The sequence below is a fragment of the Martes martes genome (genome assembly GCF_963455335.1).
Source record: "Martes martes genome assembly, chromosome: 4".
NCBI classification, from domain to species: Eukaryota; Metazoa; Chordata; class Mammalia; order Carnivora; family Mustelidae; genus Martes; species Martes martes.
The window spans coordinates 172,487,459-172,736,713 of record NC_137891.1 but is presented as its reverse complement, the minus strand read 5'-3'; the positions used below and the strand labels follow the sequence as shown (position 1 = coordinate 172,736,713).

The following is a 249,255-nucleotide window of genomic DNA, read 5'->3' as shown; positions in this document are numbered from 1 at the left end:
GCATCTGAAGACATCATTTCCTTGAGTAGCTTTTCACTCAAGGACATGGACTTCACAGAACAGTGGGTTGTAAGTGGTCTGGTCTCTTAGTTCCTATATCCCTATTTCCTAGAGGACAGGACATGTAAGATTTTTAAATTTTATTATTATTTTTTTTAAGCGAGTGTTGAACTCATAGCCCTGGGATCAAGAATCAGACATTTAACCGACTGAGCCACACAGGTGCCCTGTAAGATTTTTTTTTTTTTTAACACAGGTTTCTGGTGTTAAGAAACAAAGTTTAAATCCTTTGTTCTCATCTAGCACCCTCATTTCATGGACAGGGAATAGGTTCAGAGAGGAGAAATTTCTTGCCCAAAGTCACATGGCAGGTAAGTGGCACAGCAGGTTTGCTAACCAGGGTTTCCTGGTCTTGTCTATTTCCTTTGTGGAGCATCTGCTGACTTTAGAGGGACCTGAGTTGTGGCTGAGGAAGAGGGAATACCATCCTTTTACCCCAAGAATTCCCAGACCTAGCTTAGGGAGGGCAAGTGATCCCATTTGCTGCTTATGGACTGAGGACATTACTACATTTTTAAAAATCAAATGCAGTTCTCTGGACTCCTAGACTCCCTTCCCTGGGCTCTGACGGCCAAGGGCAGACAAGCAGGGGCGCCAATTATACCCCAAACCCTTCCTTTATGATGGCTCTTTCCTTAACAGCTGTCTCCTTTGCTCTACAAAATTCTGCCTGTTAAAGTTATGAGAACTGAGCATACTTTGTTCACTGCAATTGTGGGTTTTGCTGCTGAAATTGATAATCCCTCTTGGGAGAGACATGAGATGCTTTCCTCCTTTGATACGCAGTGTGAATTGCTCTCTGCTCCCTACTGGAGGGTAGAAGTGTCAGGGTTCTGAGGACTCCTCTAGATCAGCTGTATTTGAAACTCAGCCTATCGATGTTCTTTGGGAGCTAGGGGCCAAGCTCCACAACATCGACCTTGTCCCAAAACCTTCCACCCGTACCGACTGTCACTCTCAGAGTTCTTTGGGCTTGTCAACATTTGCTGAAGTATCATCCTTGTTTATTTATAGGGCGGCTGGATGCCATGCCCCTGGCCTTTTAACACAGGTGAACTTGTCTTTGCCTGACATAATGCAGCTGTTAAGAGCAGACTCTGGAGTCAAGCTGCCTGAGTTCAAATTCCAGCTGCCCTGTTTACTGGTTGTGCACTCTTGGGCAAATTACTTAACCTCACTGGGCCTCAGTTTCCTCATCCATAAAATGGAGACATGAACTTATAGGAAGATCAGAGAAGATAGGAGGTAGAAGGTCAGAGATGTGAAGGAAGAGGAGAGAAAAGAGAATTGTGGGCAGAAGAGAACAGCATGTGCAAAGGTCCTGTGGCAAGAGGACACAGAGCTATTCCTAGGGACAGGAAGAAGGCCCAGGATGGTGGAGGTCCTGTAGCTTGGCATGGTCAGCATCTTTTGTAGTACCATGGATGCACCACAGACATTAACACTGTAGACTCATGTCTCTCTGATTTGGGGGCAAGGAGACTGTTTATCTGCAGCAGCTGTTGCCGAGAGCCCAGTGTCTAGAGCCTCATCTGCAAAGAGCTTGGGGCCCCCATTCACTCAGAGAAGGGATCAGGGCAGAGTTTTGCTCTGGAGGCAGCAGTGGTGGTGCCAGCATCCTGATTTCCCAGCTGCTTGATCGTGGAGGAGGCTGCAGTGTCATTCCGGGATCATTTCTGGAAGCTCCGCCAAGAACCTGCCTCTCCAGCCCTCCCCACAGCACCAGAGGTCCCTTTCCCCCATATGAAGTTCCTTTCTGCTTAAACGAACTGGAGCGGTTTCTGTGATCAGAAGCTGAGACTGGCTGTGGTGGATGAAAGAGGGCCACCAATTCTTCCCCATCAAGAAGTGGAGCTGCTTTTCCTCCCCTTCAGCCTGGGCTGGGCCCATGACTTCTTAACCAAAAGACAGCGACAAATGTCGTACTCTCTTCCAGGCCTGGCCTTAAAGTTAAGAGCGAGGCGTTTCTGCTTTTTACCTCCTGGAATGCTCACTTTTGAGACACTCCAGCTGGCATGCCATGAGAATCCCAGGCCATAGGTAGTCCCCAGCTCACAGTGCCAGTTGTACTCCGAGGCAACAGCCAGCATCGGTCACCAGAGAAGGGAGTGAGCATCTTGGAGAACTGGCCCAGTAACACCTCCAGATGATATTCGTCTCAGAAGAACCACACAGCTGAGCCTAGTCAAGCCCTAGAATCACTAGAGGTAACAAACAGGTGTGGTTTTAAGGTACTACGTTTCAGGGTGACTTATTATACAGCAACAGATAACCGAAATACTGACTAATGCAGGCAGAGGGAGTAAAAGGAAGTGAGACGAAGCTGGGTAGGTTAGCAGGAGTAGATTACATGGAACCTGGATGGCCACGGTCAGAAGTTCTGTTGTCATCATGAGAGCTGAGGAAAGCTGTGGAAACACTGAGCAGGAAGGTGACATGTTGATATCTTCCTTTTCTATGGATCACCCTGCCTGGTGTGTGGAGAACGGACTGGAGAGGTGAGCCAGTCTGACTCATCTGTTGTTGAGGCTGTGGTTTGGGCTGGGGGAGAGGGGTAGGAATCGAAAGGGAGCAAGATGGGTGGCTCAGGGATACTTAGGAGATAAAATTGTAATGCTGGGTGATGGCTCAGTGACAGTTGGCCAGCTGGGTGGGCTCTACCCGATCTGTTTCTGCTTCTCTCAGGGTCCCTGTTACCTAGGGCCTCCTATCTCTACGAGGCATGAAGGGGAAGGAGCGAGGGCTCAGGTGTCACAGATACAGTGGGTGTGAGTCCCCCATTCACCCCCTACCTTCTGTGTTACTTTGGGCAAGTCACCTAACTGCTCTAGACTTCAGTTACCCTCTTCAGCCAAATGGAGGTAATAAGAAGATGATCATAGTAATCCCACTGGTTTATCAAACGTGCCTGGTGCACAGTGGGCGTGCAATAAATAGTTGTTGAATGAATGAATGTAATGGGCTGGAACCAATGGCATACGAGGGAAAAATAGACTTACTTTTCTTCTCCACCTGGAAACTTCTTCTGTCAAGGGCAGTCTTTCCTTCCTTCACTCCTGATGGCCATCAGACAGATCCATGACTTTCTGGTCCCTTGGAGTTAAATAACAGTTTCATTTTGGGAATTAAAACTTACTTCCAGTAACAGCGAAGTCCACCCCAACCCAGTGAGGTATAACATTGTGATTTCCTGTCTAGCTCAAAGCTCAAACAGATCCCTCCTTCACGGAGTACCTACTATGTGTCAGACCTGTGCTGGGGGTGGGTAGAGTTGCCAGATCAAATACAAGAAGCCCATTAAATTTGAATTCCGGACAAATTAGTAAATAATCTGTTAGTATATGTATGTCCCAAATATTGCCTGGAGCATACTCACAGTAGAAATTATCTGTTAGGGGCGCCTGGTGGGCTCAGTTGGGGGAGTGTGTGGCTCTTGATCTCAAGGTCAAGAGGTTAAGCCCCATGTTGGGTGTAGAGATTACTTAAATGAATAAATTAAAAAAAAAAGGAATCATTGGTTGTTTATCGGAAATTCAAATGTAACTGGACTTCCTATATTTTTATTTGCTGCATGGCAGCCCTTGTCCACTTGTCCCCATCCCAGGCCCTCTCCCTGCCTCTGCCAAAGGCATTTGACTCTAGGTGAGCAGACAGGTCAAGGGATACCTTTCTATTTTCCCCTTAGCCCATTTGACATGACATGACTACAAACACGGTTTGAGCACAGCTCCTTTGTCCATCTGATTGGCCCCACAACCTATAGGTTTCTACCATTACAGCTACAATCCTTTGGTCTTTGGAAACTCGTTTCTTTTCAGATGGTTAGGAAAGCACGTCTCCCTCTGGGGCAGATTAAAGCCCTTTGGGTTAATCTGTTATGTGACAGGGGATTGGGAGTGGGAGTTTCTGAGAAGAGCATTTAGTGATTTCCTGGAAGGGGTGGGGGGCGTTCCTGCCAGGAGGGTGGGGAGTGGCCTGACGGAGGAGTGAGAGGGACCCAAACTGTGGATCCTGGGCCCAGCTACTGGCTGAACTGGATCCTCCCTACCCTTATCTGAGCGACAGACTGAAGAAAAGGCACCTGGAGAGGGCCTGGAGGAGGCCGCGCTGTCTGTGTGGGTGGCAAAAGGGAAGCCCAGGGAGAGCTGGGCTGGGGACGTGGGCCGGGCCGGGCTGAAGAGTGTGGGTTTGGGGCAAGGCCCTGCCTCATGGGCTCTAGAGCCCCCATCTTAACATGGGGTGTTGAGGCAGCCTACCAGACCCCTGTCCCAGTCCCCTTTGAACTTTTATCTCTGACTCAAGCTGGGCAAGCCGGACATCTGCTGGGTCCTGTGGTACCCCCCACTGCCGCCAGTAGAGTCTGCTTCTGTGTCTGCCGTCCTCTGCCACCACGGGCACATGGGGCCTGGCACAGTGTGGGCTGCACGTGCGCATGGGAGGAACAGCCTTTTTCCCACCTGTCCTCAGGCCCTGACCCTGGTTTTCTATCCAGAAGCAGGAACCGGGTGCAGAGGAAGGCAAGGAAGGGAAGGAACCATGCTCCTGTCTTTAGCTCCTCCTTCCGAGGGCCTTTGAAAGTGACCACTGGGCCTTTGGGGGTTCCTATCGTATAAGTACGTATAAGTACAGTTACTTCCAGCTTTCCCTTGGCAGTTTAGGGCTCCGGGTCCTTGGTTCCTCTAAGCTACAACCCATTGATCTGCTTTTCTGCCTTCCACATTTGTTAATGTTATCTCTCTGCGCTAATTAGCCTTGTAGTTTTATGCCTTGAAAAAAATCCCCTTTGCCTTTGCGTTAGTGGAGCGTCAGGAGGGAGTCGAGCTGGGTGTGCGCATGCTCCATCTGTCTTGTTTAACCAGATTTCAGTCAGTCTGATTTAATCTTTGCAACGATACCAAGGGCCCACTTATTACCCTCATTTTCCCGATGAGGGAACTGAGGCTCAGTGACGGTGTCCACAGAGCTACTAAGTGGCACGACCTGGGACCTCCCACAACCCTCTGTCTCCAACACTCTTTTCATCTTACACAGCTCTCCTGGCAGTGCCCTGAGAAGGCCATGCCCTTTTTAACCCTCCAGAAGTTGGCCTCTTATGTTGCAAAATCCCAGTTTGTCAGAAGGACGCCTTGGGGTGATCATGTCTTCCCCCATCTGCATGTGTGCTCTGCCTGAGCCTTCTGCAAGAGCCAAGGCAGCAGGAGAGAAATAAGCTATTGTCGAACACAATTAACAATTGGAAATGACCTTAATGTCCAATGATAGCAGATTGGGTAAATAAATTACGGTATACCCATTTAAGAATTACTATCTGGCTGTTGGAATGATGAGGTAGAAGAATATTTAATTTCATGGAAAAATGCTCCTGACATATTGGTAAATCAAAAAAAGCACATTTCCCAAGCAGTAGGTGCCGTATAACAACAATAGCAAACACATATAATAACAAATTAATAAAAAAGCAATTAACACTTACTTGGAACCCTTGACCCTTGAGTGTAAGTTCCAAGCCAATATTCAAAGTCAGAAGGAATTCTCTCTGCCCCAGGATATGAGATCAGGTCCTAAAACCTTAGTTCCACCCTTCCCCCACCTCTACCTCTCCTCCCTCCTGATTCTGAAGCTTATAGTTCACACCCTGTGGACAAGAAAGTGTACTGACCTTTCCCTCACCCTTACCCGGGGCTTACTGAATCTCTACTCCTGAAAAACTATGGGTACCAAGAACATGTTATTTATTTAAAGATTTTATTTATTTGTCAGAGAGAGAGAGAGAGTGAGAGTGAGAGAACACAAGCAAGGGGAATGGCAGGCAGAGGAGGCAGGGGAGAAGCAGGCTCCCCGCTGAGCAAGGAGCCGGATGTGGGACTCAATTCCAGGATCCTGGGATCATGACTTGAGCCGAAGGCAGACCCTTAACCGACTGAGCCACCCAGGAGTTCAGAGATTTTAAATAGTCAAGTTTTCTCTTTAGCATCAAGCTGGGCCCCTGAAAACACCTCCCCATTTTTTTTTCCTTTGAGGGAAAGGAGGGGTGAGTACATGAGAGAAGGGGAGGGAAGTGGCAGGGAGTTGTAACACTAGAAGGAAAATACCCCCGCTGCACACTAAATGAGGAAAAATGTACCAGCAACGTAGCCACAGCCTACTTTACAAAACACTGGATTTCCTTTTCCAGAGCTCCTCCAGACGAGGATAAAGATTTATGTGTTCAGGATGCCTTAGAATAGTGTGCCTCAAAATCAGGATCATTAGCCATTACGGCTGTGCTGTCCAGTCCAGTAGCCACTAGGCACATGGGGCTCATGGTGCACTTGAAATGTACCATAAATGTGAAAAACACACTAGACCATGAAGACTTGGTGTGTAAAAAAGAATGTAACTTACCTTATTACCGATTTTAAAGTAATAATTGAACGGATAATATTTTAGCTATTTTGGATTAAGTAAAATAGGTGATTAAAGTTAACTTCACCTTACAGGATTGTTTAAGTTAAAAAAACCTTTTTAAAGCCCTGTGGTCTCTGTGGCTTGACACGACACACGTTAATTTTTCATCTAAGCTCCATGCCGGTGCAGCCAACGCAGATGTGCAGGAGGTTTGGCTTGTCGTAATCAGGCAGGGACTCTGGCTGATGGAGCAGCTGCCGGCTCCAGCGTTCTAAGTCACCTTGCGAGAGGGAGAGCCGCAGCTCTGGAGGATCTGGCTCCGGCCATTAAATGTTCTGGCCTAGAAGTGACGCCTGCTATCCTGCTTCCAACTCATTGGCCAGAATCAGTCACGTGGCTCCGTTCAGCCGCAAGGGGGTGGGACAATTCTACCACGTGCTCCAAAGGCAGACATCCAGAAATCCTTGGCAAACGGGACAAAGGACCCACTTTTTAAATTTTACATAAATTTATTTAAATTTTATCAGCTTTAAAAAATATTTTTTAATATAGAGAATACTAGATAAAGTAGAATGGAACAAAATAGGAAAGGGAGGGAATCACGAAGCTTTAATGTATGTATGCATGTATTTGACAGACACACAGCAAGACATGGAATACTGGCAGGGGAGTGGGAAAAGGAGAAGTCGTCTCCCTTCCCGCTCCCCCCACTGCCCAACAGGGAGCCACCCGGGGCTCGATCCTAGAACCCTGGGATCAGGACCTGAGCTGAAGGCAGATGCCTAATGACTAAGCCACCCAGGCACCCCATAAAGCTCTTAAATTATGGTGAGGCTCAATAAGTATTTGTGGAATGATGAAAATTCTTTCTGAAAAGGGATCGTAGCCACAACAAACATGTCTCTTTTGCTTTTTTATTAACCAAGTGCTTGCCCACTGGTTATCTCAGATAGGGTATATGAAGGGTCCCCCTTATGAACAAATTGGTTCAGAGAGGAGAGTGATCTGCTCAGCTCATCCAATCAAATGGCAGAGCTGAGACAAGGAAGATAACTGGTGGGATTCCGTCTTCAAAACCATCTTTCTTTTTCATCAACCTTGAATCCTAAACTTGCTATTTTCTATTTCTTTGCACAATACAAATATTTAACATGTACTGAATTTAGTACTCACATCACTGTTATTTTTTAGCCAAGGAAACTGAGGCAGAAATAGATGAGATGACCTGCTCAAAATTACATTGTCAATAAGAGGCAGGACCAGGATTCATTTGCGGGTAAGATTCAAGACTGTAACCACAATTCTTTTGTCACTCTGCCTTATTGACCCGGTTTTAGAAAACACTTGAATGGCATAATGGATAAGGCTTGAGGGTACTTCCTCAAGATTGTTTGGTGCATGTGGTCTTCGCCCAGCAACACCTGCCCAATGCCTCAGGCCCTTCTTAACATCCTAACAGCATAAGAGCAGATATTTTGAGATCCTGCCTGGAATCTGGAGCCTCAATAAGCAACCCATGGACATTAGAAAACAGACAGACAGGGGTGTCTGTGTGGCTCAGTCAGTTGGGTGGCTGACTTCAGCTCAGGTCATGATCCTGGGGTCCTGGGATTGAGCCCCCTGTCGGGCTCCCTGTTCAGTGGAGAGCCTGCTTCTCCCTCTCCCTCTGGCTGCTGCTCTGCCTACTTGTGCTCTCTATCTGTCAAATAAATAAAATCTTTACAGAAAACAGACAAACAAAAACTCCTTAATATTAGCAAGTGGAACCAGATGACTACATTACACCAGGATTACATTTTAAAGACACTATTTCATTTCTAGCTTTATGGGGCTTGATGTAAGCTTTTGGAAGTGTATTTTTATGAGACACAGATATTTATTTTACATGCTCTTGAAAAAGAGTGCCATAAATAATAGCTAACATTTAGTTCTTGCTATATGCCCTGTACTCTGCTAAGAAATTAGTGTGGATAATTTCATTAAACCTCACAATGTTAATGAGGTAAATGTCACCCTGAATTTCAGGAGTGAGAAGAACCTTGACCTCTTACTATGCTTGTGAAAGTGGCCTCCACTGGTATTCTCAAGTACTGAGACCGAGCATCTGCTCTGTCTCTAACTACAAGATACTTACATGCTTTGATTCTTAGATTTCATATCTACCATTAAGCAGGATGATCAAGGGGTGTCTGGGTGGCTCAGTCGCTGTCTACTTTCGGCTTGGATCATGATCCCAGGGTCCTGGGATCGAGCCCCGAATCGGGCTCTCTGCTCGTCGAGAAGCCGGCTTCTCCCTCTCTCTCTGCTTGTGTTCCCTCTCTCACAGTCTCTCTCTCTCTCTGTCTGTCAAATAAATAAATAAAATCATTGAAAAAAAGGCAGGATAATCTAAAAACTCTCAGAGAGGAGGGGTTTGCCTGATTAGTGCTTAGTACAATAGAACTTTCATCTGAAATGAAATCCGTGTCTGAATTAATCTTCACTTGACAAATGAAAGTTCTCATAGGGACCATGGACAGAGTATTTGGAAATGGAGCTTCCCTTCTTGGGAAACTTCGTTACAAAGTTTCAGTTCGGGTTGCTAGCTTGCTTGCCACTAAGAAATGAGGTAGCAAGTGATTCTTGTTGTCTTTCATAACATCAATTGACATTGATCAAGTGCTCACTATGTGCCAGGCTCTATGCTCAGTCATTGACAAGGATTAGCTCCTGTAGTCCTCAGAACCACCATATGTGGTGGGTACTGTGAACATGTCCATTTCACAGATGAGGAAACTGGGGGCTCAAGAAGTGGGCAATTTGCCCAAGGTCTCAGTGCTGATAGGAGACTAAGTCCAGACTCAATGCTGGTACTCCAACTCCAGGATTCTCTTTTCTTACCATTCTGCTTTCCCTTTTCCAACATACCGCGAGGACTTGGGTTTGGAAGGTAGATCAAGAACAAGTCTGGCTCAGCTCCTGCTCACTTGGAGGATGAGCCTGACATTTGCTTCAGTCTCTTTCTCTTTTATTTTTTTTTCAAGATTTTACTTATATATTTATTTGACAGAAATCACAAGTAGGCAGAGAGGCAGGCAGAGAGAGAAAAGGGGAAGCAGCCTTCCTGCTGAGCAGAGAGCCCGATGCGGGGTTCGATCCCAGGACGCCGAGATCATGACCTGAGCCGAAGGCAGAGGCTTAACCTACTGAGCACCCAGGCGCCCCTGCTTCAGTCTTTTGGTGGTCAGCTATCCCATTTAATTCTCACATCATCTTCCTGACGTATGTATTACTACTGACTGCCCCCTTCCTTTGACAGATGGAAAAACTGAGGCTTAGAGAGGTCAGAAAGTTGCCCAAGATCAACTGGTCAGTGTGGTAAAGTCAGGCTTCTCTGACTTCAAAGCCTTGGCATTAGGCCAGGGTTTTTCACCCTTGACACTGTTTACATTTGTGGCTGGACACTCTTTTTTTTTTTTTTTTTAGATTTTTAATTTATTTGACAGAAAGAGAGAGAGAACGTGTGAGCACAAGCAGGGGGAACCGGAGAGGGAGAAGCAGGCTGAGCAGGGAGCCCAATGTGGGGCTCAATTCCAGGACCCTGGGATCAAGACCTAAGCTGAAGGCGGATACTTAACTGATTGAGCCACCCAGACGCCCTTGGACAGTTCTTTATTGTGGGGGCTGCCCTCTGCCTTGGAAGATGTCTAATAGCATCCTTGACCTCTATCCACTAGATGCCAGCAGCACTCCTCTCCCAACTATGACAGCCGAAATTCTCTCCAGACTTTGCCAAATGTTCCCTGGGGGCAACATTGCTCCCGGTTGAGAATTCTTACTCCTGGCTGACTAGGTGACTCCTGATGCAAGGTTGGGGACTCAGGGAAGACGAAGTGAAAGGAAATTTCGTGATTTTCTTTTAAGATCCACGAGGGCAGGGGTGCTGGGATGACTTGGTTAAGCATCTGCCTTCAGCTCAAGTCTTGATCCTGGGGTCCTGGGATCGAGTCCCACATTGGGCTCCCTGCTCAGCAGGGAGCCTGCTTCTGCCTCTCCCTCTGTGTGCGTGCTCTCTCTCAAATAAATAAATAAAATCTTAAAAAAAAAAAAAAAACCTATGAGGGCAGGTGTCCGGGGCCCTGTGACTCTGAAATCAGCCCCCACCGCACAGCGAGGTATTGACTAAGTCTTGTAGCCTACTGGAGTGAGCCCAGCTGTAGGGCCTTTTATCTCAAGACTGACGGGGTGTGCTCTCACTGGGCAGGGCCCCAGTCATCAGTGTCTCCCCTGCCCAGGGTTCAATTTATCTGGAGGCCATTAAGGAACCTGCCTGATGATTATCTCTTGGCTTGAACTCGGCTTTATCTCTGGTCTTTGATTCTAAATAGGACTAATGACCACTTGAGATTCAGGTTGGGTACCAGCTGCCCAGCACCTTCTTGATGAACCAAGGGGAAGCCCCTCGCAGCCTAGTTCACTGCTCCCATCTCAACAAATGCCCCCACCTCCGGGGCAAGTTAAAGACCCGGGAGTCAGTGCAGATGTCTCCCTCTCAATCAATGTCCTATTTCAAGTATTCACTAAGTCCTATCGATTTGGATCCTAAATATGATTTGGATCCTGCAGTCCTGGTGACTGCTCCTGCCCCAGGCCAAGGCACCATAGGCTATTGCAATATCCTCTCAAAGGTACCTACCTTGTTCACTCCTGCCTTCCATTCTGTTGCCCACACTGCAACTAGAGTAGCCCTTTTATTTTCTTTTTTCTTTTTTTAAGATTTTATTTATTTATTTGACAGACAGTGAGAGAGGGAACACAAGCAAGGGGAGTGGGAGAGGGAGAAGCTGGCTTCCTGCTGAGCAGGGAGTCGGACACAGGGCTGATCACAGGACCCTGGGATCGTGACCCGAGCTGAGGGCAGATGCCTAACAACTGAGCCACAGAGGCGCCCCCAGAGAAGCCTTTTTAAAATGTTAATCTGAATCTACCCACCCACCTACCTCTCTACACACATTCCTACTCCAGCCCTAAATCATTCAGTGATGCTACCTGTCTTTCCCCATCACTCTCTCTACTCCACAGACTTACTGGCTTTTCTGTTCTCAAAAGCACCATGTTCTCTCCACCCCAGGGCCTTTGCACATGTTGTCCCCTCAGCTTTGTGTTCTCACTGTCCCTCTTTGCTTATGTAACTTCATTCAGCCTTAGGGGAAGTCTTCCCTGACCACTTTGCACCCCCCCCCCCCAGTCTAGGTCTAGATCCATTGTTCCACATTCCTACAGCAGCAGTTCACTCTTTCCTCATTGTCATCTCAGTCTGTGTGCATATTTGGGGATTGCTCATTTGTTGAAACTCTTCTTCCCCTTGAAACCGTAAGGTCCACAAATGGGAACAATGTGTCTATTTTTTCTCACCATTATATCTCTAAAGCTTGTATATTGCCTGGAATGTAGCAGGCACTTTATAGGTACTTGTTAAATGATGGTAATGAGCACATACAATCCTACCAACAAGCCTCTGAGAATTTCACCTGAGGCCAGTGCCCTGCTATGACCCCTACAGCACCTGCTTTCATGGCATTATAAGATGGAGAGCAGTAGACTTGAAAGACATAAAGGACTCTGGAGCCTGACTGGGTTCAAATCTTCCCTCTGACACTTCCCAGATATGGGACATTGGGCAATTTCTTTAACTTCTGTGTTTTAGTTTCTTCTTCTGTAAAATACCAGTAATAATAGTACCTGTCTCATGGGGGTGGTTGTAAGGATCCAATAAGTGAGCTTCTAGAACATGCTATTGGAAGGACTTGGTGCATAACGAATGCCCCACTAATCTTAGTTATTATTAATATTATTAATAGAAGGAACACAGATTCTGGGAGTAGATGAATCTGGTTTTCTGTCATATTTGCAAATCATTCCCTGTGTGACTTTGCATAAGTTGTGTCACACCCCTGAGCCTCAATTTCTCCATCTGTTAAATCAGGATCTCAAGGCCTACTTCAGAGAGAGTCATCATGAGGGACTGATAGGATGAGATATGAAGAATGCAGACCAGGGGCGCCTGGGTGGCTCCGTGGGTTAAGCCTCTGCCTTCGGCTTGGGTCATGATCTCAGGGTCCTGGGATCGAGACCCGCATCGGGCTCTCTGCTCGGTGGAGAGCTGCCCACCCCACCCCGCCTGCCTCTCTGCCTACTTGTGATCTGTCTGTCAAGTAAGTAAAATCTTAAAAAAAAAAAAAAAAAGATAAGAATGCAGACCAGTGCCCTGTGGTCCTCCCTGACAGGCTAAATTGGTCACTGTTGCCTATTAGAGAAGAAGCTCCCTGAAGATAGGGTTTGCATCTGCTTTATGTAGAGGGCTGTTATCCCCAGCCCCCCTGTAGTTGGTAGCTGTAGGTGTTCAATAAATGGTTCCTTTTTTTTTTTTTAAGATGTTATTTACTGAGGCACCTGGGTGGCTCAGTGGGTTAAGCCTCTGCCTTCGGCTCAGGTCATGATCTCAGGGTCTTGGGATGGAGCCCTGCATTGGGCTCTCTGCTTAGCAGGGAGCCTGCTTCCCCCGCCTCTCTCTGCCTGCCTCTCTGCCTACCTGTGAGCTCTGTCTGTCAAATAAATAAATAACATCTTTTAAAAAAAAGATGTTATTTATTTATTTGAGAGAGGGAGAGTCAAAGAGAGAGCTTGAGGGGAGGGTTAGAGGGCGAAGCAGACTTCCTGCTGAGCAGGGTGCCGGATGTGGGACTTGATCCCAGGACCTGGGACCATGAACTGAGCTGAAGGCAGACACTTACCCATCCAGGTTAAGTGGGTGGTTGAGCCACCCAGGCACCCCTCAATAAATAGATCTTTATTGAATAAATGAATCAATAATGGCAGGGACCATGCTTGGTCCATCTTTGTGTCCAACCTGAGACTAGTGAAATACCTAGCATCTAAGTTCAATAAAAGTTTGTTGACAGAACAGATTTTTTAAATGCCTACTCATTTGTTTCCCCGCCCCATTTGAATTTCTAAATTAGACTGAGAAAGATACTTGTTAACTTAGCCTATACCTCTCTAGCCTTAGTCTTATCTATAAAATGAGGCTATAAATAAAATCCACCACATAAGAGTGTTCCGAAAAGTAAACGACGCAATATATATTTGGCACACAGAAAATGTTAGTTCATTATTATTCCCTTTCCTGAGCCTCAATTTCCTCATCTATGAAATGGGCACCCACTCACTCAGTTGTTCATTGGTTATTCAACAAACACAGTGCTGATATGCAAGGCATTGTAATTAAGACCTAGGGTGGTTAGAGAGTTGAACAAACCATCATCCCTGTCGTGAGGCACTGTCTGCTTCGGGACTGTATATGAATAGACAAACCCAGTGATAAAAAAGCCATGGTATGTTTGAGGTCTACAGGAGCTGGGATAGGGGCCCACAGGGTTTCAGTGAGCTCTTGAGGGAGAGTGTAAAAAGTCACCAACTCAGTGTAACCACGAACATGACATCAATCTGAAATGGCGTTGTCCTCTCTGGGCTTTGGTTTTTGTAGCCTGGGTCTGTGGAATGTGCCAGTTTTGCTGCAGCTCCGCTTTCTACCCTGGCTCATCAGCATATGAGAGGCTGGTCCAGGTGTCATAATCCGCCTGAGCAACCAGTTCAAACAGACATACCCTTCCAAGACTCAGTCTTGCTTTCCTCCCCTTGCCGCTGGATCCTACCTTCTCAGGGGACTGAACAGTGATTCCCTTATACTTGCAACATGTAACAATGGGGTGCCTCCAATGAATGCTGGGCTCCTAGTTCTGCAAAGACAAGCCTGCCTCTTCCCGGGGTGGGACCCAGCGAGGGGATGCTTGGGCACTGGGAATAGGGCCAGGCCAGGCCACGTGTCTGGGTTCCTGAATCTAAGGGGATCCCATGTTTGACTCTGATGTTCACAGCTGGTTCCAGGGAACTGACTCCTGCCAGTCAAACTCACGAAGGATTGAAACATCTGAATTAGAATTTTACGTTTAAGCTAGGTGCAACTTACTGGGTTGGGTGGGACTATTCATCTCCAGTCACCAACGTATTTTCACCTGTTACCCAGAGCAGTCTTTTACTTTCAAGTGAAAGAAATTTACATGTCAAGGGTATTTAAACATCAGGGGAGGGTCTGCTGTCAGTGGCCTGCCAGAGGGAGAAGGATGTCTGAGTCCCAGTGGCCCATCCTAGCAGGCCTCAGGGAAGAAGCAAGATTTATGAGGTGAGAGCCCGCCTGGGCTGCTTCTTCTAACGGTAAAGGCCTCCCTGCAGTATTTTCTGTCTCGTCAACGCTGCATTTCATTTTAAATTGCAGCTGAAAGCAGATATTTTCCCTCTTGCCTATTACACCTCTTAATTTGTCTCTCCCTCTGCTGTTATTTGTCTCTATAAAGTGTTTTGCATGAAAGACCCACACAGCACAATGTTGCTTTGCCCTGGGTTAGCTTTAACGGGAAGGGAAAGCACAGAGAGGCTTAAGTCCAAGGAGGAAGGTGTGAGAGAGGGCCTTGGAGTCCAGACGCACACAGGTCTGGGAATGTATGGCTGGCAGTGGGTACGCGTGCATATTTTTGGACCTGTTGCGGGTCAGTGGGTATGTGTGTACACAAGTCAATATTCGTACTGATACGTTCAGAGGTCTATGAATGCTCCGGTGTAATCACCTGATGTCCGTACCTAAATTAAGTGTATGTGTGCAAGTACTCACTCACATTCAATCCCCAAGCGCATATGTATCTATGCATAGAAGCACACATGTGCACAGAGACACACGGGCATCTAGGTATGCATGTCGCATGATGCATGTGGTCTGCACACAGGACCAGGGTTCTCTCTTCTCTGCCCTCACCTCTCATCTCTCCCTCCCCCACCCGGGGACCCTAGTCCAGTTTGGGGCTGTGGGAAAAGGAAGGCCGAGCTGGTCGGTGGGGGTCCAGTGGAAACACTGCCTTAGCCTGGTCCAACAGCGGCTACCGCTCCCCGGCTTGGCTCCAGCCACCTTTTCCTTAGCCTGGCACAGCAGCACCACCACGGCTTCTGCAGAAGCTCTGGGGACCCTTGGGCAGGCCCCCAGCTCCCTGCCAATCCTGGACTGGCACAGAGGGGTGACAGCGGTTCATGAACAATGGCCAGAGCCCTTCAGACTAGCCGGGTCTCCTGCCCCCACCCGTAGGCCAACGACCCTAGCGGAGCGGGCGGGGGCGGCAAGGGGGCCTCGCGGTTGCTCCCGGTCCAGCGAACGCTGGCCACTAACCAATGGGCGACTGCAGCCCAACGGGGATCCCTCCGAGGCAGCCAATGACCTCGCTGCGCTCTCCACCCCGCCCTCGCCAACTCCGCGCAGCTGGACCATTGGTGCTGGTGGGATGGGGGGAGTGTGCGCGGCGCTGGCCACTTGAGGGAGGGGGCGTGGCTTGGAGTCCCGTTGCCTCTCCCCACCCGCGCTTAGGCCCCGCGCTCCTTCCCACGGACGCGAGGCCATTGGCCTGGCTGCGGCGCCGCGGCGGAGGTGGACCGCGGGGCGCGCGCAGTGGGCGTGGCCCGAGGGCGTGGCCCGGAGGGAGGCGGGGCCGCGGGCGCTGTCTCAGTGAAAGCGGAGCTGCGGCGGCGGCGGCGGAGGCGTCCGGGCGGGTGTGCGCGCGTGTGGAGCGCAGGCTCGGCGGCGGCGGCGGCGGCTCAGCCTGCGGCGGCGGCAGCGGCCCGTCTCGAGTGGTCGCTGAGAGGACGCCAGCTGCAACGGGAGAGGTGCAGCCGGAGCTGCGCGCTCCGCGGAGCCGGCGGGGGCCGGGAACAGGTGATCCCCGCGGGTTGCCGAGCCCTACCGAGTTGGCGGGGCGGAAGTCCGCACTCCCGGGCGCAGCTGCAGCCGCCCTGCCGCGGCTGGTCGCGGACGGCGCCCGACTCCGGACCGCGGCTCGGGCATCCCTCCGCTCCCGGGAGCCCAGGAAGCCCCCTGCCCAGCGGGCTCAGAAGTGCCTGCTCCCGCTGCCCCGCGTCCGCTCCGTGGTGGAGCAAAGTTGTGGACGTGTCCCGATAGCCGAGCCGGGGGCTGTCGCGACCCGGCAGGGTCGGCGCGCTCTCGCAGCGGCGCTGACACGCCAGCTCCGCCACCGCCTCGCCCCCTGAGTCGGCCCCTTCTGGAAACTGCTTCTGCGGCTGAAACTTTGGGGCGAGGGGCTGCGAGCGGCTCCGCGCGGGGACGAGGCCTGTCGGTGCCCCTCCGCGCGGACTGCCTGGGCGCCGCGGACGGCATGTGACGGCCCCGGCGGCGGCCGTAGCGCGGGAAGGCGCGGGCCCTGCGGGCTCCGGCCGCTGCGAGGAGGGGCTGCGCGGCGGCCGGAGAGAGGGCTGTGGCGCGCGGCCGACCCTTGCGGGCCCGGGCCCCGAGCCGTGCCGCCCGGCGCGCCCGGGCCCCGCGGAGATTCGTTGCGCCTCCGCCTCGGCGCTGGGGCACTCGCCCCAAACTCCCTGAACTTCAGGGGCAGCCCCCGAAGCGGCGAAACTCTCAGGGACCCCCCGACCCCGGGCGGCGCCCCTCGACGACCTCCCCGCACCGAACCCCGGCTGGCCAGTGCCTGCATTTGGAGGGCCTCGGGGGCCCGGCCGGAGCTGACCGGCCCCAGCCCGGGGCCAGGCCACGATGCTCATGAGGAAAGTGCCCGTCTTCGTCCCGGCCTCCCCGTGGGGGCTGCGGCTGCCGCAGAAGTTCCTTTTCCTTCTTTTCCTCTCGGGCCTCATCACCCTGTGCTTCGGGGCCCTCTTCCTGCTGCCCAACTCCTCTCGCCTCAAGCGCCTCTTCCTAGCGCCCCGGACCCAGCAGCCTGGCCTGGAGGTAGTGGCCGATATTGCCGGCCACCCCCTGGCCCGTGAGCGGGAGTCGCCTCCCAACCCGGCCCCCGCCGTGCCAGCCCCCGGTGAGGACGACGCCAGCAGCCAAGCCAGTACCCGCCGCCGGAAAGTGTGGCTGCGGCGCACCCACCCCACCGGGACTCGGGAAATGGCCACGGCGGCCAGGAGCAGCGGCAGCACGGCCCTCAGACCCCAGGAGGGGGGCATCCCGTTTAGCTTTGACTTCAACGCGTTCCGGAGCCGCCTCCGTCACCCGGTCCTGGGGACCAGGGCAGATGAGAGTAAGGAGCCGCAGAGCCTAGTTCGAGCCCAGCGGGAGAAAATCAAGGAGGTAAGGACTCTCTTCCGCTGGAAAAGGAGAAGACCCTCCGTGCTTCCGTCTGTTTCTGCGGGCCCCAGTCACTTCTGGTCCCTAGACGACTGCTCTAGGCCCTCACGGGACACTGCACCCTCCTCTCTCCTCCCAAACTTTCCACCTTCTCCTCAGTGGGCACTTTCCCACTGCTGGGTTCAGTTAAATCATCCCCACCTCTGACGGATGGGAGCTGAACCACTGGATTGACTCTCCCCCACCCTGAATCTGTCTTTTCAGTCAAGTCCCCAACCCAGATGGGCTACACTCTGTCCTTTTGTGGAGTTGCTAGTTAGCTTCATTAATGGACACCCACTCCGCCTGCCATGGGGCCAAGGGCCACATTCTTTCTCACTGTGTGTCCTTAAGCCCTGACTTCCCCCAAACCCCTGTAGGATCTGCCACCTGGAAATCCAGGATATGGGGATGGGGGGGTTGGTATTTAGGGTCCTGCAAATATTTTGTAATCTAGCCAGCAACCTACAAACCAGAGAGTGTTGTGCATTCTTGCTAACTATTTCTGTTGAGCTTTGAAACACTTATGCATAAGGGCATGTGATGTAGGAAGGAGTGATCAATAGGGCGGTGGTGATGTTACAGAAGCTCGGAGGTTATTGGCTTAATGAAGCAGGTCTTGGACTCGTTCCCCATAGGGACTATACCAGGGAGGGGTTTAGAAGGATCACTTTGAGTGTCAATCTTGGTCTTAGTTTAAGAAACGAAAAGCAAACGCAGCCTTACCATGGCTTGAAGACTGTTGCCAAGCCACGTCTGGTAACTAAATATTCTGCTCTACCACTATTAGAGCTGCCTCCCTGAGGTTTTTGCCCAGTAATGCAGAGGGGGCTGCAGTGACACCCCCAGGCCACGAGGGGGCTATGGGCAAGCTGTGGGCCAGGGTCTCCTCCCTAGAAATGAGAGGATGCATCCCCCACTCCCCGTGGACCCAGAAGGAAAGGGCTGTTTCCGTCTGGACTTCTTGGCTTGCTACAAAGGAGTCAGCTGGTCTGACTTCCAAGGGGAGCTGGCAGCAAGGGTCGGGACCTGACCTGTCAGGATCTACTCAGAGCCAGTGGAGAGCTTAGCTATCCCTCTCTCCTTGTCTGAACTATCCTCCATCCCAGTATTCACCTCTGCCTTACTTCTTACCTCTGTTGGTACCCAGCCCTTCTGTGATAAGCCCTGTTGGGAGACTCTATCTTGACTAGCAATCACAGGTCATTTTGTGACGTCAAGATTGGAAGCCACAAAGATGAGTCCCTGTTTTGTGCGTGTGCGCACTCTCAGTTTCCAAATTCTTGTTGAAATCTCAAAGATTAATTGAAGGCTGAAACTTGCAGTAGCTAAGAAAGGGACATCATTGCTCCCCTTTTGGTTAAGAACTGTGTTTTTGATTACTTACCTGAACCACCCACAGCTCCCTTGCTCAAAGCGGACTCTGAGCACATTAGACCTTTCTGCTTTTTTATGCCTCCCCAGAGGGCAGTCACCCCCAGTGAAATTACATATAAACTGCATGCACACAGTTTCCTATGGGGTGTCCAGAGCTGCCATCATCTTTTCAAAAGGATCCCCTAAACAATTAAGAATTAACTACTGTCCTCTTCAGAAGAGGGGCTTTCTGCGTTTGCATCTAGATTTGTGACCTATTTCTGAAAGCCTGGGGTTGGGAACCATGGTGGGAAGAGTGGCTTGCTACTGGGGACTTGGTTCTGCCCCTCCATACACAGACAGCCTCCCTTGCTGGCCTAGGCTGCAGGCTGCAGCAGCTAGGGGGTGGTGGGAGGTGTGGAGATGCTGCCGTGTAGGGGGAGGTAAAATAACATGGTGGGTGAAGGTCTGCGCTGGTTGCCAGATGTCTGGATTATTCAGCCTGGCATCTCTGAGCACCCCCGGTAGTAGCTGGAGGCCTGCTTGCGTTTACCTGCAATTGGTGTTCAATGGGCCCTCTCTTAGTATCTTGGAGACCTTCAACTCCTCAGAATGGAGGAGGCTGAACTATATACACTATTATATTTCGAAGCCTATTGTCTCTTCAGGCTCCTTGAGTTTGGACCCCCCGCCTTTCCAAGCAACCTGAAAAATGCGAGGCAGAGTTTTTGGTTTAGCTGTTAACACAGAGTTGCCTTCCCTGGCGTCCTGCCTGATAAGGAATGCATAGGACTATGGCTGGAGGATGTCTTTATTTCCTTCTCATTTAAATTTCTATCTGTGCCATGCCCAGGGGTAGATCATTTTAGAAAGGTGCCTGTTTTCATAAAAGGGACTGTTGCTTCCCTCTCTGGCTTGTTTATTTCCAGACATGGATTGATTAGACCCCAGGAGCAGAGGGGGAGCTAGCATCAGATAAAAAGGGCTCTGTTCTTATAAGATGAGGTTTTTAAAGTGAAAGTAAACGTCAAGAGAGACCCAGAGAGGGTGATAAATGAGAGTGAATGAAGACTGGACACCTGGGCTCTAGATCAATGAAATATATTTATAAACATTCTGGTTTGAGAGATGAACGTGGGCATGAGGTCTGTGCTGATAAGATGGGTTGAAGCTGCATGTTCTGGGTGAACATGCATCAGGAAACAATCTGTCAGTAGGACCAACTGTTTCTTCTCACTTTGCAGCCTTGGAACCTTGGAGGAGGCAGTGTGATGGAAAGGGGAAGGCCAGAGACTGTGGGTTCAAGTCCCAGCTCAGTTAACAACTGTCTGACTTGGGGCAAGCCACCTGCTCTCATCCCTGGACCTTATTTTTCCTTCTGTAAAATGGAGTGAGGGAGGGGAGAATAGGGTGGTCACGTACACTCTTGCTCCCAGACCTGCCGCAAGCAGCTGCCAGTCTGGTCAGGGACTCCTTAGCAACTGGGCTTTTCCCAGCTGTGTATTCAACCATATTAGTTCCATGAAGTCAGAGACAATGGTGTGTTGTTATTGACAATGGTGGTGGTATTCACTGTTGTATCCCTGGCACTTAGTCAAGAGTAGATATTCATACAGTTGATTAAGTTAATTACTCCCATCATCCATATGGAACTTTAGAGATGGGATTGAACCATGACAGATCCTCATATTGGGATCATGAAAAGTAAAGGAGTTGGCGAGAATGTAAAACAGCTTGCTAGCAGCCTTCCCTTTCAGATCTGATGATAATATAGGAAATTATGGTTGTGATTATTAATTATAGGGGGCCTTCGCCATTGGTGGATTTCTTACAGATTCAAGTTCAGCAGACTCTTCTCACTCATGACAAGAGCTGGGAGTGTATAGCTTGTCAGGGTTAGATCCCAGTGAAAGGATTCAGAGTCTCCTGGGTCCTCCTAATGATGGTTGATAGCTGACGAGGAGAACCTCAGTTGTCCCTTCCAGTGAAGGGGGTTTTGTTATGGGGAATTGAGCAGTCTGGGACATTGAGAATATAGTACTGGAATGAGGCTGCCCCTGGCAGAACATGGGTTGAATTTCCATCCCCATCCCTGTGCACCACCGTATGTGGCAGTCCCGCTAAGAATCCAGCCTGGGTTCAAGTCCTAGCCACACCATCAACTCTGACCTCAAAGAAAAATTCCAGTCACTGGGCCTGTTTTCCTGGTAAAACAAAGGGACTGGCATTTAGGGAACTCTGCTCTTTTCCTAACTCCCACCTATTTACTGGTTTGTTTATGGATCTGCCCAACCACCTAGAAAAGGGTCAGACACTTAGTTGGAGCTCAGTTACTTGAATGAGTGCCTGTAGTGAAGATCTGTAAGCTAACAGCTGAGGTTGCTGGTGGCAGAGGCTGGGTCTTCTTCCTGAAGGTACCCGGAGTTCTAAGAGTGTCAGAGGGAGGGCCGTAGCAAGGTTGGAGACTCAGTTGCAGTATTATTCCAAGTGCAAGTCTACCTGGAAGGGAGTGGAGAGGTGGCAGCCATGAGTAAAATCTTTTCACTCCTGGATAGCAGGCATCTGGAGGATGCCCGAGTCACCCTGGATGCCCGAGTCGCCCTGTGGTGCCCGAGACTTGGCAGGGAGTGCCCCAGCTCTTGCTTTCTATGCCCTACTGCCTTAAGCCTGCAGGATATTGCTGGTTATGATACGTGACTATGTCTGAGTAAGTCGTCTTGGCAAATGATCTTTGCTTGCCATTAATGGGCTGGTTCGTTAGTCATGTGTGGTTTCTCTGTATATCTGATTTATCACCGCTAGTGCCATGGACAGGTAGGAAAATTAAAAGGCTTTGTGTTCTTTGTAGCATGTGAATCCGAGCCTGTGAGATGTTCAGGATAATTAATATTAGGAACACCTTAGATTTAAATAGCTTTCCTTTGAAGAGCTCGGTTTAAGTTGCCGATTCATCGAAGATCTTTTTCTCCCCTTCTCCTTCAGTTTCACTCTTGTCCTGCTCTATGATACATTTCATATAGATAGGAAGACTGGCCTGTAATAACTGGACGGGTCCCTTGGGAGACCCTTCCATCCTGAGCCCAGCCGCACCTCAGCCTTCCTCCTTGGAACTGAGTACTGCGTGTAAAGCTTAGAATTTGCACCCCACCCCTGCCCCAGTGTACAACTTTAACCTGCAGGTTGGTTGGATCACCTCTTTCATTTTGAGTTGTATTAACATTTGGGGGAATCAGGTTGCAGACATTCCACAAGCAATTGCCTTTTGGGCCTCACATCCTTAACTCTGTTGTTAGTGTTGGTCTAGAAACAGTGACTTTTAAAAGTCAGTTTATCGCACACTGTAGTTAGCAGAGGGGTAAGAATATAGATTCCCCTGCGGTTTTCAGAGTGACTGATTTACATCCGAGCTCAAGAAATGCTTTTTCTCTAGCTTTCCCCGAAGACTGATCCATTACTCTACCAAAAATAAATATTGTGATATATATCAGGCATACTTTGCTCAAAGGGACTTACATCTTTTCTCTTATTGAAAAAAATAAATCAGGCTCACAAATTGGAAAGTCCCATTCAGGGAAGCAGTTTGATTATCTCAGTGGGCACCTGGTCTTGTGGGTACTGCCTCTGGTCTTCCTGTACCCTAAATTGAGTCTGTGTTAAGGTAGGGGGTAGGAGCTTTAAGAAATTCTCTCCCTGCCTTGCTTTCATTGGCCCGGTCAGGAAAGCCTTAGCAAGGGAGTGATGGACAAGATTCAGGAGGGTAGTTGTCTCTGGTGAATTCACGGGCATTTACTACATTACTTTAAAAGAGAGACCACGGGCACCTTGGTGGCTCAGTTGGTTAGGCATCTGACTCTGATTTCGGCTCAGGTCATGATCTCAGGGTGATGAGATGAATCCCCTTGTCAGGCTCTGCCCTGGTTATGGAGACTGCCTGGGATTCTCTCGCTCTCCTTCTTCCTCGCCCCTACCCTCTCTAAAAAATAAATAAATAAGAAATAAAATAAAAGAGGGACCCTGCATGAAACAGGGATGAGTGCTGTGAATCAAAGATTATTATTATTATTATTCTAGTCTGTATACCACAGGCCAGAAAGACCAGGTTCATTTAAACAGCAAGGTCTGGTTCTTGACTTCCAACTGCCCCATGGCCAAGGTCTCATACACAACTGTTTGCATCATTTGGGGAAAAGAAACAGCAGATTTTTTTTATAGCTCTGGACTCTCATAGCAGATGATGACAGGACACCAAACTGGGGACTCCTCAAAAGAATTCTGAGGAAGCAAGAGCCTAAGTCCCTCTTTTCCCCCACCTTATCTCTAGAGGCTAGTTAATAGCTTAAGCAGCATGGTTTTGGCTCTTTTATTTTTATTTTTATTTTTTTAAATAGGTGCCACACACAACGTGGGGCTTGAACTCAGCACGCTCCTCTGACGGAGCCAGCCGGGTGTCCCAGTTTTGGTTCTTTTAAATGCAGAGTGGATGTGGCTGAGATCACTGTAAGTCACAGTCACAGATCCCTGTTAAGTTACACCGTTCTGCCATCTCCACCCCCAAAGAGAACAGACGCCGTGGAGCCCCCAGCCTATGGCTATGGGCTCAGTGTGTGGTGGCCCAGCTGTAGGTGTTTTCTTCCCTGAAAAGGCTGTTTTCTAAGATTTGGGCTGAGAGCTCCCCAAACTTGGCAGGCAGGCAGTCGGAAGAGCTCTTACTCACAAGGAGGTCTGAGTTATGTCTCTTAACTCTGCATTTTCATTAATTAAAGGCTAAGACCAGGGCAGTTGTCCATCTGTTTTAGGGCAGTGCTGTTAACGATAACTTTTACAGAAGAAACTTCGACATACCGATTCGTGTTCTCCTTCTCCGATGAGCAATAATTGTGCTTTTATCTGGCATGCTCTGGGTATCAGCTGCTCCACCCGTGAATGTTACAGGCAAGTCGTTTTCACGAAATAGCAGCCATTTCCAGCGGCTGAATAGCAGGAGGTTTCTCTCCCCTCCTTCCACCTCCGCCATGATGCGGCGGTCACCGAAAAATCCACCATGCGGTACAGCAGTGTTCTGTGGGGCCCGCTGAGTGGTCTAGATAAGTCTGTCAGCCTCTCGATGCCTGTCCCTTGTGTTTGTTTTTTTACAACAATCCCACGAGGCAGACACTATTTATTTAAGTATAGTTTCCATACAGCAAAATACACAGATCTTAAGTATACAGTTGGCGGAATTGTAACAAATGCGGAAAACCATTGCAAAGCCCACGTGGAAATGTGGATCATTTCCATCACCTCAGAAAGATCCCTCTGCTCCTTCCCAGGCAGTCCCCCACCATCCACCTCCCATCTCCTATTTCAGTTTGTTGCTAGAGATGCGTTTTGCCTGTTCAGAAACTTTGGAGTACTACAACATATGCCCTTTTGCGCAAGGCTTCTTTCACCAAGGATGTTTTTGAAATTCATCCATGTGTGAATGCCTCCTTCATTCCTTTTTATTATCAAGATACATTCTGTTGCATGAATACACAGCAGTTTGTTTCTCTGTCACCTGTTGTGGACTTTTTGGTTGTTTCCAGTGTTTGACTGTTATGAATAAAGCTGCTAGGAATATTTTATGTACAAGTCTTTGTATAGATATGTTTCCATTTCTCTAAATACGTAGTAGAATTGCTGTTTATAGAGTAAGACATTTGTTTAACTTTATAAGAAAACTGGAAACACTTTCCCCAAGTAGTTAAGGCCATTTTATACCTCTGTCAGCAGCGTGTGAGAGTTCTGCGTCTTTGTCAACACGTGTTATTGTCCACCTTTTTGTTTAGCCATTCTATATGATATGTAGTAATATTTTTTGTTGTTTTAATTTTTGATTCCCTGTTTACTATTGGTATTGAACATCTTTGCATGTGTTTTATTTACTGTTTCTATATCTTCCTTTAAGTGTATAAATCTTTTGCCCTTTTTTAATTAAAAAATTGGGCTCTTTATCATCTTGCTGAATATAGAAATTCTTTATGTATTCTGGATATAAGTCCTTTGTCAGATATACATTTTATAAATATTTGCTTCCAGTCTATGGTTTGTTCTTGCATTTTCTTAGTGGTAGCATTCAAAGAGCAGAAGTTTTAAATTTTGATGAAGTCAGTGTATCAGTATTTTCTTTTATGGTTAGTGCTTTCTGTGTCTACTTAGAAAAAAAAATTTGCCTTCCACATCGTTATGAAAATAGTCTCCTATTAATTCCAGAAGCTTGATCATTTTAGTTTTTACATTGAAGTCTACCATCTACTTCAAATGAATTTTTGTATGTGGGGTGAGGTAGGAGTCCAGAGTCATTATTTTACATTAGGATGTTCAGTTGTTTAGTACTTCTTCTTGAAAAGTCTTTCCTTTTCCCCTTGAATTGCTTTGATGCCATGTTAGATTTATCATATATATATATATATGGTTCTGTTTCTGGACTCGTCTACGGATTTATCTTTATACCAATGCATACTATCTTGACGCTGTAGCTTTATAATAACTCTTAAAACCAGGTCTTCTATCTTTAAGTTGCTTTTTCAAAATTGCTTTGGCTATTATCGGTCCTTTGCATTTCTGCATACATTTTAGAACAAGATTGTCAGTTTCTGTGAAAAATCCTGTTGGGAGTTTGATGGCATTTGCTTTGAACCAGTAAGTCAAATTGGGGAGGACTGATACCTTAACAGTATTGAGTCTTTGATCCATGAATGTGGTATCTCTTTCCATTTATTTAGATTTTCTTTAACTTCTCTGAACAGTGTTTTGTAGTTTTCAATGTAGAGGACTTGAACATCTTTTATTAACTGTGTTTCTAAGTATTTTCTCATTTTTATATTGTTATAAATGGTAATCTTTAAATTTTTATTTTTAGGGGCACCTGGGTGGCTCAGTTCTTAAGCATCTGCCTTTGACTCAGGTCATGATCCCAGGGTCCTGGGATTGAGCCCCACATCAGGCTCCCTGCTTAGCAGGGAGCCTGCTTCTCCCTCTCCCTGCCACTCCCCCTGCTTGTGCTCACTCACTCTCTCTCTGTCAAATAACTAAAAATATTTAAAAATAAATAAATAAATTTTTATTTTCAAATTTTTGTTGCCAGTACATAGAAATGTAAGAGATTTTTGTATATTGACTTTATATCATGTGACCTTATTGAATTCATTCAAATTTTTTTTTTTTTGTAGATTCTTTAGGATTTATTAGGTATACAATCATGTTGTCCATCAGTCAAGACAGTTTTACTTCTTGCTTTCCAATGTTTACGCCTTTTATTCCTTTGTCTTCCTTGATTGAATTGGTTAGGACTTCTGGTTCAAGGTTAAATAGAAGTGGTGAGAACTGACCTCTTTGTTCTTGATCTCAAGGGAGGATCATTAAGTCTTTTACATTAAGTCTGATGTTAGGTGTGGGTTTTGGTAGATGCCTTTTATCAGTTTGAAGTTCCCTCCCATTCCTAGTTTGCTGAGAGTTTTTATCAGAAATAAGATCAAATTTTATCAAATGCTTTTTCTGTATCTCTAGAGATGGTCATATTGTTTTTCTCTCTAATTCTATTAATATGATGAATGATATTGATTTGAAAAGAATGTTAAAATTGCATTTGATTTTCTAATATTTTGTTAAGAATTTTTGCACCTGTGTTTGTGAGTCATATGGGTCTGTAGTTTTCTTATAAGGGCTTTGTCTGGTTTTTTGGTGCAGTGTTATGTTACTTCATAAAATGAACTGAAAAATGTCCTTTTTTATTTTCTTAACAAGTCTGTGGGACACTATTATTATTATTAAAATTTTTTGGAAGATTTTATTTATTTATTTGATAGAGATCACAAGTAGGCAGAGAGGCAGACAGAGAGAGAGAGAGAGGGGAAAGCAGAGAGCCTGCCCCATGCAGGGCTTGATCCCAGGACCCTGGAATCATGACCCGAGCCAAAGGCAGAGGCTTTAACCCACTGAGTCACCCAGGTGCCCCTTCTTAAATATTTTATAGACTTTACCACCAGGCCTGCTTCCTCTTCTCTCTCTCTATCTGCCTCTCTGCCTACTTGTGATCTCTGTCAAATAAATAAATAAAATCTTAAAAAAAAAAAAAAAGAATTTACCACTAAAGCCATCTAGCCTAGAGGATTTGTGTGTGTGTGTGTGTGTGTGAGAGAGAGAGAGAGACACTCAGAGGGAGGGAGAGGTTTTAAATTATCAATTCAATTACTTTAACAGATACAGGGCTATTCAGAGTTTCTGTCTCTTGTGTTGGTTTTGTCAGTTTTGCTCTCAAGAAACTTGTCTATTTCATCCAAGTTGTAGAATTCTTTTAAAAAGATTTTATTTATTTATTTGACAGAAAGAGATATAGTGGGAGAAGGAACACAAGCAGGAGGAGTGTGGAAGGAGAACAGGCTTCCCGCTGAGCAGGGAGCCCAATCCGGGGCTTGATCCCAGGACCCTGGGATCATGACCTGAGCAGAAGGCAGATGCTTAACGACTGAGCCACCCATACTCCCAAGTTGTAGAATTTACTAGCATAAAATTTTTCCTAAGATTCTCATTTTCCTTTTAACATTTGTAGGACCTGTAGTGGTGCTCCTTCTTTCATTCCTGATATTGGTAATTGTTTTCTCTGTTTCATTCTTAAAATTAGTTTAGCTAGTAGCTTACCAATTTTACTGATCTTTTTCTGGAACTGACTTTTGATCTTTTTAAAAAATATCCCTTAAAGGGGCACCTGGGTGGCTCAGGTCATGATCCTGGGATCTGGCCCTGCATTGGGCTCCCTGCTCAGTGGGGAGTCTGCTTCTCCCTCTCCTCTGAATGCTGCTCCCCCTGCTTGTGCTCGCTCTCTCTCTCAAATGAATAAATAAAATATTTTTTAAAAATTATCCAGTAAAATTTTTTTAGTATTTACATTTGTCTTTATTTCCTTCCTTCTTATTTTGGGCTTAAGTCACTATCTTCTTATAATTTCTTTATCTAGTCTGACAATCTGCTTATGTCTACTTCCCCTCTTTCAATCTTCATTCTGTTGTTGTCATATAGTTTGCTTCTACATATATTATAAACCTCTTAAGACATTAGTAACTTTTTTTGCTTCAGTCAGTTTTCTTAAATAAATTAATAAATTAGAGTCTTTTTATTCACACACATACTTACCATTTATAGTGCTCTTCATTCCTTCTTGCATGTCTGAGTTTCTGTCTGGTACCATTTCTCCTTCAGCCTAAGAAACCATTCTTTTTTTTTTTTTTTAAGATTTTATTTATTTATTTGACAGAGATTGCAAGTAGGCAGAGAGGCAGGCAGAGAGAGGGAGGAGGAAGCAGGCTCCCCACGGAGCAGAGAACCCGATGCAGGACCCTGGGATCATGACCTGAGCCAAAGGCAGAGGCCTTAACCCACTGAGCCACCCAGGCGCCCTGAGAAACCATTCTTAATATTTCTTGTAGTGTAGGTTTGCTGATAAATTCTTGCAGCTTTTGTCTATTTTGCCTTCATTTTAAAAGTATATTTTTGCTGGATATAGAATTTTAGGTTGACTTTTATTTTTCTTAAATGAAAGACCCATTGTCTTGTAGCTTTTATTGTTTCTGATGAGAGGTTAGAGTATATTCCCCTGCATATATCTTTCCGCCTCCTTTGCATGTTACTAAGATGTTATCTTTCATAATCAGCAATTTAACCTCGATGTGCCTAGATGTGGATGTCATTGTTATTTTTCTTGGGGTTTTTTGAGTTTCTTGGGGCTGTGAGTTGGTATTTTTTCATCAGGTTTGGAAAAATTTTGGTTCATAATTTCTTCAGTATTTTTTTCTGCCCCAATCCACCTCCTTTTCCTTTAGAACTCCAGTCACATATGAGTTAGATTGCTTGATGTTTTTTTAAAGTCACTGAGTTTCTTCATTTTCTTTTCATCCTTTTTCTCTGTGCTTTGATGTAGATAGTTTATATGAACATGTCTCCAAGTTCACTGGACTTTTCTGTAGTGTCCATTTGGTTGTTAAGCCTAAACAGTGAATTTTTTATTTCAGGTATTTTACTTCTAGAATTTCCATCTGGATATTTTCCATTGTTTTTGTTTCTCTGATATTTCCCATCTGTTCATTTATTGTTTCCATATATTTTTTTTAAGTTCTGAGCCATATTTATAATACTTTTTCGAAAAGTCTTTTTGGCTATTTCTAAAATTGTTCCCATCATTGGGTCTGTATTTATTGACTTTTTTATCTTCTGGTCCACATTTTTTGTTTTTACATCTTCATGTGTCTACTCATTTAAAAAAACAATTCTGTGCTAAACATTGGGAATCCTACTTTTTAAAGATTCTAGCTTCATCTGCTTTTATGCAGTCTTTCTCCCCTCTTTCTGTAGCTATCAGGATACCTGTTCTGCCTGCTTTATTTTCTACTTTTCCTATTTTGTGGTTTTCTAACCTGTACTTGGCCAGGAAACCATTCAATCTAGCTTCTATAAGTTGGCGTTATATGTAATGTACAAATGAACACTTTGAGTAGGTTTCTAAAGACTCCTGAATCAACTGCATGAACTTTAATCTACATATTTTAGTGTAGTTTAGATATTTAAAGATTCTTATTTATTTTTGGTGATTGGCATTGGGTACATTAAGTATAATTTTGTATTGAATTTATATCTTAAGTAAAGATAACTGTTCTGAAAGGGCTCCTAATTTTTGGTTGATGTTGTCTTAAATGATTTGTGCATTTTTATTCCTCTGTTTTTAGATGTTAGAAGAAATATTTGCTAATATCTTGATGTTCCAGCAGCCTCCATTAGTGTCACTTTCTTCCCAGGATTTGAACTGTCAAATATTTTCTCTGGTCTCTTTACCTTACGTCTAATGACTACTTTTTAAACCTTGATTTGTAAATGCCCACATTAAAAAAAAAAAAAAAAAAAAGAACTGTTCACATAGGCCACATTACTGAATTACTGACCAGAAAAAGGCTAAAAACACATGGATGGAGGATTTCCAAGGTTCATTCTGTGAGATCTGATCTCTCATTTCCCCTTATTCAGTAAAGTTCAATGCAGAGGAAAGATAATATTTTATAGCATAGGTTATCCTTAACTTTATTTGTCTCCTTTGGAATGTGTGGGGTGTTGAATAAAAGCTATCAATCAGTTAGTTATTTAAGATCCCTCTGCCCCATTTTTCACTCCTGGAGTGAGCTTTTCAGAGGTGAAACCTAAATTTTGCCAAGTCAATGCTGATCTCTTGGGAAGACATTGCAGCACCATTTTTGTTTTTTTCTGTACTTGTGTTCTTGACCTAAATCAGAAAATCTGTCTCCTTCCCAGCTCTCCCAGAAACCATTCTCCATGTCTAAGACATACCTTACAGAGCTCTGGAGTGGTCTTGGTTTTTAACTATAAGAGTCAATGGGGAAAGAAGACTTTAGTTTCCTGCTTTCAGAGCTGGACGTTTTAGAGAGCAGCCTATAAAATATAACCAATGTTGTTACTTTGGAGTATAAGGAAACCCTTTATAGAGAAACCTTTGTCTTTAGACAGAAAAATAGCAGCTCAGTCTAGAGACTTCTCTAGCAGTGTCAGATACAGGTCTTGGGTGTATAATTATGTAAGAGGCAGAGACTTCACACTGATGTACTTGCAGAGGTAATAGCCTCCTTATAATCATGCTGGGAGGTCTGTCTGGTTATTGATCCTTGAGTAGCTAAGAATGGTACCAGAGTAGCGTCAGTCCAGATGGGGCTGAGGGAGACAAACAATATTAGACATTTCCTGTGATTAGGCACTGAATTAGATTAAAGCATATTAAGATTCTCTGTGCTCTCAGTAAAGTGCTCTTGAACTCTGCACCAGTGGGAGCAGAGTTCCAGGTTTTCCAGCCCTGGTATCTGAAGTCATCTTGCATGTTATAAAAAGGGTTTCTGACTCTTTGGCCTCTGTACCACCCATTGGTGTTTAAATCCCCAGGGAGAATCCACGGGGGGGTGGGGGGGTCTGCTTTGGAAGGGAGTGGGGTTGGGCTGGGATGATGCTCACTTCCTCCTAGAAAATTGAGATCAAAAACTCCTTCTGTGTGTGGTATTTTTAGTAGAGCCCTAGCATCCCATTAAGAGTTTAGCTGATTCCCAGCACAGCCTGTGGCATACAGGGCATGGAGTATAATCCCATTTTATAGCTAAGAGAATGGAGACACTGAAAAGGCAGCCACCACCTCCAGGCCCTGCTAGTTTGAACGCTCATATATGATATAAACCTGCTCTCCTGCCACTTTGGTTGACATCCATTCTATTACATCATCTAAAGTCTCGTGGGTGATAATTTAGAGGAAGTGCTTTCACTTGGGGATGGAATTAAGTAGAAATTGTCAGTCTTGGTAGGTATCAAAAGAACGGGTCTGGTGAATCTTTAGAACAGGGATTCTAACCTTTATTACGGTCTGGAACCCCATCAGGGATTTTAGTAAATACTTACACCCGAGTTCCTCCTCCAGAGAGCTTGATTTAATTGGTCCTGGGTGCAGCCTGAGCATTGGGCTTTTTAAAAACTTCCAGGTGGTTCTAATGTGCTGCCATGATTTCGAACACACCTCGGGCAGTTTTGTCTTCACGTCAGCAGTGTCTCCTTTCTGGGTTTATTTCCCTTTTACCCACTTAGGGAAGAGGCTGGAAATTTTCTCTATTTATTCAGACTTGAGCCAGGATCAAGAAGGAAAAAATGAGCTGGGGAAATGACTCAAAACTGAGTTTTCCAGAGTGAAGAGCATATACTGTTAACATGATCAAGAGAAGCCATGGATTTATTAAAACTTTGAGGAAAAGGCATTGAAAACGACTATCTCTTGAGCTCCAGTTAGACACTGTAGGCTATATGAGCTAAAGAAAAGGCAACGATGAATCTGGCTTTAAGGAATTTTATAGTGTAACATTGTGTGTGTCTGAATCACTTCCCACCATATACAGATGCACAGGAGGGAGACACTGGTTAGGTGCATCGTATTTGCCCGTCCCACCTAAATCCTTCCATGGGAAGCAGGTAGGACATAAATATCTGGGATGAAAATATTTGCCTGTCCAGGAGTAGATTTCCCAAAAGACCATCATCGCCCTCCTGCCTGTGGCCTGTCTGCCGCTTTCCGGTTAACAGAGCGGCCTTTTCATTTTGCTGTTTGGGCCTTACCGTGGAGTAACAGATGCTCAGGAAAAAGAAGATGTTGAAGAAGTGAAAAGCTGAACCCAGCTCCCAGCGTTCAGACTCCCAGCAGCCAGGTCTGCGATTTCGGACCCTCTCTGCCCTGCCAGGTGCTGGATGGGATTTAACCTGAGAATCGCTGTCCTGGGTGATCAGATCGACTCTCCTCAGGCCTCCTCTGGTGGAAGCTGCCCAAAGAGAGACCAGCTACCAGGCAAGTGGGAGTGTCCTCCCCACGGCTTCCTGACGGTCCTCTCGAGAGCTCTGTTTCCATGCGAGAAACCTTGGAATTCTCCACCTGTGCCAGATTGCCCTGTTTCTTCAATCTGTCCCAACTATTTCTAGCACATTCTTTGGCTGAAGCGGCATATAAAACAAGTCCTGTTTGTCCCAGTCTTATTTCACTCCAGCTTCCGGGGTGGACATTCAGCATGGGAGCATTAACGGAGATGCAGACTTCAGAGAAGACATTTCCTTCTGTCGTTAGATCTTATATTAAACCGCGCTTACTCAGAGGCCCGGCTGCAGGAAGCGGTGACAGGGATGGAACTTGGCAGATGGCTGTGGCTGCGGCTTTGTGGAGGCCTGTGTGGGGACATGATTGTTTGTATATTGGTTTTCATTTATGTATTGGTCTTATTTTCATCTTCCTGAGGTACCCAGATGCTATGGTGATAGATTGGTTGGAAACGACTCATTTGTCAGGGTTCCGTGGGGGACGTAGGCTTCCTTCTCGTGTGCAGTGGAGTCTAAAATGTTTAATTAGATGCTGAGGCATTTCTGCATGGGTCCATCTCTGCCAGTTCTCCTGGGTGAATGCCATTCCTAGGTTGGAGAGGGACTGGGCATTTCTGGGCCCGACCTCCCCTCCCCTCTTGATGCCATTCTCAGTCCTTTTTATTAGCTGCTGGGTACCCTCCCCCCCCATCTTTTTTGTTCTAGAAACTGCCTTCATGTGACTGCCGGAATTTGCAGAGCTGATTCATGTTGGAAATCTAGTTGTCAAACAGGTCCAACCCGGACTTTATGAAATAATGTAGTCGAACTGATATGCAGTGAGAGGAATATTAACTACCTGCTGCTGATCTGTTTTGTTCAGTGCAACTTTTTCAGGGAACTTGCTTGTTCTTCCTCTCCGGGCAGCACCTGGGATGCTGGGGAGGCTGAGATGTGGTTCTGCTCTCAGGGGTGGAGCATCTAGCCAGGGAGCAGTGGATATGTACACGATTGTAGCACCATCAAGGTGCCCAGATAAAGGGCACCTTTATCAGCCTGTGGCTGGAACCCTCCACACGGAGCTGGCCATAGAACTGGGAGGGTCCCTAATGAACCTGTCCTCCAAAGACCATCCGTGTCCGTTGATGGGGAGTCCCATCAGTTTGACCTTGGCTTGGGGGAAAGGACAGCATTTTAGGCAGATGTGGAGAATACCAGGGGTAGGGGGCTTGAGGGATAGCAGGCCTCTCGACATGCTGGACCTGGGGAAGGGTTGGAGTTGTGGATGTAGGAGGTGAAATTAGGAATGCTCAGGGTTTCGACCTGGGGTAGATGGGGACATCGGGGAAGGGAACAGTGAGAATTCCTGGGAGGGGAGAGAGGTTGAATTCTAGGCATGAAAAAATGATACAGTTGTGAAATTGAGGCGGACACAGCCAGTGGGTGGTTGGAAATACAGGTTTGGGACTGGGGCTGATGGCACAGGAGAAGCTCATCTTAGAGTCACAGTGTGGCGTGGCCGGGGTGGAAAGCTGGAGTGCAAAGCCATTCAAGGAAAACTTCCGGAGCACCAGTGTTTAAAGAAGAAACTGAGATTTGGGGAGAAGGCAGAGTCAGGTAGCAGAGGGGCCAAGAGAGCCACATCCAGCCTGCCTCTTCCAGCTGGTTCTGCCACACCTGGCTGCCCACCAAGCCCCAGGAGCAGCTCCCAGGCTCAGGCAGGCTTGCCGCGCTGTGTCCTCTCCTGCGGGGTCTGCCCTTTGTTTCCCCTCCTCACCCCTGCCCAGCTGCACAGGATTGTCTTTACCCGCCATAGACCCCTCTGCTGGCCTTCCTTGCTGGCATCAAGGATGAGAGTCTGTTTCTCCCCTTCGTTTTCTCATGGGTCATCAGGACTCTGCTTCAGACCTCTGCTGAGAAGAGCTGGGTGCTCTGAGTGCACTCATGCTGAGCGAGCCCAGCCCTGTACCTTACTCCTTGTCCCAGAAGAGCACACAGACTGCTCGTCCACCTCCTTTCTCGAAATAGGGTGTGTGTGTGTCTCCGGCCTGGCCTTGGGCTGAAGATTTGCCCGCCAGCTCATCAGTGGGAGGAGACCACGGGTGGAGGGAGGAGGCATAGTTGAATCTTCATTGCTGTCCAAGAAAGGAAGACACTGCTGAGTAGTGGAGATACATTTTGTCTTTTCTCAGTGACCCCAAGCAGGCAGTAGCCAAAAAGATACATTCTTTTCAGCCTGTGGCTGGAACCCTCCGCACAGAGCCGCTGGCCATAGAACGGGGAAGGTCCCTAATGAACCTGCCCTCTACAGACCGTCTGCGTGGCTTTCTCACCCTGGACACCCTTCCAGATTTTCTCATGGCGTGTGAGCCGCAGAAGCGGCCCTGCTTTCTGGCCCCAGTTCTGGCCCAGTACTGAAAACAGACTCCCCGGCTGCACTGTGTCTAGAAGAAATCCGGAAAGCTCCAGTGCCAAAGCAGTCTCTGCCTTGAGGCCAGGAGGTAGCCTCAGCTTTTTCTGCCTTGCCTGAGTTGCTCTAAGTTTTCCTGTAGTGGTTGGAGCATCTTGGAGTTGGAATATTTAGGTCTGTTCACCCCCCCTGGGGTAACAGGTGGGACGTGACCAGCGCTACTTCATTCGGTTTATCATCGCAGCTCTGAAAAGCGTGTGGTGTCTTTCTCCCCTGTGTCACTGTATTTTCACCGATAGCCTGTGTTGGGTTTCTCAGCCTCCTCAGGGAAGTGACAGAAGCTGATATGAGTTCCTGTTCTTTTCGTCACTGCTTGTCCTTACTGGGTTTATTGATGTTGGAGCAGTCCCACCAGCTAAGTTGAAAAGTGTCCAACTTCCTGACTCTGTACCTCTGTGCAGTGCGACCCCCCTATTGGGCCTGGACCTTCTGTCCCAAGCTAGCAACCCCTCTCTGGCCCTGGAGCCAGCACCCCCACTGGTCCTGGAGTCAGCACCCCCCCCCCCAGTCCTGGAGCAGCATCCCTTCCTCTGGCGCCAGAGCCAGCACCCCCTTCTAGTCCCAGAGCCAGCACCCTGCCCTGGTCCCGGAGCCAACACCCCCCACCCTCCAGTCCTGGAGCCAGCACCCCCCATCCAGTCCTGGAGCAGCAGCACCCCCTCCTGTGGTCCCGGAGCCAGCAGGTCCCCTCCAGTCCTGGAGCCAGCACCCCTACCCCAGTCCCGGAGCTGGCACCTCCCCCCACTCCAGTCCCAGAGCAGCACCCCTCCTCTGGTCCCGGAGCCAGCACCCCCACCTCCAGTCTTGGGGCCAGCACACCCCTCTCTATTCCTGAAGCCAAAACCCCCATCTGGTCCCAGAGCCAGCAATCCCATCAGGTCCCGGAGCCAGCATCCCAACCTTTAGTCCCAAAGCCAGGAGGCCCCCCTCTGGTCCCGAAGCCAGCACCCCTTCTCTAGTCCCAGAGCCAGCATCCCCACCTCTGGTCCTAAAGCCAGCACCCCCTCTCTGGTCACGGAGCCAGCAGCCCCCCATCTGGTCCCAGAGCCAGGAGCCCCCTCCAGTCCCGGAACTCTGGAGACTACAAAGTCTTACATTGGCAAGGCCGTGGAGGCTACTGGGTGGCACCAAGGAATTGCACAGACTGTTATGAGGTGACTTTTATAAAAAGTGGGTAAAACATACATAACATAAAACTTACTATTATAACATTAAGCATGCTAAAGTGTACAATACAGGAGCATTAAGTACATTCACAATACTATGTGATTATCACCACTGGCTAGTTCCAGAAGATTTCATCGCTCCGAGTGGAAACCTTCTACCCTTCGAGCAGCCATTCCCTAGTCCCTTCCCGACCACAGTGCCTGGAAACCGCTAGCCTGCTTTCTGTCTCTATGGACTTTCCTAGTCTGGATGTTTCATGGAAGTGGAGTCCTATACCGTGTGGTCTCATGATGTCCAGGTTCATCTGTATGGTAGAATGCGTCAATTTCATTTCTTCTATTCATTTAAGAATAATGTTCCCTAGTGTGAGTATGCCACACTCTGCGTATCTGTTCACCTGTTGACGGACTTCGGGATACTTTTCTGTTTTGGCTGTTGTGAGTAGTGTTGCTGTGAACATCTGTGTACATGTTTCTGGGTGGACCTTTGTGTTCGGTTCTGTTGGGTACCTGCCTAGGAGTAGAATTACTGGGTCACAGGGCAGTTGTATGTTGAACTTAATGAGGAACTTGCACAAACTCCCACAGTGGCTGTATTGTCTTATGTTCTTAGCAGCTGTGTGAGGGGAGGTAGTGACTTTTGGAGCCCAGCGTGCCAGCCCCTCCGGCATAAACCAAAAATGTTGTGTGGGGTGAGCCTCAGTGCAGGTTAGTGGGGGCCAGTAGCATTGGGAGGGAGCAGGGAGGGGACGCAGGGCCTGGGGGACATGGCCAGAGTTCATAAGCATACCTGGGTAGCCAGCCTTCAGGGGTGGCTGAGCCTCTTTAGTTTGGTGGCAATGTGTGACAGGAAGTGTAAGGGGCAGTGACGTGGGCAGGGAAGGACCATGTGGTCTGGGGTGGTGCTGGGAGGACTGGGGAGGGCTGATCTGGGTGGTGTTTGTGGGCTGAGTCTGGGTTGGGGGCAGAGGATGGCCTCATGGTGGGGGGGCGGTGGGGGCTGGGTACGGGCAGGTGGGGCAGGGTGTGAAGCCTGGTTAGAGATCTAATCCCAGGCCACAGATGAGGCTGATGGGGGAAGGAGTGTGTGATGGGTGAATGGGGGTGCTTCACTGGATTCCAGTGTGGAGGGGCCATGTTTTACCCTCAAGCAATGCCCCTTTCCTGAGGCAGAGGCAGCTGGTTGCCCTCTACCCTGGGGTTAGGGTCTGAATCAAGCAGGTGAGGTGAAATCACACATGTTCCAAAGCATCCTTGAAAATCTCTTATTATCGGGACCCTGGCCCTTGGAAGCTCAAAAGCCAAAATTTAGCTTTTCTGTTTGTTCTTCAGTGGTGGCTTCTCTTTCCTTGGGGCAGTGGAGGTCAAGGCCTAGTTTTCTTGAGAGAAGAGTAATAGGGAAGACAAAGGGTTGGGGAGGAGGTGGCAGATGGGTAGAATCAAGTGTCTGGGAGTTAAATGTGTGTATGATGCGATGCCCAGGCCTTCTGGCTGCTGTACTGATGGGCTCAGGCCAGAAGTGGTGGGGTGGGGTGGGGGAGGACCAGAACAGCCAGCAGCAGCCCCAGCTCAGCACAGGCGGGGTTGGGGTGGCCCCTTCACCAGACCCAAGCTCCGGGAGTCCAGACTGCAACCTGGCATACCTGGGCCCAGTCAGTGCCACCATACAGTGTTACGATTTATCAGTGTTACAGTTTCATAGTGCTCCCTCCACTTTCACTCCCTCCTTGAAGCATCTGGTAATCGGGAAGCTTCTTCCCAGTTTACAGATTGAGGCTTAGAGAGAGAATGGCTTCCAGAGTTGCCTGACAAGGGAAAGACAGAACTAGGACATACCCCTGGGACTTCGGGCGTTCAATTCAGCGTTCTTTTTCTTGTATCCCACTTCTTGAGGGGAGCTCTCCGATATTGGTGCTAATCTTTTCCAACATGCTTTTTGTTAGAACAGAAGATAATCTTGGGGTCACGAGGTGCTGAGAACCTAGGAAGCAATCAGGGTCATGTCTGTTTCTTACCCACATAGCTTTCTTTCTCCCCAGGCTCTGGTCAGACGGGAGATAGATCTGTTTTCTCTGTCTCTGCCAAGGCCATCTTGGCCCCCGGCTGTGCCCCCATCTGTCTGAGCCCCTTTCTGGGCAGCAGCCTCCCGAAGAAACAGCCCTCAGCTCAAGTCAGCTGAGATTTTTGGGTCGAGCCTCAATTCTGATGAGGCAGAGTTTGCCTCTCCTGCTGCAGCCCCAGCTTTCAGCAAATGGTAAACTCTACTTGAGGGCAACATTCAATTATGAAAATCTATTTCTCTTGCCACATTCAAAAAGTCTCCTAATGTGCCTTTGTGCACATACAAATTTAGTGACACATCACTAAATGTGTATGAGGTTGCCATGGAAATGTCTCTCTTCTAACATGGCATTCCAAGAGCAAAGAGAAGGGAAGTTTTCTTTGTAAAGAGAAGCAGAGCAGAACTTGGCTAATTGTCATCACATGAATCCCCAAACTGTCATTCTTGCCTGACTACCTGTCTCCTACTTCCTGTCAACAACCTAATGCTGGAAGCCAAATCAGCACGCCACGTTTCCTCAGGAATTCCACGGGCATTGTGTTTAACCTCTATGCCGGGCACATCCCAGGAAGGATGCCAGGACTACTGATTCGAGTTTTCACCTAGCTTAGAAAGTGCACCTTCCTGGACCATCTCACACACGCCACTCAGGAACCCTCAAGTCTCGCTCTCCAGCCTCTTCGTAGACCATGCAGGCTGCGTGGGTCTTCAGAAGAAGCTCGACGTTTTCCACCCCGAGACCCTGAGCTTCAGCTTTTGTCTTTGTGACAAATGCGCGCTGTGACAACATCCAGGGCGTGCTAATACTAAGGCACCTTATGAATGTCAGAAATCCCAAATATTTTCCCAGTAGTGGTATGAATCCACAGAGTGAGGGGAAAATGGAAAACCTCAGAGACCTCAGTCTGACTGAATGCCTTCCTGTCTCCGGCTCATCTTGCCCTGTTTTCATCTCTGTCCTGTCGACTTTCTTCATTGATCTGATCTATGAACAAAGAAGTCATTGTATTTCTGGACTTTACTGGCAATTTCTGAGGTTATCCTTGATCCGTATCGGCTGACCCTTTGGCTAGGTCATGGGGTTCACTGGCTTTCCCGGTTTGGGAGCTGGGTCACTGCTCTTGTTGGTTCTGAAGTCGAAGCTGATGGGTCTTTTTTGCTACTGTCGTTCCACCAGCGGCAAGCTCTGAGGTAGGGACCTTAGCATCTTTTTTTTTTTTTTTTTAAGATTTTATTTATTTATTTGACAGAGAAAGATCACAAGTAGGCAGAGAGGCGAGCAGAGAGAGAGGAGGAAGCAGGCTCCCCACTGAGCAGAGAGCCTGATGCGGGACTCGATCCCAGGACCCCGAGATCATGACCCAAGCTGAAGGCAGAGGCCTTAATCCACTGAGCCACCCAGGCGCCCCGGGACCTTAGCATCTTGCCCTGCACACCTGCCCTAGGAACCCGTCATTTCTATTCTCAGTTGCTCTGGATTTCTCCGCAGGCCCGTTCAACCTGTGAGGCTTTGCTCTCATTTCACAGGATGGTTTCAGGGCTCGCAGGCCAGTTCACCCATGGCATGTTTCTGTTCTGGCATCCAACACACATGGGGCTCTTGGGCTGGAGGGTCCCAGAATGCTGGACTCCAAGGGGACTTCTTGGTTCCTTGAGTTCTGAGAGCCTGCTTGTTGCTCTGCTCCAGCTGCCCTGTGTCTGATGGAAGCATCTGGTTCCCGCCCAGTATCATAAGGTGAACTCCGGAGGTTGAACACGTTCCAGCCTTGTTGCTTTTCGTGTTGAAAATCCTAGGGTGCTCTATCTCTCCCAGGGCCGTACTAGCTTCCCAGAGACCTTTTGCCACTAGCCAAGCTGAGTTGCCCAAGTGGTGGGACAAAACCAGCTTCTGACTCCAAGGACTAGAGGGTATATGTGCTGCCAGACCCCCAAGTACTCAAATCTGCATTCCTGACGGGATCCTACGGGGTCTCCCTTGCCCTTGGATGTGAAGCGGGTCTTTCCTGCCACGAGACAGATTGTTCTTCTTGCTTGTATAAATGAGGTTCTCAGCATTGTTCCTTAGCCAACATTTATTTTTCCTGCTGTCAAGGGACAGACGAAGAGTCAAGTGGCTCATTGCTGACCGTGACCTTGCCGATCACATGTAAGCCGGACCATGAGCTGAGGGGCTCCAAAGAAACTCTGTAAGGGCTTGGAGCCTTTTGTTACGAAGTCAATGCCCGGTGCTCACCGTGCTGGGGCCTCTGAGAAACCTGTTTTGCTCCGTAGGCAGTTGCCACTCCAGGCTACTTCTGTGGTTGTTTCTGAGCTGATTTGGGGGCCTGTGCTGGGAGCTTGTGACCTCCCCCTCGAGCGACCAGGTCAGACATTGCCTGCTTTAACTCTCAGATCTCCCTTCTAGCAAGGGACAGGGATTTTAACAATAGAAAACTCCATTTTGGGGCCATATAGGACTTATCTCTGATGTAGAATGTTCTGAATTCTCTTTCTGCCATTTTAGGCTGTGATGAATCTGCCACACTTGAGTGGTTAAATGTCTGCTAGGAGAGCTCACTGCCCCTTTTTGCTCTCGGCTTGTGCAAGTAAATATCAATTTAGTTCTTATAGGAGAAAAATAAAGGAGACTCGGTTGTCTTCCTAATCCACAAACCCTGTAATTCTCACCTGGAAAATCTGGCTCTCCTATTTCAAATCAGTTCTAATGGCACAGGCTAAAGGGAGGCTTTATTGCTCTTATCTGAGCTTATTTCTAAACTTATTTTTCAACTTGTTCGTTTAGCAAATAAGAACCCCTCAGAAGAGAACTGGAGGGGATTGGCTTAGGAGAAAGGGCGGAAGGCAGTGATGCCCGCAGGAAAAGTTGGGGAGGGAAGCGTGGTTCTGGAGAGTTTCCATCTACTGCACACCAATTAATGAGCAAACATCCTAGGAATCAGTGGATGCCAAGAACCAAGGGCCTGGCCACTGCTGAGTCTTCTAGAGCATCCCAGAGGAAAGCGCAGACTAGCCCTTGCCAGAGACTTCTATTGGTGACTGGGCCCAGCTGGCCAGAAAGACAGACTGCCCAGCTGGAGGGGCACAAGGGCTCTTGGTTCTTCCGGGCCTGGGCCTTGAGTGTGCTTGGTTCTTCAGCTATACTTTAAGCTTCTTGCCAAGCTCACTGCCTTCCTGGAGCCAGGAGGGGCCCGCTCCAGGCTGCTCGTTGCCCTGCAAGTCTTTGAACTGGACCGATTCCTGGTCGCCCCTGTGACTCGTGAGCAGCCTCGCAGCGGGTGGAAAGGACAGCCCATGCCCAGCAGTGTGGACAAGGCCCTTGAAGGCATTCCTGACCCTTGGTGTGTCTGTGGGGCCATGACCCAAGGCGAAACTCCTTATCTTCAGGTAAGATACTCTCTGCAGGGAGAGACTAACGTGTGTTCTTCTGGCTCTTGTCACCGAGCAGGTTGCCCAGAATAAACAAGCTCACCCTTTAACCACCAGCTGATCCTTCTGGCCTGGTGGAACGCATTCTAATTCCCACCCTGGCGGGGGCCTGAGCTCAACTGTCAAGAAAAGAGAAGTGTTCCCCATGGGGAAAATCTGTGCTTTGGGGGGCTGTATCAGGTTTGTCTCAGACATTTCCTTAGACTACTGGATTTGGGGATTTAGGAAAGCAGCGAAGTCCTGTTCCATCTGAGACACGTTAGCGACATGGTCCCGCATCGGTGCTATGGGAGGTACCGAGGGGGAGGGAAGACACTGCGGCCTGCCTGCTGTGGCTGGAGCAGGGATTGCTGAGTAGTCTAGAGACCCCGAGGGCCTGTCCTGCTTCACTGCAACGGCTACCCAAAGCCAAGTGCTTTATCTTTCCAATTTGCCCCTTCAGCAGCTCTTGACCCCCAGGCCTCCAGGCACTTCCCAAGGACACCGGTAGTCACTCTGCTCCCCGAGGAACCAAGGAGCCTTGGCCCCATGTGTCAGGGCTGGAAGGCCTGTGTGGCCCCTGGCAAGAGGTTCAGGCAGCGCCAAAGACTTCTGCTGCAGGACAGCTGCTGCCTTCCTGGTGGCTGTTGGGAAACAAATGGCTTCTCTAAGTGACACTGGGACGCTTGCGAGTACTACTTGCTGCCAAAGAAGCCTGTTCAGTGTGGCGGAGTGACGTTCTCCCGGGAAGTGAGACTCTGCTAATGTGTTCTCAAGTTCTGTTCCAGCTGGCGTCCGCCTTTCCTGCCCCACAGGCTGGAAGGCCCCCAGCGCCCGCTCCGGCACGGGCCCGAGGTGCCGGCAGCACTTGGCATGTGGCCGGTCAGCAAAGGCCAAAGCTGCTGCCGGCCTCGAGCCATGCCATCTTTCCCCCTGCCTCGGTGGGCCTTGGGAGCTAGGCCCTGAGCCTTGTGAGGTGTTTTTGTGAAGCAGAGCTTGGGCATGTCCTCCCAGAGACATGCGGGGGGCAAGAGGGCACCTCTTGCAAGTCAAGAGGGCAAGTCACAGACCTGCTGCCTCAGTTTCTCTTTGCTCACAATGAGTGATAATGGAAACCATCCTTGAGGTTGAAATACAGTCAAGTGCTTAGCAGAGTGCCTGGCACATAGGAGAGTGTTGCATCGATGTTAGCTTCTAGTGTAACTTCTCTGCTGAGACCCCGGAAAATTACCCAGCTCTCTAAGGGGCCTTTCTAGCAAACCACTATTTTTGTGTTGCGGTGTGACTACTGTGTGCCCTTCCTTCAAGTGTCCTGTCCCTTGCCCCGGATGCAGTCCTCCACAGATGCCCGAATTTTTCTGAACTCTCTTGGACCCAACAGCTGTCAGTGTCCTGGGCTAGGGGCCATGTTGGAGAGGGTATTGGTGCTAAGCTGCTTTCCCCAGAACTAGGCTGCTGTGGCTGGCCTCGGTTTCCCTCCAGTCTGGCTCCAGCAGGAAATTTGCTGAGTGGCCCAGCTCTTGCCTGGGGGGCAAGGGATGAGGCGTATTTGGGTTGACAGTGTAGGGACTGCTCCTGAAACTCACTATCTATTCTAGGGGTTCTCAACTGGGGTGATTTTGTACCACATTCCCCCCGGCCCCCGCCAGTCACTGCTGATGTTTGGCAATGTCTGGGGATATTTTTGGTTGTCACAACTGGAGATGGCTTTGCAGTGGGTAGAGGCCAGGGATATTGCTAAACATTGACAATGCACAGCACAGCTCCCCACAATGAAGAATTATCCAGCCCAAAGTGTCCGTAGTGCCGAAGTTGAGAAACACTGATCTGGTTCCCCCTAGGTTCTAGGGAGCAGCATCACCCAGAGGGATCAGCCTGGTTCTTCAGCTATTCCTGTCCCCCAGCCCAAGAACTCAGGATTACTTATCTCTTACTGATGCGCTGTGCAACTGTGGACAGATTAGCTGCTCTGAACCTTAGTTTTCATTCCCTGTCCTCAGGGATCCCAGAGGTTGCCTTTCGAAACAGATGAAGACCTATCCAAGACTTCCAGGTCTCACATAGAGATTGTTATCTTAGGGGGTGCCAGGCTGTTAAACTGATTCGTGAGGCACCTGACTCCTTCGAGAGGGTAAGGCTTTGTAAAAAGAAAACAACTCTGACTTTTATTTTGGGGGACTGTTGAGCCGGATCTGGACCCTGCATTAAGGAAGCTGTATCCCACGGGTAGGTGGATACTTCCCCCTGCCAAGCTCTCCCATACCCCAGGACATAGCCGCTGCTGAAGCAGCTTTTCTTGCCTCCCAATAATTGTCCTTTCTTTATGCGGAGCGAGCTTCTAATCTGTGTGTGGCTGCATGGGGAAGCCTGACTTTATGGCAGCTGCTGTGGAACGTAATCTGCTCACGTTTAGGCTGTAAATTTTCTGTGGTTCCAAAGTGCTGTAGAGTTCACCAGAACACATGCTGTCCTCTGATCATTGAAGTGGCTTAAAACAAAGCAAGGCCTTATTGGTTTGAAATAAACCGTCTTGCGAGCTAGGCTATTCTAAAAAGAAAACAAAACTTAGAGCATATCTTTGATGGAGGGCTTCAACCTACTTCATCCCCAAAGGTCATGGATTAAGGAATTAATTCACTCTGTGATCTGGGGCAAGTCCTTTAACTCCTCTGGTCCGAGTTTCATCTATAAAATGTGGGGCCCAGACTAGATCCCCCAGTCTCTCTCCTACCACAGCCTCTCGCTCAGCTCCCGTGTTTCATGGAACTTAGGGAGGGAACCTGACGCCTCTCTTCCAGGGTGAAAATCACCCCTTCTGAGAGGAAATGACCCTCTCCTCCCCTCCGTAATTGCGATTCTCAGGTGCTCTCAAAATACCAAATGACTAGTTTAGTCACATGGGGCCGACTGATACTCGTCGTTAAAGCCTCTTCTCTTGACTTCAAGGGAGTGAGCTGAGTTTGACAAATACAAATGGAAAACTATTCTCTGGCTCTTTCCCCTGACCCTTGGGGACAGAAGATGACTGATGTGCGGGGCAGAGCATGGCTGGTTAAAAAGTGGGCTCTTCAACCCCTGGTTTGTCTCGTTGGGTCTGTTGTCGGCCTTGTATCAGGGGTACTGATTTCCAAGTCTGTTGGTTGAAGTCTTTAACTTTTTAAAACCTTCTAGAAGGGGCACCTGGGTGGCTCAGTGGGTTAAGCTTCTGCCTTCGGCTCAGGTCATGATCTCAGGGTACTGAGATCGAGCCCCGCATCGGGCTCTCTGCTCAGCAGGGCGCCTGCTTCCCCCTCTCTCTCTGCCTGCCTCTCTGCCTACTTGTGATCTCTCTCTCTGTCAAATACATAAATAAAATCTTTTAAAAAACCACAACCCTCTAGGAAATGCCAGTTTTCCCTCAAGGATTTGTGCCAGGGGTTAATATGACAATGGAAAGAAATTCATTCTTACTCTGAAATCTCAACTTTTCCCGTTGCAGTTTAACTTAAGCAAACAAACAAAACTCTTGTTTTGTTTGGGGGTGGGAGAGCAAGCCCAGGGCCTGGACTGGGGGTCCTCATGAGCTGCTTCCTCTTCCGGAGGGGAGGGAGTGGTGGGCTGGGTCTCTGAAGGATGGTCTGCAAAACCGATGTGGGCCTTAGGTTGGGATTATCACGACCTTCTAAAGGATATCGCTTCTTAATGTAGCTCCAGGCACATTTGGCAGGTTTTCCAGGTCTCGAGACTCTCCGGTTTCGTAGTCCTTCACCAAAGTGTTCCCTAAAATGCTTGCCCAGTTTGATAGGGCCAGTTTTGTATTCAGAATAGACAAACCTGAGTGTTAAATTCCTTCTGGGTCTCTACCTTCTGCAGGTAAATCCGTGTGTGTTTTTCAGCTGCACACCAGGCTGTGCTTCTGTCCGCTTCATTGTACTGGTCCCTTTGAAAGTGCTGCTAGAAGTGGAAAATGGAAGCAGTAGACACTTGTTGGGTCACGCCCACACGGGTGCCCTGTTCTTCAGTTCTTCAGTTTCATTGATCAGGAGGGAGTCAGAGAGGTGTGGGGAGGGGACCGAGAGGCCAACCTGGGTGGTAACCAAGCAGAGGAAAGGTCGTGTGCATGGATCCAGATGGAAAGGGGATCCCAGGGCCTTCAGCCTTCTAATGAGAGGCTGACACTGTCCTGCGTATTGTGACCCGACTGGATGGTTCTGCGTCCTGAAACCGTTTTCTAGGGGTGAAGGAGCATCCAGACTGAGAAAGCTGGACTCAACATGTACCTTTGTCCTGAGGTTGGGGAGAAAGAGAAGCAGGGGTAAGGATGGAGGCTGCTGCTCAAAGTATAGGAACAAGGAGCTGAAGCAAGGCCCCGAGGCTTGGCGTGGCGGCGCCACCTGCATTTGGTTGCAGACGCTCACCTTCTAGAGCATCGTCCCCCCCCCCCCACAGCGGTTTGTGGTCCTCATTATTCTTCAGCAAGAAATAATTTCTTACTCATCTGTCACTTTAAGGCTAAGGGCCTTACACTCCCGGTGCTGAGAATATAGTAGCTCATCGTACATCAGTCCTATTTATGTCCCATTTGGGGACTTGGCGGCTGCCCTTTGACAAACACGCAGAAAAGAGATTGATACAGCAAAAACCATACAAGAGCAAGAAGACAGGACCAGGGAGCTCAGTAACCTCATGTCAGGCCCTGTTACCCGCAGGGGTGTTGGCAACCACGGCCTTTTAGATGTCATCCTTACTAGAATAAACACACCCATGTAACTTGCATGGTGAGGCACCCGCCCTGTAGGGTGATCAGGGATGTGAGTTCTAGGCTGCGGAACACCACACATGGTGCCGGACCCACTCACTGGACACCTGCCCACTTTGAGGGCTCGCCTCCTTTCAGGGCATTACAGCCAGGTCCTTGCTGTGCTCCTCCCTGTTCTCTGGGCCCACTTCCCAGCCCCCCCAGGCCTTGAATGAGAGCCCCTGCTCTCTACCAACATCTGGTCTCCCTCTGGGTGGCCTGGCAGGTGTTAGTCACCCAAAGCCACAACTCAGTGACCCCTGTCAGAGTGTGGGGGGTCCTTTCCCATAGGTTATTCATCCCCACGCTGGTCCTAGGAGATGGAGATGATTGTTCTCCCTGTGTTACAGTTGAGGAAGCTGCGGCTCGGAGATGTGACGCAACAGGCCCAGCGTTATACAGCCGGAAAGTGCCATGGCCAGAGCGTGAATCTAGAGTGGGACCCTTCCTTGTCCCGCTCTGCCCTTAATCATAGGATGCACAGACTGTGGGCTGGAAGGGCTGCTTGAATGGGGAGGGGGCCGGAGGTTTTGTGGGAGGGAAGGAGGTTGGCCCAAGGGTTGGAGTGAACCCAGTAGAGACAGCCTGCTGCTCCTCCAAACCTGCCTCCAAAAATTCTTCCTCTTCTTTGAGGTCCCTCCCATCCGCTCAGCCCATCACAGCTTCTAAAGCCCATTTTCTTTCTCTCCTTTGATCTTGGAAATCATTCTCACAGTTGCCGTCTTTTTTTTTTTTAAGATTTTATTTATTTATTTGACAGACAGAGATCACAAGTAGGCAGAGAGGCAGGCAGAGAAAGGGGAGGAAGCAGGCTCCCCATGGAGCAGAGAGCCCCATGTGGGGCTCCATCCCAGGACCCTGGGATCATGACCCAAGCCAAAGACAGAGGCTTTAACCCACTGAGCCTCCCAGGCGCCCCCAGTTGCCGTCTTTCCAGGTGAGGACACCTGGGCCCCCAAGGTGGGCTTGTGCAAGATGATGCGCAAGATGGAGCATTAGCGGGACTTGGGGTCCTGAGTTGTGCTCCCTACTCTCTGTGCCAGCCCTGGCCCTGCCCTTCCCACTGCTGGTGTTTCCTCAGCCCCAGGGGTGACTGTCCTTGGGGAAGGACACCGCAGTGGGCCCTCTGAGCTCTCCCCAGACCCCTGTCAGCCTGCCTCTCCACAGACTGTGAAGAAGCTCTGAGAAGCTGCACTGACTCCACACTTTACCTGCATCTTCCAGGCCTGGCAGTAGCCCCACAATGATGCTGGCCCTGCCTGCCTCTCCCCTGCAAACCCTACATTGTTCCTGAGCCCACTGCCCAGGAATGGAGTGTCAGGAAGATCAGGAGGCCATGGCAGGGCCAAGGGTGCTCATTCCCAGCACCTGACAAAGGACTTGAGCCATGAAGTTGCCCACTTGCCTGGGTGGCCCCAGCTCGAGCTTAAATGTGACCTGGGAAGTTGGAGTTGGGGATTTTCTTGTTATCCCGGGCAGCCTTCAAAGTCAAGACCATTTTGTTCCAGATCCCTTGTCTTCTGGGACCTTTCCCCACTCCCCATGCCCCATGGTGTCCAACAAAGCTTATGGTTCTACTTTAGCACACCCAGCTTTGTCCTCCCACCTCTGCCTCGGACCTAGAATTAACCTCTCTTCTGGCTGACTTGCCAGAGCTTCTGCTAGATCCTCAGGCCACAGTTTTCTGTAATATGCACTTTACTACCTAAAAAGCACAGTACCGTCTGCATTTTTTTTGAGGCTTCCAAGAGCCGGCACCCTTCCTTCTGGGGAACAGAGTAGGCTCGGGGCGGGGCTGCAGCACAGTTTTTAGAAACCCTAAATCCAGAGAGATTAGCAGGCCTACAATAGAATTCAAAATTCTATTTTGTTTTGTTTTTAATGACAAAACTCACATGTTGTATAAACATGATCCATGATCACAGTTCTGGGTGAGTCCATTGAAGCTGAATCTCCTATGATCCCAAAGCAGAGTTTGGTCTGCTGGCAGTGTACCCGGTGATAGGCCAGAGCTGAAGCAGGAGAGCCACTGTTAAATTTCCAGAAATTCTGGGAGCAAATTGCCATTATGTAAAAAATAATTATATAAATGTATAATTAAGGTATATGAAAAGCAAAGGTAGCCAATATTCAAAACTCCTCACTTCCTCATTAATTTACTACATTATTACTCATATGTGCTCTTGAGAGGACATGTGTCTACCCTGTCTGTATCATGTCTGTATAATGGTGCTTTTCTGCATCTCTCCCTAGCATCATGTAGGCAGCTGGAGATAGACAGTGGTAGGAGTGTTTACACCACAGAAACTAGAAGAAGCTATAAATCAGGATCTGATTTATTGTCCTGATGATTGTCTAGACTTAGGAACGTGGTGGAGAAAACGTTAATAACACAGAGGAAACTTAACGTATGTCATCGTAAATAGCACGAGAAATGGAAAATAACCCTTTTCCAGGTTTCAAAAGCTGCTGTCCAGTTCAACAAAGAATCTGCTACCGTCATCGACAGACAAATGGAATTCTGGTCTGTTTTCCGTTACTTCATTTTTGTCTCGCTCTAAAAGGTAAGCGAGAATATCCAGCAGAGCTCCTGCAGGAAAGACACATTTGCCAGCCCACCAGTGGTGCAGCTCTGCCGCCCGTCCTGTGTATTTTGCCACCTGTCTGCCTCTGCCTGGCATGTCCAAGTCCCCTCTCATTCACTGGCTCATTTAGCAAATAAGTATTGAGTGTGAACTATGTGCCAACAGTGAACAAAACAGACAGTAAACAGAATCGATGTCAGCTCCCTGGTATGCATTTTCAAGCTCTTCCCTGCTTCGAGGCACAAGGTCCTCCTTCTCTGTGTCTTGCTTTCCCCCACGGAGGGTGGCCTCTGCCTTTTCAACCTTTCGCGGAGGGGGCCGAGCCTCAGTTCCAGGACCGAGTGTGAGCAGAGTCATGTGCGAACAGCTTGGAACTTGAACGAAGGCCCAGAATTGAATATCGAAGTAGCTTTGTGGGGAGAAAGCCAATAAGAGGGAAGGAAAATGCGTTTCTTGAGGGTTTGTGAAGTGGGAGGCATCGCCGAGTTGGGCGATTTTTTAGTTGTTCTCTGCGCTGTGGGCTTGAAGGACATCTCCAGTGAGACCTGTGTGCCTGAGAGGTACGAGCAATGTTAAATACAGGGAACAGCACAGGATAGCCTGCTGATCCTCTCGTCTGTTTGTTCAGCAAATACACGTGCTCCCCATGCCAGGGGCTTGCAAGCTCTCTGAGCTGCCATGCCCAATGATCCGTGGTCTCTCCCCTTGAGGATTTTCAGTCTTGTGAGGTGGTTTATAATCCAGATTGCTGGCCGGTGAGCACAGAAGCCTTGCCCGTCTCTCTGGAATCAGGCCCCCACAGGCAACCATGCTCTTTTCTCCGTTCTCCTGCCTACTTAGCATTGATCTTGGTTTGTAATGATATATCTCTGTAGTTGAGTGATGTCTGTCTATCTTACAAGAATGTCAGCCCCGGGAGGGCAGGGACCCGTGTCTGTCTTGTTCACAGGGCTTGGCCTAAGTAGGTGCTCAGGAAAAACTTGAGGAAGTGGATGAAGGGAGGAACAAGCATGGAGGAGGGAGACTGGTGGGAGTGAGAGGCCCAGAGGGCATCTGGAGGAAGAGGCTTGAGCTGGAAGGACACAGCCTTCATTCTTTGACTCCAGACAGGTGAAGCTGAGCCCTTGCATTTGCCAAGACCTTGCCCAGACGTCACCTCCGTTGCATAGCCTGTCCTTACCCCTTCACTGTGGGTGGATCTTGGTGACAGAACAGCAGTTTGCATTATAGCTTTCCTGATCCTTAACCTGTCTTGAGTCACAGACCCCTGTGCTTATCTGATAAAAAGTATAAAACCTCCTCCTCCAGAATAATGCTAATGGTATGTGCATATGTGCACAGAAAACACGCCATTTTAATGTACAGTTTCAAGGGGTTCCTAGATTCCAGTTCCACCCATAGACCCCAAATCAAGAACCTGCTTTAAAAAATGACTCCCCATAGTAGGCACTCATCCTGTCCCTCTGAGTCCCCAATATCTAGTACCATTCTTGGCATCCAGACCGTACTTAATGTGGAATATTGTGTGGGTGAATGGGTATGTTAGAAAGTGTCCTGATGTGCCATGACGTGTTTAGAGCTGAGCTAATAATTCCATTGAAGTCATCAGGGGAAGAAGGGTCAGCTCGAACAGAGGATGGTAGCCCTCTTGACACCCTTGCTCTGTCCTGGCACTAGGAATATGGTTCTGCCCACATTAGGAGGCCCGTCAATGCCGTAAAACCATTTTCCAAATAAAAACTTAGAACATGGTGTCTGACACATTGTCTAATAATGGGACCGAATATTTGAAATCGGGCCTGTCTCAGAGAATCAGAGACTGCACTATTCTAAAGGAATGTAACCTAATCTCGAGGCTGACTGGATTGTTCTTGGAGCTTCTTTAATCTTCGTGCTGAAAGGGATGGTCAGGGACTAGGCCGTGCTCCCCCCAGAGCCCGAGTTAGTCCTCTAGCTCTAGGTAGAGGGGCCCAGCAGGGCGGGCAGACTGTGCTCCGCATTCTCTCCATGGTCACCTGAGCTGGGTTACTAATCCCCAGTGGTACCTCTAAATGCTGCTCATCTTCTGCTCATTACTGTCTCCCTCCACCACCACCTCCAGCCACCCCCCCCTCCGCTGGCCATGTACCCACACACAGAAAGTGGTGTGAATCCCCGGACTTTAAAATTTTCAACTCTGGAGGCTTAGTTTTATTATTATTATTATTATTATTATTATTATTATTTTGCTTCTGTTTTGATCCCTATTTTTCACATTAGGGCATTTGACGATGTTGATTTTTAGATGCCAGCATATTTCAAAACCATGGGAAAAAACCCCTACAATACTAACATTTGCTGGAAAACAGTTGTCAAGGAAATAGATTTTGCAAAACACTTCCTCCCAGGAGAGCTCTCTCTTTCCATGTATCCCCACATTGAACATTATTCTCCTGTGCAATAGTGGTAGGCAAAGGTACCATTGGCAGGTAATTTGTCTAGCCAACATCTAATTATGAATTAAAGCCCTTGCTGGCAAGTTCTCAGGTCGACAGCCAAATGGAGGACAAAGTTCAAGTTCAGTTTATAGTGCATTTGAAACATTCTTGGACTTACAGGAATGACGGAAGATTTCTTGGCTCTGGCCAGAGACTGGGGAATAGGATTCTGTAAACTCTATTAGCAGACAATGGAAGCGCCTGATAGATGGAGCTGAAATTGCAAAACATTGTTCGATTAAAAGAAAAGGTGAAGGCTTGTGGGGCAGGGGCTATGACTCAAGGCACTCACATAAGGAGATACTTATCTGATGATCAGAGCACTGGCAGCCTCGGCACCAGCCAGTGGTTCTTTGAGAATCCATCATTGTTAGACGTGCCAACATACGTATGTGTGTACTGCTCCGTTGTGATCAGACCTCACCAGCAAGGCTAGCGGGTTTAATTATCACTTGTAAGAACTTAGTGAAGAAAGTGCTGGCCTGGTTAGAGTTATGGCCCCCCACACTGGCAGGTGGTTAATTACAGACTTGGCCCGTACTACAGAAGCATAGGGTCCACGTGTAGGCAGGAGGACGGTTGCTGACAAAGAGGCAGAGAGATGGCAGTGTCTCCATTATTCCCATTTGTGTTAGAATCCATTGTACTTGCAGTAATCTTTAATTATAAAAGCTATTACTATGGGATTGATTATCAATGTTATTCATTTCTATCACGTTGCCTGGTAACGTCCCTTTGTGCCCAAGACACACGTTTCTGTAGTTACAGGTTGAAGAAGTGAAACCTTCCTCTCTCTTAGCCACTTTGCCATCACCATATTTTAAAAAGCTTTTTTGAGAGATAGCGGAGCCCAGTCTATGGTGTGAAAAATGGGCTTGGTCTGATGACAGCCTGAGTCTTTGAAAAGACTCCATTTTAACCAGAGTAGCTTCACGATGCAGCATGCCCCAGTAGCAAGACAGGAAAACATTCCCAAATAGCTAACTGTTCTCCTCTTTTGGATGACGTTCTGTCCCATTACAGACCAATCTCCTAGTGAGGGACCCATTTTGCGTGTCCCTATGGACTGCGTGAGACTCAAGATGTTGTGAATCTTTAAGTTTTTGATGATTTCCAACCCAAGAAACGATCACTGATGGAGAAAATAGGGCCTAGATACTGTAGGTAGTCTGTTCACACCTTTGTGAATTCAGGTTATCTCCATCACCCTGCTGGTTTGGGAAAATGCCCCATTAGTGGAAGAAATGGGGGCCGCGTTATCACCAGAGGTACTCAAAATCCTTCTCCTTAAAGGTCACACTGGTGGGGTTTTCAGATAACACTTGGCATTGCTATTTCTTTTTTTTTTTTTTTTTAAGTGGGAAAGCAGCTGCTCCAGGTCTGGGGAGAGGTCATGTTTTGGGTTTCAGATCTCCAGTTAAGGCTGTAACCCCACAAAAGTGGTTATTGGTTAAAGATAATTACATTGCACGTTGTTTCTGCTAAACTCTTGAGATGGACTGATTGGCATATTTAAATCTCATCTCCCAGGCATTTGCTAATTATCATGGCCTCGTTGGGGAAAAAAAAAAAAAACCTAATCAAATAGCTGTTTAGAGATGCTTTGCATTTTAAAATTTTGCTGGGTTTATCATAAGAAGCGAGGAAATTTGCCTCTGATTTTCTTCTGGTTCTTTCCCTGACCTCAAGAGGGTTTAAACTTTTAATGGCTTAAATAGCCACAGCTAATCATTCAAAAAGCATTTTTGCATTGACATTCGCTCTTTCGCATCATGTCCGTCCCTGCCCCCCTCTGTCCTCCTCCATCGAAGCTTTCTCACTTAGTGACTTCCTATGTGAGGGGCCCCTTGGATTCCAAATAAGGAGGCTCATCCTTTATATTCATTTTAAGCAGCACCAGCCAGGCCCGGAGTCAGATCTGAGCACAAACGGTTACTCCCATCTTTCTCAGGTACATAAATAGAACATCAAGTCCACAGTGAAAACAAGAGGCATTTCTTCTTCTTGCCCAGAAAGAAACACAGAGAGAGCAGCTTCTGCAGGCAGCAGGTTGAATAGAAGCCACCCTCCTTAGAGAAGGCACCCAAGACTTGTGATTTTATTAACAGCAGCTGGAGAAGACCCCTCCCGCCACCCCTGCACCCCCACTCCCACCCCCCCCAACCCTGCCTCTGCCGCTGAACTGATACCATTTTATGCAACGTGGGGTTTTTGTTGTTGTTGTTGTTGTTGTTGTTTTCAGCCACTCTGCTCTGAATTGGGAAAACATGATGGTTTTTCCTTTCTACAGAATAAATGGCTGTCAATGACAGAAATCTCACCGAGGCCTTTCTTTTGTAGGGAATGCCTGAAAGGGCCTGTCTTCAAGATTTATGAAAGAGCCCCAGTGAGCCACCATCACCCAGAGTTGTACCTCCAAAGCAAATGCAGGGAAGGGGAATTCTGTGAAGGTTTCATCAGATCACCTGTCAGGGGCCATCAGTCTGCTTGTCTCCCTCCTGTGAAAGGGTCTGTTTTGCCCACTCGGCAGGAGCTGCCTCCTTTCTGCAGGGGGTTTACTAGGCCCCAGCAGGGATCCGGAGGCAACTCAAGCAGGAGAAAACCCTGGTCCTGTTAGAAGCCAGAGCGGCAGACTGGCAGACCAGGGGCAGGTGCACCCAGTTATTTGGGACGCGTGGATTTGAGGGAGGAGAAAGCTACACATCCAGCCAGCTGAAGGCCTGCCATGAGCTTTGATTCTGGTCATTCAAACCATTCAAGAAGCTGTGAAACTCTAAAGATCTGAGTTTTCTCTCTCTCCCAGTCTGTCCCATTAGCTCGTCAAGATTAGCGTCTTTTGGTTTTCATAGTTAATTATTCTTTGGTATTCTCTTCCAGGGTTTTGAAATCAAATTGCTTGAAATCAAAATCACTCTCTCCCGTGTGATTAGGTTATCTTTTATAATAGGACCACAATAATCCTTTCAAGAACACAGGGTTTCAGATCAGTGCTGTCAAGGAAAATGTCCTGTGTCCCATGAATTTCAGTCTTGGGGGAGTGAGAAAACACCAGCAGCCCCTTATTATGCATCCAGAAGTGCCACCCCATGCCGTCCGTCATCACAGACCTGGAGAAATGAAAAGAAAACCTACGGTGAGCTTTCTGATTAATGCAAACTCAAAGAGAGCTTAGGGGGTGGCAACTACTTGGCGTGGTAGGATGAATGAGCTCCAAGACCCCAGTCATCTTATACCGTGTTTATGAGACTGAGCAGGTCTGTTTCCTGCTTTGGAATTCTCTCTCCTGGGGTGAACAGGTAACCTTATCAGTGGGTTTTGCCAGTCCTTCTAGCCAAAAAAAGAAACTATGTGCTTTGGAATCTGCTGATGGAGACCTAAGAGGAATAAAGAGAAAAGTCAAGTGCATTTCTCAGGCTATACATGTGGAAAACAGAAGGAGCTTTGTTTTTCAGATAGTTAAGATCTCAGCTTAGTTACGGTCTTGGGGGCTTTCCTCCACCATCTCCACCCACTCAGTCATCCATCCTCACCTGGCTCGGTTTTTTCTTCACAGTGCTTATCAGCATTCACAGTTTACCCTGCTTGCTTGTTTCCCCCTTATGATGTGTTTTCCAACACGGGTGTAGGGGCTGTGGCGGCAGGAACACAGGGTACGTATTAGGGGATCGATACGTACTTTCTGAATGGTGTCAGGGGAGGGGAAGTTGAGGAAAGAACAGGAAGAGGCAGAGGTTGGAGTCAGACCTGGGTTTGTCTGTGTACCCTTGGAATAATTACTGAACCTCAGTATTCTTGTCCATAAAATGGGCATGATATCTGCTTCCCAGAGTAGCCATGGAGAATTAAATGAGGTAAAGGACATGATAACGTCTGGCGCAGGGACTGGCACATGGAGGTACGAAGTAAATACTAGCTCATTCTCCAAGCCTTGACTGAAACCGTTTTACTGGACAAGAAACAAGGCCGTTCACTGTCTGTGAGTGTCCAGTGCGTCTCAGGCCTCCTCCTTGAGTCCAGGACTGGGATCTCCGAGAACAGTACTGATCCTCCTTGGGCTCTAGGAAGAACCACCAGAGAATGTAGGCGGCTGCACGTGGTTCTACATGGATGCGTTAAGGAGGGGGCCTTAGTGTTTTATACCCAAAGCTCGTCCTCACGAAATGGCGTCACCAATTAGGAAGCAAGACTCCTGTTCTCTTGGAGCTTTTGTTGTCCTCTGTGGCTGAGGGCCTTCCTGTGAACCCCAGAGGCCCTAAAATAAGTCCCCCGGGCTCCTTGCTGTCACTGGGTGCCACTAGCAGCCTTCAGAATTGGATGATCAAGCCCAAACCTCCAGATGTCAGATCATGTCCCCTCCCTGGGACACGTGGTAGCAGGATTACTTCTCTCCATGCTCTAGTCATGACCTGGGCAGTGCTCACGCCACTCTTTTCCTTGTTGTCACTTAAATCTGTTTCTTTCCCCCCTTTCTTTTTACAAAACCCTTAACTTTTAGGCAAAAGAATGGGTTCTGCCCCTTTCATGTTTCCAGAGGCTCTCGCCTTTGCTGAAGCAGCTTTAAAGCAGGTCATCCATTTCTTCAAGCAGCCTGAGCCTTTAGGAACTGGGAATGTGGACGTTTCTTGTTCTCAAAGAGAAACAGACCTCAGGGCGGGCGGTTGGGCCCAGGCAGCAGGCTGGTCCTCGGTCTGATTCTCTGCGAGCCGCCTGCCGTCCGGAGGTGCCAGGTCAACGTTTTGTTCCTTCACTCGTTAGACAGCAGAGCAGCCTGGGGGATGGGAGGGACACAGAGCCTTTTGAATCTGCCAGACCCCAGCTTCAAACACCAGCTCTACCCCTCTGCATAGCACCAGGTAGGTGTTGGGAAAAGGAGCAGCTCATCTCACGTGGGAGGGTTGTTAGGCGGGATGTGGTGTGCTGCGGTGCTTAAGAGAGTGGCCTTCCAAGTTGCCCTGCTGCGTCCGTGGCCTGGCTCGTCCTGGCCACTGTTTGTTCTGTGTCCTCAGGCAAGGTAGCTAACCCTCCAGGACTTGACTACATCGTCCAGTAGGACAGGGATAGTAACAGTAGCCCACCTTGCAGGGCTGGTGTCGGATGAAAAGCTCGTGAAGGGCCTGCCTGGCACTCGGCACTCAGTAAATGCTCGGCACGTGTCCGTTACTGGACAGCAGAGGTTACGCATGCAGCCCTTATTATTACTCATGTGCTGCATTGATTGCCTCTGTTTGGCCAGCCCCTGGGCTGGCTAGGAGTCGGGTATGTTCTGATGAATAGATCCCAGAGCTCAAGAGCAGGGGAGGCAGACTTGAAAGATATTATGACCCCGCTGAAGTGTTAAATATTACCATTGATGGATAGCAAGGGACTGCAGGAGGATAGTGAATTCCAGAATGCTGGTACCCGTTCTGGAGTGCCCAGAATGCTCCAGAATATTGGAAGTCCTTATGCAGAAAAATGGCCATGAGGGAGTAGGAAGTACATTTGGAGTTTTGGTGATTTGTTCACTCAGTTCTTCATTGGGAAGTGCAAAGGCCCTGAGGTAGTGGATTAGTCTCCTATACAGAACCAAATCTCACAAACTCAGTGACTTGAAACAACACAAATTTATTCTTTTACAGTGCCAGAGGTCGGAAGTTGAAAATGTGTCTCACTGGGCTAAAACCAAGGTGTTAGTTAGGCTATATTCGTTTCTGGAGGCTGTGGGGGAAAATGCAACCCTGCCTTTTCCAGCTTCCAGGAGGCACCTACATTCCCTAGCTCGTGGTGACGTCCACCATCTTCAAAGCCAGCAAAGGCCAGTGGAGGCTTTTTTGCATTTCACCTCTTGGACACTGACTCTTCTGCCTTCTTCCTCCTTTACTTCTAAGGACCCTTATCCACCAGGATAATCCAGGCTAATCTCCCCATCACAAGGTCAGCTGACTAGCAACCTTAGTTTCATCTGAAACCTTGATTCCGTTTCACCATAGGTAGTCACAGGCTCTGGGGCTTAGGACATGGCACCTCTGGGGGCCGTTATCTGCCTACCCCAGGCAGGACGGGGCTGGATGCATTTGAGGTGTTGTCCAGAGGCCCCTGTGGTGGACACACACAGATCAAAAAGGGATCTGGGAGAGGCCAGAGAAGGCCCTTCAAGCCTGGAGCCTTGGGAGGCTCTCCGAGGCACTTACACAGAAGAAGGGCATATAATGGTTTACATTTGTAAAGGATCAGCTCCTGCAGTTGGAGAGAGGATGGGGGAAGCGTGGGGTGGGGGAGAGGGTGGGATGGTGGGGGGACGTAGGGCGACTGGCTGATGTTCAGGGACAAGGGCCTGGGAGGGGATGGGAAAGGAGGGGAACTGCAGGCGTGTGTCAGAGACGTCAGCGACAGCCTTGCTGGATATGAGGTGTGGAGAAGACAATTCTGGTCCTGTTTCCCGCTGGGAGGAAAATGATGCCCGTGGACCCCGTGGCAGGCGGTCACAGGTGCTAATGTGGATGGGTTTTCCATGCACCGGGCACTGTGCTGAGTGCCTTGTGTTGTAATTCATCCGTGCGGCACCCATTTGAGACAGTTATGCAACTGCTCCCCTCGAGGAGAGGTAGTGGTGGAGGACGGTGGCCAAGAGCACAGGCTGCCTGGGTTTGAATCCTGGCTTTGCCGCCGACTTGCTGTGATGCTTAGACTTGTGCCTCAGTTTCCTTATATGAGAATGGGGCAATGATATACTAATGTTATAAGGTTAAAATGAGGATTAAATAAATTATTATATATATAAATCCCTGGTGACTCATGGAAAACACTAGATAAGCATAACAGTATCATTTTTGAACAGTTGAGATCATTGAGGCACAGAGAGGTTAAGTGTCTTGTCTAAGGACACACAGCTAGGGAGAGCTGGGACCCAAAGCCAGACTCTTAGCTCCTGTACCTTGCCACCTCCTCTCTGTAAGGGCCTTTCAGAGCCGTGGTGAAAACTGTGCGTGCTAATATACTCAAAAGCCCTTATCATGTTTGGAACGTCATGTGTGTTCCATAAATGTATGTATGTGGAAGTGTAGTTCCTTTTTCTGTAAAACAGGGGTGATGACTTGCACCCTGTCTCGCTCACAGGTGACCATAAGGCTCCAATGAGGAAGGGAAAGCACTTTGGGAATGGCAGAGCTCCCTGTGCGTAGGTGGGTTTTGTACTAAAATCGTTCAGAGGGCCTTGTTGAACCATTTCCGCTGGAAGTTCCCTCACAGACGAGCTGAGCTGGTCCCCGCTGTCCTTCATCTCTGTTCTCCATGCCCTGTCTCCCCGTTCCTCCCTCCATACCCAGAGTGTGACAGAACAGAGGAGTGGGGAGGAGCCTTCCCTTTGCAGGCTGGGAACCAATCTCAGTGCAGGGGCAGAGCTCAGACTGGCTTGTGATCTTCTCCATCAGCTCCTTTTGTCTGGCTGCAGACTCTAGCAAGATCATAAAGGTATCTCATGGGAAAGTGGCTTGCTCATTCTTGCCATCTCCTGTGGCCTCATAGTTGGAGCTCTTCCCTTGTTGGGCCTTTGGTAAACACTTCCTGAGTCAAAGCCACAGGTCAGTCAGTGTTTCTGTCCCAGGATTGCCCTTTCTCCATGGTCCTCATGACATGAGCAGCCCAGGGGAGCTCACCTGTGTCGCCACCATCCTTAGGCCTTTACCCAACATGTATTCATGGAGGACCTCTGTGTGCTGGGCACTCCGCTAGGGGATGGGGAGCAATAGTGAGCAATGGAGACTATTTCCGGTGGGGAGAAATAGATACAAATTAATCAATCACATGATTAATGTAAAATTCTGGCTTGGATGATCTTCTGTAACGGGAATTTGATTTGATCCAGGAAGCTAGGATTCTCTGGGACAGAGATGTGACAGATAAATGGAATTTGCCAGGCAAAAAGAAGAGAGGGAAGTGATCCGAGGAAAGGTGCTATCCTGTGCAAGGGCCCTGTGGCAGGAAGAGGTGTGGTTCTTTGAGGAACTGAGGAGGAAAGCCAGCATTGTTAAGGCAGACAGAGGGAGGCAGACAAAGGGAGGATAAGCTGAGGCTGGAGGCCTGAGTGGGTGGGACCTGCAGGGCCTGATGAGCCGTATTGACCTTGATCTTTATATCTGATAGATGTGTTTAAGTGTGTGTTGGGGGTCAGGTAGAGATATGAGTACATTTGCATTTCAAATAATCACCCTGCCTCCAGTGTGGACAACAGTGTAGGAGGTGGGAGAAGACTCCAGCTGTCTGTGGGTTAGGAGGCTGCTGCAGGAGTCCCGTGGAGAGATGGGAATGCTTTAGATTAGATAGGTGGTGTAGGAAGAAAAGAAGGGAGGGATACTTAGCAGGTAAATTAATAGGGTAGTGAAGATCTTATGGCTGTTATTTTATTGAGCACATATTCTGTACCAGCTGCTGTGCTAAATGCTTTTCATGGGTTATTTTACTTACTCTCAGGATTAGCATGAGGATTAAATATTCCTGTCCTTATTTCACAGATGAGGAAACCAAGGCTCAGAGAGGTTAGGTCGGTCACTTAAGGCCCCACAGCCAGTAGGTGACAGAGTCCTACAGCAACTTCTCAAACTTTAATGTGCAGTTGGATCACTTGGGGGGCTTCCTAAAATGGTGGTTCTAATTCAGCAGGTCTGGGGTGGGGCCCAGGATGCTTCAGTCCTGACATGCTCACGGGGTATGCCCAGCTCCTAGTCCCTGCACCGTACTTTGAGCAGCAGGGGTCTAGCTCCAGGGCCCAGACTCTCAACCACGGTGCCTTAGAACAGCTACAGATGAGGTGAGATTTCTGAGACTGCTCAAATCTGCATCCCCGTGGGCAGGATGCGGGAGAGCTCTCTGGACCCCAGCTGGGTAGGGAGTGATACCGCATTTTCATTTTCTACATTTGCCTTTCAATATCTCAAGCAAACCCAAAAGTGAAAGGAGGAAGGCAGCACCTCCCCCTTCTATTCCCCACCCCCCACTTCACCCCTCAGCACAGCCGAATCCCGCCTGTGTCCAGCTGCTGAATTAGACCAGGGATTATGTGTGTATTCACCGATGTCTCATTAGCCGGCACCAATCAGGTCATGCTGTGATGGAGGTAGATTGAGGAATCTAATATGGATGGTTTTTAGGGACCAAGCTGTCAGCTGTCTCCCTGCACTGTGCTGAAAAGGAAGGAAAAAAAAAAAATCAACCTAACGTCCCCATCTCTTTATCTGTGTGGTCATTAGATCCCAGGATCATTAGAAACCAAATCCTTTCCCACTCAGCCCCTTGCAGATGGGGCCAGGTGTCACTGCTGGGAGACGCCAATAAGACTGCAAGGCATGGTGTGAGCACTTGTCTCTAATGACTGGGAAAATCCATTTCCCGTCTTGGCAGTTTTGAGACGTTGAGGCGGTGGTTCTGGGTCACTGCCAGGCCTGATCCTGTCTGTGTGTGGGTTTTCTTTAAAATGGGGACTGTCGCCCCGTTTCAGTGATTACTCCTTCCTGTCCAGTTGCCCCCAAAGAACTTTCCAACACAAAGTCTTAGTTTTCCAGTCTAGAGGGCAAACTGCCAGTGAGTCCCATTTCCTCCCCTCCTCGTCAGCATCCTTTCTCTCATGGCTCTGCTGTTCTGGGGCTCGTGAGCCGGGATGGGTGTCCATGCCCAGGTGATTGATGCGGGGGATTCCAGTCACTTTTCTCGGGAGAGAATTCTAGAGCTCTGAGACAGGTAGAAAGAACAGCTTAAACAAAATAATGATGTGTACCTCAGACTAGCAAATATTTTTCATCTTAAGATTCCATGTCCTTGTAATTTGTTCAGGTGGACAAGAACATCTTTCGTCTGAGAAGGAACTAATGGGATGTTTTAGGATTCAGCTCCCACTGCTCTGCCTGTGTCTATCATTGCAGCTTTGTTTCCTGCCTTTACAGGACTTGGCAAAAGGAAAGCTCTGTGGTCTATTGTTAGGTGTTCTTTGAATCTATAAATCACAGACGGCTGGAAGGGAGGGGCTTCTAGAGACCATCTAGAGCTGCCTTCTGTCTCCAGCATGGACACGCACGTATGCACGCGCAGACGATGACTGCCTGTTGTGTATTTCTGGAACCCAGTGGGGGCAGAGGTAGAGTTTCTCTTGGTATTTAGTTCTCACGTCTCCTGATTCTTATAGTCATGTTCTTGAGTCCATCCCAGATCCCCCTTGCCGCGGCCAGGCTGCCCCTGCTCCAGTCAGCCGCATCACTGTCCTGGCCCACGTTCTTGGAGAAGGACCATCCCCTGCACTGTTGACTTCTGCGTCCTGGCCGTGGCAGATCACTTCCCCAGTCTGAGCCTCATGCAGTTCTCATAAAAGGTGGCTTTGGGAATAGAGACTGTCTCTGGCGTTCAGATTCTGTTTGACTCTGAGATTCTGGCTCTGTGCTTCTGTTCATGTTGTTTTTCTCGCTGGTTAGCCTTGTCTCTGACTCCCAGCTGTAGAAGACTTTCTTCTCTTGTGTCAAACCTGGCTCCGTCCTATCCACTCCATGGCCAACCACCCAAGCACTTCCTTCTGACTTAGGAGCAGCACCGTCTCATAGCTTCCTTATGTTTTTCATTCTAACAACCTTTACTTTTCACATTATAAATATTTCTAGATACTCATTATAGAAAATCCAGAAGATATAAGTCAATTAGAAGGAAAAAATTACAACCACTGAACTTCTCACTATCAGAGATAATCACTGTCAGCGTTTGGTGTATTTCCTTCCTGTCTTTTTTTTTTTTCTTCTTTTTCAAAATACTCATATATGGTCCAAGAAGTTTCATCCTGTATCATTTGGTGCCCTGCTCTTTCACTTATTATACAAGTAGCATTTCTGTAATCACTGTGCACTTGGAAACATTTTTTATTATCTGTTTATTACTTTACATCTCATACTTTATTGAGCTCTTGCATGATTGTTTCTAAATGAGAATAATATCTATCCTGTCAAGACCACTGAACTCCCCAAATCGAGTGAGATAAAGTGTGCAAAGAGCTACACAAATATAAATGACTATTATTTAGTTTGATCTCCCCAAGCGAACTGCATTACTGTATTGTCAGAAGCTTGTTTTATATTTTTCCATTCACCAAGTGTTGCATCTTGATGGGCAAAAAACAAGGTGTCTGGATTTACTCTTTAAAAGGGAACATACATATTAAGATCTTTTCATTTTTCCCCCCAGCAATTTCTAAGAAGCTCTGGCCTAAATAACTTACTTGAAGGGCAGATAAAGGAGCGTGCACGGAGATGTTCGTTATGGCATTATTTACAATAACTGCAAAGTAGAAATCACTGAAATGTCGGATGATATGGGAGGAAGGTTAAGTAAATGATGCTGAACCTACTTGCTAGGCTGTTATATGGCTCTTGAAAATGATGTTTGCAAAGCCTTTGTAATAAAATGGAAAATGTTTATGTCGTCATCCCTGGAAGAAGCAAAGATGAATGGGAAAAAAATAGAAAGGAAAACACCAAAATGGGAATGGTGGTTACAGATTTTGAATAATGGGTGGTGGTTTTCTTTCTGCTTTTCTACAGTGAACATCTATATGTTAGATGCATTAAAAGATAGATAGATAGATAATGGAGTCTTTTTTTTTTTTTTTAAGTAAGTTCTACGCCCACTGTGGGGCTTGAACTCACAACCCTGAGAACAAACATTGCATGTTCTACCAACTGAACCCACTGGGTGCCCCCTGAATGGTTTTTTTAAAAAAAAAATAATTTCAGATTTGTAGAAAAGTTGCAAATATCTAACAAAGGTTTCACTTTTACCCTTTGCTCAGATTCCTCAAATATTAACATTTTACCTTTTTTTTCTCTCTTGCCCCCCCCACAGTTTTCTGAACCATTTGAGAGTAAGTTGCAACCATAATTCCCCTTAAATATTTCATTGTGTATTACCAAAAACTTAGTGCTGCTTTTCTACATAACCACAATAAAACCCTTCAAAGAAAAAATTAACAGTGATATCACCGATACTACCGATTCCTACACCCCATTCAAATTTTGTCAGTTGTCTTGACAATTGTCTTCATAGAAATAATAGTAATTGTTATTTCTGCTCCAGGATCACATTCAAGTTCACGTGTGATATTTAGTTCATGTCTCCCTAGTCTCCTTTGATCTAGAACAGTCCCTTAGTCTTTCCTTTTCTTCCATGACCTTGATGTTTTTGAAGAGTGAAGGTCATTTATGTTGTACATGGTCTCCCGATTTCCGTTTGTGTGATCCTTCCTCATGATTCAGCTTAGGTTTGAATTTTGGGGCAGAATACTAGTGAAATGAAGGACTGCCTATCAAGTGGCATATAACATTGATTTGTCCCTACTAATAATTGTTAAAAATGCAAATAACTGTAGGGCACCTGGGTGGCTCAATCAGTTAAGCATCTACCTTTGGCTTGGGTCATGATCCTGGGGTCCTGGGATCGAGCCCCACATTGAGCTCTCTCCCACTACCCCCTCATGGTCTCTCCCTCGCTCTGTCAAATAAATAAATAAATAAAATCTTTAAAAAATATATAAATAACTTTATTGAGCTATAGTTCATGTGCCATAAAATTCACCTTTTTTGAAAGTATAAAATTCAGTGATTTTGTATATTCAGAGTTGTACACTCCTCCTTATCAATTATAGAACATTTTCAACACCCCAAAAAGACCTCATTTCCACTAGCAGTCATTCCCTATATCTTCTTTACCCAGTCCCTGGTGACTACTAACCTACTTTCCATCTGCATGAATTTGCCTGTTCTGGACATTTCGTAGAAATGGGATACTACACTGTGTGGCCTTTTGTGTCTGGTTTTTGAGATTCCTCTCTGCTGTAGCATGTGGCAGTATTTCATTTCGGTTTTTTTATGACTGAGTACTATTCCATTGCATATATATGTTTTTTTCCTACATTTTGATTCATTGATCAGTCAGTGGACATTTGGGTTTTTCACTTTTTCGCTGTTACGGGCAGTGTTGCTTTGCATACGCATGTATAAATTTTTTGTGTGGACTTATGTTTTTTATTTTCTAGGAGATGTGTAAGGGGACCCCTAGGTTCAGTGATTCACCAGGGGGCTCATAAGACTCAGCACTTGGTCCTACTCCCAGCTGTGATCTGTACTGTAGTGAAAGGACACGGAGAAAAATCAGCAGAGGGAAAAAGGGCATGCAGGGAATCCCAGAGGAAACCAGGCACAGCTTCTAAGAGTCCTCTCCCAGCAGGATCATACAGGGTATGCCAGATTCTTCCAGCACTGAATCGTGACAACATGTGTAAGGTGTTATTTAATATCAGGGAAGCTCATTAGAGACTCAGAGCCAGAGGATTTTATTGGGGGCTGGTCACATAGGCCCCATTTTAGCACATACCCAAATCCTAGACTCCCAGAAGGAGAGCAGGTAGGTATCCAGCCTCCCAGACTGTACAGTCTAAGGATAGGAAACCATCCTCGCCAGTTCGAGAATGGTGGACCACTCGTGGAATCCTCATTCCCAGATGCCAGCCGAGGACCAGCCTTGCAGGCATGCCTTTCTAGGGATGGGAACCTCTGGCCAGCTGTGAGTTCTTTTCTGCATAGCTCCATAGGAGTGGAGTTGCTGGGCCTCATGGGAACTTTCTATTTAACTTTTTTTGCCCAACTGTTTTCCAGAGGGACTGCACCACTTTCATTCCCACCTGCAATGTATGAGGGTTCCAATTTCTCCCCGTTGTGGCCAACACTAGTTTTTGTTCATCTTTTTTATTTTATAGCCTCCTAATAGGCACTAATAGGTTTTAAAGTTAATGATTTGCAAGCATTTAGAACAAAAAATGGTGATTCATAGGAGCCAAAATGGGTTCCCTAAGAACAAACCATGCCCATCTAACCCCTGATTTTCCTTAAAAAAAAAAAAAAAGCAGCAGTTTATTTTTTCTGTACTAGCTATGCTAGGGGAGTGTTTTTGTGTTTCAGCCCTGTCCTTCACAATGTCTTCATGTACCAAAATGGAGACACAGGGGTTGTATTGATTGGTGGGTTCCTCACTTGCTGACAGGTAACACTCAAAAATGCAACATCCAGGAGAAAGGCCTCTGCGGCGATTTCCCCAATACTGTTCTCAGGCCCCCTGTTTAGTGTTTCTGTCCAAAACTCGGAGGGGAGACACAGATGGCAGTCCTATCAAGTTTGCAGATTACCCAAAGCAGGCAAACACATGCACATTGAATTGTAAGATCTGGTTCCAGAAGATCCTGACAGCACAGAATGGTAGGCAGAGTCCTACAACATAAAATTATTAGGGACAAATGGCAAGTTCACACCCACAGGATCTGGTCCAGATGCAACCAGGGAGAGTTTGCACTTTGGTTTCTTCTCATTAACAAAAGTATAGCCAACCATAACAAATGGGCAACAAAGTCTTAGGGCACCCTGGAAAAACGCAATGATGTATGGGTCTGCAGTTTCAGGGAATTCAGAGATCAGCCAGGAGGAGAGTGGTTGAAGGAGCTGGGCTGCTCGGTGGGCCAACAGACAGCCTAAGGTGACTGGAGAGTTGGCTCCCTCTTTCTGAAGGTCTCTGGTATAAAGGCAGTATGAACTGTCTTTCCCACGGCCCATAGGGGAAAACAGATTTGGACTGACTAAGGAAGCATTTTGTGAAACTGTAGTCAAATGGGCTGCCCGGTAAGGTGGTGAGCATCCCATCACTGGGGGTATTCAAAGAGGTATACTTAATCTTTAATTAAGGAACTTGCAGGGGGCAGGAGATAGTCTGGATGACCTTTGAGGTCTTAGAACTGCCTAGCATGAAGCGAGGATCTGTCCACCCCTAAAGCTCAGTTCAGGGGTCCAGGGCATGTTATCACCAGCTCCAGAGTGAGATAGCCTTTCCGTGGTTCGTCCTCTTCCTGTGCCCCTCACAGTCCTGTGTGTCCATCAGGACACTTGGGTACCCACTTGAGACACACACTTGCCCTCTTCTCAGTGCCTCTGTTGCCCAGAAGCCCCTCTTCTCTGACCCATTACCTATCTTACCCAGTACACATGAGGTCCACCAGTCTGCTAACCATGTGTTAAACTCTACAGCTATTTTCTTGTTCTCAAAGCCATTCAGCAAATATTCGGGGACACTTGGTATGCGCCAGGCCCTGGATGAGTTGCGAGACATGCAGCAATGACCAGAGGTTTGGTGGGGGAGGGGGGACCACATAAAAGCTCCACTGCAGGCTGCTGTGGGCTGTGAAGTCAGGAGTGTGGGGAAGGAGTGGGGGCCTGACTTAGGCATGGCTGGGGAGGTGGCCTCCTGCAAAAGTGCTGTTTCAGCTGGGATCTGAAGGAAGGGAAGCAGTTGTCAGGGGAGGAGAACGTGGGCCCATAGCCGCATTCCTGCTGGGGCTGTAGCCCGGACTGTCGCTGAGCACAGGACAGGACACCAGCTCGGGCTTGCTTAGGATGCTTCAGGAAGAGAAGTACAGACTGCCTGGTGGGGATCTTTTCCTGTCCCCTGCTCATCCAGTGCCCAGGTTGAGCCAACTTGTGACCCGAGATAGGAGACCCGAGTGTGTCCGCACACACACGCATGCGTATGTGTGTGAGTGTGAGAGAGAGAGAGAGAGAGAGAGAGAGTGTTGAGAGCCACTCTGGTTGCCTTCTGAATCCAGTCCCAAGTGCCATAGGGATTGTTTGTGCCTTCATTCCCCTCCACTGGTGTGGATGACTGAGGTAATGGGCCCCGTTCCAAACGTCTCCACATCCGCACAGTGGCAGCTCCCCTGGGAACGTGTACAGACCTGTGATTCTCCTAATCACTCGGGTACACCCACTTCTCTCTCTCGCAAGCAGGAGGGGTTTGGAGGTCCTCCCCCTCCAGACCTCTGCTGCTTCTTTCCTGCTGTCATGTGTGTTTTACTAGCCTCCTGCCGCTCTCCCCACACCCCCTCCCCTACCTCAACTCACATTGACTTAACTGAGGGAGCCTCCAGATGAGAGATACTGAGGGAGGAGGCCAGTCTCCCTTAAGCACTCATACCCGGCAATTAGTTTCTGTTATTGCCAATTCAGGATAAGTAGAAAATAACAGAGGAATGGAACTAGGATTCAAAGCCCGTGCCAAGTGCTTGGCATGCGTTACCATGACATTTGCATGTGTGTCACATGGGAAGTCACATAGCAGGCTGAGCATGAGGGTAGGCTTGGCCAAGCTGGGAGTTGAAAGAGCCTGGTTCCCAGCCCTGCTGGCTGTGTCGTCCTGACCACTTCCATCTCTGAGCCTCAGTTTGAACATCTGGGAAATGGAGAGGTGCTGCCGGATCCCTCTGTCATTTCACAGGGGGCGTGGGCCATAGACTCATTACGTCTGGCATCCTGGGCTGTGTATTTGGGTCACAGCGGCAGGCACAGCAGAGGTCATGGTCCAGATGTGCCTGGGAGAGGCACATCTAAGCCTTGGTGCCTGGAACGGCAGATCATGGACAGTCAGGGTGGAGATGTCCAGAAGGAGGGGGCTGCGACAGGAAGGTGGGCCAGGAGCGAGAAGGAGAGAAGTAGAAGGGTGCCATACAGTGTCTGGAGGGGAGGTGAGAAGTAGAGACAAACACGTGGACCAGATAGGTGATTCTCAGGCGTGGCCTGTGGACCAGCAGGATCGTGGGGGAACTCGTTAGGAAGGCAAGTTCTTGGGCCCACCACAGACCTGCTGGATCCGAAACTCAAGGATGCGACCGATGGGCTGATTCAGTAAGCTCCCCAGGTGTGCCTCTGCTGCCGGCCCCACTGTCACCCAAGTGGCCTGCCATGCAGAGGTGAAAAGGCAGCACCCTAGAGGGGTGAGCCTGGGGGCCGGGGGAGCAGGGCTGAGCGTCCATTCCTCTAGCCTCCAGGCTAAGTGCATCTGGGGGACCAAGGTGCTGGCGTGATGTTCCTTAGGGACTGACATAGTTGCCTTAAAGTACTAAGAACTCATGCACGTACTGGGGGACAGAATTGATAAATATTCATTGTTGTTTATGTGTGCCAAGACTTGTGCTGGATGCTGTGAGGGAAACTGAGGTAGGCATAGTTTCTGGCTTTGAAGAGCTTTTGGTTCATAGCCAGGGAAACAAAACCTGATTAAGTGATTGGCTGGGGTGCTGGGGAACCTGGGATGGCCAGGATGGGTCAAGCCAAGTGCCGGAAAGGTGCGGAGAGACTTGTGGTGATGTTAGGGGACAGAACAAAGGCTTTGGTGGGGGCGGCAGACCTAAGGCTTCAGAGCCACGGGGCATGGGTTCAATTCGTAGCACTCTCATTGACTCTCTGGCTAACCTTGGACAATTGACCTCATATCTTTGCCTTGTCTGCTTATCTGCAGAATGGAGTCAACCATCCCTAGTTCAGGGGATTGCGTTATAACAGGCATCACTCCGTGAGTTGTTTCCTTCCTTTCAGAGGATGGCTTTAGGCCAGAGCAAAGCAGGAAGGCTTCATGGAAGAGGTGGTTTTTCACTTTGGCACTGAAGGATGGCTAGAATGTATTTATTGCTTTTTGTATCTCCTCTGAGGAATCCGTGGGTAGACTCTGGGCTCGTGGGGTTGTCTGAGGAGAATGGCCATCCAGGCAGCTGTCACTGTGAATAGAACTATGTGAGAGGAAGTGGTCTTCCTCATGTTGGAAGATTATATATTTTTTTCATATGGTTTCGAATCCTGTTGCAGAGGGCAAAGCCAGTGGCCAGTGCCCGCGGTTGGGAATTGCCACACTCAGGTTCTGTTTCCTGCTTTCTCTTACAGATGATGCAGTTCGCCTGGCGGAGCTACAGACTTTACGCCATGGGGAAAAACGAGCTCCGACCGCTCACAAAAGACGGCTATGAGGGCAACATGTTTGGTGAGTTGGTGTCGGTGAGACCCACAGCCCCTCTGCTGGCTGAGTGGAATTCAGTTTTGGCTCCTCCGCCCCCAACCCCCTGCTGATCTGTGTCCCTATTTCCCCAGACTCGGGGCTCCCAAGTCTGAGTTCCTTCTGGGCTCTTGAGGCTTCTGAGTCTTTTAGATTTGGGGGAAGCCAACATGCTTCCTCTTACTTTACACTCTTTGTATGCACTTAGCATCTGTGTTTTGGAGCAAACACACTTGGATGTGTGACTGGGGATGGTGAAGAACGGAGACCTGTTTCCTAGGAGCAGGTCTGGGGTTCTGAAGGACACAGAACACGGGGTCTGACTCCACTCCCCCAGGCGTAGCTGTAAGACGATCTCGGGTGAGCTCGTGGAGAAACGGGACCCGTTTCTGATGAGGTGGGCACGTGTGCCGCCTTTAGGTGTGGGTGCGTCTTGCACACCCCGCCGGTGGACGGTCAGGACTGTCGCTCATCAGGGAGCGTCACGGGCACTGTCTTGTGTTGGCAGCACTTGTGTGACCTGCTGCCTCACTTGCTCGTATCTCTTCCATTTCCAGCCACGGGTTCTCCTAACTCGAGAGCCTCTCTCAGCTGGAGAGTCTGTAGAGTGCCTTATTGTGGGCACGGCCTCACTTTCCAAACTTAACACCCTTCCAAGTCTCCAGCTCTCCGCTCTGCAGGCCTTTCTCCAGAAAAGATGCCGGAGGCGGCCTGGCCTGCTTCTTCCCTGAGAGACGGGAGCTGTCAAGGGCTAGAAATGGAAATCCACCCCCTGTGTTCCTCACTGCTTAGAGACACAGGTCCCTGAGGTCCAGAACCAAAGAACCAAGTCAGATGAAAAGTCCCAGGAAAATCTTCAAGGGAGATTTAAAGGGATGGCCCCTATGTGTATGGTCTTGTGAGAAGTGCCTGTGTTATGGGAAGAGGGACACGGGACGTGCCTTTCTCTCTCTAACCAGTCAGCATCGCATCCTTTCTGGATGTTCTGATAACTTACTCCCCTTGGGTGTGTGTCTGTGTGAGAAAGAGAGAGATTTTCGGTAACTTCTTTCATTTTTCTGTTTATCATAGGAACGTAGGGAAAAAGAAAATGTATCAAAAAGTGAAAAACAGACAAAAAACAGCTTATTCTGCCACATACATGCAACCTCTGTTGACCTCTTGTTCATTTCCTTCCAATCTTCTCTGTGCCTTTTTTCCCCCTCGATATATAATTTTGTTCTCTCTTTCTCTCTGGCTTAATGTTACATCGTAAGTGTTTCTCTAACTTATTCAAATTTGTCATAAAGGATGTTTTTAATGGTGGCAATTATTGCAGGGATGTGCCACAATTCATTTAACCATCCCGCTAATGTTGGACAGAAGTCGTTTCTAATTTTTTGCCATTAAAAATAATTCAGCAGTTGTCATCTTTGTGCATAAAATGTTGTGTTAGGATAGATTCCTAGGGAGGACTCCTGAGTCAGAAGAGAGAAAGGCAGATATTTCTTTAACCTCAAGTATGAGATGTGTAGAGTCTGGCTGTCTTCTCTGTCTTGGAACATAGACCTTCCCCGATGTCCCACATTAGCCCCGGGGAAAGGGGGCCAGCGTGGGTCTCACCACAGTCATTGGAGCTTTGGCTACTGGTGTAAATCTGGGAGGGAACCACGGAGGCTTCCCCTCTCCTTCTCGCTGACAGTTTGCAGATATCCAGGGAATTGGTGGAAGCCTGGGGAGGCTGATTCCTGAAACTGCACAGCACAGGCATAGCTAATTGCTCAGACCGTCCACGGGGACAGAGAGAGGACCATGGGGAGCACTAGGGGTAGGACTAAGCCAAGTCCCGTTGTGTGAAATTCCTCAGAGCTGTCCTTTGCATCTCGACTCTTCAGTCCCTTTTCAATCACCAGACCTGATGGAGAAAGTGTGGGCAGCTAGAACGGTGGAAAGAAACTTGGACCTTGAGTCCAAGGTACCTGGGTACAAGTCCTCACTCTGTCCTGAGCTGTCTCTGTGGCCAAGCCTGAGTTGCTTAACCTCTCTGGGCCCCTGCTCATTTGTCCTTCATACTGGACTACTGTGAGAGCACGTATGAACATGCAAAGGGCCCAGTATGTGTGAGTGGTTTACAATTTACAGTATAATACATGCAGTCAGCAGTTGCCCAGGTGAGCCCGTGGGAAGTCCCGAGGTCTCCTCTGTGTCCGTCTCCCAGAGCAGCCGCTCCCCTGAGTGCCAATCCTCCCATGCCTGTAGGAGTCTTGGCAGCATCTTTCCTGTGCAGCCAGCAAAGAGGGAGCAGTGGGGGGCTGGCTCCTGGGAAAGGTTTAGTCTTTCACTCAACAAATGCTTATGGACCACTTTCTGGTCCATAAGCTGTGTGACCTTAGGCAAGGCATTTCTCCGTGAGCCCGAGTTTTTCTGCACGGTGGTACTAATGAAAACATCAGACCCGCAGCCCAGGGCCTGCCTGACACACAGAACCTACTTAATAGGTAGTAGCTATGACTGTGGTTACCCACAAATGTGTCTTATGAGCCAGAGGCTTAGGGGAATGCACCCAGAGGAGGAGGTTCTAGTTTGGGGTGGATCCATAAGGGACTTTGAAGCCAGACTATTCCCAAAGATAGAAGGAGGTGAGCTAACCTGGGTTAAGCCGCTTGTCACCCTCCCCCTTCTTTTTCTGGAGTCACGTAGGCTACTAGGTGGCATCATTGCTGGGCTCTGGCCACTGCCATCTTCAGTGACTTCACTACAGACTGAGCCCTGCCAGGAAGGCCAGGTGGCATCAGTGCACCCCCGCACCCCCGCCCGACCTGGCTGAGCTGTTTGGACATGGGCTCGTGCAGGGCTGAGAGGGGTGCATACGGGGAAGAGTCACGAGTTCACGCTGGTGTCTGGCTTTGCAGTGAGAACATCAGATGCCGAGCCTGGTCTCCTGTGCAGCATTTCACCAAATTGAATTCCGCTCCCAGCTGCCCATGCACCCCTCCCTGAATCCGTTCTCACTCCAAGAGTGAGACTGCCGAGTGATGTGTCTCTCGAGCCAGTTTTTGTATCCTTAACAATTCAGAGTCAAAGAGACTTCCATTTTCCTAACCTCCAGCTCAGCAGGTCCATCAGAAAATGTTCCCAAGCCCCTCGTGCTGCGAGCAAGGCCTTAGCCTGCTCATTGCCTTGTGGCCGGGGCCATAGTGGATATCTGCCTCGTTCCCCTTCCTCTGAGAGGTCACTCCAGGGTTCCTGTTAGTGTCCAGCCAGGTGGTGGAGAGAGTGTGGACTTTGGATCTCAGCAGGCCTGAGGAGAACCTCTGTGTTGCCACTTAGTAGCTCTGTGGCCTCACACTGCTTGAGTAGGGCAGAGACTCCCACCTCCTGGGCGGTGGTGACAGACTGGAGATGCACTGAGGCCTCGCCTGAGCCAGGTCCAAAGTGGGCACTCGATGGCAGCTTTCTGACCACTAGTAAGTCACAGGGCCAAGTCTGCCACTCGCAGAACGCCTTCGGGGAGGGGAGGGGAGGGAAAAGAGCCAGCGGTGACGCGGCAGCCAGAGTGCCACAAAGCATGATGGCTCAGTACACAGAGGCCCAGCTTCCTTACCTGCAGAAAGGCCTGCTGCTAGGACTTGGGAGGACACTCAATAAGCCGGCTGAGGAGCATGGACTCGGGCCCGATGGCTTGCATTTGCATGATGCTGTGCCACTTCTCAGCTGTGCGACCTTGGGCAAGTTTCTTAACCTTTCTGAGCCTCACGGTCCCGGCTGTAAAGTTGGGACCACAGGATTGTTTTGAGAACTAAATGAGTTAAGACATGAGAAGTGCTCATATTCATGTCTGGCATTCTTCAAGTCAGCTGCTATGAGGGTGACGTAAAGCTCTTAGGACAGTGTATGCCTCTCTCATGTTGACTGGAGCGTGTCCAAGACCCCTGGATCCAAGGACCCACGTGAGGGTTCCAGGGCTCCGCAAGACCAGATCCCTTCTGTCCTGTTGCCCCAGCCCTGGAGTGCCCATGGCAGGGATCATGGGTGGGCAGCCCACTGGTAGGCAGTATCCTGTTCACTCCTTCATTTAAGCAGCTTACAGAGGAATTTTTAGGCAGGGAAAGGTTAAAGTTCAAGGCCATGGAAAAAATCAGGCTCCTGCCAGGGTAAGAGTTTCTGGGCGGGTAGTAAGTGACACCTTGCACTGGTGCCAGCTTCCAGCCCTGAAGCATTTAACGAGCGTTAATCTTCCCAAGAAGTCAGAGAGAGCCCTGATAGCTTCATCTTCCCTAGGCAGCAAGGAAAACCAGCAGGGCACAGAGCCTTGGGAGGGGGTACCACTAGAGAGGGTGAAAGGGTTTCAGGGCAACTCCCACTCCTTCCTCTGAGTTGGGGAGAACCAAGGTCAGAGAGCGGAAGGGACTTGCCCAAGGTGACACAGCACATTAATTACAGGACTGGGGACTTAGACTCTGGTGGCCTGAGTCCCAGCCCAGTGCTGTTTGCACCACCCACTCTGAGATTAGCTAAACTGACCAAGGCCAGATTGTTGAAGTGCAGGCCTATGGTCATGGCCAGATCACCGCCAGGAGCTGGAAGTTTGCAGAGCTTCAGAGGGAGCAGACTACCAGGAGATGTATGATTTGGGGGCAGAGAGCCCACCCACTTCCTGTACCTGCATCACACCGGGCACTGTAGCTACCTTCTCTCGTGTCCTACTCACAGCCCTTGTAAGGAATGTATTACCCGTTTGATCCCCATTTCACAGATGAGGACTCTGAGGCTAGGCAAGTTTTAGGACTTGCTTAGTCACACAGTTATCAAGCAGAGACCTGATCATAAGGCTGTCAAACTTCAAAACCCAGTCCATAAGCCACTGTGCTGCCCTGTCCCCCAGTGGCCATATACAGTGGCCACAGAGAAGGGAACAGGGCAGAGGGTTGGTCTCAGGGTTGGTGGGGCTGCATCCTTCTGCTCCCCTGCCCTGATGGGAGCCAGGGAGGACACGCACTTCCTGGGTCTGCAGCCACCCTTCTCCACGCATCATTAGTTAGTGGACATCGGCTGAGTATTCAGGGCTTGGAAAAAGATTCAGATGTTCCTCTTTTCTCCCAGCATAAGAGAATACCTTATCCCCACCCAATAACCTGAAAACACAGAATCGCAAAGCATGCCATTGGCTGTCAGTACAATGAGCCGAGGGTAGTATGGTTTTGAGAACCACGCCTGCTTGAGTTTGAATCCTGGCTCTGCCACTCGCGAGTCTTGTGACTGTGGCCCAGTTTCCTAATCTCCCTGCACCTCAGTTTCTCCATCTGTACAATGAGGATAACCCCTCCTTCACCCCACAGTTGTGGAGATTAGATAAAGTTCATGTGCAGCGCCTGCCCGCGTGCCTCCACGTCCCCATCTTTGTATACTCGTTAACCATAAGCTACTGCCGTTATTATTCTATTTCTTAAAAAAATACTTGGGAAAATAATTATATTCCAAGGAAAGAAACAGTGCCTGGCACATAACACATCGTGGGCTCTCAATAAATATTTTGGAGTGAATGAATTGCCCACCACAGTCTCTGCGTGCCCTGTTTCCCCTTAGCCCTTCGTCCTCAGTTTGGCTGGGAAGGGCTGGATCCGGCTTTGTTCTCTTCCTCTCGTTCTCTTCAGCGGCCTTGACCTCCTCCTCTGTCGCAGAGTGAGTTTAGAATCAGCAGACTAGCCCCGGAAGAGCAAGGGTCCTGCTTCGTCAGCAGATGTGCTTCTCGGGCGTCTTCTCTGTGGAGCTTGGAGGAGCTCCCGTAGCCTAGCCGGCCTGGGAGGACTGTGAGAGCCCCAAATTGGATTCCGCCTCTGCCTTGTGAATCCCCGATAGAACTGCCAACCAAATCCCCGTTTCGAGGGATGATTTATGGCCTTGGGTGAGTTAAGAGGCGAAATGAACACAGCATGATTTTCAGATCACAGGCTGGGAATGTTCGGCCTTGGCAGGGAGAAAAATCATCTTTGCCTTGTAAACGGAGCAAATATGATGTTGAAGAGGGAATAAATCCAGGTCCCAAGATGTCACTTTTACAATTGCTTTTTGGCGTGTGACTTAGTAGTGCCTTCTGCAAAATGCTCACAGTCTCCTACACACACACCCCGGTCTGCCTGGATCTTTCTGTGGGGGTGAGAGTTACTCCACCAGCATGGCTGCCTAGGGAACTGCACGCTTTGCCAGAGAGACCGTTCGTGAAAACTACCTGCTTCTGCAGTTTCCCCAGAACTCCATGTTGTTCCACGATCTCGGAACCTGTTCCCAGGAGGCAGCCGTTTGACTTTAGAGGTACACCTGGGGTCAGATCCTCAGCATTTACCAACTGAACGAAATCGGGCGAGTCACAAAATTCCCCAAACCTCAGTTTACTCACCTGGGAAGGTGGGGGCAGGGTCAGGTCGCCCCAGTACCCTGCCTGGCATGCATGCCCACCCTTCCCAGTCCCTCGCCCCCTTCCCCTGCTTTTGGGTAACAGAACGTGTTGACTTCTCTGGCTGAAAATGCCATATCCACTTTTATGAGTTTGGTTGTTTTCCTGAAAAAACAAACACCCAGTGTCCATCCATCGTTCTTGGGAAATCATCGTCAGACCATGTCGCTCACTAATTTTTAGCAGGCTGTGGGGCACATTCCTGATCCAGGCTCTGGGTTTGTTCCTTGCATAGAACGGGTCAGGCGTAAGGGCAGCGAGCAAGCCTTCCGGGGAGTCACATGTTTTGGGAGCCGTGGCTGCTCCATCCGGAGGCTGGGGGGCTCTCAGAGCACAGAGGAAATGGATTAGAAGCACCGGTCACTGGCAGATGGGCTTTTAACACGAGGAGGGTAATGGGATGAAAATATTGACCCCACACGTGAAGGACAGGCAGAACCGGCAGTTGCCGGTCAGATGCTGCGGTCGCCTGGGGGGAGGGGGGTCTCCCGGTGGCCTTGGATGACACATCCATGATTTTGCCTGCCACCACCTCCTAAAAACCAGAAAGCCCCTCAGGTCACACTGGGTAATTATTGGAGCAAAGCGCTCCCCTCTGAACTAGCCTGCTGGATTTTCCCTCTCTTATGCTGCTGACAGTTCAAGGCATGAGGCTCTCTGCACCCTCCTCCCGCAAAGATTTTTTTTTCTTCCCAAGCACTTTCTAATTAAGATGCATCTCGGCTGTTTTCTTTTTCTTTTTTGTTTAGAAGGCTTCCCACCAGCACAGAGCATAATTTATTTCTCTAAAAACTATAGTAGCAGGTTGTTGTAAAAAGAAAACTCGAGGTCAGGAGCTTTGGGTCCCCATCCCAGCCCTGGCGCCAGCAGCCGTGTGAGCCGGCGGCCTCCTTTGGGCCTCGTCCGGTCTTCAGTACAAAGAAAGATGCCCATCCCCTCTGTGATTCCTGGTTGGTTACCAGGCTGGTTTCTTCTTCTTCTTCTTCTTCTTTTCTTTTTCCGCCTCTGAGAGGCTATTTGGGCTGTGCTGGTTCTTTTGAAATCTGAAATTTTAGTAGCAAGTCTTGTCCCTGGGAGACAAGTGAAGTGAGAAGTGAGTCAGGGTATCTATTCCCAGAGCAAGTCGCTGGATGCCTGAGATGATTCATATTGAAAGTGACATTCCCTCCTGGAGGCGGGGTGTTCCCACCCACTTTCCAAAGACCTTGCCTTCCTTGGAAACAAGGCTGAGCCCACAGCAGACAGCCAGCCCCCTTTCTCTTCGCACCACATTGATGGCAAGCACTTGCCAAATTTCCCAACAAACTCAGTGACAAATAGGTATGTGAATTCGCAGAATCTCAGACTGTCAGTGCCAGTTGGATTCTTTGAAACCATCTGGTCTGATGTCTGGAGGATGGGGAACGAGGCACTCAGAGGGACAGGGACTCTCACAAAAGCCTGACAGCCAGGACTCGAGCCCTGGTCTTTTCACTTGAGCCTCTTTTTTTTAAAAAAAAAATGACCTTTTAAACACTGAAATGTAACTTAGATCTTACCTACAGCAGAAAGCACAATCCCACTGAGTTTTACAGATGGGTACGGCCTGTAACTATGCTGCAGATCAAGGTAGCATTTCCTGGACCCCACAAGGTCCCCTTGGGCCCCTCCCACTCAGCCCCCCAAGAGCCTCTGCTGTTCTGACTTTTGTCATCTTAGATTAGTTTATTCGGCTTCAAAATTTCGCACCAGACTGTCTATACTCTTTCATGGCTTGCTGCTTTTCACTCATAATTCTATCATAAACAGGAGTTCACTCCTTTACAAGTTTACCCACCCATTCTACTGTTGTTGGACATTTTTGTTTCCAGTTCGTGGCAACTGCAAGCAAACGCCATACCCATCAGCAGCCACTCTCTCCAGCAGTCCCTCTCCTGCCAGCCCTTGGCAACCACTAATCTACTTTCTTTCCCTGCATAGATTTGCCTATTCTGGACATTGCATATGAAAAAACGTATGATATCAGGTCTCTTGTGACTGACTTCTTTCCTTGGGCCTCATTTTTCATGGTTCCTCCGCATGGTGGAATGTACCGGTTCCTCATTTCCCCTTACTGCCAAATAATATCCCGTCCTGCGAGTAGACCATATTTTATTTATCCTTTCAGCAGTTGATGGACATTTGGATTGTGTCTACTTTTTATTTTTTATTTTTTGGCTCTTCCGAATAATGCAGCTCTGAACATTCATGTGCAAGTTTTTGGGTGGACGTGGGTTTTCATTTCTCTGGGGTGTCTGTCTAGGATGGGACTGGCTGGATCACGTGGTAGCTCTGTGTGTAAACTTCTGAGCGACTGCCAGGCTGTTCTGCACGGTGGCTGTACCATTTTACATTCCAATGGGGAGTACTTGAGGGTTACAGACACTTTCGTACATGCTTTTTGGTGGAAATAAGCAGCCACTTATGCTGGGATTCACCCAGGATTTGAACAGCTGGGTCATACCATGTTGGTATGTTGAGCTTTAGTTGGATGCTGCCAGTCTTGCCATGTGGAGAAATGGATCAGCAGTCGCACCGGCCGTCGGGTGAGAGTTCTAGTCTCTCCATTATCCTTGCCAATGCTTGCTGTCATCAGTATGCTTCGTTGTCGCCTCCTACTGAATATTTCCCTCTTAATCAAGATGCTGCACCTGGGGCACCTGGGTGGCTCAGTCAGTTAAGTGTCTGCCTTTGGCTCAAGTCATGATCCCGGGGTCATGGGATGGAGCCCTACATGGGGCTCCCTGCTCAGCGGGGTGTCTATTTCTCCCTTTCCGTCTGCCCCTCCCCCACTGCTGTGCTCTCTCTCTCTCTCTCTCTCAAATCAGTAAATAAAATCTAGGAAAAAAAAAAAAAAGCCACACCCTTTGTTTAAACCCTGAGCTTCCCAGGCATGTGCTCCCTGGAGCAGAGCTGTCCTGCACTGCCCCTCAGCCCTGGTCTGGAAGGGTCTCTGCTTTTCCCACCTTAACCTAGGTGTGAATTGGACCTCCCAGGCTGGCTGCCTCAAGGGCTCTTTGTAGCAGAAGGAATGGTTAGCAAAGTCTTCCTTCATTACCCCATCCCCACGCTATCTCCCAGTGCCATGGGGCAACCTCTCTGTTTCCCAGCCCACCCCAGCCATCACATACAGGTCCAAAATGGTGTGAACTGGACCTTCTTTAGTTCTGTTATTATGCCAGGAAGGGGGTCGTCATGAAGAAAATGTTAACCTGGGGTCAGAAGACTTGGAGTCTCCAAATCCTGGCCCTACCAGCTCACTGGACAGGGGTTACATTTCTTTCCCGAGCCTCAGTTTTTCTCTTCTGTGGAATGCGGAGGTTGACATCTCATAGGATTGTTACTAGGATCCTGTGAGACCACTAACTTATCTGTGATTGTTCAGTGCCTATATTGTGCCAGACACTGTTCTAGACACAGAGGGAAGCAGCAGGAAGACACCCATGTAGACCGCCCAGGGTAGTGGGGAAACAGATATATGAACTTGTAGTTTCAATTCAGGTGGTACAAGTATAGTAAGGTACTCACCCAGAGAGCTCTTTAATTCCTTCTTGAAGCAATGGGCTTCAGAAAGTTGAAGCATGAAGGCAGAAGCATAAGAGAGGGGTCACGGGCACAGAAACACAAGTGTAACAGCCTAGAGGGGAAATTGAATGAGACCATGGCCCCTCGAGGCCTAAAAGATGTCTGGTGTGGCCAGAGCAGGTGGGGATGTGGTAAGAGACTTCATGCAAGCAGTACTGGTGTAAAAATGGTGTCCCCTGAATGTAGCTCCCTGGTGTTCTCCCATCCTAAACCTCAGGAACCAGGAGACCTGGCTTCTAATTGCTTCTCAACCACCAGTCTGCTCTGTGACCTAGTGAGGCCCGTTCTCTCTCTGAGCTCATTTCCCCATCGTACAGTGTGGGCGTCCGGCATATGGACTCTCCTGTGGCTTCTAGGTCCTAAAATAGTGGGTGATTGGGCTACTTTGGGGTGTTTTACCCTGGCTAATGAAGGTCTGGTGTGGCTGAGCGGGCAGCGGGCTCTGTGATGGGGGCGGAGGTGTGGCACTAGCCACTGGTGAGGCCACAGAAGGGTCGCTTCTCTGGGCTGGGGGAGCCTGGACTTCACTCCCCCATCCCCCTTCCCTGGCCCTCCCGCCCCAGGGCCTCTCAGGCTGGCAGATCAGTTCCCTGCTCTCCCCAGGCATGAGAACCAGGCAGGAATCAATAGGAATTGTTGAAAACCTCTGAAGGGAGCGTGGAGGAGGACAAAGAGACCGGAAGTGTGTTGTCAGCACAATTTAGGGCTAATACTCAAGTTTGTTTTTCTTTTCATCAAATCTGAAAGGCAGTTTGAAATCCACGGCTCCTGTTTTGTTTTGTTTTTTAATGACTGGATAAAAGCACAATTGCATTTTCTCCCCCAATAACTTTGAATTCTGGGAATAGACCATGTGGGGATAATTGCTGTTGTCTAATCCTGCCGATGGCCAAGCAGATGATTGGGGCAGGGAGGAAGGGAGCCACCATGGCGGAGGCCCTCTTGCCTGCTCCTTACCCAGCCAGCACCGCTCCGTTCCCCAAATAACACTGGTCCTAAAATAGCAGTTGCCCAGAAATGCATCTGGATGTCGTTTTGCAACAAGTAACCGATAGTGCTGTTGGGGACAGGCAGAGTTGGGATTATTTAAATCTTAATTCAGTTCTGCAACTTTGTATCAAGGACCTACTATGTGCCAGGCTCCCAGCTGGGGATGGAGCCAGGAAGAGGGTGCAAAATGAGCAGGATGCCATGAGCTGGTTGGAGAGAAGACCAAGGCCATCTGCCCATGCTGCCAGGCAGGACACGTGCCTGAGTGACTTGGCTGCAGGAGAGGGTGGCAGTACCCAAGGAGAGCTGCCGAGCAAGTTCCTGAAACTATTCGAAAAGTTCCCGTAAAGTTCCCCGCATTTCAGTGCCGACAGATGACAAGGCTGGTGCATCTGAGAGGAGCCGTATGGGAGGGGGCAGATTCTTGGGTGCCAGAGTTGCTGGGGGTAGAGTTTGCCAAACGTCAGTGAGGTCTCTCTTACAGGTGGGGCAGCAACAGGGGCCGAGCCTAGGAGGTCACACTGGGTAGAGCATGGGTGCTGAGACAGAGGTGGGGGCACTGCGTGGGGTGGAAGGAAGCAGGTTTGGAGGGAAGAGACCTGGTGCTGGTATCCAGCACCCAGCATCCAAGATGCCCCCTGTACAGGGCTGACTTCTTCATTAGACACAGTGCCTACAGCTCATAGAACTATTATAATTTTAATTTCTCTTAAAATCAGAAGACAAAAATGAATATAATAATGAATCTCACCTGGGTTATATTCACTTTATACAAATGCAATTGTAAAAGATATTTTTAGAAGATTTTATTTATTTATTTGAGAGATAACTGGAGAGAACGCGAGCTGGGGGTGGTGAGGGAGGGGGCAGAAGGAGAGAGAGAAGCAGACTCTCCGCAGAGCAATAAGAGCAATAAGCCCTGGGACTCGATCCCAGGACCCAGAGATCATGACCTGAGCCAAAGGCAAACAGTTAACTGACTGAGCCATCCAGGTGCCTCTAAAAGATCATTTTTAATATATTTTTTTATGAAGGTGGGGCCCACAAAAGTCCTAATGTAGCTCTGTTTCTGTGTCCTTTGCCAGGGGAGGGTCCCGAAAGCCTGCTACCCCTCCGACTTGGTGGGAAGAATTCCTTCCTTCTCATTGTTGTTTTGAAAGCTGGTGCAGAAACAACTCAGGGTCCGGGGCAGGAAGGGCGTGTCCCCAGGTGCCCACCTGCTTGCGCAGCTACCTTCTCGAGTTTCATGTCTTCCCCTCGGTACCTCTTTGAAGTAGGTGTTGTAATGACGAGCACACTGAGATTTTGAGAGAAGTAACTTGCCCAAGCCTGCAAAGAGCTGGAGCTGCAGTTCCAACCCAGGCTTGCCTGCTTCCAAAGCCGGCCCGTCTGGTTTCCTCTGCCGCTGGAACTATGAACCCCCTGCGGGCCAGGACTTCCGCATAATCTGCCTTGTGCATCCCTGGTGTGGCACCGACCCAGCCAGTGCTTTAGCGGTATCCAGCCGTAACGGTGAATGCAAAGAAGGGTCCGTGTGTGTGCACCGATTAGAAGTGATGAGGGAGTAGAAGGCTAGCTGAGGACAAAGCATAAGTTGACGCCCTGCAGTCTCCCTGCCCATTCCCCGCCCCACTCCTGAGTGGGATCTGTGTGACATTCCTCCAGGAAGTTCCCAACTGGCTTAATGTTAATGCCTTACTAGAGGGAAAAGCAACCTTAGCTTGATAATAGCAAGGCCTCCGGTATCTTGTAGGTCCTCCTTATCATATGAAAATTCTTTTGAAAACCTCCCTTTTTTTCTTATCTCCCCCAGCTCCAAAGTATACAGTCAGCCATTCCGCATAACCCCAGTGTGGCTCTTACTGCCCTCTCGGGTCCTGTCCTGTGCTTTAATAAAACCACCTTTTAAAAAAGGAGAGATTTTATTTATTTATTTGAGAGAGACAGACAGAGAGAGAAGGAGCTGGGAGGAGGGGGAAAAGCAGGCTCCCTGCTGAGCAAGGAGCCTGAAGTGGGACTTGATTCCAGAACCTTGGGATCATGACCCAACTGAGCCACCCAGGTGCCCCTAATAATACCTCCTTTTTGCACCAAAGATGTCTCAAGAATTCTTTCTCGACCTTCAGCTCCAGACCTCACCCCACCAAACCTCACCTATATCTCAAAACTACATCAGAAGGAGGCTGTGACATTCTTATTTTGAAACTGCTCAGCCTTTGTCTATTATATCCCTCTTCCCTGCATTAAAAGGAAAGCCAAAGTATTTATGTATCTTTCCCAAACCAAGGAGGACAAAATCCCAGATAGCCCAGGTGAGGCTATTTACCTGACAGTCTAAGGGGCTGTCACAGGGGTCTGGCTGGACTGGGAAAAGCTGCTGCTCCTGTACTTGCCCCATCCGGCAGTGGGGTCCTTCTTGCCACCTGCAGCATGACTTTATCTGAAGGACCTTGAACTCCACAGACATAAACCATGCTCCGACCAGGGTATACATCCGAAAGCAGGCCCTTTGGCAAATGAGAGATACTGTCTAGGCTCCCCCAGACTCCAGAGGTCAGGATGCAAAGCTGGGCAGAGACCACTCCCCAGAAACATCCCAGACCGTGCAGCTCAATCCACTGACTGGAGACGAGGCAAAACCCCTGAGGCAGGGTCCTGGTGACTTGAGACAAGTTTGCCAATTGGATAGGAACAGAGGGCTTGGGCTCCATTTCCTAGTTGTGTGACCTTGGGCAAGTGAATTAACCTCTCTGTGCCATAGTTTCCTCTCCTGGAAAAAATATAATAATTCCTTTTTCATAGAGTGGTTGTAAGAATTCAATTAGTACATGTGAAGGGCTTAGAGCAGCACCAGTAAATAGTGGAGGCTGCCATCATCATCGCCATCATCATCTTTACCATCAGTATTGTCAAAGCTGTCCAGGGAAGCAGTGATTGTCTGTGTAACCTTGGACAATGCATTTTTCCCACCCTCCCTGGGTTAGTCTCACTATCCATGAGATGAGCAGCTTGGGACGATTTATGTCTCTTAAACAAGGGAAGACATCAGAACTACCTACTGGACATTTGCAAACATGGATTTCCAGGTTCCATTCCCAGAAATTCTGATTCAGTAGAGTCGGTAGCTGGCCCAGGGATCGTGTTAAAAATAGAATCTGCCCCCCCCCCCAAAGAAAAGAAAAGAAAAGAAAAAAATACATAGTCTGTCGGTGGTTCTGATGCATAGCCTGGGTTAGGACACACAGGACTCTCCCGGGCCTGAAGTCTGTCCTTCCTGAAGTGGTTGGTCCCCACCCATTGCCCTGTTAGCCCAGGTGATGCCTTTGGCAAGAGTGAGCCCCCTCGGGTGTTGAGTGTGCCATGTAGGCGGGTCCCACACTGTCAGAGTGGCAGGCCCCCAGTTCAGCAGGAGGGCTGTGTGAGCGGAGTGACCAGCCTGTCTAGGGGTTTTCATTCGCCAGGTATTTGATGAGCATGACATTGGCAAATGGCAGGCACAGCAGTTGTGTGAAGGGGGTACCTTCCAGCCACGTAGTCCTTGGGGGCTCATCCTACCCTCAGGTGATGCGGGCTATTCTTGGTATAACTTTGAACTATTCCTGAAGCGTAGTTGAGAAGGGGCGGGGAGTGTGGCCCTAGGTCAGGCCCGAATTCCCGCATCTCCAGGGAGAGGACTGTGGATGCTGTTGCTAAGAAAGCCTCAAAGGAGCTTTATTATCACACATGGCCCATCTTCTTGGGTGGTGGTGGACCCCCGATCCCTACCTTCCCCTGCTGGAGCTCACTGTCATCATGCCCGGCCAGGAGAGTAGGAAATCTCAGCCCCTGTCTGTCTCACACAGCCAAGTGGCATATCTAGATCAGCCATCCCGGTTATCTTTTTTCCTGCTTCCAAGCAAATTAGATTCCTGTTTTCCTCTTTGAAGAACAGGCCCTGCCTTAGAAGCTGCTTCCTGAAGGCAGGCACAGACCCTTACATCTAGCGTTGGCACCGGCCACCATGCAGGTGCTGGGAATGGGCCAGTGAATCAATCCATCCGACTCCTGTCCCGAGACCCCGTCCCAGGGCAGTGGGGCTATGCTGTCCCCGGTGTGGGGATGAGCTTGCTAAGGACTCTCGGTAGCTGGGATAGCTTACACAGTCAACTGCTTCGATCTGGCACGTGTCTGGAGGTGCTGAGTCAGCATCTTGTCCACTTCAGCGCAGCTGACAAAGTTATGACATGAAGAATGTTTAGACTTTGCAGTTTTCCCCGACCTGCAGCTGATCCTGTGAAAACGTCCCTCCTCCTTCCAGAAAGCTGATTTGTGCCCCGCATTTTCTCAGCTCAGCAGGAAGGGTCTCTTGGAGAGGTGTAAAACAGGAATCTGCTGTCATTCTGATACCCTGATTTTGTGTCCCCTGAGAGGAAGGCACGTTTCACGTCTGGTTTGTTGCTGTCAAGGTTGGTGTCCCACAGGATGGAGTGATGGGGAAGAATGGCTGCAGACACTTTCATTTTTAAGCTACTCTTAGACATTAAACCTCGAAATGTGGGATTTTTCCCTCTTCTTAAGGCTGCCATTCTGGGTGTCTCTTCTTCGTTGGAGAGTGATGAAGTTTAAACGAATCCCTTTATCCATGTTGGAATTATCTGAGTGTGAAAATCCTTTTCTACCCTCATCTATTTTTTTTCCTTTTTCTGAAAAAATGATAAACGTGCCCATTGTAGAGAAATGAGACATTACAAGTAAGAACCAGAAAGAAAAGCTCCTGAAGCCCCAGCACCCAGACACCCCGTAGTGTCCCAAGTGAGGAAAGAAGGAAGTGTCTTTCTCTGTGCAACTCGCAGGCCAGCCTGTGGGCTGAGCTGAGCCAGCTGTGCTGGGAGGCCCTGGGCTCTTCTGAGAGCAGTTCCTCTCAGGGGCTGGGCTCTGGCTGAGGGGAATCCTCCTGGGGAATCCTCATGGGCCACTCTGGGGAAAGGTGGGCACACATAAGGCAGCCTGAGCCCTTGACAGGGAATATAGTGGGAGAAGAAGGCTGTGAGCAAGAGGCAGATTCCAGGCTGGGGGCCATGGAGGTTTGCCGCTAGACTGGGCAAGTCCAAGGCCAGATCCCAGAAGGTACAGCCTATTTTGCAGTTCACTCACTCTAGGACAGGCTTATGGCCCTGAGGTGAGACGGGGTGCTCTTCTCATGACCCTCACTTTGCCTGACTCATCCGTTTGGGGATAACCAGATTCTAGCTGCCTCAGTCCTTGAGGCTCTGCCCTGGAGCCAGGGCACAGGATGTGGCCAGTCATGTCACATAGGCAGATCAAAGCACAGCGTCCCCAACTAGCCGAGAGGTTCAAGGATTCCTGGCTTGGCCACCTTGCAGGGCAAGGATGTCTTGGCCCAGCAGAAGCGCCTGACGGGGAGGGTTTGCCCTCCCCTCGGCCCAGCCAACTCTTCTTGATTTATCCATGGGCTGAGCTTGATGATCCAGACTCATATTCATTCAAATAATCACACAAGTTATTTCTGCAATTTAGGTCTTCGAATAAGTGTACTTGGTTGCTGAATATGTGATCAACCGCAGATTTCTCATTCTTTAAAACCCAAGGAGCGGAAATGCCAATATAGAAAAGCCATCCTAGAACAGCAGAGATTTCCAAAGCAAGAAAATCAGGCTGCTCAGAGCTCAGGCCCCTGAACCTCCCACTCTGCTGCCCCTGGCCCCATCAGTGTTCCTTATAGACCCCAGATTGAGGGGCTTTATCTGTAAAAGCCCCTGGGGGAATGACAATCAATGGAGAATCGGCTCACATTCTTTTTACTTAACCAGAGAACTGGTTTGCCTCTCAAGTAACATGATCTGGAGGAGAAAATGCATTTGAGGGTGTAGGTCGACTGGGAAAAGCCACTGTGGCTTTGAGGTTGAAAAGGTCTGTATCTGCTCTTGCTGCCCGGGCTCCACTGTAACCTTGAGCAGGTTCACCTCTCCTTCCTCCTCAGCACAGTTATCCCCATCGGGCCCCCCCTTCTCCGAACAAGGAAACAGTCCCTGGACAGTCCCTTACCATTCAATTCATTCTTTCACTTGTTTATTCAACCAGCCTTCGTTGAACTCCTACAGAGTCCCAGCTGCTGGAGTAGATGCAGCGATTTCAGGGAGGAAGCAGCCCTGGGCTCTGCCTTTCGTTGCTCCTAATCTCATGGGGAAGAGAGCTACAAACAGTTAGGATGCAGGTGTGGGGAAACAGGGGTCTGGAGGAGAAAGGAGGTGCCTCCCATCCCTGCCCCAGCACGGGCGCAGGCACCTGTTTCCCATCGTTAGGTGACTGGGAGAGGCCGTGTCCGAAGTCTCAGACTGGCCATGGAGGAGAGGCTGTCCCTTTCTCATGAACCGCTCAGAAGCTGCAAACTGCGATGGGCCAGGGCTTGACTGATGGGAAAGGTGTCCTCTTGACAGCTACACTCTGTACCCCATTTGGATTCTTCCTGTTTTCCCAGGGCCAGTAACACTAACCCAGAAGGGATGATGTTCTCCAGCCCAAATAGGTATTTGGGGACAGAATCCACGAGGGGGGCCTAGGATAATAAGACATACTAGAGCCGTAATTCCAGGACAGCCTTGCATCCTTCTAGAATGACAGCCTTGTCTTATTTGACCTCAAAATTTATATGGTTAATAGCAAAACAAAACCACTAGAATGACACAAGTGGCTCTTTTTCATGGTGGCCTTTTGGACAAGCTGGCTCACGTTCCCTGATGTTGCCCAGCCTCAGACAGCACTGGCCTCCCATCTGAGAGTGTCTTTCAGGAGCCGGTGCCTGAACCATGCAGCATTAGGTTCTACTGATTCATTGTCACTCACCAGACTGGGATCCCAGTAAACTCTGTTTCTAGAAAGTTGGGACTGTCTGCTGCTGTGCAGATTCAAAACATGGGTTTGATTTTTGCTTTGCCATTTGTTACTATTATTACATTGGGCACATCACCTGGCTTCTGTGGATTTGGTTCTTCCCCTGTAAAATGGGTACAGTACCATCTCACCTAGTTGTGGGGAGATGAAAATCTCCCCCCACATCATATTTACGAGAGGATATGAGATATACAGTGGAAAGAGCACTGGATTGAATCAGGCAGGAAGCCTGTGTGAGCCTACGCCAGGAATTCACCTCTCAGACCTCAGTGGACTATTTCCTAGGTCTGGCCAGCCTCAAAGGATTAGGGTTAGAAGGATCAAATAAGAAGAATCGTATGATGGTATTCTTAAAATACAAAATATTGGACAACTGCTTGCAGTGGTGGGAGTTCATCTCAAGTCAGTATCAAGGGACCACTGTCTTAGAAGGTATCTGAGAAAGTCCCAGGAGAACTTCACATTCAGTTCCAAATGGGGCTTGGGCGTTTGCATTCTCCTGTGCCTAGGAGAGTGGGAGTCTGTAGGTCTGCCCAGCTGAAATGTAGCCAGTGACCCCCCGGACTGAGTAACCCCAGGGCACTAAGCAAAGGAGGGCTGGACTGGGTAGACCATCTTGCCCCCACCAGATGGCACCTGCCTTAGTCATTTGGGGCTGCTATAGCAAAAATACCACAGGCTGGGTAGCTTACAGAGAAAACATTTATTTCTCACACTTCTGGAAGCTGGGAAGTCCAAGATTAAAGTGCCAGCAGATTCATTGTCTGCTTGATGGCTGGCTTCCTGGTTCATAAGCAGCTGTCTTCTCTCTGTGTCCTCACGTGGTAGGAAGGGAGCGGGTTCTCCGGGACCCCTTTCTAAGGACATTCATCCCATTCATGAGGGCTCTACCCTTGTGACCTCATGACTTTTCCAAAAGCCCCACCTCCTAATATGGTCACATTGGGAGTTAGGATTTCAGCATATGAAATTTGGGGGGATGCACACGTTCGGTCTGTTAATAGGGAAAATCCGTAGGCTCCCATGTGCCAGGGAGGGAACAGGGCTCTCCCACTTGAGAAAGGGAAGTCAGGTATGATGGCCGTCCCTGTGGCTTCGGTTGTTCTAAGATGGTGAGGCTAGGATGGTAAGTTACATTTCTTGCCCTCAAAGAACAGGGACACCTGGGGACCTGGCAGGCTGGTTGAGTTTAGAAAAGTCCAGTAGGACCATCTACTTACACTGCAGACCTAGAAGCTCCAGGCTCTCAATGCCAGCATAGAGCAGGTGCTCAGCGAAGTCTGCAGAAGCCATGACTGAGTCTTGTAGGCAGTAACAGTGCTGGATCAGACTGGTGCTCCAAAGGCTCGAGATATTTCTTGTTCAGTCCACCTCTAAATGCGTGCTTATAAACCACGACTCTGTGAGACCTCTTCAGTTGTGTTCTTGATCACACACGACTGAGGACATCGGTTGCAACAAATGTCCTTTCAAGTACAAGAGCCTGGGATCTGGTGAGAGGGTAGAGGGTGGGGGAGACGGTGCATGACGGTCTAAACGGTAGAGAGAACAGAGCCGAGTGAGCATGGTCTGTGCTCCCCACTGGCTTGTGTTAGGCAGCTGGGGTGACACCTGCTCACCTCTCCCCGGCTGTACTAACCTGGGGCAGATCCATCCTGCCAAGGCTCGGTTTCCCCATCTGTAAGATGGGATTGGTAACTGCAGTGATGTACATAGCAGGCATGGCCTACAGCGGTGCTCACTGAGCAGTACTCATTCCTCTGCTTGCTGGCTCTCCAATGGCAGTGGGAACCAAAGGTTTACGAACAATTTGTGGGAGGAGAATTTAATAGTAACAGCGAACAGTTGTTGAATGTCGAACATTTACTACGTGTCAAACGCTGTTCCAAGTGCCTTTCAGAGATTACTTTTAATATGTAAGGTCTTACTGGTTTCCGTAATTTTTTGCAAATTGAGAAAAGGCCCTTGTGGTTTGATTTTCATGGCAGAACACATGGTTACAAGGTATGGGAACCCAGTGGCTTTCCAGGAACATGACGCTAGAACCTCAGAGGTATGACACCCACTTTGCCTCCACGTGGGGGCTGATGACTTTCGTGTACCTGCTCCTGCCTTCTGCTCAGATCCTGAGGGTTAATGACTTAGAAAGATGGAAGATATGGCTTCTTGAAGAACGATCAGTGTTCAGGAGAGTTGAAAGGCCCTGGGTGAGTGGTTCTCATACTTGGATGCTTGTCACCAGCCCATGCAGTTTTAGGGAAGATCTCTCCCTTCTCTGGGCCTCAGGGTACCCACCTGTTTGGAATGTTGAACTCAGTGTATTGGTTAGCTATTGCTGTATAACGAACCATCCCTGAGTGATGAGTGACTTAAAACAGCTGAGTGACTTAAAACAAAACCCATGTGTTATTTCTCATGTGTCTGCAGGCACCTGGTAGCTCACCTGGGGGCCAGCTGGTCTAGGATGGCCTCGGTGGGTTGACCTAGCTTTGCTACGTGTGGCCCCAGACTTCATCTCGTGGCAGGCGCAGGGTCTGAAAGAGCAGGTGGAAGCCTGCATGTCCTCTCAGACCCTGGCTCAGAATGAGCACACGGTCCCTTTCTTCACATTCTTTGGTCAAGCGAGTTAAAAGCCCAGCCTAGATACAAGGGCTGAGGAAATAGGACTCTCATCTCTTGATGGGTGCAGCGGGTAAGTCACGGCGCCAAAGGCGTGGGTACAGAGAAGGGTGGAGAATCGGGAGTGCTTCTGCGATCCAGGGCACTCGGATTCCTTCCTACCGTAACACTTCTGAAGTCAAACAGCTCCTGGGTCACCGTGGGAGAACAGAGGTAGGATCCTCGTCATCTCAGGCCCAGGCCAGTTGCGCCTTTCCTGGATCTGGGATCAGCTGACCAGGCACCCAGTCACTGTTGGTGCACAGCTGATATCCAGATGGACAGAATTAAAGACACGGATTTAGGGGCACCTGGGTGGCTCAGTGGGTCATGGTCCCAGGGTCCTTCAGGCTCTCTGCTCCACGGGGAGTCTGTTTCCACACCCCCCCCCCCCACCTGCCTGCCTCTCTGCCTCCTTGTGATCTGTCAAATAAACAAATAAAAAATCTTAAAAAAAAAAAAAAAGGACATGGATTTATTCAGCTACTCCTTCTGCATTTACGAAGCACCCCTCGTGTGCCTGCTACTGAGCTAAGCCCCAAGGAGATCGGTTAGCCCCTGTTTTCAAGACACACTCAGGCCTTGAGCATAGCAGACAGGGCATTGCGATGCAGCAGACACGGGTGTTTGTGGAGTCACAGAGAAGGCAGCCCTGGCTTTGTTTTCACTCGGAGCCAGAGAGCTCCCTGCAGTTCGGGCTTCCTTCAGCCCAATTCCGAGGCAGATCTGTGGGCCTCTTTTTAGACCACAAACAAATCAGGGGGCCTTAGGGCCTGACAGTTCCACTGAAACTCCGTGACTTGGAGTTAGACAGCCCCATCCAAACCCCTCCAGCACTGGGCAGGCAGGAAGTGGAAAAATAGAACAAGGTGTCCAGGGCCTGCGTGTGAATTTGATTAGCCTCCTCCTGTGTTCCAGGACTGTCTCTGTCTGCTATTTGCAGCCGCAGACCAAGCCTACATGTTACTCAGTGCTTGCAAGCAACTGAGCTTCCGAGGGAGTTATATAAACCTTTTTGTTTCCCATAGCCCCTCCTCAAATATATACCCAGCTGGCATTTTTCCTTAAATATCACTCATTTTTAAAAGGGGAAAAAAATGTTGGTGGTGCTGAAATAGATCGCACTTTAAAATGCAGAGTAGCAGAAGAGTCCGTTCAAATTATTCTCTTAATAGAGTTCTTCAGAGAGAGGAAGTGATGGGGGAACATAATCACTTCTTTTGTCGTTGGAGCAAAATCTAAGGACTGCAGTCCATTTGTCTGCAAATGTGTCTCTTCTGTACAAATTGCAGCAAGCAATCCATTCCCAGGGTAAATGGTCTTTAATTAAAGTCAGTCAGTTGTCTTGGGTGGTTGGGGGGAAAGAGGGTTGTTTGAAACCCAAACCAATATAAATCTCCTTCCCCTTAAAAATAAAAAAGAATGTATTTTTTTAATTACTTTTTCCCCCTGATTTGATAATTAGGGAGAAGCTTTATTGATAAGTAAAACTATTCTGGCTCTATTTGTGAATAAAAATTTTGATAGCAAGGCCTCAGAAAAGTAGTATAAGAATTTCTGTAGCAATCCTGGCAAAAACACGTCCTCGAGCATTGATTTTTGTAGCTGAAGTGCATTATGTGTTTTGCATGAGCTTTTGAAAGCTTAGATAAATGAGGTGGCTCAGAAAGCAGATAAAAAAATGGGAGGAAATTATACTGATCCAAAAGAAGATAAATGTCCACTAATTCCCAGATTAACATTTTAGACTCCTGTGTTTTTATAGGGGAATTTTTGCAATGCTGATAATGTGAGATTGGTTTACAGTGTCACATACCAGGTAGAATCAACAAGGCCTTGTTTGAGTTCTCAGAGTCAGTTATACTCAAAAGGGAGTAGAGTTAATGCAGCAACCTGGTAGTGCCCTGGTACCTGTGTTAGAACAGAACACTATCCCCAAGATGATGTATTTTAGGGGAGACATTGACTCTCAAGGTCAACTATGTTTGCACTCTTGAGTTGCAAAAAAAAAAAAAAAAAAAAATCAAAACTCAAGCCTGTTTGGTTTAAGCCCAAAGGAATTTACTAGATCAACTGATTGAAATCACTAGGTTTGGACTTCAGGCACAGCTGGATCCAGGCATCAGATGGCATCATTAAAACTCAGTTTTTCCTTCTCTGCCCCTGTGATCTACTTTCTCAGTTTGGTTACACTACTTTAGCTTCCACCTACCTAATCCGTGCATGGCATAAAAGTGCCATTTTCTTAAGTGTTTCAGGATGTCCCAAGATTAGCTCTGATAAGCTTTAGTTGGACCCATGGCTCTGTCCGTCCCTGACTAATCCTTATTTCCAGAGAAATGAAAGGTGTAGACTGGCTGAAGTCTGGATCACATAATCATCCCATTGCTCAGGGTCTGGACGGTCCCTCCCCAAGAAGGACATGGATTAGGAGTGAGGGAGGAAAGGAAGTATCCAGAGGATGAAGGATGTGTGCAAACTGACCTTTGTGAAACCTCAGACTTCGGCTCCAGCAGCTTTTCATTCTTTCTTTCCACAAATACCTCAGATCCCACAGCCATCTTCTAGAGCTAGGTACAAGGGTTACAGTGGTAACCAGGAGGGTCCAGGCCCTGCCTGTAGAGAGCAAGCTCAGTGTGTCTTGTGTGTGTTAGTTAACTTGGGCTGCTGTAACAACATACCATGGACTGGTGGCTTAAACAACAGAAATTTATTTCTCACAGTTCTGGAGACTAGAAGTCCAAGATCAAGGTGCCAGCAATGTGGGTTTCATTCTGACACCTCTTCTCTTGGCTTGTAGGCCACTGCGATCATGCCGTGTGCTCACATCTCACGTGACTTCTTTGTATCCATGTCAGGGAAGGGAGAGAGACAGGCAGAAGGACAGCATGCTCTCTAGTGTCTCTTCTTATGGGGACACTAATCCATCAGAGAGTCCTACCTTCAAGACTTGTCTAACCCTAGTTATCTCCCAGAGGCCTCCACTCCAAACGCCGTCCTTTAGGGGTTAGGATTTCAACATATCAATTTTGGAGAGATACAAACGTTCAGTCTATAACATCATGCTGGAACTCGAATCATGGTCTTCCAGCCAACTCGATGTTTTCCCCGAGAACCTGCTGGGTGCCAGCCCTGGAAACGGTAAGATGGGGAGCACTGTCCCCTGTCCCCTGTCCCCAAGCAGTGTAGACAAATCCTGCTGGTGGTGGTGTCTGGGAGAGCCTACAGCACTGGGAGAAGAGTACTTCACTGTGCTGCCTTTGCTCATTTTCTTACTTAGGATGGGATTCTACTGAAACTAAAAGAAAACCCCAAATAGCAGTGGCTTAAACAGAATAGAAGTTATTTCCCTCTTACAAGTCTGGGTAGTCAGACTAGGACAGGTGCGGTCACTCCACTCTCAACAGCAAATCCCGCTCGTCTCTTCCTCCTTAGGGATGACTTCTACCTTGGGATCCAAGGTGGCTGCTCCGGCTCTAGCCATCATGTCTGTGTCCCAACAAGCAGGAAGGGAAAACAAGGACAAGAAGGAATGTTGCTGCCCTTCAAACACAGTCTGCCCCCACCTCTCCCACTGACATCCCGTTGACCGAAACATGCACACGTGCCTGCACCTCGCTGCAGGGGAGGCTAAAGAGAGAGCCTCTGTTCTCAAAGCCTGTGCTCAGCTGAAGCTGTGGCTTCTGTTTCTCTGGAAGTCAAGGGAGAATGGACATTAGGGAGCAGCTGACAGACTCGGCCACACTTGTTCTGCATGCAGGTCCCTGCCCTTTCTCCAGTGTGTTTCTCAAATTCATTTTTAAAAACCAAGCTGACACACAACCTCCTCTATGAAGTCTCGCTCATTTTAACCCCAATCACATAATTCTAGCCCTTTTTCCCCCACTTACTAATCAATTATATTGAGATATAATTTCATACAGTAAAATGTACACATTTTAAGCATACGGTTCAGCGCCTTTTGTCAGATGCTTTTAACCACCCCCCAACATCAAGATATGGAATTTGTTTTATTTTATTTTATTTTTTACCTCTGAAAGTTCCCTCATGCCCCATTGCGGTTCCTACTTGCTCAACTTCAGGCTCAGGCAATCTAGATTCGTTTGAACCTTCTGGAGTTTCTTATAAATAAATCCTAATCTAATAATAAATATAATAAAATGAGTTTTATAAAACTCCTATATGTTGCTCTTTCACTTAACATGATGTTAAGTTGTTGTACGTAGCAGTAGTTGGCTCCTTTTTATTGCTTGCTAGCGTCCCGTCGTGCGGGTGGACCCCCGCTGGTTTATCCAGTCACCGGCTGGTGGGCGTTTGGGGTGTCTCCACTCTGGGGCTCCTACAAATACGGCTGCTTTGTCCCTTCGTGCACAGGTCATTGTGCGGAGGTGTGTTTTCATTTCATACGCCCAGGAGCAGAGCTGCTGGGCATTCTGTGAAGTGTCTGTTTAACTTTGTAAGGAGCTGCCACACTCTTTTTCGTTACAATTTTAGTATATGCGCTGCCGAAGCGAGCACGGCCAGACTCTTTCCAAGTGGCTGTATCGTTTTCCATCTCCCCAGTGCCAGTTGCCTCACATCCTCACCGACACTTGGTATGGTTGGCCTTTTTTTTTCTTTAATTTAACTATTCTGGTGGATAAATATTGGTATCTCATTGTAGCTTTATTTACTTTATACGCTCATCTCTCTCCTTCTCCGTCTCTGTATCTCTCTCTCTCTCTCTCTCTCTCTCTCTCTCTCTCACACACACACACACACACACACACACACACACTTCCCATTCACCATTCCTTGTGTTACCAAACGCTAACAAACTATTGATTACTCAGTGTTTACCATCATCCTGGCAGCTCTTCATGGCTGGTGCCGACAAGGCGTGGCTTCCTTCTCTTTCCTCCATATCTGTGTTCTCTGCAGTTTGTAACTGTCCCACTTGCTTCTGCTCAGTTCGTTACAGTTACCGCCTCTCCGCATCCTCCGGGCTGGGTAGGTTCCTCTCGGCGTGTTCAAGTGCATTAGGTGTGTCCTCGGTTTCCTCCTCTTGAGGGGCTCTCCTTGAGCTCCCATCCAGACACTTGACCTCCCCAGGCCTGCTGCACAGCAGCTCTTTTCTGGGGATCTTTTGGTCTCTCTTGGTTTTATTTTTTAATAGTTAATGTTGACATTTGAGTTACATGCCATAAAATTCACCCATGTTTAGGTGTGCATTTGGTATATTTACAGAGCTGTATAAACAGCACCACAATCTAATGTGACATTTTCAGTACCTAAAAAGAAACCTTGTGCCCCTTCCCACCTCCGGCCACAGGCAACTTCCAGTTTACTCTCTGTCTCTGTACCTTTGCCTTTTCTGGACATTTCATAAAATTGGAATGATACAGCCTGTGGTCTTTCACGCCTGGCTTCTTTCACTGAACATCATGTTTTCAAGGTTCCTCTGTGTTGTAGCATGCATCACTTTCTCTTTATTGCTGAATAATATTTCATGAAGGATATACTGGGTTTTATGTGTGCATTTCTCAGCTGATGGACAGGTGGGTTGTTTCCACCTTTGGGCTGCTTGTGAACAATGCTGCTGTGAACATTTGTGTGCAGATTTGTGTCAATGAATGCCTTTATTTCTTTCAGGTATGTATGCCCAGGAGTGGAATTGCTGGGTCATGGGAGGCCTCTTTGTTGAACTTTCTGAGAAACTGCCAGGTTGTTTGCTAAGGAACCTGCACCATTTTACATTGCCATCAGCAGCATGTGAGGGTTCCAATTTCTCCACGTCCTGGCCAACACCCGGGATCCTTTTTATTCTAGTGACCCTAGTAGGAGGGAAGTGATCTCATCGTGGTTTTGATTTGCATTCTCCTAATACCCAGTGATGCTAAACTTCTTTTTATGTACTTATTGAGTATTTATAGATCTTCTTTGGAGAGATGTGTATTCAGATCCTTTGCCCATATTTTAATTGGGTAATTTATCTTTTTTATTGTTGAGTTGCATGAGTTCTTTCTATATTCCAGATACCAGTCCCTTTTGGATATACAGTTTGCAAGTATTTCCTTCCATTGTATGGATTGTCTTTCACTTTCTTGATGATATGGTTTTCGTTTCTTTCTTTCTTTTTTTTTTTAAGATTTTATTTATTTATTTGAGAGAGAGACACACACAGAGATAGCAGTGGAGATACAAGAGAGAGCATGAGCCGGGAGGAGAGAGAGAAGCAGGCTCCTCACTGAGCAGGGAGCCTGATGCAGGGCTCAGTCCCAGGACCCTGGGATCATGACCTGAGCCAAAGGCAGATACTTAACTGACTGAGCCACCCAGGTGCACCTTGATGGTCTAGTTTTTAACAAAAGTTTTGAATTGGTTATAGTCCAATTATCTGTTTTTTTTCCTTTGGTTACTTGTACTTTTGAGGTATCATATCTAAGAATCCATTACCTAACCCAAGGTCATGAACTCCTGTGTTTTCTTCTAAAAGTGTTTCAGTTTTAGCCCTTATTTTGGAACTGTGATCTATTTTGAGTTGCTTGATGTGTATGGTGTGAGGTAGGAGTCCAACTTCATTCTTTTATGTGTGGATATCTACTTGTCCCAGCACTATTTTTTTGAAAAGACTATTCATTCTCCATCAAGTGGTGTTAGTGCCCTTGTGGAAAAACAGTTGACTGTAAGGTAAGATTTTATTTCTGGACCATCAGCTCTCTTCCACTGATCTCCATGCCTGTCCTTATGCCAGTATCACAGTGTCTTGATTATTACAGCTTTGTAGTTTTTAAAACGGAAATTTGAGTCTTTCAACGTTGTTCTCCTTGTTTAAGATTGTTTGCACTATTGTTTGACTGTTCTTTGTATGAGTGCTTGTACTTCCTTATGAGTTTTAAGATCAGCTTGTCAACTTCCACCAAAGAAGACAACTGGGATTTTGATAGGCATTACATTGAATTAATTTGGGGAGTATTGCCATCTTGGCATTATTGAAGTCTTCTAGTCTACAAATATGGAACAGCTTTCCATTTATTTAGATCTTCTTTAATTTCTTTCAACAGTGTTGGTGTACAGGTCTTGGAATTCTTTTATTAAATGTATACCTAAATATTTAATTCTTTTTGGTACTATTGTAAATGGAGTCATTATTATTAACTCTAATAGTGTTTTAGGATGTTTTAATTTTTAGGATTTTTTAATTCCTTAGGACTTTTTTAAAGATTTATTTATTTATTTGAGGGACAGGGGCAAGGGGAGAGGGAGAGACAGTCCCAGGCAGAATCCATAATGAGTGCAGACCCCAGCGCAGGGCTCAGTCTCACCACCCTGAGATCTCAACCAGATTCTGACCAAGAGTCAGATGCTTAACTGACTGTGCCACCCAGATGTCCCAGTTCCTTAGGATTTTTTATGTGTAAGATTATGTCCTCTAAGGAGACAAACCATAGGAGACTTAATCGTAGGAAACAAACCGAGAGTTGCTAGAGGGGAGGGGAATGAGAGAATGGGGTAGCTGGGTGATGGACATTAAGGAGGGCACGTGGTGTAACGAGCACTGGGTGTTATATAAGACTGAAGAATCACTATCTCTGAAACTAATAATACTCTATATGTTAGTTGATTGAATTTAAAAATAAACAAAAAGATTATGTCTTCTGCAAACACATGGTTTTACTCCTTCCTTTCAACATGGATGCCTTTTGTTTCTCTCTCTTGCCTAACTGCCCTGTCTAGAATTTTCAGTACAGTGTTAAGTAGAAGTGGATGTCCTTGTTTGTTCCTGATCCTAAGGGGGAAGCTTTCAGCCTTTCACTATTAAGTATGATGTTAGCCATGAGTTCCTCTTGTTATAAAGCCCCAATTTTCTGGATCCCTAATCTTTCTTTTCTTTTCTTTTCTTTTTTTTTCTTTTGGTTTACACCATCCAGTAGTTTCCTGGAAAAGAGTGCAATGGGGAGAATTGAGGGGGTAAAATATTTCAAACTTTTAAAATAAAAAAATCTCTCCAGTCTACTCTCATGCTAAATTACTAGTGGGCTAGATAAAGAATTGTAAGATGAAAGTCATTGTTACTCAGAAGTTTGAAATTGGTTCATTGTTTCTAGATTCTGGCGTTCCTGATGAGAAGCCTGTTGCCATTCTGATACCTGATCACTTGTATGTGACCTTTGTCTATTCTCTGGAAGCTTATAGGATCTAACCTTTGTTGATGATGTTTTGAAATTTCATGATGACGTGTTTTATCCACTGTGCTGGGAAATCAGTGGACCTTCTCAGTATGCAAATCTATGTCCTCCGGTTCTGGGAAGGTTTCTTGAGTTATTATTGTTTTTTAATTATTTTCTTTCCTCCATTTTTACTCCATTTCTGAAATTCCATTTCTGAAATTTGGATGTTAGACTTCCTGAGTTGGTCCTCTAAATTTTTTTTATTTTTTTTTTTTATTTTTTTATTTGACAGAGAGAGAGGTCACAAGTAGGCAGAGGCAGGCAGAGACAGAGAGGAGAAGCAGGCTCCCTTGCTGAGCAGAGGGCCCGATGTGGGGCTCGATCCCAGGACCCTGAGATCATGACCTGAGCCGAAGGCAGAGGCTTAATCCACTGAGCCACCCAGGCACCCCGGTCCTCTAAATTTCTTATTTCTCTTTTATTTTCTCTTTCTTTCCCCTTCTACCACTTAAATTTTTTTGGTTCCACTCTGGGAAATTTCCTCAAATGTATATTCCAGCTCCTCTATGAGTTTCTTATTTCTACTGTCAAACTGTGTATTAATTCCAAGAATTCTGTTTTATTTTACGAATGTTCTATTTTGAGTATCCCTTTCTTATTTCACGGATGTAGTATGTCCCTCTGAGGATATTATTCTGTGTAGTTTCCTTCCTCTTACAGAGCCTCTGTGTCCTCTGTTTACTTATCCTATGTATGTGTATACATAGGTATGTCTAGCTCACATGGTAGTTTTTCCGCAAATGTTTGGAGATCCTTGGTTGTGTGCTCATGTTAAACGTGGGACAGAAAACAAGATGGTTGGAGCTCTGGTGTGGTGACTGGGCTTCATTGGCTGATGCCTCACTGTAGGGCGATCTGACAGCAGACTTCTTGATACAGGTTCTCGCTTTCTAAGGCTGGTCAGATTCTGCAGAGAGGATGTTTCCATTCTCCTACCTAGAGGTGGACTCCTGGCTCCAGCTTGCTGAGAGTAGGAGGGTCGGAGGGCTAGGGGACAAGTGGGATAGTCCAGAAACCTTTATCTATCCCTCATACTCTCAGAATAAGTCTCTGTGCCTCTTCCAGGTGTCCCACAGTCCAGAGGACCTCTGTCTTACTCCCTCTCGTGCTTCAGGTTCTAGTCTTCTGCTGGAGTGAGAGAGGGACGTGTTCTTGGCTGAGGAGGGGGTAAGGAGAAGAGCTTGGGGTCTTCCTGCCCTTAAGCCGACTTTAAACAAATCCTCTCATTATCCCACTTCCAGAGATGCCTGGGGTTGTCGCCAATTCCAGAGTCATTGAAGTTGCTGGTGGAGACCTGGTGTGTGTTTGCTTTCAGCTTCAGGACTTAAGGTTTTGCCTTCTTGGCTTCACTAAGTCAGTGTTGCACACCTGCCTCCTCTCCAGCTGCCAGACCTTTCTTGCTGTTGTCTTTTCCTCTGTTTGCTTTGTCCTTGTGGATTGATGCCTTTTAAAAATAATTTTCATACTGTTGTTTTAGTGGAGTTTCAGGGGAGAAACAGAGGTTTATGCATTTACCCAGCCCACTGTCTTTGACCACAGTCTCTTGCAATCCTAATTGTTTGGTTCCCTGAACTTCAGCATCACCACTGTGTCGCTTACGTATCGCCACAGTGATGCTGCCTAACAAACACCCACAGACCTCACTGGCTTGCGGCAAGAAAGTGTTTATTTAGCATGGGGTCAGCTGTTCCTGGCTGCATCAGCCCAGTGACTGCTGGTCTTGCTTGAATGGGCTCACCCTCGTGTCTAGGGGCGTCTAGGGATGAGTGTGGGCTCATCTAGGAGACCCTTGCCTGGGACAGCTGGGCAACTCAGCTCTGCTGCATGTGTCTTCCATGTTCAGCAGGCTAGTCCAGGGTTGTTACCGTGTCGATGGCAAAGGCGCAAGAAAGCAAGGGGAAATGTGCAAGGGCTTTTTCAAGCCTCTGCTCACATCACGTTTGCTGTCATTGGTTAAAGTTAGTCTCATGGCCGAGCCCAGAGTAAAAGGAGAGGGTCAGACACCCCAGTCAGAGTGGTGAAGGGCACAGACACAGGGAGGGTGAGGAACTAGGGCCATTGATGCAGCCTCTCTACCACGGGTGTCCGGGTTTGGCTCTGGAGCAGAATGCCCCCACCCTCGTTTTCTTCTACTAAACCCAGAGTATGTTGCCTAAACCAGGAACCTGGGGTCCTGCCACCCTGATCTGTATTCAGCCGACAGAGCCATTCCTTTGCTTACTACTTGGGAACAAAGCTCTCCATCTCTAAAACAATCAGAAATGATCTCTCCGATAGAGAAATGTGCTCCCCAGGCACAGGCTGGGGCCGTAGATCACAGGCAACCGATTTAATCTGCTTAATTATTTGATTCAATCAGAAGTTGGCTTAATTATTTTCTTGCTTCTCACCTCTTTTTAATCCATTCTGGAAACTGATTATGTCTTTAACACCAACCCAGAGATAAGCGTTTCAATTGGGAAATGTAATTAGCCAAGGAAAATGAACATGGGCGCTGCCTTTTGTCAAAGCACCATTAAGACCCAACTCTGGTCAGTACCAACGTGGTGTGAAGACAAAGAGTACAGTTTGCACGTCTTGTGATGGAGAGGGGAGGCCCACAGGAGCTAAGGAATTAGGCATCTTGGGATCTTAGCAAAAGAGGCTCATTCATTCATTCATTCATTCATGAGGCATTTCTAGGCCAGTTCTGGGCTACGGCTAGAGATGCACAGGTGAGCTGGCCATGTCCCTTGTCCCCAAAGAGTGTAGGGGGAAGGGCTACACGATTGTGATGCACTAAGTATGAGGACCACAAAGGAAGGAGCCCCTGATTCTACCTCTGGAGCGTCCTAGAACCGGTAACATTGAGCTGGGCCTGGAAGGCAGAGGAGAGGTGGTAGGCGCAGAAGGTGCAAGGGCGTGGCGGCGTGAGAGCCAGGAGTGCACGCAAAGGCCACTAGAGCAAGGCCGCCAAGGGCCTCCTGGGCCGTGCTAAGGCCTCCGAGAGCACAGGTGTGTGGCGTGTCTTTGAGCCATTTCACTTTTCAGTTCCTCTATCCCTGCTAGGAGTACTAGGATTCTCCTAAAGTACTTGTTTTAATCAAATTTTAAAATATATGCCTTTTGAGGGAGAGACTGAATAATCTGAAACCTGAGGGATGGGTTCACGGCAACTGAGAACCACAGATGTGCATTCTAGAGCTTAGGAATAAGAGGGCAGGGGAAGGGAAGGCATTCTGTACAGAAGGTCCAGCCTGAGCAACGGCTTGGTGGTCTGGCCCATTGAATTGAGTATGACTACAGCATGAGCTGAAATGTGGGTCATGAGCCACCCGGGTGGGCAGGACGGGTCCACCAAGGGCCTTTTAGAGGGCAATTGGAGGCCAGTGGCTTGGCCTAAGCATCTACAATGGACGGCGGGGGGGCTGCAGACACGGGGGCCTTCCTAATGTGGCTCGGGCTGTAACTGCTGCTTCAGACCTCCTCCTGCGAGTCTTTACTTTTTCAAAAGCTCTCGGTGCTCACATCAGTGGTCACTGGTTTGCTTGGATCTGTGCCCGAGACCGAAGCGTGTCTGGAAGGTGGTGAGGTGGAAAGGTTCCCCGGCCGGGTGGCTCCTGCACTGGGAGACAGGGATGGAGGACCCTCTGCCCCAGGGCCGGGACGAGGCTGAGCCACCCCACCTGCACCTGCCTGGTTTCTATTTACCTTAACCCTCAGCCATCCTCCCAGAGGAGAATTCGGCCGAGGGGGGCCGCCCCTCACCTGGGGGGCCACACCCGCTGTGTATCGCCTCCCTTGATAGGACCTTGTAACCTCTTTCCCTCCTTCCCCAGGTGGGACCCTTCGCACTGGGGAGACAGCTGGGGTAGGGAGGGAACACCAGCACTGTAGGCACGAAGGCTGTGGATCCAGCTTCCTTGCTGTGTGGCCTTGGACGGGTCGCCCAGCCTCAGGAAGCCTCAGCCTTGTCATCCGGCAATGGAGATAACGTCGCCTCCTAAGCCGTGGGACTGAAGAAAATGCTCGAGGTAGTGCTTGGCTTACAGGGCGGATGGGACAGGTGGCTGTGACTGTGGTGGGAGCTCAGGACCCCGCTCCAGCTGCTGCCTGGGGGACTAGCCGAGTGGCCTTGGGCAACAGTTGTTAATCTCCATGAGCCTCAGTTTCCTCCTTAGTGAAATAGGGGACCCGGCACCCCTCAGGTGCGAGGGATACGTGCATTGCTGTGTGTGAAAAGACTTGGGAAACGGATGCTTTTTGACCTTGTTGTTTCTTCTGTGTCTCTCCAGAGAGCTTAGTCCAGGCTGGGGAGGGTCTTCACTCAGTCAGGTGATTTGGGAGCTCCTCGGAGCCCCCGGCCAGAGCTGCTGAGCGGCAGTGGGAGAAGGCGAGAGCTCGGGAAGTAGAGAAGGTCTGTTCGGCACCTGCTCACCCCCGCAGGAGAATGGGGAAGCGGGGTCCTGACTCCAGGCCCTCGAAGCTCAGGGAGGGGCATTCTGCACCCCTGCCCCCAGGCTGTGGGAGAGGAGGCCCCCTCAGCAAAAGGACATGTAATAACCAGAGTCCTGTTAAAGCTGGGGATGGCCAGATCCAGCTGGTGAATCATGTACGGCGCAGGCCTTCCGCCTCTCTCCCTGTGGGTCTCAGCAGCAGTCCTGGGCTGGGAGTGCGGTGCTGCCTCGGAGCAGCGTGCAGGGGGAGCCTCAGGCACCCAGGCTGCCTTCCATCCTGAGCCTTGGGTCCCAGCCAGACTGGCTGGCCAAGCTCTCAGCCACACAAGGTTCTCAGATCTTCAAAGGCAGCGGGCGCGTGTCCTGAGCCCAGAGCCTGGCAGGAGGACACCAGCACAGGAGAATGTGGGGCTGTGCAGAGACATGATAAGGTTCTGATACCAGTGTCTACCTGACATGTCTGAAAAATCGGACACGCAGTTTCCTGCTAATGAGTTGTGAGAGGCTGAAACAAGCCATCAGAAGGCTGGGCTGTCTCCTTCCCAGGGGGCTGCCAGGAGAGGGAAGCCATGTGCCAGCCCCCTCCCCTGGGGGCTCAGCTATTTGGGGATGATCTCTGTTGAGGGACAGAACTAAAACCTAGGGTGAGGTCAGGCTCTGCTGGTAGAACTTGACCCCTTGCCTAGAGCTTCTCCAAGCCCCTGGCTGCATTTCTCCTGGCCCAGCAGGGTCTGTGCAAAGTCTGCTCTCCTTCAGGCTCTCAGAGAGATGGAAGCCAGGAACACCAGCAATGAATGGCTCCTCTCTGGTGCTTCCCTGCTTGCAAGGCAGCACTCACATTTGTCCATCTTATAACAGTCTGCATGAGAGAAACTGAGGCTCAGAGAGGCAAAATAACACGCCCAAGATCACTGCTTTGAGTGGGCATGTTTAAGGTAATGCTAGCTGCTATAACAGATAAACCCAGAGAGCCAATGGATTGAGACGACATTTATTTCTTGCTCATGTAAAGTCAAACTGACGGGAGGAGGAGGGGGTTCTGTTCCTCATGGTCACATGGGGACACAGGGTACTGGAGGCTCCATCATCTTCTGATCGTGACTCCCAAGGTTATCTTGGCCTTGGAGCATCCCACAGGCAGATCAGGCCTCAAGGTGGTGTATGTACTTTATGTCCACATTCCACTCGCCATACCTAAACACAAAGGCGTGGGACATAGAGTTCCTGCCCGGGCAGCGGTTTTCCCGTGATGTATCTGCCCCAGAGAAGGGGAGTGGGATCTTTGCGGGGCCTAGGACACAGTGTTTTCCTGGAACAGAGGCTGGGGACCCTGGATCAGAGTTTGTTGGCGGGTGGGGTGGGGGGTGGTCACTTAGAGGTCAAGTGCCTGACATAGATGAAACCTAGAAGAAGACACAGGCTGTTCCTGACCCTGTGAAGAGCCTGGACCACACACCGTCCCAGCCTTTTCCACGGCCCCCACCCCATGGCCCCCCAGTTAGCTTCTAACCCATACAGCTGCCGCGGGCCTGCCCTTCAGACACCCCCCCCCCCCCCGCCCCATGGCTCCTCGCGGCCCTCTCGACAGAGTCCAAACCCTTTAGTCTGGCATTGACAGACCTTCACAGGAGGGCTCCAAGTTAGCTTGCAGCATTCCCCCCTCCTCATGCCCCCTACCCCACATACGCTGTGCTCCTCCATAACTAGCCTCTTTCCTTGGGGCCTTTGCACATGCTATGTGCCCTCTGCCTGGGTGTCTTTCCTCCAGTTCTTCACCCTGCAAACTTCTGCTCATCCTTCCTGATCCAAAGCAAAGGTTGTCAGTGAGTCCCCCTTCAGCAGGGAGCTGCTTAGCCTGCTTTGATGGGCGGTTTACTGTGTACCAGGCACTGTACCAGAGGTCTTACAGGCATTAAGTCCTTCACAGCCTGCCAAGCCTCCGAGGTGGGCATCCCATTTTATAAAGGAGGAGCCGAGTCTGAGAGACAGGAAACTGTGTGAGCCCACGCAGCTAGTGAGGGGCGCACGGGTTCCCAAGCCAGGTATGGACGCTCACAGCTAAGACGACCACTGGCTATGCTCCTGCCTTTTATTAGCACCTGTCACAGTACATCATTATTCTTCATTTACTTAATAGTTTGCCTAGAACGCGCTGTCTTTCTGAGAAGGCGGCTGCTGACTTCCTGCGGGCAGAAGTCACGGCCAATCCATTCTGAAATCTCCCTCACCACTGTCCCCGCCACCACCGTGCTGAGGTCCGGGTGGCGATTTTCTCTCAAATAAATCCCTCGCCCTCCGCTGAGAAGCAGAACCAGAAATTCTTCAAGTTATCGTCTGTCATAATCCCCTCCCTGCTTGCCTGTCAGTTTTTGAAAGTTAACCTGAAACCATTTGAAAATGATCTGAGAGGCATAGACCGGCCTTCTCTTTGCATGATTAAGTACGATGGCTTTTTAATGATTTGAGCTGTGCCTTCTGCGGTTTGACAAAAATGGATTACCATATATTTCTGAAAACCGTGCCGCTGAAATCAGATTTTTTTTTCCATTTTCTCAGTCATCCTCACAAACCTTTGCTGAGAATGACAAATACTCGGGGCTTTAATTGTTCAGTCGCATGAGGGTGGCGTCTGCCGAGTTCCGAGAACTGCTCTCTTCGGGGAAAGCCTTGAAAGGCTCCTGGGGTTCGATCTTTAGGAAATTGAACTGTGTGTTTTCTCCAAAGCAGGGAGAGCTGTCTTCTGGGCTTGGCATATTTGCTGCATTTGTGAATTGCTTTGGCCCCAAGATCCAAAACAGAGGCAGCTTTTACCCAGGAAGCATGCTGGGGATTGTCATACCAGGCACGCGGAGTGGGTGGATGCGGGCAAGTGGGGTGAGGGGCGTCTCCCTGCTCAGGCCTCGCACAAACCTTCCATCTCCTGCTCCCTCTTCCTGCCAGACTCTGTGCCTTATCCAGGCTACCCGCACCTTCAAGGGGGGTGTTGTCAATCTCTTTTGACAGATGTAGACTCACAGCTCAGAGAGGTTAAGTAACTTGATTACGGCCACACAGCTGGTAATATACAGAGCCAAGGCTCAGACATGTAGACCAGAGGCCTGTGCTTTATCCACTATCACAACTGCATCTAAAAACACCAAATTTAATCAAATGAAAGATGACTCATAGGCACCCCCTGCAGCCCATCTGTGTTTAAAGAAATGAAAAAAATTTCACTGTACACCTACCAATGTCAGTCTCTCTAGTGATGTGCGTTAGCTGACATTATCCCCATTTCACAGATGAGTATGCGGAGGCTTACATGGGTGAAGTAGCTAACCAGAGGTCACACAGGTAGGAATAGCCACGGTAAGGTTTGACTCGATCCCTGCCTCATGACTCCAAAATAATTTCCTCACCCCATCCTTTGCAGGAAATAAAAATCTGTCCCCCTCACCTCAGTTAGGTGGTTAACACAGAGAAGTCTGGCAGGGGGAAGCCTGCATTACTTTCTCTGTAAAATGTGTACAAGTATCTTCAGTTAAGGAGAGGGGGTAGTGTGGCTTCTGTTAGATTCTAGAAGGAGCCTATGGACCAAAGAAAGGGAAAGTCCCTGGTCAGTAGAGTGGGGTGAGTCGGTCCCCTCCTCTTCCCTGGATGCTGGGAGTGAATCAGGTGGGCCCATAAATGGCGAGGACCCCCTGGTCTGTCGCATGGTCATGCCCGCTCTGGCTCCTTCTCACCTCTCCAGGTTAACTCAGTATCTATTTACTCAGAACCTCCTGAGTGCCCAGCATGATGCTAGGCTCTTTGATGACTGCAAAGAATATGGTCAGGATCTCTAGCTTCTGGGGCTTTAGCCTGTCCGAGAGACAGACCAGATCCTCCCGTGAGCCCGCCTGAGCCAAGTGATTAGCAGTGGGACCCAAAACGGAGCAGGGAGGAAGCGTCGTCCCTAGAGGGGATCTGAGAAGGCTTCGTGGAGGAAGTGGGGCCAGGCTGGTCTGTGTGTCATGGCAGGGCTCCTGCAGGGGGAGGCCCCAGCTCTTGGCACACAGACAGTGCCTACGCCCCAGGGGGCATTGGCCCAGCCCACAGGCAAGGAGGGGACCTGGGAGTCTTGGGCTGTGAGCACCTCCCTGGGATCCTCTCAGACCCTCTGAGTCTAGCCAGGAGTGGCACAGCAAGGAAAGGCAGAGCCTCCGGAGCAGACGGCCTGAGTTAGATCCTGAATCCACCCTTCATCAACCTCGGGAAATGTTCATGACCACTCGACGCATCAGTTTCCCCATCTGTGGAACAGGGACGTGAATCGTGCCCTCCCCATAGAGTTGCTGGAAGCTTACAAGAGGTGCTGCCCGGCTGGGGGGCTCAGCAGCACGGCGTCCATGCCCACACAGGCTGCCAGCTGTGGCTTTGTGTCTGCGGGGGCCCCTGTGGGTGGCTGTGCGTCCAGTGTTGCACACACACTATGTGACTGCTCCCCCTGGGATGGTTCTGGAAGGTAGAGTACAGATGAGAAAACCGAGGCAGGTAGTAAGTGCGACTCCAGGCTCACCCCTTTCTTTTGCCCATTCCCTGCAGCTTGGCCATCCCAGCAAGTGGCAGGATGCTATCCTGGGCCGTAGCTCCGTACCAGGCTCTCCCAGCACAGCCTCTGCCATGTGTCTGTTTCTTGGGGTGAATAGGGCCTCTTTGATTTCCTTTCTTTTCTCCTTTCCAAAAATCATCACTCATCTTGTTATCAGAGCCTTGCATCTGTGTCTCTTGGCTCTGGTCCGCAGGCTGTGTTTGCCACAATCAATGCATAGCTGTGTGTGGCCACAACATATATCCAAGATGCTGTTATGACCCCGTGCCTGTGGGTCTGGGAGGATAGCTAGAGGCTCCCCTGCTGGGGCTGAAGTGAGGCAACCGGCTGACGTTGCCCTGCACTCGGGGTGAATTCTTCTTGTTCCTGGACTGGTGAACAGCTGCCCCCCAGCTTGGGGGGGCACCTCCAGTGGCTCTCAGACAGTCTCAGAGCACAGGCCTGGGTGCTCCCTGCCACTCTCCTGCCCACCCACAAATGACTAGTGGGCGCTCGCCAACCAAGAGGGATCGCTCCCTGAATTATGCCACATGGGGTCCCCTCTGGGTCCCCTTCCCACCCACTCTCTGCCCAGCAGCCAGAGGGTTAGGCCCCTAAGCCGTCCAGACTTCTCCTTGAGTCCCCAGGGCTGTGTGGCCTGGCCCCACCCCCTTGCTCCCACCACTGTCCTTCCTCTGCGTGGGACCTCCTCCGCTCTGCTCCACAAACGTGTCAAGACTTCCCACATGTCTGGCTGATCTCTGGGCTGTGCATTCGGCCTGGCTCGCCCCTACCTGCCTTTTGTCCTGTACTTCCTTCAGGCCTCAGTTCAGATGCCGCCCCTCCCCCGGCCTCAGGTCCTGCTCTCTCTTCCTTTATCACGTACATTACTTTGTACCTAGATGTCGTCTGTGTGACACCTGGTTGGTGTCATTCTTCCCCCACCAGACCAGTAGCTCATTGAGGGCGGGGACCAGGACTGTCCACTCCCCATCATGCTTTAGCACCAGGCACGTCCTGAGCACTCGGAGAAGTGTCTTGGGGTGAAGAAATAAATCTTGAGCAAGTGACTTAATTCCTTGTAGCCTCAGTGTTCATCTGTAAAGGAGGGACGATAACAGAGTTGTCACAAGGTTTAAAAAAGCTGTGTGTGAAACCTAGAGCGCAAAGCCAGCACTCGGCCAGGCTCGCTGTGGTTACTTCTGTTAACCTCTGCCGAGGATGGGGTTGGTGGTTGATGTGGAGGAGAATGCCACATTCCACAAGCAAACCTTTACGGAGTGCCAGCCCTTGGTCAGGACCTTGGGGTCTCATGGGGTTGGTGTCTGTCCCCCAGCACCTCGCACTGCGCAGGAACAGCCTCTGGCAAGGGGCGCTGGCTGTCAGGGAGGCTTCCTCACCTGGGCACGAGGTAATGGGAGGATGGCAGCCATTTCTTCACTCAGCAAATCCCGGAGATGCCTTGCCTCTGCACAGCCTGTTCGAGCCTAGATTAACCAGACTTCCATTCAGCCACGAAGACACTCACTCGCCGGGATGGACTTGAGAAAAGGACACAGGTGACACAGATTATCATATGGAAAGTGGAAAGAAACTCTTTTATGAAAAGAGTTCAGAGGAGGAAGACCTCAGGTTCAGGTGGGGGAATCTGGGAGGTCTTCATGGAAGCAGCAGCATTTTCTCTAAGACTTCGAGTAGCCATTGGATTGGGAGATATGTAGAGACATTTGGGGTGAGAGGAGGGCATTCCAAGCAGAGGTAATAGCTTGAGTAATGGGCTGGAAGCCTCGAAAGAGGGGACCGGAGAGTGGAGAACATAAAAGACTAGAAAGAAATAAGGCTGAAAGGGTATTGTGTCAGTCAGCCTCCTCCAAAATAATGCTGTGGAACAAATTATTGCACAACGAGTGACAGACAACAATGAGCATTTCTTTCTTATTCGTGTAGTTGCAGGTAGGCTGGAGTTTATCTAGGCTGGGCTCAGCTGGGTTTAGTCCACTCCCCCTGTCTCTCACCGTTCTTGGGCCAGCGGCTGTTTGAGATTCGTTCTTCTCACAGTGAAAGGTGGGAGCACAGGAGGGCAAGCCCAACCAGGCAGGCTTCGTTCAAACTTCCATTCAAGTCATGTCCACGAATCCCATGGGCATGGCTCACAATCAAGCCTGAAATCAAGGGCACAGTTAATTCCCCACCCACCATGAAGCCAGAGCAGATTACATGGACACAACCAAGGTTGATGGGCCGGAGATGTCTGCTTCTCCCCTCGAGGTAGAGGGAGGGTACTGAGCGATCCCCTAACTTGCAGGTAAAAGCCAGGTAGAAGCCAGTATATGGAGGGACTCAGGGGCTGCCCAGACTGCAGCTGGACTTTAATACGTCTTGGGGTGAGCAGCAGAAGACTCTGGCTTTTCTTTCCCCCCAAGGAGGCAAGAAGTATGTTGAGAATGCCACAGTGCCTGCCCAGCCCCATCCTGCCCTCCCGAGGGCTCATGCCTCCTGCCTGCCTGGCGTGAAAGCCGTACTATTCTTTCCTGCAGGGCCAGGGAGGCCAAGGATCTGCTAGAAGTCCTAGCTTTGCCAGCCCCCCTGTGGCTTCCTCTGCAGGAACTGAGCCTTATGATAACAGGCCCCTGCATCGAGCACCTAAGGTGGGGTGTGCTGGGTATAGCCCGTTCTCTGGTGTCGAATGCCTGCTCGATGCTCTTTGTATACCTTTGTCAGAGTCGGCCACACCTTCCTAAAAAGAAGACCTTATTACCCCATTTTTCTGAGGTCAAGCCGGTTGCCCAACATCCCACAGCTGGGAAGGGACTAAACTAGGATTAGAACCAAGCCTACAGGATCGCATGGTCTGGAAGGTGATGTCTGCTTACAGCTCTGCCCTGCGCTGCTGTGCCGCTGTGTGACTTTGGAGATATCGCTGCGGCGTCCCTGCCTCCACGTCCTCCATCTGCCTTTTCTTCTCTCAGAGCTGTTCTGAGATTAAAAAGCAGTTCCAAATTTGAACCCCAGCTTCTTCAAGAGGGTGTTTTAAAAATGCACATTTCCCAGTCAGACGGCACCCTCAGGTCTGACTGAAAAACAACCAAATACAACAGTAACATTTTTAAAACAGGCCCTGTTTTCCCGTGAGGGGCCCTGCCTGGCAGACCACTTCAGTGAACCATGTCTGGTCGTTGGGCGCCCTGACCCTCATTCGGCTGCCGGCCACAGCAAACATTCCCCGGCCGGCTGTGGCAGCAAAGCGTGGCATCTGTCTGGGAAGGTTGGAGGAAGCCATTAGTTCCACCAGCCGTGCCGTCTGCGGCAACCCATTTTGTCCTGGTGACTGTTTCCCTTGGATAGCTGGCCGCTGCTGCGCACGGTGTTTTCTCCAAGGCCAGGAGGCCTTGTCAACTGTCTGGGGAGCTCCAAGAAAGTGCTGTCTACGTTTCCACGAGCCATTCGTTCATTCAGCAGCCCTCCGTTCTCACCTTCCCTGTGCCTGGCCCGGGGGTGGATGCCGGGCCCCTGGGAAGAGTCGGATCCAGCCGCCGCCCCTGGGGTTCACAGGTGCGTGTGGTGTGGTGGGGACAGTGTTGTGACCAAGGCGCCTGCAGTGGAGTGGGGCAGCCTGGCCCAGGAGGGAGTCGTCCCCAGGAGGGTCTGCTGGCTGGCTCAGGAATTCTTGAGTGAAGGCTCAATGCTCGAGCCCAGGCCAGGACAAAGAGTAGGTGTTCTCCAAGGTAATTCGGAAAAGGAAGGTATCCCAGGCCTAGGGACCCATGTCAGCAGCCCCCCAGGGCATTTGGAGGAGCTACAGAGCATCACCGCACAGAGAGCAGCGGAGTGGAGGCAGAGGCTGCCAAGGCCTGGACCACAGGCACCTGCCCACGGTGCCCCGGGGACTTTGAATGTGATTGAGGCCTTGATAAAGGGCAGGAGCATCATCAGATCTGACCATCTTCTATCGATTCACCTCTAGTAAGAACATCCTGTCAAATGCCAGGAATAGTTCCTAAAAATATATCTTTCGTCCTTCCAGAGGCTCCAGGAAACCTTTGCCTGGAAACATACATCCTCCGGATGCAACTTGATGTGATCAGAAAATAGCCATCATGGGAAGAGTCAAGAAAAATATTATTACTGGAGGGAAAAAACCTCGCCCCAGACCTGACAGAGGGCAGAGGTCCTGATCCCTGAAAGGATTTCGTGCGGCTGGAAGACCTTGCCATACAAGACGGTGTGGTTTTACACAGTGCCCTTTGGGGTAGTGGGGATATCTCTTTAATCGTCCCAGAAACCCACATGACAGAACATTCCAGGTGCTTCTCCTGCATAACAAATCACTCCAAAACTTAGTGGCTTTAAACAATTATTTTATTATGCTCAGAGATTCAGTGGGTCGGGAATTCAGAAAGGGCACAACGGGAACAGCTTATCACTTTACCACCCTCAACTGGAAAGGCCCGAAGGGGAGCCGGACGGCTGGAGCCATCTGGAAGCTTTTTAATTCACATGTGTGGAACTGATGCTGGCTGTTGGTGGGGAGCTCAGAAGGGGCTGTGGGTCAGAAAACATACACGTGGCCTCTCCATGTGTTCTCTCCTTACGGGCTACCTTGTGCTTCCTCCCCGTATGGTGGCTGGTTCCAAGCGCCCGCGTTCCAAGAGACAGGAAGTGGAAACTGCCCATTGCTTAAGGTCTGGGTCTGGAAACTAGCACGTCATCCCTTCTGGTGTATTCTGGTGTATTCTGGTGTATGCTCCTGCCCTTTATCAATAAATAAACCGGTAGTCACAAAGGCCCACCCAGGTTCACGGAAAGGAGCGGTGGGCAGAGTCCCTCTCCTGGGGTGGGGAAATAAGACCTGCCCCACAGCCACACTGGTTTCTTTGGAAGCTGAGAAAGAAACAGTTGTGTTGTTTCTTTACAGATTAAGAAAAGTCTCTGAGGATTATGTCATCAAATTAAACGCAGCCGTTAGAGTATGGCTCTGGGGATGCTCCAGTAATAGGCTGTGCTCTGGGTGATTTTTTTTTTCCTTCTGAATGTTCTTCCTGCAGTTTATGTTGCCCAGCCTGAACCGTTTCTCTTTGCTAGTGTAACGTCCCATAAAAACCTCACCTCCATTAATACGGCAGAGTCGGGAGAGGGGATATAAACCTCAGTCCAGCAGGGCAGGGCTCCTGCCCAGGCAGCCCCAGGGGGAGGAGGTGACAGGAGCCAGGTGGGGGGTGGACCAGTCCCTCGTGGAAACAGAGCCACACGTGACAAACAGCTACCCACAGGACGATGGTGCACACCCACTTAGCCACCCTGGCTGACCTGGCCTCAGCCTGGTGGCAGGGCCTCCCCTGACTGCCGGCACCAGCCCCTGGAATTGGCAGTTCGCCTGCCCTGGGCGTGGTCCCCACAGATGCCTGCATGGTGGGCTTGGTCTGTTCAAACCAACACGTTTACCTTTAACACTTCTGGGTGCCAGACTGTAGCCAGGGGCTGAGAAATGGGACTGAGCCACAGCCCGCTCCGGACCCTCCCCACCCAGGGTGAGGGGCCCTTTACTTGCAAATGCTGGGAAGTGTTCTAGGCAGTGGAGGATAGCAGTGAACAAAACAGGGCTCTCCCCTCCAGAGGCCTGTGCTCTCTTAGGAGAAGACAGTAACAAGGACACAGATCCACGTGTAACGTCCCTGGGATGAAGGTGCTGAGGAGAATAAGGAGGTGAGGGCGAAGCGACGGGGGTGCTGTTATGGCAGAGTGACAGCAACTGCCAAGGCCTGACACAGAGCAGGCTCGGAGGGCTCCAGGAGCAGCAGGCAGCAAGGGCAGAGCAAGAGAAATGGGAAAGGGAGAGGGAGATGAGGCCGAGAGGACGCCAGGGCCAGATCACAGGGCCTCCGAGTCTGATGGGAGCCATGGGAGGATTTTGAGAAGGGGAGTAGCATGCTGGGACTGGCATTTTCAACGGGTCCTTCTGGCTGCCCTGTTGAGGACAGACAGATGGAGGTGTGGGGGGTGGGGAGAGAAAGGGGAGAAGCCCAGGGGCCAGCTAGGAAGCTCTTGGAATAAATCCAAGAGAGAAGAAGGTGGCTGGACCAAGGTGGGAGCACAGAGGAGGTGAGAAGTGCGTGGAGTCTGGAAATCTTGTGAAGAGAGCCACCAGGATTCGCCGTGGGATGGGATGAGTGGACTAGGAATGTGGAGCGGAGTCAAGGGCTGGGGCACAGCTCCTGGAAGGAGGGGCTTGGCGTTGACCACTGTGGTCGAGGAACAGATGTGGGGGAGTGGGTTACATGTGAGCTGTCTGTGACCTCCCGGTCGTGATAGGAGTGGGGAAGCTGGGGCTTGAGGGGACATCCGGGAGTCCCCAGCGTGCCCGGTGGTACTGAATCCTAAAGGAATGAGGGCGGGCAGAGAATAGAAAAGGACCAACCACGGAGCCCATCCGTAGAGGTCTGGAGAAGAGGAGGGACCCACAGAGGGGACTGGGCAGGCCCAGTCACAGGGTTAGAAGGAAAGGCAAGAGGAAGAGTGTTGTCCTGAAGGCCAAGGTCAGCTCAGAGCAGGCGCAGCATTGGGGAGAGTACGTGCACCTGTTAGGGATGGACCAGCCTGCTCCCAGCCTTTCCTCTGCCCACTTTTCTTTATTTCTTTTCAAAGATTTTATTTATTTGACAGAGAGAGATAGAGACACACAGCGAAAAAGGGAACACAAGCAGTGGGAGAGGGAGAGGGAGAAGCAGGGATCCCAGTGTGGGGCTCGATCCCAGGACCCTGTGATCCTGACCTGAGCCGAAGGCAGACACTCAACTGACTGAGCCACCCAGGCCCCCCTCCCTGGCTGCTTTCACTGGAAGCTGTTGCTGGAGCCCAGAGACAGATCTGACGCAGACCAGCGCCCTGCTCTTACGAATGGACAGATCGACAATTCCTCTGTGATGTGGGGACAGGGAGGTAGTCCTTGTTCTGGAGATGGGGGTGCACAGAATAGAGGCCTACAGTGAGGGCCTGGAGGGGCTGGTGAAGATTTCTCAGGAGAGGAGGGTCGGGGAGGCAGAACCTCATGTAGGCCGCAGGGTGGCGATCTCAGTGGCTTCCTGGGCAGGAGGGCACCAGGTGGGCTCTAGGTTGCCCAGGAGAAGGTGGGGTGGGGGAGGCTATTGCTAGCAGTCTGCAAAGAGTCACAGAAGGCAGGGCTATCAAGTGGCCCACTTGAGCTGGGGGCTCTGGCCTTTGGGGCTGCTTGGAGACAAGGTGCTGAAGAGGGACAGAGAGGCAGTGGGGACCCTTGAGCTCAAGGAGCTCGTGGTTAGTTAGAAGGTGAGCCAAGGCCACAGTGCTGGCAGGGCAGGAGTAGCATGCACATGATAGGGAGCTCTCTCAGCAGGAGAGGGTTAGCTGGGTGGAATCAGGGAACGCTGCCAAGGGGAGGTGGGCCTTTGAGAACACATGGGCTTTGAGTATGCCCAGATGCACAGGACAGCTGCCTTGGTGAAGGAGAGCACTCGTACAAAGGTGTGGAGGCCGGAGGGTGTGGCTCATGTCCAGGAAGCACAGCTTGATGGGAGATGAGATCCGCCAGGCCCTTTAGCGTCAGACCCAGAAGCTTCACCCCTCCCTCCCTTATCGCACAGGTACTCGGAAGCTGTTGCAGCTGCTGAGCTGAGGAGGGACACAGTTGGATGCGGTTTTGGGAAGACAAGTCAGGCAACAGTGTGCAGGGTGAATTTGAGGGGAAAGGGAGAAGTCCTGGAGGTAGGAAGACCTTTTGAGAGGCCAGGTGCAGACCCAGATCGGGGTATTACTGGCTTCCGCGGCAGACACAGGTGGGACCCAGGTGACACTTTTCCTTTCATTTGGGCCAAAGGTTTTGTAAGCAGCAGTCATGCCACACTGCCCTGTAGGCCCAGGAGGCACCAGTGATGCAAGAGGACCCCAAGGCCTGGGTGACCCCAGAAGACTGTGGAGGGGCTGCTCAGGGCCAGTGTGGGGGAAGGAGGGCCACGCGGTTGGGGGAATAAGCTCATACGTACCCAGCCCGGCGCCAGCTCCTTTCCATTCACCACCCCATTTAGCCCTCCCTGCGGCCTTAGGAAGTAGGTCCCACTGTTGTCCCCATTTCGAAGACGAGCAATGTGAGACTCAGAAAGGTACGGTGACTTGCCTGGGTGCACGGCTGGTACGCGATGGAATCAGAATTTGAACCCACAGCTTCCTGAAAGGGCCAGTGTTTCAAGAGAAGCTACAGGATGCCGGGAATAAGAACAATGAACTGATTGATCGAGCGCTTATTCTGTGCCAGGCACGAACAGGTGTCTGTATCAGAAAGGCCGGCACCCGTGTGCTGCGTTTATCCCAGCTCAGGAACCTGCAGTGGCTCCCCAGTACCCAACCCGGTGGTCTTCCCTCACTTTACAGATGAGAACTTTGACAGTCAGAGCAGGTGTGTTGCTGGCCCAAGCTGGGGTTTGAACCCAGGGTTGTTTTCTTTTAACCCACCTCCTGCCTGGCAGGTAGGGGCCAGGGGCTGGGGGGGATCCTTTGTGCACAGCAGGGGTTCAGAGCTGGAGGTAGGAGAGTGAGCCAACCTGAACCTGCCTTAGGGCCGAGCCTAGTGGAGCTTCCAAGCCAGCTGCCTGACTTTTGTCCCCCTTTGGCTCTGTGCATAGAAACCCTGTGCCTGTTCACTGAATAGGGGTGTGTGTTTTCCCCCCCGGGGAGCCGACCCAGGCCGGCTGCAGGTACGGATAGAGTTGAATTCAGGACTGGGCCTTCTTTCTTGCCTAGCCTGGCCGCTGGGTAACCTCTGGCCTGGGATGAAAGGCTTTCCAATAAGTGCCTCGCTGGCCCACAGCCCAGCTACACGTAGGTGTGGGCCGGGGTGAGAGATCATCGGAGGGAAGAGGCAGGAACCTGAGAGCAGAGTGGAACCCTGCCAATAAATCCCTCAGTGATCTGCCTTCTCAGCCACTGGCCCCGGAGCACTTGGGAAGAAGAACGGGTCACCAGGAGCCCTGGCTGCCTTCCTGCCCCAGCCTAGGCCCTCGGGCCTCCGGGCTCACGCTCAGCCCATGCAAGGAGGGCCCATGGGGTGAAAACACCAGGCAGCGCAGGACAGGATTTGGAAATCAGATACTCTGGGCCATGCCACCGTTGCCTTGGGCTTTTCTTCAATCCTTCTCAGGTCACAGTGGCCTCCTGCCCCTTTGGGGGGTGGGGCACAGTTAGCAATCAGATCCGACTGTTTTCACAGGGAAATAAGAGAACTTGGGTTCTTTGGTCTAATCCCAGGCATGTCCCAACCCCCTCTGGGGGTCCTCTGTGAAATTTAGGGACAGGGCAGTGGGGCCTTCAAAAATCCCTTTAGGCCCTTAAAAAATCAGGTGTGAGGTCCTGTGGTATAAGCTTCAGAGCCAAGAGGATGGACGCCAGGTGGGCACTCCATGGCCGGGCGCATCTCAGCATCCATGGTATGTCAGTGTTCCCGGGCCTCACACCTCTGCCTCACCGTAAAGCGTTCCTGTGTTTGATCTTTGACACCCGCAGGGGAAGCAGCCAGCACAGACTAGGGGAGATCGACTTTGTTTGGCTTTGGGTGTTTTCCTACCAATCCTTCAGTGTAGGAGGGGTTGACGTTCTGGAAATTCACTTCCACCCTAATACTGAAACTGTCCTGGGATGCCTGACTCCGGATTGGGAAGCCCCTGCTTCCGGAAGTGGATTCTGAAACCTCCAGCCCTATCCTTCTCCCAGTGTCTCCTGACCTCCTCCCATCCTTTTGCAGGCCATGCCCTTTATGAGACCTTGCCCGGCCTAGAGAGGTGGTGGTTTGGGTTTCAGGAGTCTCTGCCTGCAAAGTTAACACAAGCAAGCAGTTAGGGAAGCACTAATTAAGGAGATTAGATGCTAACTCTGAATGCAGGTGTGCTTGCAAAGCCCAGGCTCATGCTTCCGACTCTAAAGGGGCTCAGCGTGCTGGGGAAAGATGGAGCCTGTGGTTCTCACTGCTTTGGAGCCTCTGCAAGGAGGACACTGAAGGAACAGTCAGTCCTCTTAAGCTGCATGCTGGTCTCTAAAGGAAATAACTCCTAACTGTAGTTTTAAGGAGTTGATGGGAAGCAGCTACCTCTTCCAGGAAGGCCTCCGGATGGCCCCAGGCACCTCTCCTTCTCCCTCCTTTCCTCCTTCACAATACTCTGCAGTCAGGCTCTGGTTGTGCCACATGGGGAGGTCTTCCTTTTCACTCTCCTGCCCAGTCCGTGGTGTGGAAAGCTATGATATTTTGCACCATTATCTCAGCCTTTACTCCCAGGATAAGAGTCTAAGGCCCAGTGGCAGGGGCCAGGTCTCACAGCTTGTGCTTTCTGTACTCCCCATCCTAGACCGGCCGCAGAATCTTTGCTTTGTGCATTTGTTTGGTTTCTTTGCCCGGACTTTTTTTTTCTCAAATGGAAATACATTTCTGGTTGTAAAAATAATCCATGAGCTGAAGAAGTAAAAAGGCACCTGTAATCCCAGCACTGGGAGGCGACCACTGAATCACATGCTGCCAGACTTAATTCTGTGTGAGCTCACCACATTCGGCATACAACAAAGAAATTATACTGTGCTGCTTTTCTTCTTTTTTTTTTTTTTGCAACCTACATTTTTAAAAAATATTTATTTATTTGACAGAGAGAGACACAGTGAGAGAGGGAACACAAGCAGGGGGAAGGTCAGAGGGAGAAGCAGGCCCCCCACCAAGCAGGCAGCCTGGATGCGGGACTCGATCCCAGGACCCCAGGATCATGACCTGAGCCAAAGGCAGCTGCTTAACGATTGAGCCACCCAGGCGCTCCTGCAACCTACATTTTTTTAATTTAACAGATCCCATGGATATTTCCCCAGTAAACACGGGTCTGCCTCACCTGCAGGAATGGCTGCATCGTGTCCTATTTTATGTTTGAGCCACAATTTATGTAACTAATCCCCTATTGTTGGATTTGGAGCTTTTCCCCAACTCTTCCCATTGTATATAGTACTTCAGTAAATACCTCCCTGGATAAATATTTGTGAACTTTTTTTTTTTTTTTTGGTCTTAGAATAAAATAAAGAATGGCATTGAAAAGTCAGAGGACTGGCAAGCTTGTTAAGATCGTGTAAACCCAGTGCCGGTTCACTGTCTCCCCCATGTCACAGAAAAGTGGTGGGCGCCTGGCCGGTACTGATGGCTGACTTGTGGACAGATACTCGTAGATGAAGGTCTGGGGAGTGGTTCGGCCTGTGAACTTGGTGTCCCAGCCCGCTGCCCATGATCCACTGCCCAGAAAGCAGCCTGAGGTGGGCGGAAGGGGGCACACTTGCTCCTGGACCCCCACTTCGAAGACTGGTGGAGTCTCCCTGGGTCATGCCTGGGCCAGCCTTGGCCTTGGAGCCTGCCCAGGCACTTAGAGGGGGCCGGGGAATGGGGGCTTGTGCGGCTGGGGATGAAAAGGGTAGGGACGAGCCTGAGTCATGCCTTCGATCTCTGTGCCTACAGGAGGCCTCAGTGGGGCAACTGTCATTGACTCCCTTGACACCCTCTACCTCATGGAGCTGCAGGAGGAGTTCCAGGAGGCCAAGGCCTGGGTAGAAGAGAACTTCCACCTGAATGTGGTGAGTCAGAGACCTCTGGGGTGTTAGAGCCAAAAGGCGCCTGGAAAGTCAGGGGCCAGCTCCATCCTCTCACTTCAGAAACCTAAAGACCCTGGCCCCAAGCTGTCCAGCAGAGCAGTGCTGGAAGTGGGGCTCCGGGCACTGTCTGCTTTGTCCTCTCCTAAGACCAGCCTCAAGGTGGGGCACTCCTCCAGCCCTGGCCAGCCCATGAGTATCTACAGCCTGTTCTCCTCTGGGTGGGAAGATAGCCAAGAACCCCTTCCTCCCTTGCCCGGGGTGCCAGGTCCCCAGGAAGTCACTTCTAGGGCTGGATCTGTCGCACAGAACAGCAGCAACAGGGGAAGTGACTCTGGAAGGGAGAAGTGGCTTATCTGCTCAGAGCGGCTCTAACCTGGAGCCCCGCCCCATCCTCTGCTGCCCTCTAGAGGTAGGTGAGAGGATGGGGAGCCATCGGGATGACCGTGACAATGACAATGCCTAATTCACAGGCTTGTTGTGAGGTTAACTACCGTGGAGAGCTAATTACACTGTCAAGTCTGACATGGAGGTAGGGTGGTGTCCTCCTCCTCCTCATTATTACCATCATTTTGAGGCATGTGATGCCTCTGGAAGTCTGTGTGAGGAAGCTTAGAATCCTCCCATTTCCTACCATACCGAATGGGAGAAAGGCCGAGGCGGGAGAAGGGAGGGGTATCTTCCTGGGTGCACGTGGCCCCTGGTGGATGGGGGGGAAAGAACGAGCGTCCGGCAACTACCTAGGGTGCCAGCTGCTAGCAGGTCCGGGGAGCCTGGGGACATTTCCAGCAGGCTGGAGCAGGTTAGGGAGGGTTCTCAGAAGAAGGCAAGATGGGGTCATATCCCTTCTCTGAGCCTTGGCTTTCTCATCTGGAAAACGGGAGCAATGCTGAAAGAGAGACTGGCTTTTTGGTGCTCTTTTTCAATGGAAAGCTCTCCCACATGAAGGGATGGTCATTGTGTGTGGTAGGCAGTAAGACTGTGATATGGGGAGCACTGGGCACAGGGGAGGTCATAGCGGGCACCTCTGGGAAGCCACGCGGGGCATCAGGTGGGCATCTTCCCCGTACCCCTCAGAGCAACACACCTTGGGATGAAGAACCCTGAGCGGAGAAAAGTGACATCTCTTGCCTGACATCCCAAAGCCAAGTAAGAGGCTGAGGTGGGATTTTAACCTAGAGCTGGTCCTTGGCATGATGCCCCAACATCCCTGATTGGCAGTCCAGACCCAAGAAAGAAAACGCGGATTAAGCCAAGTGTGGACATGCCCTCGGGCTGCAGACCAGAGGCTGAGAAGTGCTGCTTACCTGCAGGTGTCTGCCTGGCACTGCGGCCTCTCAGCCTCAGCTTGGTCCCATCTGCCCCAGAACCTCCTCAGAGAACCTTCCCCTGGCCCTGTCTCCCTGCCCTCCTGCTAAGCTAGGACGGTCCCTCAGGAAGGGGATGGCTGGGTTAAAGAACTTGCCTCCCCTCAGGCTAGGCGTTAGCCAGCAGCTCCCACCACCCTCTGGAGCCGCTTGGAGAGCCGCCAGGCCTAACTTTGCTCGGGCGGCCTCGGGCCAGGGCTGGGGAAGGAAGCCAAACCCAGCATTTATTCGTAATGCTGTCCACGTGCTGTAGTGGCTTGCCCTGCGGGTGCTGATCCCTCTCAACTTCTGCTCTGAAAACCACCGCCCAGCACAGCCTGGACTGTCAGGTGAGGCCTCGGAGCCAGCACAACGGTGGCCAGACCAGTGGAGTCCGGGGGCTGGGGCCAGAGTGGCCTGTCTCAAGGGTCTGACTCTCCCCTGGAGCCCAGCAGGCATCTCACAAGTGTCTCCCTCCCTACCCCCCCCCCCCCACCGCTCTCCCCTTCTCTCTCCCACTGCCTTGCAGAGTGGAGAAGCATCCCTGTTTGAGGTGAACATCCGGTATATCGGAGGCCTCCTCTCCGCCTTCTACCTGACAGGAGAAGAGGTAAGTTGACCTTTGAGGCCCCTCAACCATTCAGGTGTGAGAAAACTTGGGAGAACATCTGATCTCACTCCCTCATTTCCCCAGTGAGGAAACAGGGATTCAAGGGGATTTGCCCGGGGCCACCTGGGTCCACCCAACCTCCACGGGGCCACCTGCTGGCCCTTCCTCCTCGTCTGTCTGATGGTTCTGTTCTGCTGCCCAGGTGAGCCCCACTGGCTCCCACAGTTGGTAGTAAATTCCCTAAGGACGGTGACTAGTCTCTTGACACCATCCACGCAGCTCCTCGCACAGCACCCAGCAGGCTCTGGGCTCAGCCGGGGCTTGTAGAGCTGCTGGACTGGTTTTTGTAGGTGTTGGTTTTCAGGATGGAGGAAGCCAAGACCATTGTTTCATGATTTCCACCTGTGGGCGCCTCTTGTCCTCCACCGCCACCCCTCTGCTCCCCTCCTGAGCCAGCCAGCGGCTAGACACCACTCCAGGTCTCCAGCGGCAACGGGAGATGGGCAGCCACTGCTGGTCACATGCCCTGAGTGCAAGGCCTCAGGCCCCAGGCGAGCTGCCTCGGCTTCCAGCGGAAGGGCTGAAAAGTGTGGGGAGAAGGCAGAGCCCTGGGCACAAAGTCAGAAAACCTGGGTCTTATCCGCACACCAGACCTGCCTGTGACCTTGAGCAAGTCCTCTCCCACCCCTGGGCCTCGCTTCCTTCTCCACCATGGGAATCGGCTCAGAAACCTCGTGAAATGGGACAGGAGAGAGATAAGGTTTGACCCTGAGCTGACCAGCTCCAAAGCCGGTATTCTCCAGGCTGCAAGAGAATTTTGGGAAAACCACAGAGCTCTGTAGAAATGGGAGGCTCTTCTTTCCCTCGTCACCTCCCATGAAAACGCAGCCCAAGTATCTGTACACGAGGTTGGCCAAGTCCCCAGGACCTGGGTCATCCACTGTTGTGCTCCCTGTTACCCAGAGGGCCGCGCTGCTCAGCACAATCCCTGCTAGGGCTGGATGCCTGGGCTTTAGCTCTTTCCCTTCCCTGCACTTCTCCCTGCTCTGTCCACCCCGAGATTAACATCATCCCCACTCCCTGTGGCTGGGGGACGCAGAAAAATCCCCGCTAAGCCCCAGTGCTGTTGTCTGCGGAGGTCATTTCTGCAGCCAGGGGCTCAGAAGCATCATGTGCCTGCTCTCCCTCCCCAGCTGCTTCAGGCCTCTCCCTCGGGCCTCATCTCCTCGGCAGAGATTACCACTTGGACCAATTTGTCCCCAAGTAATTGTAGTTGGGAGCCCTTGGCTTTGAGCCAAATGAAGCCTGAATTTCATTTGAAAACCCAAGAACAGGAAAGTGACATGGAGCAGAGAAAGGCACCGTGTTCTTCTAGGTACTTGCCCAGCCTCTCTGCCGCTCATGGCTCTGGGAGGTGGCCACAGGATGTGGCGACCGGGCTCACAGGGGTCAGTCTGGAGGCCAATGATTTGCGGGGGGCATTGGCGTCCCTCAGTTCTGATGCTCGACCCTCCCCCTCCCTCCTCTTAGAGTTTCTGTGATTCTGATAACTTGTTTGAGGCCTTGGTTAGTGATGTAATCTGGCTGGGTCTGAGGACAGAGGAGGGGTGGTCCCCTGGGGTGGTCCTTGGCTTCATGCAGGATAGAAGTGAAACGTGAGCCAAGAGGAAGTGAGAACTGAGTTTATTGAAGACACAGAGAGAGGGAGGGTACAGACAGAGCATCTGGGAGACTCGGAAAGGAAAAGGAGAATGAGTCTCTTCTTTGCTTAGGATCTGCAGTCTTTATTGAGGATTATGGTCTGATGTCCATGTCCTCTTAGCATCTAGGAACTGGTCAGAGCAAGGACAGGGTCCAGGTGCCCTCCATAAGTCACTTATTCCTCGGTGCCAGGGGGTCTTGACATCGAGATGTCTGGTGTCAGTGTCTAGGATATGCACAAGGCAGCCTTGCCTGGTCATTCTTGCCCGGACAGTCCTTGGATGGTATCTCCTGCACTGGAAGATTCCAAAGAAATCATTCGCTCCTTGATCCTTACAAGGATGAGGCAGGTGTAAGGCCGGGGTGCAGGAGCTTGCATGGGCCGAGGCAGGTAAGGGACCGTAAAAAGCAGTCCTTCGTGGGGTCACTTCGGTTCCCCTGTGTCACTAGAAGGGTCATCAGTCTGACTGACTGGGATGCAGACTGGACACTGGGGTGTGGACAGGAGGACAGGAGAGCCTGTGATTTAGAACTAGGCCACTAAGACCCACTCAGCTCAGAACCCCTGAGCAGGCAGGCTCCTGAGGTTGTGGGCACAACCCTGTCCTCTAGCCACGCCCTGCTGGTCCCTCTCTGTCCTTAGCACCTCCGCATGGCAGAGATCATACCTGATGTGTCCCGTCTCACTGGCCCCCAAACACCCCATGGGGTGAGGGTCTTTGCCTACTTGGAGATGTGGGAACTGAGACTTAGAAGGAACTCGATCAGGTCACGTTCCCTGAGGGCTGAGGTGAGTGGGTGCCTGACCCCGTGGCCTTTCTGCCACAGGCCTGGGTTATAGCCCCCATGTAGCCCGGCCCGGTGTCCCCACTTGCCACCACCTTTCTGTCCTCTGTCTCGCACACAGTGGGTGCCTGTGGCTGAGCCTTTCCATTCTTCAGATTTCCCATGAGTATTTGTGGAATGGTGCCTGAGACCCCAGATCCCTCTTGGGCTGAGGCCTGTCCTTGCAGCAGGGGGAGCCTAAGGGAGTCACCTCCCCTGCTGGGTAGGCCAGCCCTACCGGATGCCCCTGAGAATGGCAAGCATGGTGACAGTTACACCAGGTGACGTTTGCCCAGCTCTCTACAGTTCATGCAGCACGTTCCCTTATGTACCTCCTCTCACTTGAGTTCTAGAATGCCAAGAAGCATCAAAGGCACATGAGCCGTTCCATTGTGCACACAAGGGTCAGAGACCCTAAGGTCACACAGCTGCCAAGTGGGAAGATCTGAACCCAGGCTCTGACTCCCAGCCTGGAGAACTTTCGCTCTGCAGAATATACTTCTTGCTAGTTTCTCTCTCCTCTGTTCTGGAACCTCTGGGCCCCTGACTGTGGCTTACCATGGCTGCCCGCGGCCGCATCTCTCAGTGTTGGAAAGGCAGGCAGCTCATGTCACTTCCCAGCTCCACAACCTTGGGCAAATTGCTTCTCTGAGTCTCGGTTGTGTCATCCTCAGAGTGGTCAACACCCTGCCCACAAGGCTGTTGGGGACTGAGGGTCCCGTAGAGAAGACGCCTGGCATAGTGATACATTGTGATTTATAATAAGTAATATGTTTTTGGTCTTCATCCCATTTCTGGCAGAGCTCCTAAAACCCTTGGAATTTCCTAAGCACTGAGAGCAATCATTGTGTCTTTTGTTATGTAAATTGGGTGACTCTTGGACCCCACCTGAGAATAGAGGCTCGCTGCCAGGAGAATCAACCAGAAGGTGAGAGGGTAGTTATATTCAGTCCCGTGCCCTGACTTCCAAGGGACGGGAGAGAGCCAGGAGGTTGAATCAGGAGCCAACTGGCAGTGGCCTAATTAGCCGTGCCCATGTCATGAAACCTTCATAAAACCCCAAAAAGGAACTGGGCCATGGAGCTTCCAGGGTAGCTGAGCACCGGCAGATTTGGGGAAAGCTCCAGTCCTAGAGAAAGCAAGGAGGCTCTGTGCCCTCTCCCCAGACCTTGCGCTAAGCATCTCTTCTGTCTGGCTGTTCCTGGGCTACATCCTTTTATAATAAACCAGTAAGTAAAAATGTTTCCTGAGTTCTGTGAAGCACTCTAGCAAATTAATCAAACCCACAGAGGGGTTGGTGAGAACCTCGGACTTAGAGACGGTGTGCAGAAGCACAGGTAACAGGTTGGACTTAGGACTGGTGTCTGGAGGGGTGGGGTGGTGGGAGGGGTGTGGCAGTCTCATAGGACTCAGTCCTCAAACTGTGGAAACTGATGCTGTCTCCAGGAAGATAGTGTCAGAACTGAGTTGAATTGTAGGGCACCCAGCTGGTGTCTGGCGAATTGCTTGCTGGTATAGGGAAACACCCCCCCCCACACACACAGAGTGGAATTGGGTTCAGAATCTGTTCCACACCTACTCACTTCCAAGAGAATAAGTAGACTCATGTTCTTCTTTTGCCGGTGGTACCCCTCTGGTCCACACACACTCACTCAGCATCCTTCCTGGTGGGGTTGAGACCCTGCAGTGCCCGCCAGCGACAGGCTTTCCAAAGGTGGAGATGTGGAAATTCCTAAGAGCATTAAGAAGACACAGCTTGCAGTCCTCAGGGCAGACGGCAGCCAATCAGCTGCCCCGAGTGGGTTCAGATGCAAGTCGGTTCCTCTGCACTGCACTGCGCAGCCTCCCGGGGGCCAAGCGACACTACCAGGAGCCTCAGATGAGAGCCCTTTGTTGCTGCTAAACCGGTGGCTTCTGGGCCACGGCTTTGGAATCTGGATTCTAGAGAAACTCCCGCCAGGACTCTGATGTGGGTGGCCCCTGTGCCCACTCCTGGGACCCACTGTCTGGCGCGGGACACTGTCCTCTTCTCCTGCCCATCCCTGCCAGGCCCCTGGTGTAGTTCTTCCCTTCCCACCTCTCCCCTCCCAGGCAGGAGGCACAGCTGCCCTCAGAGGCCCCGCTGCCTCGTCCCAGCTAGCCCTGCAAACTCCCCACTTCAGGCCCTCCGCAGCTGCCTGAGCTGTTCAGGGGCCCATACTGGAGCCCGGGGACCCAAGAAGACTTGGTTTTGCCGCACGCGGGAGGTCGGTAGACTGGATCGGCCTCGAGCTCGGAAGCGAAAGGAAACGTGTTGTTCCACCCGGAGCAGTTGCTAAGGAACTTACATCTCACGTTATAAAAAATAAATAATATTTACTGTGGGCTTGCTTTTATTATTAAAAATAGCACAGAAAGAGAGATAAGCCAAAGGAAGAAAATTCCTCCGTGAGCCTACCCTGCACCCCTAGGCGAGCATTGTTAATATTTTGGTGTATTTCCCTCCCAGCCTTTCCTCACGCATCCGTGTGCATGTAATTTTTACTAAAGTTGAATTACATTATTTCAAATTATACTTTTCTTTTCATAAGCTACAAGCCCTTTCTTTGTTATGAAGTAATCGACTACATCATTCCAGTGGCTGCCTGGTCTTCTGTTGCATGGATAAGTCCCAATTTAACCACTTCCATATTGTTTGATTTTAGAATCTCATCGTTTTTCCACTATTATAAACAATGCTGGAATAAATAGCCCTTAAGTTCAATCTTTACAACATCCTTGATTACTTATTTCCTTAGAATAGATTCCTAAGAGGGAAACTGAGGCATCAGAAGGTCACAGGTGCTTCTGAATTAGAAGAAGAGTGTGAGGGGGTCAGAGCCTCCAGCGGGGCCCTGAGGCCTGGGGCCTCCTTACGGCTTCTTGGCCCCCATGTCAGTAGTTTAACTGTTCACCTTCTCTGCTCCTTCCCGTCTGTAAAATGGGAATGATGGGAAGATTCACAATGTCAAGGGGGAAAGGCCCTGCCCCTGGTTTTGTACACGGGGCGGCAGCACTTTGCAGAGAAGCTCCCAGCAGTGGCACGGTGAGGCAAGGACTGGAACCCGAGCCTCCCACCCACCCCCCAGCTCACAGCTCCTGGGCCCCTCTGCCGGCAGGAGGGCGCCCACCCAGACCCATTCACGGTGCCCGTGCTGCTTCCTTTACAGGTGTTCCGAGTGAAGGCCATCAAGCTGGGAGAGAAGCTTCTGCCGGCCTTCAACACCCCCACGGGTATCCCAAAAGGTGTTGTGAACTTCAAAAGGTAGGCCATCTTCTGGTTTCCTGCTTGTGGCTTTGGGTGCATCTGTGAGGAAACTGAGGCACGGAGAGGACAGGACCCGCCGTGGGAATCATAGCGAGTCAGCGGCACAGCAGAGACTAGCCTTAGCCGAGGGCTCTCCAGGGCTGATGCTTGTCACCAAACCTGGGGCTTAGGATTCCTAAGGCCCGATCTTCCCTAGGTGGGGAGGGGGCAGCTGGTCTGTGATTGTCCCCTAACACTGCCTTGACTCACAGACCTACAGGTATGCCCAGCTAGGTTCAGGAGCCAGTAGGCACATCCCATGCTCCCGCCACGAGGAGGTACCCCAAACTGCTAGGGGGGTCTCAAGACCCTGAGCAGAGGGACCCCTGGGCTGGATCTCAGGAACCCAGTGTCAGAACCCAGAAGCTTGGACTCCAAGGAAGAAATGCCCTAGTCGGGTCACATAAGCCAGTAGCTGGCCATTCCTGGGCACAACCTGGACTTCCAAATCCATTTTTAATAATACTTATTGGAATTACCCCCTCTTTAAAAATAATGAGTTTTCATTGCAGAAAATACGGATTATACCACAGAGAAGACTCCTTCATGGTTCCATTAATCAAGGAAACCACCAGTAATGCTTCTTTCTACTGACTTGGTTTTGAAACATTGATTCTTATTGGCTGCTTCCATGATTTTCCTTCCTGATCTATTGCTTAATCCAGTGTGTGAACTAAAGACTTTCTGGGTAGCCACTAAGTCACAGAATGTTAGAGTGGAAGGGACCCTGGGCCATGCAATGAGAGAAGGGTAGAGCCGGGTCTGGGGCTGGGTCCAGCCCCAATGCCTGGGGGTGCTTAACTACCCACCATGAGGCTGCCCTTCCCTCTCACAGGGATGGGAGTGTGTTTATATCCACCCGTTGTCCAGATGCGGTGACTGAGACCCAGAGAGGGGAAGGGGTGGGGTCAGAGTCAAGAGGACTAATGGCCAGCCAGCTTAATGATGGATGAATCTTTATGAGCACGAGTCTTGCTCCTGGGGACCCCCGGTGCCCCCATTGTCTTGCCTTTCCTCACTCTGTTCTTCCACTGGTCGCCTTCCTCTCACAGCTTCCCTGGCCGCCAAAAGCCAGCTGCCCTCCCATCTGGGCCACGAAAACCAGAAGCCTCTCCTGGCCTCCAGACAATTTATCTGTCTCCTTATGGCCTCGGCACATGCCTCTTCGTGTTTCCTGCCGGCCTGGGAGCTTCCTGAGGGCAGGATCCGTGTCTAAGTCTTTGCTCCTTCCTTCAGCAAATATCCGTGTTCGGGACTGTGTGCAGGATAAGAGATCGGCCATGCGGCTGGGCCGGCCGCTTACTGAGCAAGTCCACGTGCCCGGCATTGTGCTAAGGGTTTCCGGATGTTGCCTCACCAAGTACTCCTCACAGCAACCCTTTGAGGGTAGATATTTATAGTATCCCCATTACTCAAACAGTCGCAGAGACGTCGACTAACTTGCCCAAAGTCTTATAGCGACTAGGTAACTGGGGATATGATTTAAGCCCATTTGGTCAGAGATTGAAAGCTCTACTCTTAGGGCCTGACTGGCCGTCCCTGGGACAGGAGCCCTGCCGCCCCTGTGTCTCAGGAGCAGATCCCTGGGAGATGTTGCCGAAGGCACCCATGAGCTCCCCGGGGCTGTTCTGGAAGCTCTCCTGCAACCCCAAGTCTGGGGGGAAGGTTGTAGTATTTCCATCTCACCAGACTTCCCCAGTCCATCTCCTGAAGTGACGTCTTCCCTCAGGACTCTCCATCCACCAGCGGCGCCCCCCACCCTCCCCCCCGCCAGCGGCCTGGGAGGGAAGCAGGGATCCTAGGCTCTGGTCAAGCGCCTCGGTGCCTCTGCCTCGGCTTCCTTGCGGTCCTGGGCAGGTTCCACTCTTCAGGTCGGCCCGCATGGAGCCTCACAGAGGAGAGGGGACTTGCCTGCTCGGTCCCGTCCCTTACTGTCTCTGTGGTCCAAGAGCATTCCTGGGGTGCGGCCTCACATAAGTCTCACCATAGGCCACAGGGGGCCCCTGGAGCCATTCAAATCCCATTCTCCATGCTAGGGTTGACTTCTCAGAGCTGGACGTTTGGATCACTGCTCAGATTCTTGTCCCACAAACACTGATCCTGGAGAAACACAGACACAGCTGTCAAGGAGCGGAGGCACAAACTCGCTGTCTTTGTGGCTCTCTGTCCCAGGGCTAGCTTCTTGGTCCTCACTGCCTGGAGTCTGGGAGAGGACCTCAGCTCAGCCCTCCTTCCCGAGTCTGCGTCTGTGTGTGGCCCTGTGCTGGCTGTCTGCCTTACCCTGGTCCCTCAGAGCCCAGACCGGCTGCGACACAGATCCTGACATTTCTGATTAAGAAAATGCATTTATTTTTAGGCTATTTGCCTGCTGCGGGTGCTGTATACATATGTATGTATATGCATATTTCCTGGCAACGCCTCCCTTTCATTTTCTGGGTAAGAGAGTCTGTTGCTAAAAAAACGCCTCCCTGTTCCAGCCGGGGGAATGTCAGGGATGTTTATAGCCGATGGGGCGCTGAGTTTGCTCTTTACAGAGGGGGGCTGCTGGTGGGAGCTGGGCTGCACACCGCCACCCAGCCCGGGGCCCTCCAGGAGGGAGGGCCGGCCCAGGTCCCAGCAGGAGGGATGGGTAACGAGGCCCTACCCCAAAGTGAGCCTGACTGCTCCTCCCATCTGGGAGGCAGAGGCGGGGACAGCTGTGACCCTTGACCTGCAGGGACCACTGAATCTGAGAGAGTGGCAGTGTCCAGTCCAAGGATTAATCTGTCACACACACAGACACACAAACAGACGCACTCGGCTGCCACCCACCCAAATCAGCAGGCCGAGATACACAGGTTCACCTGTGTCACACACTCTCGCCACCACACACTCCCACACAAACATGCATTTGTGTAGACACGCTCCCACCACACACAGATAGCCACATCTTAGTAATTGCTCGTGTTTCTGGAGCATTCACTGTGCACCACACACCATGTGAACATGTGATCTGGATTCTCTCTCTTCAACCTCACAGTGAGCACAAGGACTCCGTTTCACCAGGGAAGGCACTGAGGCAGAGAGAGGTGAGGTTGCTCACCCAAGGTCACACAGCCATGGAGTGAGGTTAGAATTAGCCAGGTCTGTCCGGCTCCGACGTTCACAACTGTACCGTACACAGGAGCACACATACAGACATACATGTACCCGTGGGAGCTTCTGCCATGCTGGGGAGGGGCGTTGTGGGCGTTCTCTCCCCTTCTGTGGGGCCGATCAGAAGCCCTGCTGGTCTCTGGATGCCGCCCAGAACAGGTGCATTTGGGGCATAGAGTACTTAGGATTTGGATTTGGATTCAGCTCTACCAGTTCTGTTCCTTGCTGTGTGATCTTGGAGGAGTGTCTTCCCCTCTCTGAGTCTGAGCATCCTCACCTATGAAATAAGAATCGTGGTATTCACCTCCGAAGTTGTGAAGATGTGAAGATAAAATAAGACACTATAATGTCTGGCACCCATCAGGAACTCAGGAACTCAATAATTTTAATAAACTATAAACACATGATTTATATGTGTGTAATTACCTAATGTGAAAAATGACAGTAATTACATGCCTAATTTATACCTCCCGATAGCTCTGTGAGGTGTGGGTACTGTCATTTAACAGATGAGGAAACTGAGGGCGAGAGAGATCAGCCGACCTGCCTGAAGTCGCCCAGGCTGGGCGCCGCGGGAGCCGGCATTTGAAGACAAGCAGGAGAGGGAAGGCGCCCACCCACTGCCCGCTGCTGTCCAGCCCTGGTCTGCGTGTCTGCCAGGCTGGCCCCCCTGCAGGGAGCCCACTAGGGAAGGAGGGAGGGAGAGGAAGGAGAGGCTCATGTGGGGGAAACCGAGAACAAAAGACAGCTAGCTGATTAGTGGCTGTTTTGACCTTGAATATCTCTTCGAGGGCAGGAAGCATCCATTTTTCAGGAAACCCTCTGTGGGTACCCACAGCTCCCACTGAGATAGCTGGAGAGAGAAGTCGCACTTGGCCTGAGGGGAAGAGGGACAGAGAGGGGACACCTTCCCCTTCCCTCTGGGTGGGTGTGGGGCCATCTGGGTGGGAGACCATTAGGGGATGTGCGGAGCCCAGTCTGAATCTGGCCTCCACCATCTACCAGCTTCGACCTTCCTGATAACTTACTTCCCTCTCTGAGCCTCCGTTTCCTCTTCATGTATTGGGATGAATGATGCTGTTTTATTTTTTATCCTCGAGCCAAGTCTCCCCTCTCTGTGCAGCCCATCCCTCCCCACCTGCCCCCAACTGAGGGAAATACCCAAAGAGGTGGAGGCAGGAAGAAGGTGGGGTCCCTGCTTTTCATCTGCCCCTGTCCCGACCCCAGCCACAGCAGTGTACCCCCCACACACAGCACCACAGACTGTAGCGGCCAGATGGCCTTCAGCCAGAGGACAGAAAGCGTCCCACAGGGTCTTTATCGTCCCTGACAGCATTGTCCATATCACTTATAAATTTAGCGTAAGTTGGGTGCCCGATCTTGGCCACCAAGGCAGCTCTGCCCCCGTCCTTGAGCCCACACATCTCCCAGGGGCTGGTTGATGATAGAAACAAAGAATAGTGCCGGTAGACAGGCCTAGCTAGGTTCAGATCCCCTCCAGCAAGTCGGTTCACGGACATCCGTGTCTTCATCAGCAACTGGGGCTGTTACTGGTACTGACTCCCAGGATGGAGTAACGGAGATCAGATGATGGGAGCTCCCAGGACAGGGCCTGGTGAGCGGGTGCCCCCCACGACTGAGCAGTCCCCCCCCACCACATTACTCTCAGCAGGGGAGCCAGCCCCAGCAGCAGCAGGCTGACAGGGGCGCTTCTGTCTTTTCACAGTGGCTCCAACAGGAGCTGGGGCTGGGCCATGGCCGGGAGCAGCAGCATCCTGGCCGAGTTCGGGTCCCTGCACCTGGAGTTCTTACACCTGACGGAGCTCTCTGGCAACCAGGTCTTCGCAGAAAAGGCAAGTGTTCTCCCAGCTCCCCCACCCCCAATGGCTCCTCCCTCTTCTCCCCACTCAGCAGGTTCCCAACCAGCAGGGGGGCCTCTGGTCACCGATAATACCGATAATACCGTTGCTGCCTGCGGGAGCCCTGCGCGTGCATGCCCAAAGCCAGGTGGCAGGAAGGTGCGCGCAGGGAGTCATCAGGGTTCTGCCAGGGCAGGGAGGAGATGAGGCTGCCAGCGAGGTTACCGGGGCCGTCAGCTTGGGCGGCAGCCACGCACATGTGGAATCGGGAGAGAGTGCATGAACTGAAATCCAGGCACCCGCTCCCGTTGGCAGGAATTGGCCACCGGGTGCAGAAGGCCCCTTTCCAGAGACAGTTAACTTTTTCATGTGCGATCTGCTGCCTTCTCCTTCCAGATGCCTGCCTAACTCACGTTGTCAGCAGGCTGGCAAAGCGATTGCACTCCACGGCAGAGGCACACGTCTGCCCTTCCTGTTTGTTACCAGGCTGGCTCGGGCCACAAGGGGTGCTGAGAGCTGGCCTCCAGGCTGTCAGCCCGCCTGACAGCTGCCCGCTCCTGCCCCTCTGTGAAGCCCTCCGGAAGAAGGGGTTCCTCCACGTGATGGCCTGTGGCAGTCCGCACCGTCTAGAAGTGTCTCCTTGGGTCTAACACTAAACCCCAGGAAGGGAAGGGTTCACACAGACCCTCAGAGGGCGCTTGGGCTCCACCAGCAGCTGTCCCTCCCTGAGTCCTGCCTAAGGAGCTAAAGTCCTGCCTCCGGGAATATCCCTTTGGAGGCGTCTCCCCTCCCAAAGCCTTCCCTTCTCTGAAGGTTAGACTTTTGGGGTGCCAAAGGAGCTGGGAGATCATAGGTTCACACCTCTACCCAGCGGCTCCCAGTCGTGTGTCCACCAGACAGCCTCCAACATCACCCTGCGAGCCTAGAGGAAACACATCTCCGGGCGTCACCCAGGCCTGGGAATCTGCATTTTTTAATAAGCACCCCTGTGCTTTTTGATGCCAGATTTAAGAGCACTGCTTATTCAGTATGGGACTGTCCCTGAACATTCTTGGGAAGCTCAAGAAGAGCTTTTCAGCCCCTTGATCACTTCCTCTGTGTTGGGGTTCACTACCCCCCCCTTAAATAGCTTGTCACGTTAGACCTGCCTTCAGAGCCTGTACTGGGAGGACCCTGGCACCCTGTGACACGCCGCCTTGCAAGTTCGTGAAAGAAGTTCCATCCCACTTCCTGATGGGTCTTATTTGCTGATCCGTTTTCCTACCTCCAAGCCTTCCCTCCCCCAGCCTCCCCATTTCCTTTGCTCTTGAGTCAGACTCCACTGGGAAGGTTGTGACTGGCTCACGCTGGAGCGGGACAGAGAGCTCACTCTAGTCCCTGGTTAGTCTGGACAAACTTGCCACCACCGCCCCAGCACTTACTATGTGTCGGGTACCTTCATAGTGTTTCTATCCACTCCTCCAGACCCTGAGGGGGGTCTTCTTGTTACCCGCATTTTACAGAGGAGGAAACTGAGAGAGGTTCAGTCGCTTGTTCTGGTCATCCAGCTGGTAAGTGATAAGGATCCAAGCCCAGGACTTTCTGACTCCAAAGCCCACGTTCTTTGAAGACCAGATTAGTATATAGCAGGCTTCAGGCTTTCCCCCTCGAGTCCATCTGCCTGTCTCTCTGTCTCCCTCTACATTTATATTCTCTGGCTATTTTCATCCCCCAATCATGCCTCCCACAGAGGCAATTATTGGCAGTCAACAAATTGGCCCAAATTCTAGAAGCACCCGTACCCTCCAGGGGAGCTAATTTAGCCTGCTTCACTGCTCACCACCAGGACAGTCGAGAATAACTCAGGTACAAGCACATTCCTGTCCCCTATAATGGACTCCGTTAACATAAATGGATATGAAATCTCGTGTGGTAAAGCAAAGTGCCGTTCCCTGGAAAGAAAGGTCTGACAGCTGAAAGGCTGCTCTCCCTGCTCCTCGCCTTGTAGATAAATCCACAAGCATGGTACAGTACTGTCCCTGAGGGCTTTGCTGTTCTCGAGGATTCTGTGCCGGAAGGATTATGTGTCCTGCCAGAGAGCAGACCCCAAGGGATAAAGCCTTCCCTCTTCTCGCCCTTTGTAGCTCCAGAGGTTGCAAATCTAGCTTCTTCCTGCTCCAGCCGGACAGCCTCTGCCGCGTGTTACCGCACGGTCCCCGACCTGACCCGTGTCGCACACAAGGGCTACTCCGTGTGGCCAGCCACACGAGCCCTGCCTCGTGTCCTGGCTCTGCCACTTACGAACTCTGACCAGGGGCAGGCCGCTGAAACTCCGGGACGCGGGTTTGTCCCCTGTTCCACAGAGATAATACCAGATGGGTTGTTCGAAGGTTCCGAGGTGGTGCAGGTGATGGGTCTGGGCCAGAAGGACTGAGAAATGTTCACAGCTGTTGTTAGGGCAAGGGTGTGAAGGAGCCCAGGCCTTTCCTCTGCAAAGGTCCTATGATGTCCAACACAATAATTTATTCCTTGGTTGAACCGTATGAAATTGCTGGTATTGACCATTTCTGACCTATTAAAAGGCAGTTTTACCTGTAGTTCTTACAAATGGGCTACTACTACCGCTTATAGGAACCACCCCCCCACCGCCTGAAAAGGCCCATTCCCCCAAAGCAATGCACAGTGAGGAAGGGGTGAAGTGAGGGGATCGTGGGAGGCCTAGCAGGGCCCCAGGTGGAGGGGTCAGTGCAAAGGCAGTGGCCAGGCTCCCCTGTGGCCATGTCCTGCCGTGCCTCACACGTGGGCCCAGGGCATGGCCGTCTCGCCACCTCCAGGCTGCGGCCTGCTGTTGTCACGCAGCTCTCCCTCCTGCCTCGGCTGAGTGGTTTCCTCTTCGGATCCCAACAAGCTCCCTCCTTCAGCGGTGGCCGCTGAGCGCTGCCGGCTCCTTCCAGAAAGTGAGGGTGCGTCTCTTGTCCATTTCTTGGCAGGTCAGGAACATCCGAAAGGTCCTCAGGAAGATCAACAAGCCCTTCGGCCTCTACCCCAACTTCCTGAGCCCAGTGAGTGGGAACTGGATGCAACGTGAGTATGGGGAAGCCGCCGCCTGCCTTGCGGTCACTGCCACTAGGATCCCGTGCGAGGCACCTCAGCCAAGTGAGCAGGAACACATTTGTCAGAGCCCCAGGCCAGCAAGGCCTTTGCTCCATGCTCCCAGATGCCAGCCACCGTGGGGGTCTTCCCTGCCGTTGTGTTTTGGGTCATCCTGTGTGACAGGTGTGGTGGCTGCCCCGTCACAAGGCCTGCCCTCTGCATCCCCTGCACACTCGCTGCCTCCAGGCTTCTGTCTCTTAGGGTGCCACTGAAGCCTCTTTGGTCATCCCCCAGACTAGTGGGGCCATTCCACACAGCATCATCTGTCTACTCCAGGGGTGGCCCCAGGAAAGACCACGTGTCCGCTCCCAGCCCCTTGGATCGGGTGCCCCACCTCCAGCTTTAATCCAGATCCTAACTATATAGTGATACAAAAATCATGAATTTACCGCTGTATCTTACGCGCGCCGGAATGGGTCCTGGGATTCCTGCTGTTCTGTGCTCAGAGGCTTGTGCCTCAACCAGGTGGGCGTGGGCCGGGGAACCTCCCTGATAGCCCCCAGCTCCACCCACCGAAACAGAATGGGGTTTGCAGGGACATGCAAGCTGGAGGGTGTGGAAGTCTCCCAGGACCCTGGGATTGCTCCTGTCAGGAGGTCACAGCACGAATTGGTGGCAGCTGCTTCCTTTGGCCCTGCCTCTAGGGGCTTGCCCCCCCTCCCACGCCTCCATCATTTCTGCTGATACAAGGAGCCCTCTCCCTCTCCCCTGCCGCCAGCCCTAGTTGTTATGACATCAGCAAGGGCTCAGAGCAAAGTACGGGAGACTGATGACTGCCTGGCTCCGGGAAATGCCCTTCATCACCGCAAGCCTTGGTCTCCTCTCTTGCAAATGGGGGAAGAGCTCGAGATAGCTTTTTTGTGCACCATGGAGGGGTGGGGGAGTAATGGTCAGAAGCTCCAGGAAACGAATTTCAGTTCATCTTCCAAAGATGATATGTGTTGTGCCAAAAGGTAACAAGTAAAAGTAGGCAAGCAGGGCCTGGGGGTCAGGCCAGCCTGCAGGGACACCGGGGAGAAACCGCCAAGGCCTTATTCTCGCAACCCTGGGCCTCTGTGACTGCAGGTCCAGAAAATGTGACCCAAGGACTTTGCCCCCGTGATGACCTCACCCCCAAGTGGCCTCCTGCAAGAACCACTTGCAGAAATACAAAGTATTTTTAACCAAAACGCACTGCCAAATCCAAAAGTGCAGGGAGAAAATGAAGGTTTGAATTACAGATTATGGCCATGGGAAGACAGTTCAATAACTGTTACTGCTTTTAATTGCAAGGCCTGACTGGGTAAAGAGATAAACTACCCGACTGCCAGCCTTAGCTGCTCTGGGACAACGCAGCAGAAGCCATCAGGAGGGAGAGGGGCGTGACCTCCCTGTCTGAGCAGCTACCTTGGCAAATTCCAGGGATCCTTTCCACCCCCACCCTGCTGAGAAGAACTTTCTTTTCAGGCTGCGCCAGGGGTCGCAGGGCTGAGCAAAGTCGGTCACATATGGAAAATTGTTTCATATTAATAAAACATGAATCTGAGGCCTGCTAAAGGGCAGAGGGAAAGCTAGAGTTTGGCTCATTGGGCACCTGCCTGCCTCCTCCCTGACCTCCAGCTCCGGCAACCAGGCTCATCTCAGGTTCTCTGTGGTTTCACTGGGATTTTTTGGTAATTGTGTGTTTTTCCAACGGACGAGAACATTCCCAACTTGCGTAAGCTCAGTGTGTTTACTTTCTTTCCTCTTCTTGAATCCTTGGTTAGCCCATTTGCAACCACAGGAGCTGCAGCTTGGGGAGGGAAAGTTGGGGGTGTGTCCTGGTCCCATGCCCTTGCTCCTGCTCCCCCCCACTCCTGCTGGACACTGAGCTGCAGGGTAATGGGGGAGGCCAAGCCCCTCCTACCACTAGGACTCATGGCCAGAACAAGTCCACCAGGCTCCTGCTGGTACCTGGCACAGACGAGACCCATCCTCGCAGAGCCACATAGAGCTCAAGAGGGCTGCCTCCCAGTCAGCGTGGCCCCTGGAGGGACTTGTCTGCCTGGTCCGCTGCCTGAATCCCCCACTTTCCTCAGCAGGAGGGTGTGGCAAGTCCACATTCTCCCCAGTGGGGTTAGCAGTGTGAGCTGCCCATCAGCCCCAGCCTGGCAGCCTCTCCCGGGTTCTTGGTACTTTCCTACCACCCAGTTCCCAGGCTATATGGTGACCACCTCTTGCTGCCAAGTGTGATGACAGTATTGACGTACATGGTCAGCAAGCAGCAGGGCCCATCTCTGCTCAGGCTCATGGACACCAATTTGCACTCCTCTTGCATTTTATTGATCAAAAGGTGGAGGCCCAGAGAGGAAAATGGCTTGCCCTGAGCTAATGGCAGATCTGTGTCTTCCAGTTCCCACTGTCTATGTACCACACGGTGCTGGGGTAGGACACCGCAGGCACACACTAGCCAGAAAGCAGTGGGACCTCCAAATGAGAATCGTTCACATATCCCCAAGAGGGTGTCCTGTTGCAAACACCCGTAGAACTCCCGGGGGCTTGACTCCCCTCTCCTGCACACACCCACCAGGTGGAGCCCTCAGCCACGTCCTAGACACACTGCAATCCCATGATGAAGTCCCAGCTCTTTGGCTTGGCATTCAAGGCCCTTCCCAGCACAGCTCAAACCTCCCTTCCTTTCTTTCCTTCGGGGCTTACTGGGTGTCCACAGTGTGCCATACAGTCAGCTGGCGTAAAATGTGAATCATACTCGCCCCCTCCCCATAGAGAGCCCACAGCCTGGCGGAGGAGGCAGACACATAAGCAGACACTGACACCACTGCTCTGGGAGCCGCCAAGGGCAAGGCACACACCCAGCAGTGGAAGGATCAGCTGCCACGGAATGCTTCCCACGTGAGGCGCCACGGGGCCAGATTTGCGTGCGCCTTCTCTCAGCCGCTCCTCATGGTCCCCCCGGGTAGGGAAGGACGGTGAGCAGGCTTATGAGAATACCGAGAAAGGCCTCTCTGCGGAGGGGATGCCTGAGCTGGGGTGTAGCAGTGAGGAGGTGCTAACCATGCAAGGGGCGGCAGGGGCGTTCCTGGTGGAGGGGTCACCACAGGTGGGAGATGACTGGGGAGGCAGGGGGCTAGGAGTGTCTGGGTGACAGAGAAAACAGTGACAGGCGGCAGGCCCAAAGGAGTGTGAAGATGGCAGCCTCCCCGCCCCCCACCCCGCTGCCGGCCTGTGTGCCTCTTCTGTGGGCTGTGAGCTGTGGGGGGGTCCCCTCAGCAGAGGCCGGCCTGGTTTGACTTGCAGCCTTCCCCAACCCCTGCCAGGCACGTACCTCCTGCTCCAGCTGTGGACGCGGGCGTCTGCGCGCTGGGCCTGGCGTGCTCCTGCCCCGTCCTCTTGTGCTCTGTCCACCCGTGTAGCAATGGCGGGGGTGGGGGCAAGGGGGTCAGGGGTGTGCTGTGTTGCTGAGTATCTCTTCACACAACAGGATCCAGCCCCCACGGACCCCCTCCTGTGCTTTCCCGAGGCTCAGGATTTCTCTGGTCTGTTCCAGTTTTTACAGGTCCTGAGCCCTTGTTGGGCCATGATTTATTTATGGGGCCGGAAGGAGCCGGAAGGGCTGCTTTACTCTGGGTATTCCTCTTAGCCCACTTTTCTGGTCCCCACCTGTCCCCACTTTACCCTCTGACTTTTGGGTCCCGCTCTCCTCACACTTGTCTTTTCTATCTCTAGGCAGAGAAGCAGCATGCATTCGTGCTCTGGTTAGCTGTAAAGCGGCAGGAAGCGAGAGCTCTGCCACCTTGGTGGCCTTAGAGGAGCTCTGCAGGCCTGCCCACAGTTGTCCCCTCCAGGAGAGGGGTTGGCCGTTGCCCACCTTGCAGGGTTCTTGGGAGGTTGTTACAGATAGTACAGTAAGGCTCCGGGTCCACAGTAGACCCTGGAGAAATGACAGCTTTTGATGGATTCTCTGTTCCTTTCTCCGTTGCCCCCACCGACTTTCCCTCCTTTCTCTCTTCCCACCCCCACTTTTTCCAGAGGAGCTGGAAATACCCTCGCCAGTGACACCCGCCCCCCCCCCCCCGCTTTACTCTGCTCCCATTTACCTTCCTCTCTCTGTCTCTCTGCTTAAGTGCATCTTAACAGGAAACTGAAGTTTGTTCTTTGTTATAGCTATTAAATGCCTTTATGTTTCCTTGTTATTAATTTTTAAAGCACGTGCGTGAAGTGCTGTCCCTGTCTTGGTTCTCTGGTTAAGTGCTCCTGGTTGACCATCCTCCAGAGATGACACTGGGCGGAGTCACTCAGTCCTGCCCTGTGGGGGCCACTCCAGGCAGATGCCCCCAGGGCAAAGACAGGCTCCTCAGACCCAATTCTCCCCAACCCCCTGCTCCTTGGAAACTCCATTTATCCTAGTCTGCTCAGCAGAAGCTCGGTTTTTCCAAGTGGTTCCATATTCTGACTCAATTAAGCCTCCCGTCCCTCCTTTCCGTGGCCTTTTATGAACCTGCCCAGCATTAATTACCATGTTTGTCACCGGGTAATAAAAATCTCTGAACTCCCTGCCACCAGATTATCTTTTTAAAGAAATGCAACTCATTTACAGTTAATAACCAGAGGCCCTGCCGTCCTTGGCCTGCTAAAGCGACATGATTTATACACCTGGGTGAGCTGTGCTCTCATGCGCCAGATAGCAGTGCTCAGGATGGCCCTGGGTTCCCCAAGTCCCGCCCCGGGGCTTCCTGTCTGCCCCTGCTCCCACGGGGCTCAGAGGCTGCTGGCGAAAGCTTGCTCCCCACCCGCATGTGGCCCCCGGGGGACGGGGGGGCTCGCTGCCCGGGTGCATTCCCTCTGGGGGGCCGGCCCGGCAGCCTCAGCAGTTGGAGGTAATGCGCCGTCCTCTCTCTCCTCACAGACCACGTCTCAGTTGGAGGCCTCGGGGACAGTTTTTATGAATATTTGATCAAATCCTGGTTGATGTCAGCCAAGACAGATGTGGAGGCTAAAGATATGTACTACGAAGCCTTGGAGGTAAGACGGGCGCCTGCTCCTTTGTGGGCAGCTGGCCATTCACCCCAGCTCTGGCCCTGACCCCTGAGTGTCAGGGCCTCACCCACCCCTCCCCCATGGCGAGCTGGCCAGAAGAGCAAGCTCTTCTCCCTCCCAGCCACGTGCTTTGCACACCCAGCTGTGACTACTCAGATACCTTGAAATTAGGGCCACGTTAGCATCCTCGTTTTATAGACACAAAACCCACACTCGAGGAGGTAAAGCCTTTGGTCCGAGGTCTTACAGGGAGCAGCAGTCAGTCTGATTCAGAAATCACGGTGTCTGGGCTTCCATGAATGTGTTAGAGCCCAGAACACAGCCAGACACTGGCCTGGGAGCCCCCAAATGAGGCTGCCAAAGCAAGACCCTCAGCCATTTCCCTGCAGAGCCCGAGGGGCTGTAATTAGCCTCTGTAAGCGGGGAAGGGCCTCCTCCAGTAGATCTACCACCAGTTCTGCTCCTTCTCTTTATGGGGATGGAAAACAAGGCCCAGAGAGGGGAAGGCACTTGCTCAAAGCCACACAGTACAGAGCTGGCAGAGCTGAAGCTAAACCCCGATCTTCTAAGCCGTTCCCAGTGTCCCCCCAACGGTCTCTCCCCACCGCTTGTCTGTCTACAGGGTGTGAACCGAACAAGGCGTGGTAGGCTGAGATGAGTCTCTCCAAAGAGAGGGAGAATTAGGATAGAAGAGGAAGGTGGTTAGCCTGAGCTATTGGAAAGTGGGTTACGGAATCCCATTAGCCCATCAGTAGGTACTTCGGAGCCCAACTAAGGAAAAGGCACTGGGTAGGCTCCAGGCCTCAGTTTCCCCACAAAGTAAGTTGAGCAACTTGGATCTACTCTGCCACCACCTTGGTCTGAGGTATCATGTCCCCTAAACTAGACTTCTTGATTCCCTCCCCTTTGAAGTCCATTCTCCCTCCGCAAAGCAGCCAGAACTGGAAATCCATGTCCCTACTTCACTGGCTCCACTTTTGCATTTGGAAAAAGCTAGACTCTCACCTTTGCCCACATGATCTAGACCTACCAATCACCTTGAACTCTTTCCCCTTTACTTTCAGCTCTGGTCCCCCGCCTTCCTCAGACACACCAGACTCATTCCCACTTCGGAACTTTTGTATCTCCTGTCCTCTCTACCTGGAATAGCGTTCAAACGGCTGGGCCCCATTTATTGGTCAAGTCAAATGCCCCTGGAAACTGGCCTTTCACAGCCTCTCTCTGTCACATATACCAGACTCAGGCTCTTCTTCACCTTCATCAACATCGCAAATTACTCCGCACACATGTTTGCTTACGTGTTCATTGTCTGTCTTCCCCAAGTAGAATGTGAGCTGTGTAGGAGCAAGGATCTCATCTAGCCACTCACCCTGTCTGCCTCACTCCTACAATAGTACCTGTACATAGGAAGTGTACAATAACCATTTTGTGAACAAATGAACACATGATTGCTAAAGGGATGGATGGATGGGTGGGTGGGTGGATATGTGGGTGGAAGGACGGATGGGTAGGTTGGTAGAGGATAGATGGATGGATAGGTGGATAGGCAGGTGGAAAGATGGGCACATGGGTGGATATGGTGGATGGATGGGTATAAACAGATGGTTAGATGGATGAATGAGCTGTAACTATCCTCTAACTGCATGAATCTGGCCAGGAATGGTAGTGCTTAAAGGAAGCCCATTGAAACAGGCCTCCACAGCCATGGACTTTTTAAACTGTAGGCTTGGTGATGAGTTTTCCCCACCCAGCTCCCCAGCACCAAGACCTTGGTCATGAAGCGGCTGCATCTCAGCCCCAGCTTAAGCTTCACCTGAGCTCAGACCACAGCCAGTGTCTGCTGTCAGGGGATCAGTGTTCAGCCTGCGCAGAGTGTGCTGCTGGCAAAGGCCTGTCTGCACTTTCCACCATTCCTTGCAGGGTAAACATGAAGTTAGCAAGCAGCCTGGTTCCCTGCCCTCAGGGCACACAGTGGTTGAAGCTTCAAGGGAAGAAATGGCCATGAATTATTTAAGCAAAGTGGGAGTTTTATGGAAAGCACTTGATTGAAGAGGAGAGAACCTTGGCTTTGCTCCCCTCGGTTTGATATCCCCAGTGAATAGCCTGGAGTATCTCTGACCCTGGGTAAAGACTGGGCCTCTGGCAAGTTTGGGACTTTGAAGAATATTCTGGTAATTTTCAACCTTGTCCACACGTTAAAAATCACTGGGGAAGCTGTAAAATCCCATTGTTCAGGCTGCACCCTGACAAGGCTACATCAGAGTGTCTGGGCCCGGGCCCAGGAAACAGCCTGGAAAGCTGCCCTGGAGGGGTGAGACCACTGTCCAGCTGGGGTGAGTTGGGGATGATTCAGACAGGCCAACAGGGCACACCCGTGAAGGTCACAGGAGGAGGGGCAACAAGAAGAACAGGGAGAACATCTGTCACGGTGGCCTCCTCCAGGCAGGTGCCATGACTACCTTGTCTTATCTAGTTAGCCCCATCTTACAGATGAGGTCCCACGGCAGCCAGTGTCAAAGCCAGGGTGCAAACACAGATCCGACTGACTCCAGATCCAGTGCTCCTGCCAACTACAAAGGAGCCTGGCTTGCCTGAAGTCCCTCTGGGGAGTGAGGCAGATGGGGTCCCCTCCAGGAGGCAAAGGAAGGCAGAGTCTTTGAATAACCTCACGGCCATCCCAGGAATTATTCCCTTGTTACAGATGAGGAGAGGGAGTCTTCAAAAAAGGGAAATCATTTGCCCAGAGTCACCCAATGCTCACACTGCAGAGCTGGCATCCAAGCCCAGGTCTCTCTCCCCCCTCAGCTCGGCTGGTCTCCTGGATGATTTAAGCCTAACTGGTCAGTTGCCAGCCTGTGCTGTCTTGTGTTTTGCTTAGAGTTTTAGAAAGCCTTGGTGTGGTTTTTTGTTTATTTATTTATTTATTTTTTTCATCTTTGCACCTATCTGCTTGTCTCAGTTGTGTCCTCACAATGAGACTGGTCTGTCATTTCCTCTTTACCATGATTACTTAGCTTGGGGTGAACCCCCAATGGAAGTAACCCATGAGATCCAGTCTTGAAGGGACAGTCTCTGTGCCACCACGGGAGGCTTCATGGCTTCACATCTCCCCGAGATGTCTGTGTTTCCCCCCAAGCGTCCACAACAGGTGACTGGACCAGATTTCTGCACCCTGGACTAGCCTGCCACCCCTCCTCCCCACCCACCGGGACCACGCTCTGCCCAAGAACAGACCCGGTCAGCCCGGGAGTGGGCGGCTCCCTAGGCCCCTTCAGTGCTCCGCCCCCCATGGCACAGGTGGTCTGCCACTCACATCATCAGAGCTTCCCCACCTGCTACTCAGTGAAGGTCCTGCAGCCTGCCCACCAGGCGGGACCTTGCAGGAGGGGAAAAGGAACAGATCCAGGAACGAATGTTGTTTGAGCACTTACTGTATGCCTGCTCCTGGCTGGAGAGTGGGGGTGGTCGTGGCTTCTGCCGTCAGGCGGCACTCAGAGTCCTGGGAGAGTGACAGGGTTGCCACAGGACATACACGGACGGATGCAGAAGGTGGGGAGAGCACCCCGTGGAAAGGGAACTGGAGGGGAGCACCGCGGCAGTGGCCTGGATGGGTGGCGCATGCGCAAAGGCAAGCTGGGGCCGTGGAGTCGAGGCGGAGCATGTTTCTTTCAAAATGCTGACCACAAATAGTAATTCCCGTGTGTGTTTGATTTTCTCGGGAATCTCCTAACAGGTGAATTCCCCGAGTCAGGGTCCAGGCTGCGTGTTTTCAGGGGCTTCATCCCCTGCCCCGAGCCTCTGCTCATGGAAAACTCAAGGACTCAGTGGGAGGAGAGGGGTGTGACTGGGAAGAGGCTAGGGCGGGGTGGGGCGGGGTGGGGGGGGGGCGGACACCGTCTGGAGAGGAACTGTCCAAGCCACACGTGCTGAGGACGCCGTGCGAGCAAGTATGCTGAGCTCTACACGCACAGCGCATTTGATCCTCACCACCCTGTGAGGTGGTTTATGTCCTGTCCCCCTTTCATACATTTACTTGGCAGTCAAGGCCTGAGGGCCCATAGAACCCGCCAATGTCACACAGCTTGGAACTGACAGAGGTGGGATTTGAACCTGAGGAATCTGCTCCTGGGAGCCATGTCTGTGGCATCAGGTTAAACTAGTCCATTATTTACAGAGAGCAGAGACCCCTGGAGAATAGATTGGAAGGGCAGGGATGCAGGAAGAGGTCTGGCCAGGGCCCCAGAGGCCCGGCCTGGACCCAGAGCCACAGGCACTGCCATCACCTCTGTCTCCAGGCTCCCAGAGACTAACAGCAGGGAATGGGGGGCACCCTGGCCTGACACCGCATCCCCCAACTTCCTTAGAGTCTTTACCAGCCGTATCATCTCCTGTGGAAGTTGGGGATGGGGGACTCTCAAAGCCCCTTGCTACCAGAAGGAGCAGCCGTCAGGTAGTAGAAAATGCTCAGTTTGGGCATCTGGGGGCCCTTGTCCTGGCGTGGCTGGGTGACCTGGGATGAGCCACTTGACCCTTTTGTCTGTAGAGGGCATGACAGCCATGTGCCAGGGTTGTCGTGGGCATTGAATGAGAAGGTGTATGATAAGGGCCTGTAGAGAGCAGCTCTTAACTTTCTGTGGGTCCTTTTCGAGAACCAGATAAAATATAGGGACCCTCTTCCCAAGGAAATGCACATACACGAGAGTGTCACAATTTGAGTGGCCTCTGGACCCCCTGGAGCCTGTCCACAGGCCAGCTGGGCTCCAGGTTAAGATTCCCTAACAGAGGACATCGTGGAGGATGGATAAGAGTTTTTAAAGATTTTTTTAAAAAATATTTATACATAGAAGATATAAAAGCTTGAATAAGACTTAAATACGACCAAGTGGCTAGCTCAGTTGGTAGAGAATGTAACTCTTGATCTCAGGGTTGTGAGTTTGAGCCCCACACTGGGTGTAGAAATTATTTAAAAATAAAATATTTGTTTTAAAAAGTCTAAATAAGAGACTCAGTCTGGGGAACTGCCTTGTGGCCAAGACGCCAGCAGGCACCAGGCCTCAGCCAGGCGAGTGGCAGAACCTCCTAGGCCCCATCAGGGACCACTGCCAGCCGCCAGCCAAGGTCAAGGACCTCCTTTGCCTGGGATGGAGGGCTCAGCAGAGCTGCGTTCACTGCTGTCTGCAAAATGTTCATTTTTCCGTCCTCTCCCCCTCCCTTCTCTGTCCCCCCTCCTATGCCCCTCCCCCCTGTCCAACTCCCACCTTGCTCCCAGGCAATAGAGACCTACTTGGTGAATGTCTCTCCTGGGGGGCTGACCTACATTGCCGAGTGGCGAGGGGGGATTCTGGACCACAAGATGGGGCACCTGGCCTGTTTCTCTGGGGGCATGATCGCCCTCGGCGCTGAGGATGCCAAGGAAGAAAAGAGGGCCCACTACCGAGAGCTCGCGGCCCAGATCACCAAGACGTGCCACGAATCGTACGCCCGCTCAGGTAACCCTGCGAGGGGAAGGGGCAGCAGGAGAGACTGACGCTAGACACCAGGAAGAACTAGAAAAACCAGCAGAGTGGCAGTGAGTGAAGGGAACGCACGGTCTTAGGGCAGTCTTGCCTTGGAAGTTACGTAGAATTTGTACGAGGGGTGTGCTGTCGATGCACTGAGACTGTACCCTGAGTGAAAAGGAAGATAGGGGCGATGTATCAAGCACCTGTGCCCAGTGTTGTTCAGCATTTGACCTGCACCATTGCTGAACCTCACAACACAGATAAACTGAGGCCCAGAGAGAATTTGGCTGAGGTCCCGTGTGAGGGGCACAGAGTGAAGGGTCCTTCAGTCTTCCTGAGCCTAGTAGATCCCTTCTCCCTGGGCCCTTACCCCTGAGTGTCCCTCTGCCTTTCCTCCCCAGCATCCCTTCATTTTGGGGGTCTTACCACCTCGAGCACCGCCCCGTTTATCACCCTCTTTGAATCAAGATCACCAGAAGGCTCGAGAGCCTCTTGACCTTCCCCACCTAACACTCATCGCAGAATTGTCAAATGCTAGAGTCAGAAGGCACATTAGAGAACATGAGCCTTGTCTTACATGTGGGGAAACTGAGTCATCCCAGCGCAGGGAAGTGGCTTCACCAAAGTCACACGGTGCGCAAGTAGCTTCTGATGTCATCTGAGGTCTTCTGATGCCCAGCTTCTTCTTGTGTGCTGCCTCTGCAGACAGTGCCCCTCAGAAAAAGCCCTCCCCCCGGGGGCCCCAAGAGGTGCCCACTGCTCTGGATGTAATCCCAGTCTTGGTTAGAGGAGAGGACCTAAGATTTGCCATGAACCTGGCTCAGCGCCACTCTGCCACTCACCCGCGGGGTGGCCTCCGTTTTCTCATCTGTTCAATGGGAACAATAACGCAGGTCTCCCAGGATGAGATAGAGGGTCCCATAGAAAGCACATCACCGGCCGCCTTCAGCCCAGCCTGGAAGGAGTGTGTTAGCTTGAAAGGTGTCTGTGACCCTCCAGTGGAATATAGATCTCCCAGAGCTGGTTACTCGAAGCCCGCAATTCACAAGGGGGTCCTTACAACGGGTCTGCAGTTCCCTTCGAAGACCCAGAACCGTAAACAAAAAGGAAATCTCAGGAATAATAAAAAGCTCACAATTTGTCTGGGACAATCAACCCAGACCATAAAAGACATCCACATAAGAGAGCACGCTGTTCCAGCCTGCCTGCCCATCCACGGACAGCCACGGCGGGCGCCTGTGCCCCGACCCCGTCTGCAGCTTGGGCAAAATGGCTCTTTGCTAGCGGCCAGGAGCAGCAGCAAGCATCCAAGAACTCGACGAGGCCACGGTCCGGCTAATGGCACAGCCCTTCTGTGAAGCCCTCTGTGGAAGAGTAGGAGGTCCTGTGAGGCTCCAGTCGTCTAAGAACAACCTGGGGCTTCTCGGGGTCCTGACCCGATGGGAAGAAGGAAGGCACACTTAGGACCAGAGCCCGGCACTTGACCGACTCAGGGTGTGCAGGCGCTGAAGGGAGGAGAAGCTGACCCCTCTCGCCTAAACTCGGGGCCTAGAGTCTCAGACCCAGGAGGGAAAGAACAAGAGCACAGTCCAGGGAAAGGGCATCAGACAGATCCAGTGTCACATCCCAGCTCAGTCACAGCTCGCTGTGTTACCTTGGACAAATTACTTAGCCTCTTTGATCCTCAGTTTCCATATGCCTGAGAGAGAAAGACACTAATATCTACCTTAGAAAAAAACAAAACAAGAAAAAAAAAAGCAAACAAACAACATTTGTTAAGGATTAAAATAATGCACCTAAAGCACCCAGCACAGCCCTTGAAATCAGAGGTGGTGGCTGTGGTGGTTATAATTATGGCCGTCCAGCAAATAGGCACCAAATTGTCCAAAAACAAACCAGTGACCAAAAAAACCCACAAAAAACTGAGGGGTGCCTGCATGGCTCAGTGGGTTGGTCCTGGGATCAAGCCCCACATTATCAGGGCTCCCAGCTCAGCGGGGAGCCTGCTTCCCCCTTGCCCCTTCCCTGGCTCGTTGTCTTTCTCTCTCTCTCCCTCCCCCCTTCCTCTGCCTCTCTTTCTCATACGTGCTTTCTCTATCAAATAAATAAATAATCTTAAAAAAAAAAAAACCCATCTCAGACCTCTTTAAGCCCTCTTTATCTAGCCGCCTCTGCCTGAGTATGTGCCTTCTGGGCCGTTCTTCCCTCGTCTGACCTCAGCAGCGTCCCAGCCTGTCAGCTCTGGAAGGCTCCTTCTGGGAGGTGGGAAAAGCATCTCCCTGAGAAAGGGGTCTTTCTCTGTGGAGAAGCAGCACCGCAGATCAGCGTGTTAAAGGACCTGCTAAGTCCCGCAGACAGGAGACTGTTTCACTTCATTGACCCCCTGTTCCCCAAACGTCTTTAAACCTGAGATCCTTTCCTGCCTGGTTAACATCTTGCAGAGTTTATGTCTCAAAACACAAGTTGGGGAACATCTCCCAAACCTTTCCCTCCCCAGATTACTGGGTAGTTCGTTTGGACTCTCAGATTCTAAAACTACACAATGTTTGAGGCCTCAAGGGTCTTGCTTTGGCCTGCCTAGGCCAAGAGGGAAGCTGGGCATTGCCAGGCTCGGCAGCGCAGGCAAGGGACCGGCCTGGGGCCAGTCAACCTGCCAGGGCTTCCAGGCCACTGAGAGCACTCCTGGGGCAGCTGGGTCCTGAAAAGCAGGAGCTGGGAGGTCTGACCCAGGTGCTCTGCTTGGTCCTCCCCGCAGATACCAAACTGGGGCCCGAGGCCTTTTGGTTTAACTCGGGCAGGGAGGCCGTGGCCACGCAGCTGAGCGAGAGCTACTACATCCTGCGGCCCGAGGTGGTGGAGAGCTACATGTACCTGTGGCGACAGACCCACGACCCCATCTACAGGGAGTGGGGCTGGGAGGTGGTGCTGGTGAGTGCGCTGGGCGGGAGGGTGGGGGTCCGACTGCGTGACAGGTGCCCCGGGAATTCAGGCAGGGTCCAAAATGCCTGAGCTCAGGCACGGAGAGGAAGGTCACACCAGGTTGACATCTGGCTCAGGTTCCGAATACAAAGGGTCGAGGTGTGATTGCAGAGCCAAGAGTCCCCGGCTGGGCGAAAGTGGGCTGGGAAATTATGGAGAGGGTTCTGGGCGCCCACAGCCTTTGGGGCGCAGGCTTCAGGGCCAGCAAACTTAGAGGGCTAAAGGCAGGGCGGGAGCCAGAGGGACACAGAGCACTTGCGGTCACTGCCCTCTGACCCTGAAGCCTGAGATGGTTTCAGATTTCTCCTCTCAAACAGGAATAGGCTACCAGGCCGACAGATCACCTCCCTCCTCTGCCCAAAGCCAGCTGTGCCCTGGGCGGCCCCCACCTATCTCTGGGCTCTGTTCCCCACTACTAGCTCGCTTGTCCCCAACCACCCAGTAGGGAATGGGTGTCAAAGGCAAGTATGGAAAGTCCAGAAAGATGGGTCTTGAGGGATGCTAAGTCTTCTCTGTCCAGCCCCTTCCCAACTTTCCCTAGGGCCTCCTGCTCTCAGAGGCATAGACTGTCCTGGGGAGAGCCACACCCAGGACATTATACTTGGGGAGGGCCGAGGTTCACCCATGTGGTTCATTGGCCAGAATCCCCCCGCTTCCCCAAAGGCCCCATTCTTGACCAGTGAAAGCCAAATATTCTGTGCTCCTGGGCCCAGTCCCCAGGCCCCTCAGTGTATAAAAATGGCATTTATGTACAAGAGCAGACAGCTCGGGACCTCCCACCTCTGGACCAGGGACCGGATCTCCGCAGGGAATCCGTGGCGTGTGCTAAGTCCAGTCCCCAAGTCCCAGCCTTCCGCTGCCTTCCTCTGTCCACCCCTGTGGGTGAGTCTGTCGGCTCAGCCTGGTTCCCTGCAAGGCCAAAAGAATGTCCCCTGAGTTCAGACCCGGAGAAGAGCTCGAGCCGGCAGCCAGCTGGGACTAAGCTCTCAGCCCCGGGGGCAGGGCGGCTGAGCCCTCAAACAATAATTTGGCTTTCTGCTTCCACAAATGCCAGGGGTCCCCAGCCGAGTGATCCAGGGCCTGCCTGTTCACGACCTGGGCAGGCACGAATCTTGCGGGGGGCCTCTCCTCTCCCCACACCAAAGCTGCCTCCCTTTTCTTCAGGCTTTGGAGAAATACTGTCGGACAGAAGCTGGTTTCTCCGGGATCCAAGACGTGTACAGCAGTGTCCCCAACCACGACAACAAGCAGCAGACTTTCTTTCTAGCGGAGACACTAAAGTGAGTTGGGGTTTGGCTGGTGTTCTTTCCAGAGGGAAACTGGGACCTTCTTAGGGATGGAGGGAGGAGGAGGGCGAGGCGTGGCGTCAGCAGTCCCTCCCTTCACCAACAAGTTCTGCCATCACAGGGGGGCCTACGGCTAGGGGGCTTGGGGTCCCCAGGGTTACATCCCCAGGGTACCCCTCAGGCCAGGTGGGTTTCTCCCCTCAGAGAGAGACTAGACAGCACTCCAACTCCAAGTACTAGCAGTGTCCTAAGTTGGTTTCTGTAACCTGTCTCCTTGGGTCCCTTGGCTCTCCGAAACCATGTCCTCTTCTGTAAAATGGGAGGGATGATAGCGACAGTGGTCACTGCTTTTGACCTTCCCTCTACAGCTTTGCTTCTGCACTGTTCCCTCACTTTCTGGGGGTGGAAGTCAGCCACCCCGTTTCCTTGCTCTTCCCCAAACCTTGTGCTTTACCTTTCGCAATGGATTGGAATAGTCCATTCCTTTGGCTTGGGGAGCTGGAGTTCTGGAGTCACAACTCCCTATTCATCTTAGTGCCCTAACATCTGCTTTAGTCTAGAGTCTCCTGGGGGGCACATCAGGGAGCAGCCCAAGAGTTTGGACTGGTGCAGTACTCAGGCCACCATGAAAAGAAAGAAGAATCTAAGCCATCAGAGGACGTGGCCGGCCTCTCCTACAGGGGGCGCAAGTACCTGAGTGAAGGTAGATGGGTACAACATAACAGAGGAAGGCCTGGGGCAGAGCCAGAGTTAAATCAGGTCCGACTGCCCCAGATCTCAGTGCTCTCCTCAGCATCCACAGTGCCTTCCCTGGGACCAGCGCTACAGGTAGACCCTGGATCTCAAACCTCCCTGCACCCTTAGCCACAGGCTAGTATTGCAGAAGCCTCTGAGACTGGCTGCCAGTGGTCCCCTGTTCCCCAGGGCCCTCACCAGCTTTGTCTTGCTTCCCTCCCTGCCCCGGGGGCACAGGTATCTCTATCTTCTGTTCTCTGAAGATGACATGCTCTCCCTGGAAGACTGGGTGTTCAACACAGAGGCCCACCCCCTCCCCGTGAATCACTCGGACAGCTCCAGCAGGGCTGGGGGCCGACTCTGACCCATCTCCCTGCTGCACCCCGGGGCCCCGGAGGACGGCCTTGCCTTTTCAGGATTTGGGACTGTTCTCAAAGGGATTGGGAACGTAGGCCCCATTCCTGGCAGACCCAGGGCAGATGTGTCGGACAAGAAACTTCTTTTCCTCTGTGAGGAGACAGGACTTGGAGACGCAGCGATGTCCCCCCAGGCCAAGACTTTCCTTTCTACGGAGAATTTCTATGAAACCCACTCACTTGCCATTGTAGGGCCCAGTGAATGGAGGTTTGCATATTGTCCCCATGCCTTTGATTCACTTCCTCTCATTTGGGGAGGGGTTTTTTGTTTGTTTGTTTATTTTGCTTGATTTTGCCTTTTCTCTGCAGTTGTGTTTTATCACAAATTATAAATATAGTTTCAGAATCATGGGCTTTCCAAAGCAGCAGCATCTTGAGAAACTAAACCTAAAAGTGTCTGCACACAGACCTTGATCCCATTTTCTAGATCTTAAATGCCTTCTGCCCAACATTTACTATACGTTCAACTACGTGGCATTTACCTTATAATTTGAGGCGGCGTTCCCTTTTGATTTGGGCCTCAGTGTTAACGAATCACTAGTGCTATTTTCATTATTGTAATGGGAAAATCTGTAAACTTACAATAAAAGAGTTTACTGAATAAGAACTACAACTGGGTTCATTGCACACCAGTGACTCCTGGGAAAACCACAGCAATGTTATCACCCAGAAAAATAATCAACCAGCAGTTGATTTGACATAGGATTTAGTCACAACTCCAACTTCTATTGCCTTCCCTTAAACTGATCTTAAAAATTCAGGAAGGTTGAAGCCAATCCTTTAAATGGAGTTGGATGTTTATACTTAAGGCTTGGAAGAGGCCCAGAGAGGGCCAGCAGCTTGCCGGAGGTCATCAGCTGGTAGAGGCAGGGGGGAGCCCAGTCCCTACAGTGTGCTCAGGACCCCTGTCGTGTGTCCATCGGTTCTCATTCAGGAGACGCGTGGTAAGTGCCCGTAGGAGACCAGACACCGGGCTAGCTGCTAGGGACACAGCTGGGAGTGAAACAGTCGTAAGCCCTGGCCTCAGGGAGCGTACAGCCAAGTAGGGGAAAGATGGACCGTAAAGTAGACGGACAGATAAGCAACATGACTGTGAATCACGTGAACTACTACAGAGGAGATGTGGGGCCGAGGTGCCTGTGGCCAGGGATCATCTTAGGGCAGCAAGGAGAGCCTCTCTGAGCAGCTGACTTTCCAGCTGAGACCTGGAAGATAAGAACGAGCAGCGGGAGGAGTATCCCACAAACCCACTCTCCCCAGTGACATTACCTACTCCCCCCACCCACCCAGAGGCCCAACACCTTGAGGCCATGTGCAGAACAAGGAGTTGAGGCAGGTCGTCCCACAGCTGACCGCACAGGGGCATTCTGAACCCTCCCCCATGCTCAGCTGCTTCATTTTGGCCATTATAAACTTGAGTAGCCCCTGGGGTATTGGAGCCCTAGGCCAAGTGACCTGGCTTTATGTCCACACAGTGGGACCCTGGATAGGTCACCTCACCTCTCAGGCCATTCTTCCATCAAACAGAGGGAGGAACCTCCCACATCCCAAGGTTGCTGTGAGAATAAGTGGGACCCACTGGTGCCCTGGCCATGTGGGAAGGGCTTCTTCCTTGTTCTGGAGACGCAGATGCTTCCAGAATCTTCTTAAGCAGTCAGAATTATGGGGGAGCCATCCCCATGGCAGGAAACCTGGTGTTTGGTGAGTAAGTCTCTGCCTGAACCCAGGAAGTCACTTCACTTTTGACAGGCTCTAGAGACCTGCTTGTGTCCATTAAAACAAAAAACAAAAAAAAAGCGAAAGCAAAACAGAAAAACCCACTGTACAAGCATTGTGGAAAAGGTGAGGAATATCTTTATGCTAAGCAGAAAGAAAACCATTCATCATTCTACCCTCCAGAATGAATACTGTTATATTTTCTTCTAGATCTTTTTCTATGAATGTACAGAATATATTTTGCAAACATGGCACCATACTGTGCATACTGTTCTACTGTAATCTGCTTTTGCTCTCAACCATATATTGTGAAGATCTTTCCATGTCAACAAATACACCTCTATCACTGTTCCTGGCTGTGGAATATTCCATCGTGTTCTATATCATGCGTTCTGTATCATGCGTTCTGCCCTATTTCTGGGCATTTGGGTTTGTGACAGTTGGGGCTCTCAGTTACAAATAATAGAAAACAACTCTGTCTAACTTACGCAAAACAAAAACAAAACAGGGAGGTGGGAGGGAGAAGGAAGGAAGTGATGAAGGAAGGAAGTGGGGAAGAAAAGAAAAAGAGAACATATTGAAATGCTTTGTGGTGCCTCATGGGATCTCGGGAGAGTGAACAGCCCGACCACAAGAAGGACTAGGAAGAGGACGTGGCCCGGAATCCAAGCTGCAAGAACCAAGGGGGGCAGTCTCCCCGGTACCCCCCATCAGGACAGGTGAATTCAAACATTTCCAGATCCTACTGCCGCCCTTCAAAGAATTGGGCTTCCCACTGGCCCAGCGTGGGTCTCGTGCTCCCAGCTGGCAGCCGGTGGGGCATCCTGACTGAGGGACCCCCTGGGACCCCATGCAATGCCCCACGGGCTGTTCCCGGGAGCAGAAAAGGAAGTTTGCTACCAAGATAATGAAGCCCCGCGCTTCATTTTGCCTTTTGTGAAGGCAAAACAGCAGGACTGTTCGCAGGTTCTGCTTTGATTCTTTTCAGTATTTTAAAGAGAGTTATGAAAGCATCCTTGACCATTCTTTCCTCGCCTCTGGTTCTGCACCTCAGAATCCGCTCCTGGAATGTCTCTCCGTTGCAAAGCCCCTCGGCAGTTCCCCAAGGCCCTGGGTTCCCCCGCTGGGCCCATATTGCTGTGTCGTCCCCCTCCCCCCCGTCACCAGCCTCCTTCTGTCTTCTGCATTATCGCTGGGGGCAAGTTGTAAAAATGAATATTTTAAAATTCATCCTCCAGGAGGGCCCTTGCAGGTGGAGAAATATCATCCTTTTGGCAACTTAACTCCATTCCAGGGATAAAAATAAGTAAGGCCCAAGGTAGGCTGAGCGGAGAGAGAAATTAAGGGATGAGTCATCTTCATGGAAGGAGGAGCCACGGAATCGGAATCCCGGTTCTGGAACCAGTGCTGGCGGCGGACCCTTCTTCCCCCGCCAAGGGTCAGCGTGCTGCCCGTCTCTTTTGGAGTCTCGTCGGAGGGAACCACCTTTTTGCACCTGTTTTCTTCACGGAGGGGCGGGAGGCTGGTTCCGGCCCAGAAAGCTTGATCAGCGGCTGGCTCCCGGCACTGAGGCCCGGGAGCGCTACACCCCTGAGAAGCCGGACAGAGCCCTTCTCCAGATGCTTCCTTTTAATCTGTGTTTGTGTAGATGTTTTGTGCATCACATTGTGTCCTTGGCAATTGGCAAAGTTCAAATCCAAATGCACTGGGAAGAAAAGCAAAAGCAGAAAATCTGGTTTAAAGGCAGCATCCTTGACCCATGATGTGAACCTCACCTCGGCCTGCTTTGCTTTGGGAGGGGACTTCTTCGAGGTTCGCCAATGTGCTGGAGACAGGGAAGGGCCAGCTCCTCCCAGCGAGCCCACTGGGGCTCTGCTCCTTGATTATGTGGCACAGAGACACTCAGCTCTCTGTGACTAAAGCTTAATCACACGCTAATGGGGGTGCTAATGCTATTTTTTAGTATCTAAAAATATGCTTGGTTCCCTATATTTGGAACAGTATTTTGATCCTGCTTCTCCCGTCTCTTAAGACAGAGCTTCTCAAACTTGAACGTGCACCTGAATCACCTGGGGATCTTGTTAAAATGCAGATTCATATTCAGCAGGTCCCGCACGGAGCCCAAGCTGCTGAGCTTCTAACAAGCTCCCAGGAGATGCGGATGCTGCCGGGCCTCAGACCACACTGAGTAGCGAGGCCTCTACTAATGCCTGCTCCTTTGGTTTCTGCTCATCTGCTCCCATGGAGGGGTCCCTGCGTGGCGCAGTGGGTTAAGCTTCCAACTCTGGTTTTCAGCTCACGTCCTGATCTCAGAATCATGAGATCAAGCCCGGTGTCAGGTTCGGGCTCAGCAAGGAGTCTGGTTGAGATCCTTTTCCTCTGCCCCTCCTGCTCATGCTCTCTCTCTCTCAAATAAATAAATAAATCTTAAAAAAAAAAAATTACTTGCAGGGTGCCTGGGTGGCTCAGTTGGTTTAGCGGCTGCCTTCGGCTCAGGTCATGATTCCAGGGTCTTGGGATCGAGCCCCACATCGGGCTCTCAGCAGAGAGCCTGCTTCTCTCTCCACTCTGCCTGCTGCTCTGCTTACTTGTGCTCTCTATCTCTCTGTCAAATAAATAAATAAAATATTTTAAAAAAATTATTTGCATCCATGGAGTCGTAACCTCCCCCAAGTGGAGGGGCTCAGGTGTTGGGATGGCATCCGCCTTGGTGGCAGAGGAAGCTATCACCTCCATCAGCGGCTCCCCGCAGCCTCCAGCATAGTCTGGATGAGACGGGAGCTGGCTTGCTGGTAGCTCAGCACAACACCGTCCAGGAGAACTTCCTGTGGTGATGGAAATACTCTATCTCTGTGCTGTCCAATAGGGCGGCCCCAGGTGGATATCGAACACTTAAAATATGGCAAGTACGACTGAGGAACTAAATTTAAAATTTTATTTCATTTTAATTAAATTTAAATAGCCATAGGTGGTCACTGGGTGCCCCTTTGGACAGTTCAGTCCTAGGATCTAGAAAGCCAGTCCTCTGCTCACTGACTCCCTGTCCCACTGGGCCCTCCACCACCTGCATCATTACAAAACTAATCTTAGCACAAAATATATTGTTTGGGGAGGTGAGGGTTCCCTTGGACGTACCTGGTTAAACTCATTCCAGTCTCTGCTTTCAACAACAGCCTCTGGTTTTTGTTTTGTTTTGTTCTCACCCACTGTATGTCTGCAAATCTGTGTACATTAGGTCAAGCTGAAAATCAGAAAGGCAGAATAGGAGAGGGTGAGCACGGACTGACTGAAACCATGGACCCGCCCTTTCCCCGGGCTGTGTGACTTGGGCAAGCCCCTTAACCTCTCTGAGCCTCTGCCTGTCGCTGTGGAAAGGGAGGGAGATTTCGAGGGTTAATTGAGTTCCCCAGCGTAGTAACTCAGTACATATAGTAATGATTGTTACTGCTATTATGTGAACGCTCTTTGTAAACTAGAAAACGCTGCTGTCAAAAATCTTTCTTTTTAAACAAAATGCTCTGAAACTTGGAGGAAACTGCATCAACCAGGCCCAGGAGACAACCCAAAATCTCAAAGCAATAAATCTGAACATTTTCTGCTTTTCACGTTGAGCAAGCATTTTGCCGTTAGCCCTGAATCTATGAAATTGGGAAACTGGGGTAAAGATCCAAGGGCTTCCAGGGGCTGGCCTGGTTGGTGGGGGGCGGGGGGAGGCTGTCGGAGAGACAGGGGGAGGGGGGCTGCTGCTCAGGCAGAGGGGGAGGGCTCAAGGAAGATGCTGGGGGTTTGCCCAGAATCTAGCAGAGGCCCTCTGCTTGCAGGGACAGGGGTGGTGGGGTGGTGGGGTGGTGGGGTGGTGAGGGAGGTCCCGTTTATCTTTCCTCTTCAGGATGTACCTGATGAATCCTTCCTACAGCTCTGGCAGGAAGGCACGGCAGGCAGAGATTTACAGAGCAGGAAACCGAGGCCTGGAGAGACCTGCTTAGGTCAAACGGCCATTCCTGACCTCTGGGCAGATGCCCACAGTGGTCCCCCGGCCACACTCCTCCTCTCCCCTCCCCGCATAAATGACCCCAGATCCAGAGTGGCCCTCATCCTCCTCCGAACATTTGCTCATGATGGTTTAGTTTTTAGACACACTGTTCCAGCCCGGTAATTAACAACACCCCCCTCTGCTCTCAAAAGTGTCCCGATTTGGACAAAAATTATGAGCTCTCCCTGGTATGAATGTAAAGAATGGTAACTGAGATCTCTCTCCCAGAAGCCTTCAGTGTTTCAGAGAATGGTAAAACCCAACCCAGAGAAGCATGCAAATAGCCCAGAGATTCTTTCCTTTTAGAAACCAATCTAGAGTTGCCCAGGTTCTCACATACCTCCGTCCATTTCCATCCCTGCGCCTATTGCCTGGACTGTCCTCTGCCCCCGCCCCCAACCCCCAGGTATGCCTACTTAACTCCTCTTCATTCCTCAAGGCTGCCCTCTACGTCACCTCCTCCAGGAAACCTTCCCTGACCTCTCTCTACCCTTCCCTTGAGACAGGCACGTGCACACACATGCACGCCCACACCTCAACTTCCCTCTCCCAAGGCTTTGGATTTATTGGCCAACCTTGCAGTCATCAGGGGTGTGGCTGTCTCCCTGCGGGGAGACACCCAGACCCTCCTGCCCTGACACTCAGGAGCTGCTTGCCACCAGTCACTATTCCCTTGGGAGTTCCCCTGAGCCCTGGGGCAGGGGTTTCTGCTTTGGCCCACAGAACGATCCAGCACTGGGCCACTTTTAGATCCGTGGTTCTCAGAGTATGGAAGCTGGGTCCAAGGCACCGGCAGCAACAGGAGCTTGTTAGAAATGCAAGTTCTCAGGCTGAACCCCAGACCTTTGCAGGTTATGGGGCTCCTTGCCCGGGGCCACCGTTCCAGAACCCTCCAGGCTCTGTAATTCCACAGGTGGCCCTTAACCATCTCTGCCGGGCAGTGGGCAAGGGGCTGCAGGTGCAGCTGACACAAGACAGACAAGGTCTCCACCCCCATGCGGCTTCCAGACCAGGGGCAGGGTGGGGCCGGCGTGCAGGCAGAGCTCGGTGCTTGGGAGGCCACCAGCAGGGGACGTATGAGGGTGACAGGGGGACAGTGGTGATGGGGAGCGGACATGTGTGACACCCCATTCCAGGCAGTGGGAACAGCGAGTGCAAAGGCTCAGTGGTAGGAAGTACGGGGAGGGCAGGGTGCTGTCCCGTGGGTCGGAGCAGCTCGGTGGGGGGGACCCGCCTCCGTCCTGCAGGGCCTCGAGGCCCAGGGCAGAGTCTGACTTTAATCTGAGCAGCAGGAAGCCAGGAAGAGGCTAAAGCAGGGCCATGAGATGACCTACTTCGAGTTTTTGAACGTTTCCTCGGACTTCGGAGGGGCGAGGCCTCGGATTCATCTTCCCCTTACATCTGTCTCAGGTTCTGAAGCAGAAGCTTCTGAGACTGGCTCCGCGCCCCACTCCACCCCCCCGGCCCCAGGAATACCCGAGAAACAAGGGCCTCCTGCCCTGTGTTTCCATGATGCTCTGGACTCTTCCCATCCGGAGGGGGACCGGAGCCTCTCCTTTAACCTTTGTTCCTGTAGCTTCCACTCCCCTCTGTGGCCTCACTCCTGTCAAGCAGGTCCGGCTGCGCTTTTGATAACTGAAGCTGCTTCCTCAGACGGCCCTTCTCGTCCGCCAGCCTATGCGGAGCCAAGGCTGTTTTCTGGCTCTGGGGCTCTTCAGAATCTTCTGGATCGGTGGCAGATATGATGCCAGTGAGTTGTGAGTCTCAAACTTAGTTTTCTGTCCGCCTTCACCCCTCCCCCATGGGCAGTTCCAACCAGGACGTGGCTTTCCGTGGAGGGTCCTGCACAGGCCTCGATCTACCTGTGTCCCCTGGTTGTACCCCCACCCTGTGCTGGGTCACCTTTCCAGCCTCACACGTTCTCCCAGCATGAGGCTCCCCACCTACAATCACCACGTGGCTTTGGCACCTTTCCTGTCACGAGCCCGCCTGATCACCAGCCAAGGGGGCCACCCCAACAGCCACCACCCACTGTGGCTTTAGGGTCCTCCCAGTGGGACCTGTCGCTGCTCCCTAGGGAAGACATCTCACCCGCTCTCTGACCCACTGCCTCTCCCTCTGGGAAATCTCTCTGGGATCTCTCCCACTGGAGAACAAACAGATCCAACCTTCTAATCCCCTCTGCAGAGGTCGGGAGCGATCTGTCTCCTCCTCTCTCTTTCCTCTTTGTCTCCACATTCTTGATCTTCCTCTTAAGGACACCCGGACACCCTTCTTCCCTCCAGCCCAATCACTGTGTCTCCCTTCCTGTAGCTTTTTATTTTTCCATGGCTCTCGTCTTTTAAATTAGTCCCATTTTTTCCTTGAGCCTTTAAATGAAATTTTTTTCAACAATTTTATTTATCCATTTGAGAGAGAGAGAAAGAGAGAGTGTGCACAAGTGCAAGTAGGGGGTGGGACCGATGGGGAGGAGGAGGGACAGACTCCTTGCTGTCCTTGCTGAGCGGAGCCCAATGAGGGCTCGATCCCATGACCCTGAGATCATGACCTGAGCCAAAATCCAGTGATCGCTCAACCAACTGAGCCACCCAGGTGCTCCCAAATGAACTTTTTTAAAAAAGAACTTTTGGGGGGAGCACCTGGGTGGCTCAGCCTGTTGAGCCTCTGACTCCTGGTTTCAGCTCAGGTCGTGATCTCAGGGTCAAGGGATTGAGCCCCAAATTAGGTTCCGCACTTAGCATGGAGTCTGCTTAGGACTCTCTCCACCTCTCTCTCTCTGCTCTGCTCCCCCCAACCCCGTTCCCTCTCTCTCAATAAATAAACCTTTAAAAAATAAATAAAAGTAAAAGAACTTTTATTTTTTAAATAGGCTCCACGCCCAACATGGAACCCAGCACAGGGCTTGAACTCACAACCCTGAGCTCAAGACCCGAACCGAGATCCAGTCAGATGCTTAACCAGCTGAGCCACCCAGGAGCTCTTTAAAAGAATGTTTTGACTGAGGTATCGTGGAGAACAGTCACATGAGCAAAAGTCACAGAACTTAAGTGTACAGCTCTGGGAATGTTCACCTGTGTACACATTCACGCAGCCTCGCCCGCATCAAGATAGAGGACATTCCCAGCATCCGGAGAGCTCCCTCCTGCTGTCTGCCAATACCCACCATCCTGGGAGCGAGCCCTGTGCTGAGCTCTCCCACCTCAGACTGATTTCAGGCACATGGCATTTGAATTCCTTTTTAGTCTTCGGATTATGGACAATCCACTGAGTTTTCGGTCTCAAATTTATAAGAGACAACTTATAACAACTTACGTCCTATATACTCAGGGCTCTAATGCTTTTTTGTCTGGCCATCATAAAGCCCTTTTCTACCCCTTTGCGGGTGAGACGTACGAGTAAGCACCTCGAGGGACCCTGAGACGAGTCCTTCCCATGGTAGAGGGCCAGCTCCTCCCAGCTTGCCCAGAACTCCGAGCAGCCCCCAGCCTCGGCATCCCCTCCATCCTGGGCAAACCGGGAGCTGGACCACCCCAACCCCTGTTCTCTCCTTGGCCCCAGCCATACTTCAGAGCAGACATGAGGAGCAGAGTTCGAGGCGGTTGACCCAGCACCATCTTCCTGGGCCTGACCTAACCATTTGAAGGCCCCCAAATGTCCTACTCATTCTTTGCAGCTTACATGAGACTTGCCTGTCTTTGTATTTGAGAGCTTGGCCTCCAGTCCTGAAGGAGCGACAGGATTGGAGGAAGTGTGTTTTAATAAGGAGGAAAAATTCTTCTGGATTTGTTATTCCCTGCTCAGCACTCCAGAACCAGCCCCCCCCCCCCCCGCCAAGAAAACTCAGCTAGGGCTCGCTCCGGCCCAGTGATGCTCAACCCAGACTGTGCGTCAGAGCCGCCGGGCAGCCAGGTGATTCTAGTAGCAAGCAGGTGACACAGCCCTGTGCCCACGGGGTTGAAAATAAAGCTGTCCACGTGGGCAGAGTCCTGGGGGGCCTTGCCTGACCCCAGGAAGTAGGTCTCCCTGCCTGGACAGGACGAGAGCCTAGCCAAAGGCAGTCGTGACTCCCACAATTCATCTCTTTTCTGGCTAATCACAGCATCAGCCTTGTGCCTGTGAATCCAGCTGAAGCCACTCAGCACGTGGCGGCAAGGCCACATCTGTGGCCACGTACCAGCCGCAGAGGCCATGCAGACCAAGGGCCTCTTCTCTCTCTTTCAATGATCTCATTGACTCCTGTGGCTTTAGTGTCATTTATAGGCTAGTGACTCGCAAGTTTATGGTCCCCATCATTCACAGCTGCAGACTCCTGCACACACCCCCCTCCCCTGACACTGCGTTCCACGCGGCAGCTCAGGGTCATGTCCACACAGCAGCCTGGGCCTCGCAGGCTTTCCTGCCTCTGGAAGGAAAGCGCCACCGTGTACCTGACACGGGCTGCACGACCCGCCCCACCCAGGGCCCGATGTCTTCGGGCTGAGACTGAACCAGCCTCCCCTACTCCCTCTGTCTTCCCCTGCTCCCCTCGGTCTGTTCTCTACCCGGAAACCAGAAAAGTCTTAAAAAAAAAAAAAAAAAAAAAAAAAACCTCAGTTTTATCAGGACATAATGTTTATGTCATCAAGCTCACCCACTAAAAGTGTACAATTCGTGTTTTTGTAATGTACTCACAGATTTGTACAACCATCACCATAATGTCCTTTTTTAAAACATTTATACCCCAGAAAGAAGCCTTGTGCCCAGCAGCAGCCACTCCCTACCCCCACTCCCAAGCCAGGCAACCATGATTCTACTTTCTGGCTCTGGACTGGCCTTAAGGACCTGCCACCCTCATGGAATCCTACAGTAGGTGCGCGGTCTCTGTGTGCGGCTTCTTTGTTCCAGTGTGATGTCCCCGACGCTTGCCCATGTTGTCGTAGGTCACAGGGCTTCGTCCTGCCTTATTGCCCTGAAAGCTCCACCATGTGGATCGGCCACATTCTGTTCATCCACTCGTCAGTGGAGACTGGGGGGTGTCTCTCCTTTTTGGCTATTGGAAAGGTCTGTTTGAAGACACATCAGATAACTACACTGGAATTAAAATAAAAGCTTAATAAAAAAAGTAATAAAAATTTTTAAAAAAAGGACACATCCCTGCCCTGTTTAAAAGCCTCCCATAGTTTCCATCGTAGCCACCGGCAGCTTGTTGCGTGGCCTGCAACGAACGTCCTTGGGGCCCTGGCCCCCGCTCTCCCGCCAACCCTTCCGGTTCCTCCCTGCCTTCTCACGTTTCCTGAACACACGGAGTTTGTTTCCTCTTCAGGACCTCTGTGCTGGCCCCTGGGCCTGGGAGGCCCCCCCTTCTGCTCCCCGGGAGCTGGCCTCTTCTTTCCTTTCCATCCCGGCGGCTGTGGACATGCAACGTCCTCAGGAAGCTGCCCGAACCTCCCTGTCTCACCCCTTCACAGTCACCATTATCCGAAATCCTCTTCTTTGCAGGTGTATCGCCTCTCTCCTCCTGCTAGAATATTCAGCTCCAAAGGAGGAAGTACCTCATCTGTCTTCACACTGTGTGCCAGGACCCTAGACTAGTTCCGGGCACACAGTAGGATCTGAGCTTGCTGGGAGACTCCCGTGGTCCAGGCAGCTAAAGCCTCCCTTTTCCCAAGTGGCATTTTGTTCCCAAATGCTGGTCCTGTGATTGGCCAGCAACAGGTCAGGGGTTGGGGTCCAGGAAAAAAAAACCCTCTACCTATCCAGGTTCCTAGAGCTGGAGGAAAAGCACAAAACCCAGCAGCAGATGGCTTTCCTCCTCCTGGAACCCCAGCTCATTATCCTCCTAGAGCTGCAGTCGAAAACCCTAATTTGCTCTTCTCCCCGGAGAGCAGCAGGGGCCCCTCCCCAGCAAGTCTGCCCCAGTGAAACAGCAAGAGGAAGAGAAGATGCTACTGGAGGGAGGCAGGGGTGTGTGTGTGCGTGTGTGTGTGTGTGTGTGCGTGTGTGTCCGTGAGTGAGAGAAAGAAAGAGAACAGGCAAGGGTGCGCGAGGCAGTGACCCCGGCCCTGCCTTGTCTTCCAGCAGGTGGATGGAGCGCCCGGGGTGTCTGCCCCAGTGGCCGCTGTGGACACAGTAGGGAGGGGAAGGACCCATCTCCGTACCTGGAAGGGCACCTCTGTGGCTGGATGTCCTGCTCTTCAGATGACTCTGTTGTCTTGAGGATAAAGTCCAAGCTTTTCACCAGTTGCTCAGAGCCCCAGCTTGTCTCTCCTGCCCCCTCTCCCTTCACACTCCCTGTGGCTCCCTGCTCAAATCCTTATCATGCCAGAGACATGCCACTGACGTTCATGCCACCGGGCCTTTGCCTCTGCTCTTCCTGCCCCAGGAATGATCCTCCCCTGGTGCCCTGAACTCAGGCCCGGCTGGCCTTCCACTCTGTGCAGCCTCTTCTGGCCCCTCTTGACCCTCCCAGGCACCCTCCTCTGCATACATCCCTCTCTCAGATCACTTACCTCTGGGGACCGCGGGGGTGGGGGAGTCATAGACCCTACCGACTTGTCTAGAACAGCAGAGAGTCCGTTTTTCTTCTCTGATGGACCCCATTGCCCGGAATCAACCATAGAAGACCCTCCATCAGTACGTGTTGAGCAGATGTAAGAATGATTTCCCGGCTCACCTGGGAGCCCCTCAAGGACATGGCCAGCATGCCACTAACCGTGATGTCATTTCCATTTGCCGCTACCCCCGAATACCACCTTTGCCCACTCAGGGCTCAGAGACAAGGTGCCAAAACGCCCCTGCAGTGCCACCGCTGATGGGAGTGACCGTCCTGGCCCAATCTCTCAAAGACCAGCCTTGCCCAAGGTTCTTGGTTTGGAGTCAAGCCTCCTGGGAAGGATGCCACTGGTGGGACACCAAGTCCAGCTCCATTGCCAAAGCCCAGAGCTGTCTTCCCTGAGCTGGGTCCCAACATAGACCCTTTTCCCGGAGGCTCACTGACCTAAGTCAAGTCTTGAAAACCCACCCTCCTCCGGTGCCCTCCCAATCCCAGCAACCCATCTCCCCAGCCCTGGACCACGGAGATCAGTGGGTATTTCTGTGTCTTTAGTAAGAACCAAGTGTAATAAATAAAAGTGTTCTGGCAAAGAAAACTTCCCTCATTTATTTTCCAGGGGCCTTGGCTCATCAATCTTCCCCTCCTAACCTGCTTTGTGCTCTGCTGGCTTTGCTTCCTGATAGAGCAGAATTTGGTTTTTCTAATAGCATCTGTCGTATGCAGGGTGTCCCCAAACATTAGCGGTAATGAGTTGGAAGTAGCACGGTCGGAAGCCTTCGGAAGCCAACAGCAGATGTCAGGCCCTCCGTAGGTCCCCCTGAGGCTTTGGGGCCAGAGCTCTGGGCAAAAGCTAGGTCCAGAGCCCACAAGTCTCGGTCCCTGGGAGTCATCCATCCAAAAGACATTGGAGTGCCTACCATGTGTCAGGTCCCGTGTGGGCTCTGGGAAGCTGGGGCCCCGCCCACAGGGTGCTGTCATGGCTGGTTATCCATGAAGGACAAAAGTGGTGGTAGAAGAAAGTCCTCTCCCCCAGTCCTTCCGCTGGGCCATCTCCTGGGAGGCAGCTGGGCAGGAGTAATGGACTCAGACCTGGGTGGGCAAACAGTCCTCACCTCACCAGGTTGCTTGAGAACAAATAAGACATAAAGCTCCCAACACCAGGTCCAGCGCACAGTGGTCCCTCCAACATCCGGGCCTGGCAGGTGCACATGGACTGGGGTTGGTGGAGGTCTCCAAGGATGGTGCTTGGAGATGGCTGCTCCCCTGAGGCCAGGGTTGTCTAGAGAGAGGCTTAACCGTTGCTGCCCTCTCCTGGGAAAGACAGAGCCATCCCCTGGCTCCTGGAGACCTTGGAATGATGGAAGAGGGCCCCAGGGGAACCAAGGCTTCTGGAGACAGGAACGGAGCGTGTTGACAGATCCTAAAGTGTTTCTTCAAACTCCATCCACTCGCATCCCCGAGGTCCTCCTGCAGGCACGCCAAGAGTTGTTCTCTGGAGAAATCTCTCCTGCCATGGTGCCACCTGCCGCAGAGGAGAGGTAGCTGGTAAGTTACAGTCCCGCCTTGCCCGTGCCAAGGGGCTGCCAGCCCAGCCGCGTCAACCCAGGGATTTCTTTCACACCACAATCCACGGGGAGGGCCTCTTTTGACCTCCCCCCCTTACAGGTGAGGGCATTCGGGACCCTCAGGTGAGGGGTTTCAGGGCCGCAGCACCTGCATGTGGCCTGGTACAGGTAGCCGCCCCGCCCCCCACAAATGTGCAGTGGTCGCCGTCCAGCTGGATCCTGAAGGGAATGGACTAGGGGTAGAACTTTCTTTGTAAGTTTTTATTCTTCTGGAGGACTGAAGACGGTTTAGAAAGCAGGTGCGATAAGGCCTCCCTCACATCTGCCAACAGAGGGGGACACGAAGCCTGGTGGCCCTGAGTCCCCTCCCCGGCAAGCTTCGGAGGTGGCGGACGCCTCCCCCCCGCCCCCCCTCCCGCCCCGCCGCCTCCCAGGCCTCCGCCGGGCCGGACGGGACGCTGAGGCCCGCTTTCATACTGCGAGCCGAGTTGCAGGAAGGGCTGGAGGGCGGGGGGCAGGGAGTCCCCGGCGCCCCCGCACCGACGCCCCGGGCGCCCCCGGACACCGCCCAGCCCGCGCCCGCGCCCGCCCCGCGGCCCGGAGGCCGCCCCGCCCCGCCGCCGCCGCCGCCGCCGCTGCCGCCGCCAGTCCGCCGCCGCCATGGGCCGGGCCCCGCCGGGTGAACGCGAGCCGCCCGGCCCCCGGCCCGGCCCCGACCCGGACCCAGCCGCGCCGCCGCCCGCACCCCGCCGCGCCCGCGCCCTGGCGCTGCTCGGGGCCCTGCTCGCCGCCGCCGCCGCTGCCGCCGCTGCCCGAGCCTACGCCCGCCACAACGAGGCCCAGGCTGCCGCGCGGCAGGTCCGGCCCCGGGTGGGAAGGGCGGGCGCGGGACTCGCGGGGGGCCTGGGCTCTGGGGGTCGGGGTCCGGGCGGCGTTGGGGGGGGGACTGGGAGGAGGCGGGGGAAGGGGTCCGGAGGGGGTGGGGGCTCAGAGGGGGTGCTCGGAGGGAGGGGGGAGGGGACCGGGAGGCCGGGTTGGGGGAAGAGGCGGGATGGAAAGTAGGGACCGGTGGGCCGGGGAGGGTGACATGAAAGGGAGGGACAAGGGGGCTCCAGCAGACTTGGGAGGACTGTGCAGAAAGGCCAGAACACTGGCCCAGCGTGAGGCAGGGCCTGGGACAGACCCGAGGGGCGGTCCCAGCAGTGACTTGGAGTGAAGCTGGGGCCTGGGAGAGTCTGGTAGTGGCCGGGGCAGTGCTGGGGGGACAGGGGAGGACACTGGTGAAAGAATGTGACATGGGGATGGGGCAGATAGAAGGAGACTAGCACAGCCTTGGGCCTGGTGGATAGTGGACGAAGGAGCAGAGTGAAGCAGGGCCCAGCAGGGACCGGGAGGGGACTGGGGCTCCAGGACAGGTGCAGAGGTGACATTAGGATGGGTGGACTGGGAAGTGTTGGGAGAACTGAGGAAGATGGTGCTGGGCACTGCCCCCTCTATCTGTCTGGGACCCCAGCTGGGTATCCAAGTGGTGCTCAATGGAGCCCCTTCCTCCAAAGCAGGAGTCCGCGCTGAAGGCCCTGGGGACGGAAGGACTCTTTCTCTTTTCCTCCTTGGACACAGACCGGGATATGTACATCAGCCCCGAGGAGTTCAAGCCCATTGCTGAGAAGCTGACAGGTACCAGGAGGGCCTGGGGCCTGGGGAGGGGGGCACCTGAGTCATGGCCCTCAGCTTCTTGGCCACTGTGTCTGCTCTGAGCAGGAGGGCCACCTGGAGAGGGAGATGAGGGACCCTGGCAGCTCTGGGGTCCTCTCTCCTCTGACCCTTCCCAGCTGGTGGTTCAGGCGAACTGCCCTGGCGCCACCGGAGCCCGTTCTCAAGGGCAAATACTAGTTAACACCCCCTGACCGCTTCTAGACATGATCTGAAGCCCTTCACGTGAGTTCTCTCTTTAATCTTCGCAGTGTCCTGGGACATAGCTGCTGTCCTAATTCCCCTGTTTACAGTTGGGGAGACTGAGGCACAGGGAGGCACAGAGCCAGGATTAGAACCGGGGCCATCTGGCTCCAGGTCCTGCATCAGTTCACAGGTTTGAGGATTAGAGAGGAAATCTGCAGAGTGACCAGGAGACAATAGCTGCTCAGTAGACAGGAGCTCTTCCCAGTATTACTAACGATTAAACTCTTGCTTGGGTGTTGGATTTCTAGCCTGTCCCGGTGAGAACATTTTTATCTAGTTATAATCAGTGATCTCTTTTTTTAAAGACGAGGTGCTGAAATATTCTCACGAATTATTAAATGTTTCTCTCACGGTCTCACCAACACCCCAACCTCTGTGTCCATTTCTCTCCAACTTCTTGTGACATCTCTTGAACTTGGGATCTTGTTATCTGAGTAGCTGGGTGTAAGTAGGTCAATAGATGGGAAAGGCAAGGAGGAGATGCCAACTGCTCGCAGGTGAGTGAGCCCCAGAGGCCAGTGATGGGCCTTCTGTGTCTCAGGGTGGGGGTTGGGTAGGTCGGCCACTTGCTGGTCCGGTGACCACGGTCCCTGCCAGAGGAGGAGGGTCAGATGAAAAATGCAAATTTGCTGGAGCAGATGTGGGTCAGTGTCTCTCAGTGGCATTGAGTTTGGCGGTGAAGGCAGATGGGCAGGTAAACAGGTCAGCCTCACGTGGCTTGGCCTTGACCTCTTATTCTGCAAACACTTCATAGAACACCTACCCAGCCACCTCCTTGTCCTCTTTTGTAGACGGAGGGAGTGAGTTCCCTCATAACGACATGTTGGACAAGCTTGCTGGGCTCGAAGGCACTAGTAATTTTTTTCACATAAATCTTTTTCTCCCTTCCTTACCACCTCGGCCGCTAGGAGTGCAAAACTGGACCAAGTTTTGGGAAAAGAAAACATAAAATAAAACAAAGCCCAAAATTTCAAATCTATATAGGAAGCAGAAGCAGCCTGTCTGGTTGGCACAGTTATGAGTGTGTTTAATTTTCTTTATATCTTAAAAGTTTTATGAATTGTCTGTGGTGAGTTACTTAGAAGTCAGGAAATAAAACTTTTTATGAAAGAAACTAAAAGGCCATAACATGCTGGACATGGGTATTAATAATTATCTGTGATAAGAGTAAAATATTTGAAAAAGCAAGGCAGACGAATAAGCTTGCACATTCTAACTCTTCCCTTCCTCTGAGGTTTCCAGATTGCTCTTTGGCAAGTTTTGCAACATCAGCTCACAAATGCAGAAATAACCGTGATTTCTTCAGAAAAGGGCTTTGCATGAGGAGCTGTTGGGGCGTGCTGACTAAAAGGACAGCTTCCTGACTCTAGCCCCTTAGGATTCTGACTCAGTAGGTTTGAGGAGGATTCTGGGCATACGCGGTTTAGAAAGGCATCCCGAAGGATTCTGATGATTCCTATTTAAGAATCTCTCTGAGTGCTCCCAGGTGGCCTGTCAGTCAGTTTGCCAGAAGATGGCAAGCGTCATCTTGGTCCCACCAACCTGCCCGGGGACAGCAGCTATGACAAGCATTGCCACTATCTTACCCCTTAGAGGTGTCCGGGGCGCCTCCCTTCCACCAGTCACCCCTTTGGAAAGAGGAATCTTTTCTCCCTTAACCTTCATCAGGACTCCCTCCACACTTGAAAGGGCATACCTCGGGGCGGAAAAGACCTGAGGAATCAAGGTCATCCCCTCCTTATTCAGATGAGGAGACAGGGCCACCCAGAAAATTGGGGAGAAGCGAGTCTCCTCCCTCCCGAGGTGGAGTACTCGATGGCGTTGCTGCCTCTCTCAGAGCTTAATGACACCGAGACAGTTCTGTTCCTTGCTTTCATTTGTTCTCGGTGGTTCTCTTCTCTTCAAGAGGCCCCCAGAACGGGGACATGCAGGGCAGCATGGCCTCGATTGCCCATGTAGGAAAACCAGAGGGGCTGACGGATTTACCCCCAATCATCCAGGAAATGGAGCTGACCTCGGCCTGGAGCAGAGCAGATGAGGTCCGGCCTGTGCCTTCTCTTCTCCACGCCCCAGGCTGTAGCTTCTCTTTGGTGCTGGGACCCCAGCCACTGGGAGAGGCAGCCGCCTTTCCCAGATGCTGCCCTTGGTGGGCCCAGCACCAAGTTCATCTCGGACTGAGTTCATAGAACGTAGGGAACAGGGACAACCAGCCAGCCTGGCCCTGGGTGAAGTCAGAAGAATTCGGTTTGAGCCCCGGCTCCATGGCCCCCCCACCCTGAATCCTCTGGTAGTAGTTGACACAGCTCAAGTTTATTACGGGTTCACTCTCTACCAAACCTGGTGCTAACAACACGCGGATTATCTCATCCAATCCTCATAACAAGCCGCTGGTCAAATCGCACAGCTGGTGAGGGGCTGTGTCCCTCACAGGAGCGAGATCATCTGGATCCTGAGCCTTTAAGGAAGCGGAGTCTCTGAGATCACAGTGCCCTCAGAAGAGGGTCGTGGTTGATTGTGGGTTTAGAGGAAAACAAGCCTGGGTTTGAATCCTGACCCCCCCCCCACACCCTAGCTGTGTGACCTTCGGGAAGTGACTTCACCTCTCTGAGCCTCCACTCTCTCATGTGTAAAATGGTGTTGGTAACGATGTTATTATCTGCCTCTCAGGACTACGGTGAAACTAAAATGTGATACTTATTGGTTGTTAATTTGGTCATTTTTGTTAACCATTACTCCAGCTCTAAGCCTGGCTCCCTTAAATCACCTTCCAGTGCGGGTGGGGGCCAAGGGGTGGACTCCCCCAGAGAAGAGAGGGCCTGCAGCCGGAGGGCCGGGCCCCTCTCCAGCAACTGTGCCTCCCAGGGTCAACACCTGCGGCCAGCTATGAAGAGGAGGACCTGCCCCTTGACCCCAGCGAGGAGACGCTCACCATAGAAGCCCGATTCCAGCCTCTGATCCCGGAGTCCATGACCAAGAGCAAAGACGGGTTCCTGGGGGTGAGTGTGAGCGGGGGGGGCAATGGAGGCTGCCCGCAGGGGGGACCACAGACACAGGACCATCTGCACGCTCTCACCTCCTGAGAATAGGCTCTACTTCTCTTTGCTTCTTCCCTGCCTGCCTTTATTAGCTGCTCTCTGTGCCCCCAGTGTGCCAGACCCGGGGGGGTCCAGAAGTGGGTGTGATGCTGCTGTTTGAGACACAGTCTGGTGCAGGAGGGATAAGCATGAGCGCCTAACCCAGAAGAGATCTGGACTGGCTTCCTGGAGGCAGTGCCATCTGGTAGAGAGGCAGGAGGAGCGGGCTGAGCCAGGGGAGGCAGAGGCGGAAGAGGAGGCAGCGCAGGCCCTGGAGGCAGGATTGAGGCAGGAGCCTCATGTAGGGTCATTACTTTCCTCAGGTCGGTCTCCCCCCACCACCCACACCCCACCCCAGGCTGTGAATTTCTTGAGGGCAAGGCCTGTGACGCATCACCTCTGTGCTTCCTCAGGCCCCCGGAACCTGACAGGTGCTGTGCTGATCCCTGATGAACCAAACCTGAGGTTCAGCCCCAGCACGTGGTCATGGGGAGGGGGAGGGTGCCTGACAAAAGCTCTCCTGAGCGCCCTGCCCCGACCTGAGGCCTCCTGGCCAAGGTCTCAAGCCCATCCTGGCCCTGAGGCACCCCCCACACCCTCCTGCCTTCCCCGCCTTCCCCCCTCAGCTTGCTCTGTTCCAGCCCCTCCAGATGTCCAGGCTTTCTTCCAGCTGTGGGCCCTCTCGGATGCTGTTCCCTCTGCCAGGAGCAACTTTTCTTCTTAGTCCAGCCCACACCTACTCACTTTCGGTCTCCCATGAAAGGCCACCTCGGCATGAACAGAGGTCTGAGGGCAGGAAGTGCCGGGCCAGTCGCCTGCGGACAGAGAGCTGGTGCGGCAGGACCCAGAGCCCATGGGACACAGGCAGAGGCGTCCCGGTCAGCGGGGCTGGAAGAGGAGTTGCCAGACTGCAAAGGGCCTTCGTCCCCTGACTTTGGCCTTCCTTCTGCAGCAGCAAATTACCAAAGCAGATTTTGAAATGGGAGGGCTCCCTGCTCCGCAGCCTGGGGAGAAATGGGGGACGAGAAGACTGGTTCTCAGCAGGGAGGAGGAAGCAGTTGGGGGAGGCAGTGGTGATTCCTAGGACAGCCTAGAGGATGCTGGGAAAGGAAGGAAGACAGGGCATGGCTACTAATGGAAAGCAGGGGAGGGGAGTGGAGGGCGGGGAACTCAGGCTTCTGGATGGTGACCAAGCACAGGGTGGGCCATTTGCCCCATGGGGACCGGAGGAGGGAATGGGTCTGGTGGGGAGCGAATGAGCTCAGTCTGGACACACTGAAGTCGAGGTGCCTGGGGCTGTCCAGGGGGACAGTCCAGTAAGTGAGGTTGGAAACACGGGTTTGGTCTCCCACGGAGCATCTGGGGAGGGAAGGTTGGCAGGGAGACTTGGTGGTGGAAGTTGTCCGTATAGATGAGTCCCCCCCGCCCCCAGAGCCGTGAAGACAGGGCAGGACTGATGGGGTGCCAGGGCACAGTTGCACTTGAAGATGGGTCAGGAGCAGCTCCCCATAGAGCACAGCCCCCCTTTGTGAGCAGCTCCCCTGCGGGGTGGCAGGACCCCATGGGTAAAGCGGCTTCCCCTGGCGCAGCACAGCCTGCCCACCTTGGAGACCCCCCCCCCCGCCTGCTCAGTCTTCTTGGGGGTAGCCCCGAGGACCTCCCTCTTCCCAGCGGGCCTGGCCCCCCACCACCGTGGAGGTGGGGAAGGGAGAGGGAGCCTGATGCCCTCGGACACCTGGCAGCTCCCTGGTGGCGGAGCAGCCCTGAAGGGGCCTGGAACGTGCTGTCCTCCCGGCCGACACCTCCGTGGGACTCCTGCCTGTGGCGCGGAGGGGCGGGGAGGGGTGCTGAAGGGGCAGCTGCCAGCAGAGGACGTGCCCTGGGTCCTGCCTTGGTGGCCCAGAGGTGGGGACAGATGGGCCTGTCCCATGCTTCCGCTCCCCTGATGGTGACGGGGTCTTCCCGACAGGGAAACAGCTGAGGGACGCCGTGCATGCCAGGTGCCCGGCCGCGTGGTACGGGGGACTCTCCAGGGGAAACCTTCCTTCCGCTTCTCGGCAGGCGCATCCTGCTCCTTACCCCACAGATTTCCCCCAAAAGGTGGTGTCCACCTCTCTCCTCAGACTTCTCCCCAAAGCCGCCTCGGTGGGACAGGAGCCCCAGGCGGAGACTTGGAGAGAAGGTGGTCAGGGAGAAGGCGAGGCTGGTGGAGGGGGTTGCAGGCTTGGCACTCAGGCCAGCTGGCACAGAGGCAGTGGGAGGCAGGACCATGTGTCCATGAGGCCTGGAACCGTGGGACTGGGCTTGACGAGGGAGGGAAGAGGCTGGCAGGACCCCTGCACAGAGCCTCCGCCTCCCGCACCTCCCCCTGCGCTAGTCCCAGCTGGCCCTGTCGCTCTAGCCTGGGCTGTGCCTGAGGCGGCCAAGGGGGTGCTGCTGGGGCCCGGGGAGCTGAGGGGAGCCTTGGCTCTGGCAGGACAGTGCCTGGCCTCTGGCCGTCCCCAGGACAAGAGCACCCCCTGGTCTCACGCCTCCCTTCGCTTGTGGGCTGGCTCAGGGCTCCAGGGAGACCTCCAGCCATGCGTGGAGCGGGGACCCCCCCCCCGTCGTGGTTCTCGGCACCCCAGAGCTCTGGCTTTCCCCCGCCCCAGGTCTCCCGCCTGGCCCTGTCCGGCCTCCGCAACTGGACGACTGCAGCCTTGCCAAGCGCAGTGTTCGCCGCCCGCCACTTCCGGCCCTTCCTGCCCCCCCGGGGCCAGGTGGAGCTCGGGGAGCCCTGGTGGATCATCCCCAGCGAGCTGAGCGTCTTCACCGGCTACTTGTCCAACAACCGCTTCTACCCACCGCCGCCCAAGGGCAAAGAGGTGAGGGCCGCCCACGGTGAGCCCTGGCGGGGGGGTGTCCCCCCCAACCGCTGCAGCCCCAGCCAGGCACGACCCCCTCTGCCTCTGCCCCGCACTGGCTCAGCGCCTGGACCCCAGCCCCCTCTCAGGGCCCCTGGCCTGCAGGCCCAGAGCGCTCCTGGGGGATCCGGACCCATCGAGCCGACACGGGTCTTCACTGCACCCCCCACCCCCAGGTCATCATCCACCGGCTCCTGAGCATGTTCCATCCTCGGCCCTTCGTGAAGACACGCTTTGCCCCTCAGGGGGCCGTGGCCTGCCTGACTGCCATCAGCGACTTCTACTACACTGTGATGTTCCGGTGTGTAGCCCTCAGACACCTCTCCTGGCCCCTCAGCCAGGCTGGGGACCCCAGCAAAGCATGGAAGGGCACGGCCCTGTGAGGGCAGGGCCTGCCCAGAAGCCTCCAGGGCCACCACGTCCCACCCTCTGGCCTTGGGCAAGCCTCGTTGGCTCTCTGGGCCTCGGTTTCCTCATCTGTGGATGGGGGTGGGGTGGCCTCCTCCTGGGGGCAAGGGGAAAGCTCGGGGCATGCTCAGCGTGAGGCTGGCAGCCCTGATTGTTATCCACCCAGAAGGAGGCATGTAGGAGCTGTGACGCCTGTGCTCACACAGTCCGCCGAGCTGTGAGGGCTCAGAGGAGGGCTGGTCAAGCGAGGCCTGCAGGAAAGGCTGGGTGTGACCCGGTCCCTGAGGATGGGCAGCGCTTGGAAGACCTCATGGCTTCTCCCTGCCCCACACATTCTCCCTCCTCCCCTGCCCAGCCCTGTCCTCCCCTCGAGAGTCTGGCCAAGGGCTCCCCAGCTTCGGCACCAAAGCAGCAGGGTGGGCCGTGGCTCAGCAGGGGCTGCTCCCAGCTAGGCTCCTTTCCCCCCAGGATCCACGCCGAGTTCCAGCTCAGCGAGCCGCCTGACTTCCCCTTCTGGTTCTCACCTGGCCAGTTCACTGGCCACATCATTCTCTCCAAAGATGCCACTCACATCCGAGACTTCCGGCTCTTCGTGCCCAACCACAGGTGGGAGCCTTGGCCCCGACCCAGCCCTGCACCCCACTGTAGTTGGCCCCACTCTCCCCTGCTCCCAGCTCTAGGAGCTCATGTGCAGGGGCCCAGAAGCCCCCTCTGTCTCTGCCCCTCCTTTGCTCCCCAGAGGCACCTCTCTTGGAAAGGGCCTGGAGCTGACCCAAGAGCAGGCAGCTTGAGGTGAGCGGAGATGGGTCATTCCATCCTCTGGCCACCATGTCCCAGTTGGCCTGGATGGCCAGCTCTGTGCCTGGGACCCAGTGCAGCAGACTGTCCCCCAAGTAGGAGCCTAACACCCTCACACTGGTGACAGACCTCCCACAGACTCGTGACCACAGCCTGTGCACAGCCCCCGAGTGCTGGCAGCTGGGCAGGGACTAGAGTCCAGGAAGCTTTCCCAGAGGAAGAGACATGGAAGCAGAGACCTGGATGGGGCAGGGGACGGGGGTGAGGAGGGTTTAGCCAGGCAACGGGAGCAGCACATGTGGTCCTGGGGACAGGCCCTGACTGCCTGCGGTTGCTCCCACAGGCCCCAGGGGGTGGAGGGAAGGACCTTTCGGGAGGGCTCGATGCCAGCCACCTGCCTGTGTGCCCCTCCTGCTTGGGGTCAGCCTCTTGTCCGGGGAGCGTGGGACCAGGAGGCCTGGCTTCATGTCTTTCCAGATTCCTCCCTGATAGCAAGTGGCTGCCTAGTGGGTCTGAGTGACCCGGGACAGGGACAAGAGCTTGGCTGGGAGCTGAGAGCCCCAGAGTTAAGTATCCACCGTGGCATGGCTGCGGGCAGGGCCCTGGCCATCGCTGGGCCTGTTTCTTCATCTGCTGGATAGGAGAATGGCTCCTGGGCACGAGTGAAGGGATCGTTGGGAGAGCCTGGGAAGAGCAAGTTGCCCCCAGGAGCAGGAGTGGTTTCCTTCCCCTTCCCTCAGCAAGCAAGTCCTCCTCCCTACCTCGACTGCACAGGCTCAGCCCCAAGCACAACTGCCTGCACCCCAGGACTGGGGGTGGGGGTCCTGGCTTGGATGAAACAGAGCAGAGTCAAATGACCAGCCCCAGGACCGGAGGCTCCTGAGCCTGTCTCCAGGACCACGGGGCTGCCCACCTCCTCCGGCACCCTGCTCACCCCACCCAAGGAAGTTGACTGTTGGTCCTGAGGCGCCCTCCTGTGGCCAGTCTGCAGATGGCATGTGGTGGGGCCAGACTTCAGCCGGGGAGGCCGGCTCAGGGAGGCAGGCGCCAGGCTCTCATGCCTGACCCTCTCTGTGTCCTGGGGGAGACACTGATGATCTTTCCGCTTCAAAAAGCCATGGGCAGCATGTGAGACACGGCTGTGAAAGCCCTTTGTGAACTGTAAGGGGCTGGGCCCGCTGAGCGTGGTGTGGCTGCTGTGCTTCCAAAAAGGCAGCCCAGGGACAGAAGAGGGCCCAGGCTCTGCGGTCAGAGTCCCAGTGGCCCCAAGACCTTGGGTTCATCTTATCAAGCCTCAGTGTTCTCATCTGTAAAATGGGGAGGGTTTTGTGCTCTCAGAGAAGGTTGACGTGGGCCTTGGTGATGAAGGTGTTCTTCCCCCTCCCCCGCCCCGCCCCCCCACCAGGTCTCTGAACGTGGACATGGAGTGGCTGTATGGGGCCAGTGAGAACAGCAACATGGAGGTGGACATTGGCTACATCCCCCAGGTGAGCACACAAAGGGCCCTGACCCAGGTCCGCAGGGCTGGGGGCCACAGGCAGTCCGGGTGAAGGATAGAGCTCCTGCTGGGCTGAGGCCAGCTGTCCCCAAAGCAGGTTTCTGGGACTCTACCTGATCTACGTGTTGGCACAGGAAAGCCGGCAGCTGCCATCAGCCCTCATGCGGCCTCTTGCGGTGGAAGGAGCCCTGGACGGACCCTGAATCTGTCCCAGACTCACCGCAGCCCGGTGGTGGCCCTGCCCTGCCCTGGGCCTCAGTTCCTCCACTTTTGCCTTGAGTGGGGTATCTGTCAAGGATTCTTGCCCATCTCTGAGATACCCTCACTGATGGCGCCCTCTCCTGATCCGGGACCTAGATGGAGCTGGAGGCCCTGGGCCCGTCGGTGCCCTCCGTGATCCTGGATGAGGACGGCAACATGATCAACAGCCGGCCGCCCTCAGGGGAGCCCCTCCAGTTTGTGTTTGAAGAGATCAAGTGGCAGCAGGAGCTGAGCTGGGAGGAGGCTGCCCGGCGCCTGGAGGTGGCCATGTACCCCTTCAAGAAGGTGGGGCTGGATGGGAGTGAGGGCCAGGGGCAAGCTCTGTGTGGCCCGGGCTGGGGGAACAGTGGGGGGGGGGGCACCCGATTCCAGGCTGGGTACAGGGCTTGCTGCTGAGACGACCTCCCTGCCTGGCCCAGCCCGTACCAGTGGGTCCTCTTTTTTGCCATTCCAAACTTGGCAGGAGGCATCCCCTGGCCCAGCCCATTTCTCTCTCTCTCTCTCTCTCTCACTCACACACACATGCACACACACACACAAAGAGTTTGTAGCACGCACAGTTACACACTCACACCACGAACACACACATCACACACAGCTCCCGAGTAGGAACCTAGCTGCCCGCAGTAGCTTCTCTGTGTCTCCCTTTGGCCCCAGGTCACCTATCTGCCATTCACCGAGGCCTTCGACCAAGCCAAGGCCAAGAACAAGCTGGTGCACTCCATTCTGCTGTGGGGGGCCCTGGATGACCAGTCCTGCTGAGGTGAGGGAGACCCTGCCAGTCTGAGAGAATGGGGGGAGACATCGCACCTTGTGGGATGCAGGAGGCTCCGAGACCAACAGGGCTGTCCCGTCGGGGCATGGGGGCCTTGGGGACTACAAAGGGCAGGGGTGTGGGGGTGTTCTGTGCCGAGCTCAGAAGAAGCTGCCATTCACAGTAGGAAGAGCCCCACTCAGCCATCTGCAGCGCGGAGACCTCGGCCAAGTGGCTTCCCCACCCTGAGCCTTAGTTTTCTGGAGCTAATACACTTACCCCAGATGTGTGAGAATGGGCGTAAGAGCGCCCGTGCTCCGTGAAGTGTTGCACACAAATAAGAGAGAAAACCGCCGGAGGCTGGCCATACTCATACATATTCAGAAGATGCACCAAGAATCTACGGGATACAGAGATTTGGGGTGTCTGACAGCGGGTACAAAGATGCCCCTGCCCGCATCCAGTCAATCCACAAACACCCCGGGTAGCCCCTGCGCCAGGCCCGTCGGCTGGGTGCTGGGAGTCATGTCAGAAGTGGTCCCTGTCCTTGGGGAGCCATGTGTGTAGAAGGCGGGCTTCGAATGAGGACAAGCGTGGTGAGCGTCACACAGGGCAAGGTCCAGGGTGGCACAAGACTGGGGAGGCACCTCAGAGACAGTGGTCGTAGCTGAGATTTCAGAGGAGGAGTAGAAGTTTATCAAGTGGCAGGAGGAAAGGAGTTTTAGGTAGAATAACCTATACAGAGGCCCTGGGTCCTAGAGTTTAGTGACTTTAAGAAGCTGTCACTGTCTGCAGGTCCCTGGGCTGAGGCTGCTGTCTGTCTGTCTGCCTCCCCTCAGTCCCCCCACCACCCCATCTCAGCCCAGGATGCCCCAATGTCGCTGACTGTAATCACAGCGACCCTCTACTTAGCACCTACCCTGTGGCAGGCTCTTTGAATCTGTTACTTTACTGGGGCACACAGACAGCCCTACAGCCCATGAGGGTTGTTGCTGATGGAAAACCCAGTAAGACACATGGAATGGCCTCACCCTTCTCGCCTTGCTGTCCCCCAAAAAGGTTCAGGGCGGACTCTCCGGGAGACTGTCCTGGAAAGTTCGCCCATCATCGCTCTCCTCAATGAGAGTTTCATCAGCACTTGGTCCCTGGTGAGGGAGCTGGAAGACCTGCAGGTGAGTGGCAGGGGGGTGGGAACAGCCCCACGGGAGCCCTGGGGACAGGGCCTGCAGCGGAGGCATCAGGAGTGTGTCATGTGTCCCCACAGGACAGCCAGGAGAACCCATCCCACAAGAAGCTAGCTGACCTGCACCTGGAAAAGTACAGCTTCCCCGTGGAAATGATGATCTGTCTGCCCAACGGCACCGTGGTAGGCCGCCCCCAGTACCTTCCCCGAGTCGGGCCGGGCCGCATGGGGCAGGGGAAGCCGCAAGCCAGCCAGGGACGCAGACTTAGAGACCTCAGGCTTCCCGGCTGGCTCCCCTGCTTCCCGCTGTTCCCCCAGCCGGTCTGAGCCTCCCTTGTGCCCACCTGTAAAATAGGAATTGTCGTACCTACTCTGCCTGCCCCATGCAGGGGTTGAGACACTCCCACGAGAAGGGGGACCTCGACAGCCCTTTGGGGACTGGGAAGCCAGGAGCACAGGCTAGCAGCAGAATGGATAGGAACGTGGCCTGGGAGGGAAAGCTCACCCTGGACCACTGTGGCCAGCTCTGGGATGGAAGGAGGAAGGAGGGGCCAGGCCTCATGACAAGCAGAGAGGACCAGGGGGCCCCAGGCCGAGCCAAGCCGCAAGACCCTACCTCTGCCCAGGGGCCCCGACAAGCTCTTACACACAGCCTCTCACTGGGGTCTCACACAGCTTTGGGAGAGGAATGATCACGAGTGCCCATTTTACAAACAAGGAAACTGAGGCTCAAAAAGGTCCAGAGACTTCATGGAAGTTGAACGATTAAGAAGTGCAGCTGGTTTTGAAACCAGGCCTGCATGTGAGCCTCAGAGTCTCCTGCCCCTTACCCTTTGAGTTCCGAGGGACAGTTAGTGTGGGACTGAAGGCTGTGGGAGGGTCATCAGCTTCCCCAGGCTCTCAACAGGGGGGGGCAAGAGCTGAGGCTGGCCCGGAAGAGGGCCACTGGCTCACTGGCGCTCAGCCCGGTGGGGCCCGGCCCTGGCAGAGCCCCGGAGCTGGGCGGACAGAACCCGGCCTGGGGACTGCGCTGTCCCGCTTGTCCACTTGTTTCTTGGCTCGTGGGCCGGGCACCTGCCCTTAAGGAGCTGGCCAGCCAGGGTGAGAGGCAGCGGGGGAAGCAGGCACAGAGGGCGGGGGAATTTTGGCGGAAGGGAGTATGGAGTTCAGGGTCACAGGAGCAGAGGAGAAGAGGGGGTCGGGGGCGGGGTGGGGGGAAGGGGAGAGGCGTTAGGTTCTCACCAGTAGATGGGGTGTGGGAGAGCTTGCAGGCAGAGCGCCCTGTGTGCCCAGACACGGGAGGGGGGAAAGGCCGGACCCCTCACTCTCCTCACCCAGCCCCTCTCCCAGGTCCACCACATTAATGCCAACTACTTCTTGGACATCACCTCCATGAAGCCCGAGGATGTTGAGAACAACGTCTTCAGCTTCTCGTCCACCTTTGAAGACCCGTCCACAGCCACCTATATGCAGTTCCTGAAGGAGGGCCTTCGGCGCGGCCTGCCCCTCCTCCAGCCCTAGTGCCCCCTCAAGCCGTGGGAGACCAGGCAGGAGTGGGGGGAGCTGACGGAAAGGCTTCCGGTGCTGAAGCCAGGCCCCTCAGGCCCAGAGCCCGTGGTCCTCACACTCCCACCCCTGCCTCTCCTAGGCTGCCCATGGGACCTGAGGTCAATGAGGGGGAGACAGGGGGCACCTGGGCTGGCTGGACGGATGAGCCTCTGGCTCCAGCTGCCACCATTAGCCCTTTACTACCCACATGGTTCCAGAAGCTGCTCAGGATACCAGAAACGGGGCCTCGGGTCATCTCCCTGGACCTCACCCCCTCGGGCACATAGTCCAGGTCCTTGTGGGCTGAAGATCAGGGAGGAGTGGTGCTAGGAAGACTGGGCCACCTCTCTCTCCTTACAGTCCCCACCTCCCAAAAGAAACATCAGGGAACCCTGGACTGGGGGCTAAGGAAAGGTTGCCCGGGAAGTACTCTTGTTTGGAGCCTCCTTCCTGGCTGTCTTCCTCTGCCTGGTGTCCCCCGGTGGGGTGAGTTTCAGTTGGAGACAGCCTTCTGGAGGTTCAGGGCAAAGCCATCCTTCAGAAGGAGAATCTGCTGTACCCAGGACCACACCACTCAGTCCAACCTAATGATAGGACCCCAGCCCCTACTTTGGGACTTGCTGGAGGCCGGCTGTCTGGAGAGGGTCACTGTGAAGTAGGCTTCTGCTCTTAGCAAGGGAGGCCACTGAGGGGTTCCTGAGGCCCAGGGCCAAGGCACCCCCAAGTGCCTACCCCAGCAAGGGTCGCAGTGGGACACCTGGAGCCCGCCTCCTGCCCCTCAGACTCTGGCTCCACAGAAGTGTAGCTCAGCCAAAGAACACAGCCCACCCCCCAACCCCAGCTGGTGCTGCCCAGCTGCCGGGGCAGCCCAGACCAGCCCAGACCAGCTTGCCCACCAGCGAGTGGCCACTGACGCTCCTTGGCCTCTCTTAAGGACTTGGTCTACATCCCAACCAACTGACCACAGCCAGTCTTTTTTATATATGCAGAAAAGTGTTTTTATGTGAAGTTTCTCACAGTTTGTAGGTATTTTTGATAACCCCAATGCTGGGGAGAAAGAAGGGGCAGTGTCTTCCCGCAGCAGCAGCCCCATGATGGCTGGATCTGAAATCCTAGATGGGTCCAGCTTGATGTCTTTGCAGCTGCACCTCCAGGAAGAAACCGCCCTCTCTTCCTCTTCTTCCAGCTTTTTAAAAAAGGCCAATGTACCCCCAACCCTATCCTTGTCCCCCATTCAGGCCCATGAGTGCTCCTCGGGCTTTCATTAAAGCCTTGGAGCCATGCCTGCTCCCCAGCGCCTGCCCCCACAGAGGCTCACTCTTAAACCCGGAAGCGGAAGGCAGACATCTCCTCAGACACTCTCCCCGGCCTGCCCTCCGCTGAGTTCTCCCGTCTGCCCCTGCAGTGTCCATTCTGAGCCTTCTCCAGCAACGGCACTCTGTTAACATGACCCGTATTTTCTCATTTCATCCTCCCCAAAAATCTGTGAGGCAGATATTAATTGTTCCCCTGTTGCAGATGAAGAAACTGAGTCTCGGGGAAGTGAAGTGACGTGCCCAAGGTCACTGAGTGGAAGAGATGAGACTCGGGCTGTCTCGATTTTGGAGGGTTTTGTTTTGCACAGCAGCCAACCTCTCCCCCCTGCCCATCTTCACTGAGGTGAAAAAGAAAGCCTCTCAGACCAAAATGTCTCACTCACCTCTGATCTCCAGACCGAGGAGGCATGAGCCAGCAAGCTCAACCAAGTTGTGTCCTTCCGGGAGGCAATGCTTCCATGTGCCCCCCGTGAGGTGCATGGAAGCATTGCCTCCCGGGGGGCGGGGGGCACTGGAGTGTCTGTTTCCCGGCTTCCAGGCCTGGGTGGCATAACCAGCCCCATGAGCCACCCAGTGTAAGCAGAGACTCAGCCTCGCCGCCCAGTAGGCTCTTCCCCTCGTGCGGGTCCGGGAGGGCCTGCCGCACACTGAGCAATCCTTGTCCCATGTAAGGCACTGATCACCTTGGCTTTCTGATCTTCATCTCAGGCCTTTTCTTGACACCCCCCCCCCCACACACACACAACTGTATCTTCAAGTTTATGGTGGGGGAGGGCCCCCAGCTCGCTCCTGTCACCTGTCACTTCCCTTCCCTCCTCACACGTCCTATAATAAAATTGGAGAGACTAGGGTGGTTCTAAGTGCCTTTCCTTTCAATGGGACATTGGTCAGTTCTATCCTTGGTCTGACTCCTCTGTGGGGTTGGCTTGGCAGATGGGCAAGGGAACATGACTGGAATGCCTTTGGGGACTATCTTCTGTCACTAGAGGGCTCAAGTGATGTTCTTTTTTTTTTTTTTTTAAGATTTTATTTATTTATTTGACAGAGAGATCACAAGTAGGCTGAGAGGCAGGCGGTGGGGGGGGGGGGGAGTAGGCTCCCCGCTGAGCAGAGAGCCCGATGCGGGGCTCGATCCCAGGACCCTGAGACCATGACCGGAGCCGAAGGCAGAGGCTGTAACCCACTGAGCCACCCGGGCGCCCCTCAAGTGATGTTCTTAAAGTAAGTTTGTGATAGACCTAGTAGTAGAACTTAGTACTGTTTTTAGAATCTGATGAGAAAGATTCTGAAGTTAATTACCCATTTCTTAGAAACAGAGCCTAAGGTAGGCCTTAGGTAAAAAAAATTTTTTTTTTTTAAGGGAGTATGCTTCAGGGAAAAACCTGTATAAGAAGAGGTGAAAAAGGGGAGCCTAGCTGGCTCAGTTGCAGGAGCAAGTGACTCTCGATCTCAAGGTTGTGAGTTCAAGACCCATGTTGGGTGTAAAGCTTACTTTTACAAAATTAAATCTCTTTTTAAACAAACTTTAAATTTTTTTTAATTAAAACAAAGGAGTAATGAAGAATGGGAGAAGGAAAGATGCTAAGCAGGAGTAGAGTCTCAAATCCTAGCCTGGGCATGATCACGGGGGAAGGGTTCTGGGACATAAGCCTCACCACAGAGTACAACCTGTCTTTGGTACCCTGTGTCAGTCAGTCATTCACTTGGGAGGTGGAGTAAATTCCCAGGTTAGGGCCTGTGGGCTCCCTGTTGTAAGTGCAATTTTCCAGAGAAGGGGGCAGCTGTGTGAAGCCGGCACAGCAGCCGGAAGGTGGGTTCGCTGGGAGGGTAGAGGTGATTTGGATGGAGCACCAAGGCAGCATCTAGCACCCCCCGGAAAGGGTGATCTGCAAGATCTGCCATTGACCAGGGAGGAGAATCAATGATTAAACAATTTGCCATCCTGGAAAGAAGGCTGGACCTGGAAGTCAGCCCTCGTCATTTGAAATATGGTAAGGATCAGGGTGGGCCGCTGAGGTCCCTGGCTAGGACAGCTATGTAATTTGCAGGATCTAGTGCAAACTGAAAACTGCAGGGCCCCTTGTTAGTTTAGACACACACACACATTCAAGAGGGCAACAGCAGAGCGTTAAAGCAAGTGCGGAGTTCTGAGCAAGAGGTCCTCTGTGGACTGCCCGACCATGTCCCCGCTGTGAAGCCAGCCCGTCCGCCGGCAGCTGGGATTGCAGGCTTTGAGACCCAAGAACTGCAGGCGGGGAGCCAGGCACAGCCGTATGCTGAGGTCAGAGGAGAGCACGTGACCCAGGACTGGATGCCATGGAGACCAGGACTAGGACCAGGACCGAGGGGGTCTAAGCGGGAAGAGGGAATGGGTGAGTGAGCCTGGAAGGAATGTGGGTCTCTGTCCCAGTGCGTGTGTGACAGCGAGCGAGCAAGAGAGCCAGCAAGCTACGAAGAGCTGAAGGGCAGTAGTCAGAGGAGAAAGAGGCTTCTTGTTGGACAGAAGACTGTAGAGGATCTTGGCTGGGAAGCTAGAAGTGTGAAAAGCGGACAGGCGAGATGAGGCGAGGCAAGAGGTAGGTCCGGAGGGCCTGGAACGCCAGGGGAAGGATTCTCAAGTGTGCCTAAGCGTAGGGACAGCAGACGCCACACAATTTGGGGTCCGGGCAGAGATGCAGTCAGGCCTCCGCCGCTAGAGGTCGGATCAGGACTACCCTAGGAGAAGAGCAAGGAGGCGGAGACCAGTGGCGGAAGCCGCCAATTAGACCGCGGAGATCTCCAAGCGCCGTCAACTTTTCCCAAGGCCTGGGCCAGCGCGGGCGTGGTCTTGGGGGTGGGCGTGTCCCCTTCCTCGGGATCCCCGCGTGAGGCCGCCAGCAGCCCCGCCCCGCCCCCACCGAAGCCGCGGGCCGCCTTCCGAGGGCGCGTGGGGGCTCGCCGCTCGGTGCGCAGCCGCGAAGGATCGCTTCCGGGGGCGGGTCAGCGGAAGTGAGGGTGGATGAGGCTGGGCGGCCCGCTGGGGTAGGAGGGGCCGTGAGGTGAGTGAGTCCCGGAGCCGGAGTCTGAGGTGAGACTAGGTCCGAGTGCCGCTTCGGAGGCGGGAGCGCGGTCTCCCAGCCCGACGGTCGACGCGGCCTAGTGCCAGGCACTCTGTGGAGCCCGCGGCTCCTCTTCCCGCGCCAGTTCTCGCGGGAGCCCGCGTTGTCCGCCTCGCTCGGCTGAGGGTGGGAGGACTCTGCCCGGGGGGGTAGTTGCTCGCCCGAGTCAGCCAGCTTCGGTGGCTGTGCTACAGCAGAAGCTTATCGTTTCGGCTGCGCTCCTCGGCCAGCCAGGCCACTTCGGCCTCCTCGCTTCTTCGGGACCCGGACCCGGGCCCGTGGGTCCGAGGGCCACCAGGGCCGGCGGCGAGAACTTGGCCGACCTTGGCCCTTTGGGGTCGGACCGTTACGGGGGAGGGGAGGCGGGTCCCGGGCAAGGTCCCTGCAGCGGCTCCCCCCGTACAGCCGCTTGGGGTTCACGCGGGCTGTCCCTCGCCAAGTTCTACCGAGTGCGGCGACCTCGGTGGGGCGCTCGGTGCCGGGGTGATGAGAGCAAACCCTGCCCCGGGGGAGCCCCGAGTCTTCTGCGGGAGAGCGTGTGTGAAAAGGCCATGACAGCGGCCTGGAAAGGGGTCGTGGGAACGTAGAGGTGCTGAGAACCAACCTGCGTTGCCAGCGAACTGGGGGAAGTCTTCTAGCGGATGACACTTGGGGCGGGGAGGGAGGTGAGGGTTAAGCCAGAGTTCTTCGTTCGTGAGCGAACGTTGAAGTGCTCACTGGGGACTAGGCAAGCACTGTGCTGTGCCTGGGGAAGCTCCTGCCCTGCGACAGACAGCTGATTACGCGGGCTCTAATTACTACTGTGAGAGAACTGGGAGGGAAACGTGGGGTGCTGGGGGAGGGGAGGCAGTAAGGATCTGTCAGGAGAGGGGAGGTGATGCTTGAGCTCTGAAGAATGAGGAAGAATGAGCTTGGTGAATGAAGAAGGTGTTGGTGTTTCAGGCAGATTGGATCTGTGGAGAGGAGCTGAGAGGTGGCCAGCATGGCTGAAGGGCAAGGGGAACGTGGGAGGTGTGGCTGTCAAGTGTATAGGGTCCCAGCTGTAGGCCTTGGAGTTTGGTTTAGTTAGGTTGGGCCTGATTGTGGAGGACCCTGCAGGCCATCCCGTCTAGATGTTACCCTGTTGGCTATAGTGGGGCAGGGTGGGGGTGGGGATAAACATAGGAGCAATGTGTCCTAGAAAGATCCCTCTGGCTGTTGCGTTAGGCCTGAGTCTTTGGGGGTAAGTTTGGAGAGGAAGTGGTTGTAGTGTCGAGTGAGAAACACAGGGAAGCACTGTTGTGTGAAACTCGTGGCAGGCCGTGATATTCAGCACGGAGCCTGGCACACAGAGGAGCTCTGATAAAAGGCTTGAACTGCATGGAGCTGAGCCCATGCAGAAGGCAGCAGAATCTGGGTCAGACTTGAAGTGCTTTCTACTGGTGTGGCCACTGAGTAGCCTTAAGACACTTCGTCTCTCCAGCTTCCTTTCCGCATTTGTATCGTAATGTGAGTGACAACTCCTCTCCCACAGGTGAAAGAGAAATCCTGCAAGGGAGGTTTCAGCCCATCCTCTGTTCAGAACCTGTCCTTGGTTCCCCAGTGACTTCTTCCCTGAGCATTCCCAGCCCTCATGACTCGACCCCCAATATACCTGTGCTACTCTTATGCCTCTCTCGCCGTCCTGTCCTGGACCTGTGCTTTTGTTGCTGTTTTTCATCCCTTCCTACCCCCTCTGAACTCACCATGAGGCCTTGGCGCCAGGGGCCTGAATTCATCTGGCCACCTGCTTAGTGTACCTTTCTTAAGAGTGATATTCAGCGTTTGCTAGACTTGTGTATTCAAGTCCTATATCTCTTCATATTGTGTGTTCCTGGAGAGCATGGATGTGTCTTACTCCTTCCGTAGCCCCTGCAGTACCCAGCACAGGGTCTGCCACAGAGCAGGTATTGTTAATGTTTGATGAACAAGGGAGTGAGTTCATTGATTGCATCTGCTCGCCATGTAAGAGCAGCTGGGAAGAATACAATCAGGAGTGATCCCATCCATCTGTGTTGTGTTTGGACAGTTCATTAAGCACTTTAAAATCTTTACCCTATTTCACTGATTTATCTTTAAGGTAATCTAGGATGGCTGCTCTTGTACTCTTTTTTTTGTTTTAAAGATTTTATTTATTTGACAGACAGAGATCACAAGTAGGCAGAGAGGCAGGCAGAGAGAGAGAGAGAGAGAGGAGGAAGCAGGCTCCCTGCTGAGCGGAGAGCCCAATGTGGGGCTTGATCCCAGGACCCTGAGATCATGACCTGAGCTGAAGGCAGAGGCTTTAACCCACTGAGCCACCCAGGAGCCCCTTGTAGTCTTTTTACATATGGAAAAACCAACATTCAGGAAAGTTATGGGACTTTTGTAAGGCTACAAGACCAGTAGATGGCTAAACAGGATGAAAATTGTTGGCTCTCTTCCCTGTAGCCCAGTAGATGGAGATTGACAAGAGCTGGTGGTTTATTCTCCTCTTGTCTACTCTACCTCTCCCCCTTGCCAAGACTCAGCAGTGCTAGGCTTGGTGGCACATGCTGGGGCTTTTACACCCTATCTTCAAGAATGAATGCTGGGTTTGAGCGGTACCTACAGTTTGGCTTTTAAACTACCAAGAAAGTTCTGTTTACATCTCTAAGTAATGCCTCAGGAAACCCAAGGGATCCGGAAGATCCCAAGAGTTGGCCAAGCTCATGCCACAGGTCTGGGACAGAACCTTCAAGGGTCTGGATTTGGAGCCATTGTTGGGGGAGGGCAGCCTCTTGGGTTTTCTCCCCTGTGAAACATCAGAGAAACCTTGGTGTTGATCATAGCTCTGCAAGGACCTGGTTTTTGTGGGGCTTGTGTGGTGGCCATTGAGTCTCCGCTGTGGGGGTTGTTTCACAGGAAGGGAAATCTGGTGTTCCTTAAAGATGGCCTGATATGAAGAAATCACGCCTCCAGCCTCCCCAAGCCCCCAGAGCTGCCCTGTGGCTGCCTTGTCCTTCAAGTGCAGGAGCCGGTTGAAATGTCCGGGATGGAAGCCAGTGTGGTAAGGGGCATTCCCTGGGCAGGGCTGTGGTAGGGAAGGGTGAGCACTGGACCTGCTGAAATTCTGTAGGAAATTCTGAGACTCTCCAGTTAATTCTTCCTTTCCCCTGGAGGCGACTCTTCTACATATCCCCACCGCTTGCTCCCAACAGGCAAAACTGAGTGTGGTCTTGGGGGCAGTTAAGGGGTCAATGTGTTTCTGCCTTTCTGGGCGGAGGGAAGGGAGGGAAACCTCTATGATCCCTACACTTAACTAATTCCTCTCACCTTCACTGGATCCTTTTACCATGCCTTGACAGCAGCAGATGTTCCCTTAAATGGCTGGCAACTGGGGAACCTGCCCTCACTTGTACCGAGACTTGACCCATACACAGTGCCCTGTCCCTGGGATTGGGGACTTCAGTCTCCCTTCTAAAGGGGAGGGGGAAGAATGGAACAGTAGTTGGACCTGTCTCTGAGACTCGTCTCTCTCCTTTAGACCATCCCAATCTGGCAAAACAAGCCACATGGGGCTGCTCGCAGTGTAGTGAGAAGAATTGGGACCAACCTGCCCCTGAAGCCATGTCCCCGGGCATCCTTCGAGGTAAGTGTACTGAAAGAGCAGGGTAAGAGGCTCATCGGCTATGGCAGGATGGTGCTGCTCTGTGCCCCACACTGCTTGGTGTTGCTAAGGCAGGTGGCTTTCCTGATCACTTTTTCATTTTGTCAGGAAATATTTATTAAGTGCATATAATGGATACTGGTCACTGCCTTCCTGATTGCACACAAAACTCTGACCACAACAGACTTCCAGTCTGTTCATAAATAAAAATCTTGCGTCTTTGGTGCCACTAAGTGACTAAGATTCCATCAGGCTCCTGCAGTCCAGTTCATCAGCATAGGCCAAAGGCCCTTGCCAAGCCACATTCCCAGAGTAGTCATGTCTCTGCCCTAAGGTGTTTGCCTGCAACCCTGGCAGGTCTCTACGTGGGACACTGAGTGCTGTGTGACTGAGTCAAACTCTGCTTTTCTTACCACCCCCAAGACTTGACTGCTTAGCCACCTATTTTTATGTAGCCCTGAGGCTATTACTCCCCATCCTTTTCTTTCTGGCTCAGTCTGGCCACTCCTTTACCAGAGCACTTAAGGCTTACCTCTGTGTCTAGGGCCATTAGCACCCACTCACAGCAGATTCTTGCTGGCGCATGTCTGAGCCCTCCCCCAACTTCTGCAGTGGAAAGCTAAGTAGCAGTTATTAGTCCCAGCTACCTCCCTCTAAGAACTAGTCATTAAGAACCAGCTGCAGGCTAGATGCTTAAGATGTGTGTTTGGGGAACTGGGATGCAAGGGAAGGACCAGCTTTCTGCCTACACAGAGGAAACAGAAATATATGCCTGAAAAAACATGGGCCCAGTGGAAACAAATGAAGGAGGCTGAGTGTCTGTATCAGATGCTGAACTGTGAAATCGTAGAAACTCATCCTAGAGTCAGAAATGGTGTCAGGGCTGGTATCAGAATCAGGAATGGAGTTGGAAGTATGTGATACGGGGTGGCTGTGCTGTGACCCAGCTTGCCAGTTATCCAGAATTGCCTAAAGGGCATGGCAGGATGTGGTCCTAGCTGCCTCAAGCATCAGAAACAAAGGGAAGCACAGCTAGGAAGTGTGAGGGACTCGATGGATGTTGCCCCCACACTTGGCTATCACCTCTTCAGTCCTCTGGCCAGATGCTGCTGGGCAGGGACGATAAGGGCAGGAGTATGCGTGAATAGTATTAGTAATGCTAGCTAACACTTACTGAGCACATACTGTGTGCCAGGCACTGTGCTAAATACCTTATATGTGTTAACTCATTTAATTTTCAATAGGGGAACAGCATTCTGGAAAGGAAAACAAATGGAAGCTTCCCCTAAATGGTCCATTTTAGCAGTTAACTTCTGGGTCAGTGGAAGTCCTTTCCTGTGTAACCCTGGAGCATCACATTGCTCCTGTGAGACTCAGGTTCCCTGTCTAAAAGCTAGAGCTATCAACTCCTGATCCACCTACCTGTCTATAGCAGAAACATCTGAATTTAACTCATGTGTAGATGGGTTTTTGAGAAATTGTCCCTGGATTTCTGTTGTAAATTAATTATCTTAATTATTTAAGGCAGTCTTGCAGATATATTTTTTAAATTTACCCATATAAAAATACTAAATTATGAAAAGTGAAAAAAAGGAAATTATATGTAATCATGTACTCATCACACAAAATAGTTAATAATTTTTTAAAGATTTTATTTATTTATTTGAGAGAAAGAGCATGAGAGGGGAGAAGTCAGAGGCAGAAGCAGATTCCCCCACTGAGCAGGGAGCCCAATGCGGGACTTGATCCTGAGACTTCAGAATCATGATCTAAACTGAAGGCAGTTGCTTAACCAACTGAGCCACCCAGGTGCCTGTTAATATTTTAGTATAGTTACTTTCCACCTTTTTCTAAATGCATGTGGGTGTTTTTTGTTTTTGTTTTTTTACTTTGTTACAATCATAGCATGATTGAATCCTCCTGATCTTTCATTTAACATAAAGTCACTCAGCCTTGTCTGTTCCCTGATTGTTTTGTTATCTGGGTTGAGAGGCTACTTTAAGGAATCCTCCTATTCTTTTGATATAATTAATCATCTTTTTATTTAAATCCAAATAATAAAATGATGAAGTTTGCTTAAAACAGCGTTGCTATAACAGTGTAGATCCCAATGAGCTATGGAGGTGTTGTAAAGAGCTAGCCCAAGAAACTTTGCGTTGATGTCCTTGAACCTGTATTTTCATAGCTGGAGAAAACAAGGTGCTCTTAGTGGCCATCTCTGTTGAAAGGTAACTCTCACCAGTCCCACTGAAGACACCTTTGCTCCAAACAGGGGTCAGCAAATGTTTTAAGAGGCCAAATAGTAAATATTTTAGTGTGGGGGCCATAACTACTGTTAAAACTACTCACTTCTGCAGCTGCAGCTTAAAAAACACCACAGACGATATAGAAATGAATGGGTGTAACTTTCCAATAAAACTTTATATGTAAAAATAGGTCCCAATCCTGCTCTAGGCCGCCATGTTTTTGCTTAGAAGATATAACAGCCTCATAACTGATATCTTCACTCTCATGCAGGTTCCACACAGCAGCCAGAGTAATCTTTCAAAATCTGATTCTTACTTAAAATCTTCCAGTGGCTTATTATTGGTCTTAGAATCAAAGTTTTTAATTCACTTTCCTGCCTCTTGCAAACCACCCTCTACCCCCAGCTCTGTCTGGGTGTGCTGAACTACTTGTAATCTCTTCTGTCCTTTTTCCAACCAAGAACTGTCTTCTCCCCTCTCTAGGAAGCCTTCCTGATACTTAGGTGCCCCTCCCATGTGTTTTGGAGTCTTTGATAGTCTCTTGATGTCAACAAATGTTTTTTGATGACTTTTGCTTCCCTGTAGACCCTGCCCAACATCTCTGATCTGTGTCTGAGGGATGTACCCCCAGTCCCTACTCTGGCTGACATCGCCTGGATTGCTGCAGATGAAGAGGAGACATATGCCCGGGTCAGGTAGCTGAGGCAGTAGCTGGTCTGCTGGGAAACGGGGAGCTCCTTCCCACATGAGGTGGCAGCCAATAGGGGGAGTGCTTATGGAGGGCTGAGGGCAGTAGGAACAAAAGCTGTGGGCTGAGTAGGAGCAGAAGTTTTAGAAGGGATGCAGTGGCCAGCTGTCTCTGACATACTTGTTTTCCCTGATCCAGAAGTGACACACGGCCCCTGAGGCATACCTGGAAGCCCAGCCCTTTGATTGTCATGCAGCGCAATGCCTCAGTGCCCAACCTGCGTGGGTCAGAGGAGAGGCTTCTGGCCTTGAAGAAGCCAGCCCTGCCAGCCCTAACCCGCACCACAGAGCTGCAGGATGAGCTGAGCCACCTGCGCAGCCAGATTGCTAAGATAGTGGCAGCTGATGCAGGTAGGAGCCCCGGAGTCAGCGCCAGAATTTAGCAGGCTGTTCCTTTGCCCCTGGCTTTTGGTACAGAAGAAGGGTAGGAAAATGGTGGTCCATGGTTCAGGGAGACAGGCCCAGAGCTCTGCGGTTGTCCCGAGGACTGGCTGGTCTATAGTCCTCCTTGGGATTGTTTCCATCAGCCATTTTGGGCTGACTGGTTTGATTAGGAACAAAATCTTCACTTAACCTGTGACAACCCCGCCCCCCCCCCCCGCCCCCGCAGATTCCCTCCCTTGGCTACAAAAACCAACACCCTCTATCAAGTGTCTTTAAGATTACATCTTCCGCGTGAGTCTTAGGCAGCTTCCCTTTTCAATGAGAAATAAGGATTCCCCTCCCCCCCAATTAAGAGAGAGATCCCCTTTAAGCTGTCTTCCTATCTACATATCTTCCCTTTCCTTGTTCTCCCAGAGATTACCTCTCCATCCCTCCACCTGTCTGTCTGCAGTTAAGGCAGAACCACCACTAGAAATAGAGGGGAGTCTGCTTTGACCTAGTACATGAAACACGAACATTGGCTCTTCCCCAAGCTGCCCATCCTGTTCCTTCTATACATTCTCACTTTTTTGCTTCTTGTCAACTTAAAGTCATAGCTCCCAAATCTTACCTCTTGGTAGAACACATGAAAATCATGGTGTTCTTTGCAATTCTCATATATTTAATTCACTCATATGGCAGTTTAATAGAGGCATTGTACTTGAATTTTCCATTTACATATTGGCTACATTTTTGTCATCCTGAAAAATGAAACTAAGAATTTTTTGTTTTCGAAACTCCTTCAAGATTTGAAAAACTAGGAGGACTATCACTATTCTATTTTTGCTGTTTCTTCTAGTCACAGATAGGAGCACAGTTAGAAGCACTAGCCCAATTAGAGAAAAGGACACATTCTGACCTTGGTTCTGTCACTGTTGCTTTGGTAGAAATAGGGCTGTCCACAGGCTCCTGCAGAATCGAGCTTTTAGAAGACTAAGCCTTTATGTGGTGGGTTTTTCCACACTCCCAAAACACTGGATGTGCTCAGTGCTTTCCCATTTTTAGATCCTGAGAGGGGAGGGTAATGGAGGAATCCTCCAATGGCTTGCAGATAGCATCCTGGGCTCTCCCAGAATGTCATGTCAAGCCCAGGAAATGAATGTCTGATAGGCACTGCTTGTGGGGAGAAGGTATTACTGCTGTATTCTAGTCCCAATGTCCATCCATGCCTATTGTTTTCTCTTTCAGCTTCGGCTTCATTAACGCCAGATTTCTTATCTCCAGGAAGTTCAAATGTCTCTTCTCCCTTACCTTGTTTTGGATCCTCATTCCACTCTACAACTTCCTTTGTCATTAGTGACATCACCGAGGAGACCGAGGTAGAGGTCCCTGAGCTTCCATCAGTCCCCCTGCTTTGTTCTGCCAGCCCTGAATGTTGCAAACCAGAACACAAAGCTACCTGCAGCTCGTCTGAAGAGGATGACTGTGTCTCTCTGTCCAAGGCCAGCAGCTTTGCAGATATGATGGGGATCCTGAAGGACTTTCACCGGATGAAACAGAGCCAAGATCTGTAAGTATGTGATAAGGAGGTCTGGTAGTGTGTTCACTGTTTATTTAAGTCACCTGTGGCCAGTGATCTACTAGAAAGAATTTACAAAGTCCTCAGTAGTAACTATGTACTACTTCATTCACAAAGCTTGCCTGCTTAATCACACCTGGGGCTCCAATTTGAGAAAAGAACATTTTACATTTGGTTGGTGTGATCTAAGCCAATCATTAGTAGAAATTTTATAAGAAGCCTCGTCTAATTTAACTTTGTCCTGGGGCAAAGTCGGAGGGGGGGTGCTTTACCACTTCAGTTCTTAAACTGCTAGTGACAAGTATCCCCATATGCTACCTTTCAAAATGGGGTTCCATAATAATTATTTTAGCATCTCAAAATGATACTTTTTTTGATGGAAGGAGAATTTCATAAAGTTGGGGTTTCTGCTTTAAAATACAGTGGTCCCTTATGCAAACCAACTCTCCAAATCCAGACATATTTGAGACTCTTAACCTGGGTGTCCAGCAGAATTGCTAAGATTTGTTATAAATACACCTTAAACTTACTAAAGCAAAACCCACCAAGGAGTGGAGCCTTACGTCTGGGGATCTTTTCTCCTTTGTTAACGGAAAGAGCTGGGTTGATGACTAAAAATGAGAAAGTAGCACCATCAGCAGAGATTCAGAAATGTGACAGATTGATCTTATCAATCACTAGAATTTAAAGCACCTATTTTCCAGATATCTAGGACACTCTTTTTTGATGTATTTATTAGGTGACTCAAACCTACCCCAATCTGGAGGTGGTTTTGTTCCCATGATTCCCTTGTGATGTGAACGTTTTACTGTGAATTCTAGATCTCTCATAAAAACCTCTGGGAAAAAATCTTAATAACAGATAAGTAATCTGCCTGATAAAGATAATTCAAAGTAAAGGTCATAAAGATACTCACCAAACCAAGGAGAATGGATGAACAAAGAACCTCAACAAAGAGATGGAAAATACACTGAAGTACTAAACAGAAGTCACAGAGCTGATGAACACAATAACCGAACTACAAAATTCATCTATTTGCCCTGAACCCCTCTAGTGAAATAGAAGAAAGGATAAGTAAACTCGAACACAAAGCAGTAGAACTCCCCCAATCAGAGCAGCAAGTAGAAAAAAGAATGGAAAAGACCAAAACAAACAAACAAAAAAAGTAAAGATAGCTTAAGGAACTTATAAGACAACATCAAATGGACTAATGTTCTCATTATAGGGCTCCCAAAAGAAGAGAAAGGTACAGAAATCTTACTTGAAAGTAGAATGGCTGAGAGGCATCTGGGTGGCTTAGTTAAGTGTCTGCCTTTGGCTCAGGTCATGATCCCAGGGTCCTGGGATTGAGCCTTGCTGCTTCTCCCTCTGCCCCTCCCCTAACTTGTGCTTGCACTTTCTCTCACTCTTAAATAAATAAAATCTTTTCTAAAGAAAATAGAATGGTTGAAAATGTCCCTAATGTGGGGAAGCAAACAGACATCCAGATCCAGGAGGCCCAGAGAGTTGTAAATAAGACGAACCCAAAGAGACCCTAAAAGCAGCGAGCGAAAAATAACATATGTAAAAGGGAACCCCCATAAGACTGTCAGCATGTTTTTCAACAGATACTTTGCAGGCCAGAAGGGACTAACATAATATATTCAAGATGCTGAAAGAAGGAAATTTCTTATCTAGCAAAGTTACTCAGAACTAAAGAGAGAGTTTTCCAGACAAGGAAAATTCCAACGGAATTTATCACCACTAAATCAGCTTTACCAGAAATGTTAAAATGACCTTTTTAAGCTGAAAAGAGCACTAGTCAGTAACAGGAACACATAACAAATAGTAAATCTCACTGGAAAGATAAATAATAAAAATAGTGGATTCATCACTTACTGTTAAGGTTAAAAAGACAAAAGTAGTAAAAATAACTGATTACAATAATTAAGGGATATTTTAAAAAAAAAAGTTGAACTGTCACACGGGGTGGGGGAATGACTGTATGGATTTTGACTCCCCCCCCAAAAAAATGGATACACAAGTTAAAAAGATACAAAATGTGGGGGTAAAAATGATGAGCTTTAGAATGTGATCAATCTTAAATTGGCAACTATTTCATCTTAAAATAGATTAACAGATACAAGTTGTTATACTTAAAAGCTAATCTTAACCACAAAACAAAACCCTATAGTAAATACACAAAAGATAAGGAATGTAAGCATACCACTAGAGAATGTCATTAAACCACAAAGGAAGAGAGCAAGAGAAGAAAGGAACAGAGAACTACAGAAATAGCCAGAAAACAATTAATGAAATGGCAATAAGGTACTTACCAGTAATTCTACTTTAATGTAAATGGACTTAAATACACTGATAAAAAGACAAGAGTGGCTGGGGCGCCTGGGTGGCTCAGTGGATTAAGCCGCTGCCTTCGGCTCAGGTCATGATCTCAGGGTCCTGGGATCGAGCCCCGCATCGGGCTCTCTGCTCAGCGGGGAGCCTGCTTCCCCTTCTCTCTCTGCCTGCCTCTCTGCCTACTTGTGATCTCTCTATCTGTCAAATAAATAAATAAAATCTTTAAAAAAAAAAAAAAAAAAAGACAAGAGTGGCTAAATGAATTAAAAAACAAACCTATATGCTGCCTATAAGAGACTCTTTTAGATGTAAAAACAAAGTGAAGGGATAGAAAAAGATACTCCGTATAAATAGAAACAAAAAGAAAGCTGGGGTGGCTATACTTATATCAGAAAAAGTCAACTTGAAAACCAAGACTGTAACAAAACAGAGCATTATATAATGCTAAAAGGGCCAATCCAACAAGAGATGATACAAGATTTGTAAATACTTATGAATACATAAAGCAAATATTAACAGACATGAAGGGAGAAACAACCATACAATAATAGCAGGGGGCTTTAGTACCCCACTAATATCAATGAATAGATCGTCCAGACAGAAAATAACACTGGCCTTAAATGACATGTTAGACTGGGTAGAGTTAACAAATATATATAAAACATTCCTTCCAAAACAAAGAGAATATACATTCTCAAGTGCACATGGAACATTTTCTAGGATAGATCATATGGTAGGCCACAAAACAAGTCCAGAACAATTTAAGAAGACTGAAATATCAAGCATCTCTTCCACCTACAGTGAAATGAAACTAGAAATCAGTTACACAAAACTGGAAAATTCACAAATATGTGGAGATTAAACAACATCTGCTGAACAACTGGGTTGGGGGTGGGGTCAAATCAGAAACCAAAAGAAAAAAAGACCTTGACACAAACAAAATGGAAATGTACCAAAATTTAAGAGATACAGCAAAAGCAATTCTAAGAGGAAAGTTCACAGCAGTGAATGCCTACCTCAAGAAACAAAATTCCCAAATAACACAACTTTACACCTTAAGGAACCAGGAAAAAAAAGAGCAGATGAATCCCTAAGTTAGTAGAAGGAAGGCAGTAACATGGATTAGAGAAGAAATAAATGAAACAGAAACTAAAAAGCAATAGAAAAGATGAAAGTAATTGATGGGTCTTTGAAAAGGTAAACAAAATTGACAAACCTCTGGCTAGAATCACCAAAAAAAGGGGGGGGGGACCCAAAATCAGAAATGACATACTACAGTACCACAGATATCAAAGGATAAGAGACTACTGTGAAAAATTATATGCCAACAAATGGACAACTTAAAAGAAATGGATAAATTTCTAGAAACATAGAATCTACCAAGACTGAATCATAAAGAAATAGAAAATCTGAACAGACTAATTACTTAGTCTGTAGGGAGTATTAAATCAGTAGGGAGATTAAATCAGTAATCAAAAACCTCCCAATGAACAAAAATCTGGGACCATATAGATGGCTTCATTGGGTGAATTCTACCAAACATTCAAAGAATACCAGTACTTCCCAAACTCTTCCAAAAGAAGACCAATATTTCTCAAACTTCCAAAAAAGAGAAGATGAGGGAACTCTTTCAGACTCATTTTACAAGGCCAGCATTATCCTCACACCAAAACCGTACAATGACACTAGCAGAAAATAAAGTTCTAGGCCAATATCCCTGATGAACATACATGCAAAAATCCTCAACAAAATATTAGCAAACTGAATTCAACAATACCTTAAAAGGATCACACACCATGATCAAGTGGGGTTTATTCAAGGAATGCAAGGATAGTCCAACATCTGCAAATTGATATGATACACCACATTAATAAAAGATAAGAGCCATATATTCATCTCAGTAGATGCAGAAAACATTCAAGAAAATAAAACATCCATTTGTGATAAAACTTTCACACCTGGGTGGCTCAGTTGTTAAGCATCTGCCTTCAGCTCGGGTCATGGTCCCAGGGTCCTGGGATCGAGCCCCACATCGGGCTCCCTGCTTAGCGGGAAGACTGCTTCTCCCTTTCCCATTCCCTCTGCTTGTGTTCCCTTTCACACTGTCTCTCTGTCTGTCAAATAAATAAAATCTTAAAAAAAAAAAAAAACTTTCAACAAAGCAGGTATAGAAAGAACATACCTCAACATAATAAAAAAGGCCAGATATGACAAGCCCACAGCTAACATAACACTCAGTAGTAAAAGCTGAAAGCTTTTCCTCTAGGATGAAGAATAAGAAAAAGATGCCCATTTACCACTTCAGTCAACATAATATTTGAAGTCCTAGCCTGAGCAATTAGGCAAAAAAAAAAAACAAAAAAAAACCAGAAAAACACAAAGCATCCAAACTGGAAAGAAAGAAGTAAAACTCACTATTTGTGGATGACATGTTATACCCTAATAGAATACCCTAATAGCCCTAAAAACTCAAGAAAATTGTTAGAATAAACAAATTTAGTAATGTTGCAGGATACAAAATCAATAAGTAAAAATCTGTTGTGTTTCTATACACTAATGACAGACTATCAGAGAAATTAGCAACCCAAATTAAAATTGCATCAAAAGAACAGAATACCTAGAATAAAAATTAATCAAGGAGGTGAAAGAGCTGTATACTGAAAACTACAAGACATCAAGGAAAGAAGGAAACACAAATGGGGAGCCTGGGTGGCTCAAGTCGTTGAGTGTCTGCCTCAGCTCAGGTTGTGATCCCAGGATCTTGGGATTGAGCCCCTCATTGGGCTCCCTGCTTCCTCTCCCACTCCCCCTGCTTGTTTCCCCTCTCTCACTGTGTCTCTCTCTGTCAAATAAATAAAATATTTTTTTTAAAAAAAGGAAACAAATATTCCATGTTCATGGATTGTAAGAATATTGCTAAAATATCCATACTACCCAAAGCAATCTACAGATTCAATGCAATTGCTATCACAAGTCCAGTGGCATTCTTTACAGAACTAGAAGTATCCTAAAATTTGTATGGAACCCCAAAGACCCCAAATAGCCAAAGCAGTCTTGAGAAAGAAGGCATCATGCTCCCTGATTTCAAACTCTATTACAAAACTGTAGTAATTAAAATAATGTGTTACTGGCCTAAAAACAAATCAGTGGAGAACAGACCCCAGAAATAAACCCACGCATATATGGACAATTTACAACACAGGACCCAGGAACATAGAGTGGGGAAAAGACAGTCTCTTCCACAAATAGTGTGGGGAAACAGGACAGCCACATACAAATGAATGAAACTCAACCGCTATTTTACACCATATGCAGAAATTAATTCAAAATATACTAAAGACTTGAATGTTAGGACCTGAAACCATAAAACTCCTAGGAGAAAACACAGGCAGTAAGCTCCTTGACACAGGTAATGGCAATGATATATTTTCAACCAGACACTAAAAGTAAAAGCAACAAAGGCAAAAATAAACAAGTGGGACTATATCAAAGTAAAAAGCTTCTGCACAGCAAAGGAAACCAACATAATGAAAAGGCAACCTATTGCATGGGAGAAAATATTTGTAAATCATTTATCTAATAAGGGTTAATATCCAAAATATATAAACTCATACAACTCAATAGCAAGAAAGGAAAAGACAAGACCAAAAACACAGTCTTATTAAAAAATGGGCAGAGGACTCTAACAGACAAGTTTTTCAGAGAAGACACATAGATGACCAATGGGCACATGAAAAGATGCTCAACATCCCTAATCGTCAGAGAAATGCAAATCAAAACCACAAATTTTGCCTCACACCCATTAGACTTATATCAAAAAGATAAGTATTGGCAAGGATGTGGAGAAAAGGGAACCCTTGTTGACTATGGGTGGATGTAAATTGGTACACACATTATGGAAAACAGTATGCAGAAAATTAAATAGAACTACCACACGGGGGTGCCTGGGTGGCTCAGTCAGTTAAGTGTCTGACTCTTGATTTCAGCCCAGGTCATGATTTCAGGGTCTTGAAATTGGGCATGAAGCCTGCTTAAGATTCTCTTTCTCCTTCTCACTAGTGCCCCGTCAAAACCTACCATATGATCCAGCAATTCCACTTCTGGGTATTTTCCAAAACAAAAACACTTGAGAAGATGTATGCACCCCCATATTCACTGCAGCATTATTTACAGTAGCTGGGATATGAAAAAAACTAAGTGTCCACCAGTGGATGAATGGATAAAAAAATTGTGGTATATATACAGATTGGAGTATTATTCAGCCTTAAAAAAAGATTGAAATCTTGCCATTTGCCTCTTTCTCTCTCCCCATCTCTAAAAAATACGGTGGGGGGCGGGGAGGGCGGTGCCTGGGTGGCTCAGTGGGTTAAGCGTATGACTCTTGATTTCAGCTCAGGTCATGATCTCAGGGTTGTGAGCCCTGTGTTGGGCTCTGCGCTGGGCAGGGAGCCTGCCTAAGATTCTCTCTTTCCCTTTCCCTCTGCCCTTTCCCCCATCTCTTAAAAAAAAAAAAGAAAAAGAAATAAGAATCTTACCATCTGCAACAATATAATGCCTTGAGGGCATTATGCTAAGCAAAACAAGCCAGACAGAAAACTATATGATCACTTATATGGGAATCTAAATTAAAAATTAAAAACAAAACAAAACAAAACAAAAAACCAAGCTTGTAGATACAAAGAACAGATTGTTGCTTGCCAGAGGTTCAGGGTGGGGATGGAAGAAATAGGTGAAGGGTGTCAAAGGTAGAAAAGAAATTGAAAACTTTTTTTTTAATTAAAAAAAAATTATACACTTAGAAGTTTGTTAAGAAGGTAGATTATGTTAAGTGTTCTTTCCAATTAAAAACATCTCAGAGTTCCCCTGATGAGCAGCAGGGTTATAGGAAATCCTGAGCACACCTTTTCCCCATAACTAATAAAGGTCAGAAGAGCCAAGTCTGTAGTCACTTTCCCTGCTAACCTGGGGAAATGCTACTAAGAAAAGATACCACCAGAAGGTGGGTGGAGAAGCTTTAGCCACCATAGGCCAACTCTAACCAGTTGACAGTCCTTTACTTCTGCCCACATTTTATAGCCATTTCAGGAAATAGTAGAGCATTCTAATTAAGAAATCAGTTAGCTTTGTTTTGGACTCTGGATTTGCTATTGCTACTTACTGGCTGAGTGCCTAGTGACTTCGGGCAGACTCTAGAACCATTCTGTTTCAGTTTCCTCATCTGAAAAGACTTTGTAAGATTGTTGTGAGGACTAAATGAGATAATATATTCAAAGACACAAAACACTGCCTAAGAGCAAGTATTTGATAAATATAAGCTGTTATTTTTGTCTCCAGGAACCGGAGTTTATTGAAGGAGGAAGACCCTGCTGTCCTTATCTCTGAGGTCCTAAGGAGGAAGTTTGCTCTGAAGGAAGAAGATATTAGTAGAAAAGGAAACTGACAGAACTCAGCTCTGCAAATTCAGTCTCATGCTCCTGGAATTCCTTCAATAGCTGCCTTCCTCACCACAGACCTTTATGCCTCTCAGTTAGAAATCTTTTGCAGCAGTCTTGCCTAAAGCTAGAGCTTGGACTGAAAGAGAAGAGTTGGATCATGCTTCCTTTGCTTTAAACCTTAGCAGAAGCTAAGGGCTGTTTTGCACCAAGACACTTGTTACAGGTAAATGTATAGTTCGGAATGTCTCAGTCTAAAGGGTGAGACAGAAGTTTGGTTTTTCCTTGCCTCTGTGTGAAAATAGGTCCTAAATGAATGGCTTACTTCACTGCATTAGACCCCATAACTGGTCTCACCAGACACTTTGTGCCCAGCTGTCACTCTCAGCAGCTTCCTTGCAGCAGAGCAGGGCTGAGGGGTGAGGGGCTATAAATGTTTATATGTCTGACAGGGCAGGGAAAATCTTATGCTGCTCCATCATAAACTGACACCAGTGCCCAGCAATCACCTTCTCCCTCTCTCCTGTCCCTAGATGTAGAGGTCGGACCTCTGGACCAGCTGACACTTGGGCTACTGCTGGGAGGCCTGGGTTGTTTTTTTCTTAAATATATTTTGTAATACTGTACAACCAAATCTATCCTCCCAGGCCCTGGGACCTCATGGGTTCCACTGATTGAAAACACTTTCTCTTCCATGGACTTTAGTTTAAGCCCAATAAGAAAGAGAAATGGGAAGGAGAAACAGCACCATCCTTCTTCCCGGCCCTTGACTGCTCCTTTGCACTGGGCCAAGGTTTGTACCTACCACACCATGCATGACTCAGACGCCCTCAGGTCCCTTTCTCTATGGTATGTATCCTGTGTGTTTGGGTTGAAGCACTACCTGATATTAAATGAAGGATATGGAGAGATGCTGCATGTGCTCATTGTCTCTGCGCTGTAACCACCTGGTATCCCTCATGAGTATAGGATTCCTACTAATTTTAAGGGTATGTGAACTTTCATGAACAGGTTCCTGGCTTTCCCTCTTTCTTTACAAAGTCCTGCCTATATAAGAGAAAACTTCCATAGGGAGCCTCTTGTCCCCTTCTGTAGGGATTTACCCTAAACTCTTATTCAAGTAGTTCCATCTTAGAACTTGCACACTTGCCCTGTAGAGGCTGTTTAAGCTTCCTAAGGTAGCTAGCACACCTGTGACATGAGAAACTGCCACCTGGTGGATAACATCTTGGCTAGAGTATGGGTGTTGAGATGGGACCCATGAAAATGATAGAACATATAACTATTAAAAGTTGCTTTTTCAGAAATAAAATGGTAATGTTTTAGTTACCGTTAGAGTCAAGTTTGTAAACAGCCATTTATTTGGATTCATAATTTTACAAAGGGAATTCTCTTACACCTTGTGTAGCAGAGTGATATCATCACATCTGGATTGCTATGTAGCCTCAGGCTTTTTTTAATAGCACAGGCTTTAAAAATTTTTTTTACTTTTTTAAAGATTTTATTTATTTATTTGAGAAAGAAAGAAAGCAAAAGTTGGGGGGGGGGTAAGTGGGGGCAGAGGGAGAGGCAGACTCTCCACTAAGCAGGGAGTCCGATGTGGGGCTTTATCCCAGGACCCAGAGATCATGAAGGCAGACACTTAACTGACTGAGCCACCCAGGTGCCCCAGCACAGGCTTTCTTTAGAGAGATGTTTAAACATAGAATATAAAACTTTAAAATGCTATAAAGTCCCCACAAAAAAAAACAAAAAACAAAAAAAAACTACCATTGGGGCACTTGGGTGGCTCAGTCAGTTAAGCGTCTGACTGGATCTCAGCTCAAGTCTTGATCTCAAGGTCATGAATTCAAGCCCTGTATTAGGCTACACACTGGGTGTGGAGCCTACTTTAAAACAAAAACACCCTACCATCATTCTACTATTTATCTCTCTATCCTCCCTGCCCCCATACACCTGGGCCCAGGAGGTATGCCTTATAACTCAAAAAGGTGTCAGGAATAAAGGTCCCAAGGTTGCATGGGTAAGATAACAGCCAGAGATTAGAACACACATTCGTAGGAAGCAATGTCCTAGTCAGGGATCTGAAAGGGCAGAGGGGGCTATGCAGGCTGAGTAAGGGCTCTTTAGTAGAAGGGTAAGTACCTGCCCTACCTCCTCTCAGTGCTCATCACAGACTTGGCCAAGGTTACCAGCCACCTCTTCCCGGGGAGACGCACGATGCCAATCATACAGTCTCAACAAGTGGCACCACCTGGTTTATTTACACAAAGAAATGCTCAATAATAACTTCCTCCCTTGCCTCCCTCCGCTGCCCTCCCGCCCAATATTTTCCTATAGCTCTGTCATCTCAAGGTACTTCTAGAACCAAACCATCATAAAGGTATTTAGACTTGGTGCCTGATAACTTGATTACCTTCAGAGTCCTGGGTAAAGAGCAAATCAGGCTGCAGATTTAACTGAGTTGGCCTCTCCTGGCACTGAGCCCCAGAGCTATTGTGCAACTGCCCTAAGCCCCGATTCTGATTGTTCGTTACATCTCGGAAAGGAGCTCTAGAGTTGTGGGCAATGACCCGCTGGCCCTGAGAATCCTCAGTGAAAAGCTGACTCCAGGAGTCATTCTTTTCACTGTCCCAGGAAAACGCAGGGACAGGACAAGGGCTTTGTTTTACTAAGTCTGTGTTTTCTCCGTTCCAGGAATGGAATGTTTGAAGGAGGATGGGGTCCTGCCTGTTTTCTCCGGCAGACACCTTTCCCAATTTAATCTTGTCCAAGGACTGAAGGCCCTTGCCCCCTGGTGGTTGAATGCGTCTCTCCACATCCTGATAGTTTTTTTCCTTAGATCCATGAAGCCATTCCCTTTTCCAGAAAGAGTCTTTATCTCCTTTCTTTTGGTCCAGCAAGTAAGAACCTTCCAAGTTCTGAGTGAAGGAACAAGAGAATGAGGCTTTGCTCTTTCCAGCACAGACCAAGGTGTCAGGCTGGGGCAAAGACAGCATAGTCAAAAACGGAGTTCCCATTCTGTGGTGGTCAGAAGCCTGGAGGGAATGAAGAGAAAGTCCAGCTTCCTGGGTATCTGCAGGGGTTGAAGTGGCTAATGGGGGTGACATGCAATCGTCCTCCAGGCCCTGGATCAGATGATCTAGATGGGCTGCATCTTTCTCAGACTCTTTGTTGATCTGACTTTCTATATGAGACGAAACACTCCTCTGGTCACCACCATTTGTCTTTCCTAGCAAAACAGACATGAATAATTATTCTGCAGGAAATCTCTGCCCTGAGCAGGATTTAGCTGGCTTTTTCTGAAATCTATATCGGCTACTATCATCACCTAGCACAGGGGTCTTAGTTAGACTTATCACACACATTTACAGCTGATCTTCCTGTTTTCTTTTTCTTTTTTTTTTTTTTAAAGGTTTTATTTATTTGTTTGAGAGAGAGAAAGAATGGGAAAGGGGCAGAGAGGGAGAAGCAGACTCCCCACTCAGCAGGGAGCCCAATGCGGGGCATCAGTCCCAGGATCCAGAGATCATGGCCTGAGCTGAAGTCAGGCACTTAACCAACTGAGCCACCCAGGCACCCCATGATCTTCCTGCTTTCAATCTCTGCTTTCGCCAGAATGATCCTTCTAAACCTCAGACCTTATATTCCACTACTCAAATATATGGATGCGTCTAATGACCTACTCAAGTCAAACATGGTAGGTATACTCAGACCACAGCCTACTTTTCCAGCTGTGTTTTAGGATATGGGGTTTAACAGGGCACATGAGTCTTGCCTTTGGTTTTTATTTAATATGGTTTCTGTTAAATAGTGATTTTGGTCAAATATATATTCCTGGATATTATCCTTTGAGAAATATGCACAACACAATTTTTGTAAGGTCACTAAGATCACATTAACCATCCAACTCTAAGAAACCCTCTGGTGACAGTACAAATAACATTAGGGCCTCTACTCTGCAAATATGGCTTGGGAAGGGGAATAAAGACAATCAGATGCTAAGTCAACCAGTTGGATGAACAATAATAAACGACTGCTAGTGTCCAGCTTGTCCATTTTATCAGGCATGGAATGGATACTGTTCTGCCTTAAGGATGAATAACATGGACTACCTTTCCCCCAAATTATACCAAGACCTAATTACAAAGCTGAATGATTTCCTTTTTCCTTCTCCAACAAGAATTATACTGCAGAAACTGTTTTGTGAAAGATTTCTCAACTTTGCCTAAGAATTCAACAGATTATATATATACCAGAATTTTGAAATAGCAGGGGATGACTGGGTGGCTCAGACTATTAAGTATCCAACTCTTGATCTCAGCTCAGGTCTTAATCTTGGGGTCGTGAGTTCAAGCCTCATGTTGGGCTCCATGCTGGGCATGGAACCTACTTAAAAATAAATAAATAAATAAAATTTTTTTTGAAATCAGAAGTGTCCTTGAAAGAAATCTGCCCTTGTTACTTAAAGCCAAAGGGTGCTTATTTTAAGCTTCTCTTTGGGGCAGAGACAGTGAATTTTGAAGATTTGTGTAAAGCAATCCTGGGAATCGCATCAGGAATTAGAGCTCTCCTCCCAAAAACCCTCCAACTGGCAGACACCCTGCTGTGAAGCAGCTCATCACCTGGAAAGGGACATGTAAGCAAAAAACTGCCAAAGGATAATGAGACTCAAGCCAACTTTACGCCAACCTTTCTAAGAAAAAAAGCATCTTTGAACTCTGAATGTTGAGAAGCATTATACAGAAATATCTGTTATCAAGTAATCATATATACACCTCTCATTATGGCCAATCCAAGACATTTACCTAACTAGGGCAGATCAGCTCCCCTGCACACCCCAACTCCCCAAGCATACCTTTCTCCTCGCTGCTCTGCCAGGGAATACAAATATTTAATATTAGACTGAGCACACAGAATGAGAAAATGTTGGTAAAAGCACGTTCATAATGCTTAGCAGAAGGGGATGCTTTGTTGTTTGATATCCTCTTCTAATGAGTCAGCCAAGTTTAACACAATGCACTGGTGTTGCCACTTCTCATAAATTTTCCAGCATGGAAAAATGCACACACTCCTTTTTGCTCCCCGGGTATTCCCAGGCGGGTCATCATACCTGGCTGCAGGGTGAAGAAGGAAGCAATGCTGGTCTGCCGAATGCCTGTAGGTGGAATTCTTTGAGTAAAAGAAATCTTAGCCTTTTTCTCTCCAGGAAAGTGTGTTAGCATTTTGGTGTTTGGCTTCATTAAATGTGTCTGACAAGGGGGAGAAAAAGAATAATAGAACCTATTAATATCAAAACAGCTGCCAGACAGGAGAGATTCAATAAACACCCGTGACCTTCATGGAACCACACTGGACCCTTTGGACTCCACTACTCTGCTACTTTCCGGTTAGTTTTTGCTGTACATCATCATCTATCATTTCCTGTCACACTGATGATGTTTGTTTTTTTTTTTTTTTTTTTAGGAAATCACATATTCCAACTATAGCCCAATCTTTCTACTTCCCCACAGAGATCAGTCACACTGACTAAACAGACAAGATTTGTTATGTGATTCCAAGAATGATACTCTCTCTTACACTTAAAGATAACTAATGATTCTACCTCAGCAGCAGTTGACACATTTTTAGTGGTTTTCAAATACTTACATACAGTTAAGAGCATGGCTCACACAGCTAGGGTTCAAGTCAATTCCAATTCTGCCATGGCGACTTAGTACTGTGTGACCCTATGCAAGTGCTTAATCTAGGTCTCATTCTCATGTGTGAAATGAGGACAGTAAAGTACCTATCCCATAGGGCTGTTACAAGGATTTGGTGAGTTAATTCACGTAAAAGCCTTACACAGTTCCTCAGGTTCAATACTAATTGGTTATTACTAGGAGAACAAGCAGGGAACAGCCAGTCTTATACGCTCTCAGCCCCTTTATACGTTACAGTATCAATTTGTACCAGAAAGGGTTAGGGAAGTAAGTTTTGTCAACTAACTATAAATATAACCTCATCTTTACTTAGTGTGATTTGGTTTTGTTTCCACTTGCTTGTTATGGAATGCCTGAGAAGTAACCCTGAGAAGAGGGTAATTTATTCAGTTTGCATGAAAACCAAAGAAACAAGATTTGCCGATTTTCATGTTGTAAGTTGGAGATAGGTCTGAAATGAAATCAAATTATTAATTCTAGCCCAAAGTTGACTTCATTTTTACATTTGGAAACTAAATGTACCTTAAGTGGATAAAAGAAGAATGAAATCCTTGGTGTAAAACTCATACTCTAACTTGCAATACTGGTGTGGAACTTTCCCCTTCACCATACAAAACTACAAAACTGAATAAAATACATGAAACAACTGATAATAGATGGTGGACACAAGGAATTGCATTGGACTGTGAGTTCTGAGAGAAGGAAAACAAATGAGGTGAGCCCTATGATGACTCTAGCTTTATGCCTGGAATCACTTGCCAGACCAAAATATATAAAGTACACAGGCACTGCATTCTGGATTAATTGAGTACATTGAGACTGGAATTTGGAAAAGCTGAGGTGGCCACTCCTCAAGTTGCAAAGTCCGTATTCCTTCACCTTGAACTTGGGAAGAATTTTGTGACTGACCAATAAAGTATGATAGAAATAACACTACATTTTTTCCAAAACTAGGTCATAAAAATGCCATGCACTCTGTCTTGCTTTCTTGAGATCCTCACTCTTAGAACCTGGCTACCATGCTATGAGGAAGCCCAAAGAAGCACATGGCTCTCTAAACTTTACATTAGAAACATCCTAGATATGTGAAACTATGTAAGATAGTATGCCAACAAGTATTTTAGCACCTATATGCTAGGTACTGGGAATATACTGAGGAACAAAACAGATTGTTTCTGCTCTGGTAAAGCTTAAACCTTATGGGAAAAGACAGACTAATAATATATAGTTATTTAAATGACTACAAGAATACTAAGTCCTACAACACAAATACAAAGGATTGTAAGATAATGTTATGAAAAATTATATGCCAACAAATTGGACAACCTAGAAAAATGAATAAATTCCTAGAAACATATAACCTCCCAAAACTGAATCAGGAAAAAAGAGAAAATTTGAACAGACCGACTACCAGCAATGAAATTGAATCAGTAATAAAAAAAAAACCTCCCAACAATCAAAAGTCCAGGACAAAACAGCTTCACAGATGAATTCTACCAAACATTTAAGGAAGAGTTAATACCTATTCTCAAACTATTCCCAAAAATAGTTGGGAAGAGGAAGTGAAACTTCCAAATTCATTCTATGAAGCCAGCATTACCCTGATATCAAAATCAGATAAAGACACTACAAAAATAGAGTACTACAGGTCAGTATCTCTGATGAACACGAATACAAAAATCCTCAACAAGATATTAGCAAACCCAATCCAACAATACATTAAAAAAATCATTCACCACAAACAAGTGGGATTTATTCCTGGGATACAAGGGTGGTTTGATATTCACCATCAATCAATGCGATATATTTCACATCAGTAAGAGAAAGGATAAAAACCATACGATCATTTCAGTAAATGCAGAAAAAGCATTTGACAAAGTAAAACATTAATTCATGATTTAAAAAAACCCTCAACAAAGCAGGTTTAGAGAGAACATACCTCAACATAATAAAGGCCATATATAAAAACCCCACAGCTAACATCATACTCAATAGTGAAAAACTGAGAGCTATTCTTCTAAGATCAGGAACAAGACCAGGATGTCCACTCTCACCATGTCTATTCAAATTGGTACTGGAAGTCCTAGCCACAGCAATCAGACAAGAAAAATACACAGCATCCAAATTGGTAAGGAAGAAATAAAACTTTCACCACTTGCAGATGACATAGTACTGTCTACAGAAAACTTTTTTTTTTTTTTTTTTGTCTACAGAAAACCTGTAAGACTCCACCAAAAAACTACAACAGATAAATGAATTCAATAAGGTTACAGGATACAAAAATCAGTGTACAGAAACCCACTGCATTTCTATATACTAATAATGAAATAGCTTAAGAAAACAATCCCATTTACAACAGTACCAAAAATATTAATACCTAGGAATAAACTTAACCAAAGAGGTAAAAGCCCTGTACTCTGAAAACTACAAACACTGATGAAACTGAAGACAACACAAACAGAAGATATTCCATGCTCATGGATTGAAAGAATATTAAAATGCCCATACTTCCCAAAGCAATATATTTGATAGATTTAATTTGATTTAATGTAGTCCCTATCAAAATACAAACAGTATTTCTCCACAGAACTAGAACAAACAATCATAAAATCTGTATGGAATCACAAAAGATCCCGAATAGCCAAAGAATCTTGAAAAAGAAAAACAGAGCTGGAGGTATCACAAGTCCAGATTTCAAGTTATACCACAAAGTTGTAGCAATCAGAACAATATGGTACTGGCATAAATAGATACATAGATCAATGGAACAAAATAGAAAACTCAGAAATAAACCCACAGTTATATGGTCAATTCATCTTCAACAAAGGAGGCAAGAATATGCAATGGGAAAAAGTCTCTTCAACAAATGGTGTCAGGAAAACTGGACAGCTACATGCAAAAGAATGAAGCCAGACCACCTGATTACACCATACACAAAAATAAAATCAAAATGGATTAAGGGCCAGGCACCCGGGTGGCTTAGTCGGTTAAGCATCTGCCTTTGACTCAGGTAATGATCCCAGGGTCCTGGGATCAACGCCCGAGTTAGGCTCCCTGCTCTGTGGGGAGTCTGCTTCTCCCTCTACTCTGACTCCCTCCATCCTACCTTCCTCCCCGCTTGTGTGCTCTCTTGTGCGCCCTCTTTTCTCTTTCAAATAAATAAAATTTTTTTTAAAAAGTGGTTTAAGGACCTAAATGTGAGACCTGAAATGGTAAAAATCCTAGGAGAGCACAGGCAGTAATTTCTCTGAAACTGGCCATAAGATTTTTCTAGATATGTCTCCTGAGACGAGGGAAACAAAAGCAAAAATAAACTATAGAGATGACATCAAAATAAAAAAAATCTTCATAGCAAAGGAAACTATCAACAAAACTAAAACATAGCCTACTGAAGAAGAGAAGATATTTGCAAATGATAGATCTGATAAAGGGTTAATAGACAAAAAATATAAAGAACTTCCACAACACACCACCAAAACCTCCCCCAAATAATCCAAATAAAAAATGGGCAGAGACATGAACAGGAGTGCCTGAGTAGCTCAGTTGGTTAAGTGTCCAACTCTTGATCTTGGCTCAGGTCTTGATCTCAGGGTCATGCGTTCAGGCCCCATGTTGGGCTCCACATTGTGTATGGAGCCTACTTAAAAAAAAAAAAAAGAAAGAAAGAAGTGAACAGACGTTTCTCCAAAGAAGACATACAAATGCCCAACAGGCCCATGAAGATGCTCAACATCACTCATCATCAGGGAGATGCAAATCAAAACTACAATGTCATATCATTTCATACCTGTCAGATGACTAAAATCAAAAACACAAGAAACAATAGGTGTTGGCGAGGATGTAGAGAAAAAGGAACCCTCATGCACTGTTAGTGGGAATGCAAACTGGTATAGCCACTGAGGTTCCTCAAAAAATTAAAAATAGAACTATCATATGATCCAATAATCACATTACTGGGTATTTACCCAAAGAGTACAAAAACACTAGAGGTGCTTGGGTTGGCACTTCTGAAACCTGGTTTTGGGTGGGGCTGCAATCTCCGGGTCATGAGATTGAGCCCCACATTGGGCTCTACACTCGGTGTGGAGTCTGCTTGAGATTTTTTTTCCTTCTCCCTCTGCCCCTCCTGCTTGTGCACTCTCTCTCTTATAAATAAATCTTCAAAAAAAATACAAAAACATTAATTCAAAAAGGATATATGCACCCCCTATCTTTATTACAGCATTATTTACAATAGCCAAATTACGGAAGCAGCCCGAGTGTCCAATGATAGATGAATGGATAAAGAAAATGTACTGTACTACACACACACACACACACACACACACACACCCTGGAATATTGTTCAGCCATAAAAAAGAATGAAATCTTGCCATCTGCAACATGGATGGATCTAAAGAGTATAATGCTAGTAAGCAAAATAAGTCAGAAAAAGACAAATACCATAAGATTTCACTCATATGTGGGATCTAAGAAACGAAACAAATGAAAAAAAGAGACAAATGGGAAAACAGACTCTTAATTATAGAGAACAGATGGTTACCAAAAGGGAGGTGGGTGGGTGATGAGTGAAAGAGGTGAAGGGGGTTAAGAGTATACTTATCTTAATAAGCACTGAGTAATATATGAAATGTTTAATCACTGAAACTAATTTAACACTGTATGTTAATTATATTGGAATTAAAATAAAATTTTAAAAACATACCAAGTCCTCTAAAAAGACTTATACATGGCACCTGTGTGGCTCAGTCAGTTAATGTCTTCCTTAAGCTCAGATCATGATCTGAGAGTCCTGGGATCAAGCTCTGCATTGGGCTCTCTGCTCGCTGGGGTATCTGCTTCTCCCTGTCCCTCTGTCCTCCCCTGAATGCTCGAGCTCACTCTCTCTCAAAAAATAAATAATATCTTAAAAAAAAAAAAGACTTACACAAACTACATAATATCAGAAAACAGTAAGACTTCAATTAACAAAACATCTGGGAATAAAGTTTTTCACCAAGTTGGCCATCTTAGCAAGAGTAAGACAATTCCTTACTCAGGTCAAAGCAACGTCAAGAGTGATACTGCCCCCAGTTATAGCTCCCTTAGAAGAGTTTGGCTTTAAGGAACTATGTTTATCTCAGTGGAATGTTTAGACTCTGAGTGAGAATAGGTCATCTGGAACTGAAGGGACCCAGGTACAGTCCTTCAGCTGAATATTCTTACCTCAAAATAAAGGCAGCCTGCGTGTGTGTATTACACAGTGTAAGAAAGCCTGTCTAAAAAAAACATAGGGTTCCTACAGGACCAAACACCTTGGTAAGCCACAGCCTAGGTATTAACAATTCTTACCCTGTAAGAATGCCTCAAAAAATCTAACTTCAAGAAACACATTCCCTCCAAACCAAAGAATCTCTAGTACCTCAGTATATCATATTCATGTTCCTATCAAGTTTTCTTCTTTCAGAATGGTAGAAGCAAAAACAGATTTCCTACAATCACAGAGCTCCTACTTTCTTGCTATCACAAGGATGACCTGTGATGTATTCCTACAGAGAACAACACCTCTCATGGCTGCAAGTCACCCCAAGAGTCTGGCCCTTTCCTAAACACCACAACTCTATTATCAAAGCAGACCTAGGTTCATACAATTCACCCTCCTTACTACTAGAAAATGTTTTCATGATTCCATGGCATTTAAATTCAGTTTAGCTCTCATTCTATCTTTATGTCTTCTGATAATTTACCTGCAAGTTTGTCTTAAATTTCTGCTTTCAACCCATTTTTATTCCCCTTTTTTATGATTCATATGGCCTTCAAGTCTAGCATATAATTTGATTCAACTTACTTTTCTGATTATGGTCACTGGCCTTGAATTTATGAATGAAATCTCATTATCCTTACATATTGACATAGCTTCAGAAAACATAAATGTATGTGTTTAATTATTTTTGCTATGTTACTTCTTCTTTTATGCTTCTGAGGTCCCATACTCATCTCTTCCCACTTCTCCAACTCCCCTCCTCCACTCTCATAGAAAACCTTTTCCAATCAGTCACTATCATGCCTTATCAAGCCATGCTAAAAGAAGGACACTACCTAATAAGGATACCCTAAGGAGGACTGTTTAAGAAGTCTGACCAAAAAAAGCTGTCGGAGGCACCTGGGTGGCTCAGTTGGTTAAGCGTCTGTCTTCGGCTCAGGTCGTGATCCCAGGGTCCTGGCATCAAGCCTGGCATCAGGCTCCCTGCTCAGCAGGGGAGACTGCTTCTCCCTCTCCCTGATGGTACTCTAATAAATAAATAAAGTCTTAAAAAAAAAAAAGTTGTCAGGATTCCCATCCTCTCCAACAACATAAATAAGCTTTGCTGAATGAGTAATAATAAAGTATTCATTCAAAACTTGCTTCAAACTCTCCAAACCTGCAAAACAAGGAACACACTAACCAAGTTCAGGCTTTCATAAACTCTCGTCTAGTCTGAGACTATTACAATAGTCTCTTAACTGGTCAGGCCCACATTCAATACCTTTCAATCAGTCACACACCCAATATCTAGATTACCCTTGTAGCACAACTGGGAGTATACCATCTTGCTCAAATTCTATCAATAGTTTCTCTACTACCTTACAGCATAAAGTACTGACTGTCGGACTGCACACACCAGTTTAATTCCAGTTACCCTTTTCTCCATTACCTAAATCCTTTCATGTGTACTGTAGTATTATACTCACCCAAATGCCAATCCCTATTCTGGCCTCTGCCTTCCTCATTTCTGTGCCTCACATAGAAGGGCCTTTTTCACACCTGTATCTGAAATGCTACATATACTTCAGCTTAGCCCCAAGCATTCCTGATTCCCAGAACCAGAGGTGATCTCTTCCCCTTCTAAACTTGACATTTATCACTTGGTATTTCAAAACTTACCTAACAAAATCCTGGTATCAACATTTGATTCGCATACTTTTTATCCTGTCCTCCAAGAACTAGCTTAATATACATAGTAAGTACTCAATTCAACAAATATTTTAGGAAGAAGACAGATATACAGGAAGAACACATTCTGGTTATGTTTTGCATATATAACCACTCATTACAGTTTCAGCATCAACAAAGCTCTCAGAAAACATCCTGTCTTTTCCAGTGCTGTGATCAAAGTGAAGAGGAGCTCCTGTCACTGTAACTGATGTCACACATGAGGTCCAGGGCACAGATAGGATGAGAGGTATACCCACTGAAAACTGAAGGTCTTCCTCCCAAAGTAACCTAACAATACTAAATGTATTGCAAGAATATTCTCTCGAACCAGCTGGTACTAATTTTTTGTCTAAACCTAATGAAAACTCAACAGGGATAAGAGAAAAAAGCAATTTCTTTTAAGTATCAGAACTCTTGAACTGGTGACCTGATAGGTTTACAGCCATTAGCATTTCATTAGTAAGTCTCATAAAAGGGAACTTTTCGCTCATCAGATTTTTCTCACTTAAAAGATGTCACACAGGGGTGCCTGGGTGGCTCAGTGGGTTAAGCCGCTGCCTTCAGCCCGGGTTGTGATCTCAGGGTCCTGGGATCGAGCCCCGCATCAGGCTGTCTGCTCAGCAGGGAGCCTGCTTCCCTCTCTCTCTCTCTGCTTGCTGCTCTGCCTACTTGTGATCTCTTTCTCTGTCAAATAAATAAATAAAATATTAAAAAAAAAAAGATGTCACACATGTCAAAGATCATTGTAGTATAGTGTTTTCATAATATCTGCCATCAGTTTTGCCCTAATAAGACTATATATTGAAGATTTGTTTAAACCTCCCAATTTTAACTACTTCTAATATAGCAATGGCTGACTGTAGCCCTCTCAATAGCAGAGTTAACAGTCCCATGAAAGAAAGAGCTCTCTTAAACTGGAAAATAGATGCCTCAAATAAAATGCAACGGGAGTAGAAATCCCCACTCTGGAACAAATCCCCGAGTCCCCCCTGGGAGGTTCAACTTTGTGGAAAGAAGTTATGACTCTGTGTGTGTGTGTGTGTGTGTGTGTGTGTGTGTGTGTGTACATACATACAAACACAATATATACAACTGACCCTTGAACAATGTGAGGGTTAGGGTCACCAACTCCCTACATAGTTGAAAACCCACATATAACTTTTGACTCCCCAAAAATTTAACTATTGACTAAGCCTACTCCTGACCAAAAGCCTTGTTGATAACAGGCAATTAACACATACTTCGTACATTATATGTATTCTTACAATAAAGTAAGCTAGAGAAAAGAAAATATTTTCTTTTTTTTTTTAATTTATTTTTATTAGAGAGAGAGATGTCACAAGTAGGCAGATAGGAAAGCAGAGAGAGAGGAGGAAGCAGGCTTCCTGCTGAGCAGAGAGCCCGATGCAGGGCTGGATCCCAGGACCCTGAGATCATGATCTGAGCCGAAGGCAGAGGCTTTAACCCACTGAGCCACCCAGGCGCCCCAAGAAAAGAAAATATTAAGAAAATCATAAGGAAGACAAAATTCGTTTACAGTACTGTATCGAAAAAATCCACAAGTAAGTGGGTCCATGCGGTTCAAACCCGAGTTGTTCAAGCCTCAACTGTACACACAATCAGCCTATATTATATCTATTCTCCCAATTTCCAAACATTATTTTAAGATACAGTTTTTGGGGGCACCTGGGTGGCTCAGTGGGTTAAGCCTCTGCCTTAGGCTCAGGTCATGATCTCAAGGTCCTGGGATCGAGCCCCGCATCCAGGGAGGCTGCTTCCCTCCCCCCACCCCACTCTCTCTGCCTGCCTCTCTGCCTACTTGTGATCCCTGTCAAATAAATAAATAAAACCTTAAAAAAAAAAAGATATAGTTTTTTGGGCTTTTTTGAAGATTTCATTTATTTGACAGAAAGAGAGAGAGGGATCACAAGTAGGCAGAGCAGCAGGCAGAGAGAGAGAAGCAGGAACCACACTGAGCAGAGAGCCTGATGCAAGCTCCATTCCAGGACCCTGGGAACATGACCCGAGCTGAAGGCAGATGCTTAACAGACTGAGCCACCCAGGCAGCCCTCAAGATACAGTTTTTACTTTTTTCTCTATAATCATCTACTTACTCAGGTCCCAAATGCTGAACCCTAAATGTAAATGGAACTAAAGGGAAAATGCAAAGGTCCTTTAAAAAAGGAGAGATACTAAGGGATGCAAATAACTGGACAAAAGTCACAGTTTAAAAACATACTTAAGGGACACCTGTCTGGCTCAGTAGGTGGGGCTTACAACTCCTGATCTTGGGGTTGTGAGTTTGAGGCCCACGTTGTATGTAGAGATTATTTAAAAATAAAATCTTACAAATTTTTTTTTTTTTAAGATCCTATTTACTTATTTGACAGACAGAGATCACAAGTAGGCAGAGAGAGAGAGAGAGAGGAGGAAGCAGACTCCCTGCCGAGCAGAGAGCCCGATGCAGGACTCTATCCCAGGACCCTAAGATCATGACCTGAGCCGAAGGCAGAGGCTTAACCCACTGAGCCACCAAGGCGCCCCTAAAAATAAAATCTTAAAAAGAAAAGAAACATATTTAAGAGACCTCCCAACTCCTGTCAAGCCCACATTTAGGTCCTTCTTGAGCATAATAACCGTACTTTAGATATACAACTATAGAGATCAATAACCAACCAAAAATAATTTAAACTTCTATTATTCCTGATTAAACCCTTATTATTTCTTGCCTAAATTTCTGCAATATCCTCCAAATTTCTCTAGCCTACCTTTCACTGTACCACCCACTTTCCTATAACCACCATTGGGCTAATCTTCTTAGAGCCTACTAAGTCAAATGCCTTCCGTGAATTTCCAACATGGTACTAGTTTACCCTCCTAATCACACCTTCAACTCCCCTACATCTACCCTACACTTCAGTCACACTGTGTTACTCCCAATGTAGTAAAAGAATCTGTCAACAAGAGGTCTGGCTTTAACCTTCAGCTCCTGGGAGGTAATCTCTATGTCCTTGGAATGTCCTACCTGAGGCCTGGGCCACACCAGATAGTCTATGCTAACAATGTGATCTATGGCGGGAGCTTTCGGCCATGTGGTATCAGCTTGACCTTCAAAGGAGCTAGAAGCTAAGGTTAGCCACATAAGTAGTCGACCATGCCTATACAACCCAAACCCCAATAAAAACTCTGGATACCAAGGCTCAGTGAGCTTCCATGGTTGGCAATACTCTGTATGTACTGTCATATCATTGCCAGAAGCCGTTAGCGCTATCTAATATATTGGGTATCCAGAGAGGATGCTGCAAGTTTCCCACTTTGAATTCTCCTAGATTCAGCTTGGAATCCTCCTAGAATTGCTTTGGCTGATTTTAATCTGTATCTCTTCACTATAATAAACTGTAACCATGAGTTTAATAGCTTTCAGTGAGTTCTGTGAGTCCTACCAACAAATTAACAAACCTCAGAGTGGTCTTGGGGTCCCTTGAACTTGCAGTCAATGTAAGAAGTAAGGGTGGTCTTGGGGACTCCCTAACTTCTACCCCTTATTTCACAAACATCTCTTGTATTTCCTGCCTCTGCGCCACTATTCATACTGTTCCTAGAATGCCTACTCTACATTCATTGCTTTCCAACAAGATCCAACCCTTGCTTTTAGGTCTCAAATGCCATCTTTTCCACAAAGCCTTTAACAGCTTTACTGATATATAGTTCACATAGCATAAAATGTACCCATTTAAGTGTGTAGTTAAGTGTTTTTTAGCATAGAGTTGTGTAAAAATCACCACAATCTAATTTTAGAACATTTTTCATTGTCCCAAAAAGAAACCCTGTATCCATCAGCAGTCATTCCCCATTCCTACTCCACCTCAGCCCCAGGAAACCACTGATTTACTTTCTGTCTCTATAGATTTAGACAAATTCTGGGGTACCTGGGTGGCTCAGTTGGTTAAGCATCTGCCTTTGGCTCAGGTCATGATCCCAGAGTCCCCAGATCGAGTCCCACATCGGGCTTCCTGCTCAGTGAAGAGTCTGCTTTTCCCTCTCCCTCTGCTCCTCCCCCATTCATGCTCACACTGCACTCACTCTCCTGCTCACTCAAATAAATAAAATCTTAAAAAAAAAAAAAAAAAGATCAGTCTATTCTGGACCTTTCACACGTCACACAGTATCTGGTCTTTGTGACCAGCTTCTTTCACTGAGCGCCTTTTGGAGGTCCAACCACGCTGTAGCATGTCAGATACTTCAATCCCTTTTTATTGCCAAGTAACATTCCACTATTTGGATATACTATTTTATCTACTCATTCATCATTTGGGGGCATTTTGGTTGTTTCCACTCTTTAGCTGTTATGAGAAATGCTGCTACAAACATTCAAACACTTGTTCACTGGCGTACAAGTTTTAGTGTGGACTATCTTTTCATATCTTGGGTCTATACTTAAAAGCAGAAGTGCTGGGTCATAGGATAAGCATGCTGAACATTTTGAAGAACTGCCAAACTGTTCCACAAACTGTCTATACCACTGTATGCATGCACCATGTAATATACGGGGTTTCCAATTTCTCCACATCCTTGTCAACACTTGGTATTATCTTTTTGATTATAGCCATCCTAGTGGATGTGAAGTGGTATCTCCTTGTGGTTTGGATTTGCATTTCCCTAGTGACTAATAATGACATTCTTTCCATGGGTGTATCTGAATAGACCTATAATAAGAGATTAAATTAATAATTTAAAAACTTCCTGCAAAGAAAAATCTACTGTGTACCACCTGAAGAAGCTGAGAATTTTCAAAACCAGCAAGTCTAGGCTCTTTTTTGTTTAACTGGCCTTCCTTTAGCTTCTCTCGATTCTCTGGCACTTTGCTATATCAGTGAGAAGAAACCAGGTAGCCCTTCAGCACTGCCTGTAAACCCCCTTAGCTACATCACATCGCCCAGTTCCTTAGGTACATTCTCTATCTTTCACCTTACTACAACCAACAGGAGTTGTAGGCAACTTTCTGTGACCACATAACAAGGATTCCCTTTCCTCTAGTTTCCAGTAAGACATGTTCTCACTTTCCTTTAAACCCTTACCCACAACAAGTCTCCTCAAAGGCCATCCCAGTTCTAGAAATAGTTTCTTACAAGCTCTTCAAGCTTTCACTAGCACTCTCTCCAAAGTCCTTCCAGCTGCTACCCATTGCCCCATGCCAAAGCCATTCCCCCATGTTAGGTTTTCGTTAGGTAGTACTCCATTGCTAAAACCAAAATCTGTATTATCTTTCTGTTGCTGCATTAACACATTGCCACAAAATTTAGCAGCTTAAAACAACATTTATTATCTCACAACTTCTCTGCATCCAGAATTGGAAAGCAGCCTATCTGCATGGTTCTGGCTCACAGTCTCATTAGGTTGCATTTAAGGTATCAAGCAGGGTTGCAATATGTACTTTCAAGGTGGCTCACTCACACAACTGCTAGCAAATTCAATACGGTTCCTCACCACATGGAGGTCTCCACAGAGCTGCCTGCGTGTCTGCGCAACATGAGAGCTGACTTCCCCTAAGGGCAGAATGAGGCTGAAGCTGCAATGCTGCTTATGACCTAACCTCAGAACTCCACTTCTATCACCTTCTAGTCATTAGAGTCACTAAGTACGTCCCACACTTGGCGGGGGGTGGGGGGGGCTTAATATCCACCTGTTAAAGAGAGAGGTATCAAAGAATTTGTGGACATATTTTAAAACCACCACCCCTCCACCCATAATAAAATGTAATCTCTTCTTTCTCTAAATGCTTAGAATTTCCTTATGCTTCTAAGGCACTTACTGTCTGTCTGACAGTTATTTGTGTTCCTACCATATTCCAGGCTGCCAGGGTCAGAACTATCTTATTCATCATTCACCTTTCTATCATCTGAGGACACCTTACACATTATGAAAAACAAAAACAAAAACAAAAAAAACCCACACTGGAACAAGAGTCAGAAGACCTGGAATCAAGCCATAGAGCTGCACTTACTCTGATGTGATCTGAAGCAAATCTCTATCTGAACTTCAATTTCTTCGTCTGCAAAATAGAGATAATCTCACCTCCCTCACAAAGCTACTGAGGAAGTTAAGTGAAACAATACAATTTAAAAAACTTTTACAAACCATAAGCCATTACGTAAAGGTCATACTGATAAATATTTGTCAAGTTACATTCACAGATCCTTATCAGTCTTACGGCACTGACCCCAACAGTGTTGCTACCACAGACTTCAGTATTATTATTAAGCCTATTCAGTTTCAGTGAAATACTTTCCTCCTCTATTTTTGTTTTTCTTTTTTCATCATTTCAGTATCACAGAGGGGTTTTTGTTTTTGTTGTTAGGTACACACTTTTTCTTTTTCTTTCTCTTTTAAGAGTTATTTATTTGAGAGTGAGGAGGCAGAGGGAAAGAGAGAATCTCAAGCAGACTGTCTGCTGAGCACGGAGCCCAGTGCAGGGCTTCATCTCACGACCATGAGATCATGACCTGAGCTGAAATGAAGACTCAAAGGCTCAACTAACCAAGAAACCCAGGTGCTCCTGTTAGGTACACACTTTAATTGCCATTTTACTGGAAGTTTCCTCCCATCCATCTTTGCTCTAAAAAACTCAAAGTCCTCCCACTTATCTTCTCATCAGAGAAAGAAAGAATGAGCAACTATGACCATATCTAAAAGGTTTTCTGAAAGCAAAGCTCAGCCATCTGAGCTTGATTGATTCACTCATTCAATAAATTTGTACTGAGAATCTACCATGTGCCACTGTTTGAAGGTCTGCCTAATGGAAATTTCATTCTAGTAGGGGAAGATCATAAATGAACAAGTAAATACACAGTATATAGTGTATCTAATGGTAAAGGGCTATGGAGATAAATAAAGCAAGACTAAGGTGTTAGGGAGTAGGGGATAAGAGAAAGGCTTTTTTATGGTTAAGAAATGGACTCAATAAGCTGACAAACAAACAAATGAAAGAACAGAGCCAGGTGGTATTTTAATCCCTATATGCATTTCAAGGTGTACAAAGTCCCTGCAGAGGTATACTTGGCTTGAAGGCCAGCAAGAAGGCCCATATGACTACAGCAGAGTCAAGCAGAGAAAAGAGTAGTAGATGAGGTCTAAAATGTAGGAGAAGGCAAACATACATGGCCAAATCATGCCTTTTAGGCCTCAGAGATTCTGGGTTTTACCAGAAGATAGCAAACCACTAGATGGTTTTAAAATTAACAGTGAGCAAAAGGTCACTATCATTCTGGATCGGGCAGCAGTGGTAGAAATAGTAGGAAATTGTGAGATTTTGAACATATGAAGGCAGAGTCCAGAGAATTTGCTGATGGACTGAATGTTAGTAAAGCTGCAGACTGTCACAGTGGCATTCCGTGTTCCACCAAGGCGGTCAGAAACCACTGATGACTCAGCCAAGATTTCTGTTATCTTTGCGTTTCTGTCCCCTTCTTAGGCTCACTTCTCCGTCTCTGCCACATACATTTCAAGGGCAAGAAAGTATGCTGCATTACAGATGAAGAAGAAATAGAAAACACCTACAAGATAGCAAATATACAAAATACATACTAAATCTTTTTACCTCTTTATTGTGGGAGAAACCTTTCAGAAATATTTCTCAGTGTTTTAATAAAGAGGTAACAAAGTTAAAATACAAAATTTGAAAATCATGTAAATTAAAATGTCCTTTTGATGGGGTGCCTGGGTGGTTTAGTTGTTAAGCGTCTGCCTTCAGCTCAGGTCATGATCCCGGGGTCCTGGGATGGAGCCCCACATTGGGCTCCCTGCTTGACCGGAAGCCTGCTTCTCCCTCTCCCGCTTCCCCTGTCTGTATTCCCTCTCTCACTGTCTCTGTCAAATAAATAAATAAAATCTTTAACAAAATAAAATAAAATGGCCTTTCGAAAAATTCATACTAAAACTCATGTCTCACATGGAAAGTGCTCCATATTTTTAGTGAAAGGTGAGTATGTTTGAAATAATCTCTTTTGGGGGGGGGAAACATATATTTATACACATAGAAACTGTCTCAAAGAATACCAATTGTTAAAAGCAGCTACCACCAATGAAGTTTTGTTTTTACTTAATTCTATACTGATTTTTTTAAACAAACATATATTACTCTCACAATAAAAAAACTGAAATGAAAACAAATACAGTATCCTCCATATCAAGGCCTAAGTAATGAGGCCAAGCCTGTCATGCTTCTGTGGGACCAAGAGAGAAGCAAACTCACTCCAAACATAGGCATTTTTTTTCTGGCAAAACTATGAACCACCCCATTAGTTGCCCCCAAATAGCAGTTTGTTTAGGGATCAGGTGGGAAGGAGCATATTTTCTAAAACACTGGTCATGAGCAACTGTCTATTAATGACTGACATTAAAACTCAAACAAATGTATGCCGATTGATAGCTACTCTAGGAAAAGGCAGGTTTCTACATCCTGTGAAAGGGAATCTTTAGTACTCTGCTCTGGACTGGAAGTCTTAAAAAGTCAAAGAACCAGTTTTTAACAAAGTTTAAAAAGTTGTTTTTAAGATTTATTTATTCATTTGAGAGAAAGAGCATGAGTGGGAGAGGGAGAGGGAAAGAGAATCTCAAGCAGACTCTAAGTGAGGAGCCCGACATAGGGATCAATCTCATGACCCTGAAATCATGATCTGAGCTGAAACCAAGTCAGATGCTTAACCCACTGCACCACTCAGGTGCCCACCCCCCAAATTTTTAACACATCTCTCACCACACACACATGCACCAAGAAAAGTCCATCTGAGCACATGGGGAGGAGGCAGCTCACTGTCTGCAAGCCAAGAAGAAAGTCCTTACTGGAACTTGACCATGGCAGCACTCTGATCTTGGACTTTCAGTTTCCAGAACTGTGAGAAAATGAATTCTGTTGTTTAAGCCACCCAGTCTATACTATTTTGTTACTGTCAGCTTGGGTAGACTGAGGCAATACTATTGCATATAATGGATACTATTCCATATAATGGAATGGTATCAAGTCTTTAAAAAGAAGAAAGCAGCTACCTGCTGGGGGGGGGGGGTGTTGGTGGTGTTTCTTTCTCTACCTCCGTCTCTCTCCCCCACTTGTGTTCTCTCTCTCTAATAAACAAATGAAATCTTTTTTCTAAGAAAAAGAATAAAGCAGCTCTTTGTGGATGCATATGAAATGATACATAAGATGCAATAAGTGAGAAAAAGCAAGTTGCAGAACAATGTAGAATATGCTACTATTTACAAGAAAGAATAGATACTGTTTGCTTGTACATATACAGAATATGTGTAGAAGGATGTGCAAGAAAGTTGCGGCCTCTGAGATGGGCCAAGGATGGTTAAAAGTATTAGTGAGTTATTTCACTGCCTATCACTGCCATACATTTTAAATTATGTATCAGAAGAACATACCTACCTCAATAAGATTTTTAAGTTAAAAAAAAAAATTTTTTTTAAAGGAACAGGTGGTTCATTTGTTATTTCTCAAAAAATGACTTTAGTTGTACAATGCTTTTTAACAGCCCTTAATTACTTTGTTCAGGAGATTGTAGTCACTGTAAGGGAGCAAAATTTGCCACCCCAAAATGTGTCTTTTGGTATATGTATTATTTTAGGCTGATTATTTTTAAGGAACAGAAGGCTCAGGAATAATTGCTGACCTTCCCCCAACTACCTAAAAGAATTTAGAGGATCTGCCCCAGGAAAGGAGCTATTACCATAGACAGCTATTCAACTATGGTTGCATTTCTACACACTAATAATGAGCTATCAAGGAAATTAAGAAAACAATCCCATTTACAGCTGCATCAAAAAGAATAAAATATCTAGGAATAAATTTATCCAAACAGGTACAAGACTTGTACTCTGAAGATTGTGGGACATGGATGAAAGAAACTTAAGATGATAAAAATAAATGGGAAGATATATTCTGCTCATGGACTGGACAAATTAATATTGTTAAAATATTAGTACTTCCCAAAGCAATCTACAAATTCAAAACAATCCATCAAAATACGATTTTCCACAAAACTAGAAAAAAATACTCCTAAAATCCGTATGGGACCCCGAACAGACAAAGCAATCTTGAGAAGAGATCAAAGCTATAAATATCATGCTGATTTCAAACTATTCTACAAAGTTATAGTAATCAAAACAGTATGGCACTGACACAAAGACACACATAGATCAACAGAATAGAACAGAGAGCCCGTAAATAAGCCTACATGTATATGGACAATTAATCTACTACAAAGGAGACAAGAATATACAATGGGGAAAAGACAGTCTCTTCAATAAATGGTGGGAAAACTGGACAAGCTACATACAAAAGAATGAAACTAGACCACTATCTTATACCATATATAAAAATAAATTCAAAATGGATTAAAGACTTGAATGTTAAGACCTGAAGCCATAAAACTCTTGGAAGAAAAGGATGGGCAGCAAGCTCTTTGACATCAGTCTTAGCAGGATTTCTTTGAACCAATCTCCTCAGACAAGGGCAACAAAAGCTAAAATAGCTAAAAAGCTAAAAAAAGCTAAAATAGCAAATACGATTACATTAAACTTCGCTTTACAGAGCAAAGGAAACCATCAACAAAACAGAAAGGCACCCTACTGAATGGGAGAAGGTATTTGCAAATCATACATCTGATAAAGGGTTAATATCCAAAATATAGAGTTACACAACATTAAAAAAAAAAAAAAAAGATTAGGGGCGCCTGGGTGGCTCAGTGGGTTAAGCCTCTGCCTTCGGCTCAGGTCATGATCTCAGGGTCCTGGAATCGAGTCCTGCACCGGCTCTCTGCTCGGCAGGGAGCCTGCTTCCTCCTCTCTCTCTCTCTGCCTGCCTCTCTGCCTAGTTGTGATCTCTCTGTCAAATAAATAAATAAATTCTTAAAAAAAAAAAAAGATTAAAAATGGGCAGAAGACTTGAAAAGCCTATTGTCAAAGAGGACACACAGATGCCCAACAGACACATGAAAAGGTGCTCAACATCATTAATTAACATCAGGAAAATGAAAATATGAGTTATTACCTCAAACCTGTTAGAATAGCAATTATCAAAAAGACAAAAGAGAAAAAAGGACAAAAAAAAATAACAAGTATTGGAGAGGATGCAAACAAAGTGTAGAGATGATGTGGAGAAAAGGGAACTTTCATGCACTGTTGCTGGGAATGTAAATTGGTGCAGCTACTTTTGGAAAACAATATGGAAGATCTTCAAAAAATTAAAAGTAGAATTACAACCCAGTAATTCCGGGTATTCATCTGAAGAGAATGAAAACACCAAATGAAAGAAATATATGCACCCCTATAATCATTGCAGTATTATTTACAACACCAAGATATGGACACAACCCAAGTTTCCATCAATTGATGAATGGGTAAAGATGTGGCAAATATATACAATGAAGTATTACACTGTCATAAAGAATGAAATCTTGCCATTCTTTTTTTTTTTTTAAGATTTTTTTATTTATTTCTCAGAGAGAGTGAGCACGGGCAGAAAGAGAGGCAGGCAGAGGCAGAGGGAAAAGCAAGATCCCCGCCGAGCAAGGAGCCCGATGTGGGAGTCGATCCTAGAACTCTGGGATCACGACCCGAGCCAAAGGCAGCTGCCCAACCAACTTAGCCACCCAGGCGTCCCAAATCTTGCCATTCTTGACAGCATGGATGGACCGAGTGTTATGGTATTATGCTAAGTGAACTAAGTCATACAGAGAAGGACAAATATATACAACTTCTCCTGTATGTGGAATCTAAATAACAAAACAAAACAGAAACTGACTCATAGGTATAGGAAACAAACTGTTAGTTACCAGAGGGGGAAGGGGTTGGGGAGCAGAAGGAAGAGGATTAAGAGGCACAAACTTCCAGTTATAAAATAAATAAGTCGTGAGGAGGTGAAGCACTGCGTAGGTTATATACTCAATAATATTGTAGTAACTTTGTAATGGTGACCATGGCAACCAGACTTCTCCTGTGGATATCTTAGTGTATAAAAATATCGAATCAGTATCACGTGCACCTGAAACTAACTAGATATTGAATGTCAAGTACAGTTCCATTAAAAAGCAGAAACAACACTCCTCACAGCAAATTTTCTCTCCACCCTCTCCCCACACCTCGAAGCCTTATTTTCCCAGTCTCTTCCTCACCCACCCACAGCCTGCCTGCCTTCCGCCCCATTTCCTCTCCACTTTTCCCAAACCCCGTTTTTCACCCTTCTGCAGGCTCCAATCCCTCTAGCCTCAGAATTCCCAAAGCTGTTCCTTTCTCGGGCCCCGACTTGACTTCCACCGCCTCTCTTCTCACGCGTCCAGGCCTCTCACCCCTCCTCCAACACCCTCTCACGCCCCCACATCCCACCTGCACTCTCCGCCGCTTCAGCGCCGCCGCGTCCAGCCACACACCGCAGGCCTCTTCCTCATGGCCCCTCCGCCTCATGGCCGCGGCCGACACTCAGCCAGCCGGACGCCGGGCTCCGGCTCCAGCTGCCTCACAGAATGGCTCTAACAACCTCCACTGACGTTCGGATCTCGCGCCAACGCCGGGGGCGGAGCTACGCCGCAGCTGCCGACGCAGGCACCGCCCCAGCATCAGCACCGCCCCGGCCCTAGCACCGCCCCTTTCTCTCCGCCCCGGGCCTCACAGGGTCATCTGGTGGGTGGAGCTCCTTTCGGTTTACCAAGACCTTCGCGCCCCTTGTGATCTTTTAATTCGAGTTGCCTTCCCGCGCCTGGGCAGCTTGAACGTGTTCGCGACATTGCACAAGGATTATGCATGTCTTTTCGCTAAATTAGTTGCCCCTTCTTGCGGTAAACATAACAACCCCGGGCTCAGGGTTTTCCAGTCTCAACAGCTGCATCCTCCCGGTCATCCCAAAAGGAAGGGTGGAGCCGAGGCTGCGGTCAGCCAGCTCCAAAGCCCGTGTCGCCGGCACTACCTTAAGTGGTAACCACACACTCGAGTTTATGAATTACTTTTGAAATTAAAAAAAAAAAAAATCCAAGCATAACTATGAAACCACACGGGAAAGGATCTAGAAAACGTTAAAAAGGGGGCGCCTGGGTGGCTCGGTGGGTTAAGCCTCTACCTCTGGCTCAGGTCATGATCTCAGGGCCTTGGGATGGAGACCCGCATTGGGCTCTCCGCTCAGCAGGGAGCCTGCTTCTCCCTCTCTCTCTGTCTCTGCCTACTTGTGATCTATGTCAAATAAATAAATAAATAAATCTTTATTAAAAAGGTGGGGGGGGGGAGGGCGCCTGGATGGCTCAGCGGGTAAGTCTGCCTTCCGCTGGGTCATGACCCAGAGTCCTGGGATCGAGCCCCAGCTCTGACTCCCTTCTCAGTGGGGGAGTCTGTGTCTCCCTCCCTCTCTGCCCCTCCCCCACTCGTTCTCACTCTCTCTCTCTCAAATAAATAAAATCTTTTTTAAAAGAGGGGTGGGGGCGCCTGGGTGGCTCAGTGGGTTAAAGCCTCTGCCTTCGGCTCGGGTCATGATCTCAGGGTCCTGTGATCCAGCCCAGCATTGGGCTCTCTGCTCTCTGCTCCCCAGGGAGCCTGCTTCCCCATCTCTCTCTCTGCCTGCCTCTCTGCCTACTTGTGATCTCTGTCAAATAAATCAATAAAAATCTTTAAAAAAAAAAAAAAAAAAGAGGGGTGGGGTGCCTGGGTGTCTCATTTGGTTAAGTGTCTGCCTTCAGCTCAGGTCATGAACCCTGGGTCCTGGGATCCAGCCCTGCGTTGAGAATCCCTGCTCAGCTTCCTCCTTTCCCCCTGCAGCTCCCCCTGCTTGTGCTCTCACTCAGTCAAAATCTTTTTTGAAAAAATGAAACTAAAAAGGTCAAAAATGAAAGCTAAAAATTTGGAGTCCCAGGCTTGTCAGCTCCCAAAACTATCTATCTCCTAGTCCTGCCTTCACAGCTTAAGTGTGACCTTGAGTTTTAAAGAGGATCAAGTGAGGTAATGTTTGTGAAAGCACTTTGCAGATTGTGAAAGTTCCTCAGAAATTCAGAAGTGCTAGCGTCCCGCTCATTCTTCCATCCCTAACCAGTCCCCACAGACATTCTTTATATATGTTTATAAATCATATACATATATATGTAAAAAGGATCTTTTTTCAATTTTATTTTATTTATTTGACAGAGATAGACACAGGGACAGGGGGAACACAAGCAGGGGGAGTGGGAGAGGAAGAAGCAGGCTTTCCACTGAGCAGAGAGCCAGATGAGGGGCTGGATCCCAGGACCCAGGGACCATGACCTGAGCCAAAGGCAGACTCTTAACGACTGAGCCATCCAGGAGCCCCTAAACAGGATCTTTGTTTAAAAAGATTTATTTTAGGGGCGCCTGGGTGGCTCAGTGGGTTAAGCCTCTGCCTTCGGCTCGGGTCATGGTCTCAGGGTCCTGGGATCAAGCCCCACATCAGGCTCTCTGCTCAGCGGGGAGCCTGCTTCTCCCTCTTTCTCTGCCTGCCTCTCTGCCTACTTGTGACCTCTCTCTCTGTCAAATAAATAAAATCTTTAAAAAAATTAAAAAAAATAAAAAGATGTATTTTAGAGAGAGAGAGAGTAGGGGACAGGGCTGAGGGAGAATCTCAAGTAGACTCCCCGCTGAGCATGGAGTCCCATGTAGTGCGTAATCTCCCAACCCTGAGATCATGACCTGAGACAAAATCAAGAGTCCAGGGGCGCCTGGGTGGCTCAATCGGTTAAGCAGCTGCCTTTGGCTCAGGTCATGATCCCGGGGTCCTGGGATCGAGCCCCACATGGGACTCCCTGCTCAGCCGAGAGCCTGCTTCTCCCTCTCCCTCTGTCTGCAGCTCTGCCTGCTTGTGCTCTCTCTGTCAAATAAATAAATAAAATCTTAAAAAAAAAAAAAAATCAAGAGTCCAACATGCTTAACTAAGCCATGCAGGCACCCCTATAAACAAGATACTTTAGCACTAGGGCATTTTTTAAAAGATTTTACTTATTTATTTGTCAGTGAGAGAAAGAGCACACAAGCAGGGGGAGCAGCAGGCAGAGGGAGGAACAACTCTCTGTTGAGCAGGCAGCCTGGTGTAGGACTCTATCCCAGGACCCTGGGATCATGACCTGAGCTGAAGGCAGATGCTTAACCAACTGAGCTACCTAGGCACCCAGCAGAATGAAATTTTTTATTCACCTGGGTTTTGTTTTTTTTTATCAGTACTTCCTAATTTTCCTTCACTGTACTGTGGAAAACTATTATAAACTGTATTGTGGAAAAGCAGGATTATAAAAGTTAACATATAAAATCCTTCCTGATGGAAGGAAAGACCAAAAAATGAAATCTTTATCAAATTATTAAGTGGGATTATATAAAACTTTACACATTCCTTTAACTTCTAAAACTTTAGTAATAAAACTGCCCCCCTTTCCTGCCAAAAAGAAAAAGTTCATATATATAGCATATAAGGCCCCCAATCACCCCTAGGCAAAGAAAAAACAATCAACTGCTTTCCTCTTCTATGTTTCCACCCCTGGGGGCACCAGCCACTCCCTGGAAAACCTCTTCAACATGCTGAGCAGGTCCATGGGGGCCCCAGGGCCCCATTCCCAAGACAGGAGGCAAAAAGCAAAGAGGCTGCTGTTATTGGTCACTTTATTAAATCCAGGACATATCAGAGTCCAGATCACCCCTACCTCCAGCCCCGCTGAACTCCCTTCAGTACCTCTTTGGCCTTTGTAGAGGCTTTACCTCTGCCTGGAATGCCCTCCTTCATCTGCAAACTCCTATTCACCCCTCCCAACCCAAGACCTTGAGGGGGGCAGCAGGCAGCACCGATTATTCCTCCTCGTGCTTCCCCTGACAGGTCACTCCCATATTAAAGTTCTCATCATCCTGCATGGATCCACAGGACCCAGCGGGTAGCCCAGGAAACACTGAATGGATAACTGAATCATGAACAAGGAAACCAAGAGAAAGGCTGGGAACAGGATGTGTGGGTCACAGAGCTAGAAAGGCTGGGGCTTACTGTGTGGGATGATGACCGAGGAGGTATGGGCCCTGGGTGGGATCCATTTCTACCTGCCACAATCTTCTACCTTTGGAGACTCCGTGGAACTCCAAAGCTCCAGGCTGGAGCTCAAGGAATGATAAGATCCTGCATATATTCGGGGCCTGCCCCTTCCCTATCCACCAATGAAATCTGGGTGGTGTTGGGGTGGGGGGGTTGTTGAGGCCTCTTCTGCCTCTGGCCTAAATTCTACCTTCACCCCCTCTCAGATAATCTGGAAGCTCCCAACCGGGGTCCTGGCCCCAGCTGACCCCCAATCCTCACCCCTAGTGAGAGGCAATGGTTAGAGGCAAGCCTGGTTGGCCCTCATCTTTATCTCTTTTCCTCTCCCAGGGCAGGGGGTTGGGGCAGGCCCAGGAGTGGCCCCCCAGCTGCTCCTGGCCAATCCCCAAATCTAAGGACAGGCCAGTACCGCCTTTGGCAGCTGAAGCGTTCACAGAAAGTCACCGCAGGCCAGACATGAACAACTTTACCAGGCCTTATTCCCCTCTGGAGCCAAGCCCTGACCCCAGGGCTCCCACTCTACCTCCCTCCCTACCAGCCACCATACCCTCCCTTCCCCTCACTGGGTCTTCCGGTCAAGTTTGCGCCGTACCAGCTGGCTCAGGAGGAAGGCGGTCAGCACACTGCTGCCCACAGTGAGCAGGAAGAGGCCAGAGAAGTTGTGGGGCCAGCGGGTGTGCAGAGGCTCATAGATGGGCCGCCGGGCCTCGTAGTCCAGGGCCACAGCCTCCAGCTGAGCCAGCGTGCACAGCACCAAGAACACGTGGAAGAGCTGGTGGCCTTGGCCGAAGAGGTGACAGCTGCCCGGAAACCAGCGCTCCGGCATGAAGGCTGAGAAGAAAGCCGCGGCCAGCAGGAAGAAGACCACTTGGCACTTGTGGTAGAGAAGAGCGGGGTCATCTGTGATCCGGTCGGGGGACACCAGGATGCGGTGCACCACGGGGCTGATGTCCAGCGCGTAGGCCAGCGCCGACGGCACCTCCTGGCAGGTACGGCCCAGCAGGCCGGGCTTCTGGCTGTACTTGTTGTAGCAGGAGCCGGTGCAAGAAAGCCAGGCGAGAAAGGCGGCCGTGGGCAGGAAGATGGCCTGCACCTGGGCATGCCAGGCAGGCTCGATGGCGTAGTAGAAGTGCGCCAGGGCGCTGCCGAACTGGTACACGGCCACGCCCACGTAGTCCAGGAAGAAGAAGCTGTAGTGCCAGAACTCGGACTTGGCCTGCAGGAGGTGAGCCAAGGCGCTGAGGGACAGGTAGGTGAAGGAGGCAAGGATAATGATGAAGAGGGGCAGGGCGTGGGGGTCTCCCCAGAAGTCCACGGTCCCCGCAAAGATGGCCAGCCGCAGCAGCAGCACTAGCGCCGCCAGCAGGTGGGTCCAGACGTTCACCGCCTCGTTGTGCTGCTGGAACAGCGTGCGGAAGTAGAAGCGCCACGTCTGATGCAGCGGCCGGTAGCCCACGTAGATGTACGGCTTCCAGAAGAGGGGCGGCACCTCCGCTCGGTCCACCGTGAACACGGGCTCTGGCTGCCCGGATGGCTGCGACTCCCGGTGGGCCTGCCGCAAAGTGGGCAGGAGATGGCTGAGCTTCTGGGCCACCATTGTGGCCATGGCTGTGGGCCAGGCAGCAAACTGGGAGAGAGGCCAGAGCAAAGTCAGGGCACCCTGGCCCACCATGAGCAGCAGCTGGGAGGCTCTGGAGCCCGGTTCTTACTCCCTCCTTCCCTCCCCCTTTATCCCTACCCTGAGTTTCTGAAGAGAGGAGTCATCCTAAGGAAGATCGTGGCTCTGCCCCCATGACTGTTCTGGGCCCTGATGTATCCCAAGTTCCTAGAACGGTGCCTGGTGTGCTATATGGGGCTCAGTCAATGCTTGAGAAATGAATGGAGGTGGCTCACTACCTCAGCCACTTCCATTCCAGTCCAGGTCCACACAGCAGCCCTTCTGCTTTCTCCTGTGTTCATGATGACATCTGTGTTCACCTGCCAGTGACAGCGACCTTGCTAAGAACAGAACTGCAGTCTCTTTAGCCCCTTCAGAGTGGCAGGTCTCCCACTGACCCTCCATCAACTTCCATGATCTGGTCCCTGCTACTTTTTCCTGTCCTGTTGCTCAACCACAATGTACTTCCAACCCAGCCACAGCCTCACCACACCCCTGAGCCTGTTTCATGTGTCCAGAGGTTTACACAAGCTGTTCCCTCTGCCTGAGTTGTCTTCCTCATCTTGCCTACTTGGTAAACTCCTACTCATCCCTCAAAACCCATTTCTTCTGTGATACTTTCCCTGGCCCCCGGATCTCCGATGATGACCTCTCTACTTGAGTGTCTACCATAAGATACCCATCTTTTGACCATTTTAACATTTCTCATGGGCATTAAAACCATTCATGTGAGCTCACGAAGGGTAGGCAGTTAGTCTCATTGTTTTGTGAACCTGTGGGGCTTTGGAGGTAGCTGACACTCAGTATTTGTTGAATCAAAGAGTGTAACAGCATCCTGGTAACACTTCATACCCTTAGTCCCCAACTCAAAAAGCCACTTTTTCCCCCTGAAAGTCCCCAGTTAAAAACTGATTTCTATAGGGACGCCTGGGTGGCTCAGTCAGTTAAGCATCTGCCTTTGGCTCAAGTCATGATCCCAGGGTCCTGGGTTTGAGTCCTGCATTGGGCTCCTTGCTCAGCAGGGAGCCTGCTTCTCCCTCTGCCTGCCACTCCCACTGCTTGTGCTCTCTCCCTCTCTCTCTCTCTCTGACAAATGAAAAAATAAAAGCTTAAAAAAAAAACAAAAAACCTGATTCCCTTTCCCTCAGCCATATGTCCACTCAAAAGGTCCTCCTCCTCCAGCCTTTCCGCTCCCACCCATGGCTGCTAATTCCAAAGGAATAAAATCTAACCCTTTACCCTGCATTCAAGACCCCACTCCTACCCTTATTTCCCACCTAACCCAAATATCACACCCTGGGCCAACTTCCTTTCCCTCCACTAAAATCCATTAAGGCCAGTTCTACCTACCACCTCCAGGGGGCCTCCTTACTTCACCCCCCTCACCCCCGCCTCTCCCCATCTACCACCCCCTGTATAGGTTATATAATGTACCATATAAAACATATTCACTCTTCATTTGGTCATTTAGCAAAAACTTACTGAGTCCCTTCTCTGCCTCAGGTCCTGTGCTGGGTCCCGGGGAGGGCAGAGAGGAAAAAGATCCAATCCCTGCCCCCGGAAACTTCATGGTATGTGGAGATTATCAAAAGGAAAACAAATCACAGCAAATGCTTATACAGTACCCGCTTTGTGCCAGACACTGTTTTAAATACTTTACGTGTAATTGACTCATTGATACTTCATAACATCCTGTGAGTAGGTACTATCATTAGTACCATTTTGCAGATAAGGAACTGAGGCAAGGAGACATGAAGGACTCTGCCCACCCAACTAGCTAGGAGGTGGCAGAGGCACGGTCTGGACTCGATTTGCAATCACAACCACTACCTTTTGCAAGACAAGGTGGCAAGTGCCATTAATCATTTCATAGTTATATATTCTCTATATAGTTTGGCCTGAAACCAGTTGCTTAATTCAGACTTATCTTCACTCGCTGTGTCAGTCATTAAGTCAAATATTTACTGAAACACTAGCACCTGCCCCACAACTCCCATCCCTCCAACGAGCTTATGGGACTCAGCGCCCTGGTCTTCTGTCCGTCTTTAATCACATATTTATTGCAACTACCTTTGCACCAGTCATTGTAAGAGGCAAGGAGATCCAGGTAGGATAAAGCTCTCATGTTTCTGCCACTAGCAGCACCTTGATCACCCCCCAAAACTCCCCAATAATTTACACACAGTCCAGTAAATGCAGGGAGCTTGCTATGCAAAGACAGTATCAAGATAAACCCCCAGCCACCCTCCTCCTCACCCTAGCCTGACCTGCATCCCTAAGCGCCCCCTGCATGACACGTCTCAAGTCAGCTCTGGTCTCTGGCCTCTCCTAGTCCAGTGAGGAGGCAGGAGTTAAACAACTTGCTACAATACTGCACAAGGGGTGCTTCTGACAGGGGAGCGCAGGACTCTCCCACTTCCCATTCCCCAGACAGCATGGCACAGGTCAGGTTTAGGAAGTCGACCTTGCTGGCCGCTTCCATCCATGAGAACCACCCTCCCACGCCTACCCCCACACTGGCCTGCCTCCCTTGCTTTGGAGGAGCCAGCACTGGAGGTGGTCTACAACTTTGGCTTTCCAATTCAGAACCTCAGGAAGCCAGAAAAGGCCTCTGAAAATGTCTCATGCAGCACCTTTGTTTTACACTGAGGAAACAAGAGCCCAGAGACAGGCAGGCCTTCCCCAGAGTTGCCCAATCCAGCCAAGTTTCCATTCCCCCCCAAAGGAGAAGACCAAGGAATGATAATGTCCGATGGTGGCCTAGTTCCTGGGTCCCTGTAATCCATTAAATCTAGTCCAAGGCTCCATATCCCACTGAGAACTTTCTAAGTCATAACAGCCTATTAAAGGCTCTAGAAGTCCTGCAGCACAGAAGCCAGCTTTGCTTTGTTGAACCTCCATTTGTCAAGCCTACCTGACCAAAGATTCTTTTCCTAGTAATAATTACATTGTAAAGCCGGCTGAAATGTGTGCTTACTGTATGCTTACTCTTTATAACCTTGTTGCAGTTAATTCCCATAACTAGCCTGGTGAGGTATGTATTATGCCAATTTTCTTTTTGAGGCTAGTGAAACTCAGAGAGGTTAGGAGCTCTTCCCCAAGTGCACATGCTTACATTCATACATGTGTGTACATACACACACACACACACACACACACACAGGCTACCCTGCCTCCTGTCACTGTCAGTCTACATTCCACAGAACTAATTCGGAAAATAATGGTCTAAAGCAGGTAGCCAAGGCCTTTCCCATAAATTATTTCTTTAGTCTGCTAGCAACTAACGTGGATTCAGGGTCCTCCATCTCCCCTCATTACCAGCCACCCACTGTACACCAATGAAGCTTTAGCTCACAGCCACCTCCTCAGGCTGTCATAGCTCCCGCAGGGCCCTCCTCCTCCACCAGCCATGGTGGGGCCTATGCATGGTGGGGGCCTAACCCAGAGGCTACATACTGGGATAAAGAGATCCTGCTCCCTACTTCCTTTAGACCTCACCCACAGGCCCCATTCCATCTGGATCTGTCTTTTTTCAGAATTAGTTCCCATCTCCTGACTCCATGGAAAGGGGCCCCCAAATCCAGGAGGGAGGAGCAGGAGCAGGGGTCCAGCATGAGCTGGAAGGAGGGCAGGTATCCAGAGACCACCCTCAGAGAATCCTCAGAGTTATCTGCCCATCAGGCTGCCAGGACCTGCCTGTTTCCGGGCCACCCTCCATCGCCTTCCGCCAAGCCTAGGTTACCTAGGGGTTTTCCTCAAGCCTGGGGGCCGATGGCTTCCGCTGTGGGACTGGGCAAATTCACCAGATGCCAGGCACTGGGTGGCACTTCCACAGGTGAGGGTCACTAGGGGCGGGGCTTCCAAGGACTGGAGGTGTCTTGTGTGATGTCACCAGAGGGTGGGGCTAAAGGAAACCTCCACCTCTCCCTTCCCCCAACCATCACCATTCCCACACTGGTCAAACCCCAGTTAAATGTTGCCCTCCTAGCCAGGCCTCAGCTGCAGAAAGAAAGTCAGCATTACCCTCCACATGAAATGTCTGGGGAAACCCAGGGCTGGCTAAAAAGTTGGGACTTACCCAAGATTCACACAGCAAGACGGGCAAAGCTGGGCTGAGACCTGGTGACCAGGGACCGGTTGATGGATGTCAGGCAAACTTGACCGGCTTCTGTCCCCTACTCACCAGGAATCATAATGGTAAGAAGTTAGAAATAAAGGAGAAAGGAGACACCATAAAGGCTCATGAAGGAGATGGACTTCAGATTCAGAAAAACCAGGTTTGACGCCTGCTTCCATCACATGCTAGCTGTGTGACCTAAGACAAGTGACTCACCTTCTCTGAGCCTTAGCGCCCTCATGGGAATTATACTATTATCTATAGCATAGATGGCTGTAAAGATCAAACTTGTTAGAATAAAGTTGTAGCACAGTTGGGGGACTCGATAAATGATTGTTATTATTATTAAATATTAATAGTAGTAGTGACTCATTATTATTAACAGTAGTAGTATTTGAATTATCCCCAGCCTGAGTCGTAGTATTTGAAATATCCCCAGCCCTAGAGATTTGCTTGGCATCGTCTAAAAAAACTGTCCTCTTTTAACCCTCTTTTTACCCAGAGGCAAAACAGATAACAAGCTTGTAGGGATGGGGCAGTAAATGGGCTTCAAAGTGGGAGAGCCCCAGGTTTTACCCATCCCATTGAGTTCAGTGCACATGGCAGGCCAAAGGCTACAGGGCTGGGGCACAGGGAGAAGGAACCACACAGACTCCCTGCCCAGACAGGGCTCTCCCACACAAATGAAATGCCTGCAGGCTGAGGAAAGTCCAGCCGGAGAGAAGGCACGTGGGTGGTGACCGTACAGCACTGGAGACAGCTGACGCTCCAAGGGAGGGTGTCTACCACTCACCTCAGGCCGGCTATTTCAGAGAGAAGCCAGGTCCCTATTTTCACGTGAGGGTGGGATTTCAAATCTGACACTCATCGGCTGTGTGACTTTGCTTTTTAAGTCCCTTACCCTCTCTGAACCCATTTCCTCATTCATAATCGAAGGATAGTAGTAATAGCTACCTCTTGGGCTCTCGTGAAAGCAAAACAAAGTTATAGATGCAAGCTGTTGGCTCTGGCAAGGCCTGGCTCTGCTCTTTTTGTTGGGTGTGGGATCCTGGACAAGTCCATTCCCCTCTTGGCCCTGTTTCTCCAAATGTCAAAGGAGAGAGTGAATTTACTGGTAACATCAAAGGGCGCTTCAGGCCTTGAGATGTTCCAATATTTGTTCCAAGCCGAGTGTGTGCCAGGGTCTAGAGCTTCAGCAGTGAACAAAGCAGTTAAGACACTTTCCTCATGGAATCAACAGCCTTGCTAGTAACAGCTAAGGGCAAGAACTAAGGGTATTAATACCCTGCCCTCTTGGAGCTTACTAGCCTAACTAAAAAATGCCTATTATGAGTATTAATTGGTTATAATTCTACTTTCTCTCTCGCCTCCATCTTGGCATGCAAAATATTCATTGTTGCTTCTCTGGGACCTGATTATTCAGCACACTCCCTTAAAGACAGCTTTATCTTGCCATAGAAGACAAAGTTTAACCTCAGATAAAAATAATGGTAAGGCAGGAGGGACGCCTGGCTGGCTCAGTAGTAGAGCATGCAATTCTTGATCTCAGGGTCGTGAGTTAGAGCTGCGTGTTAGGCCTGGAGCCTACTTAAAAATAATAATCATAATAATAATAGTAAGGCCTGGGCCCATGTTACCACACGAGAGTTGTTAGAGGTAAATGTTCTTGAAGGGTCCTGACAAGGATGATTTATAAAAGCCCAAATATTATCAATAAGATTAGATGCTAACATTACTAATTACAGTGGCTTGCTGTTTCACATATATTTCAACTCTCCCTCAAAGCAACTCTGGTCCTCCACGTAAGCTGCTGTCACAGCCCAGGAGGCAGGATGGCCGGGCACAACATCTGACTCCCAAACCAGTGCTCTTGCCTTTCATCCACTGTAGTCAATTCCCAGGCATCCGGTGGGTGGTCACAGATTACACAAGCAAAGTTTTCATCCCTGGCTGGCCTCCCGATCTCCCAGCAACTGGGTCACCTCCCTCAACGCAAACCAATTCCCCAACTCGGCAGAATGTGTTTAAGAAAAAGTTCTTCCATTTCTTCCAAAACTGAACAGAAATCTTTTTTTTTTTTTTTTTGTAACCACACCCTGGGCCACCATTTGTGATTAGAACAGAATAAATAAGTCAAAGGAATTCTGTGGAACTCAGACTCACTAATGCTCTGAGGACAGGGAAGAACCTATAGGAAGAAGGCAGGCTCAGAGAGGTTGGGTGAGCTGGCTACAGTCACCCAGCATGGGATGGAAAAGGGACCCAACTTTCACCTCTGTCCAGCAAGGGCCCCTCTAGTCAGGGAAACTGAGGCTGGAGTGGAGCTGCCTCTTCCCAAGGGCTCTGAGGTGGCACAAGCCCCTTGAAGTGAGGCTGGAACACTCTCCCACAGGAGCTAAAACATAAGGTCCTGGGCCATCCAATCAGGTGCAGCCAGGCTCTGGGACTCCATCAAACTCTCAAACTCCTGTGGCCTGGCCGGGTCCCTCACTCAGGCCAGGCCTGCACGGGCTGCCCCAGGGAAACCTGTGGGGGTCTTCAAAGCCTGCAGGCTTGGAGCAAATGCTATGGGGTGGTGTGGGGCTCCTTCCCCTTCCCCTCACTGGGTAGGGAAACCTCCATGCTTTCCTGACACCAAGACAGGCTTCCCCATCCCAACCAGCCTAGATGGCCCCCAAGTGGGACCTTCTCACATCATCCAGTTCCAGGTAGTCGCACCCCTTGTGCCCCCGGAGTCTGTCTACATTCTCCCGCAGTGGGAGAAGCGAACCCCTGGCCTCTCCTCTTCCCGGCCACCGCGGCCCTGCCCACTCTCTCAGAGGCGCCCCGTTCCTGCGGGTCCCCCCAGCGTCCTCCGGCTCTCACCCGGGGATGCCCCGGCTCCGGCTCCGCCCCCCGCGCGCGCGACCGCCGCCCCCGGGAGCACCCCTTGCGCCCGCCGCCGGTCCCCTCTTCCCAGCCCCGTACCTGCTGCGGGCGGGAGCGCAGCGGGGAGCCCGGCCGCCTAGGACCCGCGGCCCTCGGCGTCCCGGGCGACCTGCAGGCAGATAAAGGGGCGGCCGGTGGCCCCGCCCCGAGGAGGGCGGGGGGCGGGGCGGCGGCACCGTCAGCCTCCCCGCCCCGCGCCGCGCCCACTTGTTGCCCGCGGAGGCGGGGGTTGGGGCTCCCCGACCCCGGCAACCACGGAGTCGTGGGCGTTCCTACGGCCATCGTGCAGAAAGATGGGGAGACACAGGCGCAGAGAGCAGAAGGAGTTGCCCAAGTCCCCCAGCTGGGCGGCGGCGCTGCGGAGGCTCCAGCCGAGCGGGTCCCCCTTCCGTCGACGGGAAGCACCAGCTCTGGAGTCCGGACGACAGACTGACGGGCACCGGGCGAGTTGTAGCAGGAGCGCGGACAGGTTTGCCAGCGAGAGCCCGCCGCCCAGCCCCGAAGCCACCGGGATCTCCACACTTGCCCCGCGCACTGGGCTACTTCTGGTCTCGATGGGCCCGGCCTCCCCCATTTTCATCTCTGTGCCCGGGGAGCCCCACCCCGGCTCTGCACGCTTATCTTATTCAAGATCCCACCTCAGCCCTCTCCGTGGGCCGCTTCCCCTGGGCGGCCGGCCCAAGGCATGGTGTTTGAACCTCTGTTAAAACACCACTTCGTAGGGCGCCTGGGTGGCTCAGTGGGTTAAAGCCGCTGCCTTCGGCTCAGGTCATGATCCCAGTGTCCTGGGATCGAGCCCCGCATCGGGCTCTCTGCTCAGCAGGGAGCCTGCTTCCTCCCTTCTCTCTCTGCCTGCCTCTCTGCTTACTTGTGATCTGTCTGTCAAATAAATAAATAAAATCTTTAAAAAAAAAAAACAAAAACAAAAACACCACTTCGTACTCCCTAGTGTAACATCTCCCCCCGGAAGTGGGAGCCCCCAAAGGGTGAGGGATCCCTGCATAGAGAAGGCCCTCAGCAAAGACTGACTCCTCTGGACCTGGACCAGACAGAGTGGGGAGACACCTCCACCCCCGTCTGGGGCACACACAGCCTGATGGATGCGGAGCTAAGAGGGGACAGTCTAAGAGGGGACACTGCTCCGCTCTCGGGGAGCTCCGCCCTCGGGGAGCCCCAGGTGTGGGGCATGGGCATGATGACTGGATTTAGGTCCTGGTGCTACCCCCAACTCACCATGTGACCTCGGGCAAGTCTTTTTCTGGGCCTCAAGTTTACTACCTGTGAAATGGAAGTAATAGTACCTGACAGGTTGTTAGGAGAATTAATAAAACAGTGGGTATGAAGGTTCTTTGTCAACTGCAATGAATATTAGAGGAATGTATATTTCCTTGATATATTATAACAAAACGTGCATAATCATAATCATAATAACCCTAAGAATTAGTTAAATCTCTATTATCCATGTGGATAGAAAAAGTGGCATAGAAGAGTCAATCATTTAGAATAAGTAATGACATTATGGAAATTGGATTCTATATGATGGAATATATCATAGTGAATACAAATTTAAAACTTGGAAGGTAACTTAGACTCCCCTCGTAGTTTTTGAACAACTGCTCTGCAGTGGACATGTTTTTAAAGCTACAGTTAAAAAATATAAAAAGAAAAAAATAAAGTTACGGTCTATTAAGCTCTTGCTATGTGTACTAAATGGTTGCCAAATTATCTCCTTTGAGCCAGACAACCCTATTAACCCCTTTACAAACTGGGAAACTAAGGATCAGAAAGGGGACATGGGACTGTTATATTATCTCATTTAACCTCATCTTTTCCTATAAATTGAGTGTGAGGACCCCCATTTTACAGACAGAAAAACTGAGGCCCAGAGGGGAGAAATTATATATTCCAGGTCACATAGCTCCCAATGTATTTAGGCTCTGAGAAATGGATCTGGAGGTGTGCCTAGCGGAGAAAAGTCACTTGACCCTGAAACTCGGTTATGGATATTTGGGAGCTGAATGATAAAAATTTTTAAAAGTAGGAATAGTGATCTGGTGTGGAGCACTTGCCATGTGCCCGGTCTAAGGCAAAGCCCCTTCCGTGCACTGTAAGCCTGTAAGGGTGTGGTTTCCTCATCTCATTTCATGGATGGGGAAACTGGTTCCAGAAGATACTACTTGCCCAAGGCCACCCAGCTGGCTAGAGGCCGGCCTGGATCCCAGCCTTGCTCTTATCTGCTACACAGTACTGGTAACAAGGAGTGAAGCTGTGGGGCCAGGACAATTCCTTCCCTACCCAGCTGTGCCCCATCTCCTTTTCCAGCACAGGGCTGCCCTTCCCCAGCTCAGACACCTGAGTGAGGCCAAGTGACTCCATGGCTCCAAGAGCCCAGAGCTCTGAAACCCTTTGAGTCCAGACCCTAGAAGAGGAAGGTGGGGAACCCGTGCAGTAAGCTGTGTGTTATCCAGCTGCCCTCCCAGATGCTGGGTTCAGCTGTTGGAGGAACAGGGTCTCCAGGGAGACTAGATTCCTGGGCGGCCCTAAAGAGTCAAAAGGCCTCAGAAGTCAGGCTCTGAGCTAAGAGACTATCAGAAAGGGCTTCAGTGCGCCTAAAGAAAGAGAAAAGATATGGGGCCTGACTGTCCTGAACACATTGTTACATTTTCCCCCAAACAAGGGCATCCATTCATGGGGGGGGGGGGCGGCGCGCAGCAAAGCAGTGAAGCACATGAGTGCATTGTGCCTGGGTTCATACCTTAGCTTGGCCACTTACCCCAGGCAAGTTATGTAGCCTCTCTAGATATCTGGTTCATTCATCCTAAAACAGGTCAGTGCCCTCCATTTAGAGTTGGCATGAAGAGTAAAGGAAATCACATACAGTACTCATGGCACCAGACGTATCGTGCTATTGCTCTAGTTCGGTTCCTTCCTCCCCCTTTGCCAATAGGGGAGCAAAATAAAGGCTTTGTTGTCCGCCCCCAGTGTTGAGGTGGTTAATTACACAGCATTATTGAAGCAATTCCTGACTCATACGCATAGCAGAGGCAGCATGCAAAGGCAGGGGTATGACCCAAGACCACAATTTCAGTTGTGCGTGATGCAAGGGGGAACACAGGGCTAGGGATACTGACTGCCTACAGAAATTCTCTGCCTGAGGTCCACTTGGAGTGAGCCTTACTGAATGACAAAGGGTTCTCTGAGCCATGAGGAGGGAAAGAACTTTCCAGACAGTGGGAACAGCATATGCAAAGGTATGGAGGTGTGAATGGTGGGGTAGGTTTAGGGAAGGAGCCATCATGTTCTAGGGCTGGAGAAGAGGGGGCCTGGGGGCAGCAGGTGACATTTGAAAGGAAGGGAGAGGGGGTGCCTGGATGGGTCAGTGGGTTAGGCCTCTGCCTTCGGCTCAGGTCGTGATCCTAGGGTCCTGGAATCGAGCCCCACATCGGGCTCTCTGCTCAGCAGGGACCCTGCTTCCCTCTCTCTCTCTCTCTCTGCCTGCCTCTCTGCCTACTTGTGATCTCTGTCTGTCAAATAAATAAATAAAATCTTAAAAAAAAAAAAAAGAAAGAAAGAAAGAAATGTAGGGAGAGGTTAAAAGGAAGAGAGTCCTGCCCAGGTGGGAGGGCTTTATCCTGAAGGCCATACGGAGACTGGAGGCAGAGATTAAAGAGAGGGGTGGGATGGGGTGAGGGGGCTTCAAGGAGAGCAGTCAGAGAGGTCAGGGGTATCCTCTGGGACTCCGTGGCTGGGTGTCAGACTCTTGACCAAGAATCTCAAAGGGGAAGGGTTGGCAATAGCAGCAGACCGCAGTGGTGGGAGGGAGCCGACTGCGTTTGCAGGGATGCTGGCCGTAGGCGTGTGCTGCCCGCAGACAGGGGCTGTGCCGCAGGAGGGAGGCAGCCTTTGATCCTGCCCAAGAACGTCTCCTGTGGGGGCTGGAGGGGTCCTGGGATTGGGGGGAGCCTTCATAAACAGCTGGCCCTCCTCAAGGGACCCCCAGATGAGGCCTCATGATGACTGTCTCCAGCCCGGCAAACACATGAGAGAGGCCTGTCCAATTGCAGTTTCAGCAGGGGTGGGCAGCCCCATGCATGCCCACTGCAGCCCCCCTCCAAGCTTTCGCCAGGCAGGCCTCCACTTCCTGGCCTCTGGGCTCTCCTGGAAGTTGCAGCTCAGCAGATCAGGCACTTAGCACCCTGACAACGGCCCTCCAGCCCTTGTGGAAACTGCTGGAGAAAGCCCCGGCCTCCTGTTCCAAAGAAAACTCTGGGAGGCATTCGGTCTGCGTTAGGCTTTCTGGAGTCCAGGCTCCACCACCCAGAGCAGCAACCTGGAAGACACATCTCATCCTCCTTTGCGCTTTGCCTGCTTCCTTGTCTCCCCACTCCCGTCCTTCTGCTCTCTGAGGTCGCCTCCCAAACAAACTACTCACACCTGAGTCTCTGCCTCAGGCTCTGCTTTGGGGGAAAACCAGACCAAGACTTCTGGGACCCCCTCCCCGCACCCCCCAAGAAAAAGAGTCAGCTTTAAACACCTGCCAAGCCCAGAATGCTCAAGACAAGTAGGGGGTAAGGCAGACCTTTCCTGAACCTGAAACCTCACCACCTTTCCTGTCACTTCCTAGGCAGCCCTGAAGAGGTCAGGACCTCAGTGAGCGGCAGGGGAGGAGGGGCGCAGGCTCAAAGGGCAGAAATAGAGAACGAGCCAACCATGGACTTCTCTCCTACTCCAGACTCCAAGCTGCCAACACATTCCTACCTCTTGACCTTTCCACTTGATATGCCTTCTGCCTGGAACTCACTTTGCCCCAGATAGGACCGGCGTAATTTCTGAGGCCCTGTACAAAATGAAAATGCAAAGCTTTGTTCAAAAACTGAGAATTTCAATATAATGAGAACAGAACATGAAACCAAGCACAGGGACCCTCCTGACCCAAGCTCCTATGTGACTGCATGGGTCACATGGCCAGGAAGCTGGTCATGGCTCCCATCAGCTGAACTTCTGTCTGCTGTCCCACTGCCTTCAGATGCCTGTTTCAATGTCCCCTCACCCAATGGGGCACCCGGCTGGCTCAGTCAATAGAGTGTGTGACTCTTGATCTTGGGGTTGTAAGTTCGAGCCCCATATTGGGTGTAGAGATTACTTAAAAATAAAATCTTGGGATGCCTGGGTGGCTCAGTCGGTTAAGCATCTGCCTTCGGCTCAGGTCATGATCCCAGGGTCCTGAGATCCAGTCCTGCATTGGGCTCCTTGCTCAGCAGGGAGCCTGCTTCTCCCTCTGCCTCTGCCCTCCCCCTGCTTGTGCTCTCAATCTCTCTCTCTGACAAATAAATAAATAAAATCATTTAAAAAGAAAAAAGGCTGATGAATCACTGAACTCTACCTCTTAAACCAATAATACAAGATAAGTTAATTAATCATATTTAAATTAAATAAATAAATACAACCATACAGTGGGAGGAAAAACGTGCCTGTTTCCCTCAATAATGGACTGTGGTATCAAAGTTTTTGATTTTTGCCAATTGGGTGAAAAATGGAATCTCAGTCTTCTTTTCAAATTTCTCCTATTATGGGTGAGGCTGCATATTCACTAAAACACATTGTGTTGTTGTGATTTATTGTAAGAAATATACAATTGGTCTCCACCTCTGCGGCACACAGCTCCTGAAGCCTTGTAATTTTCTAAGTGGCACGAGCACTAGGAGCATCTGTTGTTCAGAGGCAAGTTGGTGGGCTCCTGGGTGGCTCGTAGGTGAGGGCTGGCCACCAGAAATTCCAAACCATTAGAAGCTTGGAATTTTTAGCCCCCACCCCCCGCTTCTCCAGAGAGGGGAGAGGGCTAGAAATGGAGTTAATAATTGATCGAGCCTACACGAAGTCTCCATAAAATCCCAATAGTATGGGGTTTGGAGAGCTTTCAGTTGGGTGAACACAGCCACACCTGGAGGGTAATATACCCTAACTCCATGGGCGATGAAGCTCCCGGGTTGGGGACCTTCCCACACCTTGCCCTGTGTATCTCTGCATCTGGATGTTCATCTGTATCTTTCGATAAACTGCTAAATATAAGTAGGGGTTTCCCTGCGTTCTGTGAGCCACTAAGAAATTAATCAAACCCAAGGAAGGGGCCATTGGAGCCTCTGATCACTAGGCATCCGGTCAGAAGCATGGATCATGACCGGGGTTTGTGACCAGTATCTGAAGTGGGGGAGGGGGCTGTCTCGTGGGACTGAGCCCTTAACCTGTGAGATCTGATGCTCTCGCTCTGGGTCAATAGCAGGTTGAAGTCTCAACCGCCTGCAGATGTCTGAGAATTGTTTGGGCTTGTGCAGAAGTCCCTCCCACCCCCAGACACTGGAATCGGGTCCAAGAACCCAAAAGAGCTGGTGGTGGTGAAGTGGGATTTGTAGAACATCCCTGGCTCGTAGAAAGATGTGATTTGGGAAGAGAAAGATGAAAGGCTGGAGGTGAAAAACCTTTGATTTCTGGGTGGCCACGTGCATCTGTATGAGGAAGGATCTGTACGAGGAAGCTTTACTGAATGGATTGTGAATGTAACTAATCTCAGGGCAGCATCTGGGGCTTGAATGCTGCAGAGGGGAAGGGCATGTCGGGTTTATGCAGCGGCCTCAGCTCACTCTGGAACAATCACAGACGGCTGTACGCAACCCAGACACACCGGAGGGTTATTCCCGAGGGAACAGCCAACAAGTGGACTGGGTACAAGCCGCTGTAAGGACTGTTTACCCTGAGGAGGGAGACTGTCCATCTTCCCCCATAAATGCCTGTGAAACACCCTAGACGAAGCAGCTGCTGGCTTCATGGGCAAATCATTTGGGAATGGCTTATGACCACCTGGATATTTACCCACTGACCATGCCCATTACCCGAGTCATGGGGAATGCTGTGGCTAAGGGGCCTCCTTTCACCTATATAACCTTATTGCTGCAAAACAGAAAAAACAGTTCATGAAACCTTATCACATTTGCTGTCTCAGCTTCCCCTCAGGGGTCTTCTGGATGCTAATAAAAACATTAGGTTAGGGGCACCTGGGTGGCTCAGTGGGTTAAAGCCTCTGTCTTCGGCTCAGGTCATGATCCCAGGGTCCTGGGATCGAGCCCCGCATCGGGCTCTCTGCTCAGCAGGGAGCCTGCTTTCCCCCCCCCACCCCCTGCCTGCCTCTCTACCTACTTGTGATCTCTGTCTGTCAAATAAATAAGATCTTAAAAAAAAAAAAAAAGAGGATACATTAAAAAAAAAACAAACAAACATTAGGTTATAAGAAGATAAGAAGAGCCAAAGAAAAAGTCAAGGGACTCTTCCCAACAGGATGGAAATTTTTAGACCTTTATTAAGAAATAAGGTGAATCAGAGCGCCCGGGTGGCTCAGTCAGTCAAGCATCCGACTCTTGGTTTCAGCTCAGGTCATGATCTCAGGGTCCTGGGGCGAAGTCCTGAGTCAGGCTCTGCACTCAGTGGTGGGTCTGCTTGAGATTCTCTCTCTCCCTCTCCCTCTACCCTTCTCCCCACTCACACTTTCTCTCTCTCAATAAACAAACAAATCTTTAAAAAAAGAAAGAAAGAAGTGAATAAAGTGAATATTGGTAGAAGCAAAATGAAGGGGAAACAGAGAGGGGAGAGTCATAAGATTCGTCCACAGGGTGGAAATCTTTGGACGGTTCTTAACAAATGGGGTGAATAAAATGGACACTGATGGGGTTGAAACAAAGCTTTTAGGTTGGGTGGGCCAAAGGATGTCTCACTGATCCCTCAATATTAAAGTACTTTGAGTCCAATCTATCCCAGTTTAGAAAAACATTAAAAGCTTGAAGGCAGAGATTACAGTGCCAGACCTGATGAGGAATCGTGTGTGCTTAGCGGCTGTGGTCAAGCAGATTAATCAAGTTAAAGATTAAAAAAAAAAAAGTTAAAAGATTGACCAAAGGGCCAGGGTCCCCTGGCTTACTCCCTCATGAGGGACCCAAAGTCTTTTGCACAAAAAGTGGGCAAAATGGTCAGAGGGGTGGCGAAGAAAACTTATCAGGACTCCTTGATGCAGGAGCTCTATGTGCTGTGGTATGGAAGCCGTGGCATGGGGGGTCTATTTTGGTTGAGAGACATAAAAATGGGAGAGCCAAAAAAACTATGAAAATTGGAATGTTTAAGCAGGATTTAGGTAGAGTGCCTTTTTAACCTGACTCTACCCTGGGGATGGACACTGTGTCTGGCTGGGGCACATGTCTCTTACCTGATATTGTAAAACAGAGAAGCATATAAATCTGTTCTTCGAGCAATATTCATTAGTCACGATAAATGAGAATCAGTAAGACTGCCTGAGCCCACATGGTGTAGAATGCTCTGGTATGCTCATAAGAACAAATTCTTTTTGTGATAGCCCTGTGTGGTGTCCAGCCTGGGACTTAGGTCCAAAGCTTGTGGGCACCTCCCGGCAATGACTACTGGGACTTTGGATAAGAGAATTTTCATTTGAGGGATATTTATAACCTTGCTATCAACCATTAATTAAAGACCAAAGGACATCGATTATAAGATAATGGATAAGATAACCCTGAAACCTGAGACACCCATACTGTCTGGGTGATGTCGGGTCAAACACTCTAATAAGGAGACAGTGCCCAGAAAAATTCCATAATAAATGGCAATTGTTTCTATAGGAGCACGCCCATGGGGGGATGCAAGGAGGCACCCACTGCAGGCGCCAGGACATAGCCTCTTTTCCCCCAGGACCAACTTGGGAACCACCTTCCCGGAACCTGTTGCCACATGGACCGTACGCCACAAACAGCTCTTGATTAAACAACATGTTGCTTGGCTTACGGATGGCAGCTCCACGGGGAGATCACAGCCTCCTGCTCGGAAAGCTGCGGCATTCAGATCAGCAGATAGAAAGACCCTGATGGAGGAAGGAATCAGCTCCATGGCCTGACCCACGTGCTGTGGTCCCAGCATTGAGGGAAGAATTGGGGAGATGAGCAGAGGAAAACCAGACTGCTGGGGGGGTGCCCACAGCGGGGCAGCCCCATGTAAATCACTCTGGGAATTTACGAGGCCCCCCGAAGTAGGACATGTCGATATCCATCAGAAAAGCCCCCTTCCAGGTTCAAAAAGTGATTAGAAAAACCAAGTGGCTCTTTTGGTGCATCCCCTTGAGGTGACCATATGGACCCTTGATGTGAGTGGGCATAGGGGAGCTGGAGCAGCGCAGAGACGGGCTCAGTCTCACACACTCCCTTTGCACCCTCCGAGGCACACAGTCTGTGTGCTGGTCTGTCCACGGACAAAAGAGACAGAGATGGCAGATGGCCGCACGACAGATTCCCTGAGCTGGCAAGGGAGGCGCCGCCCGGAGCCTGGCTGGGGGCTGGAGGGAGGGGCTGCAAGTGGGTCCTGACAGGGGATAGATGCTTCCGATGAGTGGGGCTTTGCTGACTGGCGGTGGATGCAAATGCTCAGGATACAATAAAAGAACCAGAACAGAAGGCAGTGAACCCGTTTGGCGGCCGATCACCATTTCTTCGGACCAAGGAACACACTTTACAGCCCATAATGTCCAACAAGAGGCAGAGAGAGATTCTCATCAGAGTTCCAGTCTGATAGAGAATTGGAATGGGCTGCCGCAAGATTGGTTATGAAATGGGGACGGCTTCCATGAAGGGCTGGCTTACACACCTTTGTGAGTGTGTGCTCACACTCAATATGAGAGGGACTCAAGGAGTGTCCCCACTGGATAGATGCCTCTGTTTTCCTGATGGGTCTGGGCAAGAGGGGGTGGGGAGGGAGCGGGTACTCCCTTTCCCACATCATCTCTACTGTTTTCTCCCCCTATTTGATACAGTGGTCCGAGGACCAGGGCTGTGACTACCCGAGCCGGAAGGAGGTATGATTCCTAAGTGAGAAACTGATTGTGCTTTAAATCTGATATCAGAATTCCTAAAGGTCTGAATGGGCAGGACACCCTTCACCCCATCTGCCAAATGCAGCCGTATCGCCTTGTGGTTCTGAGCCTGGGAGACTTGAGCTTGTGTGAACGGGACCCGGCCGAGGGGACACCTCCCTAGACAAGTCTTGCTGTCCTGCATTTGGAACCTGACCAGATGGAATTGGAAGCCTGCAAACCTGAGTAGCCTCACCCTGGGACACACTGTCATATGATATGACAATGCAGTGGGTCCAGGAGCCCAAAAGACACACTTAAAAGAGAAGCAATTTGGGGTACCTGAGATCCGCACTCGGTGAAGCCACCCAACTCTTGGTTTCGGCTCAGGTCATGATCTTGTGGTTGTGAGATGGAGTCCTGCATCGGCAGAATCTGCTTAAGATTCTGTCTCTCCCTCTCCCTCTGCCCCTCCCACTTGTGCTCTCTCTCTCTCTCTCTCTCTCTCTCTCAAATAAAAAAATAGATCTTAAAAAACAAAAAGGGTTTGGGGTGTCTGGGGCTCAGTCGTTAGACGTCTACCTTCCGCTCTGGTCATGATCTCAGGGTCCTGGGATGGAGCCCCTCATCGGGCTCCCTGCTCAGTGGGAGGCCTGCTTCTCCCTCACCCACTCCCCCTGCTTGTGTTCCCTGTCTCACTGTCTCTTTCCCTGTCAAATAAATAAATAAAATCTTTAAAAAAAAGTTTAAAAGAGAAACAATTCACCCACAACCTCCTCCTCCCACACTCTAGCAGGCTTTAATTTCCTCAAATGTACAGCCCACGGGGTGCCTGGGTGGCTCAGTGGGTTAAGCCTCTGCCTTCGCCTCAGGTCATGATCTCAGGGTCCTGGGGTCGAGCCCCGCATCGGGCTCTCTGCTCAGCGGGGAGCCTACTTCCTCCCCTCTCTCTCTGCCTACTTGTGATGTCTTTCTCTGTCAAATAGATAAATAAAATCTTCAAAAAAAAAAAAACAAAAATAAAAAATAATTTAAAAATGTACAGCCCATATTCAGGCATTGTTTTCCATAGTTTCAATCAGAGAAGACGGAATTTCACGTTCTGCTCTTTAGTTTCATTTATCCTTACACTAGTTAGAATGAGATTTGCCAGGTTATGCTTCAGTAACAAACACCACCATCTCTCAGGGGCTTAAATCCGTTTGTAGTTCGTGTTCACTGTACCTGTCATCCTCACTCCAGGCCCTGCGTGCCTGCAGCCACATCTGCTGAGGCTAAGAGAATGGGAGATTGCACACAAGCTCCTATGACTTCTGCTCGGGAGTGATGTTTCGTTGTTTCATTGGTTAAACAAGCCTTGGGGCCACAGCTCACTTCAAGGAGTGGAGAAGTACAGCAGGAGAAGAACGAAGTGTTCGGTGGCCAGTGCTGAGAGCTATTTCACAGAGCACATAGTCTATGCTCAGCCATCTGCTCTCTCCTGGGAAAAGGGAGTTGAATTAGATATTGTCCCTATCATCAACATTCTCCATGGTCCTAAGTGATCCAAGTGATCTTTCTGGGGGAAATACATAACAATCACTTGTAAGAGCTCCAGAATATTTCATCAATAGAACAGACCATACTTTGCTAATTTCTCAAATGTTGCATATTCAAGATATTTTTATTTTTATTTTGTTCTCTTTTTTTCATATTAAAAGAACATTGCACATAATCACCTCAAAAGAGATGAATCCTGAGGAATTAGGATCATAAAAGACTTGTAGAATAAAATTACCAAATATTACTGAAAGAAATTTTAAAAGGTATAAATATATGGAGAGACAGTCTATGTTCATGGATTAGAAGACTCAATATCATTAGAATAGCAATTCTCTCCAAATTGATGTATCCAATTCCTATCAAACTCTTAGCAGACATTTTTTTTTTGTAGAAATTGACAAGCTGATCCTAAAATGTATATGAAAATGCAAAGGGGCAAAAATAGTCAAAACAATTCTGAAAAAGAAGAACAAAGTAGAGGACTTCCTGATTTCAAAGTACACTGTCAAACTACTTAAGCAAAACACTATGTTATCGGCATAAGAGTAGATACATAGATCAATGGACTAGAACCAAGGGTACAGAAATAACCCTCACATTTATGATAAGTCAACTAAAAAAACAAACAAACAAAAAGATAAGCCAGACTGGGAGAAAATATTTGCAAATATCATATATCTATTAAAGGATTTGAATTACCTAGGATATATAAAGAACTCGCACTCAGCAAAATGATAAACAATTCAACTTAAAAATGGGGCAAAGGATTTTTTTTTTAAGACTTTTTATGTTTTGAGAGAGAGAGAGAGCACATTCAAGCAGGAGGAGGGGCAGAGGGAGAGGGAGAGAGAATCTCAAGCAGGCACCCCGGGGGGCAAAAGATTTGAACTAACGTTCTGTCAAAGAGGATGTTGAAAGGGGG

At 49.8% G+C, this 249,255-nt stretch overlaps 5 protein-coding genes across 18 annotated transcripts; 3 read left to right on the top strand and 2 right to left on the bottom strand.

Moving 5' to 3' along the window:
• The first annotated feature begins 16,942 nt into the window (after positions 1–16,942).
• Positions 16,943–154,607, top strand: MAN1C1 (mannosidase alpha class 1C member 1). 3 transcript variants are annotated; one of them, XM_080803192.1, is made up of 12 exons: positions 16,943–17,626; positions 69,106–69,202; positions 118,485–118,600; positions 120,491–120,571; positions 126,286–126,380; positions 131,284–131,410; positions 134,386–134,479; positions 139,434–139,549; positions 144,834–145,053; positions 147,821–147,993; positions 149,209–149,324; positions 154,305–154,607. In XM_080803192.1, exons 1-12 carry the CDS (start codon positions 17,087–17,089, stop codon positions 154,336–154,338), a joined length of 1,809 nt encoding a protein of 602 aa, XP_080659318.1. In that variant the 5' UTR covers positions 16,943–17,086; the 3' UTR covers positions 154,339–154,607. The 3 variants fall into 3 exon arrangements, with proteins under 3 accessions (XP_080659318.1, XP_080659317.1, XP_080659316.1); XM_080803191.1 differs by having other exon boundaries at positions 154,302–154,471; XM_080803190.1 differs by lacking the exon at positions 154,305–154,607 and adding an exon at positions 150,303–152,256.
• A 10,380-nt stretch (positions 154,608–164,987) lies between these two features.
• SELENON (selenoprotein N) lies at positions 164,988–180,882 on the top strand (the record flags this gene model as incomplete). The annotated part of the gene is made up of 13 exons (XM_080801283.1): positions 164,988–165,185; positions 165,887–166,004; positions 169,149–169,282; positions 172,012–172,224; positions 172,440–172,564; positions 173,140–173,277; positions 174,875–174,956; positions 175,325–175,513; positions 175,886–175,991; positions 177,042–177,154; positions 177,247–177,348; positions 178,516–180,461; positions 180,515–180,882. The coding sequence occupies 12 exons, from the start codon at positions 164,988–164,990 to the stop codon at positions 178,684–178,686; spliced, it is 1,689 nt and encodes a 562-aa protein (XP_080657409.1). The 3' UTR covers positions 178,687–180,461; positions 180,515–180,882.
• A 1,434-nt stretch (positions 180,883–182,316) lies between these two features.
• MTFR1L (mitochondrial fission regulator 1 like) lies at positions 182,317–200,817 on the top strand. Of its 12 annotated transcripts, none has more exons than XM_080801468.1 (8): positions 182,328–182,401; positions 186,029–186,173; positions 186,651–186,755; positions 189,605–189,714; positions 189,906–190,117; positions 191,378–191,508; positions 191,632–191,699; positions 199,380–200,810. In XM_080801468.1, exons 2-8 carry the CDS (start codon positions 186,150–186,152, stop codon positions 199,483–199,485), a joined length of 756 nt encoding a protein of 251 aa, XP_080657594.1. In that variant the 5' UTR covers positions 182,328–182,401; positions 186,029–186,149; the 3' UTR covers positions 199,486–200,810. The 12 variants fall into 12 exon arrangements, with proteins under 12 accessions (XP_080657597.1, XP_080657600.1, XP_080657594.1 ...); XM_080801467.1 differs by lacking the exon at positions 182,328–182,401 and adding an exon at positions 183,013–183,067; XM_080801466.1 differs by lacking the exon at positions 182,328–182,401 and adding an exon at positions 183,057–183,096.
• Positions 200,806–224,596, bottom strand: AUNIP (aurora kinase A and ninein interacting protein; the record flags this gene model as incomplete). Its single annotated transcript, XM_080801477.1, has 4 exons — positions 200,806–201,127; positions 201,289–202,709; positions 204,591–204,729; positions 224,519–224,596. 3 exons carry the CDS (start codon positions 224,594–224,596, stop codon positions 201,865–201,867), a joined length of 1,062 nt encoding a protein of 353 aa, XP_080657603.1. The 3' UTR covers positions 200,806–201,127; positions 201,289–201,864.
• A 3,163-nt stretch (positions 224,597–227,759) lies between these two features.
• Positions 227,760–237,043, bottom strand: PAQR7 (progestin and adipoQ receptor family member 7). Its single transcript, XM_080801464.1, has 3 exons — positions 236,936–237,043; positions 233,930–234,026; positions 227,760–229,821 (listed from the first exon to the last, which is right to left on the bottom strand). Exon 3 carries the CDS (start codon positions 229,798–229,800, stop codon positions 228,754–228,756), a length of 1,047 nt encoding a protein of 348 aa, XP_080657590.1. The 5' UTR covers positions 229,801–229,821; positions 233,930–234,026; positions 236,936–237,043; the 3' UTR covers positions 227,760–228,753.
• Positions 237,044–249,255: the final 12,212 nt, after the last annotated feature.

What these genes read in the sequence shown, in the direction of transcription:
- MAN1C1 (XM_080803190.1), top strand. Translation starts at nt 17,087, where the DNA reads ATGCTCATGAGGAAAGTGCCCGTCTTCGTCCCGGCCTCCCCGTGGGGG. An exon ending in TGTACTACGAAGCCTTGGAG is followed by an intron (nt 139,550 to 144,833) that starts GTAAGACGGGCG and finishes CCTTGCTCCCAG; the next exon opens with GCAATAGAGACCTACTTGGT. An exon ending in CGAATCGTACGCCCGCTCAG is followed by an intron (nt 145,054 to 147,820) that starts GTAACCCTGCGA and finishes TCCTCCCCGCAG; the next exon opens with ATACCAAACTGGGGCCCGAG.
- MTFR1L (XM_080801471.1), top strand. Translation starts at nt 186,150, where the DNA reads ATGTCCGGGATGGAAGCCAGTGTG. An exon ending in GTCCCCGGGCATCCTTCGAG is followed by an intron (nt 186,756 to 189,604) that starts GTAAGTGTACTG and finishes GCTTCCCTGTAG; the next exon opens with ACCCTGCCCAACATCTCTGA. An exon ending in ATGAAACAGAGCCAAGATCT is followed by an intron (nt 191,700 to 199,379) that starts GTAAGTATGTGA and finishes TTTTGTCTCCAG; the next exon opens with GAACCGGAGTTTATTGAAGG.
- PAQR7 (XM_080801464.1), bottom strand. Translation starts at nt 229,800, where the DNA reads ATGGCCACAATGGTGGCCCAGAAGCTCAGCCATCTCCTGCCCACTTTG.